The sequence below is a fragment of the Parasteatoda tepidariorum genome, chromosome 10 (genome assembly GCF_982258835.1).
Source record: "Parasteatoda tepidariorum strain Cologne lab strain chromosome 10, Ptep-v5.0, whole genome shotgun sequence".
NCBI classification, from domain to species: domain Eukaryota; kingdom Metazoa; phylum Arthropoda; class Arachnida; order Araneae; family Theridiidae; genus Parasteatoda; species Parasteatoda tepidariorum.
The window spans coordinates 53,530,460-53,774,252 of record NC_141764.1 but is presented as its reverse complement, the minus strand read 5'-3'; the positions used below and the strand labels follow the sequence as shown (position 1 = coordinate 53,774,252).

Genomic DNA, 243,793 nt, shown 5'->3' with positions numbered 1-243,793 from the left:
ACTATGCAGTCTAATTGTAATATATGTTCGAAACCCCACAGCACTAAATTATGTCCCCTTTTAGTTCACCCTGTACAGAACCAGGATCGGGTTGGACATGAACAACCTCGCCCAACTCCAAACCTTCACTGTGCTTTCTGTAATAGGTCTGGGCATATCATGAGTGTGTGTCGAACGTATCTCAGACATTTAAGACAAAATTCAATAGGGCCATTGGCGATGCATTCTTTTCCGCCACAGTTCCCCATGGTTTCTCCCAGGTTCACTGCACCGCAGTATCCACCGCCACCGATTCCTAGTCAAAATGAACAATTTAGACCGAGGGTTAATAGTACTAATTATAGAGGTAACAATCCTTTAAACTCTCGCAGGAGGCAGTAAGGGATGGCCCTGTCTTCTCATCCACCAAACCATCCAAAATTTTTGATATAAATGAGTTTATGTCAAAATCGATGCATAACTCAAATGTTACCATTAGGGAGTTTTTGACTAACTGTAACTATAAAGAGAATACTGAACACATAAATATTGTTTCACATGAAAGTAATCTTCCTACAATTGCATCTAGCTTTAAAAATGTTAATGTAAATTTTCTACTCGATAGTGGGTCGTCAGTCTCATTATTGACATTAGATACTTTCAATGCAATTAGGGCTCATAATAAAGTAAAATTCTTATCAAGAAAAGTCCAAATAAGAACAGTTAATTCTCAGCTACAGTTCTCGGCTTGTGCTGAAATTTCCTTTAAAATCCATAATAATTTTTTTCGTCATCAATTTTTTATTGCAGATATTAAGAGTGATACTTTTCAGGGAATTCTAGGTTTTGATTTTCTAAGAACACATAATGTTCTTATTAACTTCCAAGAGGAGTCTGCGCAATTTAGTAATTTTTGTATTCCTTTAAATAATTTTGATAAGTTAGCTTCTAATCATACCAATAATGAACAGATTGATGTAGTTTTAAAAAATAAACTCACAATTGAGCCAGGCGAGACTGCCATTGCCCATTTAAGAATTAATTCTTTTGCTAATCAAACAAATAAAGAAGTGTATTTCACACCTACTTATAATTCAAAGATTTTAATTCATCCTTCTATTAATGTTGTTGATAATAAGTCTTTTAATACAATAATCCAAAATAATTCTGATAACACTGTTCATTTAAATAAAGGCTTGAATATAGGTAATATTATTTGTAATTTTGTTGTCCAAAATAGTAATGATGGTAATAATGTAGATTTAAATGATTGTACTCATCTAGAACAGTGTAATTTAATTACTGCTTCTCAGGATATTTTAAATTTAAGAAAAGATGAACTAAAATCTACTGATTTTGATTTAGCACATTTAGACACTGATCAAAAATTAATTCTTCAAAACATTTTATTGGAGAATTTTGCTGCATTTTCTAAAACCATAAAAACTTTAGGATGTACTGATCGGGTGGTTCCCTCTTTGACATTGAAAAATGACAATGCAATAAAAACCTTACCATTTGAAATTCCATATGCTTTAAGGGATGACATTAAACAAGAATTAGATGAATTAGTGGAAGCCGGTATTATTCATAGGCATGTTAGCCATTGGGCTGCTCCACTAGTCTTAGTCAAAAAGAAAAACTCAGAAAATAGTCAGGGAAAACCTAAGTATCGTTTAGCTTTGGACTTAAGATTACTTAATGCAGTGGTAGAAAGCTCCACTTACCCTTTGCCTAAAATAAGCACTATAATTAATGAAATTTCTTCTTATAAATTTTTCACTAAGTGTGATATTCGAGAAGCCTATAGGCAGGTTATGCTTCCTGAACACCTACAGGACATACTAACTTTTACTACTCCTTTTGGATCCTTCGCTAATAGACGACTCGTGTTTGGCCTCAAAACGGCAGCGAGTACTTTCCAGGCTTTAGTAGACCTAATTGTTGAGGAATTAAATACTGAGGGTATTAAAGGTATCCATGCTTATCAAGATGATTTTCTAATCGGAGCAAATTCCTTTGAAGAAATGACTAATAGAATATCAGCGTTACTTAAAATTTTAACTAAATACAACTTAACTTTAGCTCCTAATAAATGTTCTTTCTTTAAAGATTCTGTTGAATATCTCGGTTTTGTAATTTCCCATAAGTGTATAACCCCTACTTCATCCAATATAGCCAAAATTACTTCATTTGCTACCCCTCGTAATGCCAAACAGGTTAAGAAGTTTATAGGTGTGTGTGGCTTTTATCGCCATTTAATTCCAAATTTCGCCCAATTAATTGCTGTTTTGACTAAAGTTGCTACTAAGCAATCTAAATTTAAATGGACTGACGAACAACAGCGGGCATTTGATACATTACAGAATGCATTTTTTTCGAAACCTTTTGTTCAGTTACCCGATTTCAGTAAACCGTTTTTTCTAAATACTGATGCGAGCAAATTAGGCATTTCAGCAGTTTTGATGCAGGAGCATGAAGGATCTCTTCGCCCTGTCTCTTTCTTTAGTAAGGCTTTGTCCAAGTCTGAGAAAAACTATCCCGCCATCAAATTGGAGCTATATGCAATTTTTAAGGGTGTTACAGCATTTAAATCTTACCTCTATAATAGAAATTTTACAATTCTGAGTGATAGTAAACCCCTAAAACACTATCGCAAGGTTACATCACCTGCTGATATTATCACACGTTGGTTGCTTACTTTAAGTGAATATACTTTTGAGTTTGTACATATACCTGGTCATGAGAATGTGTTAGCCGACTGGTTTAGTCGTTCTCCTGATCCAAATTTTTGTCAACCTGCTTTAAATAGTAATGATTCTGAACTAATTTTACCTTTCACTGATATAAATGAAGACCATGTAATTCATGCCTTAACTAATAATGACTCCCCTCTTGAAATTTCTTTAGACACATTTAAATCGGAACAATGTAAAGATCAAAATATTCAGGAAATTATTTCTCTTTTAAACAATCCCACGTTAATTAATCAATCTAAGACTGAACATTTCTTTTTAAATGATGGTATATTAATGTATGCCACTGAGGTTTTTCCTCATAAACACAGAATTGTAGTTCCAAATTCATTAAAATCTAAAGTGTTAAATATTTGTCATGTTTCCCATTCTGGTATTCAAAAGACGTATGAGCTTGTGTCTAAAAGATATTTTTGGAAAAGTTGTTACAGTGATACCTGTAATTATGTTAAGTCTTGTGAATTATGTATTAAACATAAACAGTCTGCGAGCAAGCCTGCTCCTTTAAAATCAATGTGGCTACCTCAGAGGCCTGGACAATTTGTCTCAATGGACATTGTAGGACCCATTAAGAATTGTGGATATATTTTAACTTTCATAGATCATTTCTCTAGACATTTAATTTTAAACCAACTAGTCAATTTAACCACTGAGACTGTTTCTAAACATTTAATGAATTATATTGCTCATTATGGTAGAATGTTATACCTATTAACAGATCTAGGCACTCAGTTTAAAGCTGAGGTTTTTGAATTAATCAATAAAAAGTTAGGCATAAAATTAGCCCATAGCAGTGCAGCTCATCCTCAAAGTAATGGAATGAGTAAACGCATTAATCAAGCTATTAAGTCTTCTGTTTTAACTTTACATGAGAAAGGTGTGTCATTTGCAACCAGCTTATTAATTCACCAAAATATATACAATGGTTCAATTCACTCTTCAACCAAATTCACCCCTAACTTACTTCATTTTGGTCGTAATTTGGCCTTAATTTTTGATTGTTTTGAAACTAGTGTTGAACCAATACATTTGGATAAATCTCACTATTTATTGGAGACATTAAATGAGCTCAATATTGCATATGAAAATACTTACCATAATTCTGAACGAGCACAAGTCAAACAAAATTCGAGACAAGGTGCGAAAGCAAAATTAAGATCACTAAATATTGGTGATATTGTCTACTTAAAACATACTAATGTGTTTAAACCTAAATTTGATGGTCCGTTTACTATTTTGTCAAAATTTAATGATGTGGATTATGTAATCCAACTTTTGGACAATACGAAGGCACCTAAACTAACTGTTTATATAGACCGTTTACGTCTATGTCCTCATAGGAGGCAAAATTTGCTTTTTCATCCCTCTTTGGATACCTCCCCTAGTGTAATTGATAGTGATATCACTCTCCCTAAGGCTTGTCCTTACAATTTAAGAAGTAAATAATTTTTTTCTAATTAAATTTGTTTGAATGTAACATGGATATGTGTGATGGGTGTTATTTGGGTATCGGTGTATATGATGCTGGCCGTCATATCCGCGGAACATCGGGATCCTGTAGTACTTGTCAGGCAATACCAGTGATTTTTTTTGGTTAAATTTTTGGTTAATTTTTTTGATATACAGTTCTTGTAACTAATTTTGTCAATAGTTCTAACTGTTTTTTTAATTGAATGAGGTATTCAAATAGTGATATGGTTTCTTGTGGTGGATGATGAGCAGTGCCCTCCTTTTTGCGACTCTACAAATTTATAACTATGGGTTCGTGTTTTTGGTTGTTCATGTCTAACTGTTTGCAATTTTTTTAACAAAATATTTCATGGTAATATTTGTATTTTTTAAATTACTTAAACACATAATTGTAATTAATTAATGATGTCTGAATTCGAATGCCAATTTTTTGTTTTTTCGACCCTGTAGTTCTGTACAGTATGATTTTTTTTCCTTTTCTAGTATGTCATAAGTCACTCTTATTACATACAAATTTTTTTTGGATTTTTGCAGAGTGTGAATTCTCTTTGCATAATTAAAGTATAAAAGTACACCTCATTGTACATCTCAAGGTGTCACAACGTTTGTTATGATTTTTTATTGTTTTGTGATATTTTTTGTACAAAATTGTTGTTGCTGAGTTTGTTAATTGTATATTGTTCAGCAATTTTTTTTAGGTAATGCGTTTTGTAAGCAATGTGTCAAGGCCTTGTTTTTTTGTTTTGTTTTAGCAGTTTTTTTTTTTGGTCAAAGTTCTGTGAGTCAATTTGTTGTTTTTTTTAAGTGTTAAAATTCCTTGCAGTTTTTGTTAAGTTTAATGTTTTGCCTAGGCTTTTCCTGTTACAACTAGTAAGTTTAATTGCAATTTTTTTTTAACTTCCTTCAAGTCTAAAATTAATAATTTTTGTGCACTTATTGCTCTCACTAATGACTATGATTCGTTTCAGGTATACATTTTGATGTGTACTAAAAAAAAAAAAAATTTTTTTTGTCGTTTTAACTCGGATTACTACTTATCAATCTTGTTCGATTGGTTTCAATTTTTTTTTCTCAAAATTCACTTAATGGATTGATGTACAAAATGTTGTACAAAGTTTTTTTTTTTTTCGTTTAAGCTCGGAGTATTGTCAGTCTACAATGGTAGCCTGATTTTTCGTTTGTTTGCAATTTTTCAATTTTTTTTCCTAATAATTTCCAGCAAACAAATCAATTTTTTTTCAATTCCTTCTTACAAGGAATATTTTGAGTTAATGTCCTTTACCTCAAAAATTGTTTTTCCACTATTACTAAGTGAGATTTTTTTTTTTGAATAATCAATTATCCATTTTACCTCCTTAATGTTATTTTATTTGGAGAAGATTTTCTCAGTCTACTTCATGTAGCCTGAATTTTTTTTATACGGGTGTTATTGCACTTATAGGCATTCACATGCATCAAGGCATATGTTGTGTAATTTATATTACATGTGTTGACGATTCATTGTCAAAATGTTTGTTTTCATGTAGCAAACAATTAAGATTGTTTTGTGTTTTTCGTCCATTTATCAAACAATTAACATTGTTTTACCATTTCACTAATCAAGATGCAGCCATGTAAAGCTGCTTATATGTATGTGTCGTTATGTGTTACTAGTTCTTTGTATGTCTTATGTTTGAGGCACAGCTTTTCTCATTTCAGACTCTTACTATCAAAAGTTTTGATATATAGATTGTTATGTAAACATCTGACTATTTGTAAGTGGAGAAGTGGCATACTAAAAAGTCTTATAATGCCTCAGTTTGCTTATCTCAATATTTTAAATGTGATACGGCAGGACGTTAACCAAGGATTTCATATAATTGCGTTTTAAGATAAATTAGAAAAAAAAATTACTCTCAGATTGCAAGCAATTTAAAAAAAATATATCGTGAATTTTCTATTAACGTGATAGTGACTACAAAAAAAAAAATTAATATTTATAAAACTTGTTGGATTGCGTTTCTAAAGGAAACTCATTTCTACTAGCTTCAGTAATCGGTAATATTAACCTTGAAAGGAAAAATATAATTTTATAAAATAATTTCCATAGTAAAATATTTTAAGTTTAATGGAGTATAGCAAAATATTTCCATAGCAAAATATTTTGAGTTAACAAAAAAAATGACTCTCAGATTGCAAGCAATTTTAAAAAAATATATCGTGAATTTTCTATTAACGTTATAGTGATTACAAAAAAAAGTAATAAATGTAATTGTGACATTAGGTCACAGCCTAATTTTCTAAATATCCTGTTTTTTTTAATCAAAATACTAATTCTTTTGACTTAATTTATAATTTTGTAATACATTTTTTATTTCATCATCTTTCTTTAGCCCCTTAAGCGGTAGCGCAATTTGGACAGTCTCCCCCTAAAATTCCTTACCAGCTCCTTGCAGAGCCCCTTTCTTTCTAGAACATTCCACCCTTTTTCGTTTCTGAGAATTCGCACTGGTTGTCGGCATCTTTCATCTCCGCGTGTATGTTGTGTTTCTCAACCGTGACTGTTAACGTATAATCAATTTTTCGTCTCAACTCGTAATTTTTAGATAATTTAACTTTAACTTGCACAACATGTACTACAACTTCAACCATTAAGTTTTTGTTTCTTATAAAATGAGCGCGCGAAAGATGACGATCGCATTCGAAATTCGAGAGTATCATACTCCACGTCGCGCTGTTGCTTTTATTTTTTTGATATCCTGTCCTCGTTAGGAGGTGAGGATGGCGTCTCCTTCGCCATTTTTTTTGTGTAGTTTCTCATTTATGAGATGAACCTTTTCTTCGGCCATATAAAAATTCCACTGACTGCCTTTTTGCTAATATAGTAGCTTCAATATGCCTTCCAATAAAATTTCCGAATTTTTGATAGCAGATCATAAAAATCTTATTCATAAAAACATAAACGTTATCTTCAATTTCGAGAAAACTGTTTGCGATGGATGCTTTCTTATCAAGAATCCCAAATCCGGGAGTGTGCTTCAACTGTCGGTATTGCTGCTAACACCTTGGCTTCCGGTTCTCACTTATTGATTAATGGATAAAATTGATCTCTAAGATGGAGGAGAATGATCGTCAACATGCAATCTGAATTTGATCTCGTCTAAGTCAGTTTCATCCAAAATTTCCGTGTTCCTGAATTTATTACCCTTCACCCACTTCTCCACCAGAGACTGTGTGTTGGACACTATTTTTGCCGTCCAATATGGATCCTCAAAATAAAGAGTTTTTAGTTTGAAATAACTGTTTTATTAGTGACTTATTCATCTGGATTTCCTAGAAGGTAACCACAGATTGTTGCAGATTTTCTTTGTAAACTCATCTCTGATCCAGGACTGGATATCTTCTATGGAGAGGAAGGTATGTTTTTGTAGAATATATTTGTTATCTTCTGGAACTTTTTTTTAAAAATTAATATTTCTTCTGGGTTGTGAAATTAGCCAAACTTCGTAAATGTACCACTATATATGTTTCACCCGGCCATTTATTTTTTTTAATTTTTTAAAAAAAATTGTTATCATTTTTTTGCAACTTTTCATTTTTTTATTCTATACCCAACCGTAACAGGGCAGTAATATTTATAAAACTTGTTGGATTGCGTTTCTAAAGGAAATTCATTTCTACTAGTTTCAATAATCGGTAATATTAACCTTGAAATGAAAAATATAGTTTTATAAAATAATTCCCATAGCAAAATATTTTGAGTTTAAAGGAGTTTTTTCTAAAAAAAAAATAACGTTTTGTTAACATTTTCTACAAACTTGGTGTTTTTTTAAAAAAATAATGTAAATTAAAATAATTTAAAATGCTATGAAATTTTTTTAACAAACCTTAAACTTTTAGTGTTAAATTTAATCAAAAGTTTTTTAATGTATTCTTTGAATTTTTATTTTGATAAGATATTTTAAATTTTATTTCCTTTCAGTCATTTGACAGTTTGGGACTCATAGTAATATTCAAAGCATTTTCTGGTATTTTTTAATTCCATTTTGAATTTTTAGGCAAATTTGTGAAATGAAATGTGCTAATTAAAATGTTTCTACGATATTATAAAACCTGATTACTCAAAAATAATTTAATCCATAAATGCTGATAAATATTATTTATTATTAATTATTTAATTTAATAATTTTTTTTGCGTTCTTTGATATAGGATTAAGTTGGAATCGTATTTTACGTAATTTTTACTATGACTCGCAACGAAAGTTGAAATCACGAAATCCAAAATTTAAACTAAATAGGTTAAATGGTTTCATCCCAATTAAAATTTAAAAATGCCTTCCCTTCTTTTTATTTCACTAGAGCTTTTCAATGCATTTATTTTAAATTTCAGATTTTTCCATTATTCAATTATATTGTTTTAGATACATAAACTCTTACTACTTGTATAAATCAAATTTTTTTTATCGTTTTATATTAAGAAAATTTATAATAAAAATAATTTTTTGCATTAAATTACTTTTTTAAGTAAGGATGTTTTGTAAATGGATGCATATATTGCTTGATTTGCACGATTATTTCCAGAAGGAGATGCGTATTTTCAAATTGAAGCCTATTTCCAGATTTTTGCGGTGTAAAGATTTCATATTTACGCAAATGTTTTTGTGCCAGGTTTTATCAGTGATTTAATTGTCATTTGCACTAACTTATTAATATATTTGAGGAATACCTTTCATGCCTTTGAGTTTGCATCTTACTACATGAGGTCGTAAAAACTTCCGACTATTCTCCGCTTAGACTATTGGGACAGTAATTTCCAGAGACCAGCTACACCACCTCCATTTTAAGTATCAAGAATCTGAATCCATCGAAAATCAGGTTTGTTTGTCAATAAATAAATAAATACTAACAATCTGAAACTCAGCCAAATGAGTACTTGCATACTTCTGTTCTCTTTTAGTAAACGCTATGCTTCGAACTTGCAGAAAATTCCACATTTTGAATTGAGAAGACTTATAATATCCATGTATGTTTACTCTTTTAAAATAAAGTTTGTTTTTATTACAACCATCGCTGAGCAGCAGACCGAATTTTCCATTTTCGACTACCAATGTTCAACTCCGTATCCTTGTAATTTTGAGCTCAATCCAGAAGACACGGGAATTCTTAGATCAAGTATTCAGAAAAATTTGCCTTCGTGGAGGACTTTTTGGTGGAGCTAACCCGCATTTGCGTTACATGAATAGAATAACCACGAAGCCTAACTCGGTTAGCTTGGCGACAAAGGGACTCTAACCCATGATCCGTCTAACACTGAGGATATTTTACGTCAGCACTGTGCTTGGTGCGAGCCGAGTAAAGAATTCGAATTGACCAGCTCTCGCCAGGATTCGAACCCAGTTCACCTTATTGGGAGGCTCGCGCTATCCCCTGAGTCACCACAGCTCTTCTAAATAAATTATCGTAAATCGAAGTTACAAAACGAATATTATGCTTACTTCTATCATCTTTATTTTTTGATCCGTGGTGATTCAGGGAATAGAGCATTCACCTCCCAATGAGTTTAACCGGGTTCGAATCCCAGCGATAGATGATCAACTTCTTACTCTTGTAATTTTTAACCTGATTAAAAAAGACAAGGGAACTCCTGGATCAAGCATTGGAACAAACTAGCTATCGTGGAGAGCTTTTTGGTGGAACAGAATCGCATTTGCGTTACAAGGAGAGGAATGGTTAGCCCGAAGAAAAGGGTCTTATAAACTAAAATCCGTCTTTCACAGAGGATATTTTTAAGTCAGCACTGTGGTCTGTGCGAACTGGAAGCAGAATTCGTATCAACCAGCCACCACTGGGATTCAAACTCGGATCACCTTGATGGAAAGCGACCGCTTTATCTCCTGAGCCACCACGCATATGTAATTTTTTGGTTTTAATGTATTTAAACTAAATCCCTGGATGCTTCTTGTCTGCGTGGATAAGGGTCAAGTAAACAAATTAAGCCCCTCCGAGTTTCAAAAGGACATTAAATTGGTTTTGATGTTTTTTGTACGGCTTTCCTCGCTATTGATTTACCCGATTTCGATGATGTTTTCTTTTTTCCTAGGTTATCTATAAATTCGTGATAGCCTTTTTTGTCTTCTTTTGTTTTTACAAGGATTCTAAAAATATGCATATTAAGGGTAAATAACAGTCTGCATGGTTTAAAACTGAAGCTTTTCTTCGTGCTTAATGCACATAAGCTATGGTATTTTTTCTTTCTCGGAATTAATACTAATGGAAGTGTTGTGATACGAAAACCTGCTACATAGAGAGACTCCGATCGCAAATGATAAAAAAATAGAATAAAATTAAAGATCGTTTGTATTATTTATAACATTTGAATGTTCATCAAGCAATTCGCATCTTTTCATGTTGCCAATTATTATTTCTGTCTCGTTGCAGTATGCAGACGCTCCTCAAACCCTCCGGGATTTGATATCCCATATGGCAAATAGGCATTTCAACTGACATTCATATTACTTTCTTATATTTTTTTGCTAGAAACCTTTATTAAAAGGTGATAAAGCTAATAATCAATGGTTAATTAGTTATGTTGTTTAAGTTTATGTATTACGACAATAAAAATAAGTTGACTAAAAAATCATGTTTAGGTTATTTATTAAATTAATTTTGTAAAATAATCGGTGAGTATTGAAAACAATTTTCATGTGGATTATTATTGTTATTGTATAGAACTAGTTGCAACACTTTTAAAAAATGAAGTTTGCAAAAATGAGTATACGAACATACTATTTTTAAATAAGTAAATTTGTTTAAAAAACGAAAACATACTTATCGCATTTCTGAAGCATCGCATGTTTTCGAACTAATACCTTAGTCTTCATTTGTAAATTAACCTATCAGCAACATTTGTATCAATTTCAATATTATTCAAACTATAAAGCTCATAATCTAAACAAAATGAAAAAATATATATATAATATTTAATTTAAGAAAATATTTTTAATGCAGCCAAATTTGAACTGTTTTTAATACTTAAAAATACGAATTTCACGAATTTCAAATAATTGAAATAATTCGGAAAATTGAGTCAAATAATTTTATTCCATAGACCAACTATAGCTTGCTTATTTTTATAAGAAATATATGCTTCTTCGTAGATATTCAATGCTGTCTAAATGCTTACTTTTTTTTCGTAAATTATTCAGTTTTCGAGCCATTTTGTAAAAACTAAAATCAGATATTTAATTTCATTTCCGCAAGATCCGCTCATTTGCCATCCATCAACATTATTAAATTGTTCATTTGTGAATTTTCTAAAACGTCATTAAAAACCTTTCAAAACTATTGCAATTATATCCAAAAACCGACTATTCAAACTGAACTAATAGATCCTACTGATTCACCATTTTAATATTTAATATGTAGTGTTTAAGCGGACTATAAGGGGACAAATTAACTCACAGAAAAATTTCCTAATTTTATTTAAGTAAGCATCACGAACCATTTTTCGGACAGAGGGAATTGATCACTGCAAAGTACCATAAAATAACAAATACTGTCAGTGACGAGTGTTTGGTCTTCAGTTTACAATTAAAAGGTTTTGATACACTTACAAACATTAACTAATCATAACTATATCCAGTTATAGAAAGACTTTGATACACTTCAGATTAAATAGCAATTACTATCTTTAGTTTAAAATAGCGTCTGTGAGCTTTTTATTCATTACACAGCTCAAAATGCGTGTTTAGGAAAATGTACCTAGCTTGAAATGCGTATTTAATTGAAAAGCGTATTGCTCAAAATATGTATTTCAAAAATACAAATTTTGAGCAAAGCCAATTTTATTAAACACGCAGTTTGAGCCTATACCTCAAACTCATATGAATGACTTAAACCGCATTTGTACCTCTCTCCACTAATTGTGGTTCGCCAGCAAAAAAATTAGCGATGTAAAATAACTTGGTAACACTAACACTTTTTCTAGCCTTCTCAATAATTAAATAATAATTTTGAAGGAAAGCGAATTAGAAGATGAATCTTATAAGAGTATCGGAAAATTCCGTAGAAATCATACCTTCTTTCGAAACGAAACACGTCAAAAAGCGAAACAATCATTTTTTTTCCAATTTAATTGATCTTAAATTGAAAATCAATTATGCTATTGCATCAAGCAAATAATTTTCCATCAAAATCAGTCCCTTAATTCAATTAAATAAAATATTTTATTATTAAAATTAGAAAAAAAAAACGTATCACTTTAGGTCCAACGTGAAATGCCAAGTTAAGGATTGGTTCAAAACAATAGTTGGAATTAAAATTGCAATAACTTTCGAATAAATTGGAATTTTGAAACGAAAAAAAACTCCGGTTAAGTTTGTAATTGAAAATAGCCCTTTCAACTGTATATGGACTTTTCAGCGGGTAGTAGATCGGCCAACATAGTTTATTTTATTACTTCTAGTTTAGCAGTTTTTAATTCTCGAACTGACAATCAAGTGATAAATTTTTTATTCCATCAAATTCTTTTTGTATTTTTCTATACTCCCACATAATTTCTAAGTCTTAGAGATTTTTGCGCAATTAAACAAAGTGTAATGTAAAGCAAACGAAAGGAGAGAAAAAATTCGCAAAATTAAGCACATAAATTGCAATAACCTCAGAACAATTCGAATTTTTTTTTTTTTTAAAAATGCTCAGTTTAAGCTCGTAAGTAAACATGGCTTTTTCAGCCTGTTAAATTTCAACTATGCCGCTGGTATATTGAGTGGACTGCATGTTCAACAAACCCTCGTATGTTTAAATTTCTAAGTTTTTTCACAGCAAGACAAATATAACGTCAAGTTGAACACCCAACTTAGCGGAGACGATTTGTTGGTTATTACGAGTATTTAAAATAGACTAAAAAACATTTAAAGAAAATTGTTAGGAGAACTCGGTCTTCAGTTCAAAGATTTCTATACCCTTATAAGGATTAAATTTAAAATATCTTTTAAAGTAACTTTATCATTCTTTAGTAATAAAAAAGACTTAGATAACTCTTAAAAACATTAAACAGAAATTGTTAGTACCTTCAGTGTAAAATAGAAAGATTTAGATGCTCTTCAGAAACTAAATAGCAAGTGTTGCACAAATATTTAATTCAGATTCTTATGTCTTGACACATTTTCAATAAATCATCAGTGATTCGAAGAATGGTTTCAAGATTACATAACTTTTTTTAATATGCAGAATGGGGAGGGGGGGCAAATATCGGGCCACAATCGATAATTAAACCCGTACCTTACTTCTAGCCTCGCCTTCGCATACTTCAAGGTTCGACACGTGACACTCATGCAAATTGTGTGATAAACCAGTAATTTTCTCTCTGAGAATTAAACTGACCACGTCATCCCCTTTTCGCGTGAGAAGTTCCATTAACTACCAAAACTGACCGGAGCGTTGAACTTGACCGTATCTTTCTCCTTTTTTTTTTCTTTTGTCAATCCCTTTTTTCCCGATATTTTCATGTTAGGAGTCTTAGATGAGTCAGCTTGTTTAAAATACCCTAGTGTAATACATTTTTTACTTTGTTTATGTTTTGAAATGAAAAAATAAAGAAAAAGAGTGCTTTGAATGAACGAATTTTGCTGAAGCGCGTGTTGTAGATTTGTTGCTGTAGAAGGCTTCAATATAAAACAAAAACAAAGCATAAGAAATTCAAGAAAGTGATAGTAATTTAAGTAGAAAATCGATTAGTTACCGTCCACCTGTCTTATAAAGTAAAGATAGTAAATTTCCAATTTAGTTGCTAATTTATTTTAAAAAAGTTATTTAAAGAAAATTTGAATTTTAATTTCTGTACATCTTACATTAACGCATCTTCAATTTTTCCAGAAATTGAATTCAAAAAAATAATTTTTTTCAAGAAAAACTAAATATGTCATCTTTTTTTCCCATAAAGCCCTTCATTTATTTTCCTTGTTTATCAATTTATTTATTTTTTTAAAGAATACCACTTTTACAGTATACTTTTTAAAATGTTTATACTGGTTGTATCATGCACGTTTACTTCAAATTCAGTAATTAATCAAGTTGTACCATATTTAAGGCCTTATTTGAATAGTGGTCTAACAGTACGTCTTAAAAAATTGAATTGGCCTCGGTTACATGTAAGCAAGTCATTCCTGATCTTATTTAAAACTAGTACATCTCCAGCTTATTTTTGCTCTCTCCAACAAAAGGCACCAACAATCAGATGTGATAGAAAAGTAATGCATTCTTAAACCTTAAGCTTCAGGACAAAAAGAACAAAAGTGGAGCTGTAACATTATTTTATAACAGTAAATCCAATTCTGGGATAACAACTATCAATGTTCAACTCCGTAGCCTTGTAATTTTAAATGCAATACAGAAGACATGGTAAGTCCTGGATCAAGCATTGGAACAAAGTAGCATTCGTGGAGGTCTTTTTTATGGAAGTAGCCCGCATTTGCGTTACATGGAGAGGGAAAAAACGAAAACCTCCCATGGTTAGCCCGATTCTAACCCATGATTCGTCTACGATTGAGTATATTTCATATCTACACTGTGGCCAGTGCGAGCTCGGATCAGAATTCTTACCAACCAGTCATGGCTGGTATTCGAGCCTGGGTCGCCTCATTGTGAGGCGAACGGTCTATCCCCTGAGCCACCGCGGCTCTTGTACTGCTATTCAAATAAAGACTTCAGTGAATATGCAAATTTCTCATTTTTGCACTTCATAATGTGAAAAATATAAATATTCGATTAACAACTAAGAACACGCCAATTTAAAAAATAAAAAAAATAAAAAAAAAATAAAAAAAACATTTTAAAGTTTGGGAATCTGTTGTCAGTTCCTTTGTTTCCCTAACGTAGTTTTACTAATAAAAATTAGCTTCATTGATCTCATCTGGTCGACCATAATGAGGTGCATCTTTTAAGTTAAAATTTCCATTATTAAACATGGCATACCGGGCACTATGGCACCCTCTCCATACACAGCACACATGTCATGAGCCGTTTTTGTGTTCTTAGAACGTTGATTAAAACCAAGAAGAAGGAGATATTGAAAATGCCTATTTACCTCAACTTCATATTCAGTTAATAAGTAATATGTATTGATTATATACTTATATATACATTAACCAAGGCGGAAAAAAAGACAGAGATTCCTGTAGAATTATATATCATCTTGCAAATAAGCTAAAACATTTAGCCCTAACCATTCAATATCCTATGAAATGCTTATATATATATATTTACGAAACTAATTTAGTTCACAATAAATAACTTTTTATCGTGAAGCAAGAAAACTTTCCCTTTCAAAGTCTCTTTGCTGGTTTTTAAAAAACGAACTTTGGCTCTCTGTCAATTTTATAGACGAAACAAAACAAGACAAGAGGGAATATTTTCTTCTCTTATAGTTTTATTCAGAAACAATAAATTGATTTAAAATAGCAAACTTTACCCGATTTTATGACATACAGTTTATCGAGCAGACTTCTAGACAAATAAAATAAAAATCAGTTTACATTGCATCTTAAAGTTCGAGCTTTGCATTGTGATATTTTTGAAGTTTGTGCAATGTAAATAAAAATGTTTGTTGAAACATATTTTAGTTTAATCAACAAATACACATAAAAAGTGATAAAGTTAAGGTAGCCCCAAATTTGTATAACAGCAATAAGAATGTACAATAAGAAGACTGCAATACAATTTTTCTCTGTTGAGTTAATGGAGAGAACCATAACTCTTTGAGCTCCAAATGACGTTTTTTTTTTTGTTTTTTTTTTCAAAAGTGACACCTTTAATAATTAATAACGTAATCAATTGTCATTAGATTTGATTTAACTGTATTGCTGCACACTGCATAGTTCCTCTTCATATAAGATTTTTATAACAGATTATTTTGTTTCATTATGTGTCTAAGCCCTGACATTATATTTAATATTATTTGATAAGTAATGATAAGTAAATTGTTAAGCATGTGATTTTGAATATATTATACATCATGAGAAAACATTCATAAATTGTTAAATTTGGAAATCGTGACCGCCTCTAAAATCATGTACATTTATAAGTATTTGGTGAATCTAAAAAGATCGGAAATCACTGATTTACAGTATGAAAAAAAATCCTTTAACTCTTCAAAACCATGTTTGATGTACCCGATTTTTTGTTTTGACATGTACACATTTTTTACTACTAAAAGATTTTGTACTATTTGAACTATCGTTTATTACACTATTTGAAAGGAAATTTATTTGGTTTAATTATAGGAGTAAGATTTTAAGGCTATAATAGCATTTTACTTTTTAAAAAAAAAGTTTACATTTTGCATCTTTTGAAGCGATTTTGCTATTTTATGAGAAATTATGTTTTGGATTATAATTATGAAGATTTAGCATGGATTTTCCAGTCTCGTTAATGATAAATGGGCATAAACACGCTATAGTTCCTAATTACCAATACACGTGATTGTTTTCAGTCTCGCTAATGCCATTACATGTGATACTTTCTGGACACATGCATACACTAAATACTCCATATACCCTACACCATTGGTTAAGATTAAAAATGCATAGTAAACATTAACATCGTATTAAAGAATAAAATGTAAAAAACTAAGTTTCTCCACAAGTGAGAGAACAAAAAAGATGTTTGATGCATTAATTCTAACAAAGATAATTTGTAGCAAATTTAGGTTTTACTTATAAATAATTTTTTTAAAATTATATACTCGATTAGAAAATATGGGTAACTAAAAAATTTTTCAACAATAAACAACACTTTCTAAAAAAAAAATTATTTACTTCTCTCATTTGATTTAGAATTTTATCTCCAGCATTCAACTTCGTTAAGTTTTATTTATCTTTTACAATGTTTATTTCAGTCCAACTTAAAGCGGAAAAAAGGTATCGTGGGTAAATTATCATCCGCTAAAACGGAAATCGCACGCAAACTCTTCGAAATTGCATGAAAAGAAACAGCTCAATGGGAGCTATAAGAAATGTTCTTTATGAATATTTTATAAGGCTCCGCTACCATTGCCAACTTATCAACGAATATTTCAAAACAATGGAGCTTCACTTCGCAACGTAAAACATTGAGAGGCTAGTGCCATCTAGTGGTTGATGCTTTCACTATAATCGTCAAAACAGATACCAGCACACGTTCATTCGTTTGTATGCATTTAATTTAATAACGTTACTAATTTCGAAAAGACGTTTGAGTAACTTAAGCCTCAAAATATTCTCCTTTTATTTTAGTTTAGTATTTAAGTTATAGCATTTTGTAAGAATATGAAAAAATTTATCTAATATTCAAATAAAATCTATAATTTCCATCCATTACTGTACGTTTAGTATAACTATTTTATTCCTCAATCTATTTTTTATCTTATTCTATCTTTATTCAATCTTATTCTTTTCTTTTTAATATCTTATTCTATGTTATTGAGGACTTTTTATAACCAGTAATGAGTTTAATCTCCGACTATATTTATATTCAACTAGTAATTCCTAATTTGTTGTATTTTTCGTTTTTCTTCCGAAATAAAAATAACATTTTTTAAAAGAAAATGTAATATTTTTGATAACAATATACCGAGAAAAGTATGAAAAGAACAAGCATTTATAAAATATTGCATAAATATTTTCTATCAAGCTTTTCAAATCAGAATAAAGTAGTTAAGTTATTTAATGAAGATATAGGTTTCCCTAATATTCATTTTCAATGTTTATAGCAGTTCTTTTAAGTTTTCCTTTCGAAGTAAAACATAATTCGTCATATTTTATTCATTTTCAAATTATGTGTATATACCAAAATCATATTTTCATATTCATAGGGACTTCAAATTTTACTGATGAATATAAAGCCTATTTTGAGATTAATTAATGAGAAAACAGTGAAAAATCCTTATTTCTCTAGTTAAATGTCTTAAAAATAGTCTTCTATACGCAATAACTAGAGCCCGGATTTTGATGACCTAAAAAATCTCAACTAATGCCCTTAAAAAGTGCAAAAAATGCCCTTAAAAAGGGCAAAAAATGCCCTTAAAAATCCAAATATTGCGCAAAAAATACCTTAAATAAAGTAAAAATATTGAATTTAAAAAATGTTTTGCTCTTTAAAATAATTATGAGTCATTTAAAAAATATAAAGCAATGCAATACTTGGTCTACGTTCATTAAAGTTTGAAAAATATGTTTTATATCCTAAAATAACAAAAAAAGGAAAATATATTGACACCAAAATATTTTTCTTTTGTATAGAAACTTTGATGGATATAATACCAAAATATTAGTAACATAATATTACTAAATATCAGAATTGCATTGGATTATTAAGTGTTTTTTGATAATTTGAAATGTAAACGAGCGTCTCTTGTCTGAAAGTAAATTTTCATTCCTGCAGAAGCTTCTTTCAACGTCTACTGATGTTATAGGTGTGTACTTGAAAAAGACGGTCTCACTTACTGACAATTCTTCTTCAATTTGAAAAGATTTTGCTTCACCTGTTAATATCATATAGATTTTCTTCATTGTTTGAAAGCCAATGTAATAATGAAAATTGATAAAAAATAATAAAAATTGGAAAAATTAACAGAAAACTTTAAAAAATGCATTAAAATGCAAAATACTCCCCAAAATTTAAAGAAAAATGCCCTATAAATCTAAAAAAATGCTCTAAAAGACAAAAAATGTCCAAAAATGCAAAAAATTCAAAAAAATGCAAATGTCATCAAAATCCGGGCCTTAGTAACGTTCACAATTACCGTAATAAACTTTATTTATGAAATCGGGTTTCCGTAGAACGAATTTTGATTATTTCGGGTCCCGTAAAACGAATTTTGATTATTTCGGGTCCCGTAGTCGAAAAAGAATGGGAACCGCTGATATACATGATCAGTTAAAATATTATTTAATAGCAACCATAGAAATTTTCTAAAAAAGTACATTTTGATTTTAATGTCATATCGTTTTTGTGAAAAAAATCAATATTACGTAGTATAAAAACCAATATATTAACGCTATTATAAACCATTGTTTGATATTTCTTGCATAATTTTAGTAAGTTTGGTTGCTACTTAAACATTTTTATTATTTTCTATTCTAAACAATTAAGTTTGTAATTATTAGAATCAAACAAACTTAATTTAATTTCGTTAGAAGAGAAAAGTGCTTTAATTGCAGATTTACTGTTTACAACAATTACTAAGAAGATTTATACTATATATTACCTATACTTTATATAACTAAGGCTAAAATTGTGCTCTCTTCATTTAGATAAAACAATAGCAAGGGTAAAATGTTAGAGTTAAAACTTCGTAATTGAATATTGTGCAGCTCTAAGCAACTCTTGTTATAAAGCAGGCAACCAGGATATAATGTTATAATCAATGCAAAATGGGGGGAAAGGGAATAGTGTTCTGTAGAAATATAACTAATTTTAAACTTCAAAACTTCCTATTTTTAATTTTATTTCATAACTGTCGTTGAACAGCCGACCCAATGTTGGGTTTACGACTACTAATGTTAAACTCAGTAGTCTTGTAATTTTGAACCCAATCCAGAAGACAAGATAACTTCGTGGAGGACTTATTGATGGATATAACCTCCTTATGTGTTACAAGGAGAGGAAAACCACGTATAACTCCCAAGGTTAGCCCGTCGACAAGGGGACTTTAACCCATGATCGGTCTAACATTGAGGATATTTCGCGGCAGCACTGTGGTTGGTGCGAACCAGGTGTGGGGCTCGTATCGACCAGCCATTCATGGAATTCGAACACGGTTCACCTCATCGGAAGGCGAAAGACCTATGCCCTGAGCCACCACTGCTCAAAACTTCCTATTTTAATAATTGACGTAAAGAATTGTTCTATCGACATTCAATTTTTTTACTGAAAATATGTAAAATGTCCCTTTACTTCAAGACGCAGACAATCAACAAGAAGTTTGTCATCAACTGTTTTTCCTGAATAAGTTGGTTAAGAAAATTCCATCATTTACTGTACACTATTTCTTTAAGGTATCTTATAATGAAAAAATTATTTTATAGTGAGATATATTACTCAACAATTCGTGAAGCAATTCTTTGATTTTGTAAGAAAAATACATCCAGCACCTAACGAACTTCAGGGATGATTTGTATTTCTTCAAAGACATACATAATTAAGAAATCAAAATCTTTAAACAGCTAACAATCTTTTCAAAAACTATTTTCAAAAATACTTTTGTTTTAATTATTTTTCATTTTTTTAAGTTCATTTTGCTTTTGAAATAATTTAAAAAAAGGAAAACTTCGATTTTTGCAGATAGATAAGAGAAACATAATATTAGATGGTTATGACATTAACCGGCATAGATAACGCATGTAATGAGAAGTAATATTGATATTTTTATGTTTTTCAAACTATTTCATTGCTAATAGTTAGTTGTCTAGGGGAAATAAATCATTCGCAAGTTCCACAAATTAATATGAAATAGGTAAAAATCTATGCTTAAAATAAAAAACTTATTGAAGGTTTTATATGCATTTTAATACAGTTGCAAAAAAAAAAATTTCTTTTAACAGAAATTTAAAAAACGATACAATCCTACATCACAATTTTATCATCCCGAAATACAAAAAGTTCGGCAACAAACAAACTTAAAAAAACGAAAGGTATCAATATGTCTCAAAAAAAGTCAGGACAATTATGTCTCAAAAGTCAGTAACAATTATTTAGAAATAAAATAATGATTGTTAACAATTTCAACCTTTTAAATTAAAAAAAAATCTGTATAACTTTTTTTTATATAAAAGAGTATATAACACAAAACGCACATACAACTAGAATAAGAATGGAGAAATCTAGTTTCATTTAATCCACCCAGCTTAATCATTCCTGATATTTGACCTACTTTTGGTCAGACCTGTTACAATTATCATAATTGGTTATTTAACTATGAAAAGCACCGGGGGTGTAGCTCAGTGGTAGAGCGTTCGCTTTGCATGTGAAAGGCCCGGGGTTCGATCCCCCGCACCTCCACACCTACTTTTTTCATTCTAATATTTTTGCTTCGAATTACAGATCTCCATCATCTTCCTTTCAGAATCAATTAAACTTATTTTAAAGTAACGATCGTCAAACTTTGTTTCGCGCATTCTTTCCGTGTTCTTTTTTACGAAAAAGACGCTTGTTTTCGATTCTTTTTCCGCAGAAAAAAAACAAGCACTGGGGGTGTAGCTCAGTGGTAGAGCGTTCGCTTTGCATGTGAAAGGCCCGGGGTTCGATCCCCCGCACCTCGACACCTACTTTTTTCATTCTAATATTTTTGCTTCGAATTACAGATCTCCATCATCTTCCTTTCAGAATCAATTAAACTTATTTTAAAGTAATGATCGTCAAACTTTGTTTCGTGCATTCTTTCCGTGTTCTTTTTTACGAAAAAGACGCTTGTTTTCGATTCTTTTTCCGCAGAAAAGAAACAAGCACTGGGGGTGTAGCTCAGTGGTAGAGCGTTCGCTTTGCATGTGAAAGGCCCGGGGTTCGATCCCCCGCACCTCCACACCTACTTTTTTCATTCTAATATTTTTGCTTCGAATACAGATCTCCATCTACTTCCTTTCAGAATCAATTAAACTTATTTTAAATTAATGATAGCCAAACTTTGTTTCGCGCATTCTTTCCGTGTTCTTTTTTACGAAAAAGACGCTTGTTTTCGATTCTTTTTCCGCAGAAAAGAAACAAGCACTGCGGGTGTAGCTCAGTGGTAGATGGTTCGCTTTGCATATGAAAGGCCCGGGGTTCGATCCCCCGCACCTCCACACCTACTTTTTTCATTCTAATATTTTTGCTTCGAATTACAGATCTCCATCATCTTCCTTTCAGAATCAATTAAACTTATTTTAAAGTAATGATAATCAAACTTTGTTTCGCGCATTCTTTCCGTGTTCTTTTTTACGAAAAAGACGCTTGTTTTCGATTCTTTTCCCGCAGAAAAGAAACAAGTACTGGGGGTGTAGCTCAGTGGTAGAGCGTTCGCTTTGCATGTGAAAGGCCCGGGGTTCGATCCCCCGCACCTCCACACCTACTTTTTTCATTCTAATATTTTTGCTTCGAATTACAGATCTCCATCATCTTCCTTTCAGAATCAATTAAACTTATTTTAATTTATGATAGTCAAACTTTGTTTCGCGCATTCTTTCAGTGTTCTTTTTTACGAAAAAGACGCTTGTTTTCGATTCTTTTTCCGCAGAAAAGAAACAAGCACTGGGGGTGTAGCTCAGTGGTAGAGCGTTCGCTTTGCATGTGAAAGGCCCGGGGTTCGATCCCCCGCACCTCCACACCTACTTTTTTCATTCTAATATTTTTGCTTCGAATACAGATCTCCATCTACTTCCTTTCAGAATCAATTAAACTTATTTTAAATTAATGATAGCCAAACTTTGTTTCGCGCATTCTTTCCGTGTTCTTTTTTACGAAAAAGACGCTTGTTTTCGATTCTTTTTCCGCAGAAAAGAAACAAGCACTGCGGGTGTAGCTCAGTGGTAGAGCGTTCGCTTTGCATGTGAAAGGCCCGGGGTTCGATCCCCCGCACCTCCACACCTGCTTTTTTCATTCTAATATTTTTGCTTCGAATTACAGATCTCCATCATCTTCCTTTCAGAATCAATTAAACTTATTTTAAATTAATGATAGTCAAACTTTGTTTCGCGCATTCTTTCCGTGTTCTTTTTTACGAAAAAGACGCTTGTTTTCGATTCTTTTTTTCCGCAGAAAAGAAACAAGCACTGGGGGTGTAGCTCAGTGGTAGATGGTTCGCTTTGCATGTGAAAGGCCCGGGGTTCGATCCCCCGCACCTCCACACCTACTTTTTTCATTCTAATATTTTTGCTTCGAATTACAGATCTCCATCATCTTCCTTTCAGAATCAATTAAACTTATTTTAAAGTAATGATAATCAAACTTTGTTTCGCGCATTCTTTCCGTGTTCTTTTTTACGAAAAAGACGCTTGTTTTCGATTCTTTTCCCGCAGAAAAGAAACAAGTACTGGGGGTGTAGCTCAGTGGTAGAGCGTTCGCTTTGCATGTGAAAGGCCCGGGGTTCGATCCCCTTGCCCTCCACACCTACTTTTTTCATTATAATATTTTTGCTTCGAATTACAGATCACCATCATCTTCCTTTCAGAATCAATTAAACTTATTTTAAAGTAATGATAGTCAAACTTTGTTTCGCGCATTCTTTCCTTGTTCTTTTTTACGAAAAAGACGCTTGTTTTCGATTCTTTTTCCGCAGAAAAGAAACAAGCACTGGGGGTGTAGCTCAGTGGTAGAGCGTTCGCTTTGCATGTGAAAGGCCCGGGGTTCGATCCCCCGCACCTCCACACCTACTTTTTTCATTCTAATATTTTTGCTTCGAATTACAGATCTCCATCATCTTCCTTTCAGAATCAATTAAACTTATTTTAAAGTAACGATCGTCAAACTTTGTTTCGCGCATTCTTTCCGTGTTCTTTTTTACGAAAAAGACGCTTGTTTTCGATTCTTTTCCCGCAGAAAAGAAACAAGTACTGGGGGTGTAGCTCAGTGGTAGAGCGTTCGCTTTGCATGTGAAAGGCCCGGGGTTCGATCCCCTTGCCCTCCACACCTACTTTTTTCATTATAATATTTTTGCTTCGAATTACAGATCACCATCATCTTCCTTTCAGAATCAATTAAACTTATTTTAAAGTAATGATAGTCAAACTTTGTTTCGCGCATTCTTTCCGTGTTCTTTTTTACGAAAAAGACGCTTGTTTTCGATTCTTTTTCCGCAGAAAAGAAACAAGCACTGGGGATGTAGCTCAGTGGTAGAGCGTTCGCTTTGCATGTGAAAGGCCCGGGGTTCGATCCCCCGCACCTCCACACCTACTTTTTTCATTCTAATATTTTTGCTTCGAATTACAGATCTCCATCATCTTCCTTTCAGAATCAATTAAACTTATTTTAAATTAATGATAGTCAAACTTTGTTTCGCGCATTCTTTCCGTGTTCTTTTTTACGAAAAAGACGCTTGTTTTCGATTCTTTTTCCGCAGAAAAGAAACAAGCACTGGGGGTGTAGCTCAGTGGTAGAGCGTTCGCTTTGCATGTGAAAGGCCCGGGGTTCGATCCCCCGCACCTCCACACCTACTTTTTTCATTCTAATATTTTTGCTTCGAATTACAGATCTCCATCATCTTCCTTTCAGAATCAATTAAACTTATTTTAAATTAATGATAGTCAAACTTTGTTTCGCGCATTCTTTCCGTGTTCTTTTTTACGAAAAAGACGCTTGTTTTCGATTCTTTTTCCGCAGAAAAGAAACAAGCACTGGGGGTGTAGCTCAGTGGTAGAGCGTTCGGTTTGCATGTGAAAGGCCCGGGGTTCAATCCCCCGCACCTCCACACCTACTTTTTTCATTCTAATATTTTTGCTTCGAATTACAGATCTCCATCATCTTCCTTTCAGAATCAATTAAACTTATTTTAAATTAATGATAGTCAAAATTTGTTTCGCGCATTCTTTCCGTGTTCTTTTTTACGAAAAAGACGCTTGTTTTCGATTCTTTTTCCGCAGAAAAGAAACAAGCACTGGGGGTGTAGCTCAGTGGTAGAGCGTTCGCTTTGCATGTGAAAGGCCCGGGGTTCGATCCCCCGCACCTACACACCTACTTTTTTCATTCTAATATTTTTGCTTCGAATTACAGATCTCCATCATCTTCCTTTCAGAATCAATTAAACTTATTTTAAAGTAATGATCGTCAAACTTTGTTTCGCGCATTCTTTCCGTGTTCTTTTTTACGAAAAAGACGCTTGTTTTCGATTCTTTTTCCGCAGAAAAGAAACAAGCACTGGGGGTGTAGCTCAGTGGTAGAGCGTTCGCTTTGCATGTGAAAGGCCCGGGGTTCGATCCCCCGCACCTCCACACCTACTTTTTTCATTCTAATATTTTTGCTTCGAATTACAGATCTCCATCATCTTCCTTTCAGAATCAATTAAACTTATTTTAAAGTAACGATCGTCAAACTTTGTTTCGCGCATTCTTTCCGTGTTCTTTTTTACGAAAAAGACGCTTGTTTTCGATTCTTTTTCCGCAGAAAAAAAACAAGCACTGGGGGTGTAGCTCAGTGGTAGAGCGTTCGCTTTGCATGTGAAAGGCCCGGGGTTCGATCCCCCGCACCTCGATACCTACTTTTTTCATTCTAATATTTTTGCTTCGAATTACAGATCTCCATCATCTTCCTTTCAGAATCAATTAAACTTATTTTAAAGTAATGATCGTCAAACTTTGTTTCGCGCATTCTTTCCGTGTTCTTTTTTACGAAAAAGACGCTTGTTTTCGATTCTTTTTCCGCAGAAAAGAAACAAGCACTGGGGGTGTAGCTCAGTGGTAGAGCGTTCGCTTTGCATGTGAAAGGCCCGGGGTTCGATCCCCCGCACCTCCACACCTGCTTTTTTCATTCTAATATTTTTGCTTCGAATTACAGATCTCCATCATCTTCCTTTCAGAATCAATTAAACTTATTTTAAAGTAATGATCGTCAAACTTTGTTTCGCGCATTCTTTCCGTGTTCTTTTTTACGAAAAAGACGCTTGTTTTCGATTCTTTTTTTCCGCAGAAAAGAAACAAGCACTTGGGGTGTAGCTCAGTGGTAGAGCGTTCGCTTTGCATGTGAAAGGCCCGGGGTTCGATCCCCCGCACCTCGATATCTACTTTTTTCATTCTAATATTTTTGCTTCGAATTACAGATCTCCATCATCTTCTTTTCAGAATCAATTAAACTTATTTTAAAGTAATGATCGTCAAACTTTGTTTCGCGCATTCTTTCCGTGTTCTTTTTTACGAAAAAGACGTTTGTTTTCGATTCTTTTTTTCCGCAGAAAAGAAACAAGCACTGGGGGTGTAGCTCAGTGGTAGAGCGTTCGCTTTGCATGTGAAAGGCCCGGGGTTCGATCCCCCGCACCTCTACACCTACTTTTTTCATTCTAATATTTTTGCTTCGAATTACAGATCTCCATCATCTTCCTTTCAGAATCAATTAAACTTATTTTAAATTAATGATAGTCAAACTTTGTTTCGCGCATTCTTTCCGTGTTCTTTTTTACGAAAAAGACGCTTGTTTTCGATTCTTTTCCCGCAGAAAACAAACAAGCACTGGGGGTGTAGCTCAGTGGTAGAGCGTTCGCTTTGCATGTGAAAGGCCCGGGGTTCGATCCCCTTGCCCTCCACACCTACTTTTTTCATTCTAATATTTTTGCTTCGAATTACAGATCTCCATCATCTTCCTTTCAGAATCAATTAAACTTATTTTAAGTAATGATAGTCAAACTTTGTTTCGCGCATTCTTTCCGTGTTCTTTTTTACGAAAAAGACGCTTGTTTTCGATTCTTTTTCCGCAGAAAAGAAACAAGCACTGGGGGTGTAGTTCAGTGGTAGAGCGTACGCTTTGCATGTGAAAGGCCCGGGGTTCGATCCCCCGCACCTCCACACCTACTTTTTTCATTCTAATATTTTTGCTTCGAATTACAGATCTCCATCATCTTCCTTTCAGAATCAATTAAACTTATTTTAAATTAATGATAGTCAAACTTTGTTTCGCGCATTCTTTCCGTGTTCTTTTTTACGAAATAGACGCTTGTTTTCGATTCTTTTTCCGCAGAAAAGGAACAAGCACTGGGGGTGTAGCTCAGTGGTAGAGCGTTCGCTTTGCATGTGAAAGGCCCGGGGTTCGATCCCCCGCACCTCGATACCTACTTTTTTCATTCTAATATTTTTGCTTCGAATTACAGATCTCCATCATCTTCCTTTCAGAATCAATTAAACTTATTTTAAAGTAATGATCGTCAAACTTTGTTTCGCGCATTCTTTCCGTGTTCTTTTTTACGAAAAAGACGCTTGTTTTCGATTCTTTTTCCGCAGAAAAGAAACAAGCACTGGGGGTGTAGCTCAGTGGTAGAGCGTTCGCTTTGCATGTGAAAGGCCCGGGGTTCGATCCCCCGCACCTCCACACCTACTTTTTTCATTCTAATATTTTTGCTTCGAATTACAGATCTCCATCATCTTCCTTTCAGAATCAATTAAACTTATTTTAATTTATGATAGTCAAACTTTGTTTCGCGCATTCTTTCAGTGTTCTTTTTTACGAAAAAGACGCTTGTTTTCGATTCTTTTTCCGCAGAAAAGAAACAAGCACTGGGGGTGTAGCTCAGTGGTAGAGCGTTCGCTTTGCATGTGAAAGGCCCGGGGTTCGATCCCCCGCACCTCCACACCTACTTTTTTCATTCTAATATTTTTGCTTCGAATACAGATCTCCATCTACTTCCTTTCAGAATCAATTAAACTTATTTTAAATTAATGATAGCCAAACTTTGTTTCGCGCATTCTTTCCGTGTTCTTTTTTACGAAAAAGACGCTTGTTTTCGATTCTTTTTTTCCGCAGAAAAGAAACAAGCACTGGGGGTGTAGCTCAGTGGTAGATGGTTCGCTTTGCATGTGAAAGGCCCGGGGTTCGATCCCCCGCACCTCCACACCTACTTTTTTCATTCTAATATTTTTGCTTCGAATTACAGATCTCCATCATCTTCCTTTCAGAATCAATTAAACTTATTTTAAAGTAATGATAATCAAACTTTGTTTCGCGCATTCTTTCCGTGTTCTTTTTTACGAAAAAGACGCTTGTTTTCGATTCTTTTCCCGCAGAAAAGAAACAAGTACTGGAGGTGTAGCTCAGTGGTAGAGCGTTCGCTTTGCATGTGAAAGGCCCGGGGTTCGATCCCCTTGCCCTCCACACCTACTTTTTTCATTATAATATTTTTGCTTCGAATTACAGATCACCATCATCTTCCTTTCAGAATCAATTAAACTTATTTTAAAGTAATGATAGTCAAACTTTGTTTCGCGCATTCTTTCCGTGTTCTTTTTTACGAAAAAGACGCTTGTTTTCGATTCTTTTTCCGCAGAAAAGAAACAAGCACTGGGGGTGTAGCTCAGTGGTAGAGCGTTCGCTTTGCATGTGAAAGGCCCGGGGTTCGATCCCCCGCACCTCCACACCTACTTTTTTCATTCTAATATTTTTGCTTCGAATTACAGATCTCCATCATCTTCCTTTCAGAATCAATTAAACTTATTTTAAATTAATGATAGTCAAACTTTGTTTCGCGCATTCTTTCCTTGTTCTTTTTTACGAAAAAGACGCTTGTTTTCGATTCTTTTTCCGCAGAAAAGAAACAAGCACTGGGGGTGTAGCTCAGTGGTAGAGCGTTCGCTTTGCATGTGAAAGGCCCGGGGTTCGATCACCCGCACCTCCACACCTACTTTTTTCATTCTAATATTTTTGCTTCGAATTACAGATCTCCATCATCTTCCTTTCAGAATCAATTAAACTTATTTTAAATTAATGATAGTCAAACTTTGTTTCGCGCATTCTTTCCGTGTTCTTTTTTACGAAAAAGACGCTTGTTTTCGATTCTTTTTCCGCAGAAAAGAAACAAGCACTGGGGGTGTAGCTCAGTGGTAGAGCGTTCGCTTTGCATGTGAAAGGCCCGGGGTTCGATCCCCCGCACCTACACACCTACTTTTTTCATTCTAATATTTTTGCTTCGAATTACAGATCTCCATCATCTTCCTTTCAGAATCAATTAAACTTATTTTAAAGTAATGATCGTCAAACTTTGTTTCGCGCATTCTTTCCGTGTTCTTTTTTACGAAAAAGACGCTTGTTTTCGATTCTTTTTCCGCAGAAAAGAAACAAGCACTGGGGGTGTAGCTCAGTGGTAGAGCGTTCGCATTGCATGTGAAAGGCCCGGGGTTCGATCCCCCGCACCTCCACACCTACTTTTTTCATTCTAATATTTTTGCTTCGAATTACAGATCTCCATCATCTTCCTTTCAGAATCAATTAAACTTATTTTAAAGTAACGATCGTCAAACTTTGTTTCGCGCATTCTTTCCGTGTTCTTTTTTACGAAAAAGACGCTTGTTTTCGATTCTTTTTCCGCAGAAAAAAAACAAGCACTGGGGGTGTAGCTCAGTGGTAGAGCGTTCGCTTTGCATGTGAAAGGCCCGGGGTTCGATCCCCCGCACCTCGATACCTACTTTTTTCATTCTAATATTTTTGCTTCGAATTACAGATCTCCATCATCTTCCTTTCAGAATCAATTAAACATATTTTAAAGTAATGATCGTCAAACTTTGTTTCGCGCATTCTTTCCGTGTTCTTTTTTACGAAAAAGACGCTTGTTTTCGATTCTTTTTCCGCAGAAAAGAAACAAGCACTGGGGGTGTAGCTCAGTGGTAGAGCGTTCGCTTTGCATGTGAAAGGCCCGGGGTTCGATCCCCCGCACCTCCACACCTGCTTTTTTCATTCTAATATTTTTGCTTCGAATTACAGATCTCCATCATCTTCCTTTCAGAATCAATTAAACTTATTTTAAAGTAATGATCGTCAAACTTTGTTTCGCGCATTCTTTCCGTGTTCTTTTTTACGAAAAAGACGCTTGTTTTCGATTCTTTTTTTCCGCAGAAAAGAAACAAGCACTTGGGGTGTAGCTCAGTGGTAGAGCGTTCGCTTTGCATGTGAAAGGCCCGGGGTTCGATCCCCCGCACCTCGATATCTACTTTTTTCATTCTAATATTTTTGCTTCGAATTACAGATCTCCATCATCTTCTTTTCAGAATCAATTAAACTTATTTTAAAGTAATGATCGTCAAACTTTGTTTCGCGCATTCTTTCCGTGTTCTTTTTTACGAAAAAGACGTTTGTTTTCGATTCTTTTTTTCCGCAGAAAAGAAACAAGCACTGGGGGTGTAGCTCAGTGGTAGAGCGTTCGCTTTGCATGTGAAAGGCCCGGGGTTCGATCCCCCGCACCTCCACACCTACTTTTTTCATTCTAATATTTTTGCTTCGAATTACAGATCTCCATCATCTTCCTTTCAGAATCAATTAAACTTATTTTAAATTAATGATAGTCAAACTTTGTTTCGCGCATTCTTTCCGTGTTCTTTTTTACGAAAAAGACGCTTGTTTTCGATTCTTTTCCCGCAGAAAACAAACAAGCACTGGGGGTGTAGCTCAGTGGTAGAGCGTTCGCTTTGCATGTGAAAGGCCCGGGGTTCGATCCCCTTGCCCTCCACACCTACTTTTTTCATTCTAATATTTTTGCTTCGAATTACAGATCTCCATCATCTTCCTTTCAGAATCAATTAAACTTATTTTAAGTAATGATAGTCAAACTTTGTTTCGCGCATTCTTTCCGTGTTCTTTTTTACGAAAAAGACGCTTGTTTTCGATTCTTTTTCCGCAGAAAAGAAACAAGCACTGGGGGTGTAGTTCAGTGGTAGAGCGTACGCTTTGCATGTGAAAGGCCCGGGGTTCGATCCCCCGCACCTCGATACCTACTTTTTTCATTCTAATATTTTTGCTTCGAATTACAGATCTCCATCATCTTCCTTTCAGAATCAATTAAACTTATTTTAAAGTAATGATCGTCAAACTTTGTTTCGCGCATTCTTTCCGTGTTCTTTTTTACGAAAAAGACGCTTGTTTTCGATTCTTTTTCCGCAGAAAAGAAACAAGCACTGGGGGTGTAGCTCAGTGGTAGAGCGTTCGCTTTGCATGTGAAAGGCCCGGGGTTCGATCCCCCGCACCTCCACACCTGCTTTTTTCATTCTAATATTTTTGCTTCGAATTACAGATCTCCATCATCTTCCTTTCAGAATCAATTAAACTTATTTTAAAGTAATGATCGTCAAACTTTGTTTCGCGCATTCTTTCCGTGTTCTTTTTTACGAAATAGACGCTTGTTTTCGATTCTTTTTCCGCAGAAAAGGAACAAGCACTGGGGGTGTAGCTCAGTGGTAGAGCGTTCGCTTTGCATGTGAAAGGCCCGGGGTTCGATCCCCCGCACCTCGATACCTACTTTTTTCATTCTAATATTTTTGCTTCGAATTACAGATCTCCATCATCTTCCTTTCAGAATCAATTAAACTTATTTTAAAGTAATGATCGTCAAACTTTGTTTCGCGCATTCTTTCCGTGTTCTTTTTTACGAAAAAGACGCTTGTTTTCGATTCTTTTTCCGCAGAAAAGAAACAAGCACTGGGGGTGTAGCTCAGTGGTAGAGCGTTCGCTTTGCATGTGAAAGGCCCGGGGTTCGATCCCCCGCACCTCCACACCTACTTTTTTCATTCTAATATTTTTGCTTCGAATTACAGATCTCCATCATCTTCCTTTCAGAATCAATTAAACTTATTTTAATTTATGATAGTCAAACTTTGTTTCGCGCATTCTTTCAGTGTTCTTTTTTACGAAAAAGACGCTTGTTTTCGATTCTTTTTCCGCAGAAAAGAAACAAGCACTGGGGGTGTAGCTCAGTGGTAGAGCGTTCGCTTTGCATGTGAAAGGCCCGGGGTTCGATCCCCCGCACCTCCACACCTACTTTTTTCATTCTAATATTTTTGCTTCGAATACAGATCTCCATCTACTTCCTTTCAGAATCAATTAAACTTATTTTAAATTAATGATAGCCAAACTTTGTTTCGCGCATTCTTTCCGTGTTCTTTTTTACGAAAAAGACGCTTGTTTTCGATTCTTTTTTTCCGCAGAAAAGAAACAAGCACTGGGGGTGTAGCTCAGTGGTAGATGGTTCGCTTTGCATGTGAAAGGCCCGGGGTTCGATCCCCCGCACCTCCACACCTACTTTTTTCATTCTAATATTTTTGCTTCGAATTACAGATCTCCATCATCTTCCTTTCAGAATCAATTAAACTTATTTTAAAGTAATGATAATCAAACTTTGTTTCGCGCATTCTTTCCGTGTTCTTTTTTACGAAAAAGACGCTTGTTTTCGATTCTTTTCCCGCAGAAAAGAAACAAGTACTGGAGGTGTAGCTCAGTGGTAGAGCGTTCGCTTTGCATGTGAAAGGCCCGGGGTTCGATCCCCTTGCCCTCCACACCTACTTTTTTCATTATAATATTTTTGCTTCGAATTACAGATCACCATCATCTTCCTTTCAGAATCAATTAAACTTATTTTAAAGTAATGATAGTCAAACTTTGTTTCGCGCATTCTTTCCGTGTTCTTTTTTACGAAAAAGACGCTTGTTTTCGATTCTTTTTCCGCAGAAAAGAAACAAGCACTGGGGGTGTAGCTCAGTGGTAGAGCGTTCGCTTTGCATGTGAAAGGCCCGGGGTTCGATCCCCCGCACCTCCACACCTACTTTTTTCATTCTAATATTTTTGCTTCGAATTACAGATCTCCATCATCTTCCTTTCAGAATCAATTAAACTTATTTTAAATTAATGATAGTCAAACTTTGTTTCGCGCATTCTTTCCTTGTTCTTTTTTACGAAAAAGACGCTTGTTTTCGATTCTTTTTCCGCAGAAAAGAAACAAGCACTGGGGGTGTAGCTCAGTGGTAGAGCGTTCGCTTTGCATGTGAAAGGCCCGGGGTTCGATCACCCGCACCTCCACACCTACTTTTTTCATTCTAATATTTTTGCTTCGAATTACAGATCTCCATCATCTTCCTTTCAGAATCAATTAAACTTATTTTAAATTAATGATAGTCAAACTTTGTTTCGCGCATTCTTTCCGTGTTCTTTTTTACGAAAAAGACGCTTGTTTTCGATTCTTTTTCCGCAGAAAAGAAACAAGCACTGGGGGTGTAGCTCAGTGGTAGAGCGTTCGCTTTGCATGTGAAAGGCCCGGGGTTCGATCCCCTGCACCTCCACACCTACTTTTTTCATTCTAATATTTTTGCTTCGAATTACAGATCTCCATCATCTTCCTTTCAGAATCAATTAAACTTATTTTAAATTAATGATAGTCAAACTTTGTTTCGCGCATTCTTTCCGTGTTCTTTTTTACGAAAAAGACGCTTGTTTTCGATTCTTTTTCCGCAGAAAAGAAACAAGCACTGGGGGTGTAGCTCAGTGGTAGAGCGTTCGCTTTGCATGTGAAAGGCCCGGGGTTCGATCCCCCGCACCTCCACACCTGCTTTTTTCATTCTAATATTTTTGCTTCGAATTACAGATCTCCATCATCTTCCTTTCAGAATCAATTAAACTTATTTTAAAGTAATGATCGTCAAACTTTGTTTCGCGCATTCTTTCCGTGTTCTTTTTTACGAAAAAGACGCTTGTTTTCGATTCTTTTTTTCCGCAGAAAAGAAACAAGCACTTGGGGTGTAGCTCAGTGGTAGAGCGTTCGCTTTGCATGTGAAAGGCCCGGGGTTCGATCCCCCGCACCTCGATACCTACTTTTTTCATTCTAATATTTTTGCTTCGAATTACAGATCTCCATCATCTTCTTTTCAGAATCAATTAAACTTATTTTAAAGTAATGATCGTCAAACTTTGTTTCGCGCATTCTTTCCGTGTTCTTTTTTACGAAAAAGACGTTTGTTTTCGATTCTTTTTTTCCGCAGAAAAGAAACAAGCACTGGGGGTGTAGCTCAGTGGTAGAGCGTTCGCTTTGCATGTGAAAGGCCCGGGGTTCGATCCCCCGCACCTCCACACCTACTTTTTTCATTCTAATATTTTTGCTTCGAATTACAGATCTCCATCATCTTCCTTTCAGAATCAATTAAACTTATTTTAAATTAATGATAGTCAAACTTTGTTTCGCGCATTCTTTCCGTGTTCTTTTTTACGAAAAAGACGCTTGTTTTCGATTCTTTTCCCGCAGAAAACAAACAAGCACTGGGGGTGTAGCTCAGTGGTAGAGCGTTCGCTTTGCATGTGAAAGGCCCGGGGTTCGATCCCCTTGCCCTCCACACCTACTTTTTTCATTCTAATATTTTTGCTTCGAATTACAGATCTCCATCATCTTCCTTTCAGAATCAATTAAACTTATTTTAAGTAATGATAGTCAAACTTTGTTTCGCGCATTCTTTCCGTGTTCTTTTTTACGAAAAAGACGCTTGTTTTCGATTCTTTTTCCGCAGAAAAGAAACAAGCACTGGGGGTGTAGCTCAGTGGTAGAGCGTTCGCTTTGCATGTGAAAGGCCCGGGGTTCGATCCCCCGCACCTCCACACCTACTTTTTTCATTCTAATATTTTTGCTTCGAATTACAGATCTCCATCATCTTCCTTTCAGAATCAATTAAACTTATTTTAAATTAATGATAGTCAAACTTTGTTTCGCGCATTCTTTCCGTGTTCTTTTTTACGAAAAAGACGCTTGTTTTCGATTCTTTTTCCGCAGAAAAGAAACAAGCACTGGGGGTGTAGCTCAGTGGTAGAGCGTTCGCTTTGCATGTGAAAGGCCCGGGGTTCGATCCCCCTCACCTCCACACCTACTTTTTTCATTCTAATATTTTTGCTTCGAATTACAGATCTCCATCATCTTCCTTTCAGAATCAATTAAACTTATTTTAAATTAATGATAGTCAAACTTTGTTTCGCGCATTCTTTCCGTGTTCTTTTTTACGAAAAAGACGCTTGTTTTCGATTCTTTTTCCGCAGAAAAGAAACAAGCACTGGGGGTGTAGCTCAGTGGTAGAGCGTTCGCTTTGCATGTGAAAGGCGCGGGGTTCGATCCCCCGCACCTCGATACCTACTTTTTTCATTCTAATATTTTTGCTTCGAATTACAGATCTCCATCATCTTCTTTTCAGAATCAATTAAACTTATTTTAAAGTAATGATCGTCAAACTTTGTTTCGCGCATTCTTTCCGTGTTCTTTTTTACGAAAAAGACGTTTGTTTTCGATTCTTTTTTTCCGCAGAAAAGAAACAAGCACTGGGGGTGTAGCTCAGTGGTAGAGCGTTCGCTTTGCATGTGAAAGGCCCGGGGTTCGATCCCCCGCACCTCCACACCTACTTTTTTCATTCTAATATTTTTGCTTCGAATTACAGATCTCCATCATCTTCCTTTCAGAATCAATTAAACTTATTTTAAATTAATGATAGTCAAACTTTGTTTCGCGCATTCTTTCCGTGTTCTTTTTTACGAAAAAGACGCTTGTTTTCGATTCTTTTCCCGCAGAAAACAAACAAGCACTGGGGGTGTAGCTCAGTGGTAGAGCGTTCGCTTTGCATGTGAAAGGCCCGGGGTTCGATCCCCTTGCCCTCCACACCTACTTTTTTCATTCTAATATTTTTGCTTCGAATTACAGATCTCCATCATCTTCCTTTCAGAATCAATTAAACTTATTTTAAGTAATGATAGTCAAACTTTGTTTCGCGCATTCTTTCCGTGTTCTTTTTTACGAAAAAGACGCTTGTTTTCGATTCTTTTTCCGCAGAAAAGAAACAAGCACTGGGGGTGTAGCTCAGTGGTAGAGCGTTCGCTTTGCATGTGAAAGGCCCGGGGTTCGATCCCCCGCACCTCCACACCTACTTTTTTCATTCTAATATTTTTGCTTCGAATTACAGATCTCCATCATCTTCCTTTCAGAATCAATTAAACTTATTTTAAATTAATGATAGTCAAACTTTGTTTCGCGCATTCTTTCCGTGTTCTTTTTTACGAAAAAGACGCTTGTTTTCGATTCTTTTTCCGCAGAAAAGAAACAAGCACTGGGGGTGTAGCTCAGTGGTAGAGCGTTCGCTTTGCATGTGAAAGGCCCGGGGTTCGATCCCCCTCACCTCCACACCTACTTTTTTCATTCTAATATTTTTGCTTCGAATTACAGATCTCCATCATCTTCCTTTCAGAATCAATTAAACTTATTTTAAATTAATGATAGTCAAACTTTGTTTCGCGCATTCTTTCCGTGTTCTTTTTTACGAAAAAGACGCTTGTTTTCGATTCTTTTTCCGCAGAAAAGAAACAAGCACTGGGGGTGTAGCTCAGTGGTAGAGCGTTCGCTTTGCATGTGAAAGGCCCGGGGTTCGATCCCCCGCACCTCCACACCTACTTTTTTCATTCTAATATTTTTGCTTCGAATTACAGATCTCCATCATCTTCCTTTCAGAATCAATTAAACTTATTTTAAATTAATGATAGTCAAACTTTGTTTCGCGCATTCTTTCCGTGTTCTTTTTTACGAAAAAGACGCTTGTTTTCGATTCGTTTTCCGCAGAAAAGAAACAAGCACTGGGGGTGTAGCTCAGTGGTAGAGCGTTCGCTTTGCATGTGAAAGGCCCGGGGTTCTATCCCCCGCACCTCCACACCTACTTTTTTCATTCTAATATTTTTGCTTCGAATTACAGATCTCCATCTACTTCCTTTCAGAATCAATTAAACTTATTTTAAATTAATGATAGTCAAACTTTGTTTCGCGCATTCTTTCCGTGTTCTTTTTTACGAAAAAGACGCTTGTTTTCGATTCTTTTTCCGCAGAAAAGAAACAAGCACTGGGGGTGTAGCTCAGTGGTAGAGCGTTCGCTTTGCATGTGAAAGGCCCGGGGTTCGATCCCCCGCACCTCCACACCTGCTTTTTTCATTCTAATATTTTTGCTTCGAATTACAGATCTCCATCATCTTCCTTTCAGAATCAATTAAACTTATTTTAAAGTAATGATCGTCAAACTTTGTTTCGAGCATTCTTTCCGTGTTCTTTTTTACGAAAAAGACGCTTGTTTTCGATTCTTTTTTTCCGCAGAAAAGAAACAAGCACTTGGGGTGTAGCTCAGTGGTAGAGCGTTCGCTTTGCATGTGAAAGGCCCGGGGTTCGATCCCCCGCACCTCGATACCTACTTTTTTCATTCTAATATTTTTGCTTCGAATTACAGATCTCCATCATCTTCCTTTCAGAATCAATTAAACTTATTTTAAAGTAATGATCGTCAAACTTTGTTTCGCGCATTCTTTCCGTGTTCTTTTTTACGAAAAAGACGTTTGTTTTCGATTCTTTTTTTCCGCAGAAAAGAAACAAGCACTGGGGGTGTAGCTCAGTGGTAGAGCGTTCGCTTTGCATGTGAAAGGCCCGGGGTTCGATCCCCCGCACCTCGACACCTACTTTTTTCATTCTAATATTTTTGCTTCGAATTACAGATCTCCATCATCTTCCTTTCAGAATCAATTAAACTTATTTTAAATTAATGATAGTCAAACTTTGTTTCGCGCATTCTTTCCGTGTTCTTTTTTACGAAAAAGACGCTTGTTTTCGATTCTTTTTCCGCAGAAAACAAACAAGCACTGGGGGTGTAGCTCAGTGGTAGAGCGTTCGCTTTGCATGTGAAAGGCCCGGGGTTCGATCCCCCGCTCCTCAACACCTACTTTTTTCATTATAAAATTTTTGCTTCAAATTACAGATCCCCATCATCTTCCTTTCAGAATCAATTAAACTTATTTTAAAGTAATGATAGTCAAACTTTGTTTCGCGCATTCTTTCCGTGTTCATTTTTACGAAAACGACGCTTGTTTTCGATTCTTTTTCCGCAGAAAAGAAACAAGCTCTGGGGGTGTAGCTCAGTGGTAGAGCGTTCGCTTTGCATGTGAAAGGCCCGGAGTTCGATCCACCGCACCTCCACACCTACTTTTTTCATTATAATATTTTTTCGAATTACAGATCTCCATCATCTTCCTTTCAGAATCAATTAAACTTATTTTAAAGTAATGATAGTCAAACTTTGTTTCGCGCATTCTTTCCGTGTTCTTTTTTACGAAAAAGACGCTTGTTTTCGATTCTTTTCCCGCAGAAAACAAACAAGCACTGTGGGTGTAGCTCAGTGGTAGAGCGCTCGCTTTGCATGTGAAAGGCCCGGGGTTCGATCCCCCGCACTTCCACACCTACTTTTTTCATTCTAATATTTTTGCTTCGAATTACAGATCTCCATCATCTTCCTTTCAGAATCAATTAAACTTATTTTAAAGTAATGATAGTCAAACTTTGTTTCACGCATTCTTTCCGTGTTCTTTTTTACGAAAAAGACGCTTGTTTTCGATTCTTTTTCCGCAGACAAGAAACAAGCACTGGGGGTGTAGCTCAGTGGTAGAGCGTTCGCTTTGCATGTGAAAGGCCCGGGGTTCGATCCCCCGTACCTCCACACCTTTTTTTTCATTATAAAATTTTTGCTTCGAATTACAGATCTCCATCATCTTCCTTTCAGAATCAATTAAACTTATTTTAAATTAATGATAGTCAAACTTTGTTTCGCGCATTCTTTCCGTGTTCTTTTTTACGAAAAAGACGCTTGTTTTCGATTCTTTTTCCGCAGAAAAGAAACAAGCACTGGGGGTGTAGCTCAGTGGTAGAGCGTTCGCTTTGCATGTGAAAGGCCCGGGGTTCGATCCCCCGCACCTCCACACCTGCTTTTTTCATTCTAATATTTTTGCTTCGAATTACAGATCTCCATCATCTTCCTTTCAGAATCAATTAAACTTATTTTAAAGTAATGATCGTCAAACTTTGTTTCGCGCATTCTTTCCGTGTTCTTTTTTACGAAAAAGACGCTTGTTTTCGATTCTTTTTTTCCGCAGAAAAGAAACAAGCACTTGGGGTGTAGCTCAGTGGTAGAGCGTTCGCTTTGCATGTGAAAGGCCCGGGGTTCGATCCCCCGCACCTCGATACCTACTTTTTTCATTCTAATATTTTTGCTTCGAATTACAGATCTCCATCATCTTCTTTTCAGAATCAATTAAACTTATTTTAAAGTAATGATAGTCAAACTTTGTTTCGCGCATTCTTTCCGTGTTCTTTTTTACGAAAAAGACGCTTGTTTTCGATTCTTTTCCCGCAGAAAACAAACAAGCACTGTGGGTGTAGCTCAGTGGTAGAGCGCTCGCTTTGCATGTGAAAGGCCCGGGGTTCGATCCCCCGCACTTCCACACCTACTTTTTTCATTCTAATATTTTTGCTTCGAATTACAGATCTCCATCATCTTCCTTTCAGAATCAATTAAACTTATTTTAAAGTAATGATAGTCAAACTTTGTTTCACGCATTCTTTCCGTGTTCTTTTTTACGAAAAAGACGCTTGTTTTCGATTCTTTTTCCGCAGACAAGAAACAAGCACTGGGGGTGTAGCTCAGTGGTAGAGCGTTCGCTTTGCATGTGAAAGGCCCGGGGTTCGATCCCCCGTACCTCCACACCTACTTTTTTCATTCTAATATTTTTGCTTCGAATTACAGATCTCCATCATCTTCCTTTCAGAATCAATTAAACTTATTTTAAATTAATGATAGTCAAACTTTGTTTCGCGCATTCTTTCCGTGTTCTTTTTTACGAAAAAGACGCTTGTTTTCGATTCTTTTTCCGCAGAAAAGAAACAAGCACTGGGGGTGTAGCTCAGTGGTAGAGCGTTCGCTTTGCATGTGAAAGGCCCGGGGTTCGATCCCCCGCACCTCCACACCTGCTTTTTTCATTCTAATATTTTTGCTTCGAATTACAGATCTCCATCATCTTCCTTTCAGAATCAATTAAACTTATTTTAAAGTAATGATCGTCAAACTTTGTTTCGCGCATTCTTTCCGTGTTCTTTTTTACGAAAAAGACGCTTGTTTTCGATTCTTTTTTTCCGCAGAAAAGAAACAAGCACTTGGGGTGTAGCTCAGTGGTAGAGCGTTCGCTTTGCATGTGAAAGGCCCGGGGTTCGATCCCCCGCACCTCGATACCTACTTTTTTCATTCTAATATTTTTGCTTCGAATTACAGATCTCCATCATCTTCTTTTCAGAATCAATTAAACTTATTTTAAAGTAATGATCGTCAAACTTTGTTTCGCGCATTCTTTCCGTGTTCTTTTTTACGAAAAAGACGTTTGTTTTCGATTCTTTTTTTCCGCAGAAAAGAAACAAGCACTGGGGGTGTAGCTCAGTGGTAGAGCGTTCGCTTTGCATGTGAAAGGCCCGGGGTTCGATCCCCCGCACCTCCACACCTACTTTTTTCATTCTAATATTTTTGCTTCGAATTACAGATCTCCATCATCTTCCTTTCAGAATCAATTAAACTTATTTTAAATTAATGATAGTCAAACTTTGTTTCGCGCATTCTTTCCGTGTTCTTTTTTACGAAAAAGACGCTTGTTTTCGATTCTTTTCCCGCAGAAAACAAACAAGCACTGGGGGTGTAGCTCAGTGGTAGAGCGTTCGCTTTGCATGTGAAAGGCCCGGGGTTCGATCCCCTTGCCCTCCACACCTACTTTTTTCATTCTAATATTTTTGCTTCGAATTACAGATCTCCATCATCTTCCTTTCAGAATCAATTAAACTTATTTTAAGTAATGATAGTCAAACTTTGTTTCGCGCATTCTTTCCGTGTTCTTTTTTACGAAAAAGACGCTTGTTTTCGATTCTTTTTCCGCAGAAAAGAAACAAGCACTGGGGGTGTAGCTCAGTGGTAGAGCGTTCGCTTTGCATGTGAAAGGCCCGGGGTTCGATCCCCCGCACCTCCACACCTACTTTTTTCATTCTAATATTTTTGCTTCGAATTACAGATCTCCATCATCTTCCTTTCAGAATCAATTAAACTTATTTTAAATTAATGATAGTCAAACTTTGTTTCGCGCATTCTTTCCGTGTTCTTTTTTACGAAAAAGACGCTTGTTTTCGATTCTTTTTCCGCAGAAAAGAAACAAGCACTGGGGGTGTAGCTCAGTGGTAGAGCGTTCGCTTTGCATGTGAAAGGCCCGGGGTTCGATCCCCCTCACCTCCACACCTACTTTTTTCATTCTAATATTTTTGCTTCGAATTACAGATCTCCATCATCTTCCTTTCAGAATCAATTAAACTTATTTTAAATTAATGATAGTCAAACTTTGTTTCGCGCATTCTTTCCGTGTTCTTTTTTACGAAAAAGACGCTTGTTTTCGATTCTTTTTCCGCAGAAAAGAAACAAGCACTGGGGGTGTAGCTCAGTGGTAGAGCGTTCGCTTTGCATGTGAAAGGCCCGGGGTTCGATCCCCCGCACCTCCACACCTACTTTTTTCATTCTAATATTTTTGCTTCGAATTACAGATCTCCATCATCTTCCTTTCAGAATCAATTAAACTTATTTTAAATTAATGATAGTCAAACTTTGTTTCGCGCATTCTTTCCGTGTTCTTTTTTACGAAAAAGACGCTTGTTTTCGATTCGTTTTCCGCAGAAAAGAAACAAGCACTGGGGGTGTAGCTCAGTGGTAGAGCGTTCGCTTTGCATGTGAAAGGCCCGGGGTTCTATCCCCCGCACCTCCACACCTACTTTTTTCATTCTAATATTTTTGCTTCGAATTACAGATCTCCATCTACTTCCTTTCAGAATCAATTAAACTTATTTTAAATTAATGATAGTCAAACTTTGTTTCGCGCATTCTTTCCGTGTTCTTTTTTACGAAAAAGACGCTTGTTTTCGATTCTTTTTCCGCAGAAAAGAAACAAGCACTGGGGGTGTAGCTCAGTGGTAGAGCGTTCGCTTTGCATGTGAAAGGCCCGGGGTTCGATCCCCCGCACCTCCACACCTGCTTTTTTCATTCTAATATTTTTGCTTCGAATTACAGATCTCCATCATCTTCCTTTCAGAATCAATTAAACTTATTTTAAAGTAATGATCGTCAAACTTTGTTTCGAGCATTCTTTCCGTGTTCTTTTTTACGAAAAAGACGCTTGTTTTCGATTCTTTTTTTCCGCAGAAAAGAAACAAGCACTTGGGGTGTAGCTCAGTGGTAGAGCGTTCGCTTTGCATGTGAAAGGCCCGGGGTTCGATCCCCCGCACCTCGATACCTACTTTTTTCATTCTAATATTTTTGCTTCGAATTACAGATCTCCATCATCTTCCTTTCAGAATCAATTAAACTTATTTTAAAGTAATGATCGTCAAACTTTGTTTCGCGCATTCTTTCCGTGTTCTTTTTTACGAAAAAGACGTTTGTTTTCGATTCTTTTTTTCCGCAGAAAAGAAACAAGCACTGGGGGTGTAGCTCAGTGGTAGAGCGTTCGCTTTGCATGTGAAAGGCCCGGGGTTCGATCCCCCGCACCTCGACACCTACTTTTTTCATTCTAATATTTTTGCTTCGAATTACAGATCTCCATCATCTTCCTTTCAGAATCAATTAAACTTATTTTAAATTAATGATAGTCAAACTTTGTTTCGCGCATTCTTTCCGTGTTCTTTTTTACGAAAAAGACGCTTGTTTTCGATTCTTTTTCCGCAGAAAACAAACAAGCACTGGGGGTGTAGCTCAGTGGTAGAGCGTTCGCTTTGCATGTGAAAGGCCCGGGGTTCGATCCCCCGCTCCTCAACACCTACTTTTTTCATTATAAAATTTTTGCTTCAAATTACAGATCCCCATCATCTTCCTTTCAGAATCAATTAAACTTATTTTAAAGTAATGATAGTCAAACTTTGTTTCGCGCATTCTTTCCGTGTTCATTTTTACGAAAACGACGCTTGTTTTCGATTCTTTTTCCGCAGAAAAGAAACAAGCTCTGGGGGTGTAGCTCAGTGGTAGAGCGTTCGCTTTGCATGTGAAAGGCCCGGGGTTCGATCCCCCGCACCTCGACGCCTACTTTTTTCATTCTAATATTTTTGCTTCGAATTACAGATCTCCATCATCTTCCTTTCAGAATCAATTAAACTTATTTTAAAGTAATGATAGTCAAACTTTGTTTCGCGCATTCTTTCCGTGTTCTTTTTTACGAAAAAGACGCTTGTTTTCGATTCTTTTTCCGCAGAAAAGAAACAAGCTCTGGGGGTGTAGCTCAGTGGTAGAGCGTTCGCTTTGCATGTGAAAGGCCCGGAGTTCGATCCACCGCACCTCCACACCTACTTTTTTCATTATAATATTTTTTCGAATTACAGATCTCCATCATCTTCCTTTCAGAATCAATTAAACTTATTTTAAAGTAATGATAGTCAAACTTTGTTTCGCGCATTCTTTCCGTGTTCTTTTTTACGAAAAAGACGCTTGTTTTCGATTCTTTTCCCGCAGAAAACAAACAAGCACTGTGGGTGTAGCTCAGTGGTAGAGCGCTCGCTTTGCATGTGAAAGGCCCGGGGTTCGATCCCCCGCACTTCCACACCTACTTTTTTCATTCTAATATTTTTGCTTCGAATTACAGATCTCCATCATCTTCCTTTCAGAATCAATTAAACTTATTTTAAAGTAATGATAGTCAAACTTTGTTTCACGCATTCTTTCCGTGTTCTTTTTTACGAAAAAGACGCTTGTTTTCGATTCTTTTTCCGCAGACAAGAAACAAGCACTGGGGGTGTAGCTCAGTGGTAGAGCGTTCGCTTTGCATGTGAAAGGCCCGGGGTTCGATCCCCCGTACCTCCACACCTTTTTTTTCATTATAAAATTTTTGCTTCGAATTACAGATCTCCATCATCTTCCTTTCAGAATCAATTAAACTTATTTTAAAGTAATGATAGTCAAACTTTGTTTCGCGCATTCTTTCCGTGTTCTTTTTTACGAAAAAGACGCTTGTTTTCGATTCTTTTCCCGCAGAAAGCAAACAAGCACTGTGGGTGTAGCTCAGTGGTAGAGCGTTCACTTCGAATTACAGATCTCCATCATCTTCCTTTCAGAATCAATTAAACTTATTTTAAAGTAATGATAATCAAACTTTGTTTCGCGCAATCTTTCCGTGTTCTTTTTTACGAATAAGACGCTTGTTTTCGATTCTTTTCCCGCAGAAAAGAAACAAGCACTGGGGGTGTAGCTCAGTGGTAGAGCGTTCGCTTTGCATGTGAAAGGCCCGGGGTTCGATCCCCCGTACCTCCACACCTCCTTTTTTCATTATAAAATTTTTGCTTCGAATTACAGATCTCCATCATCTTCCTTTCAGAATCAATTAAACTTATTTTAAATTAATGATAGTCAAACTTTGTTTCGCGCATTCTTTCCGTGTTCTTTTTTACGAAAAAGACGCTTGTTTTCGATTCTTTTTCCGCAGAAAAGAAACAAGCACTGGGGGTGTAGCTCAGTGGTAGAGCGTTCGCTTTGCATGTGAAAGGCACGGGGTTCAATCCCCCGCACCTCCACACCTACTTTTTTCATTCTAATATTTTTGCTTCGAATTACAGATCTCCATCATCTTCCTTTCAGAATCAATTAAACTTATTTTAAATTAATGATAGTCAAAATTTGTTTCGCGCATTCTTTCCGTGTTCTTTTTTACGAAAACGACGCTTGTTTTCGATTCTTTTTACGCAGAAAAGAAACAAGCACTGGGGGTGTAGCTCAGTGGTAGAGCGTTCGCTTTGCATGTGAAAGGCCCGGGGTTCGATCCCCCGCACCTCCACACCTACTTTTTTCATTCTAATATTTTTGCTTCGAATTACAGATCTCCATCATCTTCCTTTCAGAATCAATTAAACTTATTTTAAAGTAATGATCGTCAAACTTTGTTTCGCGCATTCTTTCCGTGTTCTTTTTTACGAAAAAGACGCTTGTTTTCGATTCTTTTTCCGCAGAAAAGAAACAAGCACTGGGGGTGTAGCTCAGTGGTAGAGCGTTCGCTTTGCATGTGAAAGGCCCGGGGTTCGATCCCCCGCACCTCCACACCTACTTTTTTTATTCTAATATTTTTGCTTCGAATTACAGATCTCCATCATCTTCCTTTCAGAATCAATTAAACTTATTTTAATTTATGATAGTCAAACTTTGTTTCGCGCATTCTTTCAGTGTTCTTTTTTACGAAAAAGACGCTTGTTTTCGATTCTTTTTCCGCAGAAAAGAAACAAGCACTGGGGGTGTAGCTCAGTGGTAGAGCGTTCGCTTTGCATGTGAAAGGCCCGGGGTTCGATCCCCCGCACCTCCACACCTACTTTTTTCATTCTAATATTTTTGCTTCGAATACAGATCTCCATCTACTTCCTTTCAGAATCAATTAAACTTATTTTAAATTAATGATAGCCAAACTTTGTTTCGCGCATTCTTTCCGTGTTCTTTTTTACGAAAAAGACGCTTGTTTTCGATTCTTTTTTTCCGCAGAAAAGAAACAAGCACTGGGGGTGTAGCTCAGTGGTAGATGGTTCGCTTTGCATGTGAAAGGCCCGGGGTTCGATCCCCCGCACCTCGATACCTACTTTTTTCATTCTAATATTTTTGCTTCGAATTACAGATCTCCATCATCTTCCTTTCAGAATCAATTAAACTTATTTTAAAGTAATGATCGTCAAACTTTGTTTCGCGCATTCTTTCCGTGTTCTTTTTTACGAAAAAGACGTTTGTTTTCGATTCTTTTTTTCCGCAGAAAAGAAACAAGCACTGGGGGTGTAGCTCAGTGGTAGAGCGTTCGCTTTGCATGTGAAAGGCCCGGGGTTCGATCCCCCGCACCTCCACACCTACTTTTTTCATTCTAATATTTTTGCTTCGAATTACAGATCTCCATCATCTTCCTTTCAGAATTAATTAAACTTATTTTAAATTAATGATAGTCAAACTTTGTTTCGCGCATTCTTTCCGTGTTCTTTTTTACGAAAAAGACGCTTGTTTTCGATTCGTTTTCCGCAGAAAAGAAACAAGCACTGGGGGTGTAGCTCAGTGGTAGAGCGTTCGCTTTGCATGTGAAAGGCCCGGGGTTCTATCCCCCGCACCTCCACACCTACTTTTTTCATTCTAATATTTTTGCTTCGAATTACAGATCTCCATCTACTTCCTTTCAGAATCAATTAAACTTATTTTAAATTAATGATAGTCAAACTTTGTTTCGCGCATTCTTTCCGTGTTCTTTTTTACGAAAAAGACGCTTGTTTTCGATTCTTTTTCCGCAGAAAAGAAACAAGCACTGGGGGTGTAGCTCAGTGGTAGAGCGCTCGCTTTGCATGTGAAAGGCCCGGGGTTCGATCCCCCGCACCTCCACTCCTGCTTTTTTCATTCTAATATTTTTGCTTCGAATTACAGATCTCCATCATCTTCCTTTCAGAATCAATTAAACTTATTTTAAATTAATGATAGTCAAAATTTGTTTCGCGCATTCTTTCCGTGTTCTTTTTTACGAAAACGACGCTTGTTTTCGATTCTTTTTACGCAGAAAAGAAACAAGCACTGGGGGTGTAGCTCAGTGGTAGAGCGTTCGCTTTGCATGTGAAAGGCCCGGGGTTCGATCCCCCGCACCTCCACACCTACTTTTTTCATTCTAATATTTTTGCTTCGAATTACAGATCTCCATCATCTTCCTTTCAGAATCAATTAAACTTATTTTAAAGTAATGATCGTCAAACTTTGTTTCGCGCATTCTTTCCGTGTTCTTTTTTACGAAAAAGACGCTTGTTTTCGATTCTTTTTCCGCAGAAAAGAAACAAGCACTGGGGGTGTAGCTCAGTGGTAGAGCGTTCGCTTTGCATGTGAAAGGCCCGGGGTTCGATCCCCCGCACCTCCACACCTACTTTTTTTATTCTAATATTTTTGCTTCGAATTACAGATCTCCATCATCTTCCTTTCAGAATCAATTAAACTTATTTTAATTTATGATAGTCAAACTTTGTTTCGCGCATTCTTTCAGTGTTCTTTTTTACGAAAAAGACGCTTGTTTTCGATTCTTTTTCCGCAGAAAAGAAACAAGCACTGGGGGTGTAGCTCAGTGGTAGAGCGTTCGCTTTGCATGTGAAAGGCCCGGGGTTCGATCCCCCGCACCTCCACACCTACTTTTTTCATTCTAATATTTTTGCTTCGAATACAGATCTCCATCTACTTCCTTTCAGAATCAATTAAACTTATTTTAAATTAATGATAGCCAAACTTTGTTTCGCGCATTCTTTCCGTGTTCTTTTTTACGAAAAAGACGCTTGTTTTCGATTCTTTTTTTCCGCAGAAAAGAAACAAGCACTGGGGGTGTAGCTCAGTGGTAGATGGTTCGCTTTGCATGTGAAAGGCCCGGGGTTCGATCCCCCGCACCTCGATACCTACTTTTTTCATTCTAATATTTTTGCTTCGAATTACAGATCTCCATCATCTTCCTTTCAGAATCAATTAAACTTATTTTAAAGTAATGATCGTCAAACTTTGTTTCGCGCATTCTTTCCGTGTTCTTTTTTACGAAAAAGACGTTTGTTTTCGATTCTTTTTTTCCGCAGAAAAGAAACAAGCACTGGGGGTGTAGCTCAGTGGTAGAGCGTTCGCTTTGCATGTGAAAGGCCCGGGGTTCGATCCCCCGCACCTCCACACCTACTTTTTTCATTCTAATATTTTTGCTTCGAATTACAGATCTCCATCATCTTCCTTTCAGAATTAATTAAACTTATTTTAAATTAATGATAGTCAAACTTTGTTTCGCGCATTCTTTCCGTGTTCTTTTTTACGAAAAAGACGCTTGTTTTCGATTCGTTTTCCGCAGAAAAGAAACAAGCACTGGGGGTGTAGCTCAGTGGTAGAGCGTTCGCTTTGCATGTGAAAGGCCCGGGGTTCTATCCCCCGCACCTCCACACCTACTTTTTTCATTCTAATATTTTTGCTTCGAATTACAGATCTCCATCTACTTCCTTTCAGAATCAATTAAACTTATTTTAAATTAATGATAGTCAAACTTTGTTTCGCGCATTCTTTCCGTGTTCTTTTTTACGAAAAAGACGCTTGTTTTCGATTCTTTTTCCGCAGAAAAGAAACAAGCACTGGGGGTGTAGCTCAGTGGTAGAGCGCTCGCTTTGCATGTGAAAGGCCCGGGGTTCGATCCCCCGCACCTCCACTCCTGCTTTTTTCATTCTAATATTTTTGCTTCGAATTACAGATCTCCATCATCTTCCTTTCAGAATCAATTAAACTTATTTTAAAGTAATGATCGTCAAACTTTGTTTCGCGCATTCTTTCCGTGTTCTTTTTTACGAAAAAGACGCTTGTTTTCGATTCTTTTTTTCCGCAGAAAAGAAACAAGCACTTGGGGTGTAGCTCAGTGGTAGAGCGTTCGCTTTGCATGTGAAAGGCCCGGGGTTCGATCCCCCGCACCTCGATACCTACTTTTTTCATTCTAATATTTTTGCTTCGAATTACAGATCTCCATCATCTTCCTTTCAGAATCAATTAAACTTATTTTAAAGTAATGATCGTCAAACTTTGTTTCGCGCATTCTTTCCGTGTTCTTTTTTACGAAAAAGACGTTTGTTTTCGATTCTTTTTTTCCGCAGAAAAGAAACAAGCACTGGGGGTGTAGCTCAGTGGTAGAGCGTTCGCTTTGCATGTGAAAGACCCGGGGTTCGATCCCCCGCACCTCGACACCTACTTTTTTCATTCTAATATTTTTGCTTCGAATTACAGATCTCCATCATCTTCCTTTCAGAATCAATTAAACTTATTTTAAATTAATGATAGTCAAACTTTGTTTCGCGCATTCTTTCCGTGTTCTTTTTTACGAAAAAGACGCTTGTTTTCGATTCTTTTCCCGCAGAAAAGAAACAAGCGCTGGGGGTGTAGCTCAGTGGTAGAGCGTTCGCTTTGCATGTGAAAGGCCCGGGGTTCGCTCCCCCGCTCCTCAACACCTACTTTTTTCATTATAAAATTTTTGCTTCAAATTACAGATCCCCATCATCTTCCTTTCAGAATCAATTAAACTTATTTTAAAGTAATGATAGTCAAACTTTGTTTCGCGCATTCTTTCCGTGTTCATTTTTACGAAAACGACGCTTGTTTTCGATTCTTTTTCCGCAGAAAAGAAACAAGCTCTGGGGGTGTAGCTCAGTGGTAGAGCGTTCGCTTTGCATGTGAAAGGCCCGGGGTTCGATCCCCCGCACCTCGACGCCTACTTTTTTCATTCTAATATTTTTGCTTCGAATTACAGATCTCCATCATCTTCCTTTCAGAATCAATTAAACTTATTTTAAGTAATGATAGTCAAACTTTGTTTCGCGCATTCTTTCCGTGTTCTTTTTTACGAAAAAGACGCTTGTTTTCGATTCTTTTTCCGCAGAAAAGAAACAAGCACTGGGGGTGTAGCTCAGTGGTAGAGCGTTCGCTTTGCATGTGAAAGGCCCGGGGTTCGATCCCCCGCACCTCCACACCTACTTTTTTCATTCTAATATTTTTGCTTCGAATTACAGATCTCCATCATCTTCCTTTCAGAATCAATTAAACTTATTTTAAATTAATGATAGTCAAACTTTGTTTCGCGCATTCTTTCCGTGTTCTTTTTTACGAAAAAGACGCTTGTTTTCGATTCTTTTTCCGCAGAAAAGGAACAAGCACTGGGGGTGTAGCTCAGTGGTAGAGCGTTCGCTTTGCATGTGAAAGGCCCGGGGTTCGATCCCCCGCACCTCCACACCTACTTTTTTCATTCTAATATTTTTGCTTCGAATTACAGATCTCCATCATCTTCCTTTCAGAATCAATTAAACTTATTTTAAATTAATGATAGTCAAACTTTGTTTCGCGCATTCTTTCCGTGTTCTTTTTTACGAAAAAGACGCTTGTTTTCGATTCTTTTTCCGCAGAAAAGAAACAAGCACTGGGGGTGTAGCTCAGTGGTAGAGCGTTCGCTTTGCATGTGAAAGGCCCGGGGTTCGATCCCCCGCACCTCCACACCTACTTTTTTCATTCTAATATTTTTGCTTCGAATTACAGATCTCCATCATCTTCCTTTCAGAATCAATTAAACTTATTTTAAATTAATGATAGTCAAACTTTGTTTCGCGCATTCTTTCCGTGTTCTTTTTTACGAAAAAGACGCTTGTTTTCGATTCGTTTTCCGCAGAAAAGAAAAAAGCACTGGGGGTGTAGCTCAGTGGTAGAGCGTTCGCTTTGCATGTGAAAGGCCCGGGGTTCTATCCCCCGCACCTCCACACCTACTTTTTTCATTCTAATATTTTTGCTTCGAATTACAGATCTCCATCTACTTCCTTTCAGAATCAATTAAACTTATTTTAAATTAATGATAGTCAAACTTTGTTTCGCGCATTCTTTCCGTGTTCTTTTTTACGAAAAAGACGCTTGTTTTCGATTCTTTTTCCGCAGAAAAGAAACAAGCACTGGGGGTGTAGCTCAGTGGTAGAGCGTTCGCTTTGCATGTGAAAGGCCCGGGGTTCGATCCTCCACACCTGCTTTTTTCATTCTAATATTTTTGCTTCGAATTACAGATCTCCATCATCTTCCTTTCAGAATCAATTAAACTTATTTTAAATTAATGATAGTCAAACTTTGTTTCGCGCATTCTTTCCGTGTTCTTTTTTACGAAAAAGACGCTTATTTTCGATTCTTTTCCCGCAGAAAACAAACAAGCACTGGGGGTGTAGCTCAGTGGTAGAGCGTTCGATTTGCATGTGAAAGGCCCGGGGTTCGATCCCCCGCTCCTCAACACCTACTTTTTTCATCATAAAATTTTTGCTTCAAATTACAGATCCCCATCATCTTCCTTTCAGAATCAATTAAACTTATTTTAAAGTAATGATAGTCAAACTTTGTTTCGCGCATTCTTTCCGTGTTCATTTTTACGAAAACGACGCTTGTTTTCGATTCTTTTTCCGCAGAAAAGAAACAAGCTCTGGGGGTGTAGCTCAGTGGTAGAGCGTTCGCTTTGCATGTGAAAGGCCCGGGGTTCGATCCCCCGCCCCTCGACACCTACTTTTTTCATTCTAATATTTTTGCTTCGAATTACAGATCTCCATCATCTTCCTTTCAGAATCAATTAAACTTATTTTAAATTAATGATAGTCAAACTTTGTTTCGCGCATTCTTTCCGTGTTCTTTTTTACGAAAAAGACGCTTGTTTTCGATTCGTTTTCCGCAGAAAAGAAACAAGCACTGGGGGTGTAGCTCAGTGGTAGAGCGTTCGCTTTGCATGTGAAAGGCCCGGGGTTCTATCCCCCGCACCTCCACACCTACTTTTTTCATTCTAATATTTTTGCTTCGAATTACAGATCTCCATCTACTTCCTTTCAGAATCAATTAAACTTATTTTAAATTAATGATAGTCAAACTTTGTTTCGCGCATTCTTTCCGTGTTCTTTTTTACGAAAAAGACGCTTGTTTTCGATTCTTTTTCCGCAGAAAAGAAACAAGCACTGGGGGTGTAGCTCAGTGGTAGAGCGTTCGCTTTGCATGTGAAAGGCCCGGGGTTCGATCCCCCGCACCTCCACACCTGCTTTTTTCATTCTAATATTTTTGCTTCGAATTACAGATCTCCATCATCTTCCTTTCAGAATCAATTAAACTTATTTTAAAGTAATGATCGTCAAACTTTGTTTCGCGCATTCTTTCCGTGTTCTTTTTTACGAAAAAGACGCTTGTTTTCGATTCTTTTTTTCCGCAGAAAAGAAACAAGCACTTGGGGTGTAGCTCAGTGGTAGAGCGTTCGCTTTGCATGTGAAAGGCCCGGGGTTCGATCCCCCGCACCTCGATACCTACTTTTTTCATTCTAATATTTTTGCTTCGAATTACAGATCTCCATCATCTTCCTTTCAGAATCAATTAAACTTATTTTAAAGTAATGATCGTCAAACTTTGTTTCGCGCATTCTTTCCGTGTTCTTTTTTACGAAAAAGACGTTTGTTTTCGATTCTTTTTTTCCGCAGAAAAGAAACTAGCACTGGGGGTGTAGCTCAGTGGTAGAGCGTTCGCTTTGCATGTGAAAGGCCCGGGGTTCGATCCCCCGCACCACGACACCTACTTTTTTCATTCTAATATTTTTGCTTCGAATTACAGATCTCCATCATCTTCCTTTCAGAATCAATTAAACTTATTTTAAATTAATGATAGTCAAACTTTGTTTCGCGCATTCTTTCCGTGTTCTTTTTTACGAAAAAGACGCTTGTTTTCGATTCTTTTCCCGCAGAAAACAAACAAGCACTGGGGGTGTAGCTCAGTGGTAGAGCGTTCGCTTTGCATGTGAAAGGCCCGGGGTTCGATCCCCCGCTCCTCAACACCTACTTTTTTCATTATAAAATTTTTGCTTCAAATTACAGATCCCCATCATCTTCCTTTCAGAATCAATTAAACTTATTTTAAAGTAATGATAGTCAAACTTTGTTTCGCGCATTCTTTCCGTGTTCATTTTTACGAAAACGACGCTTGTTTTCGATTCTTTTTCCGCAGAAAAGAAACAAGCTCTGGGGGTGTAGCTCAGTGGTAGAGCGTTCGCTTTGCATGTGAAAGGCCCGGGGATCGATCCCCCGCACCTCGACGCCTACTTTTTTCATTCTAATATTTTTGCTTCGAATTACAGATCTCCATCATCTTCCTTTCAGAATCAATTAAACTTATTTTAAAGTAATGATAGTCAAACTTTGTTTCGCGCATTCTTTCCGTGTTCTTTTTTACGAAAAAGACGCTTGTTTTCGATTCTTTTTCCGCAGAAAAGAAACAAGCTCTGGGGGTGTAGCTCAGTGGTAGAGCGTTCGCTTTGCATGTGAAAGGCCCGGAGTTCGATCCACCGCACCTCCACACCTACTTTTTTCATTATAATATTTTTTCGAATTACAGATCTCCATCATCTTCCTTTCAGAATCAATTAAACTTATTTTAAAGTAATGATAGTCAAACTTTGTTTCGCGCATTCTTTCCGTGTTCTTTTTTACGAAAAAGACGCTTGTTTTCGATTCTTTTCCCGCAGAAAACAAACAAGCACTGTGGGTGTAGCTCAGTGGTAGAGCGCTCGCTTTGCATGTGAAAGGCCCGGGGTTCGATCCCCCGCACTTCCACACCTACTTTTTTCATTCTAATATTTTTGCTTCGAATTACAGATCTCCATCATCTTCCTTTCAGAATCAATTAAACTTATTTTAAAGTAATGATAGTCAAACTTTGTTTCACGCATTCTTTCCGTGTTCTTTTTTACGAAAAAGACGCTTGTTTTCGATTCTTTTTCCGCAGACAAGAAACAAGCACTGGGGGTGTAGCTCAGTGGTAGAGCGTTCGCTTTGCATGTGAAAGGCCCGGGGTTCGATCCCCCGTACCTCCACACCTTTTTTTTTCATTATAAAATTTTTGCTTCGAATTACAGATCTCCATCATCTTCCTTTCAGAATCAATTAAACTTATTTTAAAGTAATGATAGTCAAACTTTGTTTCGCGCATTCTTTCCGTGTTCTTTTTTACGAAAAAGACGCTTGTTTTCGATTCTTTTCCCGCAGAAAGCAAACAAGCACTGTGGGTGTAGCTCAGTGGTAGAGCGTTCACTTCGAATTACAGATCTCCATCATCTTCCTTTCAGAATCAATTAAACTTATTTTAAAGTAATGATAATCAAACTTTGTTTCGCGCAATCTTTCCGTGTTCTTTTTTACGAATAAGACGCTTGTTTTCGATTCTTTTCCCGCAGAAAAGAAACAAGCACTGGGGGTGTAGCTCAGTGGTAGAGCGTTCGCTTTGCATGTGAAAGGCCCGGGGTTCGATCCCCCGTACCTCCACACCTCCTTTTTTCATTATAAAATTTTTGCTTCGAATTACAGATCTCCATCATCTTCCTTTCAGAATCAATTAAACTTATTTTAAAGTAATGATAGTCAAACTTTGTTTCACGCATTCTTTCCGTGTTCTTTTTTACGAAAAAGACGCTTGTTTTCGATTCTTTTTCCGCAGAAAAGAAACAAGCACTGGGGGTGTAGCTCAGTGGTAGAGCGTTCGCTTTGCATGTGAAAGGCCCGGGGTTCGATCCCCCGCACCTCCACACCTACTTTTTTCATTCTAATATTTTTGCTTCGAATTACAGATCTCCATCATCTTCCTTTCAGAATCAATTAAACTTATTTTAAATTAATGATAGTCAAACTTTGTTTCGCGCATTCTTTCCGTGTTCTTTTTTACGAAAAAGACGCTTGTTTTCGATTCTTTTTCCGCAGAAAAGAAACAAGCACTGGGGGTGTAGCTCAGTGGTAGAGCGTTCGCTTTGCATGTGAAAGGCCCGGGGTTCGATCCCCCGCACCTCCACACCTACTTTTTTCATTCTAATATTTTTGCTTCGAATTACAGATCTCCATCATCTTCCTTTCAGAATCAATTAAACTTATTTTAAATTAATGATAGTCAAACTTTGTTTCGCGCATTCTTTCCTTGTTCTTTTTTACGAAAAAGACGCTTGTTTTCGATTCTTTTTCCGCAGAAAAGAAACAAGCACTGTGGGTGTAGCTCAGTGGTAGAGCGTTCGCTTTGCATGTGAAAGGCCCGGGGTTCGATCCCCCGCACCTCCACACCTACTTTTTTCATTCTAATATTTTTGCTTCGAATTACAGATCTCCATCATCTTCCTTTCAGAATCAATTAAACTTATTTTAAATTAACGATAGTCAAACTTTGTTTCGCGCATTCTTTCCGTGTTCTTTTTTACGAAAAAGACGCTTGTTTTCGATTCTTTTTCCGCAGAAAAGAAACAAGCACTGGGGGTGTAGCTCAGTGGTAGAGCGTTCGCTTTGCATGTGAAAGGCCCGGGGTTCGATCCCCTGCACCTCCACACCTACTTTTTTCATTCTAATATTTTTGCTTCGAATTACAGATCTCCATCATCTTCCTTTCAGAATCAATTAAACTTATTTTAAATTAATGATAGTCAAACTTTGTTTCGCGCATTCTTTCCGTGTTCTTTTTTACGAAAAAGACGCTTGTTTTCGATTCTTTTTCCGCAGAAAAGAAACAAGCACTGGGGGTGTAGCTCAGTGGTAGAGCGTTCGCTTTGCATGTGAAAGGCCCGGGGTTCGATCCCCCGCACCTCCACACCTGCTTTTTTCATTCTAATATTTTTGCTTCGAATTACAGATCTCCATCATCTTCCTTTCAGAATCAATTAAACTTATTTTAAAGTAATGATCGTCAAACTTTGTTTCGCGCATTCTTTCCGTGTTCTTTTTTACGAAAAAGACGCTTGTTTTCGATTCTTTTTTTCCGCAGAAAAGAAACAAGCACTTGGGGTGTAGCTCAGTGGTAGAGCGTTCGCTTTGCATGTGAAAGGCCCGGGGTTCGATCCCCCGCACCTCGATACCTACTTTTTTCATTCTAATATTTTTGCTTCGAATTACAGATCTCCATCATCTTCCTTTCAGAATCAATTAAACTTATTTTAAAGTAATGATCGTCAAACTTTGTTTCGCGCATTCTTTCCGTGTTCTTTTTTACGAAAAAGACGTTTGTTTTCGATTCTTTTTTTCCGCAGAAAAGAAACAAGCACTGGGGGTGTAGCTCAGTGGTAGAGCGTTCGCTTTGCATGTGAAAGGCCCGGGGTTCGATCCCCCGCACCTCCACACCTACTTTTTTCATTCTAATATTTTTGCTTCGAATTACAGATCTCCATCATCTTCCTTTCAGAATTAATTAAACTTATTTTAAATTAATGATAGTCAAACTTTGTTTCGCGCATTCTTTCCGTGTTCTTTTTTACGAAAAAGACGCTTGTTTTCGATTCGTTTTCCGCAGAAAAGAAACAAGCACTGGGGGTGTAGCTCAGTGGTAGAGCGTTCGCTTTGCATGTGAAAGGCCCGGGGTTCTATCCCCCGCACCTCCGCACCTACTTTTTTCATTCTAATATTTTTGCTTCGAATTACAGATCTCCATCTACTTCCTTTCAGAATCAATTAAACTTATTTTAAATTAATGATAGTCAAACTTTGTTTCGCGCATTCTTTCCGTGTTCTTTTTTACGAAAAAGACGCTTGTTTTCGATTCTTTTTCCGCAGAAAAGAAACAAGCACTGGGGGTGTAGCTCAGTTGTAGAGCGCTCGCTTTGCATGTGACAGGCCCGGGGTTCGATCCCCCGCACCTCCACTCCTGCTTTTTTCATTCTAATATTTTTGCTTCGAATTACAGATCTCCATCATCTTCCTTTCAGAATCAATTAAACTTATTTTAAAGTAATGATCGTCAAACTTTGTTTCGCGCATTCTTTCCGTGTTCTTTTTTACGAAAAAGACGCTTGTTTTCGATTCTTTTTTTCCGCAGAAAAGAAACAAGCACTTGGGGTGTAGCTCAGTGGTAGAGCGTTCGCTTTGCATGTGAAAGGCCCGGGGTTCGATCCCCCGCACCTCGATACCTACTTTTTTCATTCTAATATTTTTGCTTCGAATTACAGATCTCCATCATCTTCCTTTCAGAATCAATTAAACTTATTTTAAAGTAATGATCGTCAAACTTTGTTTCGCGCATTCTTTCCGTGTTCTTTTTTACGAAAAAGACGTTTGTTTTCGATTCTTTTTTTCCGCAGAAAAGAAACAAGCACTGGGGGTGTAGCTCAGTGGTAGAGCGTTCGCTTTGCATGTGAAAGACCCGGGGTTCGATCCCCCGCACCTCGACACCTACTTTTTTCATTCTAATATTTTTGCTTCGAATTACAGATCTCCATCATCTTCCTTTCAGAATCAATTAAACTTATTTTAAATTAATGATAGTCAAACTTTGTTTCGCGCATTCTTTCCGTGTTCTTTTTTACGAAAAAGACGCTTGTTTTCGATTCTTTTCCCGCAGAAAAGAAACAAGCGCTGGGGGTGTAGCTCAGTGGTAGAGCGTTCGCTTTGCATGTGAAAGGCCCGGGGTTCGATCCCCCGCTCCTCAACACCTACTTTTTTCATTATAAAATTTTTGCTTCAAATTACAGATCCCCATCATCTTCCTTTCAGAATCAATTAAACTTATTTTAAAGTAATGATAGTCAAACTTTGTTTCGCGCATTCTTTCCGTGTTCATTTTTACGAAAACGACGCTTGTTTTCGATTCTTTTTCCGCAGAAAAGAAACAAGCTCTGGGGGTGTAGCTCAGTGGTAGAGCGTTCGCTTTGCATGTGAAAGGCCCGGGGTTCGATCCCCCGCACCTCGACGCCTACTTTTTTCATTCTAATATTTTTGCTTCGAATTACAGATCTCCATCATCTTCCTTTCAGAATCAATTAAACTTATTTTAAATTAATGATAGTCAAACTTTGTTTCGCGCATTCTTTCCGTGTTCTTTTTTACGAAAAAGACGCTTGTTTTCGATTCTTTTTCCGCAGAAAAGAAACAAGCTCTGGGGGTGTAGCTCAGTGGTAGAGCGTTCGCTTTGCATGTGAAAGGCCCGGAGTTCGATCCACCGCACCTCCACACCTACTTTTTTCATTATAATATTTTTTCGAATTACAGATCTCCATCATCTTCCTTTCAGAATCAATTAAACTTATTTTAAAGTAATGATAGTCAAACTTTGTTTCGCGCATTCTTTCCGTGTTCTTTTTTACGAAAAAGACGCTTGTTTTCGATTCTTTTCCCGCAGAAAACAAACAAGCACTGTGGGTGTAGCTCAGTGGTAGAGCGCTCGCTTTGCATGTGAAAGGCCCGGGGTTCGATCCCCCGCACTTCCACACCTACTTTTTTCATTCTAATATTTTTGCTTCGAATTACAGATCTCCATCATCTTCCTTTCAGAATCAATTAAACTTATTTTAAAGTAATGATAGTCAAACTTTGTTTCACGCATTCTTTCCGTGTTCTTTTTTACGAAAAAGACGCTTGTTTTCGATTCTTTTTCCGCAGACAAGAAACAAGCACTGGGGGTGTAGCTCAGTGGTAGAGCGTTCGCTTTGCATGTGAAAGGCCCGGGGTTCGATCCCCCGTACCTCCACACCTTTTTTTTTCATTATAAAATTTTTGCTTCGAATTACAGATCTCCATCATCTTCCTTTCAGAATCAATTAAACTTATTTTAAAGTAATGATAGTCAAACTTTGTTTCGCGCATTCTTTCCGTGTTCTTTTTTACGAAAAAGACGCTTGTTTTCGATTCTTTTCCCGCAGAAAGCAAAAAAGCACTGTGGGTGTAGCTCAGTGGTAGAGCGTTCGCTTCGAATTACAGATCTCCATCATCTTCCTTTCAGAATCAATTAAACTTATTTTAAATTAATGATAGTCAAACTTTGTTTCGCGCATTCTTTCCGTGTTCTTTTTTACGAAAAAGACGCTTGTTTTCGATTCTTTTTCCGCAGAAAAGAAACAAGCACTGGGGGTGTAGCTCAGTGGTAGAGCGCTCGCTTTGCATGTGAAAGGCCCGGGGTTCGATCCCCCGCACCTCCACTCCTGCTTTTTTCATTCTAATATTTTTGCTTCGAATTACAGATCTCCATCATCTTCCTTTCAGAATCAATTAAACTTATTTTAAAGTAATGATCGTCAAACTTTGTTTCGCGCATTCTTTCCGTGTTCTTTTTTACGAAAAAGACGCTTGTTTTCGATTCTTTTTTTCCGCAGAAAAGAAACAAGCACTTGGGGTGTAGCTCAGTGGTAGAGCGTTCGCTTTGCATGTGAAAGGCCCGGGGTTCGATCCCCCGCACCTCGATACCTACTTTTTTCATTCTAATATTTTTGCTTCGAATTACAGATCTCCATCATCTTCCTTTCAGAATCAATTAAACTTATTTTAAAGTAATGATCGTCAAACTTTGTTTCGCGCATTCTTTCCGTGTTCTTTTTTACGAAAAAGACGTTTGTTTTCGATTCTTTTTTTCCGCAGAAAAGAAACAAGCACTGGGGGTGTAGCTCAGTGGTAGAGCGTTCGCTTTGCATGTGAAAGACCCGGGGTTCGATCCCCCGCACCTCGACACCTACTTTTTTCATTCTAATATTTTTGCTTCGAATTACAGATCTCCATCATCTTCCTTTCAGAATCAATTAAACTTATTTTAAATTAATGATAGTCAAACTTTGTTTCGCGCATTCTTTCCGTGTTCTTTTTTACGAAAAAGACGCTTGTTTTCGATTCTTTTCCCGCAGAAAAGAAACAAGCGCTGGGGGTGTAGCTCAGTGGTAGAGCGTTCGCTTTGCATGTGAAAGGCCCGGGGTTCGATCCCCCGCTCCTCAACACCTACTTTTTTCATTATAAAATTTTTGCTTCAAATTACAGATCCCCATCATCTTCCTTTCAGAATCAATTAAACTTATTTTAAAGTAATGATAGTCAAACTTTGTTTCGCGCATTCTTTCCGTGTTCATTTTTACGAAAACGACGCTTGTTTTCGATTCTTTTTCCGCAGAAAAGAAACAAGCTCTGGGGGTGTAGCTCAGTGGTAGAGCGTTCGCTTTGCATGTGAAAGGCCCGGGGTTCGATCCCCCGCACCTCGACGCCTACTTTTTTCATTCTAATATTTTTGCTTCGAATTACAGATCTCCATCATCTTCCTTTCAGAATCAATTAAACTTATTTTAAATTAATGATAGTCAAACTTTGTTTCGCGCATTCTTTCCGTGTTCTTTTTTACGAAAAAGACGCTTGTTTTCGATTCTTTTTCCGCAGGAAAGAAACAAGCTCTGGGGGTGTAGCTCAGTGGTAGAGCGTTCGCTTTGCATGTGAAAGGCCCGGAGTTCGATCCACCGCACCTCCACACCTACTTTTTTCATTATAATATTTTTTCGAATTACAGATCTCCATCATCTTCCTTTCAGAATCAATTAAACTTATTTTAAAGTAATGATAGTCAAACTTTGTTTCGCGCATTCTTTCCGTGTTCTTTTTTACGAAAAAGACGCTTGTTTTCGATTCTTTTCCCGCAGAAAACAAACAAGCACTGTGGGTGTAGCTCAGTGGTAGAGCGCTCGCTTTGCATGTGAAAGGCCCGGGGTTCGATCCCCCGCACTTCCACACCTACTTTTTTCATTCTAATATTTTTGCTTCGAATTACAGATCTCCATCATCTTCCTTTCAGAATCAATTAAACTTATTTTAAAGTAATGATAGTCAAACTTTGTTTCACGCATTCTTTCCGTGTTCTTTTTTACGAAAAAGACGCTTGTTTTCGATTCTTTTTCCGCAGACAAGAAACAAGCACTGGGGGTGTAGCTCAGTGGTAGAGCGTTCGCTTTGCATGTGAAAGGCCCGGGGTTCGATCCCCCGTACCTCCACACCTTTTTTTTTCATTATAAAATTTTTGCTTCGAATTACAGATCTCCATCATCTTCCTTTCAGAATCAATTAAACTTATTTTAAAGTAATGATAGTCAAACTTTGTTTCGCGCATTCTTTCCGTGTTCTTTTTTACGAAAAAGACGCTTGTTTTCGATTCTTTTCCCGCAGAAAGCAAAAAAGCACTGTGGGTGTAGCTCAGTGGTAGAGCGTTCGCTTCGAATTACAGATCTCCATCATCTTCCTTTCAGAATCAATCAAACTTATTTTAAAGTAATGATAATCAAACTTTGTTTCGCGCAATCTTTCCGTGTTCTTTTTTACGAATAAGACGCTTGTTTTCGATTCTTTTCCCGCAGAAAAGAAACAAGCACTGGGGGGTGTAGCTCAGTGGTAGAGCGTTCGCTTTGCATGTGAAAGGCCCGGGGTTCGATCCCCCGTACCTCCACACCTCCTTTTTTCATTATAAAATTTTTGCTTCGAATTACAGATCTCCATCATCTTCCTTTCAGAATCAATTAAACTTATTTTAAAGTAATGATAGTCAAACTTTGTTTCACGCATTCTTTCCGTGTTCCTTTTTTACGAAAAAGGCGCTTGTTTTCGATTCTTTTTCCGCAGAAAAGAAACAAGCACTGGGGGTGTAGCTCAGTGGTAGAGCGTTCGCTTTGCATGTGAAAGGCCCGGGGTTCGATCCCCCGCACCTCCACACCTACTTTTTTCATTCTAATATTTTTGCTTCGAATTACAGATCTCCATCATCTTCCTTTCAGAATCAATTAAACTTATTTTAAATTAATGATAGTCAAACTTTGTTTCGCGCATTCTTTCCGTGTTCTTTTTTACGAAAAAGACGCTTGTTTTCGATTCTTTTTCCGCAGAAAAGAAACAAGCACTGGGGGTGTAGCTCAGTGGTAGAGCGTTCGCTTTGCATGTGAAAGGCCCGGGGTTCGATCCCCCGCACCTCCACACCTACTTTTTTCATTCTAATATTTTTGCTTCGAATTACAGATCTCCATCATCTTCCTTTCAGAATCAATTAAACTTATTTTAAATTAATGATAGTAAACTTTGTTTCGCGCATTCTTTCCGTGTTTTTTTTACGAAAAAGACGCTTGTTTTCGATTCTTTTTCCGCAGAAAAGAAACAAGCACTGGGGGTGTAGCTCAGTGGTAGAGCGTTCGCTTTGCATGTGAAAGGCCCGGGGTTCGATCCCCCGCACCTCCACATCTACTTTTTTCATTCTAATATTTTTGCTTCGAATTACAGATCTCCATCATCTTCCTTTCAGAATCAATCAAACTTATTTTAAATTAATGATAGTCAAACTTTGTTTCGCGCATTCTTTCCGTGTTCTTTTTTACGAAAAAGACGCTTGTTTTCGATTCTTTTTCCGCAGAAAAGAAACAAGCATTGGGGGTGTAGCTCAGTGGTAGAGCGTTCGCTTTGCATGTGAAAGGCCCGGGGTTCGATCCCCCGCACCTCCACACCTGCTTTTTTCATTCTAATATTTTTGCTTCGAATTACAGATCTCCATCATCTTCCTTTCAGAATCAATTAAACTTATTTTAAAGTAATGATACTCAAACTTTGTTTCGGGCTTTCTTTCCGTGTTCTTTTTTACGAAAAAGACGCTTGTTTTCGATTATTTTCCCGCAGAAAAGAAACAAGCACTGGGGGTGTAGCTCAGTGGTAGAGCGTTCGCTTTGCATGTGAAAGGCTCGGCGTTCGATCCCCCGCACCTCCACACGTACATTTTTCATTCTAATATTTGTGCTTCGAATTACAGATCTCCATCATCTTCCTTTCAGAATCAATTAAACTTATTTTAAAGTAATGATAGTCAAACTTTGTTTCGCGCATTCTTTCCGTGTTCTTTTTTACGAAAAAGACGCTTGTTTTCGATTCTTTTCCCGCAGAAAAGAAACAAGCGCTGGGGGTGTAGCTCAGTGGTAGAGCGTTCGCTTTGCATGTGAAAGGCCCGGGGTTCGATCCCCCACACCTCCACACCTACTTTTTTCATTCTAATATTTTTGCTTCGAATTACAGATCCCCATCATCTTCCTTTCAGAATCAATTAAACTTATTTTAAAGTAATGATAGTCAAACTTTGTTTCGCGCATTCTTTCCGTGTTCTTTTTTACGAAAAAGACGCTTGTTTTCGATTCTTTTTCCGCAGAAAAGAAACAAGCACTGGGGGTGTAGCTCAGTGGTAGAGCGTTCGCTTCGAATTACAGATCTCCATCATCTTCCTTTCAGAATCAATTAAACTTATTTTAAAGTAATGATAATCAAACTTTGTTTCGCGCAATCTTTCCGTGTTCTTTTTTACGAATAAGACGCTTGTTTTCGATTCTTTTCCCGCAGAAAAGAAACAAGCACTGGGGGTGTAGCTCAGTGGTAGAGCGTTCGCTTTGCATGTGAAAGGCCCGGGGTTCGATCCCCCGTACCTCCACACCTCCTTTTTTCATTATAAAATTTTTGCTTCGAATTACAGATCTCCATCATCTTCCTTTCAGAATCAATTAAACTTATTTTAAAGTAATGATAGTCAAACTTTGTTTCGCGCATTCTTTCCTTGTTCTTTTTTACGAAAAAGACGCTTGTTTTCGATTCTTTTCCCGCAGAATAGAAGCAAGCACTGGGGGTGTAGCTCAGTGGTAGAGCGTTCGCTTTGCATGTGAAAGGCCCGGGGTTCGATCCCCTGTACCTCCACACCTACTTTTTTCATTATAAAATTTTTGCTTCGAATTACAGATCTCCATCATCTTCCTTTCAGAATCAATTAAACTTATTTTAAAGTAATGATAGTCAAACTTTGTTTCGCGCATTCTTTCCGTGTTCTTTTTTACGAAAAAGACGTTTGTTTTCGATTCTTTTCCCGCAGAAAAGAAACAAGCACTGGGGGTATAGCTCAGTGGTAGAGCATTCGCTTTGCACGTGAAAGGCCCGGGGGTTCGATCCCCCGCAGCTCCACACCTACTTTTTTCATTATAATATTTTTGCTTCGAATTACAGATCTCCATCATCTTCCTTTCAGAATCAATTAAACTTATTTTAAAGTAATGATAGTCAAACTTTGTTTCGCGCATTCTTTTCGTGTTATTGTTTACGAAAAAGACGCTTGTTTTCGATTCTTTTCCCGCAGAAAAGAAACAAGCACTGGGGATGTAGCTCAGTGGTCGAGCGTTCACTTTGCATGTGAAAGGCCCTGGGTTCGATCCCCCGTACCTCCACACCTACTTTTTTCATTATAAAATTTTTGCTTCTAATTACAGATCTCCATCATCTTCCTTTCAGAATCAATTAAACTTATTTTAAAGTAATGATAGTCAAACTTTGTTTTGCGCATTCTTTCCTTGTTCTTTTTTACGAAAAAGACGCTTGTTTTCGATTCTTTTTCCGCAGAAAAGAAACAAGCACTGGGGATGTAGCTCAGTGGTAGAGCGTTCGCTTTGCATGTGAAAGTCCCGGGGATCGATCCACCGCAACTCCACAACTACTTTTTTCATTCTAATATTTTTGCTTCGAATTACAAATCTCCATCATCTTCCTCCTTTCAGAATCAATTAAACTTATTTTAAAGTAATGATAGTCAAACTTTGTTTCGCGCATTCTTTCCGTGTTCTTTTTTACGAAAAAGACGCTTGTTTTCGATTCTTTTTCCGCAGAAAAGAAACAAGCACTGGGGTGTAGCTCAGTGGTAGAGCGTTCGCTTTGCATGTGAAAGGCCCGGGGTTCGATCCCCCGCACCTCCACACCTACTTTTTTCATTCTAATATTTTTGCTTCGAATTACAGATCTCCATCATCTTCCTTTCAGAATCAATTAAACTTATTTTAAAGTAATGATAGTCAAACTTTGTTTCGCGCATTCTTTTCGTGTTATTGTTTACGAAAAAGACGCTTGTTTTCGATTCTTTTCCCGCAGAAAAGAAACAAGCACTGGGGATGTAGCTCAGTGGTCGAGCGTTCACTTTGCATGTGAAAGGCCCTGGGTTCGATCCCCCGTACCTCCACACCTACTTTTTTCATTATAAAATTTTTGCTTCTAATTACAGATCTCCATCATCTTCCTTTCAGAATCAATTAAACTTATTTTAATGTAATGATAGTCAAACTTTGTTTTGCGCATTCTTTCCGTGTTCTTTTTTACGAAAAAGACGCTTGTTTTCGATTCTTTTTCCGCAGAAAAGAAACAAGCACTGGGGATGTAGCTCAATGGTAGAGCGTTCGCTTTGCATGTGAAAGTCCCGGGGATCGATCCACCGCAACTCCACAACTACTTTTTTCATTCTAATATTTTTGCTTCGAATTACAGATCTCCATCATCTTCCTTTCAGAATCAATCAAACTTATTTTAAATTAATGATAGTCAAACTTTGTTTCGCGCATTCTTTCCGTGTTCTTTTTTACGAAAAAGACGCTTGTTTTCGATTCTTTTTCCGCAGAAAAGAAACAAGCATTGGGGGTGTAGCTCAGTGGTAGAGCGTTCGCTTTGCATGTGAAAGGCCCGGGGTTCGATCCCTCGCACCTCCAAACCTGCTTTTTTCATTCTAATATTTTTGCTTCGAATTACAGATCTCCATCATCTTCCTTTCAGAATAAATTAAACTTATTTTAAAGTAATAATCGTTAAACTTTGTTTCGCGCATTCTTTCCGTGTTCTTTTTTACGAAAAAGACGCTTGTTTTCTATTCTTTTTTTCCGCAGAAAAGAAACAAGCACTGGGGGTGTAGCTCAGCGGTAGAGCGTTCGCTTTGCATGTGAAAGGCCCCGGGTTCGATCCCCCGCACCTCGACACCTACTTTTTTCATTCTAATATTTTTGCTTCGAATTACAGATCTCCATCATCTTCCTTTCAGAATCAATTAAACTTATTTTAAAGTAATGATCGTCAAACTTTGTTTCGCGCATTCTTTCCGTGTTCTTTTTTACGAAAAAGACGCTTGTTTTCGATTCTTTTTTTCCGCAAAAAAGAAACAAGCACTGGGGGTGTAGCTCAGTGGTAGAGCCTTCGCTTTGCATGTGAAAGGCTCGGGGTTCGATCCCCCGCACCTCGACACCTACTTTTTTCAACCTAATATTTTTGCTTCGAATTACAGATCTCCATCATCTTCCTTTCAGAATCAATTAAACTTATTTTAAATTAATGATAGTCAAACTTTGTTTCGCGCATTCTTTCCGTGTTCTTTTTTAAGAAAAAGACGCTTGTTTTCGATTCTTTTCCCGCAGAAAACAAACAAGCACTGGGGGTGTAGCTCAGTGGTAGAGCGTTTGCTTTGCATGTGAAAGGCCCGGGGTTCGATCCCCCGCACCTCAACACCTACTTTTTTCATTATAAAATTTTTGCTTCGAATTACAGATCTCCATCATCTTCCTTTCAGAATCAATTAAACTTATTTTAAAGTAATGATACTCAAACTTTGTTTCGGGCTTTCTTTCCGTGTTCTTTTTTACGAAAAAGACGCTTGTTTTCGATTATTTTCCCGCAGAAAAGAAACAAGCACTGGGGGTGTAGCTCAGTGGTAGAGCGTTCGCTTTGCATGTGAAAGGCTCGGGGTTCGATCCCCCGCACCTCCACACGTACATTTTTCATTCTAATATTTGTGCTTCGAATTACAGATCTCCATCATCTTCCTTTCAGAATCAATTAAACTTATTTTAAAGTAATGATAGTCAAACTTTGTTTCGCGCATTCTTTCCGTGTTCTTTTTTACGAAAAAGACGCTTGTTTTCGATTCTTTTCCCGCAGAAAAGAAACAAGCGCTGGGGGTGTAGCTCAGTGGTAGAGCGTTCGCTTTGCATGTGAAAGGCCCGGGGTTCGATCCCCCACACCTCCACACCTACTTTTTTCATTCTAATATTTTTGCTTCGAATTACAGATCCCCATCATCTTCCTTTCAGAATCAATTAAACTTATTTTAAAGTAATGATAGTCAAACTTTGTTTCGCGCATTCTTTCCGTGTTCTTTTTTACGAAAAAGACGCTTGTTTTCGATTCTTTTTCCGCAGAAAAGAAACAAGCACTGGGGGTGTAGCTCAGTGGTAGAGCGTTCGCTTCGAATTACAGATCTCCATCATCTTCCTTTCAGAATCAATTAAACTTATTTTAAAGTAATGATAATCAAACTTTGTTTCGCGCAATCTTTCCGTGTTCTTTTTTACGAATAAGACGCTTGTTTTCGATTCTTTTCCCGCAGAAAAGAAACAAGCACTGGGGGTGTAGCTCAGTGGTAGAGCGTTCGCTTTGCATGTGAAAGGCCCGGGGTTCGATCCCCTGTACCTCCACACCTACTTTTTTCATTATAAAATTTTTGCTTCGAATTACAGATCTCCATCATCTTCCTTTCAGAATCAATTAAACTTATTTTAAAGTAATGATAGTCAAACTTTGTTTCGCGCATTCTTTTCGTGTTATTGTTTACGAAAAAGACGCTTGTTTTCGATTCTTTTCCCGCAGAAAAGAAACAAGCACTGGGGATGTAGCTCAGTGGTCGAGCGTTCACTTTGCATGTGAAAGGCCCTGGGTTCGATCCCCCGTACCTCCACACCTACTTTTTTCATTATAAAATTTTTGCTTCTAATTACGGATCTCCATCATCTTCCTTTCAGAATCAATTAAACTTATTTTAAAGTAATGATAGTCAAACTTTGTTTTGCGCATTCTTTCCGTGTTCTTTTTTACGAAAAAGACGCTTGTTTTCGATTCTTTTTCCGCAGAAAAGAAACAAGCACTGGGGATGTAGCTCAGTGGTAGAGCGTTCGCTTTGCATGTGAAAGTCCCGGGGAGCGATCCACCGCAACTCCACAACTACTTTTTTCATTCTAATATTTTTGCTTCGAATTACAAATCTCCATCATCTTCCTCCTTTCAGAATCAATTAAACTTATTTTAAAGAAATGATAGTCAAACTTTGTTTCGCGCATTCTTTCCGTGTTCTTTTTTACGAAAAAGACGCTTGTTTTCGATTCTTTTTCCGCAGAAAAGAAACAAGCACTGGGGTGTAGCTCAGTGGTAGAGCGTTCGCTTTGCATGTGAAAGGCCCGGGGTTCGATCCCCCGCACCTCCACACCTACTTCTTCATTCTAATATTTTTGCTTCGAATTACAGATCTCCATCATCTTCCTTTCAGAATCAATTAAACTTATTTTAAAGTAATGATAGTCAAACTTTGTTTCGCGCATTCTTTTCGTGTTATTGTTTACGAAAAAGACGCTTGTTTTCGATTCTTTTCCCGCAGAAAAGAAACAAGCACTGGGGATGTAGCTCAGTGGTCGAGCGTTCACTTTGCATGTGAAAGGCCCTGGGATCGATCCCCCGTACCTCCACACCTACTTTTTTCATTATAAAATTTTTGCTTCTAATTACAGATCTCCATCATCTTCCTTTCAGAATCAATTAAACTTATTTTAAAGTAATGATAGTCAAACTTTGTTTTGCGCATTCTTTCCGTGTTCTTTTTTACGAAAAAGACGCTTGTTTTCGATTCTTTTTCCGCAGAAAAGAAACAAGCACTGGGGATGTAGCTCAGTGGTAGAGCGTTCGCTTTGCATGTGAAAGTCCCGGGGATCGATCCACCGCACCTCCACACCTACTTTTTTCATTCTAATATTTTTGCTTCGAATTACAGATCTCCATCATCTTCCTTTCAGAATCAATTAAACTTATTTTAAAGTAATGATAGTCAAACTTTGTTTCGCGCATTCTTTCCTTGTTCTTTTTTACGAAAAAGACGCTTGTTTTCGATTCTTTTCCCGCAGAATAGAAGCAAGCACTGGGGGTGTAGCTCAGTGGTAGAGCGTTCGCTTTGCATGTGAAAGGCCCGGGGTTCGATCCCCTGTACCTCCACACCTACTTTTTTCATTATAAAATTTTTGCTTCGAATTACAGATCTCCATCATCTTCCTTTCAGAATCAATTAAACTTATTTTAAAGTAATGATAGTCAAACTTTGTTTCGCGCATTCTTTCCGTGTTCTTTTTTACGAAAAAGACGCTTGTTTTCGATTCTTTTCCCGCAGAAAAGAAACAAGCACTGGGGGTGTAGCTCAGTGGTAGAGCATTCGCTTTGCACGTGAAAGGCCCGGGGGTTCGATCCCCCGCAGCTCCACACCTACTTTTTTCATTATAATATTTTTGCTTCGAATTACAGATCTCCATCATCTTCCTTTCAGAATCAATTAAACTTATTTTAAAGTAATGATAGTCAAACTTTGTTTCGCGCATTCTTTTCGTGTTATTGTTTACGAAAAAGACGCTTGTTTTCGATTCTTTTCCCGCAGAAAAGAAACAAGCACTGGGGATGTAGCTCAGTGGTCGAGCGTTCACTTTGCATGTGAAAGGCCCTGGGTTCGATCCCCCGTACCTCCACACCTACTTTTTTCATTATAAAATTTTTGCTTCTAATTACAGATCTCCATCATCTTCCTTTCAGAATCAATTAAACTTATTTTAAAGTAATGATAGTCAAACTTTGTTTTGCGCATTCTTTCCGTGTTCTTTTTTACGAAAAAGACGCTTGTTTTCGATTCTTTTTCCGCAGAAAAGAAACAAGCACTGGGGATGTAATTCAGTGGTAGAGCGTTCGCTTTGCATGTGAAAGTCCCGGGGATCGATCCACCGCAACTCCACAACTACTTTTTTCATTCTAATATTTTTGCTTCGAATTACAAATCTCGATCATCTTCCTCCTTTCAGAATCAATTAAACTTATTTTAAAGAAATGATAGTCAAACTTTGTTTCGCGCATTCTTTCCGTGTTCTTTTTTACGAAAAAGACGCTTGTTTTCGATTCTTTTTCCGCAGAAAAGAAACAAGCACTGGGGTGTAGCTCAGTGGTAGAGCGTTCGCTTTGCATGTGAAAGGCCCGGGGTTCGATCCCCCGCACCTCCACACCTACTTTTTTCATTCTAATATTTTTGCTTCGAATTACAGATCTCCATCATCTTCCTTTCAGAATCAAACTTATTTTAAAGTAATGATAGTCAAACTTTGTTTCGCGCATTCTTTTCGTGTTATTGTTTACGAAAAAGACGCTTGTTTTCGATTCTTTTCCCGCAGAAAAGAAACAAGCACTGGGGATGTAGCTCAGTGGTCGAGCGTTCACTTTGCATGTGAAAGGCCCTGGGTTCGATCCCCCGTACCTCCACACCTACTTTTTTCATTATAAAATTTTTGCTTCTAATTACAGATCTCCATCATCTTCCTTTCAGAATCAATTAAACTTATTTTAAAGTAATGATAGTCAAACTTTGTTTTGCGCATTCTTTCCGTGTTCTTTTTTACGAAAAAGACGCTTGTTTTCGATTCTTTTTCCGCAGAAAAGAAACAAGCACTGGGGATGTAGCTCAGTGGTAGAGCGTTCGCTTTGCATGTGAAAGTCCCGGGGATCGATCCACCGCAACTCCACAACTACTTTTTTCATTCTAATATTTTTGCTTCGAATTACAAATCTCCATCATCTTCCTCCTTTCAGAATCAATTAAACTTATTTTAAAGTAATGATAGTCAAACTTTGTTTCGCGCATTCTTTCCGTGTTCTGTTTTACGAAAAAGACGCTTGTTTTCGATTCTTTTTCCGCAGAAAAGAAACAAGCACTGGGGGTGTAGCTCAGTGGTAGAGCGTTCGCTTTGCATGTAAAAGGCCCGGGGTTCGATCTCCCGCACCTCCACACCTACTTTTTTCATTATAATATTTTTGCTTCGAATTACAGATCTCCATCATCTTCCTTTCAGAATCAATTAAACTTCTTTTAAAGTAATGATAATCAAACTTTGTTTCGCGCAATCTTTCCGTGTTCTTTTTTACGAATAAGACGCTTGTTTTCGATTCTTTTCCCGCAGAAAAGAAACAAGCACTGGGGGTGTAGCTCAGTGGTAGAGCGTTCGCTTTGCATGTGAAAGGCCCGGGGTTCGATCCCCTGTACCTCCACACCTACTTTTTTCATTATAAAATTTTTGCTTCGAATTACAGATCTCCATCATCTTCCTTTCAGAATCAATTAAACTTATTTTAAAGTAATGATAGTCAAACTTTGTTTCGCGCATTCTTTCCGTGTTCTTTTTTATGAAAAAGACGCTTGTTTTCGATTCTTTTCCCGCAGAAAAGAAACAAGCACTGGGGGTGTAGCTCAGTGGTAGAGCATTCGCTTTGCACGTGAAAGGCCCGGGGGTTCGATCCCCCGCAGCTCCACACCTACTTTTTTCATTATAATATTTTTGCTTCGAATTACAGATCTCCATCATCTTCCTTTCAGAATCAATTAAACTTATTTTAAAGTAATGATCGTCAAACTTTGTTTCGCGCATTCTTTCCGTGTTCTTTTTTACGAAAAAGACGCTTGTTTTCGATTCTTTTTTTCCGCAAAAAAGAAACAAGCACTGGGGGTGTAGCTCAGTGGTAGAGCCTTCGCTTTGCATGTGAAAGGCTCGGGGTTCGATCCCCCGCACCTCGACACCTACTTTTTTCAACCTAATATTTTTGCTTCGAATTACAGATCTCCATCATCTTCCTTTCAGAATCAATTAAACTTATTTTAAATTAATGATAGTCAAACTTTGTTTCGCGCATTCTTTCCGTGTTCTTTTTTAAGAAAAAGACGCTTGTTTTCGATTCTTTTCCCGCAGAAAACAAACAAGCACTGGGGGTGTAGCTCAGTGGTAGAGCGTTTGCTTTGCATGTGAAAGGCCCGGGGTTCGATCCCCCGCACCTCAACACCTACTTTTTTCATTATAAAATTTTTGCTTCGAATTACAGATCTCCATCATCTTCCTTTCAGAATCAATTAAACTTATTTTAAAGTAATGATACTCAAACTTTGTTTCGGGCTTTCTTTCCGTGTTCTTTTTTACGAAAAAGACGCTTGTTTTCGATTATTTTCCCGCAGAAAAGAAACAAGCACTGGGGGTGTAGCTCAGTGGTAGAGCGTTCGCTTTGCATGTGAAAGGCTCGGGGTTCGATCCCTTGCACCTCCACACGTACATTTTTCATTCTAATATTTGTGCTTCGAATTACAGATCTCCATCATCTTCCTTTCAGAATCAATTAAACTTATTTTAAAGTAATGATAGTCAAACTTTGTTTCGCGCATTCTTTCCGTGTTCTTTTTTACGAAAAAGACGCTTGTTTTCGATTCTTTTCCCGCAGAAAAGAAACAAGCGCTGGGGGTGTAGCTCAGTGGTAGAGCGTTCGCTTTGCATGTGAAAGGCCCGGGGTTCGATCCCCCACACCTCCACACCTACTTTTTTCATTCTAATATTTTAGCTTCGAATTACAGATCCCCATCATCTTCCTTTCAGAATCAATTAAACTTATTTTAAAGTAATGATAGTCAAACTTTGTTTCGCGCATTCTTTCCGTGTTCTTTTTTACGAAAAAGACGCTTGTTTTCGATTCTTTTTCCGCAGAAAAGAAACAAGCACTGGGGGTGTAGCTCAGTGGTAGAGCGTTCGCTTCGAATTACAGATCTCCATCATCTTCCTTTCAGAATCAATTAAACTTATTTTAAAGTAATGATAATCAAACTTTGTTTCGCGCAATCTTTCCGTGTTCTTTTTTACGAATAAGACGCTTGTTTTCGATTCTTTTCCCGCAGAAAAGAAACAAGCACTGGGGGTGTAGCTCAGTGGTAGAGCGTTCGCTTTGCATGTGAAAGGCCCGGGGTTCGATCCCCTGTACCTCCACACCTACTTTTTTCATTATAAAATTTTTGCTTCGAATTACAGATCTCCATCATCTTCCTTTCAGAATCAATTAAACTTATTTTAAAGTAATGATAGTCAAACTTTGTTTCGCGCATTCTTTTCGTGTTATTGTTTACGAAAAAGACGCTTGTTTTCGATTCTTTTCCCGCAGAAAAGAAACAAGCACTGGGGATGTAGCTCAGTGGTCGAGCGTTCACTTTGCATGTGAAAGGCCCTGGGTTCGATCCCCCGTACCTCCACACCTACTTTTTTCATTATAAAATTTTTGCTTCTAATTACGGATCTCCATCATCTTCCTTTCAGAATCAATTAAACTTATTTTAAAGTAATGATAGTCAAACTTTGGTTTGCGCATTCTTTCCGTGTTCTTTTTTACGAAAAAGACGCTTGTTTTCGATTCTTTTTCCGCAGAAAAGAAACAAGCACTGGGGATGTAGCTCAGTGGTAGAGCGTTCGCTTTGCATGTGAAAGTCCCGGGGAGCGATCCACCGCAACTCCACAACTACTTTTTTCATTCTAATATTTTTGCTTCGAATTACAAATCTCCATCATCTTCCTCCTTTCAGAATCAATTAAACTTATTTTAAAGAAATGATAGTCAAACTTTGTTTCGCGCATTCTTTCCGTGTTCTTTTTTACGAAAAAGACGCTTGTTTTCGATTCTTTTTCCGCAGAAAAGAAACAAGCACTGGGGTGTAGCTCAGTGGTAGAGCGTTCGCTTTGCATGTGAAAGGCCCGGGGTTCGATCCCCCGCACCTCCACACCTACTTTTTCATTCTAATATTTTTGCTTCGAATTACAGATCTCCATCATCTTCCTTTCAGAATCAATTAAACTTATTTTAAAGTAATGATAGTCAAACTTTGTTTCGCGCATTCTTTTCGTGTTATTGTTTACGAAAAAGACGCTTGTTTTCGATTCTTTTCCCGCAGAAAAGAAACAAGCACTGGGGATGTAGCTCAGTGGTCGAGCGTTCACTTTGCATGTGAAAGGCCCTGGGTTCGATCCCCCGTACCTCCACACCTACTTTTTTCATTATAAAATTTTTGCTTCTAATTACAGATCTCCATCATCTTCCTTTCAGAATCAATTAAACTTATTTTAAAGTAATGATAGTCAAACTTTGTTTTGCGCATTCTTTCCGTGTTCTTTTTTACGAAAAAGACGCTTGTTTTCGATTCTTTTTCCGCAGAAAAGAAACAAGCACTGGGGATGTAGCTCAGTGGTAGAGCGTTCGCTTTGCATGTGAAAGTCCCGGGGATCGATCCACCGCACCTCCACACCTACTTTTTTCATTCTAATATTTTTGCTTCGAATTACAGATCTCCATCATCTTCCTTTCAGAATCAATTAAACTTATTTTAAAGTAATGATAGTCAAACTTTGTTTCGCGCATTCTTTCCTTGTTCTTTTTTACGAAAAAGACGCTTGTTTTCGATTCTTTTCCCGCAGAATAGAAGCAAGCACTGGGGGTGTAGCTCAGTGGTAGAGCGTTCGCTTTGCATGTGAAAGGCCCGGGGTTCGATCCCCTGTACCTCCACACCTACTTTTTTCATTATAAAATTTTTGCTTCGAATTACAGATCTCCATCATCTTCCTTTCAGAATCAATTAAACTTATTTTAAAGTAATGATAGTCAAACTTTGTTTCGCGCATTCTTTCCGTGTTCTTTTTTACGAAAAAGACGCTTGTTTTCGATTCTTTTCCCGCAGAAAAGAAACAAGCACTGGGGGTGTAGCTCAGTGGTAGAGCATTCGCTTTGCACGTGAAAGGCCCGGGGGTTCGATCCCCCGCAGCTCCACACCTACTTTTTTCATTATAATATTTTTGCTTCGAATTACAGATCTCCATCATCTTCCTTTCAGAATCAATTAAACTTATTTTAAAGTAATGATAGTCAAACTTTGTTTCGCGCATTCTTTTCGTGTTATTGTTTACGAAAAAGACGCTTGTTTTCGATTCTTTTCCCGCAGAAAAGAAACAAGCACTGGGGATGTAGCTCAGTGGTCGAGCGTTCACTTTGCATGTGAAAGGCCCTGGGTTCGATCCCCCGTACCTCCACACCTACTTTTTTCATTATAAAATTTTTGCTTCTAATTACAGATCTCCATCATCTTCCTTTCAGAATCAATTAAACTTATTTTAAAGTAATGATAGTCAAACTTTGTTTTGCGCATTCTTTCCGTGTTCTTTTTTACGAAAAAGACGCTTGTTTTCGATTCTTTTTCCGCAGAAAAGAAACAAGCACTGGGGATGTAATTCAGTGGTAGAGCGTTCGCTTTGCATGTGAAAGTCCCGGGGATCGATCCACCGCAACTCCACAACTACTTTTTTCATTCTAATATTTTTGCTTCGAATTACAAATCTCCATCATCTTCCTCCTTTCAGAATCAATTAAACTTATTTTAAAGAAATGATAGTCAAACTTTGTTTCGCGCATTCTTTCCGTGTTCTTTTTTACGAAAAAGACGCTTGTTTTCGATTCTTTTTCCGCAGAAAAGAAACAAGCACTGGGGTGTAGCTCAGTGGTAGAGCGTTCGCTTTGCATGTGAAAGGCCCGGGGTTCGATCCCCCGCACCTCCACACCTACTTTTTTCATTCTAATATTTTTGCTTCGAATTACAGATCTCCATCATCTTCCTTTCAGAATCAAACTTATTTTAAAGTAATGATAGTCAAACTTTGTTTCGCGCATTCTTTTCGTGTTATTGTTTACGAAAAAGACGCTTGTTTTCGATTCTTTTCCCGCAGAAAAGAAACAAGCACTGGGGATGTAGCTCAGTGGTCGAGCGTTCACTTTGCATGTGAAAGGCCCTGGGTTCGATCCCCCGTACCTCCACACCTACTTTTTTCATTATAAAATTTTTGCTTCTAATTACAGATCTCCATCATCTTCCTTTCAGAATCAATTAAACTTATTTTAAAGTAATGATAGTCAAACTTTGTTTTGCGCATTCTTTCCGTGTTCTTTTTTACGAAAAAGACGCTTGTTTTCGATTCTTTTTCCGCAGAAAAGAAACAAGCACTGGGGATGTAGCTCAGTGGTAGAGCGTTCGCTTTGCATGTGAAAGTCCCGGGGATCGATCCACCGCAACTCCACAACTACTTTTTTCATTCTAATATTTTTGCTTCGAATTACAAATCTCCATCATCTTCCTCCTTTCAGAATCAATTAAACTTATTTTAAAGTAATGATAGTCAAACTTTGTTTCGCGCATTCTTTCCGTGTTCTTTTTTACGAAAAAGACGCTTGTTTTCGATTCTTTTTCCGCAGAAAAGAAACAAGCACTGGGGGTGTAGCTCAGTGGTAGAGCGTTCGCTTTGCATGTAAAAGGCCCGGGGTTCGATCTCCCGCACCTCCACACCTACTTTTTTCATTATAATATTTTTGCTTCGAATTACAGATCTCCATCATCTTCCTTTCAGAATCAATTAAACTTCTTTTAAAGTAATGATAGTCAAACTTTGTTTCGCGCATTCTTTCCGTGTTCTTTTTTACGAAAAAGACGCTTGTTTCGATTCTTTTACCGCAGAAAAGAAACAAGCACTGGGGGTGTAGCTCAGTGGTAGAGCGTTCGCTTTGCATGTGAAAGGCCCGGGGTTCGATCCCCCGTACCTCCACACCTACTTTTTTCATTATAAAATTTTTGCTTCGAATTACAGATCTCCATCATCTTCATTTCAGAATCAATTAAACTTATTTTAAAGTAATGATAGTCAAACTTTGTTTCGCGCATTCTTTCCGTGTTCTTTTTTACGAAAAAGTCGCTTGTTTTCGATTCTTGTCCCGCAGAAAAGAAACAAGCAATGGGGGTGTAGCTCAGTGGTAGAGCGTTCGCTTTGCATGTGAAAGGCCCTGGGTTCGATCCCCCGTACCTCCACACCTACTTTTTTCATTATAAAATTTTTGCTTCGAATTACAGATCTCCATCATCTTCCTTTCAGAATCAATTAAACTTCTTTTAAAGTAATGATAGTCAAACTTTATTTCGCGCATTCTTTCCGTGTTCTTTTTTACGAAAAAGACGCTTGTTTTCGATTCTTTTTCCGCAGAAAAGAAACAAGCACTGGGGTGTAGCTCAGCGGTAGAGCGTTCGCTTTGCATGTGAACGTCCCGGGGTTCGATCCCCCGCAGCTCCACACCTACTTTTTTCATTATAATATTTTTGCTTCGAATTACAGATCTCCATCATCTTCCTTTCAGAATCAATTAAACTTATTTTAAAGTAATGATAGTCAAACTTTGTTTCGCGCATTCTTTCCGTGTTATTTTTTACGAAAAAGACGCTTGTTTTCGATTATTTTCCCGCAGAAAAGAAACAAGCACTGGGGGTGTAGCTCAGTGGTCGAGCGTTCACTTTGCATGTGAAAGGCCCTGGGTTCGATCCCCCGTACCTCCACACCTCCTTTTTTTATTATAAAATTTTTGCTTCGAATTACAGATCTCCATCATCTTCCTTTCAGAATCAATTAAACTTATTTTAAAGTAATGATAGTCAAACTTTGTTTCGCGCATTCTTTCCGTGTTCTTTTTTACGAAAAAGACGCTTGTTTTCGATTCTTTTCCCGCAGAAAAGAAACAAGCACTGGGGGTGTAGCTCAGTGGTAGAGCGTTCGCTTTGCATGTGAAAGGCCCGGGGTTCGATCCCCCGCACCTCCACACCTACTTTTTTCATTATAATATTTTTGCTTCGAATTACAGATCTCCATCATCTTCCTTTCAGAATCAATTAAACTTATTTTAAAGTAATGATAGTCAAACTTTGTTTCGCGCATTCTTTCCGTGTTCTTTTTTACGAAAAAGACGCTTGTTTTCGATTCTTTTCCCGCAGAATAGAAACAAGCACTGGGGGTGTAGCTCAGTGGTAGAGCGTTCGCTTTGCATGTGAAAGGCCCGGGGTTCGATCCCCCGTACCTCCACACCTACTTTTTTCATTATAAAATTTTTGCTTCGAATTACAGATCTCCATCATCTTCCTTTCAGAATCAATTAAACTTATTTTAAAGTAATGATAGTCAAACTTTGTTTCGCGCATTCTTTCCGTGTTCTTTTTTACGAAAAAGACGCTTGTTTTCGATTCTTTTTCCGCAGAAAAGAAACAAGCACTGGGGGTGTAGCTCAGTGGTAGAGCGTTCGCTTTGCATGTGAAAGGCCCGAGGATCGATCACCCGCACCTCCACACCTACTTTTTTCATTATAATATTTTTGCTTCGAATTACAGATCTCCATCATCTTCCTTTCAGAATCAATTAAACTTATTTTAAAGTAATGATAGTCAAACTTTGTTTCGCGCATTCTTTCCGTGTTCTTTTTTACGAAACAGACACTTGTTTTCGATTCTTTTCCCGCAGAAAACAAACAAGCACTGGGGGTGTAGCTCAGTGGTAGAGCGTTCGCTTTGCATGTGAAAGGCCCGGGGTTCGATCTCCCGCACCTCCACACCTACTTTTTTCATTCTAATATTTTTGCTTCGTATTACAGATCTCCATCATCTTCCTTTCAGAATCAACTAAACTTATTTTAAAGTAATGATAGTCAAACTTTGTTTCGCGCATTCTTTCCGTGTTCTTTTTTACGAAAAAGACGCTTGTTTTCGATTCTTTTTCCGCAGAAAAGAAACAAGCACTGGGGGTGTAGCTCAGTGGTAGAGCGTTCGCTTTGCATGTAAAAGGCCCGGGGTTCGATCTCCCGCACCTCCACACCTACTTTTTTCATTATAATATTTTTGCTTCGAATTACAGATCTCCATCATCTTCCTTTCAGAATCAATTAAACTTCTTTTAAAGTAATGATAGTCAAACTTTGTTTCGCGCATTCTTTCCGTGTTCTTTTTTACGAAAAAGACGCTTGTTTCGATTCTTTTACCGCAGAAAAGAAACAAGCACTGGGGGTGTAGCTCAGTGGTAGAGCGTTCGCTTTGCATGTGAAAGGCCCGGGGTTCGATCCCCCGTACCTCCACACCTACTTTTTTCATTATAAAATTTTTGCTTCGAATTACAGATCTCCATCATCTTCATTTCAGAATCAATTAAACTTATTTTAAAGTAATGATAGTCAAACTTTGTTTCGCGCATTCTTTCCGTGTTCTTTTTTACGAAAAAGTCGCTTGTTTTCGATTCTTGTCCCGCAGAAAAGAAACAAGCAATTGGGGTGTAGCTCAGTGGTAGAGCGTTCGCTTTGCATGTGAAAGGCCCTGGGTTCGATCCCCCGTACCTCCACACCTACTTTTTTCATTATAAAATTTTTGCTTCGAATTACAGATCTCCATCATCTTCCTTTCAGAATCAATTAAACTTCTTTTAAAGTAATGATAGTCAAACTTTATTTCGCGCATTCTTTCCGTGTTCTTTTTTACGAAAAAGACGCTTGTTTTCGATTCTTTTTCCGCAGAAAAGAAACAAGCACTGGGGTGTAGCTCAGCGGTAGAGCGTTCGCTTTGCATGTGAAAGTCCCGGGGATCGATCCCCCGCACCTCCACACCTACTTTTTTCATTCTAATATTTTTGCTTCGAATTACAGATCTCCATCATCTTCCTTTCAGAATCAATTAAACTTCTTTTAAAGTAATGATAGTCAAACTTTTTTTCGCGCATTCTTGCCGTGTTCTTTTTTACGAAAAAGACGCTTGTTTTCGATTCTTTTCCCGCAGAAAAGAAACAAGCACTGGGGGTGTAGCTCAGTGGTAGAGCATTCGCGTTGCATGTGAAAGGCCCGGGGTTCGATCCCCCGCAGCTCCACACCTACCTTTTTCATTATAATATTTTTGCTTCGAATTACAGATCTCCATCATCTTCCTTTCAGAATCAATTAAACTTATTTTAAAGTAATGATAGTCAAACTTTGTTTCGCGCATTCTTTCCGTGTTATTTTTTACGAAAAAGACGCTTGTTTTCGATTCTTTTCCCGCAGAAAAGAAACAAGCACTGGGGGTGTAGCTCAGTGGTCGAGCGTTCACTTTGCATGTGAAAGGCCCTGGGTTCGATCCCCCGTACCTCCACACCTCCTTTTTTTATTATAAAATTTTTGCTTCGAATTACAGATCTCCATCATCTTCCTTTCAGAATCAATTAAACTTGTTTTAAAGTAATGATAGTCAAACTTTGTTTCGCGCATTCTTTCCGTGTTCTTTTTTACGAAAAAGACGCTTGTTTTCGATTCTTTTCCCGCAGAAAAGAAACAAGCACTGGGGGTGTAGCTCAGTGGTAGAGCGTTCGCTTTGCATGTGAAAGGCCCGGGGTTCGATCCCCCGCACCTCCACACCTACTTTTTTCATTATAATATTTTTGCTTCGAATTACAGATCTCCATCATCTTCCTTTCAGAATCAATTAAACTTGTTTTAAAGTAATGATAGTCAAACTTTTTTCGCGCATTCTTTCCGTGTTCTTTTTTACGAAAAAGACGCTTGTTTTCGATTCTTTTCCCGCAGAAAAGAAACAAGCACTGGGGGTGTAGCTCAGTGGTAGAGCATTCGCGTTGCATGTGAAAGGCCCGGGGTTCGATCCCCCGCAGCTCCACACCTACTTTTTTCATTATAATATTTTTGCTTCGAATTACAGATCTCCATCATCTTCCTTTCAGAATCAATTAAACTTATTTTAAAGTAATGATAGTCAAACTTTGTTTCGCGCATTCTTTCCGTGTTATTTTTTACGAAAAAGACGCTTGTTTTCGATTCTTTTCCCGCAGAAAAGAAACAAGCACTGGGGGTGTAGCTCAGTGGTCGAGCGTTCACTTTGCATGTGAAAGGCCCTGGGTTCGATCCCCCGTACCTCCACATCTCCTTTTTTTATTATAAAATTTTTGCTTCGAATTACAGATCTCCATCATCTTCCTTTCAGAATCAATTAAACTTATTTTAAAGTAATGATAGTCAAACTTTGTTTCGCGCATTCTTTCCGTGTTCTTTTTTACGAAAAAGACGCTTGTTTTCGATTCTTTTCCCGCAGAAAAGAAACAAGCACTGGGGGTGTAGCTCAGTGGTAGAGCGTTCGCTTTGCATGTGAAAGGCCCGGGGTTCGATCCCCCGCACCTCCACACCTACTTTTTTCATTATAATATTTTTGCTTCGAATTACAGATCTCCATCATCTTCCTTTCAGAATCAATTAAACTTATTTTAAAGTAATGATAGTCAAACTTTGTTTCGCGCATTCTTTCCGTGTTCTTTTTTACGAAAAAGACGCTTGTTTTCGATTCTTTTCCCGCAGAAAAGAAACAAGCACTGGGGGTGTAGCTCAGTGGTAGAGCGTTCGCTTTGCATGTGAAAGGCCCGGGGTTCGATCCCCCGCACCTCCACACCTACTTTTTTCATTTTAATATTTTTGCTTCGAATTACAGATCTCCATCATCTTCCTTTCAGAATCAATTAAACTTCTTTTAAAGTAATGATAGTCAAACTTTTTTTCGCGCATTCTTTCCGTGTTCTTTTTTTACGAAAAAGACGCTTGTTTTCGATTCTTTTCCCGCAGAAAAGAAACAAGCACTGGGGGTGTAGCTCAGTGGTAGAGCATTCGCGTTGCATGTGAAAGGCCCGGGGTTCGATCCCCCGCAGCTCCACACCTACTTTTTTCATTATAATATTTTTACTTCGAATTACAGATCTCCATCATCTTCCTTTCAGAATCAATTAAACTTATTTTAAAGTAATGATAGTCAAACTTTGTTTCGCGCATTCTTTCCGTGTTATTTTTTACGAAAAAGACGCTTGTTTTCGATTCTTTTCCCGCAGAAAAGAAACAAGCACTGGGGGTGTAGCTCAGTGGTCGAGCGTTCACTTTGCATGTGAAAGGCCCTGGGTTCGATCCCCCGTACCTCCACACCTCCTTTTTTTATTATAAAATTTTTGCTTCGAATTACAGATCTCCATCATCTTCCTTTCAGAATCAATTAAACTTATTTTAAAGTAATGATAGTCAAACTTTGTTTCGCGCATTCTTTCCGTGTTCTTTTTTACGAAAAAGACGCTTGTTTTCGATTCTTTTCCCGCAGAAAAGAAACAAGCACTGGGGGTGTAGCTCAGTGGTAGAGCGTTCGCTTTGCATGTGAAAGGCCCGGGGTTCGATCCCCCGCACCTCCACACCTACTTTTTTCATTATAATATTTTTGCTTCGAATTACAGATCTCCATCATCTTCCTTTCAGAATCAATTAAACTTATTTCAAAGTAATGATAGTCAAACTTTGTTTCGCGCATTTTTTCCGTGTTCTTTTTTACGAAAAAGACGCTTGTTTTTGATTCTTTTCCCGCAGAAAAGAAACAAACACTGGGGGTGTAGCTCAGTGGTAGAGCGTTCGCTTTGCATGTGAAAGGCCCGGTGTTCGATCCCCCGCACCTCCACACCTATTTTTTTCATTATAATATTTTTGCTTCGAATTACAGATCTCCATCATCTTCCTTTCAGAATCAATTAAACTTATTTTCAAGTAATGATAGTCAAACTTTGTTTCGCGCATTCTTTCCGTGTTCTTTTTTACGAAAAAGACGCTTGTTTTCGATTCTTGTCCCGCAGAAAAGAAACAAGCAATGGGGGTGTAGCTCAGTGGTAGAGCGTTCGCTTTGCATGTGAAAGGCCCGGGGTTCGATCCCCCGTACCTCCACACCTACTTTTTTCATTATAAAATTTTTGCTTCGAATTACAGATCTCCATCATCTTCCTTTCAGAATCAATTAAACTTATTTTAAAGTAATGATAGTCAAACTTTATTTCGCGCATTCTTTCCGTGTTCTTTTTTACGAAAAAGACGCTTGTTTTCGATTCTTGTCCCGCAGAAAAGAAACAAGCAATGGGGGTGTAGCTCAGTGGTAGAGCGTTCGCTTTGCATGTGAAAGGCCCGGGGTTCGATCCCCCGTACCTCCACACCTACTTTTTTCATTATAAAATTTTTGCTTCGAATTACAGATCTCCATCATCTTCCTTTCAGAATCAATTAAACTTATTTTAAAGTAATGATAGTCAAACTTTATTTCGCGCATTCTTTCCGTGTTCTTTTTTACGAAAAAGACGCTTGTTTTCGATTCTTTTTCCGCAGAAAAGAAACAAGCACCGGGGTGTAGCTCAGCGGTACAGCGTTCGCTTTGCATGTGAAAGTCCCGGGGATCGATCCCCCGCACCTCCACACCTACTTTTTTCATTATAATATTTTTGCTTCGAATTACAGATCTCCATCATCTTCCTTTCAGAATCAATTAAACTTATTTTAAAGTAATGATAGTCAAACTTTGTTTCGCGCATTCTTTCCGTGTTCTTTTTTACGAAAAAGACGCTTGTTTTTGATTCTTTTCCCGCAGAAAAGAAACAAGCACTGGGGGTGTAGCTCAGTGGTAGAGCGTTCGCTTTGCATGTGAAAGGCCCGGGGTTCGATCCCCCGCACCTCCACACCTACTTTTTTCATTATAATATTTTTGCTTCGAATTACAGATCTCCATCATCTTCCTTTCAGAATCAATTAAACTTCTTTTAAAGTAATGATAGTCAAACTTTTTTTCGCGCATTCTTTCCGTGTTCTTTTTTACGAAAAAGACGCTTGTTTTCGATTCTTTTCCCGCAGAAAAGAAACAAGCACTGGGGGTGTAGCTCAGTGGTAGAGCATTCGCGTTGCATGTGAAAGGCCCGGGGTTCGATCCCCCGCAGCTCCACACCTACTTTTTTCATTATAATATTTTTGCTTCGAATTACAGATCTCCATCATCTTCCTTTCAGAATCAATTAAACTTATTTTAAAGTAATGATAGTCAAACTTTGTTTCGCGCATTCTTTCCGTGTTATTTTTTACGAAAAAGACGCTTGTTTTCGATTCTTTTCCCGCAGAAAAGAAACAAGCACTGGGGGTGTAGCTCAGTGGTCGAGCGTTCACTTTGCATGTGAAAGGCCCTGGGTTCGATCCCCCGTACCTCCACACCTCCTTTTTTTATTATAAAATTTTTGCTTCGAATTACAGATCTCCATCATCTTCCTTTCAGAATCAATTAAACTTATTTTAAAGTAATGATAGTCAAACTTTGTTTCGCGCATTCTTTCCGTGTTCTTTTTTACGAAAAAGACGCTTGTTTTCGATTCTTTTCCCGCAGAAAAGAAACAAGCACTGGGGGTGTAGCTCAGTGGTAGAGCGTTCGCTTTGCATGTGAAAGGCCCGGGGTTCGATCCCCCGCACCTCCACACCTACTTTTTTCATTATAATATTTTTGCTTCGAATTACAGATCTCCATCATCTTCCTTTCAGAATCAATTAAACTTATTTTAAAGTAATGATAGTCAAACTTTGTTTCGCGCATTTTTTCCGTGTTCTTTTTTACGAAAAAGACGCTTGTTTTTGATTCTTTTCCCGCAGAAAAGAAACAAGCAATGGGGGTGTAGCTCAGTGGTAGAGCGTTCGCTTTGCATGTGAAAGGCCCGGGGTTCGATCCCCCGTACCTCCACACCTACTTTTTTCATTATAAAATTTTTGCTTCGAATTACAGATCTCCATCATCTTCCTTTCAGAATCAATTAAACTTATTTTAAAGTAATGATAGTCAAACTTTATTTCGCGCATTCTTTCCGTGTTCTTTTTTACGAAAAAGACGCTTGTTTTCGATTCTTTTTCCGCAGAAAAGAAACAAGCACTGGGGTGTAGCTCAGTGGTAGAGCGTTCGCTTTGCATGTGAAAGTCCCGGGGATCGATCCCCCGCACCTCCACACCTACTTTTTTCATTATAATATTTTTGCTTCGAATTACAGATCTCTATCATCTTCCTTTCAGAATCAATTAAACTTATTTTAAAGTAATGATAGTCAAACTTTGTTTCGCGCATTCTTTCCGTGTTCTTTTTTACGAAAAAGACGCTTGTTTTCGATTCTTTTCCCGCAGAAAAGAAACAAGCACTGGGGGTGTAGCTCAGTGGTAGAGCGTTCGCTTTGCATGTGAAAGGCCCGGGTTTCGATCCCCCGCACCTCCACACCTACTTTTTTCATTATAATATTTTTGCTTCGAATTACAGATCTCTATCATCTTCCTTTCAGAATCAATTAAACTTATTTTAAAGTAATGATAGTCAAACTTTGTTTCGCGCATTCTTTCCGTGTTCTTTTTTACGAAAAAGACGCTTGTTTTCGATTCTTTTCCCGCAGAAAAGAAACAAGCACTGGGGGTGTAGCTCAGTGGTAGAGCGTTCGCTTTGCATGTGAAAGGCCCGGGGTTCGATCCCCCGCACCTCCACACCTACTTTTTTCATTATAATATTTTTGCTTCGAATTACAGATTTCTATCATCTTCCTTTCAGAAATTATTAAACTTATTTTAAAGTAATGATAGTCAAACTTTGTTTCGCGCATTCTTTCCGTGTTCTTTTTTACGAAAAAGACGCTTGTTTTCGATTCTTTTCCCGCAGAAAAGAAACAAGCACTGGGGGTGTAGCTCAGTGGTAGAGCGTTCGCTTTGCATGTGAAAGGCCCGGGGTTCGATCCCCCGCACCTCCACACCTACTTTTTTCATTATAATATTTTTGCTTCGAATTACAGATCTCCATCATCTTCCTTTCAGAATCAATTAAACTTATTTTAAAGTAATGATAGTCAAACTTTGTTTCGCGCATTCTTTCCGTGTTCTTTTTTACGAAAAAGACGCTTGTTTTCGATTCTTTTCCTGCAGAAAAGAAACGAGCACTGGGGGTGTAGCTCAGTGGTAGAGCGTTCGCTTTGCATGTGAAAGGCCCGGGGTTCGATCCCTCGCATCTCCACCTACTTTTTTCATTCTAATATTTTTGCTTCGAATTACTGATCTCCATCATCTTCCTTTCAGAATCAATTAAACTTATTTTAAAGTAATGGTAGTCAAACTTTGTATCGCGCATTCTTTCCGTGTTCTTTTTTACGAAAAAGACGCTTGTTTTCGATTCTTTTTCTGCAGAAAGGAAACAAGCACTGGGGGTGTAGCTCAGTGGTAGAGCGTTTGCTTTGCAAGTGAAAGGCCCGGGGTTCGATCCCCCGCACCTCCACACCTACTTTTTTCATTCTAATATTTTTGCTTCGAATTTCAGATCTCCATCATCTTCCTTTCAGAATCAGCAAAAAATAGGTAAAATTATTAATTTAAACGTTCAGAAGCGATTTTTTTTATTAAAAATCTAATTTCCAATTAAAGGATTGTCTGGTAGATGACGGCCAGATTATCTACGTAGTTCGGTGATTTTTTTTTATTTCTCAAATTACATAGAAAATTCTTTACACTTTTACTGACCACTCCAATTATTCTACAGATTATCAAGCTAATATGCTGACTACTTACTAATTTCTTGATTGATCGTATTTGTTTGATTCTTCAGAGAGCAAAAAATAGGTAAAATTATTAATTTAAACGTACAGAAGCGATTTTTTTTAATTAAAAATCTAATTTCCAATTAAAGGATTGTCTGGTAGATAACGTACAGGTTATCTATGTAGTTCGGTGATTTTTTTTTTATTTCTCAAATTACATAGAAAATTCTTTACACTTTTACGGACCACTCCAATTATTCTACAGACTATCAAGCTGATATGCTGACTACTTTCTACTTACTAATTTCTAGATTGATTGTATTTGTTTGATTCTTCAGAGAGCAAAAATATGTAAAATTATTAATTTAAACGTACAGAAGAGATTTTTGTTTATTAAAAATCTAATTTCCAATTTAAGGATTGTCTGGTAGATAACGTACAGGTTATCTATGCAGTTCGGTGAATTTTTTTTTGTTTCTCAAATTACATAGATAATTCTTCCCACTTTTACGGATCAATCTAATTACTCTACAGATTATCAAGCTAATATGCTGACTACTTTCTTCATTTTTGTGATCCAGCATATGTAAGAACATATTAAACAAGAATACTAGACTAACTTCAGTATCTGACTGATATAAAAAATTTTTGGTACTAGTCACAAACTGATTGTGAAATAACTAACAGTAACAAAAACCTGATACTTTAAGTATCAGATACATATCAACCGTAGATTAGTTAGCTGTAGTTAAAAACCGTTGATTTAGATCTTTAATATAGAGAGTTCAATTAATTAAAATTATATTCTAAATTTATACTTTTTATAATCATTTAATTCTGTTCGATGTTTAAATATATCAATGATAAAAACAATGAAACAAACTAAATATTTTAAAATTTATGCATGAATAACTAAAAAATAAACAAATCAATTGAATTTTAAGAAAAAACATAACAAAGTAATGCAGATCGTCACAACTTCTGATGAAGTCCAAGATTGATACAGAATGAATAGTTTAAACAATATACCAATTGATAAAAATGAATGGTAAAAAACAATTATACCAATTACCTAGTACTACAGAAATTAGCTCCATTTGGGACTAATCTAAAATGAATGGATCCAAATTGATCCGTCCAACTTACAGAATTGCACTACTGTCACCAAGTGATACCTGGTGGAGAAGACATTTGACTCATTTAAAGTTTCGCAGTAACAAACTTCCATATATAATTAAAGCTAGATGGCGGCACCCTTTAAGATTAAAAGAAAATCGAATGAGAACTGCTTAAAATACCAGAGAATTTACTAAATTTTAAGTTTTGAAAATTTAATTTATACAAATTGTACTCGTTCATTCCTTTATGTATTCTTTTAAAGTACTCTATATTTTTAACTATTAAGTATTACTACCAGATACTAGACTTAGATTTGTATCATCATAAGTAGTGAAAGGATGAAGCGAGGTCGAATCGCAAAGTGATCCGAAAGAAACTGAAAGCTGTTCTATAGGTTGGCGAACGATAACAAGTACAAACACCTCCTAGAGGAGAGGCATTTTTCTAGGATCCCTTTTGTAGTCTAAAGAAGCAAAGATTAACTACGCAGTGGGGAAATTATAACCCTCTGACTATTAAAAGGAGCGGAATTCGCGATTATGGTAACCAGTGCGAAGTCCTTTAGCTTAGAGATGTTCGTAGACTTAGTATTGAATTTCTGGATTTTAAAACTTACTACTGTAGAGTTCATTGAGTTATAGAATACAGAAAATTTTTACAAATCAAACGAGTTAAAAAACAAATATTTATTCAAGGAATTTACATGAATAGAAACAGTACAATTCCAAATACATAGTCAAATCTAAACGAACGAATCTGAAATTGAACATACTTCAAGAATACAGTTTCTTAAACATAACTTTAGATCTATTCGAAAATGTTACAAAAATAAAGCTTTTTATCATTAAAACATTCAAATAAAATACTTTGTAAGCTACTAATATTACTTTAAAAATCACAATTTAACCGAAAAATTAGATTAGAAGCCAGTTCTCAATTCTTATCATAAAAATAGATGCCTTTTAAAAAAAGCTTAAATTTGTTTTTATGTTTTTTGATTACCAATTTAGCTCAAGTACAATAAATGTTTTTATAAAATAAAAGCAATTTATACTCATTAACTAAATCAAATTTGTTACGCGTTACTTAAAAATGATCTTATTTAAAACCAATTAAATTGCCTTAAAATTTAAGACACTGACTGCACTTATGGTAAACTTTAAACACAATTTGAAGACACTGCTCCACTATAGAAGCCTGCATGAATGAATCGAAAAGTTCCGAAACGGCTGGACGAGTGTGAAAAACAAAGAGAAAGCAGAACGGCCGTCTACCACTTCCTACCTCATTCGGTCGATGCGAAAATTTCCGGTTCACACTTACAGGCATTTTCTACAATAGATCGATGTCTCCAAATTGTATAACTGCTTCAGGGGAATCAATTCCAACACTTCCATGAAAAAAGGCTTTTAAAATTAGACATCGTTTGAAACTAGAATCTGCTAAAAGAAAATAATCACAGAAAATTTTCGAAATTTATAAATCTTAAATACATGTGATAAAAAAATTTTGAATATAAAATGTATTACTTTATTTAAAAATTGCTTTGAATTTTTGCCTTTTGATTTCAAGCCATTTGTTTTTTTAATCCTCACAATTCAAAGCATAAAATATACTCCAGAGGCAAATCAAATTTTAAAATAATATTTCATAAATGATTCAAATAAAGATTCATTTCTGGGACAAATTAGAGTGTGATGAAAGCTAAACAGTTTGAAGTAGCTAAATATTTTGATAAGAGACGTTACTTCAAAGTTTTGGTTTTCTCAAATCTTAAATGCTAATTTAAATTTATATATATATATATATATATATATATATATATATATATATATATATATATATATATATATATATATATATATATATATATCGTTCACAGATTTAGTAATCTTTTTCTCTAATTAAGAATCTCGAATTTCGTCAAAGAGCAGGGTTGAGTGAAATTGCCAAGGACTTTATAAAACCTATAAATGAGCACAGCAAGCTTTGGGTGAAAATAAATATTTAACTTCGGTTGAAATAGTAACATTCCCTAGTAATTAAAACAGACACATTCATAAATGAACAGATTTTAATTTTACAATACCGTATTTATGAAATTTCAAACAGGTAGTTTTTATTCGAAATTCAATTACTGTACACTAGTTTTAGTTCCCATTACTCAAAAATCGCAGTTATTTGCTTCTGTCATGCAAATTCATTTGCAATAAGCTTTTCTTTGTAATGAATTTAAAATCTAAAAATTCTAAAGTAATGTTATAACTGCTGATTTAAATACACAACTCCTTAAGTAGTTCCAATTAGAGGTTATTTTTAACGAGATATTTGATCCAAACATTAACATTCCAATTAAATTTATAATAAAATTATCAAAATTTTATTACTTACCAACATTTCTGTATACAGTTGTCTGGTACATCATTTTCTATATCTAGATAGAGCTTAATCTATTTTGCTAATATCATTGATCCCGGAGATTATAATTTTCATAAATTCTAACTATCCATGGATTTTGAAAACATTGAAGTTTTTATTGGTTAATTTTTTTAATTTACACCAGTATTCTTAAACAAATCAAATAAAGATACCCATAAAACGCAATAAAACTGTTTTAGTATGCGAACAATAAAGGTCCGTAAAAAATCTATGTAATTAAGGCTAAAATATGAAAATTTCTCATAGAAGTAACGTTTAAGTCAGATTGAGAGATTCATTTAACTGAAAATTAATGTTAATTTAGAATATATTTTTCAGACATTGGGAAAAAACAGTTTTGAATTACGTATAAGCCCATTCATAAAATTCAAATTTAAAAGCATTAGTTTACCTCTTTTTTTGCTCATAATGAAAACTGTGTAAACAAAATAATCCTAAAATTACAGGAATGTATATTAGCCTCGGTTTTGCACACCTTTGTCAGAATTTGAATTCACCTTGTGCATCATTGCGCAAAATGTAATTAAATTTAAAAATTACTTCTATACAAAAAGCATTAAGATTTTTCAAAATCTCGTGGAATACAAAGTAATTTTGGCTTCAGAAAGCACGCAAACATTTTTCCTTATTTATATCAGCCCGTCGCCGTAATGGTTGCATGGTATCTTTTTTTTTAACAACCCTTAATCTTGCTATTATGAAAAACAATTAGAATTTTATATTTAAAACTACAGACGAAATTTTCTGAAGTAGAACTAATCCAAATTTGCGTTACTTGCAAAAGAAATACACGAAATTCTTCAAACTGCTATTAAACAGATTTGTATAACAGACATTAAAGAGCGCAAGAAATAACAATCCATAAAAAGTGATTATAACAACAACAAAAAAAGACGAAATATCGCAATTAATTCCTTCACAAATTCCTAACATTGCAATAAAAAATTCTATGCTCAGCCATAATAACTTAATTTCTCAATTTTGTTGAAAGCCGAACAATACAGCGAAAAAAACCTCCACACTAATTTAAAAATATTGCAGACACAGAGATTTACTGAAAGCCTTCACAATGGGGACACCATTCCACAGCAGATGCTTGCATGAACGAATCGAAAAGTTCCGAAACGACTGGTCGAGTGCGAAACTCAAAACAAAAGCAGAACGACAGTCTACAACTTTCGCTTCATTCTACAATTACCACATTCGTCGTTGTGAGACTTCTGATGCATACTTGCACGCTTCCCTTTCGTAGATCGATGCCACCATATTTCAGAAACTGATTTCATTGAAATCTCAGTTTCAGCAACATCCGATTACACGAAAATTAATACCATGCTATGCAAAAGTTGGCTGATTTAAATCTGTATTCGTCGTCACAGTTTATACTTTAACAACGTTTCCAAACATATTTTCACGGGAAACTAAATTTTAAAGAGTGCTCCTCAACCATTACGGAATATCTAAATGCATAGAAAAGTTTTAATCTGTTTAACTATTTTAAAACTGGAGGATCTTAAACTACATTCTCTAAAGATTCTACAGAAAGAGCTTTTAAATTTGTCCAATACGGCAATATTTCTTCATGTCACTAAAGGATATCAAAACTTGCATAAGCAAGTTAATTATAAGCTTGAGAAAGTTTATTATAACGTTGGCATAATATGGTAAGTAGCTTAGGGTTCTGAATTATTTTTTGAACAGTTGCGTGGATTTCTTTTTCGTTGAAGCGCCAATTCTGTTTTTTCCTCTTGGAACCTTCTATGAAGGTAAGAATATTGTCCAATAGTGTCAGAACTACATTTGTTGCAGAAGTATATATATAATTGGAGCATTCTATGAAGGTAAGAATACTGTCCAATAGTTTCAGAACTACATTTGTTACAGAAGTATATATATAATTGGAGCATTCTATGAAGGTAAGAATACTGTCCAAAAGTTTCAGAACTACATTTGTTACAGAAGTATATATATATAATTGAAACATTCTATGAAGGTAAAAATACTGTCCAATAGTTTCAGAACTGCATTTGTTACAAGTGTATATATATAATTGGAACATTCTATGAAGGTAAGAATACTGTCCAAAAGTTTCAGAACTACATTTGTTACAGAAGTAACATAGTTTTATGAGACTTATTTCGTCAGTAAGATTAAACAAATTTGGTCTTGCAAGAACTATTTGTACAAAACTTTATCAAACATATCTGATGTTTAATACAGCTCATAACTGCATCAAGCAAAAAAGGCTTGTTAAGAGGAATGAATTAGACTTAACCACATAGCTTAAACGATCTAAATACTTCTACACACTTTATTTTAAATTATTCACTTTAAAACCAATACGAAATAACTTACACTATTTAGTTAAATTTCAAAATAGTCTTAGGATAACGAAAGAGTCGCATATTTACTTACTGGTTTGCAAGATTGAGCTTTGAAAAATATCTAATGCTAATAAGAAATGTTTTAAATGTTTTTTTAGTTCAATGTTGTAATTATTAATTACGAGCTATTAGTCCAATTAAATCAGATTGACAGTCTTCAGATGCTAATTAATAAAACTATAAGACATTTAATTTTAATTACGGAGTTAGTCGACATATTCCGTTTGAAATAGACTAAATGAACCAAGAGGTGCTTATATTTTAAGAACTAGTTCTGCGGATTAAGCAGGGATTTCTGTTTTGCATTAGTAAAAACTATTTTATGGACGATATCTAACAGTAACTCATTCAAAAAAGGCCTTAAATTTAAATAATTAGCGAAAGATTGATTTTCCCATTTAGGACATTTTATTTCAAAACAGTGGCCGCGTATGCTAGTCAACTATATGCTTACTGCAAATTAAATTAAAATTTAATATTTTTTTAAAGTTTCACAAAAGTAACATTTTAAACTAATTAACTGAACACGTTTTAGTCATGTAATGCAGCCATTACTGAAAAACAACCAGTTGAACTAAACTTTTGAAAAACATTGATTATTTTATTCTGTGATATACAGTTTTACAGATGTATTTTATAAAAGTCTATGAAAAAGAAATTTAATTATAAATGGAATAGTTTAGTGAATGTAAAGAAATTCATGCGCAATATAGCATATAAACTCCTTGTTATATTCTGATTGCATTAACGATTCATATTAGAACATACCAGTTTCTTTTTAATATTGCTGCTGTTTTTTAATTTTAAAACATTAGAAAAGTATTGAATATTAAAAAACTAATATATTTGTGGGGAAAGGATTAACTGAAAAGACATATATTTCGAATCTTTAGAGAAGTTTAATTCGAAAGTGGCACGATTGTACGATAAAGTTAATTTACATAAATTTTAATTTAAATAAATAGGAAATAAAATCAAATTAAGTTGAAGCTACAAAACGTGCCTGTAATTTGGTGGGCGTTTAAAAATCATTTGAAAAAGCAACTCTGATCTCAGTCGAAATTAGCAATCTCTAAATGTAAAGGAATAAATTTGGTTACAAAAAGCAATTTTAGCTTCTGAAAACATTTGAATCGAACAACATTTTAAAACGTTTCTATTGAATCTCAAATCACAACTGGATTAGGAAAAAGACGCTATTACGAATAATTTTAATTTAAATTTGTATAGATTTTGTGGAATACTTGAAAGAAATTTAATGAATTATTTAAAAGCCTATTTATGTAAGCCTCAGGGCAATTCAAATCTTATTTTACTCTGAGTCAAGGTTAGAGTTAGATTATTATTAAGATATGTTACGTGGTTATGTATTAGTGATTGCTCAGAGTAAAATAAAATTTAAAAATGTTTCTATTTTTTAAAAAATTGATACTATTTTAAAAATAAATTCGGCAATTTAATCATTTTAAAAAAACTTATTTTTATTATCCAATACTATCGATATAAAAAGCTTCTGTGAAAGATGATTAGAGTTGTTTTAACTGACACGAATTTTGATCAAATTAGTTAAAGCATTTACAAATATTGAAATTTAATCATGCACCTTATTTTATCAATTATCAGAATTGTTTAGCTGATTGTTGATAAGCATACTTTCTTCCAATTTAGAATTTTACTTATAACTTAAAGTAGTTTTTTTTAAACCTTTCAATGGATTTCTGAACAATTATTACAAGACGCAAAACAAGTTAAACCAAACATTTTTCATATTTTATTTTTCTGTTCTTAAATTATCTATAATTTTGCTTTCTGATCATATTGCCCGCAAGTTTTTTATTTTATTTAAGTAAAAAGAAATTAAAATTTCATTCAAATTCACAATAGGAAATTTTACCCAACTTAAAATTAACTAGAGTAATATTTATAACTTTTTAGATTTCAAAAATTCAAAATAAACTCAAATTTCAGCAATTTGTAAATTGGAGACTTAAAACAATAAAGCTGTAGTAAGAAACCATCTCTAAAGATTTATTTTAGTGAACTTAAAATTAAGAGCCTTACGCTTAATTATTTATACCATTTGTATTGAATGTATAATATTAAAGGTCGAAATTGGAGCCAAAATTTAAAACTATAATGAATAGGCAATATTTGAAGTACTAATGAGCCACGTCCCGATAGGCATAATGTTTCAATTTATTCACTGAATTTTTTGAAATCAAAAAAAGTCTAAGGTTCATAGAAATACTTAATCATTGCTCAGAGCTACAACATAAAAAATCTCGCAACCCTCCGAAAATTAATATCATTTTATTAAAAAAAATAATACTATACTAGCATTTGACGAAAAATTTCAGTTATTTCAAACCAAAAATTAACTTTCTAAAAGTTAATGATAAGTTAATGAACCGGAATGTTTCAATGATCAATTTTACATCCCACATGTTTAATTTAGATTTTAAATTAACATAAAAGAATTAAACGTTTTAAATAGTAAAAAGGCAGAAATTCAAAACGCAACTTTAAAGTCGTCAAAAATTTTAACTAATCTCAGTTTCATGATTCAATGTAAATTAATATTACTTTATATATTTAATTATATGACACCCAAGTTGTGTGTAACAATCAATAATTTAAACTAACATGAGACTTTCGCTTTCTTTCGGAAGCTGGTATACAATATTATATACTAAAATAAGCATTGAACTATAAAATCAATAGATCATACTACACCAAACCATAGAAACAATAATCAGTACATTGCAATTACAAATATCATTGTCTTAAATCTAGTACTCGAATATATTATGCGAAGCAAAACAATAGTCAGCATTCTTAAATAGTACAAACACTTTAGCATTTTTAAAGAACAAAAAATAACCTATTATGAAGCGTTTGCCAACTGGATAGGTCTGCCAAAATTCCGCTAATGTGACACCCAGTATTACCTATATGAAAAAGAGACATTTATGGGTCTACATATTGAGCAAATTAAGTTATAAAAATTAGGGGTAAAAATAAAAGCTTTTTAGAACATAATATTTTAGCTAATGGGAGTCTATAGATTCAGTCTCACAATCTTTATTTCAGACAGCTGAATATCAACTGAGCAACTGAGTTTAATACAATATTTTATGCAATATTAGAAACTACTTTAAACTTAGGCTTCTTTCCAAGAAATTGTCGAAATCTAAAATATGCCATTTCAGACAACTGAATATCAACAGAGCAACTGAGTTTAATGCAATATTTTATGAAATATTAGAAACTGCTTTAAACTTAGGCTTCTTTCCAAGAAATTGTCGAAATCTAAAATATGCCATTTCAGACAACTGAATATCAACAGAGCAACTGAGTTTAATGCAATATTTTATGAAATATTAGAAACTACTTTAAACTTAGGCTTCTTTCCAAGAATCTAAAATATGCCGAAATTAAACCTAAAAATTTTAAAAACCTGAAGTACAAATCGCAAAAGGATCTTTAATCTAGCGAAAAAAGGTTTCGTAATTTTAGCAATTAACAACTGAGAGACTTTGTATTTTAATTTCATCATGCCAAAATATTTTTAAATGCGCTAAACAGTACATAATCTACATTCACTGAGGTACTTTTTCCAAATTTACGTCAAAAGAGAAAGTTTCCAAGATTGTATTTAAGGTACAAGTTTTTCGTATAAAAATTGAAGTTTTAATAATTTTCTAGCTGGTTTGTTTTAAGCCAAACTTTAAAAAACTCTACCATTTATTTGCAAGAGTTTTGTAAATGACTTTCGAGTTAATGCATTACCAATATGTATATTTTCCAAAATTAGGTTTAATGCACAAAGCATTAAACATGTGTTAGGACCTTCTATTTATAAAAGGAGAAATACAATTGATATTCTGAATTAAGTATTTTTTAGTAGTTTTGAAATAGTTAAAAATCACTGTTTTTATGCATAAAAATTTTTCTACTATAGGTAAACGCTTCAATTATATTTTCTAATTTATATACTTATTTTTCATGGTACAATTAGTATTGCGGTATTTTTAGTTTCAAATAGTTTTATTAAACAAACTGAGGTCTTGCTAGTTGTGAAATTTCCTCTCAATATATTGGCGGACATCATGAGATATTAGAAATTTAGCAATAAATGACATATTGGAAGGCAATTTAAATATTATTTCAGTCAGCAGTTTCATAATGCTTTAAAGAATCCCCCCCCCCAAAAAAAAATACATCGCATTTATTTTAATGTTCTTATGCGTCAAAGTCAAATTAGATAGATTTTTATAAAAGCAAAATCAGAAGTAAAACGGTTTTGATAAAATAACTGAAAACTAGAAGAAGCCCTATCCAAAAATTTTTATTCCGAATTTTATGAACATCAGACTTTAGTAACCCCCAAATGAAAACTTTCAGTAAACTGAATTTCTCACTGTTCGACTTAAGTTTATGCAATTTTAAGAAATTTTACTTTAGTTTAATTAATTGAAGGGTAAAATGGAGAAGCGAGATGGTCTGGAATCTAAATAACAAGCTTTAAAGTTCTTTTACTTTCACAAATATCTTTCGTTGTATAATTTCTGTTCATCAAGATATTTATACATCTGGTAGTGTCTTAAAATTACTCTTATTTATACTGGTCAAACTAATTAACCATTTTTAACCATTAACCGCTTTAACACTGAAGTTTAGATGCTATTTCTTTCAATACAAAAATAAAAGTTAAATTATCGGAACTGAACTAGATTTCAACAATTTTACCATAAAATTATTACCAGTCATAAATATTAAAAATTCATATTAAATTGATATTTAGCATAAAATTACGCACTACAAATAATAAACCTTTTTGCCAGAATCAAATTCAATTTTTAAGCAAATTGATTCTGCATAGGAAGTAAAGTACTATATACAAACTACGCACATTAATTCGGAATTTAATATATATATATATATATATATATACATATATATGTTATATATATATATATATATATATATATATATATATATATATATATATATATATATATATATATATATATATATATATATATATATATATATATATATATATATATATATGTTTAGGAAAAAGACTGAAAGATTGTTCTCGGGAAACGCTCAAATATTATGCTCGTAATTTTACTGACAAGGGTAGAGAAGGGTTTGAAAAATGCTAACGCAAGAAACACTAAAATAATCTCATCCTGTTCCAATTTTTTTTAAAAAGAAAAAGAAACATGTAGCATAAAAATTTACATAGAAAAATTTCAAATTTTGAATGAAAGTTAAATTTGGTGAGAGAGAAATTTTGAAAGATTATTCTTCGAAGATTTTCATAGGTCAAAAGTTTCTAGCACAGCAAGAAAACTCTATGTATTACTAAAGAATATTCTACTCAAAATTTAATAAAACGAATTAAAATATAAATTCTGTTTAATGCAAAAATCCACGTTTTATTAGTATATAAATTTCAAAATAGATTGCTGAAGTCGAAGTCAAAGGAAAAGTCTGGGGAGAGTTGTAGCAACCTTCAAGCATGGGGTTTGTTATTTGCTCATTTTTGCTCCGAAAGTTGCCAAAGACATGTTTACGTACTACTTGATCGACTCCTGGCGGGTTGTAGCTTAATGGCGAAAAGCAAAAAAGGCCTAGGTTTAAAAAATAAAAAATAAAAATAAACTTCATCTCGACGTTTTATTTCACTTCGTTTATTCATTTATTTTTTCTACGTTTGTTTAACGTTTAACATTTAATTAAGTTTAAACGATTGATTAATGATTAATTATAGAGAAATAAACTTTATTTTGTCTATTCTTTCCGTGATTCTAAAAAAAAAAAAAAAAAAAAAAAACTTTTCTACTTAATTTATTTTCATTCAGAAGGAATACGGCAAATGGGTGTGCATCTCGTTGGTGGAGCGTTAGCTTTACATGTAAATGGCCCGGGTTTCGATCCATTATTGTCCTTTCTTTCTTTCTTTTTTTTTTCAGAAAAAAAAAAAAACTACGTATCTTTGTACTTTCTATTACGAATCCTAATAATCTTGTTTCTCGGGGCATACTATTTTATTATGATAGAGAAAGATTTTTTCAAAATTTAATACATACTACTTCCTAGAATTTTCGAGAAACGTTCATTCGCTGTTCCTTTTATGAACCAGATACTCATCTAGTAGTAGTCAAGCTAGAACAATTTTAATCTGGATGGGAAAATTTCGCCAAATTGGAGACTTTTTATTGAAGTTAAATATATTTTTTTAAATATTTTTAAATATGCACCCATTTTGAAGTGCAGTAAATTTATTTTGCTACTAGAATACATACGGTTTAATTTTAAGAGTAATTATTTTACGTAATTAACTCTAGAAAGCACATAAAATTCATTGTAATTTGCAAAATATAACTTAAGCACTAAACAGAAAGGGAATATTATTATAAACAAAAACTTCACCCTGTAACAAATTTAAAAACAAACATTGCTACATTTTGCCACAATCTTATTAATGCCAGTAAATGACTCAGATCAAGGTCGTATATAATTGTTTGAAGGTTTATCTCCCCCCTTCCCCTCTTCTTCTAGTTCCCTAAACCGCAAAATGAAATATTGGCGTCGATATTTTTTGTTCACAGAGGTGCCAAGGTCTACCACAAAATTTCAAGTCGCCTATATTAAGACAGATGTTCATAACAAAACGTTTCTTTTTTTTTTCTCTCTCAAAATGAATTCCAAGCATTTCCTGTAACATTTCATCATTCCCGGAAGTAATTGTTCTGAATATTCGTGTATATATGTATCCAAACATTAAAACAAAAACTTTTACAAAGAAACAGAACTGCTCGGTAATTGCGAGTGTTTTAAATAAATTGTAACATACACAGAACACCGACTATTACCGAGAAACTGCTGTTAAGATTACACAATGTTTTCTTAGATAAATACGCATTAGTAATAAAAATTACAGTGTGTCGGCGTTAAAATGGGAAAATCCTCTTATGTTATCATTAAATTGTTCCAGTATTTCTAAACAATTCTTGTAAGAGTTGTGTGGGCATATTTCTTACTAAGAAAGTAATAGTTCTTGTAATTAAGTTATAGCTTCATTCTTTTAAATTTTGAATGCCCCTCCTATTTCATTGACTGCAATTATTTTTGTTCATAAGTAGTACATGCATGTAAGGTTCGCATAAGTTTAATTTTATTACAGCAGAGAAAAGTTTAACTTTTATAGAAAAAAGGTGGCAACCTTGAGATACGAAAATAGAATGCTCGCTTTAACATACATATCGCTGTTTATTATTTTTTATTAAATACTTTTATAAAATATCTTTTCGCTTCTTTATTATATTTCATACTAACTAAATTCCTTGTCTTTCAACTTTATCTTATACGCAGATATGTAAAAAGCCCCTTTTAAAGCTAAATCTCTAGACTTATATTCAAAAACGAACTCTAACATAAAATACCAATGCTGATAGAAAAAGAATTCATGTTTAGCTCTAATATGTAAACATCATGACGCAGAATGAGATTCGTAGAAATTACTTCTCGCTATCATAAAAAATTCATTGTTGTTTTGGGTGTTCAATTTTATGATGCACTTTGTTTTGCTGCGCAAAAACTATGAGACTAAAAAACTTGAAACTACGAAAAGGAGTAGAAAAATGTACGATGAAAGAAAGAAATTGACACACGATAATTAGTTCAAAAGTTATTAGCTTAAACTTGAAGTAAAAAATACCGTGCGAGCTGCCCTACACGCAGAAAAGCAACTTCTCAGTTGAAATTTAAAGAGCTGAAAGAACCAATCTTGTTTATGAACTTAACACGATTTTTTTTTTCGAACTTCAAATTTGGTCGAAATTTATTGCAATTATAAGTGCTTTTTTTAAAAATGTTTCCAATCTTTTTTCTTTAAATAATGACCATTTATACATTTTTGTTTTTGTTGATATTCGAGGTTGCTGACAATTTTGTTTAGTTGAGTTCTGTAGTTAACAACAGGAACAATACCACAATGGAAATACAAAGAAGAATTACTATAGCCAATAACTGTTTTAATGGAATTCGAAAATATATAAAATCTAATGTAATTCATAGAAAAGCAAAAATTTTATTATATAAATCTCTTATAAGATCAATTTTAACATATGCTTGTGAAACCTGGACCATATCTTATACGGATGAGGCTATGTTGGGTACCTTTGAGAGAAAGGTCTTGAGAAGTATTTTTGGAGGAACTTAAAAAAAATGGTGTGTGGCTTAGATGATCAAATTTAGAGCTTTATCACTCATGTAATGAACCTGACATTATTAACTTTATTAAACGACAAAGGATAAAATGGGCTGGCCACGTTACCAGAATGGACGAAGGCAGTACCACTAAAAGAGTTTTCAATGCCAGAACAGTTGGCACACGAAAAAGAGGCAGGCGGAATTTGAGATGGATAGATGGCTCAGAGAAAGACCCTTTGGTTTTAAAAACGAAAAAGAACACTGGCAAAAAAAGGTTAGCCTGGAAAAACTTCTTGAGAACACCAGGGTCCACCCTGGGCTGTCGAACCATTGATGATGATGAGTTGATGTTAAAAGTAACAAAAGAGAGAAAGAGAGATTAGATATAACCAAACAAAAATCTTAGGATTTGTATTAAAATTTTTTAAAATAAAATTCTTAACACAAAATATCGCTGGTTCAAATCTAAAACGACGCTTCTGCACGCACTTTTCATGTTATTTGAATGAGAAGTGAGTACAGAAGTGTCGTTTTAGTTTTGAACCAGCGATATGTCAAAACTATTCCCTATTTGAACTATTATAAATCTCGTTAACAAGCAAATTACTTCTCAATGATTTCTTCTAATTGTGTCCCAACATCTGTATTCCTTTTGGTGACCTCCGGACGTGATTTGAACACGCAGTAACACCCACTTCACAAAAATCTTGACAGTAGCGCCCACTTCAATCTGGTAACGCCTACTTCGTTGGATGGTTCACGTTGAACAGTTGACTTGCTACTTGTGACTGCGGCATTATCCACCTCCTCACACTGTTGCTACGCAGTCTCGTCTCGATTAAACACAACGTCTGCCTGCATACACTAAACTCCTAAAGGCTACACAGGAGCGACTACGACTGTGAAGTTAATACACCTTTCACATTCAGCGCTCAAAAACCCGGTGACCTTAAAACCAGCTCTCCCGGTCTTTCACAAGTACAGCAACTAGTGATATCCGTTCATCGAATTCTATCCCTGATAAAAAATCTAGTGGGAGAGTATTGTAGCGTAACTACCACTACGAAAATCAAACATCAATTCACTGGTATATAAGACATGTTAACTCGATTCTAAGATGGGTAACTTTTCATAGATGAAGGTTGACCTTGTCGATAAGTACTATCCCCACATCCTTAACTTTTAAAGAAGAAAAACATTGATGAATGAAAAGTAAATAGAGGGACTCTTGATAGCTATGCCCAGGGGTGAAAGCGAGACGGAAAGGTTGGTAGTGAAACCTTTCCAGTTATAGCTAGTTTTGGGGAGGAGTTTACTTATTCTTTTTTTAAATTTTTCAACAATAGTATCTACTTTATCTTGGAAAAGAAGCAGTTTTATATATATGCCAGAATTATAAAAGAAATCTTGATAGTTACAGATATTTCATTTTTTTCGAAAAAAATGCTGGAATGAAATGTTTTACGTACCAGGTTTTTCTCTTTTCCGTCTTGCTATATAAGGGCTTTCACCCATGGCTATGCCATTTCAATTGATTTTAGAGAGGAGAAATATAAGATCGTTCTATTTTTAATTATAAACTACGTTAATCACTATTTACTTTTTCTTGAGTAAATTAACAGTTCAACATGCATGTTATAACTGTTAAAACAATCTTGGTAATCAGGCCCGAGCTAAGGACTTCAAATTATTAACCACTAAATTAGTCAAATATCAAAAATATTAGCAAAATTCTTAGTCAAAGGCATATCTGAACACTTTTTATGATTGATAAGGAAATTTTTAATCAAAATATCAATATAATTTTAAATCAAAATATCGAAAATCGCGATATCGAGCTATCTGACAACAAACTTGGTAGTTTTTCTCATGCTTACATTGTCTGGACGTTATATAATTCTAATTGGTTATTCAACGTATCTAATGGAAATTACTATATACAAATAAAAATTAGATAAAAAATTCAATTTTGATTTTTTTTAAATTTTATTTTCAGGATCGAAGGAAAAATACGTATTTTTCTTCTCGTTGAAAAAAATCTTTCGCCCGAATGATTAGCGCAGGCAAGATATTGAAATTTTTTCACTAACAAGTTTTAAGAAGGTGAGTTTCTGACGAGTTTTTGCTCTTGTCAATCTTGCTTAATCTATAGGCTTCTCAATCTATAGGCTTTCAGCCCTGCCCAGAAGTTCTAGATTTCTACAATACTTAAAGTTGTTGTGATGTAATAGGTAGAAAATTACATTATTTTAGAAATTTCCCTGGACTTATTATAAATAAAACATAATAATCATAATATTAAATAAATATAATTTGGATTTTTAGTTGTTAACTTATGAAATATAACTCTCTGGTTTGATTTTGAAAAATTTTACTCTCTGTATCAGCTACATTAAAAAACATGAGTGAATACAAGTCGATCCGATTGTTTTCATAAACGTTAAAAAATTTAATATTTAATTAAAACTGTTAAGTGGAATGTTATTTTTTTTCTTTTCTTACACTTAAAAATTTTAACTATAAGCTGTTTTCATTAAATTTGTTATAAAAAAGCTTTTTCAATGTCTTAATTTTCAATAACTTAAAAGTCATAGTTATTAAAGTGTATCATGACAAATACATTAAAAAACTTAAAATGACTCGAAATGTCTGATTATTATCTTTATTCATAGCTCTTTCTTTGGTCAGGGTCATTGGAAATTTTTCGACTAGCAGAGGGGGTGATAATTTAAAGAAATGTATGGAACATATAGCCTACATCACGATGTGTATTTTCTTAGTAGGTCTACCTAGCATGTTCCGAAAGAAGCACACACGTAGCACTTGATCGATTTTTAGATAAAATTACTCTATTTCAAAATTTCTTTTTTGCAAAAAACTGCAGCAATTTTGGTTAATTGCCCCAGTTTTCAAAACATTAACAATCGATTTCGTAAAGATGACATTTTATTCATTTCTCTCGAGTTTCACATAGGATTTTTGAATCTTACACTATGCAACCATGCAGAGTATTGAGTAAATAAGGCTCTATATAACTTGGTTAAAAACTTCATTCGCTTTAAAAAATATATAAATTGGAGGAAACAGTCGACACAAGTAACAGTGTGTTTCAAGTGCTCAAAAACAGGCGCTCATTTTCAAGGCTTGCCAGACGTGAATCGTTTATTGGTTCAACATACATTTGCAGACATGGGTGCTAAATTAAGGCTTATAAATCTTTGTCAAGTAGAGGGACAGATAGCACACTACAGAGAAAGACTGCACAAAGATTCGAAATCGCTCCCTCCACGCTTCGCACAGCGTTTGGTGGGTGATAACCTTGGCCAGGATAGCCCCCAGACGCGAATGAAGAAACAAAAGTGATTTGAAGTAAAAATAAAAATTTACAAACGAAAACTGGAAAAATAAAGATGAGATACAATACTAGAAAAAACCACAATATCTGAGAAAAACCTGAAATTAATTTTTGCAATGTCTTCATTTCATAATATTTTTAAAAAATTAAATGCTGATCAAAGTATGTTTAAAGTTTGAAATTTCATTCTATATTTGATTTCACTATACAAACTGTTAAGCGCGCAAACTAAAAAACGGAATGTTTTTAATAACTTTTGATTCAATGATCAAATTTTCATGTATTATCATGCGCAATCTGAATAGATCGAGGAGTAGAGTTATACATGCTTACTAAGTAGCATAAGTGATATTTTAAAATTAAAAATCATACTTTCTCTGAATATATTTTCTACAGATTCCGGATTGCTTAACTTCAAAATGTGGTAAGTAGCCGCAATCTGAAAACATATGATAGAAATTGCTTAAAACTTTTGTTGCCACCCGTTTCGCTTCAAATGATTATACCGTATCTACCATTGAAAAGTGTTAATCTATAAAGATGAAAACGAAGTTAAATTTTCTTATATTGGCTACAGTTTTAGTTTTTAAATTTTACAATGAGTTTATTTTAATAAGCTATACGTTATTTTCGTGAGAAAACATATTTTCTGCAAAAACAGCAGCATGATATAATGCATCTTGCTACCGCTTGATCTATTGGCACAAATAGTAAAAAATAATTTTTTCCCCTGATATTGCGTGATAAACAACGGAAGAATGGCCCAAGGTTGGGCTCATTATATTAATTTTACCTCATAATGTTTCGCAATATCTCTGAAAATATTTACGTTAATTTTTATGCACATTTTATGAAAAGGTAAAAAAAACGAAGGCAAAGGTCAAAAATATGCCAGAATAACTGTAGGCAAATATAACCTTAAATTATAAAATTCAGCGATCAATTTTTCGACCAATTTATATAAAGGCCAAATTTATTTTCAAGTTTATCTTCCTTCTAAAGCTGATTATTTAATTATGCTTTCATAATGGTTTTATTTAGTAAATTAAACAATGCAACACATTTCTTTAGTTTTCTTAATTTTTTAAAGATGAATAAATTAAACTTCCAAAATGTGTCAGTAAAATAATAGCTAGGTGTTTCAGACGCTATCGTGAAGAATTTTTCGACATCTTGATAAAAAAAAAAAAAAAGACGCTAATCTTTTCTCATTTTCTTATGCAATTTCTAGAAATTTTTTAACATTTGAATTTTTTGCTTAAGATTGATGAATAAATACTAAATAAGAAAGAAACGGAAATATGACTAAGTTTTACAGGTAGTTAATTATGTTTTTTCTATTCCTTCCGTGATTTATCTGTTATTTGTTAAAATGCGATTTCAAAGTAAAATATCAAACGCTATTGTTCAAAATTATTATTTCGCATATGATCACATTTCAATGAGGGTTTTCTTTTTTTTTTCTTTTCTTTTGGAAGGTTTTAGGCAGTGGCACCACTGTTTTATTATTAAATTGAATAACAATACCTAACGTAAAAATGTATAAAAACACCATTTTTTTCTTTAGCCGCTAGCGTAGCAATATTTATGAAACACTGAATAAATACGGTCTTTAAAACTTAATCGTCCCACATTACAGCCCAGAACTATAGAGAACAAATTTGAACTGCTTTTGCCAAATACGATAATTTATTTTAAGCATTTTTCGCTTCTAAAGAAGTTTAATTTAATTGATTATTGTGATTTACAAAAGCCATCTTTAATACAGGGTCGAAAAAAAGTTATTTGATCATACGGAGAAGTTATATTTTTCTGTTTGATTGCGGGCACTAATAATTCCCATCATATTTAAGGTCAGCGCCTCGAATGATTAATTTGCACTTGGTGCATGAAAATTTGACTATTAAATTCTAAGTTATTTAACAGTTCCGTTTTTTTTATTTGACTCTTTGTACGACTATTTCCTGCTGCTAAGCTTGCCAAACTCGCAATTTTAAGCCTTGTATAAATAATTTCTGTCAAATATTGGCAACAAAAAAATTTTAAAGTCAAATAATGGCGGCATTTTTAATGCTGTAATTAAGTATTTTTGGAACTTTATATGTCCCTTAAAATATCTAAGAAGAAAATTAATACTTATGACCAGCTGGCCCGCCTTTTTAAATTAGTAGAATCTTTTCGAGGTTTAAAATCGTACAGCCAAAAATCAAAACAATATATAAGTATAATAAATTCGTATTTGGGTGACAGGGGATTTAATTTTTGTCTCTTACATGTTCGTCCGGTATCTTGGAGAGCGGGGGAGAATTTTTTATTAAAATGTTTAAAACAACATATGTTAGCATTAACAAGAAAACAAATAAACTATTCTCTATGGTAACTTTGATGGATAATGAATGAAATTAGCAACTTTTGTTAACAAAATTGTCTTAAAAAACATTACTAAATTTCGCTTTGTTTTAGCAACCGATACAACGCCAAATATTTATGTGTAAAAATTTTTATTTCACAATAAAATAAATATCAATGGACTTCAGGTTTTAATGTGCGCAATCGTTACCTGAATGCTCCTTTTAGCTGGATATTTGGAATCGTTGCACTTCTTTGTACGCTACGGTATCATATGAAGCAGAAACCAACTCTGCTTCTCACACAAGATCTACTAGTAAAATATCTTTACTTTTCAAACAAATTTAGCAGGTTTGCTTGAAAGGTCATATGTATTGATCTTATATATATATTGAATATTTTAAATGCATAGTTTATTTAAAATATTCAATATATAAATGAAATAAAAATTCACATACTATAGTTAACGGATTGAAATATTCTCTATCATACTAATAAATAAATTTAGCGAGTTATGGGTGATATTGTACATGAAACGTGTACCGACACAATTCATTAAGCTAAAACATTTTCAATTTATTTATTTTTATTTATTGCTATTCCTGGTGTCTTTATGTTATTAGATTAAGCAAAACACGTTTTTTGAAGGTAATCCCATCAAAATAAAGATTAAATGTTTTTTAATATCATTTGGCAAAATGGCATTATTCGAGATCAACCATAGTCAGTGGTCAGAAATTTACAAAATAAAAATTTTAAGTACTATGACTAAGACTGGGCTATAAATCGATATATCGCGACATATCGATTTAACGCCTGTATCGACAGGCCGATACAGCAACTTTCGTTCCAGGCGATGCATCAGAAATCTGATTTAAGCCGTCGAGTAAAGAAGACAAACGGATATAGCGATATAGCGATACAAGACACGCAAGGATCTCTTACGTTCCGATGCCAACTCGCGCTGGGGAAGACGATGTTCGTATCGTTATATTGAAACGGCCTAGATTGATGAGCGGTAGAATCAGAATCAGTTTTGAGAACATATATCGTGATCTCGCATGTTCGTTTCCGCTCCTCTTATTTTTTTTTCCTTCTTTGTCGCGACTTGATATCGTTTCTTGTAGATTATTTTCAGTGGGACTGACCTTGTGATCGCCGTCATTACCTTGTTCTGAACTTAATTAATTAGGTAAATTCTTTTTTGAAACAAAACTTTCTTTTTTATTTTTAAATGTGAAAATTAATTTGGATATTATATGTTTAAGTATTATTTTACATTATTGAATTTATTACAAACAGAAATCTAATTTAAGGTGCCCATAAAGAATTACATTAAAAAGTATTTAAATTTGTTAGGCTATTTTCTACTTTATTTTAATTTATTAAAAACTTTTTGGATAAAATAATAATTTAATGGATTTTTATTACTGATTTTAAATTTATAAATCTTTAGTTGTTTTCATTTTTATAAATAAAACTATAACAAAACTTATTTTTCCTCTTTTGGATTTGGACATAAGTCAATCAACTTTGTTTATTCAAAAAAATTAGTAATGTTTGTGATTGCGACTTCTTTTTTTAAAATCATTTAACACTTCGTTTTATTAAAGAGTATAATCCTGTTTTTTAATTTTCTTTCAATATTGTCAGTTGAATATATTATCGAATAACAAAATTCTTTTGTTTTTATTTTTAAGAAATTAAACCTTACTTTGTTTTTTCGTTCAGAATTCGGTAATTATTCAATTTAAATTTATTATTTATGTAAAATAATAATGATAAAAAATAGTGTTGTTTTAAAAGTGTTTTTTTTTTTTTGTTTAATTCATTTAGCACTTTGTTTTAAGCACGCAAATAATTTTAAGCGAACTTATTTTTTAAATTTTCTTTCTATATTGTTAGGTTAATATATTGATAAATTTCAACTTATTTATTTTTTTATTATTTATTTTTAAACTAAGAAATCTTTCGTTATTTGCACGATCATTTTTAGAAAATATATCTTTCTTAAGCAAAACATATACATCAAATTCATAAATTGCTTTAAATCAATCTGAGTATGAAGTTTTGATAGAAATCCGACTTTCTGCGCCTTACAAGTAAATAAACTTCAAAAATACTATATCGCGATACATCGCTATATCGCGATGTAAAACTGACGATGCATCACGATATAAAATTTCTTATATCGCCCAGTCCTAACTATGATATATTTATTTAATATAGGTTATAGAGCCGTGATGTCTCAGGGGATAGAGCGTTCGCCTTCCAATGAGATGAACAGGATTCGAATCCCAGCAAAAGACTGGTTGATACGAATTTCGCTTCCGGCTAGCATAGACCGCAGTCCATCAAAAAGTCCTTAAAAAAGTGTTAGTAGTCGTAAATTGGGTCGGCTGTTCAACGACGGTTTTAAATATAAAATATAGGTTATAAAATGACTTAATTTTAAAAACCTTATATATTAAATCACACTTAAGAGATAAATTCCGTTTTAAATTTGAATATTTCTTGTAGATACGTAATAAAGGAATAACAATAACGCTTTTACATATGATGCTGAAAGCAACATCCACAGAAGATCACGACTCAGATTACAAATTGCTTCTAAGACGCCAACAGAACACCTAACTGGAAAACCAATCTGCCATTGTAGTTTCCTCTTTGACGAAATAAAAATAACCTTTTTACAAGGGTTTGCCATCAAAAGTCAATAAAACCGCATTGTTTTCAATGAAAATGCCGTTTCAAGGATTTATGGAAAGTGCCAACAAATCAAGAGGACCTCTTCCTCACAAAAATATAAAAAGTTTCACGGAAAATAAAAGTTAGGTAAGAATTGGTAAAATAAGTGCGGAAGGCAGCGTTTTAGCCTTAAAACAATGAGGCTTCCGGCGTTCCTGAAAATTAATATTCTTTTGTTCATAATGTTATGTTACATTACCATAAATTCAATAAGAAAATTGATGGCAAGTTTGTGTTTGAAGGAATATTGCATTATTTGTAGTAAAATTCCAAGTTACGACTTTGCTAGACATAAATGAATGGATGATACCTTTGTGTATCATTTAACGAAGTTGCTGCTTGAAGTCAACTACGTACAGATTTTTTTTGGTAAGACAAATATTCAAACTAAATATTTTGTTTTATACTTATATTTATCAATATATCTAGACTGCATAAATATTTATAAGCGATATAGTTCAAATGTCACATTGCCCTTATTTTTGGCACACGTGTTGCACTCATTTTAGCGCAATCTATCGAGATCCGATTTTTTTTTTATTTACATGAGAAAGTTTGAAAGTGTATATAATAGCAATTCTTTTTCCGGATGTGAGAACTTTTTTACTTATTTGCAATAAAAAGTAGTATAAAGCGGATTTTATAGTTACTGATATTAAAAATTTATGATTTTTAATGTTTTTATTTTATCTTAATTTTCAGACATCAAATTACGATATCATTAAATCCTCTACCCATATTTCTGCAATAAGTATAAAATTTTAGACATATATATTCTGCTATTAATTATAAATGTCAGTAACCATGAACAATATCTAGATAGACAAATATTCAAAAAAAGCTTTCAAAATATACTGCTATTATCTATTCATCATTATTACAAGATATCTTATTGGCTTTTAATTTTTTTTCGGATATGGAATTCTAAAGAGTCTATCTTCCTTCAGTGGAACCCCGATGTTCATACGGAACAAATCAATTATAGAATAACAACTAACTATTTTGAAAATATTTAATATAATTCCAATTTTTTTCCAACGTTTTATCATTCTTAAATTAAATATTTTGTCATTCAAGTTTTTAAAGTTAAGCTTTCAAATAAGTTTTTAGAACGAAAAAGAATTGTTAAAAATGGTTATAGAATGATTATCAGGGAAGCATATTCCTTTACTGCTGACCTTAATTGTTTTATTTTGAACTGAAAAGTTCGATGAGCTTTACTAATGCAGATTTTTATAATATTCATTTTTATAATGTCATAATTATTCGATATAATCTACTTCTTTTTAAATTATTTCGATTTCGTGCTTTTCTGTCATTTTATTTTCATTTCATAAAAATAATCAAAATATTATATAAATAATGATTTTTTGATTGCCTATTAATGTAATTACGAATTTCAAAATTCATTACTGTTTTGAAAAAAGTCCTAATCCTAGGTGCCCCTTCCATGCGCTCTGCGATACCACTGATCTAGATTATTTGAATATTTAAAAACGAGGAACTATATTGCTGAAATGTCAAAAGGAAGGTATGATTATAAAAACAGTCTTTCTTTACTTTGATAAATTGCAATTATAGAAAATTGCTACATTTACAATTATTTTGGCAGTATTTTAACGATACCTATTTTTAAAACACTCATTATTGCAATTTAGAAAATATTACCTCTTATAATTTCCTTTTTAACTCGTAAAGTGTGAGAAAACATATCTAAAAGAGTTGCTAGTTATAGACAATAGTTTAATTATGAATATTCAACGCAGCTGAAAGAGATTAATTATTTGATTGTGTTAGATTAAGCAACCTTTGTTAATTAATCTCCAGTCTGTCGGTATTAATCTTCTGTTGTCCTACAATGTGACTGCTCTGTTGTTATTAATTAGCTAATTAACATAAGTCAATAAAGTAACAAATTTATAATGTCAGATGAAAAGAAATTATTAATCGGCAATGCATTTCTTGCAAAATTTAATTTTGAAACAATAAATACAATGTTTGAAGCTTGACATGTCTTTTAAATAATATATATATATATATATATATATATATATATATAACGTCGTTGCCGAGTGGAAGGATTAAAACAGGTCATAGGTCGGGAAGGAGGGTACAAAATTTATTTATTAATTATTAGACAAGAGCAGTCATGAGAATGAGTAAAAGTGCACACGAAAAGTTGCGCTCCTTGGTTATATGTTAGGGAAAATCTTGCAAAGTAAAATCCGTAAAATGTCTTAATTTAGGGAAAGAGGGAAATCTTAGTAGTTGCTATTGGTTTATGAGATAGATCGAACGTTTCCCACACAAGAGCAAAGGGAAAAATGTCCTGCTCTTAATTAAATGCATAGTTGAGCCAAAAATAGATTTAAGAACAGGATGTGGCTTTTAAAAGTGTGAGAAAGTATTTCAAATAGAATAATTAATTAGGAAGAAGTTTTATAACAAAGAAACTAACATAAAAAGATTAATTGAAGCTTTTTATGTTACATCCCCCCTCGCCAAAAATGTTTAGTTAGAATCCCAAAATTTTGAAATTATCCATTTGCAAAATCTTCCCTATGGTAGAAGTACAAATAAAATAACCAAATTTGTAATGGTAACAATATATAAAAGTAATATATATTATATAACATTTACATATGTTCTCACTGTAAACATTTTAGCACAATCAAAAATCTGTAGTAGCATTATCAGCAATTTTAAGATTTTAATTTTCAAAAAGTTTTTTTTTTGACTTAACAGTTTTTTCAGTTTCATAAGTATTTCGTTTAAAGATCACATTACAGTTTTTTCACTATAAGAAGTATTCTTCATAATAGCACTATTTAAGTTAACTCCTCAATCATGATGACAAAAATTTATAAACATTTGTTGAAAATGTGTAATTAAAATGTAAAACACAAAAAACATTTTTACAGGAAAATATTCAATCTGGAATTAGACTTGAGTATTGTTTACCTTGTTTGAAAACAAAATAAAAAAAATGACACAGTGGTTGTTATTCTGAAGACCAAGATTGTCTTTATTTCACTTTTTCTATTATTTACCTTACATATTTATCACTTTAATAGCTAACTATCCGAAAAAAATTTCTTTTTTTTTTCTTTATGTCCAAAATATGCCTTCTGTAAAATTTTTTCTTTTCCTTTTCTTTTCTTTCTACTTTCTTTATATTTATTTATTTGTACTTTTATTTTCTTTCTTGGTATTTTTATTGCAATTATTAACCCGGATTTCAGGAAATATGTGTACAGACAAATTGCTTTTATAATCAGAAAAGGTGATCAGTCTTCTCAGATTTTACATTACAACCCGTTTAACACAATTTATCACTAATTGAAATCCAAAACAAAGTTTTCAAATTTAATATGGTATTAAGGTAAATCAGTTTTTAATTTTTTACTGATCTAGCTATTTTCCTTATTTTTAATCTGAAGTGCAAGTTTGGTTTATTTGCAAATTACCTTCTTTTTTTCTTTTTGGACATAAATTTTTTTTCTTTTTTTTTTCAAAAAATTTTCGTTTGGATTTTTTCTTAAGTAATTTTTGTGCAGAGATCTTAATTGGTAATTTAATTTGTCACAATTGTTAGGGAATTCAAATATTTTCATTTCTATTTTAAATGTGTTTTTGAAGTGAATTTGGTTACTATTACTTTTCAAATTTTTTTGATCATTTTCCTATCTTTATGTTGTTTGTCTATGGAAATGTCTGAGCTACAACTTATTACCAACGTTGGACTAAAGCATTAATGTCTGGTTGCACTTCAATTTAAATTCTAACAACAAGTATTTTATTCATTTTTCCAAACTATTTGTAATAGTTTTAACATTTCTTGATCTAATTTTTGCCACACCGTAATAGCATTCATATATCTAAATTAAATTTCAATAATTACTGCAGTTGCATTATGAAGAGAAAAAAAAATTTAAATGGCATTTTCATTTAAATCCTAATCACTGTAAAACAAAAATATAATTTCTACTACTCAAAAAATCATAGAAGCTGTAACACATAAAACAATATGAAAATAATTTCTCGAAACACTTTTCAATCAAATAAATCAATTAACTGAAAATAAAAATTTAAAGAAATAAAAATTTCAACAGTAAATACTATCAATATATAAAAAGTAGTTTCACTTTGAAACATCAAATATGGGAAAAATTAAAATCATAATCATTTAAGAAATTGATTTATGAGAAATGTAAAAAACTTTAACTCAAAGGATACCTGAAAAAGTTCGAATTAGTCCGAGATATTTTGAAAACCACAACAGAGATGGGAATGCGTTGAAATTCTGTAAACACAATTCCAAAACCAAAGACGTGAGCTGCTAGGGAAAAAATTTGTTTCTTCGTTAAGATGAATTGTAAATTAACACCAATAGTGACGAAGAAATTGAAGCTTATTTTTCTTTTGAATGTCGAATATTTAAGTAGACCATCGTGGGTGTGAGAACAATTATTCATCGACGATAAGATCCAGCTCAGCACTTAAGAGTGGCAAAATCAACGCTTTCTCAAAGGGATAGTTTCAATAAAACATTTTAATTAACAGGAATTCGATGCAGTTTTTCTTTTTAGTCCAAGGAAGGAATTGAAGCTCAGCTTTCTAGTATTCTCAGGAACGTAGACAAAATATGCAGCATAGACATGGAAAACGGATGATCGTTTAGTTCCACTGTGCGTAGGTATAATTTATAATAAACTAAACGTTTGATGATTGAAGAGATTATTTTTTTTTTGATGAAGATACAGGATGAATTAATTATTGCCATAAGTTGAAGAAGAATTTGACTGCTTATTTACCAAATGTCCATTTGAATAAATGATTTAAAGTTATTCCATATATTTGAAGTACCCTCTTCCGAAGTTGATTTATTTAATTTCAAATGAGATATTAAATATCTTTAATGTACCGTACGAACTGTACCCCTTCCCGACCGTTCAATCCTGGCGACTTATAACGTCGTTGCCGAGTGGAAGGATTAAAACAGGTCATAGGTCGGGAAGGAGGGTACAAAATTTATTTATTAATTATTAGACAAGAGCAGTCATGAGAGTGAGTGAAAGTCCACACGAAAAGTTGCGCTCCTTGGTTATATGTTAGGGAAAATCTTGCAAAGTAAAATCCGTAAAATGTCTTAATTTAGGGAAAGAGGGAAATCTTAGTAGTTGCTATTGGTTTATGAGATAGATCGAACGTTTCCCACACAAGAGCAAAGGGAAAAATGTCCTGCTCTTAATTAAATGCATAGTTGAGCCAAAAATAGATTTAAGAACAGGATGTGGCTTTTAAAAGTGTGAGAAAGTATTTCAAATAGAATAATTAATTAGGAAGAAGTTTTATAACAAAGAAACTAACATAAAAAGATTAATTGAAGCTTTTTATGTTACATATATATATATATATATATATATATATATATATATATATATATATATATATATATATATATATATTTGTATTCTATAGTTGCCACCATTTTAGAAATTATGCAAATTAAATGCATTTTTAAATAAAGAACTGTAGTTAAATGCAAAAAATTATATGAAATTAGCAAAATAACAGCTTTTTGAAAGAATTAGTGAGAATATATTACTAAAAATGAGCTTATTTTTGCAATGAAGCTATCAAATTGTAAAGCGCATGAAAATATGTGTTGTCACTAAACAAAAATTGAATAAGTAATTAGGTAAAGCTATAGCAGTGAAAAGGAAAATAAAATTTGTGACTACATGCACTGTAACCAAATCCTCGATACCAAAAAATGATGGCAGCTATGCACCAAAATTTTTTGCAACTTTTTTAAATTTATGTCACTATATAACCTTCTGGTAAAAAATACAATTTATATTTAAGAAAAGAATAAATCTTAATATCAGTAAACAGTTTTAATTAGTTCCTTAAATGTTGCTTCTTATTGAAATTCTACATTCTAGTAAGTAGTTTTTAATTCTATTAATATTCATTGTTGAAATTAAAGCATGTTGAGGGATTAAACCTTCTTTCTGAAATTATTTGAAAATCATGTAAGTTCATATTTACCTTATGCAAGACAATTATTTTATAGCTAAATATTTTACTTTCTTAGAAACATGACATCAAAAATCATTTTGAACTATTTCCTTATGACAGTGCTGCTTGTGGCTTTTTACCATTTAATCGGTAAGTAAGAAAAATATAGTTTGTTTCATTATTACAATATACAAATGTGATAAAATTTCACGGTTTTTCTGCAGCATGTTCCGAAATAACCACTCTTAATATTTGTAGAATCCTTATGAAAAGTAAAGTAAAAAAAGTAAACACGATGAAAGTTTCAGACTTATATTTAAGCGAGAGAATCAACGCATGTAAACAAACGAATCATTTTTGATGAATGAGAAATTGAAAACATCAAAACCTGCTTTATTGCTGGGGAAGAAACAAAGAACTTACAAAGATGATTTTAGAAATATTCTAGGTTTTAACAGATATTCAAACTGTTTTTTATTAATTTTCTCCCACCTTTTTCGTTAGTGATTAACAAATTACGATGTATGAACCAGACTATATTTGAAAATTAGATTTTCTAGTATGAAACTAATTACATTTTTGTTTCTTTCTCGCTTAAGCATTAATATGAAACCCCTAATTTGTGTATAATTTTTAATTCATTCCTTGTAAGAATTAATTTTTTGCATCTAAAACTTTCTTTCTTTCCTCTGTTTTTATTAATTTCAAATCTTTTCAAAAAGGGATAAATTCATTTCAAGAATGATAATTTCAGAGCAAATTGTAAATATTGATAGAACATGTTCATTATTTATATACAAGCAGAATACAGCTGTAGAAATTTTTAGCGTATTTCCACATCAAAAATGGTGGTTAATACTTGACAATAGTGATGTACTGAAAGCTATGCATAACTATTGGATCTGGTGTACACCAATATTTTCTTTGTACTAATTGTATTAAAGTAGCCGATTTAGTTCCATCAAAAAGTCCTTCTCGAAGGCAAATTTCTCCCAATACTTGATCCAGAAGTTCCCTTGTCTTCTGGATTGGGTTCAAAATTTCAAGTCTACGGAGTTGAAACTTAGTAGTCGTAAAACCAAAAATTGGGTCGGCTGTTTAATGACGGTTCTAAAAAAAAAGTAACCGTGTGGCAATTGTTTTCGGTTCTTATAAACGAATAAATACTTTTTCTCCATTAATTTTGCTTTTTAACACAGAATTTTTCTTTCTCGAAAATAATTAGCAGAGATAAAATATTTTCATATAATTTTAGGGACACTAATGTCGGTTTTTATTTCGAAGGCCGTAAAAAATCTCATAACTATTATTAATGGCATGGATGCTTAACTAAATGTGGTATTGATTATTACTGGTATTTCAGCTGTAGGTGTTGTGGCATTGAGAACCTATTATACCAAATTAGGTGTACTGCAGTAATAAATTTCTTATCACCCCCGAAACGGACAAGTACCCTTATATTTCCATATTACTCACTCATAGCACCTAATGCATAAACTTTTTTGGTTATTTTTTGGATATTCCGGTGTGGCTTTATACTATATTAGATTTACAATATTCTAAATTAGAAATACTCACCAAAAGAAGGATAAACAATACATACATTATCCTTTAACCTATGATATTCAGAATATACCCATGGCTTATTAGATTATTTCAATTATTTTTTAGTAGCTCTTGTTGAATTTGCATTACTTTATTTAATAGAGCCACATTTTAAAAGAGTAAATGTCAACAGAAAAAAAACGCGTGGCTTCATGTGCCTTTTAAAATACAAATTCATAATCATACTTTACGAAATTATTAATGTTGATTTTACGTGTGATAACTTAGCATAGTTAACCTGTAAGGGAAGGTTTTCTATCTTCCTACTATGTGCGATTTTGGATAAATAAAAACGAAGCAAATCGGAGACATTACAACATTTAATATACACAGTTATTTACAAGTTAATATAAAATATATAAATCCATTAATACTTTTACATCCCAATGTCTGGAACGTCAATATAGTAATTAATATTCGCGATCGCAACGAACTATAGGGGGCGTTGTTGTATGAGACGCATACCTGCGATTTCTATATGAACCGTCATTCAGTTACTCTGGAGACGTCTTTAATGTAGGGTGTAGCATTGTAACGTTCCTTCTTTAATGTGGCTTATTAAATTTAAAAAAGAAAAATGTTTGATATCCTTTCTTATACAACCGAAAACAAGATGGTATCTCTTCTTTTTTATTTAAAGAAGGAACATCAAAAACACACCTGAAAAATATTTGTAAATAAACAGAAAAAAATATGTATCTTCTTATTAGAGTTAAAACCTAATGCCTGAGAAATAGTTTTACTAAATTTAATGATATAACCTGAAAGGCCTATTTAAACTTTACATTCCATAGTTTTAAGAATCATATTACTTCAAACATTAAAATAAGCAAAAAGTATGCATAAGCTTCATAATTTTATGTAATTTAATTTTGCAAATAAAGTTTTTTGACAAGTAATTTTATCAAAAAGTTTTAATAAAAATCATTATTTAGAAACTGAAAAACTTAAAGAATGCTTACGATACAAAAAAAAAAAAAAAAAAAAAAAAAAAAAAAAACAATTCTAAAAATTCCTTATATTAAAATAAACAATTTTCATGTTTTTTCTTTTTTGATTCATAATCGGACGTAGAAAACCATTCTATAGAAAACTATCATCAAGAAAAAAACTACTTAAAAACAAAAATTTTTATTTTATAAAAATTAACCTTTACCTGCTTATAAATCAGAAGAATTCCAAAATGATTTGTTCCTTGATTTTTGTTACCATTTTTTAATGCTACGAAAATGCGTCTTTGGGATTTGCCAAAAATAGAACAAGATGCAATTTTATTTTTTTTTACGAAATATTTTGCCCATTGTCCACCGAAATCCGATAAACTACTTTAATTTTAAATAAAGTGTTTCGTTTTATGATTTGTCACAAAAATTTTAGGTGTAGATTGGCGGCACTTAAAAACAGCCAAATCTGTAGCTGCTGTGGCGTTAATACATAAGTACCGAATTTTTATTCATACTTTTCTGAATCATATTACTTGAAACATTAGAATATGCAAGAAGTATACATAAACACATAATGTTATACCATTTATGTTTTCAAAAAAAGTATTCTGACAACAATTTTTATCAAAAAATTATAAACTATAAAACGGAAAATAAAGAATTCTTAGGATAAAAAACGATTTTAAGAATTCTTTACATTGAAATAAAAACTTTCATATAGTTTCTTATTATTCTTATAGTTCTTAATCAGACGTAAAGAAACCATTCTGTAGAGAACTATCATCAAATAAGAAAAAAAAGTTTTACAAGCTAATTTTTTATTATAAAAATCATAGCACTTACCTTCTTTATAAATCCGTAGAGTTCCAAATGAAATGTTTTTCATTTGAAAGTTTTATTTTCAAATAATATGTGCATAGATTATCCCTTTATTACTTTTAGATAACATACCACACATCAAAATTTCATAATTGTAGGATCTCGATATGAATTTGAATATGTACCTTAAAAACAGAACAGCTGAATTCTAGTTGAAATTATCTATTCTTTCAAAACTAAGAAATACTTACCAAGAAAACGATAAAAAATTTATTAATCATCAGCACAAATGACACTATTTCAAGTAATTTGGTTGATTCTTTATTGTTCTTTTCCGAATTATATAGATACAGAAATATATACTGTTCTATAACAAAGAAGAATTCTATAACTATTGCAGTTCTTGACGTTCTGAATTCACATTTCTTTATTGGAATGACGAAAGCAATGTTGACTTCATTTTAATTTGTAATGAATTGAAGACAGAAAAAATTATTTTACCGTAATATACACATCTGTAACAGCAAGTGATCATGAAATTGTAAGTTATGTTGTTGGTAATAGAAAGGTAAAAATTATTGAGAAATTGTTCTTCAAATGCTTGGCGTGTTCTGCTTCAATGTTTGGCATGTTCTGGTTAGTTTTTTCAAGTTCTTCAGCTGTTCCTTAGGGAAATTTTGATTTTTATTTGCTGCTAAGAAAATGGCGTCCGTCATGGCCGATGATTTTGATGGAACTAAATGAAAACGTGATAAATTAATGTCTGATATTTACAGGCTCCCGATAGAGGGCGTACTCGAGCGTTGCGATCGCGAATTGAGTTGTCTTAGCAACGTTGTTTTTTATTTTTCATAAAACTAAATATAAATGCTTGTTATGTTATTGCTCTTGCGCACCACAAACCTAAGATATAAAAGTTTCAAAGCCGTGCGATAAAACTAATTTTTGACACATTAGAGCTACAGTCTAGCAATTCGCTTATATTATAAAATCTTTATCAAATCCTATGGAAAGGCTTTTTCTTCGGGATGTAGTGTATGATTTGGAGGTCGGGAGGAGTTTTAAAGTAGACAGATTCACCGTCTTTGAACATGTGTACATTAAATTCAGTGCGGATCGGTTGTGAATTGCGGATTTATATACGGTACAGGCACCACATACGTATAGATATTCAGCTTTCCTAATGTAGATATTTTTTATTCATCATTAATTAACTCTCCAAGTTCCGAAACCTTTCATTTATTTATAAACCTATTACTGGTTTTCCAATTCATTAATATGGCGATTCATCATTAATATGGTAAGGTCATCAATTAACACCCCAAGTTCCGAAACCTTTCATTTATTTATAAACCTATTACTGGTTTTCCAATTCATTAATATGGCGATTCATCATTAATATGGTAAGGTCATCAATTAACACCCCAAGTTCCGAAACCTTTCATTTATTTATGAACCTATTACTGGTTTTCCAATTCATTCATATGGCGATTCATCATTAATATGGTAAGGTCATCAATTAACACCCCAAGTTCCGAAACCTTTCATTTATTTATAAACCTATTACTGGTTTTCCAAGTCATTTACATGACTAAATTCCTTGTCATCCAACTTTACCTTATATTTGATCCCTATTTTCACTAATATATTGATTAACTGGTACGGCCATTTCGCTGGTTCTCTCATTTGTTGATTCGTCTTTGCACTGAATAACCAATTCACTAAATTAGTAATGTGTAATGTCTTGATATTCGGATGCAGTGATTTGTTTAGTCATTAATGCACTTTTCATGAATTCATAAATTTCCCTTTAGTTGGAAAAAAAAATTTCCCTACTTTTCTGGGAAATTTTCACTCGCTATGTCATAATATGGGTTACTAAAGCCATGTAAAATTTAATAGCCTGCTTTTTAAAAAATAAATAAGGTAACTAAAAAATTTCCTCGTTAAAAATAATCTAGTTCGTTAAGGATTCTGACTAGTGCATAAACATGATTTTGGGCAGAATTTTCGAATTTTTTTCTCCAGTGCCCACCTGTGTTAACATCCATCAATTTAGTCATATACAGGGCGATTTTGTTAGCCTCTCTTTCAGGAGCACAATATTAGGTGGGCCAACGTCGCTCTCACAGTGAGGACAGATAGTACAGGGAAGGAAAGAACATCCATGTCTTGCCCGGGATTCGAACCCAGAAACTTTCCGATGCGAGGACAGTTCCCAGCCCCCTACTGGCATTTTCGAAATTTAGTTTATTATAAATTTATAATCCTTGTGCTCTCAGCTTTCTAAAAATAACTTTACTTTTGTTTGAACTCTAATTATTTGCAAAGCTATACCTGTTTCAAAGCAAAGTGATAACATTGTACAGACTATGATTTTTAAGTTTTTAAATGCTTTTATCTCAAAATCAGACTTTTTCGCATTTTTACACCACCTTAAACTCGATCTCTCATGTTGTTTTTAAAATGATTTATTTATTATTATAGCAGAAGTGTTTTGAACAACAGATTAAAAGAAAAAAGAAGAATTTCATTTTTTATGTGTGTTTTTTCGCAAAGACAAGTGCAGAACTTTTTAAAAATTATACTTGTTTAGCTAGCTACATTGATCCCTAACTCAGAAGTAATGCACCTGCTTTTAAGATAATAGTTCTAAACATAGTTGATAGCCTTTTAAATAAAATTCTCAAAGGATTTTTTTTGTTTTGGTGATAGAATTATTTTACAGTGTTTCGCGCAAATGCAAAAAAATGCCTAGTTTTTACCTTAAAGTGATCATTTTTAAAAAAATTAATAATAATATTTTTATTTAAGTTTTTATAAGTTTTTACACATAATAAAACAAATAAACTAGTTTCTTAAAAATATTTTTAAAAAAAAGTTGTCGAAACTAGTAGGATACCTTAAACTTGTGAAATTATGTTCGAGATCTTCCTTCTCTTGTTAAGAAGAATGCAACTGCTGGTAAGAATTCACCCGATTTAAATTGAGAAATTAGGACGTTTTGGAGAGCTCGGAGCGTACAAAAGAGTAGCTTGCTGACTTTCTAGAGCCACTTGTAGACTAATTACTTGAAAATACTACACGAGTACGGAATTTCAGAATATATATTATTGACATTATAAGTTAGGGATCTCTCGAAAAATTAGTGTGTTTTTTGCGCGGTGAGCTCGAAGAAATGATAAGTACAGCTCGAGAGAGTTATAAAAGAGATAAGGAAAGTGATATAATATCAAAAGATAACGACAAATTCGTCCAAAAATATGAACCTGCCGCTTCTCTAATCTCCAACACCTCTAGAATAAGAAATAGTTGAGTTTGGGAAGGTAGTGGAATTACACGGATAATAGTACAAAATGCGATGGGTTAGAAGTTGCTTTGAAATCTTTGGATAAAGATTTCATTCGAACAGAATGTTTTCTAATGAAAGTTAAATGTATATTTATCCTCCATATGTTGCAAAGTATGCTTGTTATTGGGTAAGAATGGTTCGTTGTGTCAAGGATATCCTTCGCAAGTGATTGAGCAGTGCCACGTATGACGAAATTTTAACTTTACTTCAAGAAATGTTAACTTATAAATGAGCAATCAATATTTGTCAGATGATCAAAAGGAATTGAAACCTTTTACATCTGGTCACTTTATTCAAGATTTAAAATAAAAATAACTTGTACATTTAGCTGTAATTGATTCTCAGCATTTACTTAAACGTGTGTAATACCTTCATATATAATTATTGTTACAAAAATCATATATCCAACTAAGCTTAAATTTTTAATGATATAATGTTCTATTTCAGCAATAAATAATTCGTTTCAATTCAACGCTTCTTTCTATCTTTTTTAACAAGAATTATATTGTAATATTGTTTATACTTTCAAAATTAAGTTTAATAAAAGACAAATTAGTTGTTAAAAATGGAAGACATAAAAAAATTAAATTACTAAATTGCAAATCCCTTGTTAGATGAAAAACATTAAAATCATAGAATAATTCACAATGATCACAAACGTTTTTCAGTTTCACAAAACTGTGACTTCTTTTCAAAATGACATTAAGTGCTATTTTCAGAATCAATATAGAGGACGATGGCTAAATTTGACTAAACCAAACAAAATATGTATGAATAACTGTGACTATCTCACAACAGCTATTTTTATAACAGTTGTGAGTTCGTAACAGTAATAGTACACTAATTATGTATTAATACGCTAAAAAGTGGTTATGGTATATAGACTTTGAAAAATAGTCTCATAAAGCTTAAAAAAGAACACCATAATAGTGGGTATACCATTGTAAGCAACTCTGACTTTCCCATAGTTTATATGAACCTGCACTGCCTTTTCTTTTGAAATAAATGTATGTATGTAATTTTTCTTTGTTATTTTTGCAGTAAATGATGTTGCAGCAAATAATATTCCAGAAACTGACCTGGAAAACGAAATTTTACCTCCATATGAAGAATCTTCTATAATAGAAAACAATCAAAGGTAAGAGATGGTTTTATTGCTACATTCAAAATAAGTTCATTCAAAAGAAGTGCCACTGTTATTGAATGTTTTAAAACTTTAAGTCGAATTCGCTTTCTTCTTCACGGGTGTGATAGCTCTAGCTGTGAGACCAAGCCATTTTCACGAAGTTCTTTCTGACAACTCTGCTGTAGTCCTTTTCCTGTTAATCTTAAGAGTGTTAATATCTTTTTTAACACCATAACTGCATCTCATCAGAGTTCTGCCTCAAAGTAGGCTTAGACAGAAAGATTTTCTTACAGAAACACAATTTTTTGTATTCTGATCAGAAGACTTGCCTATTTTAGTCTTATAATTCGATGTATTTTGCTACAAAAGGCTGTCTTCAGATTTTGTAGTGCTCTGAATTAGATCTAGGCAAAGAAATTCAATTCTGGAGAAAAAAAAATCATTAAAAATGCACAATCAATCTGTACATAATTTATATTTTTAAATAGGAACAAGCTATTTTATATTATTAAAATTTCATTTTATTGCTAGTAAACAGTTTATAAGATAATTGAAATAATAATTTAATATTTAAACTATCTCAATAGAGAGTTTAAGTACTAATTTAAAAATAATTTTCTTTCTTATGAAAACTTTTTAAAAATATGGAATTCGAACCGAACATATTTTTACAAAAATCCATTTGAGGAAAAGTGAATTCTTGTTTTTATTCTAAGCTTTTTATTGCACAGTATAAAAAGATAACTGTTTAAAACACGTTCGAATTATTGTCGGTGCATTTTTATTGCATACAAAACTCGTATGATGAAATCCTTAAATAACAAAGAAGATCCAAAAATCTTTTGCTGTCTTCAATATAAAAAAAATCAGTTAATCATTAAAATAATATTTACTTGCATTAAATTCTTTTGTTTACATTTGAAGACTTAAAACTAAAGCAGTGTTCCTATAGTAATAAACTTAGAAAGTGATTCTATGTGTGTGCAAAAATGCGTAAAAAAAAATTTATAAAAATTACACTTAACTAACTCATTTTATTTTTCAGACATCCTCAACACAATCAATTACACAGACCAGAAGAAACAAGGAGTAACAGTGGAGGAAGCAATATTGAAAGTTACCAAACACGAAACTTAAAAATGGTGCTTACTGCTTAACTTTCATTTCATAAATTTAATATTTTGAATTTTAGTTTTTTATACCACGTTGGCGACATTTTTATTCGATGCTATTTTCGCACTACGCTCTAGACGAGCTATACCCATTTTTATTTCGATTATGGAACTCTAAATGATCAAAAAAATTTTAGGTGGAGCCCTGTCATCCAGCAAAATGAAAGTTCCTTAAAAATATTTGAAACTACCTTAGAGGAAACTGCTATTTATGAATACGAGATAAAATTAAAATATATAAATTCTTTATTTTCTCTAGAATACTTGCTTTCTTTCTTTTTTTTAAAGCGTTATAATGAAAGCAAAATAAAAAATCAATTTTTAGTAATTTATGTATTACTTAAAACATAAATTTTCGCCTTCTATTATTTAAAACACCACTATTCAACAATGTTTTGATATTAAAAGTTACTAAGAGGAAATACTGAGCAGCGGAACTTAAAACAAGTTTATCTCAAAATATTTTTTTTTTCTTTTTCATTCAGATTTCATTTCAGATTTCAGATACGAACTGACTGATAATTATTTCTTTTTTTAACATTGCGTTAAAGTTTCTGAACTTTCCTTTTAGTTCGTATTCTAGTTTTTAGCTTTTAATGTATTGTAGATAAGTAGCAGAAAACTTAAAATGATATTCTTAAAGAATTGTTAATTTTGCAATTTTTTAACCTTTCGATGCAAATGGGACAACGCAGTACCTAAATATAATATTTTTTTCCTGACTCTCTACTAACAAGTAAAATATATTTTTGTATTTTTTTAATTATAAATGACAGTCTAAGAGTTACTAAAATGTTAGATAATCAGAATTATATTTGTACTAAAATACCAAATTCAAAAAGAGTAGTTCGAAATTTTTTCTTCATTCATATTAAACAATTTATCAATATTTGATATTATAAATTAATGAAATTTCAACGATGAAATTGTTTATCTTAGATCTAACTAACCGAACCGAACACTTACCGAAAGTAAGTGCAAATTTGAAACAACAATTGTTTGGAAGTAAGCCCAAAGAGCAAAAAGAGACATTGGTGTTTCATGCTTATTTCATAACCATAAATTATTAAAATGTTCGATGTAATATTTATTTTTGCCTTAACACTAAATTGCCTAAGGAAGTTATTTTGACTGCTTTTAATTTCAATTAGAAAAACAATGATTTATATAATGACACAATTTCTTAGAATTTTATGACTTTTTGCACAACATATAATTTTTTTATTGTTAATATTTACTAATAACTCGTTATATAACAGTAAATAATATAAAAAATATAAAAAATTAATTTTAAACAAATTTATTTACGCATTCACAATCCAGTCATTTTGACTGCTTTTGGGCAATATAGGTATATACTAATTTTCCGTCTTTCTAGTGTTAATGCATACAAAATAAGAAAAAATGTAAGAAAAATATGTTTAATAAAAATTCGGCGTCAAAGTTCTTTAAATACATTTTTCTACCTAGTTAATTTAATTGCTTTACAAGTTCATAGAGAATATAATTTTAAACAATGCAAAAAAATTACAACAATCATTAAGAGGCACTAGCTGCTAATTAAAATTAAAAATTAAAATTTTTGTTTCAAGTTTAAAAAAATACTTAAATATATCCAGTGAACTCATTTATCCGAATCATATTATCTCATTTATCCAGTGAACTCATTTATCCAGTGAACCGAGTGTCTTTTACAGGATTTGTATTTTTAGTGTTTTTCAAATCTTTTCCGCCAAGGAAAATAACTAAAGAGACAGTTAAAGAACCTCACATATGAGGCAAAGTTATAGTTTTAAACTTGCCTTCGATTTCAAATCTTAATTTTAGTGTCGCGAATTAGCTGGATTTTAGAATGTTGAAATCACTTAAATATTATAAAAGTTATTAATTTTTTTTTTTCAAATAATGTGTATGAAATTTCACTCGAATGTTTGAGCTAGTTGCTAATTTTTGGAGCTAATTTTGCAAAAATTGCAGAAACTTTTTTGAAAAGAAAATGTTAAAGTATCTAATGGTTGGCTGTAAAAATTTGAATTTTGACACAACTTCTTCAAAGTTGAACTGAATGGAAAAAGGGATATTCATTCATTTTTATATTTTTAGCACTCAATTTGTTGATAATACCTCATAGTAAGTTTTTAACACCAGCCATATTAGTATTGCCGACGAGGAACAATTCTTTGGGGGTTCTAAAGAATGATTAAATAAAAAAAAGACTATTAATCTTATGTATAAACAACATAATAAAAATCGTCCAAAATGATAAAAAACCATTTATTTTTACTTTTATTTATTTATTTATTCAAATAATATAATTTATGTTTGTATTTTGTTCCAGTTTCCAATGATGAATATGGCCGGAAACAGCACTAATCCAATGAGTAATTTCTGTAAAAGAATACAAGATTCAATGAGTCAATTTTTAAAAATGTTTGGACTCAGCCAATAAGCATTTGTAAATGCATGTTTTAAATAAAAACAATTATTTACTTGACTTTTCTGTTTCAATTGAAGTATGTGTTTTTAATAAATACTTATTTTTTTTCTTTTTTAATTTGAAAATAAGAGCATCAGATAAAGAATTGGAATTTTGGGATACATATTTGGTAAAACAAAAATTTGTTTTGAAATTATGGATTCTAAAATCTTATAAAGAAATAGTATTTTTAAATATTGTTCTGCTGTACTCTGCTGATCAAAGTTAAGAGAATTTTTATATTTCACTGATAATTCCCATATTGGATCTATTTAAGTGAAATTTGACGTTAAAATCTAGTGATATAGCAACTAGCAACAAACTAGTGTTTCAACAGTTATTATGCACATGCTTGCATTTCAAACGTAGGGGAAAGTGTGGAGCAGGAGTTACAGAAACGTTCAAAAATATGTTTTTAAGGGGTTTGTTTTCTTTTAGTTAATTTTAAATAATATACAGGCCAAACCAAATAATAAACAGGCCTTACCAAACATAAAATTAAAATTTTAATTAAGCCTTTTTTTAGAAAAATTGTGTAGAATAGATATTTTAACAAATGAGATTTAATAATGAATTAATCGCAATTTTTTATATAAATCTGATATCAAATTGATTAACTTCTAAAAGAAGAAAGATATGCATATTTCGTTAGTAATAAATCAAAATCTTCAACTTAATCTTCAGTAAGCAGCTTTTTTTAAGAAATTTCATTGTTTTCATGAATATTTATGATGATCTTAAAATACATTAAGTTACAAGACAACTAGTCCAGAATTTATCTAAATCATTAGAAAGCGTAAAAATCTTAAATATTTTTATAACTGTCTGCATGACATCTGTAAAAATGTCATAATAAAAGTAACACAAAATACTAATCTCACACAAATCATTTTTCTCTTTTCAGGAAAGAAAATCCTGAAAATTTGTTCAGGCATATTGAATTTATTTTTTCGACGACTTTTTTAAGTTTACACTTTAAATTATTTTACTGATTAATCACATAATTACATCGATTTCAACTAGAGCTTCAGAAACAATTGCCTGTTTATATTGAATGTAACAGTAATGAAATATTATATTTATGCGAGGGCTGTTTTTTAAGTAAGGGTCATTTGAAAATAAAAACCAAACGAAAGAAAATTTTCATGAAGCAAATTTATTTTTTAATTCAACATACGTTTCTCTTTTTTCTTTCAAAATAGTTGCCAAGTTTGCTTAAACACTAATTATACTTTACAATAAGATTTAGAATATCCTCTTCATAGTAACTTGCCGACTGTTCCGCTAACAAAGACGTCATGACCGTTTTTACGTCATTGTTGCACTGGTTGCCACCAAAACAACGGAAAAGGGAAAATCCCTTAGCGCAAGGTCTGGACTGTATTGAGGGGTGGTCCAAAACTTCCCAGCCATTAGAGTCCAATAAATCTCGGAACTGAGCTGTGGAGAGAGTCATTGGCATGAAGAAGCAAAATTTCCTGTCAGCATGCCAGTAAGAAGGTTCGTAAACTTCTTAAATCTGCCGGTGAAAGCATGCAGCAGACAGGTTTTTTGCCGACTAAAAACACATTACTGACCGTACCTCATACGCGGCAGGTGATTTGTTAAACTTGAGTATTTTAAAGACACAGAAATGACAGTACAGGTTGCCTAAACAACTGTGACTGAGCACAGTTGTCTCCTAGAAATAACAGGACACGACGCAAGTACTAGTTGCGACTAACGAGTCACCAATTAGTATACAAACAACAAAACGGCCCTTACTTAAGAAAATATAGTACTCGTAAAAAAGGTTAGACGGGTTAAATTGTCATAAAAATAGACTTTCTTAACTTAGAACATTTTTTTTGTTTACACAATTTATTTATTTCTATTTTTTTTTACAGTGTCTTTGAAAACCCATCATTTTACATTTAGAGAATTTAATTTAATTGCTAAATTAGTTTGCAACATTTCTATTTTTCAGAAAAAGTTTTTAAGAATTTTTTATTAATATAATTGAAGAAGTAAAAATTATAAACCTTTGTAATTATTATAAAAGCATTTTTATTGCAGAAATTAAAACAGGAAATTCTCCACCTTTCCACACATGCAGAGAAAATTAATCTGGTAAAGTTACCGTACTGTATGGTAATGACATTTCTGGCAAGAAAAACATAATTCTGGTTATAAAAACTAAACTATATGGTATTTAGATAATTCATTTGGTAATTTTTCCATCTGTTAAGGCATCTTTTTACCGGAAATACCTGTTTTTAATACCACACATTTAGTATAAAATACAAAATCGAAAAATAAATGTAACCGAATAAATGGTTTTTATGCCATGCTCTAAAGTATCATTAAAAATTACTAAATTTCATCTAATTTGCAAAATTTCCTCATATATTCTAAAACTATATTTTATTGTTAATTTTACCAAAATCATTAGCAAAGAGCTTCGGTAAAAATTACCTTGCCGCTTAATGTTCCCATAGAGCCGGAAACACGGTAAGTTTTACCATATTCTGGTAGTTTTGACCATAATTTTTTTCTCAGTGTATAGGACTAATTGCAGTTTCAAGATTTTTTTCAATTCTCCTTAATTTAAACAAAAATCGAACTTTTTTAGTTTAAAATAAAATTTTCTAGCATATTCTAATGTTTCGTCTTGCTTGTTTAACGAAGCGCAAATAATTAAAAAGCAACCATGTATCCTTAAGTTTTACGCTACACTATTCCACTCTAATTTAACGAAACTTATCATAAAATATTATTTATAATCAATAAAGACTAAATGTTGAATGAAAATAATCTTGACAAACGTATTAAATTATTTCTTTCATCCGTGTGATGGAATATTGAAGTAAAGTTCAATAAAAAAAGTTCAATAAAAAGTTCAATAAATGTAAGAATGAGAAAATAGGGAACAAACAAACAAAAAACATTCTTTTCCTTTAACACTAAAATGATGGTATCATTAATAATTTTATAATGTTGTAACTACCAGCTGTTACATCAAAATTAAGCGGAATGATTATTTAAAATTTACAAGTTTTGATATGATGTATGACTATTTTACCCTACGTTACCTTATCTTATCATCATTCCTTTCAACCAAGACTTTTTTTTATCAAATTTTATTGTCAACTGTTTTCAATTAAAAAATTCTCGTTTTCAAGGTGCTTCTGGTTTTTATTCTCGTAATTATCAAAAATGTCGGTTTTCTTATACTTTTAAAACGAAATAGTATATTTCATTCAACTTCAAATATTAACTAACTTTTTATTTCAATTTGAACTTAAATTGTAAGGATGATAAGATATTAATAGCTGCCAAATACCTTGAAAACTAATCTTTAATTTACAAGGTAAATACATTTTTCTCGATAAATGATTTTAGAATGTACAATATATTTTTTTACAATAAATGACTTCACAATAAATGATTTACAACTAGCCACTTTAAATTGCTGTTAGAGTTAATAAAAAAGTTTTCATTGGCAAATTTGAATATATTCTTATTAAATTGAAATATTTTGATTCAAATTAATAATACCCATTTTTTTTTTTTACTTTTTAAAAATATTTGGATAAAAACTTTATAAGGGCAAAATTTTGTTCAGATATAAAGCAATACTAAATTTTTTTTAATTTAATTAAAAAATTTGAAATTTATACTAAAATTAAGAACCTTACTTTCTTAAAAATATTAAATTTTTGAATTGTTTTAAAAAGAACATTGGTTGATAATTATTTTTAATTTTTTCATAAATTGAATATATACAAAAAAATTTTTAAAACCCTTACTCTACTGGAAGAAATGTTTCGAAAAAAATGCCTGAATTTTCTTAATTAAGTTAGGAAAAATAAATTAAAAACGATAATATATAACATACAATGATAAACTTCAAAAGTATGGTCAAAACTACCAGAATATGGTAAAATTTACTATATGTTTCTGACACCATGGGAAAACCGAAAATCTCAGCAATTTTAACTGAAAAGCTTTAGTAATGATTTTAGTAAAGTTAACAATAAAATATTGTTTTATAAATGTAGTAAAATTTAGCAATTATATCATGAAACCATGCAGTACGGTAATTTTACCAGAATTTATTTCTCTGTGCATATTAGTATTTAAAACCATTCTCATAAGACCTAAGATAAGACGTCAAATTTGCTACTAAAATATAACCTAGATATAATCTAAATATACATATACCTAAATATTACATATACCTGTATATTACCTAAAGTTATCAATGGCATACAAAAATATAGTTATCTATAAGCATTTCGTATTTATTCCAATAATAATGGAAAATTTAAAGGCATTAATTTCAAAAACAAATAACAATTCACAGGTTTATCTGCCATTAATTTCAATAATAGTTGAAAGATTACAAGTTTATCCAGTATTAATTCCAATAACATTTGAAAATTTACAGGTTTATCAAAAAGTAATTAAACTGATAATTGTTACGTTTAAAGTCTATTATTTGATGTACAACTACTTTAATACACATGATCGTACTTCTACATATCATTATTACATATTATTCTACATTATACTATATATATATACTACTATATTCAATATTAGTACTACATTATTCTCTTTAACCAATACTGTTTAAGCAAATTTCTAATGGGTTCCAATCAAATACTTGTTATTTTTAACTATACCGAATAAGTTAAATCAAATTTAATGGAACTTACTACTTTAAGTCATTATTCTCTTTAACCAATAGCATTTAATCAAATTACCAATGGGTTCTAATCAAACATTTTTTTCTTTTTTTAACTATACCGAATAAGTTAAATCAAATTTAATGGAACTTACTACTTTAAGTCATTATTCTCTTTAACCAATAGCATTTAATCAAATTACCAATGGGTTCTAATCAAACATTTTTTTCTTTTTAACTATACCGAATAAGTTAAATCAAATTTAATGGAACTTACTACTTTAAGTCATTATTCTCTTTAACCAATAGCATTTAATCAAATTACCAATGGGTTCTAATCAAACATTTTTTTCTTTTTAACTATACCGAATAAGTTAAATCAAATTTAATGGAACTTACTACTTTAAGTCATTATTCTCTTTAACCAATAGCATTTAATCAAATTACCAATGGGTTCTAATCAAACATTTTTTTCTTTTTAACTATACCGAATAAGTTAAATCAAATTTAATGGAACTTACTACTTTAAGTCATTATTCTCTTTAACCAATAGCATTTAATCAAATTACCAATGGGTTCTAATCAAACATTTTTTTCTTTTTAACTATACCGAATAAGTTAAATCAAATTTAATGGAACTTACTACTTTAATTCTTTATTCTCTTTAGCCAATATTATTTAATCAAATTACCAAATGGTTCCAATAAACATTTGCTACTTTTAATCTTTCCAAATAAATAAAAGTCAATTTGAAATTACATTAATTTCCACCTGATGATAAGATAGTTTATTTCATGATGTTGTTTAAAATCATTCTCAGAAGTGTAATTTTGTTATCAAACTTAACGTTGCCTACAAAGTTACAAAACGTCTGAAGGCGATCTATTATCTAACACCCGTATCTCGTATTATTGTTTTTTAGCACTCGAGTATTATTTTATCAATGGAATTATTCAATACACGTGAGGTTGTACAACTTATTCAGTATTGTGTGCTGATATTACTTTCCAAAAATGTAAATCAAATGAGAGAGAAAGTTCCGAATAACTGTAATCTCGTGACTAAATTATTCACGAGAATTTTTGTCAAGTGAGAGATTAGACGTCACCGATAAGGAATACTTATTTCATTTATTCTTGTCTTTGCAATATTTTAATGCTTATAAATATGAATTAACGTAAAGAGAATTATTTCACTCTACTTGCATCCCATTGTCTCTAATTTATTTCTCCTATTCGAAAAAAAAAGGACTACAGGTACGTTAATTTTGTAACTGTTTTTATTTCCAATTTTGCACCTCTGCTGTTTTAAGAATTATTTATTTTCATAAATAGATTTGAATTTTCTAAACTTGTAAAGAAACTGTATATAATAATGATACTGTACGTTAAATAATGGTTCATGGCGCAAAAGGTGCTCAACACGTTTAGCGTCAGTCTCGCTACTTTGGTAACCGAGAATTTATTTGTAGATATTCTGCGCAAGAATATTCATGCAATTTTACACAACTTTATGCAACTTTATGAATACTCATACTTCAGCAGTATTCTTGACATAGTATAAAATTTTAATTCTTAGAAAATTATCAGTTGATTACTACGTTTGTTTATATTTTATGTTTTATTTATTATTACATTCGTATTAACTGTTTTAGAGTTTGTAATGATGAAATCCTGCAATCCAAATTTCAACTACTTTCTAACTAGCAAGATCCCTCATATCTCTACTTGGAACTCCGCGATTGAGAACACGTTTGTGCAATTCTTACGTTTGGAACAATGCAAGTTTTAATCGTTTCTTGACCGATATAAACAGGATTTATTGAGATACTATCGTCAAATGCAGTTTATCGTCTGTCAAATTTCAAGCTTGTTTAAAAATAGTTAGAGCAGTCAAGTTTTAACTGGAGTTCTGTGCTATACAACAATACAAGTTTACATTTTTTCCTGCCCACAACAGGAAAAATTTGTTGCGACATTATCGCTAAAAAACATTTATCGTCAATAAAATTTTCGACCGATATAAGATTAACGAAGGCTCTAAAATGTTGGCAGAAGCTCTGTGTTAGGTGACAAAGCAAATTCTAATAAGAAAAACTACATAAGATCGCGGCAAGCAGAATATACCACCAGATTATCGCTTAAAAAATTATCGTTTATAAAAATCAAGATCTTAAATAGTTCAAGCAAAATTAACAGCTAAATGAAATTTCAACCACTTTCCGACGTAAACAACATGACTAAAATGTAGAAAATAATAAATTTAAAAAAATATTTTAAATGCTGCTCTTCAAGTAGACAAAAATGAGAAAAAATATTTATATTTTTGTCTGACCGAAAAACTTATAGCATCACTAACATCATGAACTTCTATTTATGCGAAATCCCCCCCCCCCATGCACGCAAACACACATCTTTTTAAGTGATGCGTATGTTTTTGACTTTTGGTCTGACGAAAAAAAATGTTTTCTCCTTTTTTGTCTGCTTGAAATACGTAAAGCACAAAATTTTTTTAAAAATTAATATCATACTTATTATTATTCAAAATATTAACGAAAGATTTAGACTTGGAATAATAAGCTTACCTACCACAGCAATCAGAGTTTCATCTAAGCATAATAACCTTTGACTTCTTATTTTTTCCCTGGATTCATACTTTTAAATCTCTTTATATGAAGCCAGTTTTTGAAACTAATAATCAATCAAAAATGTATATTATTGTCAGTTGATTTTCTGTTCTATTTTCATTCGATTTAGGTTAAAATGAAATTTTTTATTCTACTTACCTCATGCATAGCTACAGCTATGTGCTTATCATTTCCATTCAAAGCTGAACTGAATGAACACTGGAATCTATACAAGGTAATAATTATTTTTTCACACCTTACAAATTCCCTGTAGGTGTTATAATTATTAAAATAATTGTAGTAAAAAGCCAATATGAGTTTGTAATTTGCAAATAACTTTGTACCGCTTCTTGAACTGTCACAAATGAACTTATTTGGGCTATTGAACCGATGATTTGGAACACAATGATAGAAATTTACATATAACAAATCAAATTTGATTGTTTTGTTTAAGAAAAACTTAACAAAAAACAAGTTAAACATTTTAGATAAAAGAATTACGTGTGTAATTACTAAAAGGGTACTAGCTTGTTGTTGTAGTTGTAGTTAATTTACGTCGCACTAGAGCTGCACTATGGGCTATTGGCGACGGTCTGGGAAGCATCACTGAGGATGATCCGAAGACAAGCCATCACAATTTTGATCCTCTGCAGAGGGGATGGCACCCCCGCTTCGGTAGTCCAACGACCTGCACGCGAAGTCGAGCACTTTACGGTACAAAAGTTTAAGGAGGACCAATACCGCACACCCTCGGTCCCTACGCAGACTGATCCAAGTGGTCACCCACCCGCACACTGACCGCAGCCAGTGATGCTTGACTTCGGTGATCTGCTGGGAACCGTGTCTTAACGATCAGTCCACTGCGGGGCAAAGGAGTGCTAGCACTGTTGTTTAAAATAATACCTTTCTATTTTAATTGTTTCATTGTAAGATTAATAAAAGTATTATCCAAATGTAAAAAAAAGCCATGTGCTATAGTGTCTGGAAGTCTCAATAACAGTTCCGCAATTAAGGATTATAAAGAAAGATACGTAAGAGGTGTGCACTACAAATTGTGTATAACCTGGAGTACCCGGACAGAGTACTCTAAAAAATTAAGTTAGTATTTGAAGTAAATATTAGTATTTAAAATAGTGTCGTTAAACGTCTAATAAAAATGCAATGTACTTCTCTGTCAATGAATGCTTATGTAAATGTTTTTATTTAAATTAGTATTTAAAATAAATACTAAATCGTATTGAATCCAGTACATCCAGTACAGATGTACGCTTTTTAGTGGCGGAAGTTGACTGCATCGTTTCCTTACTTACGAGTATTCAGAGTATTGCGCACATGTTGTAAATGGATCTATCTAATTTTCGTTGGGAGTTCCCTTGTCTTCTGGATTGGGTTCGAAATTTCAAGGCTACGGAGTTGAACATTAGCAGTCGTAAACCCTAAATTAAGTGTCGAGTAAAAATTCAGTGTAATTCTCCATCAGTGAGAGAGAGAAAGAGAGAGTAAATAAATAGCTCTTGGGTTTACTTTTTACTAAAAAACTTGGCTACGTTTTTTACTAAAAAAAATTATCTATTGTATGTTTAAATATATTTTTATTACTTACTCTTACAGTAAAAATTCAAAAACACTATGGGTAAAGTTACCCTTATAATCAGGGTATTTTTGAAATTTTTTGAAAACGTTTTATTATAGGGGGTAAATTGAGCAAAAATATATTTAAGTACAGTTGAAAAAATATTTATTTATTCTTATTATTATAAATTGTATCTAATCGAAGCACTCGTTAATTTCTTATCAAAATATTTTCACTTATCAACACTGCAAAAAATTCGGATGAAATTACTGTAAAATCCCCTTTTACCGGAACATGCTACGGAACAAAAAATCGGATGTGCCGTAATTGTTACAGAAATAATTACAGTAATGTAACTGAATATTTTTAATTAAAAATATATCACTTTTAAAATTATAGTAAAATATAATATGGTAAAAGTGGATTTGACGGTAAAATGGATTTTGCGGATGATGCATCCAAAGTGCTGACACTTTATACCGGAATTTCGTCAGGAATTTTTTACAGTTTTGTAGCAGAAATAATTTTAAAAAAATAAAACATATTTGTTGGTACATAATGACTCATGCTGTTTTAAAAAATCTCGAAATATCTTTTTCAAAGAGAAATTTACCTCAATGTTTTCTGACAGACAAAAGTTTCGAAAACAGAGTTGATATGTTAAGTATTGGATTCAAATCATTCCACCCGAAGAAAGACTTCTTTTTGTCTTCAGTTCCCAGATAGAAAACAAATGTATAAGAAATTTTCAAAACTTTATTTCCTAAGATTTGTCCCTAGTTCATAGTAAGCTACAAAAGAGCCGCCAAATTTTCAGCTATGGTTTACTGTGCGATGGAGCCTGCTGATATTTTGCCTCATTTCTTGCACAAGAAGCTTTCTCAGAAATACATAAATTTAGGAGGTTCTACACAAATCTTTATCTCCAAGTAGACATAACGGGAAAATGTGGATGGATTCATGTCTGTTGGATGATGGATCCATTCCTGTGCCTTAAAAAACCTAGATAATGTTAGTTTTTTACTTTTGGTACCAGCGATGGAGCAGCAAAATGGAGAACACAATAAACTTTTCTTATCTTGTCTTGTTGGATGGTCGGGGTGCCTGAGGACGAGATGGCCCTTTACCCCTTCATCATGAGATGAGGATCGATGAGGTGGAACACTGAGGTCAGGAGCATAAAAACTAAATATGAGATGGGGGTTGGCTCATTGCCATGGTGAGGAAAAGCTGTGAGATTACTTGAAAACGAGTTGAGAGTAATCAACAAAAATGAAGTCCACTGTGCTTTGCTTGAAGAAAACGTCTCGCTGTTTTTAAGATTACTTATCTCGATTAGATAATTAGCATCTCCAGTCTCCGCTAGTAACTAAACTGGGCGAGGACCCGAAGGACAGTAGAGGTTAGTAAAGCCAGACTCCTACTTGTGAAACATGCTTCAACCAGTCGGTTTCAAACGCAAATGGCCGCCATTAACAGTCTGATGGGACAGGTCCTAGATGCTAGTAACGAAAGGTCAAAGCAATCATCATGTTCCCGTACGTCGAAGCTAAACAATTTACCACTGCCGCACGGTGTGTTCACGTTGGCTGGATTTGAAAACTATTTCATCTTGATGTTCTGTCTTTCAAACATTGATTAGTGATCGACGTCGCAGAAGTACTGCAGTCATCAGGCTTGCATCAAACGCTCACGAAGGGAGGAAGGAAACACCGCCGAGGCCATGAGGTGGTGACGACAGGCTGCAGGAACTCATCGTTGATTATCCCGCTGGGTAACGACCGAACCCCCGACTCGGAGAACTCGCAAGGCACGTCCGTCTCTGAAGGCGTCTTCTTCTGGAATGGGTGGGTGGGATCAATCAGTTAACTTTTCTGCGCTTGAATCAATACTTAACAAAAAAATGCAAATTTTGGTGGTAGATAAAAATTTAAGATGATTATTCAGAATGTATCTAGAATATTTCTCGGCCTCCTGTATTTAACCAAACAAAAAATAGTATTTTTTTTTTTAATGTTTATTCTAGGAACTGTTTGGAAAGACGTATGTTGGGCTAGAAGAAGTACAAAGACGATTGATATGGGAAGAGAGGATTGCTGATATTGTAAAACATAACCTTAGAGCAGACTTGGGAATACACTCGTTTACAAGAGGAGTCAACAAATATTCAGATTTGGTAAATTTTTTTAAACATTTATTTGAAACTAATTGATTTTAGTTTCATTAACATCGTTGTTTTGACATTTTTACGTAATTTATAAACTGAAATTCACACATGAAAATGTGAGCGCAAAGAAAAGTGCCAAAAGTGAAACAATGGGAGGATTCTTAGACACGGGACCTAACGGAACGGGCTCTGAATTGTTTCAACTTTCAAATTGTAAACAATCGCTCGGCTGGTGACTTTTTGAACGATACGGTTCATGATTTCCATTTGGCAACATAAATCTTAACTAATTCAATAGTTAATTTTTCAATTTTAAAAATAATTTCGGTTAAAAAAAATCGAATAGATTTTGAAATTCAGAAATAATATTATTCGACATTTCAATTGCAGTAACAGGTTCATGTTCATCGCGCTAATCGGGTTCTCAATTTGCATATTTCGCATTAAGCTTTGATTCAGTGAAAAAAGTTATTATGAAAATTGATGTTGATATGGAGATGTCAAAGCTGACGTTACTCACATACCTTTCCACTTATAATCCATTAATAATCAATCAGCTACAGATAGCAACCAACAGGACCACGTTCATATTGAGATGTGATTATGAATCCCATACCAAAAAGTATAGAGGTCGCCATACCATGGGAGAAACTTTTCGTAACAAATTTTCATTTACCTCCATTGCTAATTTAAAATTTAAAAATCAAAATCCATCATGGACCATCACGGATCATTATAGATTGTTGGTTCATGAGAATCAAACTTCGCTTGAGGGTTAACCATCATAGTATTAAAGTATCATTTTCCATCATGGAATGATGATAATTTGCATGCATATCAAAAACCATGAAAGCATAATGTAAAAGTTGGATGATGACAACCATCAAATAATGTTGGACCATCATGAATCACACTGAAACCTACATAAACCATCAAAATGTTTTGATTGGACCATCATGAATTGTACAGAAACCAACATAAACTATCAAGATGTTTTGATTGGGTCATCAGGAATTTTGACTTGGGAAGCGTTAACCTTAGTTGTTTTTAAATTAAGTGTTAGATTTTTAAAATCGAACAGTTCAATAATTGGGAAAAATCATTGTTTTGAACAGAGTCACGAAGAATATATGCAATCTCTGAATGGTTTCAAAGTGAGCGATGAAGGGCATCATAAAAACGTATCAGAATGGATTCCTCTGAAGGATGCTGATGTTCCTGCAGAAGTTGACTGGAGGAAAGAGGGTCTTGTAACAAAAGTCAAAGACCAGGTTGGTATTTTTTTTTTCTTCCATACTCAAATGTTTATGGACTAAATGGAAACACGTCATTAAAGTTTTACAGTTTATTTTTAAAACAAATCGATTGCTGTATAAGAACAAAAGGAACCCGCATAAATCTTATGGAAATTAATTCTGTGTCAAATCGGCTGAAAATTTAATATCTTATAATGTAATCCGGATTTTCTGGATCCGGAAACAAGTCATCCGGATTTTCGGGATGCAGAAAATCCTCAGCGGCCAAGTCGTATGATTATGCGGCATGTAAAAGATTCCTGGAGTGCCTTATTGGCTCTTGGCATTTTAGGCAAAATTAAATTTCTAGTGCACTTTAGCATCCAAATAGAGTCTCGGTGCTGCCATCTAGTGTGGCAGAAACTAGACGTCCAAATTAACATGACCAACGGTATCTCACCCATTGTGGTGGTCCTTAAAGAGTGGATACCACCTCTGGAGAACGCACTAGGTCTGCTTATCGGCAAGACCGATTGTGCAGCTCATTGGAAATGAAAAAAATAATATAAAACATTCTGAGAGCATAAGTTTTCATTGACACAAAGTCCAAAAAGAGATACTTTTCGAGATACGGAGTTTCAAACATACGGCAACGGTCGATGTTGTGAAAGGTGCTTGAAGCATGCTGCATTGCAGAGATGCCAACTGCTCCAGACACGCCGAAATAATTTAAAAAACGGTAAGTAACTACTCACTAAAATTTGCAAATATTTTACTAATTTTGCTTACTTTTTAAAAGGTTTAGCATGACGTAACTACAATATAGTGGCGAATTATATAAGCCTTCGAATTACTCAGATATAGTGGTGGATAAAAACCTAATAAATTGAATTTAATTAGACCAGGAATCCCAATTAATAAACTACCTCTCGAAAATGCTTATCATCTGTCCGGAGGAAGTTGGCATCTCTGGCATTGGCTTAGGTGAATGCTAAGAACTCACTTAGCGTTGGACATTCTGACGCGCTACTGGCTTTTTCATTACTTAATAAAATTATCACTGCTTATTTAAAAGTTTCTTTTTTCAATGTCCTTAGTTAATGCTAATATCGTGACGGCAATGAAGAATTGAGAATTACTATTTGTGGTTTGAGGCTTCGTATCTCAAAAACTATCAATTTTTGATATGAGCGCCAATGAGAACTTTTGATCAGAATGTTTCGAACTACAGTACTTTAAATTTTCAGCCAATTTGAGAGAGAATTAATATCCATAAAATCTCTGCGTAGTTCCTTGGATTTAAGAAAATTTGAAGTTATAATGCTACGTCTAAAACAGATTTTATGCTCCAGAGAGATTAAATTGATTACTTAAACAAACTGTTTTATTCAAAATTTCAACTATCGCCTTTTCCTGAGTCTTATTTCATGAAGTTCTGAATTTCATATTCAATGAATGAGCCTATTGTGTAACTAAAGTACGTCGAGCTAACGAATCAGTTTGAAACTTTACTTTAAAAGCAATGATAGAATAATCTACATTTTTAAGTTACGTTAAAGAACCATGGTGGCTCAGGTGATAGAGCGTTCACCTTCAAATGAAGTGACTCAGATTCGAATCCCAAAGGTGGCTGGTCAAGAGAATTCTGCTCCAGTCTCGCAGTAACCACAATGCTTGTGTAAAATATTCTCAGTGGTAGACGGATCATTGGTTAGAATCCCCCTGCCGTCGGGCTAACCGTGGGAGAATTTTGTAGGTTTGTTCCTCTATGTAACACAAATGCGGGTTAATTCCATCCAAAAGTATTCAACGAATGCTAGAACGTCCCAATACTTGATCCAGGAGCTCCCTTGTGTTCAAAATTACAAGGCTACGGAGTTGAACATTGATAGTCGTAAAGTCAGAATTGGATCGACTGTTCAATAAAATAAAAAGTTCATAAGATAAAATAAAAAGCTACGTTTTTTTAAAAGTTAAGTTAAATGCTTTCCCTCCTATTCTGTGATGCATAAGATTTCATAACGTTTTTGTTAAGGAACGTTTGAAAACGTTTTTTTTTCTTTTTTTGCTTTTTTTAAGGAATTTAAAAGCACGCATTAAGGGTGGTCTCTACAGAACACCCTGTTATTGATTGTCATTGTAATGTATTTTATAGGAAGATTGTGGAGCATGTTGGGCATTTTCTTCAACAGGTGCCTTAGAAGGTCAAAATATGAGAAAAACTGGAAAACTTGCATCTCTGAGCGAACAAAATCTAATAGATTGTGTAAAAGGTAAGTAAAATTATTGTTATAAAAACTAGTTTTTATAACAATTATTGTAATAAACATCTACCGTTAGACTAGTTCTGGATCTAGTGGTGCTATTTAGTGTCAGAATTGAATAATTCTACAATCATCATCAACTAAATAGTCATCCACTAGATAGTTAGAATTAAATAGTCATCCACTGAATCTGATGGCACGAGGCTTACGGATATATTGATGCTATCTAGTGTCAGAGTTGAATAGTACTACAATTATCATCCACTAAATAATCACCCACTAGATAGTCAGAGTTGAATACTCATCCACTACATCTGATGGCACGAGGCTTATGAATCTATTGGTGCTATCTAGTGTCAGAATTGAATAGTTCTACAATTACCAGCAGAGTTGAACAGTCATCTTTAAATCTAACGGAGCAGAGCTTGAGAGAGTCTCGTATTCTAGTACTACAATTTTATAAACTGAAGAGTGTATTAAGTAGAAACTCTACAAGCATGTAAGGAATGTGAAAAGCGCATAATTTCGAGTATATAAGCTGTGATTGGTGATTAACCCTCGATTAGCCGGTCTTATATTTTATTCGATCATAAAGATGCTCAAAAATAAACTAAAAAAGAAGCAAAGCTTAAATTCTTAATTAAAACTAGATGTTTTCAAGAGTGAAATCGAATACAGTATAATATTTTTCTTTGTAGAAAACGATGGTTGTGGTGGAGGATTTATGGATCCAGCATTTGAATACGTAAAAGGAAATCAGGGTATTGACACAGAAGAGTCATACGAATACAAAAATAAGGTAAGTACGATATTAAATACTTAATATCGTAGATAGTTAAAATTTCTTGCATCGGTAGATAATTGGAAATTCAATTTAAAGGGAAAAACCATTTTAAATTCTTCAAGGAATAATTTTTTTTTCTCTATTAAATTTTTTTATGTATTAGGGAGCTCCGCCTCCTGTGTGCTTCCCTTAAAAACCCCCATGATTGCTTCTCATTCATCATTGAAGATCAAGGGGAAAGAATGCTTTTTGTTATTTTTAAAAAAATTACAACTGGGGTTTCAGGAATAGGAGCAGGTAGTAAGGGTAGTCTGGGGTGTATAATCTAAATAGATATATCTTATATAGATTTCATAATACTATGAGATTTCTTTTGACTACTACGCTGTCATAAATTTCGCCATACCATACCGAGGTGCACATACGTGAACCTACATGTTCTTGACTTTATTGTTTTTATATATTAAGTAAATATAAATTTTAAAGCTTCATGTAAATCACAGAACTACTAAATGGGAAAAAAATTCGTTTCAGATTAACTAAATCATGCAATATAAAAAACTACTATTGTTTTAGAGCACGTGGATTTCGTGCCATGTTTTCGAAAATCGCTTCCATTTATGTGAGAATTCTACCCAAATAACTTAAATTTTCTGAGTCTCTTGGAATTCCCTGAAAGTTATAATTACTATGAGATTTCAGTTATAATTGCTATGAAGAACAGTTATAATTACCTACTATGAAGTTTAAACGTCCACGAATGTTTCAGCGAGGGTAAAATAATTTTTTTCTTATAGCATGTTCTTAGAAGTTAAGAATCGAGGATCCGCATATGTGGACCGAGGTAATGAAAAGGATAATGTACTTGAAAAAAATGGCGACCACAATAGGCGGTAATTATTAGAAAGTAATTTTACTTGTTTACACTATATAACGATAATCTTAAAAACGTATTAGTTTGCATTGGAAACAGTTTTTATATTTTTAAAACTTGCAGGTATTAGCAAATATGCCTAATATTATTTTGTTTACAAAATGTGGTAAACAGATGAACAACATTTCCAAGTTCATTTAAGGCGTAAATAAAATTCCATTAAACTGAAAAATAGATTTCAGGATCATACATCAAAACTGTTATTTAGAAGCATATAGGTTAAAAAATTTATATTATTTCAATTTTCCCAACTCTGTATTACATATCTTCTCTCATTTCAGGTTGGTTCCTGCATTTTTAAAAAAGAATACATTGGAGCTACATGTACCGGACATGTAGATATTCCTACCGGAGATGAAGAAGCTTTAAGACAAGCTGTTGCAACTGTCGGACCTATTTCAGTTGGCATCAATGCGCATCATGAAGAATTTCATACATACCGGTATGTCCCTTTATTCTTTTATTCTTCATGGAAGTAAGACTTACATTTAAAAAAATCTTATGCATTTCTTCGTATTTCAGAAGTGGTATTTATGACCAACCTGATTGTAAAAACAAACTCTACGATCTTACACATGCAGTATTAGTAGTAGGATACGGAAGCGAAAATGGAGTAGACTACTGGCTAGTCAAAAACAGGTAATTAAACTTTATAGTGAGTAGAGTTCGGTTATTTAGATAAGTTTATGAAAGAGGTATTGAAAAATTGATCGATTAAAACATATTTAAGCCATGTTAAAGTGAATAAGCAAGTACTGAATGTATTCATGAGTAATTAACATTAGCTTGTATGCAACCATATATGGCAGTACTTTTACTTTCGTTACTTGTACCGCCGGTACAAGTAAAAAGTACGTACTTTTACTTGTACTTCGTTACTTTTTAAATTTAGTACTTTTACTTGTACTTTCGTTACTTTTTTGGGGAAAAAGTACAAGTATTTGTAAAGGAAATGTCGAATGAAATCGTTACTTTTTTCTAAAACTCGGTAAGCTTTCTAAAAAAAAAATTTAAAAAAAATGCTGTCAAAATGCAATTATTTTGCAAAATGAATAAAAATATTAATTAGGAAGTTATTTTCATTCATTTTCGAGTTTTATACATTTGTTTAATACATTTCAAATAAAAATTGTTGGATTTTGTTACTACGTTTTTCAATTTTCTTTTTGAACTCACTAATAATACATTTTTGTCTTAATACATTTTTTACTAAATACATTTTTACCTAGTACATTTTTTATTAAAATTATGTTTATGCCCGACCTTGTCAAACAACGCCCAGTCAAATCTCTAAGAACTTCGGAACTATTTATGCTACTGAAAACTATTTTACTATTTTAACTCTTGAAAACTCGAAGGTATTAATTTAGCCGCTGATACTAAAATTCGTTTACAAATTTTAATCATTCCGTTTGGCAGAAATGTTCGGAAAATGATTTTCTCGCATGACTTCAGCATTAGCCATTGTTACAAATAAAACTGTAGACTGTTCTGTTTCAACTTATACTGCACATTTAATTATTTTTTACCAGCTCAAAGATCACAAAGCAATCTGAAACCCCGTGTTTGCTTTGTTCATGTTTGTGCTTTTAAAAAGCGTTTCTATAGAGTAAAACAATTTTAAATCAATGGTAGTTTAAATAAATAAAAATAATAAACTGAAAATTAAAATCAATAGATTAAATTTCTTTTTCGTGCAAATCCATAAAAAGTTTGATATAAAAATTATATTTGATTTTAAAATTATATTATACGATTATATCATAAAATTATATTATAATATTCCTCCGAATTTAAAAGTAAATTAATGTCCATAACTTTCAAAATTAAGAATAATTAAATAAATAACAACAATTTTGCAAAAACATTAAAGAACATAAGAATATTATTCAATAAAATTTTAAGTTACTTTGAATTTTCGATTTCCTAAAAATGTACTTTTAAATCGTTACTTTTTTTGTTTAGTACTTGTACTTTTACTTGTACTTTTTACTCGTTACTTTTTAAAATAAGAACTTTTTACTTTTTACTCGTTACTTTTTTTAAAAATACTTGTACTTTTACTCGTTACTTTTTAAAAGCAACGTTGCCATATATGCATGTAACTATTAAAAGAAAAAGGATGTTATATGCCCTAATCTTTTGTGCCATTTTATTTATTAATTATCTGTTCAAACATAGTGTATACAGTTTTACGGCTATAGGTATTAACTTTCTTAACAGTTTTAAAGTTACAAATATTTTTTAGTTGTTGAAAAAGCGTTTGCAAGGAAATGATGCTAAGTTTATTATAAGCTCCTTTAGGTCAATGAGACAATTGATAAAAGCTGTTTGACGCATTTATTTCGTCATTATACTGAAATTGATGAAATTATATCAGTCTGTTGCTTTTAAAAATAGCTTTGCATAAATTTTATGATATCACAGCAAAGCAACCAAATTAAAAGAAAAAAATGATTTTTTTCAGAGTTTTAATCTAGAAAGCTGAGCCTTTTTTTTCGTTCTTAAATTATGAACAAAAAAGCAAAACTTAACTATAAATCAGGATTTACTAACAAACATTACTTTCTCGTGGAAAAAAAGAACAATTTAGTTTAAACGGAAGCAACGTGATGGCAGTTCTGTCTCATTAAGATGGTAAACTAACCAGTGAAAGAACACTTAAGCTTCGCTTGCCTTTTAAAAAATCATATTAATTTCAAAATTCATAATTTTAGTTAAATGACAGTGTCAACATATTTGCTACTAATTGCAAATTATGTAAAAAAATTGTAGAGAACTTGCATAATATTGTTTTAAAGTTTTGGAGGTTCAAATAACAAGTAGTAAGAAGACCAAGTGAAGGAACAGCTCTTACCAGTGAAGGAGCACAAAATTTCCCAGTAAAAGAACACTTAATTTTGGTTATTTTTTAATATGCTCTTTATGAATTTATATGCCATACAAATATGCCATACAAATATTTGTGATCATGAATTGAAAAGTAAAGTGTCAACATATTAGCATATACTGTTCATTCACTGGGAAATCTATGCCCAGTAAAGGAACATGCCTGTTTCTTCTCTGGTTAGAAGTTGTTTTTTGTATTTTTAACATACTTTTGATGCAAAACATCACTAAAGGTACAAGAAAATTAAAGTTTTTCTTTCATTTTCATTAACTTAGAAAAAACCCAGTAAAGAAACACTTGTTCCTTTACTGGTTTTTCATCGTTTGATGATCCAGTGAATAAACAATCCCTTATCTCAGTACTTGATTATGCTATGATGCTTAAGAAAAATAAATTGTAACTTCAATAACTATATTTTGAATTCTTATTTTCACAGTGAGAAAAATAAAACTATTACAATTAATTCCACTTCAAACATATAAATACAAACACTCACCTTATAATTTTTTCAAAGAAACAAGGTGTTGCAGAATTAATAACAAATTTAAAAACTTTTCCAGACAAGTCTATGTGACCAGGTAATCCAAAATATTGCTAGATGACTTCCTATTGTTAGGCAGTAAGCTATTGCTACCAATCAATCTACAGAAAGACTTTCATATTCTTTTTTTTAACCAATATATATGAAATGTTCCTTCACTGGGTAGTGTTCCTTCACTAGTTGGTTTACCCTAAATAAAATTTAAAAAAAGTGTTTCGTAGTTACCACCTTCAATATATACTTTTAAAATCTTTGTCAAAAATTGAGACAAAAAAGTAAAAACATTGGAGTTTGCAAATTTATATTTAATCGAGAAAATAAAATTTTAAAAAAAAGTTTACGAAATCAGACAAATTACTGTTAAAGAGGACGGGTGGTATAAAATATCAAAACCATTTGTTTACTAGAGGAAACAAAGAGAGGTTGAAAGATGATTATTATAACGCCTTTAAATTGCAATAAGCAATCTAACGGGTTTTATTATTTTGCTAAACCGCCTTCTGCAATTGTAATTTGTTTGATTAAAGAAGTTTTTCTCTCTGCTTATTTTTCATATGGATATTAATTTGTGATCCCGATGTTGATTTATCGTTTAGGAGTGTATTGCTCTACTCATAATCCAGGAGTTCTTTTGTTTTCTGGGTTGGGTCCAAAATTTCAAGACCATGGAGTTGAATAGTTAGTTCCACGCGTTGATAAAGTAAAATAGTTTTAACTTCATTTTTGACAATGATTCTATAAATATTAAAGAAAGAGATTACTAAACACCCTGTACATAATAGAATCCTGCACATAAGAACCTGCACATATAAAAGTATTCGTAATATTTCTTTCTTTTCATTTACAGTTGGGGATTATCTTATGGTATGAATGGTTATATTAAAATGTCAAGGAACAAGGATAATCAGTGTGGCATAGCTACTTTTGCTAGCTATCCTTTAGTTTGAAGAACTTGAAAATGCATTTTCAATTACATATTTATTTATTTATATACATAAAATCATTTTCACTACATTTTATTGTTCAATACAATGCATTATATGTTGTATTATTTATTAGAAGCATTTCATGCAATTCATTGTAAATAAAATATGCCAAAATATAAATAAAAAGGATATATTTCTTTTTTTTTTTTTTTGCTTCCTGTGTCTTACTCATTTCTAATTACAAAATTAGAGTTAATTAGAATATATTATTTGTTTGTAGAAAAATCTCAGAAATAAATATCCTATTTTTAAAACTAAAGGAATAACAATAATTTTTAAAACCAAAGGAATAGTTAGTTGTTGTTTCGTTTTGTTTTTTTAAAAAAAAACTATAAGAAATTTTGGATACTAAAAAGAGTATGATTTAAAAAAATATTGATTCGATAGCAAGAAAAAAATTTTTATTTTTATAAACATACATGGATAGTTGACTGAATTTAAACAATAACAAACTTTCTAAAACCGGAAGAAATATAGTAGAAAACTTCCGATGTATCCCTCCGCTTATGTTATGTTTACTAGGCTTTGTGTTAACAGGCTTCATATTCTAGGAAGTTTTATTATAGTGATTTGTATTCAAATTTACCCATAATTTTACCATTCCTGAAAGTTTTTTGTAATCTTAAAATTCTGAATGGTCATGAGCCGTAAATAAATTTGAAAAAAATAATATCACAACATAAATAAAGCGTGAGGTTTGCTGTGTTTTGAGTTTTATCCCATATTTGGCCATATTTATTAAAATATCACCCTTTGATATTTTTTGAGTGGCATCATAGCCAGCTTGTGGAGTTTTCTGAATCCGTTTGTTGCTAGTGTCGTTGAAAGTTAAATTAGATGAACGCTTTATATTGCAAACACTACAAGTATAATAAAATTAGATAGCGCTCTTTTTTCAATTTAAGCGTAAAAGTAAATCTGAAGTTATAACCCGGAAGCTTTACGAAGAATTTTAATCCCTAACGCCAGCTGGGCTTAACTTTCACACATACTCCTCCACATATAGAATTATACGAATGTTTATAGTAAGACATAAATATTTGTATTTTACTTATATATCGGGTTGAGTAAAAAGTTTTCCGCCAAAAAAAAAAAATCCTGAAAAATGACAAACACATACAAAATCAGCAAAGCTAATGAGAATAGTTATCTCCATTCAAATCAACAATAGTCTGCCAACGTTTTGGCAACTTTTCATTCCCTTCTGCGAAGAACTGGGGGGTGCGCGAGTAGAGAAAGCAATCGACCTCATTTATGACCTCGTCATTTGAACGGAAGATTGTGCCATCAAGATGCAGCTGCAGATTTGAAAACAGATAGTAATCCGAAGGCGCCATGTCTATGCTGTATGGTGGATGTTGCATCAAATCCCACTCTAACGTGTGGAGCGTCATGCCGGTCATTGCACTAACATGTGGCCAAGCGTTATCTTGATGAAAGAGAATCACCTTCCTTCTGAGCTCGTTTTCTCGTTTTTCGCGAATCGCATCGCTAACTTTGATTAGCATATTGCTGTATATTGTACTGTTGATAGCCTACCCGCTTTTAAGGTACTCCTTGTAGATAATTCCACGACAATCCCACCAGATACGGAGAAGGACCTTCTTGTTAGTTAGCGTTCGTCTTGCAACCGAACTTGCGGATTCCCCGGATGCTGACCACCCTCCTCTACGGCTAGTATTGTTGTAGTATACCCATTTTTCATCACAGGTCACAATTCTGTCCAGAACGTCCTCTTTTCTTTGATCTCTGAGCAGAACCAAACAGGCCGCTTTTCTCTTGCTCTTGTCTTCAGCAGTCAATTCGCGAGTCACTCAACGGTTACACTTAAATGTTAGATTTATGCGTTTGAGAGTATTTGCTATTGTTTTTTGACAAATGTCAAGCTCTAACGCAATAGTTCGTGTTGAAAATTTCTGTCTCGAACAATAATTTGCTTTAACTGGTCACAATCAACCTCAATAGGGCGGCCAGAACGTGGTTCATCTTCAATGTTGAAATTCCCAGTATTAAACTTTCGAAACCAAACTTTTACTGTATCCTCATAAGAAACAGTATTGAAACCTAAACTTTCACACATTTTCTTGTGGCATTCAGTTACACTTAGTTTATTTCGGAACTCATAGTACATAATGGGTCTGATCTGTTAACGTGATAGCTCCATTTTAAGACATTTTTTGGTGCACAAGATGATAAAGTTTTGACAAACAAATTACACAGTTGTGTAGTTCCAACTTTCTGCTTTAAAATACAAAAGCCCGTTTCAAAAAAAGTTAACCACCACGGCAATGGCTGCTGCTAGCACGGAGGTATTTCCCTTTGGCGGAAAACTTTTTACTCAACCTGATATTTTAACACACTTAATTGAAATATATAAGCTAAAGAAATGTTTTATGTGAAATTTAGTTATTTCTAGCTTTTAGATCTTATGTAAAATGTAGTTATTTCTAGATTAATAAATTAAAAAATAACAAACTTGCATTTCATGCTATTTTTTTAAATTTTATAACTGTCACAGCTCACCTAATTTTTTTTTAGTTCGCGGCTACGAGTGTTCAATTCCTCAACCTTGTAATTTAGAATCTAATCCAGAAGACAAGAAAACTTCTGAATAAAAATTTGGGAGAAGTTTGCCTATGTGGAGAACTTTTTGATAAACTGACCCACATATGTGTTACATGGAGAGGAAAAGAAAAACGCAAATCTTCACGGTTATCCAGATAGTAAGGGGACTCTAGCCCATGATCCGTCTATCTCTAATAATATTTTACGTCACCACTGTGGTCGGTGCAAGCTAGGTGCGGAGTTCGTATCGACCAGCTTTCGCTAGGATTCGAACACGGGCCACCTCATTCGGAGGAAAACGCTTTATCCCTTGAGCCATCACATCTGTTTCTCAAGGAAAGTGAGGGGGATAAATTCTAGAACTTTTTAAAATAGGCATGAAAATTACATTGATTGCAGCTACTATGAATTTGGAGTACTGTCCAGCTATTCCCATAAACTCCACCAGACACCAAACTCACGTACTTGCGGTTACTGTGGTTACGAAAATAAGTTACATCTACTAGGGTTGTAAGGTTAAACTTTTTGGATTGGAATTAGAAAAGTTATTTGGTCATTTTTCCCCCCATTAGAAATAGCTATATTCTTGTTCTCATTTTCATGGCAACAAACATCCGACCTACAGTCGGAAGGAGTTCTCGTGATAGCTGATTAGTACTTTTGAAAAACGGTGGTTCGCCTGTGCAATGCTTTAGCAATAACCAATCTCAAAAGCCCAGAGTGCGTCCTGACGGGTTAAAGCCTAAATAATGACGACTGAAGGAGATCCGACTCAGACGAAAAAATGTATCTAATTTCGTAGCTTTAAATACCGACTACTTTCGTTATTAGTATGCATATCTATAGTGACCTATTTAAACCATTACGATTGTATTTTAGGGCGTAAAATTCCATTCAATAGATCAAAGGATACTCAAGATGTTTCAGTTTTTTTATTATTGCTTTATTTCCTCGATTACATGAGTATACATCCCAGTGAAAAAGTAGGTTTATAAAACCTGTGTTAGGTACAAATTCAGAAACTTGAAATTTAAATTTATCTTTCCCATATTCGAGAGTTAAAATAATAATTAAATATGGGAAAATTTTAAAGACTCTTTATATAGTTATAACTTAAACTGATATAGTCTATAGCAGTGGTCGAGAAACTGCTTTAAAGCCTCACTCTCCCAAATACAAGCCGCTCTCGATTCGCAAAAATATCGCTCATATTTCGTAAGGTACAGTATACCGACAACTCCATAGACAATAAAAAAAAATTCTTTTAAATTAATTTTATGCTATACATCAAATCATATTACATCATTAATTGCATTATATCCCATTTCTCTTATGTTTCATTTTGAATTTTACGTGTTTTTTCTTTCTTTAAAATATTTCATTACATTGTTTTTCACATTTTTTAGAAGATTGATGTTGAATTGTTGGGAACAATGCTAGCAAAATTATTTTTACAAATAAGGCAATTACACATCATATCATTTATATTTCACCAAAACTCCAATATATGATGATACAATCGTTTACGGTTTGATTGCGATTTAAAGTTTAATTCAATTAAAGATTTCCTTAACATTAATTATAAATTTTGATTGACGTAAAAGGATAAAAAAATTGACAGATAATATTAAACATAATACAAATAGTTAATTTTGTGACAATGGCATTTCTTTACACATTTATCATCTAAACTTCCGCTCGTTTTTAAAATTTTCACTTTATTATAAAAGACATCTTTAGATTTTACTCAGAGCATCTCAGTATTCTCATCAGCAAGATTGTTGAATTCCTCTCATTCTCAATTAATAACATTTCATAAAATGAATACGTTTAATTTGAGTATTTCATCTTTCCTTAACTTTTTTCTCGTGCTAGCAGTATTCCAGGAAAACTGTAAGTAAAAAAAAAATTTGTTTTGATATGTTATGTTTTAAGGGGTATTGTAATATTCAGGTAGGTAGCAGTCACAAAGATTGCTTCTCCACGTTATGTAGTACATATTCCACTACACTCCAAATTGGAGCATAGGGCTTATATCATGGCTTTCCATTTCAATTTATTTGTGGCCAGATATTTTGCTTCCTTCAATGTCTTTCCTATTGTTTTCAATTCATTTACAATCGTCCGGTGCCAAGTGTGTTTGGGTCTTCCTCTTTTTCTTTTGCCTTGAGGGTTCCAAACAAAAACTTATTTTGCAATAAATTTTTCAGGTTTACGTAGAACATGACCAATACATTTCCATTTACGTCTTTTAATTTCAAGATGGATTGCTTTTGCTGTCCTAAGGATTTCTGTTTTACAAATGTCATGGAACCATTTGATGCGCAAGATTCGCAACAGTTGTTAATAAATGCTTCAAGTTTTTTCACGTTATTTTTATTGCTGTCTCAGGTGCAAATGGTAGGAAAGATTTAACATTAGTATTGAAAATCCTAATTTTTGTTCAATTTTTTCTCCTGAATCTATTGAGAATAGCGTAACTGCTTCTGGCTTTGTTTAATCTATTTAGAATATCTTCATCTGTTCCTCCTTCGTTATTTATGTATCCAAGATACGAAAAACTGCTTACCTCCTCTAGTTTATTATTTTCTAAGAATATGTCATTTAATTATTAAGAATTAATTTTCAAAATGTTGGGGTTTTTTTCTGCTAATTAACGCTTTTTTTCTTCTTTTTTTACCTCTACGTTAAAAACCGTTTTAAAAACAAAAAGGATAAATGAAATTAATGTGATTTTTTTTCATTAGATATTAGCGTATGGTTTTTAATTTTAAAATGATTCCACGGTAATAGCCATACTTAGATTTTTTTTTAAATCTTAATTTTGAACTTCAAACTTTTGACCACTATTCTACAAAAATCTGCTCTTGTTTCACCGATTACATAATATTAGTTCTTAAATTTAATTTTGATTTTATCGCTTTGACCCAGATGGGTCACCAGTGGCTCTTTCATAAAAAATTTTCTAATAAAATTGCAATTTCAAATTACAAGCCAAAATATATTATGATATTTTTTAATTATTAAAAACAATCGAATAGTTACTGAAAAAAATTTGTTAGATTTTAGAATTATTTTATTAGACAATTATACTACTTTACTAAGAAATGAAATCCAAAAAATTTTCATTTCATTTATATTCAAAAATTTATCAATGATTGATGTTAAAAATTAAAGAAATTTCAATTATGAATAACTGTTTCTGAAATCTAAATAACTGCAAACAAGTTCAAATTCGAAAAATTATTGTTTGAAAGTGAGTCACCTTTGCGAGATATTACCATTAACATAGAAAAAGATACCAGTATTTCATGCTGTATTTCATAACCATGAATTATTAAAATGCTAAATATAATATTTTTCACTTTTTTTACTTAAATAATGCAAAATAATGAAAAAGTATAAAGAATATGTTTAATAAAAATTGTGGGTCAATGGTTAAGGTTAATTTATTGCCTTAAAGCAAATATTTTTGGTTGTAAGGTTTAAAAGTTTTTGTGGCTTACTCAAATAAACCAATCATTTATCACAAGAAAAGCGAAAAACATTTCCAATGTAGTTACTAGTCAATATAGCCTACTTTAGATGACCATTTTCTATCAGTATTTCTAGAATTTAACCCTTTGTCGCAGATGAGACACAGATGTCTCTTTAATATAATTTCTTCAGACACTAAGATTGCAAGTAAAAATGCGCATTCTGGTATTTTTTAATTATAAGAAACAGTTCAAGAAATTCTAAAAAATCTAATACAGGGAAATATAATTCAATAGATTAACAGAAATTGTAATAAACTTTTACTTTATGTAATTTTGTACTGAAATATAAAGACCGAAAAAGTTGCTGAATTTTTTTTTCTGTCTTATTCAAAAATTTATCAATAATTGATTTAGCAAATTAAAAAATTTCAGCGATGAATTACTATTTCTCTTAGTTTTAAATGACTGCAAAGAAGTTCTCAGTTGTAATTATTATCTGGAAGCAGACCGTCTGTCTAGATTTTCCAAGCGCGTATTGTTGAAATTTCTAAGAGTCTCACTAATTCTTATATTTATTTTAGTTAGTTGCCATGCAGTAAGTTCCGATATAGTTTCAAATAGCGATGGCGATACAGTGGACGGAAGTAGTTTGACGTAAGTGACAACTTTTAAAATAATTTTTTATTTCCATTAAGCAAATTTCTCTTATCTATGTCATAATCAAATGTACACTGTATAGGGACTCATATAATATTTAATAAAAAAAAAATTTAAAAAAATGAAATTATTTTTTTAAAAATTTGTTAAGCGTAAGAAAAAAATTTTAGTCAACTGTAGCAAAAAAAAAAAATGCTTTAATTAATTCTTTCACAAGTTTTTGACATTTTATATAGTAGTTCAAGAAATTATAATTATTATAGATTCACGAATGTCACAATTTAAAAATTTCGTGGTAAAAAAAAAATTAGAAAAAGTGGGTTTCTCCAATAAAAATAGAGAAAATTATCCTGAGAAAAAAATAAGATAGTTTATTCTAAACGAAAAACTCTCAAATTTGCGATAGAATATAACCTCAAATTCTAAGACATTTTGTTTGAACGCGATGCGCTTTTAAGTGCAAACAAAAAAAAAATCACAAAGAAATTGCACCTGAAATACGCCTGAAAAATTCAGAATTAAAAATCTTACTCAGAAATTGAAAATTAGAAAGGTATACAAATGTACTCATTTAGTTTCATGTAAAATGCCGTATTTTTAGTACCTACCTGAGATGAGACAGGCCCGAGGCCAACGCGGGAAAAAATGTTTCGAGTTCGGATAAGCTCGGTAGTAGCAGTAGTAGTTCAGTTACGTCGCACTAGAGCTGCACAATGGGCTATTAGCGACCGCCTGGGAAACATCCTTGAGGATGTTCCGAAGACATGCCATCTCAATTTTTAACCTCTGCAGAGGGGATGGCACCTCCGCTTTAGTAGCCCGACGACCTGCACGCAAAGTCGAGCACTTTATGGTAGAACAGTTTAACGAGGATCAGTACCGCACACCCTCGGTCTCTACGCAGACTAATCCAAGTGGTCACCTACCCGCACACTGACCGCAGCCAGTGATGCCAGATTTCGGTGACCTGCTGGGAACCGTGTTTTAACGATCAGTCCACTGCGGGACTGGATAAGCTCGGATTCATTATAAAATGTTCATAAACTTTTTCACAACTTCTAAACAAACGTTTGATTTCTTTATAAAGTATTAAAAATTTAAAATTTATAAGGTATAAAAGTTTCAGCGATCTGGCTTTTTTTGTTCAGTACTTTTTCTTTGTGAGGCTAGCTCTGATTGTCAAATGACTTTTACTTAGATTAATAGTTTGACTTTTCATTTTAATCTTCTTTTGTGGGCGAACACGTGGGCCCTAAATAATTCCATGTATCTCTTGTTAGGGTGGGCATGGACCTCCAAACGCGAGCCCAAGTATATCTCTAGTGCTCACGGTACACTGTTAAAATGTCCGCACTAAAATTGTGGTAAAATAACTGGCAACAGTCTGCCCATCCAATAAACCGTAAAGTTTACGGTAAAGGGCAAATTTTAACCTTTACGGTCTTAAAACAGTTTACAACTAGTATGGTTATAAATCCATAAATATGCTTTTAAATCTTTAAGCATGCTTTTTAACCATTTAAGGCCAGCATGGTTTCAAAACCTTTACGTTTTTAAAACAGTTTACAACTAGTATGGTTATAAATCCTTAAATATGCTTTTAAATCCTTAAATATGCTTTTTAACCATTTACAGCCAGCATGGTTTCAAAACCCCAAAATTCAACTGAACATAAGAGCCAAGCTTTTTGTTTTGTAACAGGCGTTGGAGAGAGAAGGAGGCTGGAAACACTTCATGTGTTATTAGTAATGGGGAAAATATTGCGGTGTCAATGCCGGGACTCAAACCCCAGTTCTGTCAGTCATGAGACTGACGGATTAACCCTCTCAGCTATAATATGTAGGCAGCGGCAACGAACTAAATGGCTTCATTAGGTGGGCTTAGTTAGTACGATTAAATTCTGATTGTTCAACAGTATTAGGTGAAAGCAGTCAATAAACTGTTTTTCCAACAGTTTGATTACTGTTTTAGTTACGGTTATTTGACTGTTAGTTTAATATCAAAAAATGGCAATTAAATAAATTGTTATTTAGTCATTTTTCCGAAAAATTTCTAACAGCGTATACCTGCAATCTGGTAGACAAAACACGCATACATAAATCCTTTATAATATTGTATAGATCCATATTTTACTGAACGAAAGTAAACAAGAGACGTGTTATGAAATACTTTTTTATTTTCCACAGTGGATTACAAACAGGAAGCAAAGTGACGCTTAATCCAAATATTCTGCACAAGAAAACGTTAAAGGTAAATATATTTACCTCTTTTTACCATATACAAGGATTGAACAAAATTAATACTGTTTTTATTTCAGCAGCAAATATTTCGGAATATTTTATGTAGGAATACTATTTTCATAATAATTTTAAAGATCATGCTTGAACCTTTAATAAATGAAGTCCTTTTTACCCATATATATATATATATATATATATATATATATATATATATATATATATATATATATATATATATATATATATATATATATATATATATATATATATATATATATATATATATATATATATATATATATATATATATATATATATATATAAATTTTTATATAAATTTTATATATATATATATATATATATATATATATATATATATATATATATATATATATATATATATAAATTTTTATATAAATTTTATATATATATATATATATATAAATTTTTGGCAATGCATTTACCTGAAATGGATTTGCACATGGGAAAATTATAAAAATTAACAAAAAAAATGTTTAGTAAATATATCCACAATAATATACGATTAATTCAATGATTTTATATAAAATTTTAATACTTCAGTTAGGTATCCATTGTTTTTTATCAAATTTTGAAAGAGTTTATCGATTTGTTTTTTGGATAAATAAATATTACTACATATTCTTTTAATTCTGTTCCTTTCATTAAAAGTTGTATTTAAATAGATGCTCCTAGAAACATTAGAATTCCAAGTAACTAGTTTATTAATATTAAAATTAAAATCATTTCCTTTATCGTATAAATCAACATAGCAGATATTTTCAACTTTCATAATACCTAAATCCAAAAAATTGAAATTAATATTATCATCATGATTACGAAGTAAGATTAATTCCTCAGAGTATATATCACTCAATAAAATAGTAAAATCTTGGAGATTAAAGATAATTAAGTCATCAATATATCTAAAAACAAATTTAATACTAAGAGTATAATTTTTTCTTAATAATGCAAAAATAAGTTAGCTAAGAGAGATGAATAATTAGATCCTTGTGGTATTCCATTAATTTGAAGAAAAATATCCTTTCCATTGTAAAGATAATTACTAAAAAGACAAAAATTAATCAGAATTTCCCAATAATCAAAATCTTAACTTTCTTCGTGTTTTATTGTATACATATATATATATATATATATATATATATATATATATATATATATATATATATATATATATATATATATATATATATATATATAATTAGTAAAGCATTTAGTAATCGATTGCTTAACTGTCTTTTTATTTCAGATGGCAGAAGATATGATGGGATTTCTCGCAAAATTAAGAAATTCATTGAATTTGAACAATTTCGAGCAAATGCGTCCAGAACTACGAGATGAATTAAGAGAAGAAGTCGAACCAAAAGCGATAATTACAGATTTAGTTAACGTCATGCGAACACGGCTTAATAAAGTGAGCGATGAAAACTCGCCAATTCAAGTGAGTGAATAAAATTCTTACCCAAAAAAATTTTACCCCATTTTTTAGATAGTTTTGTTTTTAAGTTAAATATGATGTAGGAAAAATAAGGATTGAACCGAAAGGATAAATTTAATACCAAACTGTTTGTTTGGTATTTAGAACCTGTTTAATACCAAACCTGTTTCCATAAGGGAATATAAAAATTCCCCAAAACAACAAGAAGAAATTGGCAATCAGATTCAAGAATAATTTAAAGGTAACATAATTATAGAAGTTTCATCGTTTTTTTTTTGTTGCCAATATCGTATTATTTAAGTATAGTCTGTCTATGTGAAGAGCTCCCCTTGTCATTCATCTGGAGCAGCGGCGGTGATTCTGGTTACGAGTTTTAAAGATTTCAAGTCAGGATTTTTACGTCACTATAAGACAGGTTTTGGCTCTGGTTTGCGAAAGAAAAAGAATCAGAGTAGAGAGAAGATCCTTGCCTTTAAATGCCCTATTTCCTGCTTCCAAAGTAGCAGACAGCCTTAAACTTTGTGGCGAGGGGAGTTCTGTTTGTAGACAAACTATGGTTAAAACGCTCTTTGGGAATGAAAAATTATCCAATATTTTTTTAAAGAATTATATGTAGAATGCTCAAGAAATATTAAATTAAATCAGCAGATAATAATTTACATGGTATTACTGTATATTCTTGCAGTTTCATAGAAGATCAGAATCATCTAAAACGAAATTCGAAATTCGAAGTTCGAAATGAAGAATAAAACAAAGAAAAATTGTAGACATATAGAAAAAAAAAGGGGGGGGAATAATAAGTAAAGAAAAAAAAACAGTTTATATATTTAAAAAAAAAATGGAAAAAAAAGAATGAAATTTTATTTAAAAAACCGGAAAAAAAGATATAATCTTTTATTCAGCCCACACGATTATATCCGCAAAACAGAGTGCTTTCTGATATTGTATCAATAAAGCCAAAGCAAAATATATTAATACAATAGTGTGAGGAGCACTCAAAAAAAATTTTATGAAAATATCAATAAATAAAATAGATCACACAAAGTAAAAATAAGTAAAAATAACATGTAAAAACAGAAAATAAAATGAAATAAAAAGAGAAAACATTAAAAAGGGGCTATAAAGCGAGTAGCAAAATCAGATCAACTTACATGGACGAAAAATTTTTCAAGAATGATTTAAAAATGTTTTCGCAGAACGATTGCCAGATTACAAAATTTGAAAACAAAAGATGAAAACAAAAGCGCAAATTGAGTGGAACAAGAGGGTTTTAAAGTGCCGTTCTTACTGCACTGCTGAAGTGATTTGTTATTCTGAGATTTGATTTGTTAGTTACCAAGGATGGGCCCGAAATGGATGTGCGCAAGGAAATATTATACTGGATAATTTTAAAAAATTGATCATAAATAGTTTTAGAAGATAGATGTTTATTTAGGGAAAAATATAAAATAGAAAAGAGAAACATAAATTGCCTGTTTTGCAAATAATTTTAGCCACGGATTTGCACGATATGGATTAGCACATAGAAAAATTATTTAAATTATCAAAGAAAAAAATTTTAATAGATAATTTTAACACGGATTTGCCCGAAATGGATTTGCACATGGAAAAATTAACAAAGAAAAAAATTTTAGTAGATAATATTAGCCACGGATTTGCCTGAAATGGATTTGCACATGGAAAAATTGTATAAATTAATAAAGAAATTTTTAGCAAACAATTTTACCCACGGATTTGCCCGAAATGGATTTGCACATGGAAAAACTGTATAGATTAGCAAAGGAAATTATTTAGTAAAAGAATTTTTTGTAAATAATTCTAACCACGGATTTGCACATGGAAAAATTATACATATTAACAAAGAAATTATTTAGTAAATAATTTTGGCAATGCATTTACCTGAAATGGATTTGCACATGGGAAAATTATAAAAATTAACAAAAAAAATGTTTAGTAAATATATCCACAATAATATACGATTAATTCAATGATTTTATATAAAATTTTAATACTTCAGTTAGGTATCCATTGTTTTTTATCAAATTTTGAAAGAGTTTATCGATTTGTTTTTTGGATAAATAAATATTACTACATATTCTTTTAATTCTGTTCCTTTCATTAAAAGTTGTATTTAAATAGATGCTCCTAGAAACATTAGAATTCCAAGTAACTAGTTTATTAATATTAAAATTAAAATCATTTCCTTTATCGTATAAATCAACATAGCAGATATTTTCAACTTTCATAATACCTAAATCCAAAAAATTGAAATTAATATTATCATCATGATTACGAAGTAAGATTAATTCCTCAGAGTATATATCACTCAATAAAATAGTAAAATCTTGGAGATTAAAGATTATTAAGTCATCAATATATCTAAAAACAAATTTAATACTAAGAGTATAATTTTTTCTTAATAATGCAAAAATAAGTTAGCTAAGAGAGATGAATAATTAGATCCTTGTGGTATTCCATTAATTTGAAGAAAAATATCCTTTCCATTGTAAAGATAATTACTAAAAAGACAAAAATTAATCAGAATTTCCCAATAATCAAAATCTTAACTTTCTTCGTGTTTTATTGTATACATATATATATATATATATATATATATATATATATATATATATATATATATATATATATATATATATATATATATATATATATATATATATATATATATATATATATATATATACAAGGTGCGTTCTGAAAGTAATGCGCATTTTCTGGGAAAAATAGATTTATTGATCATATGGGTACAAATGGTTAAAATTCTTCAATATAGTTCCATTGTGCATCAATACACTTGCGGAGACGATTCTGCCACGTCTGGAAGGCACCCTGGAACTCCTCGACAGGAATGCCTCTCAGGAACCTTGTAACATGAGCATGGATGTTCCCCACCGAATCCCAGTGCTTTCCTTTTAGCTCTCTTTTCAGTCGGGGGAACAAACAAAAAAAGTCACACGGCTCTAAGTCAGGGCTATAGGGAGGCTGGAGCACCAACTCATCAATTCCAGCAACTTTTCACTGCGCAAAACTCGAACTTCTTTTTGCTCCTCCGTCAACACCATCGGCACAAGCTTCGCACAGACCTTTCGCATTTGCAAATCCTCCGTCACAATCCCATGTACCACACATTTTGACAAGTTTAGGGTGTCAGCGATTACCTGAATGCTTAACCGACTGTCTGACTTCAAAACTTCACGCACATGCTGGACGTTTTCATCGGGTCGGGCTGTTGTTGGGCGCCCAGAACAAGGCTCGGTGGTGACCTTCTGCCGACCCTCCTTGGAGGCCCAGTGCCACCTTCCACATTGAGATCTCGAAATGCATTCCTCCTTAAAGTCGTCTTGAAGCATGTGATGAGTTTCCGTCGAATTCTTCCCAAGTCGCACACAAAACTTTATCGCGTGCCGCTGTTCCAGCGAACGAACACTCCATCACGCCGTAACTCGATCGGAAAAAAAGCGAAGACAAGTCCTACCGCCTCCTTCTGCTCGGAGCGACCTGAGACCAGGATTGTTTGGAAGGCCAAATCCCCCACCACATTTTCTGACCAATCTGAGTGCACTGCGATCAACAGACGCGTCACAATAAAATCATGCGCATTACTTTCAGAACGCACCCTGTATATATATATATATATATATATATATATATATATATAAATTAAACTAATTAACTGTCTAATTCTTCTAGCTTGCAGATAATGTAATGGGCTTTCTCGGAGTTTTGAGAAATAATATTTTGGGAAATAGTCAAGAGCAAAAACGTCAAGAATCACGAAGGGAACCGAGAACTGAAAGAGATGGAAATTCGCAAATGCAAGTGAGTAAACTCTCTACTTTCAGCAATGTTACAACATCTTTTCTGAAAACAAATATTAACTAGAGTAAATAAGAATTTTTGATCTCTGACATAATTTGGAGCGTAACTACAACTATTCAATTCCCCTTCACTAGTATACGAGTATAAGACATGTTAACTCGATTCTATCTTGAAGTACCATTTGATAGATGACGGTCGACATTGTCGGTAGCCGCCACTTCACAAATTAAAGGAATATCATGTTCATAATCGGCAGGACTAACTTTAATTTTTTATAAAGATGAGAACAAAAAAATATAAATTATGTATTAACATACGGAAAAAAGCAAAAAAAAAAAAATAAACCAAATTGCTAAATCGGTTGCAGAGCCATTACGTCTTATTGAATTTCTGATAGATGAGCTAGACAATATGATTTATTTTTCAAAACTGGTTATTGTACCAGGTTATTGGCACATCCCAGTTTACCTTAATGATTCAGGAAAAATTGCATTTGCAACAAATAGCAGATAATTTGATGAAGTAACATTACCGATTTACGGGACGGGAAGATGCTCGTTTTCTTTTTTCAAATAAAATTAAATTTGCAGCTAAGTGTTGTGATTTTTTTCTAAAGAAAGTTTTTAATCGATTTTTTTGTACTGTTTAAACCTACAAATTAAGAACATTATAAATAGCAAGGAGTCACATAAATGTTGCGAAACTATGTAGGGGACATCAGGTTGCAGCGAATACTCAGGATAAAAATTACGTAGAAACTCATGCCTGACGCCACTAGGGACGCTTTCCAATTAGTAACTGTTTCTTCGTGCGCATCTAAACACGTCATAATAGAGAAACTCCCCTAGACGAGTGCGATGTTATTTCCAGGCATGGGTCCCGATGCAATTTTAATTGAGATAATATGTCTTGAAGTTTGTCGAAACATTTACGCAACCCTCCGTTATATATACATTGTTTTCAAAGTTGTACATTTCGACAAAAAATAGACTTCAAAAAATCAGTTGCTTTAGGTGCTTAACGTAAATGTTACGACAAACTTCTAGGGAAGTTAAGGCATATCATCAGGATTTAAACTGCATAGAAACCCATGCCTAAAAATGCTGTCATACGTGTCTAGGGGAGCTGTTCAGAAACAGTTTATAATAGGAAAGCCACCTAAAAGGCGTATGACGATATTTTCAGGCATGTGTTTATATGCAACATAAATGGTGCTCGAACTCCCCGAGAAGTGTACTATGTGACCACCTTTAATAAATAACATTTTTTAAACTTGTACATTTCCACACAAAAAATATCCCCAGCGTAATCTATTACTTAGCCTTCTTATTCTTTTTTTTTCCAGCTTATTGATGATATGATGCGAATGCTCTTAGATTTCAAAAATACATTGATTGCAAATGATCGCGACCAAAGACGACAAGTAGATGGAAAAGAAGAAGCACCACCAGCAAATTTAATTGGTCAGGATATGCGTGCTCTAAAATTATTAGTGAACAACTTTAATGCACGACTTAATAGAATTGGAGAAATCAACAGAAACCGTAGTAACAATGGAAGATATTATTTATCATTGCCATAACTACGAATTCCAGAACATGACTTAACTAATCTGTTTAATTAAGAACATTTTTGTCAATACTATTCTGTTAAATTCATTTGAAACAATAAAGTATTTTCCAAATCTAAGTTTGTCTTATTCTATGGAACGACAAAATCTACTTTTTTTTTCTTTTAAATTTCATAAACTGAACACTTAAAAAACTCTTTAAGGTATCCAACTGGGTTCGGTACAATTTTTTTCCTTTTTAGAAAATAGCCTTATTTTTATTTTTGGTAAGCAGGGATTCTAACATTATATCTTTAAAGTGGACCAACTAAGGGCAAATTTGAGAATAGAAACTACAAATTTATGTCACGCCAACAGCTCTACGGCAAATTTCAAAGCGTAAACATCAAAATACTTTTCATCTCGAAATTAATAATCGGATTAACTATATTTTGAACGAAAACCTTTAAAAAAGTTGAAATATGCAATAAAATAGAACTAAATATATTGTTCAGAATTAATTTTTTTAATAGAAATGCAAATCATTCTTACTTAATGCATAATAAAAACAATAAATTCACACTTACACTTCAGCGTTTAGTTCAAACATAGCTAATGTTACACAAAATATATATAGGTTTCAGAAAATTCTATATTTACGCTTTTATAATGTGTGTTAGCGTAAAGAGAGTTTCTAAAAACCAATGTTTTTCTGAAAATACATTTAAAATAGGTAATTGTTTTTCTGTTTCATTTGTGAGCAATCGAAAAAACCACAAAAACTAATTGATTTTTATCCCAGAGAAAACCTTAATATTAACCAGAATTTTTTTTTTTTTTTTTTTTGATTTTTTTTTTAGATAATTTGCATGATCTCAAAAACATAATCCGGATTAAAAATGTAATAGAGCTAAATATATTGTTCAGTATTGGTTTTTTAAGAGAAATTCTTAACATTCTTACTAAATGCATGATAAAAATAATAAATTCACATTTAGACTTCAGCTTTTAGTTAAAACATAGCTAACGTTATACAAAACCTAAATATGAAGTTCCAGAAAATTCTATATTAACGCTTTTATAAGGTGTGTTAGTGTAAATAGATTTTCTAAAAACCAATGTTTTTAAGTACATTTAAAATAGGTTGTTGTTGTTGTTGTTGTTGTTGTTAATTTACGTCGCACTAGAGCTGCACAATGGGCTATTGGCGACGGTCTGGGAAACATCCCGGAGGATGATCCGAAGACTTGCCATCACAATTTTGATCCTTTGCGGAGGGGATGGCATCCCCGCTTCGGTAGCTCGACGACTTGCGCGCGAAGTCGAGCACTTTACGGTAGCACAGTTTAACGAGGACCAATACCGCACACCCTCGGTCCCTACGCAGACTGATCCAAGTGGTCACCCACCCGCACACTGACCGCAGCCAGTGATGCTTGACTTCGGTGATTTGCTGGGAACCGTGTCTTAACGATCAGACCACTGCGGGACATTTAAAATAGGTAATTGCTATTCTGTTTCATTTGTGAGCAGGAGAAAAAACTACTACAACTTCGATTTCACAGATAGGAGAACAAAAATTTAAAAAGATTTAAAAAAAGCGAAATTGCTGTCAAAATGTTTGATTTTTACCCAGTCGGATACCTTAACCTCTTAACTTGCGAGCTCGATTTAATTCGAGCATGCTAAACAGGCCAAACTGTGCATAAGTTCCTTGTGTTTAAACTTTTCACATCAGTTTCTAGAAGAAAATTACCAACATACCATTTCATTTTATTTTTATTAAGATAACTTGCGTAAAATTGACGATTGTCCAAGAATAACAAATATTGTGTATGTGTACATGAAAGTTTGAAACAAAAAGCAAAAGGGAAAAAGTTTCTATTTAAGTACATACTCGTTTTCCTCTGGAACTTATTTTTGATAATCTTCTTTCATGCTTAATCTCAGGTCTATCTCGATCTATCATCCAATAGATGTCGGCGAGCATGTTCTTGGCCTATCTTACCTTGATATTTACGCTCCATATCTCTGATATCTCGATGGAACCTTTCTCTTTTTTCATCGCTGACTGCTCCCACATTTTCTTGGGAAAAGTCCATATGTGAATGAAGGAAATGCATTTTCACACTCGTTAGGCAACCAAAAGTTTTAAATTTTTCCAGCAGTTTCATTACAATTTCTTTATAATAATGATCCTTGTAGCTAACTAGAAATTTACTGACGTCATCTTCGAAAGCAACTCGAGCTTCCTTTTCCGTTGATGTCATATTAGTCCCAAAACCTTTATCCTTCATGAGTTTGTGAATATCTGGACCAACAAATATTCCCTCCTTTAACTTGGCTTGGAATAAACTGAAAACTTTTTGCACAGGCATTTGAAACAATCGCCTTATTTTGGAACAGCCTTGACAAACTGCTTCATTACACCTAATTTTATCTGTAGCGAATGTAATAATTCTTTTTTTTTATCAATTAAGCTGCTTCGAGTAACGTTCTTGGTGCCTGGGTCAAGATTTTGTCTCTTCGGCCATTCATTGTTCCTCCATGGGTCAACAATATTGAGTCTTGTCTCGGCTGTCCCACTCACAAATGAAACTCCAACTGGTACAGGTGCACACTTGCTCCCATGAGGAAGAAGGACGGCTTTGAGGCTTCTTTTAGATGAATCTATAAGCAGCCTCTACTCATCTTTATCGTAGATGACATTAAATTTGTTCATGAGTCCAGGAACACCAGAACAATAGACCGAATTTTCCTCTCCATCAAAGTACTTAATAAATTCCTTTTCTCGATTCCTGTACCAATAAAAAGATGTTACTTAAGCCAATAATTTCTTTTCTTTCTGTCTGGAGCCTAACAATTCAGTTGCCTCTTTCGAAAGGCCCAGATCTCTAATCAGATCATTAAGTTCAACCTGAGAGAAGGGCTGAGGTGAACCGACTACAGATGGCTTATATTCTATATCGGAGCCTTGAACTTCTGGATGTTCCGAGTCTGAAGACTCTGAAGAGATGACTGCTAATTCAGATGGAGGCAGAGGCACAGGCACATCAGCTCCATGAGCAACGGAGCGTATGGCCGATGAAATTTTGTCAGGACAAGATAATAGCCTTTGATTTTTCCGGTTATACCCACGAAGATGGCAGGAACAAAAATAACAATTATCAACGTGGTTTTGAGCTCCCTTCACGTCATAGGAATTCCAAATCGTAAAGAAGTCTTATTTCCATAGTGCCATAAGCGTAGATCCATAAGCGTAGTGCCATAAGTGTAGTGCCATAAGATTGCATCCCGCAGGGGACTGATCGTTAAGACACGGTTCCTAGCAGATCACCGAAGTCAAGCATCACTGGCTACGGTCAGTGTGCGGGTGGGTGACTACTTGGATCAGTCTGCGTAGGGACCGAGGGTGTGAGATATTGGTCCTCGTTAAACTGTGCTACCGTAAAATGCTCGACTTCACGCGCAGGTCGTTGGGCTACCGAAGTGGGGGTGCCTTCCCCTCCGCGGAGGATCAAAATTGTGATGGCATGTCTTCGGATCATCCTCCGGATGTTTCCCAGACCGTCGCCAATAGCCCATTGTGCAGCTCTAGTGCGACGTAAATTAACAACAACAACAATGTAAGATTGCGTAGCAATTTTTGGGGGTTGGCGAGCGTTAGCGAGCAGGGGGAGTAGCCTACTAGTTTATTATTATTTATCAAATTTAAATATTAGTTATTAGTATTCAAATATTATTTATTAGTATTATAATTTTGTTACATTTGTTGTATTTATTTAGATAGGAGTACAAAGATCCTTGCAAAATGGATGATAGACATCTAAGCTCTGGGGTCGCGAGGGGCTCAAATGAGTAGAAAGAGTTCTGAGTTACTACTTCCTATTTAGTTTTGCGCCTGAGTGTAACAAACAGTCAAGACAGTTTGGAGTGAACTCCAAAAGCTCCATTTCAATGAACTGACCCATCGTTACATAATTTTGGCTTGGAAGGAAGATTCTTATTTCACATCAAACACAATGAGGACGAAAAATATCTAAAATGAAACAGAACCCGGCTGAAAATAAACTGCAGAAAATCTAGAGAAAAAATGCAGTTTGAAGTCTGTGGTGATTTTGCTAATTCCGCTACAGAATTTTTGAAGTCGAAACACTGCAAAATTACTGCAGTTTGTAAACAGCAGTGATCTTGTAGTAGTATCAACTTCAAAATTTTTACTGTTATATACAAAATGTCTGTATTTAGTGGTGTCATCTATCGTGAGCTATAGGAAATATTATAGTTTTTGTTGAAAAAAAAATTCCTTTAGAAAATAAAATTTATAGTAATTTTCTTTTATCATAATCTATTCTCAATTTAATTATCTGATTATGAAGTATAGTATTTGTGAATGCTTTTGTTATGAATATGTCGACACATGGTATCCTGGGATTCGAACTCGCTTCCTGTCTGGCGTGAGAATGAGTGATTAGCCCTCTCGACTATAAGCCTGTGGCAGGACGGCTGCAAAGAGCTATATAGTTTCATGCGCTGGGTCTTGTTGGCAAGGATTAATTTTTGTTTGTTAAATCAAATAAGGTGAAAACACAGTTAATAAATTTTCTCAGAGTTAACAGTTTGAATAGCATAATTTCACGGTTATGCAATTGTTTTGATTGTATACGGTAAAATAACAATTATATGAATTATTACTTAAATGTGTTAGGTTGGAGTCCCCTTGATATTAGGCCTACCATTGAAGGGTTAGTGGAACTTAGTTTTACTCTCTATGCTACGAGTTGCTTACACGATTTAGACTTAGCTGGTCAACTCACACTGCTCTAGCCTAACATTTAATGCAGTACTTGCAAAAAATATCCCTCTTAGTAAATAAAATAACGGGAAGATTTTCCTTTCGGTTGAGATAACCATAAGAAATTTTAGTTGTTTCACTCACTCTGTAACGCACTATTTATATGCTTTTGACTTAGCTAATCAATTCGTACTGCCTTTGGCTCACCTTGAAAGTAATGTCCACGAAAAATTTTTCATTGGTAGACGAATCATAGGTAATAGACTCCTTGTCATTGAGCTTACAAAGAAAGGATTTCGTTGTTTTCCACGCTATGTATCACAAATGCAGGAGTGCAATCCTCTGCTCATAATCCATGAGCTCTTTTGTTTTCTGGATTGGGTCCAAAATTGCAAAGCTATGGATTTGAATCGTTAGTTCAACGCGTTGATAAAATAAAAGAATTTTGAATTTCTTTTTGCAATGATTCTATAAATATTTAAGGTAGAGATTACGAAACACCCTGTACACAAAACCATAATTAAAAATATTCGTAATATTTCTTTTTTTTTCATATACAGTTAGGGATTATCCTATACTTTGGATGGTTATATTAAAGCGTCAAGGAACAAGGAAAATAAGTGTGGCATAGCACACATTTCCAAGCTATCCTTTAGTTTGAAGAACTTGAAAATGCATTTTCAATTATTTATTTATGCACATAATATCATTCTCATTACATTTCATTGTTCAATATAATGATACATATATTGTAATATTTATTAGAAGCATTTTATGCATTCTATTGTAAATAAAATACTCCAAAATATAAATATAAAGGATGTATTTATTTTTTTGCTTCTTGCCTCTTACTTATCTCTTATTACAAAATTGGAGTTAATTAGAATATAGAAATTGTTTTTAGAACAATCTCAAAAGTAGGATCCTCTCTTTAAAACTAACGGAGTAATTAGCTGTTTTTTTTAAAAATAAATAAATAAAACTAAAAGATGTTTTGGATACTTAAGATAGTGTGATGGAAAAAAAAATATTGATTCGATAGCAAGAAAAAAATTTTTATTTCTATAAACATACATGGATAGTTGACTGAATTTAAACAATAACAAGCTTCTTAAAACTCCAAGAAATAGAATAGAAAACTTCCAATGTATCCCTCCGCTTATTTTATGTTTACTAGGCTTTGTGTTGACAGGCTTCATATTCTAGGAAGTTTTATTATAGTGATTTGTATTTAAATTTACCCATAATTTTACCATTCCTGAAAATTTTATGTAATTTAAAAATTCTGAATGGTCATGAGCCGTAAATAAATTTGAAAAAAAATTAATATCACAACATAAATAAAGCGTGAGATTTGCCATGTTTTGAGTGTTATCCCATATTTGTAAAAATATCACACTTTGATATTTCTTGCGCAGCATCATAGCCAGCTTGTGGAGTTTTCTGAATTCGTCTGTTGCTAGTGTCGTTGAAAGTTAAATTAAAAGAACGCTTTATATTGCAAACACTACAAGTATAATAAAATTAGATGGAGCGCTTTTTTTTTTCAATTTAAGCATAAAAATAAATCAGAAGTAGTAACTTGGAAGCTTTACGATGAATTTTAATCCCTAACGCCAGCTGTGCTTAACTTTTACAGATACTCATTCATATATAGATTTATACAAATGCTTATAGTAAGATATAAATATTTGTATTTTACTTATATATTTTAACACACTTAATTGAAATGTACAGGGCTAAAGTAATTTAGATGTATAATTTAGTTACTTCTAGCTTGTAGATCATCTATAAAATTTAGTTAATTCTAGAATAATAAATTCAAAAGCAACAAACTTGCAGTTTATTTTATTTTTTTACTTTATAATTTTCTTTCAACATCCGACCCAATTTTTTTGAGTTTATGGCTACCAGTGCTCAAATCCGCAGCCTTGTAATTTTGAACCCTGTTCAGAAGATAAGGGAAATCCTGAATCGAGATTTTCGAGAAATTTGCCTTCGTGGAGGACTTTTTGATTAAACTAACCCACATAAGCGTTACATGAAGAGGAAAACCACGAAAATATCCTACGGTTAACCTGATTGCAAGGGGACTCTAACTCATTATCCGTCTATCACTCAGGATACTTTACGCCAGCACTGTGGTCGGTGAGAGCTAGGTGCGAAATTCGTATCGACCAGCTTTTGCTGGGATTCGAACCCGGGTCACCTCATCTGGAGGTGAATGCTCTATCCTTGAGAAATCATAGCTCAACTTGCATTTCATTGATATTTATAACAAGGACAACGCCAAGATGTAGCGGCGAGTCGCGATGGCTGAGGGGATACAGCGTTCGCCTTCCAATAAGGCGAACCGGGTTCGAATCCCAGTCGATACGAATTCCGCATCCGGCTTGCACCGACCACAGTGCTGACGTGAAATGTCCTCAGTGGTAGACGGACCATGGATTAGAGTCCCCTTGCAGTCAGGCTAACCGTGGGAGATTCTCGTGGTCTTCCTCTCCATGTAACGCAAATGCGGGTTAGCTCTATCAAAAAGTCCTCCACGAAGGCAAAATTTCACCCCATACTCGATCCAGGAGTTCCCTCTTCTTCTGAATTGGGTTCAAAATTACAAGGCTACGGAGTTGATCATTAGTAGTCGTAAACTCATAAAATTGCGTTGGCTGTTCAACGACGGTTATAGAAAAAAAAATGTACCGACGAAAATTGAAATGCTAGCGCGAGTTCCGGACTGAAAAGCCTAATAACGGCATGATTCTCTAGGAAAGTGAGGATGATAAATTCTAGAATTTTTTTATAATGGGCATGAAAGTTACATTGATGGCATCTATTATGAATATGGAGTACTGTCCAGCAATCGCGGAAATTCCACCCAACACCAAACTCGCGTACTTGCGGTTACTGTGTTTACGGAAATAAGTTAGATCTACTAGGGTTGAAAGATTAAACGCTTTGCATTCTCTTTGGAAAATTCATTTCATGATTTCCTCCCAATTAGAAATCGTTATATTCTTGTTTCCAATGCAGCAAACATCAGACTTCCAGTCTCGTGAGGGCCTAAGTAAATGGCGACTAAATGAGATCCGACTCAGATCAAAAAATGTATCTAATTTCGTAGCTTTAAATACCGACTACTTTCGCTATTAGTCTGCATATTTAAGGTGACCTTATTAAACCACTACGATTGTTTTTTAATGCGTGAAATTCCATCCAATATATCAAGGGATACTCAATATGTTTGAGTTTCTTTTATAATTATTTTATTTTCTCGATTACATGAGTATACATCTCAGTGAAAAAAGCATGTAAGGAAAAGTATGTATTATACAACCTATGTTAGGTACTAATTCAGAAACTTTAAGTTATTGTAGTGTTGCTACAACTCTCTTTCCTTTTTATGACTATCAGTGAGCCTATTTCTGCCCAAACTGTCTGACTGTTTTAGATAGCCTCTCTGTAAATAAATTAAGCAGTTTTGGTCTGCCAATTTTTGTGTAAGGGTTGAAAACCTGTGAAGAGGGGCAGGAGAGAGGTGAGGAAGAGAGGGGAGAGGACTGGACTAGCTGCTAGAAGAAGTGGAGAAAAGGATTTTTGGTAGAAAATTCTGAAGAATAAAGATACATCTACCCTGAAAGAATGGCTGCAACAGGACTGAACAATTAAGATAAATCCAGCGAATAATATCCTGCCACTTACAAATAGATCATCAGCTCCTCAACATTTTTAAGCACATGTGCAAGATAAGTGACTTTAGATTTTATTAACTCCAGCAGTGATTCCCTTTTCTTAAAGATTCTTCAAATCTGTTTGTCACATGTTGATATAATATAATTTGTATAGTATAATTTAATATAGTATATAGTAATATAGTATAATTTGTAATGATCTTATTTTATTATGCCACATGGTCAAATTTATTCTCATGAGTAAATCTTGATAATTGAGTTGATCATCAAGGTTTGAAATCCCCATTTTTGTTGTCTTTGATCCCCACCTTAAATGATCAAAATTATAATGATTTTTTTGAATCCTTGGAAACCACAGCAAAATTAGCTGAATGGACAAAGGAACAACTATTGGTTATAACAAAATTAAAAATGGAAGGAGCTGTTAGGAAGCTTTATAACAATTCATTAGAAGGGAAAGTTACGGATTACGAATCTCTGAAAAAGGGAATTAAAGGCTATTTTACGCCTACTACATCTTTCGCTCAAAACTTTGCTGCATTTTCTACAGCTGAGCAGAACACAAGTGAAACAGCTAGGGATTTTGCCATGCGGATTGAGGGATTAGCAAAATTGGCAAATTTGCCTATAGATTTTAAGGAGAAAGTAAAAATGTCGCAATATATTAACGGCTTAAAACCAGCTTTAAAAGCCCAAGTTATTCTTTTAAATCCTCTATCGTTTGATGAAGCTATTGAAATTTCAAATAGGGTAGAAAACTCATTACAAACTTTAAGTTCAAACGTAAATGCTCTTAACACCCCTCCAGTACATAAAACTAATGATATGCCAAATGACTACGTTAATGTTTTAACACTCCTAACTAAGCAGATAAGTGAGATGCAAATTCAAATCAATGAGTTAGCTGCTGCCAATATTAATAAAGTTCAGAAAATAACTTGTAATTACTGTCAAATTGTTGGACATAAAGAAAATGAGTGCAGAAAGAAGAAAAAAGCTAATTTTAAAAATCGCCCAAATCATAATAGATATCAGCAACCCACTCAATTTGCTATTAATCAGCAGCATCCATTTGTAGTACCCCGGCAGAACTCACGGAGTTCATTCAATCACCAACAGCAATTTGAGGTACCATTTCAAACCACTCAGGTACAATATAATAAGGATTTTGCAAATGACCAACAAAGTTATCACCAAACTCAACAATCTCCTTTGTACACCACCACACATAGAACCGAAGCAAATAATCAGGGTGGCACTCGACCCAAAGAATTTCACCCAAACTACTAGAGGGGAGAAAAGGTAATGGATCAATTTTTTCAGTAAATCCCCAACCTGATCCAGACGATAACCTCATCTGTAATCTAAATCAAAACTTTCTACCTATAATACAAATTAATGTTAATAATATAACCTGCAGAGCCCTTGTTGATTCAGGTGCAACTGTAAATGTTATTTCCCCTAATATATTTCAGCAATTGAAGGAATTTAAGGTAAAAGATTACAATTCTAGCTTGACTGCTGTAACAGGTGTAGGTATAAGTACTAGTTCAGTTATTGATACTGAAATATCTATTAGTGAGGAGACATTCCTAACAGAACTTATTGTTTCTAACCAACCACTATCGTCAACATTTGATTTGATATTAGGATTAAAGTTTTTAAAAGAATTTAATTTCATTATTGATTGTTCAAAATGTGTAATATATAATCATTCGATTAAAATAAAATGGTTGGATAGCGTTAATAGTGAGGTTATAGAGAGGGATAAAATGGTATCAGTTAAGGCTAGTAATAGTTTAAACAGTATAAATAATTCAAATATATGTAAAACACAAAATTTCGGTATCCTAAATAGAAAACTAAAGTTGCCTCCGCACTCAGTGAGTAATGTACACATAAAAATTTATAATTCAAGTAAACTTGCTACGGGAGATATCGTATATGTGCAACCAAATGAAAATAATATGCAAAATGATTATTTTGTTGCCCATGCTGTGACTGAAGTGTTGGATGATTCAGCATGTCTGATTCAAATTTTTAACCCTACGGAGGATATTATTACTTTAAATAAAAGTTCGAAAACTTGCAGGATCAAGGGTGTGACGGTTGATGAAGTAGAGCGCTCACAGAATTCAGCAATAAATACCATTACTGACAATAATGAGGATTTTCTTAAAAATTTTAATTTAGTACATTTAGATGAAAATCAACAAAAACGAGTATCTGATCTTTTACTGGAATATAAAACTGTCTTTGCTAATGAGATAAGTGAGTTAGGGTCTTGCTCTTTGGTTGAACACCACATTATATTAACTGATGATATCCCTGTTCGGCAAAAACCTTATCGTGTCCCCTATCACTTGAAGGCTGAAATGAGGAATCAGCTTAACAAATTGTTGGATGCTGGAATTATTCAGCCTTCAACATCCAGTTATGCCGCTCCTGTACTCCTTGTGAAAAAGGCAAATGGTTCATATCGATTAGTTGCTGATTTGAGAAAACTAAATGCAAAAACTTTACCTGATAATTTTCCAATTCCAAATTTAATGGAAATGATAGACCTGCTATCTGGATCAAAATTCTTTTCCTCTTTAGATTTAACTTCGGGTTTTCATCAAATGAAAATGTATCCTGGTCACGGCACCAAAATACATGTGGTGACAATTTGGGTAAAGTATAGTGGGACAATTGTTACAATTTAGTACTAATGCATTTTTACAACTAAGGCCTATCCCAAATCATCACCAACACATACAAATAAAGTATAAAAAAAATATCTGTCCAGAAATAATGATCACAAGGGATAGAATTAACTTAAGCAATTTTAATGATGATCAACTCAATTATCAAGATTTACTCATGAGAATAAATTTGACCATGTGGCATAATAAAATAAGATCATTACAAATTATACTATATTACTATATACTATATTAAATTATACTATACAAATTATATTATATCAACATGTGACAAACAGATTTGAAGAATCTTTAAGAAAAGGGAATCACTGCTGGAGTTAATAAAATCTAAAGTCACTTATCTTGCACATGTGCTTAAAAATGTTGAGGAGCTGATGATCTATTTGTAAGTGGCAGGATATTATTCGCTGGATTTATCTTAATTGTTCAGTCCTGTTGCAGCCATTCTTTCAGGGTAGATGTATCTTTATTCTTCAGAATTTTCTACCAAAAATCCTTTTCTCCACTTCTTCTAGCAGCTAGTCCAGTCCTCTCCCCTCTCTTCCTCACCTCTCTCCTGCCCCTCTTCACAGGTTTTCAACCCTTACACAAAAATTGGCAGACCAAAACTGCTTAATTTATTTACAGAGAGGCTATCTAAAACAGTCAGACAGTTTGGGCAGAAATAGGCTCACTGATAGTCATAAAAAGGAAAGAGAGCTGTAGCAACACTACATTATATTTTTCATATTCGAAAAATATCGCTCATGGCTCGCAAGGCACTGGCCACTGCTTTATAGACAATAAAAATTGTTTTTTTCACCTTTTAAATTATTTTTATGTAATACATAAAATCATATTACATGATTAATTACATTACATCCCATTTCCATTATGCTTCATTCTGAATTTTCCGTGTTTTTTTTTTTTCCTTTTTTATGTATATTTAAAATGTTTCATTACATTGTTTTTCACATTTTAGAAGATTGATGGTGAATTGTTTCGAACAATGCTATGAAAGCTGTTTTTACAAATAAGGCAATTTATTGTGTTTGCACATAACATCATTCATAATTTGCGAGAAATTTAATTTTTGATGATACAATCGTTTACGGTTTGATTGCGATTTAAAGTTTAATTCAATTAAAGATTTCCTTAACATTAATTATAAATTTTGATTGACGTAAAAGGATAAAAAAATTGACAGATAATATTAAACATAATACAAATAGTTAATTTTGTGACAATGGCATTTCTTTACACATTTATCATCTAAACTTCCGCTCGTTTTTAAAATTTTCACTTTATTATAAAAGACATCTTTAGATTTTACTCAGAGCATCTCAGTACTCTCATCAACAAGATTGTTGAATTCCTCTCATTCTCAATTAATAACATTTCATAAAATGAATACGTTTAACTTGAGAATTTCAGCTTTCCTAAATTTTTTTCTCGTGCTAGCAGTATTCCAGATAAACTGTAAGTAAAACAAAAATTGCTTTGTTTCGATATGTTATGTTTTTGTGGGGTGCTTTAATATTCTGGTAGGTAGCAATCACAAAGATTGCTTCTCTACGTTTCGTACATATTCCATTTCACTCCGAATTTGAGCATAGGGCTTCTATCATAGCTTTCCATCTCAATTTATTTGTGGCCAGATATTTTGTTTCTCTCCAAGTCTTTCCTATTGTTTTCAATTCATTTACAATCGTCCTGTACCAAGTATGCTTAGGTCTTCCTCTTTTTATTATGCCCGGAGGGTTTAGATCAAAAAAACTTGTTTTATTTTAAATTTTTCTGTCTTACGTAGAACATGACCATTTTCGTTTTTCAATTTCCAGATTAATCGGTTTCTGTTTTACTTTTCTAAGGATTTCTGCACTACAGAACCACTTGATAAGCAAAATTCTTCTTAGACAGTTGTTAATAATTACTTGTAGTTTTATTCATGTTATTTCTATTGCAGTGCTATGTCTCAGATGCACATAGTAGGACAGATTTAACATTCGTATAGAAAATTCAAATTTTTGTTGAATTTGTTACGGTTTTGTTTTTCTAGAATTTATTGAGAATAGCATAACTGCTTCGGGCTTTGTTTTATCGATTTAGAATATCGTAATCAGTTCCTCCTTTGTGGTTAAATATGCTTTCAAGATACGTAAAACTGCTTACCTCCACTAGTTTATTATTTTTTATGAATATATCATTTAATTAAAGATTAATTTTCAAAATTTTAGTTTTATTTTGGTTGATAATAAGCTCTATTCTCTTTGCCTGTAAGTAAAAAACTGTTTAAAAACAAAAAAGGATAAATGAACTTAATGTGACTTTTTTTATATCAGATATTAGCATATGGTATTTTATTTTAAAATGATTCCACGCTAATAACCGTATAAATCTGCTCTTATTTCATAAATTGCATAATTTTGGCTTTTATATTTAATTTTGATTTTAACTCTTTGGCGCAAATTGCAGACCGGTGGCTCCTTCATATCTTTTTTTCTGACAAAATTATGATTTCAAATTACAAGCCAAAATATATTTTGCTATTTCTTAATTATAAAAAACAATAAAATTTTTATTTAAAAAATATGCTTGATTTTGGAATTATTATCTGTTAGATTAAAGAATTATACTACTTTACTAAGATTTAAAATGCAAAAAAGTACTAATAGAAATTTTTTTATTTAATTTATATTCAAAATGTATTATTGATAGAAATTGAAAATTAAAGAAGTTTCAATGTAGAATAACTGTTTCTGAGATCTAAATAACCGCAAACAAGTGCTAATTTAAAAATTAATTTTTGAAAGTGAGCCACGATTAGAAGATTTCACCATTAACTTAGAAAAAGACACCAGTGTTTCATACTGTATTTCATAACCATAAATTAATAAAGTGCTAAATATAATATTTTTCATTTATTTTGACCTAAATAATACAAAATAAGGAAAAAGTATAAAAAATATGCTTAATAAAAATAGAGCGTCAATGGTTAAGGTAAATTTATTGCCTTAAAGCAAATATTTTTGGTTGTAAGGTTAGAAAGTTATTTTGGCTTACTTAAATAAATATATCATTTATCACAATTTAAGATAAAGAATTCTCCAATGTAGTTATATAGGCCATTTTAGATAACCAGTTCACATTTGTATTTCTAGAATTTAACCCTTTGTAGCAGATGGGACACCGAAGTCTCTTTCATATATTTTTTTTCTAACGCAATTACAAATAAATGCTGTAATTACAAATAAAAATTCATTCTGGCATTTTTTTTAATCCTAAAAAAACAGTTTAAAAATTTTTAAAAATCTCTTAGATAATTATCATTTGAATTAAACTTTTACCTTATGTGCTTTTGTACTGAAATATAAAAACCAGTAAAAAAAAGTTGCGAATTTTTTTTTGGTCTTATTTAAAGATCTATATATATATTTCTCTTACACGGCGACAAAAAAAAGCCTCATTACAACTCCCCGAATGGCAACGCTGAAAAATCGACCAATGATTGCCGCTAAAAATGTCACATGCCAAATATAGCTGAGTTGGCTCAACATATAGCGCTCTTAAAAACGGAAACTGAAATAACCAGAGAGAACATTCCGAAATTCACCCTATCAGCTACGGCAATCTCATACTCTTAAGCTAGGCAGAAGTGAGTAGTCTTTGTCGATAGATCTCTATTTTAGTATTTTGTCGAAAGCGCTTTTTTTCACTCCAAAATTTCAACCTTTTTAAAGAGTTTTAGAAATTTCATCTTAAGATTTTATACTATAGCACATTTCTAATAGGTTTAACGATTTACATGTCATTCATTTGAATTCAAATTTATTTTAATGACTTAGTATTTACTAAAAAGATGTAATTTAAAAAAAAAAAAATTGTTATATGGATTTGAATGATTGTTTTGAATTCTTAGAATATTGTGCATTTGCAATGTACTCAAGTTAGTAGCGAGCGAAGCGAGCTTGGTTTGCGAAGCAAACCTTATAAGATGGCGTAGCAATTTTCGGGGGTTGGCGAGCTTTAGCGAGCAGGGGGCGTAGCCCACTAGTTTATCAATAATTGATTTAGTAAATTAAAAAATTTCAACTATGAATTACTGTTTCTCTTAGTTTTAAATTACGGCAAATGAGTGTTAAGTTGTAATTATTATCTGGATGCAGACCGTCTGTCTAGATTTTCCAAGCGCGTATTGCTTAAATTTTTTAGTGTCTCACTAATTCTTATATTTATTTTAGTTAGTTGCCATGCTGTGAGTTCCGATACAGATTCAATTGTCGATGGCGATGCAATGGACGGAAGTAGTTTGACGTAAGTGACAACTTTTAAAAATAAATTTTTATTTCCATTAAACAGGTTTCTCTTATCTATGACATAATCAAATGTACACTGTCCGGGGACTCGTGTAACATTATAGGTAATTTTTAAAAAAAAAAAACTGAAACTATTTTTTCAAAAAATATATAAAGCGTAAGAATAAATTTTAATCAACTGTAACAAAAAGTGCTTTAAAGTAAATCTTTCACAAATTTTCGATATTTTTTACAGTGGTTCATGAAATTATAATTATTATAAATTCACGGCTGTCACAATTTAAAAATTTCGTGGTAAAAAAAGGGGGACGAAAAAGTATGTTTCACCAATTTGTTTGTTTAAAAATAAAAAAGTTCATCCTAAGAGAAAATAAGATGGTTCATTTTGAAGCAAAAACTGTCAACTTTATGACGTCAAAGATGTTTTAAGACGCTTCCTTTGAACGGGATATGCTTCAAAGTGCAAAAATTAAAAAAAAACTGAATAAATGTCATATTTTTGGTACCTACTAGAGATGCGACGGGCTCGGTCTCGCTTGCTAAAAAAAATGTTTCAGGTTCTGGTGAGTTCGGATTCATTATAAAATTCTTTTAAACTTTTTCACAACTTCTAAACAAACGTTTGATTTCGTTATAAAGTATAAGAAATGTAAAATTTAAAAGTTATAAAAGTTTCTGCTACCTGGCATTTTTTGTTCGGTACTTTTGCTTTGTGAGGCTTGCACTAATTTTCAAATGACTTTTATTTAGATAAATATTTTGATTTTCTTTTGTAATTTTTTTTCGGGCTAACACGTGAGCCCTAAATAATTCTGTGTATCTCGCGTTAGAGTGGGTCCCGACCTCCAAAAGCGAGCCCAAGCCTATCTCCAGTGATCACGGTGCACTGTTGGAATTTCCGCCCTAAAATTATGGTAAAATAACGAACAGCAATCTGCATTTCCAATAAACCGTAAAGTTTGCGGTAAAGAGCATTTATAACCTTTACGGTTTTAAAACCGCTTGCAACTAGTATGGTTATAAACACATGAATATGTTTTTAACCATTTACAGCTACCATGGTTTCAAAACCGTTTAATTCAACTAGACTTAAGAGCTAAGCTTTTTATTACGTAATGGGAGTTGAATAGAGAGCAGGAGACAGGAAATACTTCATGTGTTGAAAGTAACGGGGAAAATATTGTGGTGTCAAAACTGGGACTCGAACCCCAGTTCTATCAGTCATGAGTCTGACAGATTAACGCACTCAGCTACAATATGCAGCTGCAACGAACTAAGTAGCTTCATTAGGTGGGCTTAGTTGGTACGATTAAATTCTGGTTGTTCAACCGTATTAGGTGAAAACAGTTAATAAACGGTCTTACAACAGTTTGATTGCTGTTTTAGTTACGGTTATTTGACTGTTTGTTTATTATGGTAACATAACAATTAAATAAATTGTTATTTAGTCATTTTTTCTGAAAAATTTCTAACAGTTCATATCTGCAATCTGGTAGACAGACAAAAACACGCATACATAAATGCTTTATTTTATTGTTTGTTTAGATCTTTATTTTACTATACTAAAATAAACTAGAGACATTTTTTTGAAATACTTTTTATTTTCACAGAGGATTACAAATGGGTGGCCCAGTCAATATTAATCCACATAGTCTGCACAAGAAAACGTTGAAGGTAAATATATTTACCTCTTTTTACCATATACAAAGGTTGGACGAAAATATGGAAACACTTCTGTACTATATAAATTATTTTTATTTCAGCCGCAAATATTTTGAAATGTTTTATGTGGTAATACTGTTGATATAATAATTTCAAAGATCATGCTTGAACCTAGATTGCTGAATTAGTAAAGCATTTAGTAATCGATTACTTAAAATGTCTTTTTATTTCAGATGGCAGAAGATATTATGGGATTTCTCGCAAAATTAAGAAATAGAAAGAATTTGAAAAATTACGAGCAAAGGCGTCCAGAACTAGGAGAGGAATTAAGAGAAGAAGTAGAACCAAAATCGATAATTACAGATTTAGTTAACGTCATGCGAACACGGCTCAATAAAGTTAGCGATGAAAACTCGCCAATTCAAGTGAGTGAATAAAATTCTCACCCAAAACAAATTGTGCCCTATTTTTGAATAAATTTTTCAAGATAAATATGATGCAGGAAAAATAAGGATTGAACCGAAAGGATAAAATTAATACCAAACTGTTAACTGTTTGGTATTTAGAAACTGTTTAATACCAAACCTATAATATTAATATACTATATCCTAATTTGATGATATCGATGTATATTCTAACGGTTTCATAGAAGATCTGAATCATCCGAAACGACATTCGAAATATGTAATGCATAAAATTTTAAAGCATTATACCAAAATTCAATTTTTAGGCTCGAAATTGTGCAATAATTTTGAGACTCCCAATAACAATAATTATATAGGTAGATAGATATCGGACTGGTATTCTTTTTTCTAACTTTTTTCTGATTTTGTCTATTTGAGAGAGTGAAAAATAAGGGAGTGAAAGTTTTATTTATTTATTATTATAATCAAATTCAAATTACATCATGTTATTACTAATTTATAACTAATAGTTTAAAGATTTGATAACATGAAAACTGAAATAAAATACAACATTTTTGTGTTAAAAAGTCTACGGCTTATTTTTAATAAATATTATTTTTAATAAATATTATTTTAGAAAATTATATATCTATTATAAGCACACAATTTGCATTAATAAAACTTTCGTTATGAGTAGATACGCATGTTTTAAGTTAAGTTGTATATAAGTTGTATATTATATAGTTTTGAAAGGCAGTAGCCATACTAAAATAGGTAAAATCTTCCAAATTGATTTATTTGGCACCTATCAAAACTACTTCAGTTCAGTACAGATCAAAATTGCTCAGTTGTGGTAAATTTTGACTATTATGTGTACTGCCATGCAATTGAAATATGAAATATATATATATATATATATATATATATATATATATATATATATATATATATATATATATATATATATATATATATATATATATATATATATATATATATATATATATATATATATATATATATATATATATATATATATATATATATATAATAAATTAATAAATAAATAGTGATTGTAATTATTTTAGCTTTATTAATTGTATTGGTATATGTACTGATTTATTGATAATTTACTTTTTTTTCACTGCTTACAGAGAATAAAAATTCAGCTAATTGGTATTAAAACAAGTGAAGTCCAGATTATTGAATCAAACTAATTAACTGCCTTATTCTTCCAGCTTGCAGATTATGTAATGGGTTTTCTCGGAGTTTTGAGAAATAATATTTCGGGGAATAGTCAAGAGCAAAAACGTCAAGAGTCACGAAGGGAACCGAGAAATGAAAGAGATGGAAATTCGCAAATGCAAGTGAGTAAACTCTCTACTTTCAGCAATTTTACAACATCTTTTCTGAAAACAAATATTAACCAGAGAAACTAAGAATTAAACCTCAAATAATAAGATGAACGGCACATTTACGTCACATTAATTTGTAGCGTAACTATAACTGTTCAATTCCTATTCAATACAACTATAACTAACGTAACTACAACTATTCAATTCCTATTGTCGGTAGCCGACAATTTTTAATAAAGATGAGAACAAAAAAAAAAAATATGATGTATTGACAGACGAAAAAAAGCAAAAAACCAAACCAAACTGCTAAATCGGTTGCAGAGCCATTACTTCAAATTGAAATTCTGATAGATGAATTAAACAATACGATTTATTTTTGAAAACTGGTTATCGTAACAGGTTATTGGCGCATCCCAGTTTACCCTAATGATTCAGGAAGAATTGCATTTGTGACAAATAGATAATTAATTTAAGAGACCAAGATTACCGATTTAAGGGACGGGAAAATGCCCCTTGTTTTTTTTTTAAATAAAGCTCTCATTAGAAAGCTAAAACAATATAAAACTAAATTTGCAGCTAAGTGTTGTAATTTTTTTTCTTCTAACGAACATTTTCAATCGATATTTTTTTTTTGAAACCAACAAATTAAAAACATTATAAATAACAAAGAGTCGCACAAATGTTGAAAAACTATGTAGAGGACATCAGGTTACAGCACATCATCAGGATAAAAATTATACAGAAACTGGTGCCCGGATATGTCATCATGCGCCTCTAGGGATACTTTCCTATTAGTAACTGTTTCTTCGTGTGCTTCTAAACAGGTCATAATAGAGCAGTGATTCCCAAACATATGTCTTTCATGTACCCTTTCTAAATTTTTCGTAACGCTCTGTGCACTAATACAAAATGAGTGTATTTTTTACTGTAAAAAATTGCCCAAAAGTAAAAAATCGCAATTGGCTGTTGATACCCCTAACTATTAACTGTTAACTCTGAAAAAAATAGCCAATAGAAAAATACGTAATCGTAAACTTTCATGGCTAACTTTGTTTTTAAATGAAATTTTGTGAAATTTTCGTTTGTTGCAAGATATTTCGCATAAATACACGTACCCCCGCTAAACTGTTCCCGTACCCCTGGGGGTACGCGTACCACACTTTGGGAAACACTGTAATAGAGAAACTCCCCTAGTCGAGTATCATGTCATTTCCAGGCTTGGGTTCCGATTCAATTTTAATTGTGATAATGGATCTTGAAATTTGTCGAAACATTTACGCAACCACCCTTTATGTATATTGTTTTTTAAGTTGTGTATTTCGACAAAAATAGACTAAAAAAATCAGTTGCTTTAGGTATTTAACTTAAATGTTGCAACATACTTCTATGGAAGTTACGGCGCATCATCAAGGTTTGAATTGTATGGCATTCCATGCCTAGAAATGTCGTCATACGCGTCTAGGGGAGCTGTTCAGAAACAGTTTATTATAGGAAAGCGCCTTTAGCAGCGTATGCCGATATTTCCAGTCATGTGTTTAAATGTATTTTAAATCCTGATGATGTGCTTTAACTCCCCTAGAAGTTTGTCGCAACATTTATGCTATCTCCTTTAAGAAGTAAAATTTTTTTAAAACTTGTACATTTCGACAAAAAATGGACTTAAGAGTGTAGTTTTAAAAAAATGCTCCTACTTGTAGAAAGAAACCAATTGAAGATTTAAAATCAGCGATTCGAAGGAATCTGAGATTTGCTTAAATGAATCTCATGCAATAGAAAGGAAGAAAAAAAAACATTTCCCCCAGCTTTATCTCTTGCTTAGCTTTCTTATTCTTTTTTTCAGCTTATAGATGATATGATGCGAATGCTCCTAGATTTCAAAAATACATTGATTGCAAATGATCAACGACAAGTAGATGGAAAAGAAGAAGCACCACCAGCAAATTTAATTGGTCAGGATATGCGTGCTCTGAAAATATTAGTGAACAACTTTAACGCAAGACTTAATAGAATTGGAGAAACCAACAGAAACCGTAGTAACAATGGAAGATATTATTTATCATTGCCATAGCTACGAATTCCAGAACATGACTTAACTAATCTGTTTAATTAAGAACATTTTTGTTAATACTATTCTGTTAAATTTATTTGGAACAATAAAGTATTTTCCAAATCTAAGTTTGTATGATTCTACCGAACGATAAAAACTACTTTTATTTTTTTAAATTTCATAAATGAACACTTAAAAAACTCTAACGTAACCAACTGGGTTCTGTACATTTTTTTTTTTCATTTTTAGAAAATAGCCTTAATTAATATTTTAATTTTATTTTTGGTAAACAGGGATCCCAACAAGATAGATTTAAAATAAACCAGATAAGGGCCAATTTGGGCCTAGAAACTACAAATTTATGTAACGCTAACAGCTCTACAATAAATTGCAATGCATAAATATCAAATTACCTTCTTTCCGGTCCCGCAGTGGACTGATCGTTAAGACACGGTTCCCAGCAGATCACCGAAGTCAAGCATCACTGGCTGCGATCAGTGTGCGGGTGGGTGACCACTTGGATCAGTCTGCGTAGGGACCGAGAATGTGCGGTATTGGTCCTCGTTAAACTGTGCTACCGTAAAGTGCTCGACTTCGCGCGCAGGTCGTCGAGCTACCGAAGCGGGGGTGTCATCCCCTCCGCAGAGGATCAAAATTGTGATGGCATGTCTTCGGATCATCCTCCGGGATGTTTCCCAGACCGTCGCCAATAGCCCATTGCACAGCTCTAGTGCGCCGTAAATGAACAAAAAAACAACAACAAAATCCATACATGAAGTTTCAAAGGAATAAATAAATAAATAAAAATTCTAGTCCCGCAGTGGACTGATCGTTAAGAAACGGTTCCCAGTAGATCACCGTAGTGAAGCACTGCTGAATGCGCTCAGTGTGCTGGTGGGTGACCACTTGGATCAGTCTGCGTAGGGACCGAGGGTGTGCGGTATTGGTCCTCGTTAAACTGTTCTACCGTAAAATGCTCGACTTCGCGTGAGGGTCATCGGACTACCGAAGTGGAGGTGCCATCCCCTCTGCAGAGGATCAAAATTGTGATGGCATCTCTTCGGATCATCCTCAGGGATGTTTCCTAGACCATCGCCAATACAACATTGTGAAGCTCTAGTGCAGTGTTTCCCAAACTTATGATTTCTGTGTACCCTTTCTAAATTTTTCGTAACGCTGTGTACCACTAAAGAAAAAATGAGTGTATTTTTTACTATAAAAAATTGCACAAAAGTTGAAAATCACAACTGGCTGTTGACACCACTAATTATTAACTGTTAACTGTATAAAAAAATAGCCAATAGAAAAATACGTAATCGTAAATTTTCATGGTAAGCTTTATTTTTAAATAAAATTTTTTGAAATTTTCGTTTGTTGCAAGATATTTCGCATAAGAACGCGTACCCCCGCTAAACTGTTCCCGTACCCCTGGGGGTACGCGTACCACACTTTGGGAAACACTGCTCTAGTGTGACGTAAATGAACGGCAACGACTAAAAAGTCTATATTTAACATTTTTATATTGGTGTTAGCGTAAAGAGATTTTTTAAAAACTCATGTTTTTCTGAAAATACATTTAAAGTAGGTAATTGCTAATATCAGCAAGCGAAAAAACTACTACAACTTCGATTCTAAAGATCGGAAAACAAAAATTTAAAATGATTTATAAAGCTAATGGACAAAAGTTCAAATATAGACAACAGAAAGAAAAAAAGAAAAATTGTCATCAAAATGTTTGATTTTTTCATCTAGTCGGATACCTTAACGTAAACCTGAATTTATATTTTGAGATTATTTGCATAATCTTGAAAAACATAAATGCAACGGCGTTTTATCAGGAAAAAGAAGAAGCAAACACTCAGAAATATCGATACGATGATGAAGCTTAAAATCAGTACCTTAAACCAAAATAATCTTATTGGAGTAACATTTACAACCTTATTAAGGTGTTAATCAAACAAATTTATAAATTTGTTAACTAAACTAACCAAAGATTAAACTAAACCAAAGAGTCATATTATTGTGTAATCGAGTTAAACAAAAACTTAATTTGCACGTTTTAAGCTACCGTCATACTTTGTGCAGCGGGGGCTACTTTGTGCAAATTCGAATTTGGCATTTTTCAAGTGCTGCTATTCAGTATTATGTTTATTTCACGTTAAAAATGTGATGAATTTGAAGATAGAAGTCTCTTCTATTACTACAAACATTTTTTCGAATTTTAAAACAATATCAGAGTGTGTTTCGTTCATCCAATGTCAACAATTCTCCAATCCATGTTCATCCAATGTCAACAACAAAAAGTGTGCGTGGAAACTTTAGCTGTGAAATGCAAAGACGTTGATAAAACAATTGTCGTAAATGCAAAAATTTTTTATTTATACATTAATAAACAATTATATCACGTTAGCGTTAAAAAAAATTTAAAATTAATAACAAATAAACGGAAAATGAAAAAAAATGCACTGTGGGGCTACTTTGTGCAAAGTTTCAATTGTTTTTTTTTTTTTTTTCGACAGAAAAATTGTCAGACGTTATAAAAAAAATACCTCGAACAGGAAATTACCTTGATTACACTTTAGAAAAGTTGCAACAATGTTTGCAAGCAGTTGCTGGTGGAATGTCGATTGCAGAAGCTTCTCGGAAGTACAAAATCTACAGAAATCCTATCTCTAATAAAATTCACAAGAAATACGTGAAACGTGCTGGTAAACTATTCTTTTTCTTCTAATGAATTAATCAAACGATTTAACACATAAAAATATATTTTATAGGACATCGGGTGATTTTGACAGAAACTGAAGAGCAAGTTCTGTCGTGTTCATTCAAGCATGTTATGTTCAAATTTATCAATATTATAAATGTTAATGAATATGTAATAATTATTATTTTTGAAACATCATTCATTTCAATGTTAAAAAAAGTATATGGTTTCCTTTTGTTTAAACTCAAATGTTTTGAAATAAACATTCTTTTTAAGAAAAAATTCTTCAAAAAAAATGGTATTTTAATGCTGAAAATTATTTTCAAACTAATATCTTTACATATCTTGATGTTTTTGTCTTTAAAAATGTCAACAATTAACCTTTTTAACAATTTTATATCAATATTTTATTAAAAACATGATTATTAAACTGAATTCCTATCGCTGCACAAAGTAGCCCCAATTGGGGGCTACTTTGTGCAAAGTATGTTTTGACTTATTATTCGTAAATATTACATACAAATAATGCCAATATTGATCAAATTCACTCGTCTGAGTACAGTTATGAATATAATATCGATAAATTTTACTAAAGTTTGAATTAACATAGTTTTTTTTACATGTCAAAGTTCAAAAACTGAGAAATCCTACACAAAGTAGCCCCGAATGACGGTAGTTCAACTTAGTATCATAATAAGAATTCAGCCAAATAGAATTATGTACCTTCTAGAATATCAAGCTTACTCAAACATCGCCTCGTAGACTTAATACATAGTCTAGTCACGATAATGTGACCTTCTGTTAAAACTCAGAACAAAGACCTTTCGCAGAGCAGACTGTAGCGAGACGAGTCGGAAAAGATTCAGTTCTTGAATGTGTTATCTGGGATGTTGTGTCATGCCAATTCTAGTGTCGTCCCTTGCTACGCTAAGTTTCGCAGTTGAGAATCCATAGCTAAACAATTCGATCGAGGTGGTCCAATAGATTCTCGATTGGTTTTAAGCCCAAGAAGTTTGGAAGACAGGGAATAAGAGTAATCTCATTCGGATGTTCTTCGCATTACGCAGATACACTGCGAGCAGTATGATACGTTGTCCTTCTGATAGATGCAATCACTTTGAGGCAAAAAAATTTGCATATAGGAAAGGACGGGTTCCGCAAAGTCTGATGCGTACTTTTGTTGATATATCGCCCCTTCCCCAATAATGAGTACACCCAGATAATACCACGAAAACATTCCCCTGACAATAATGTTCTCTCCTCCAGCTTAGACCCTTCCGGCGATTGTTGTAGGGCGTTTACTTTTATACGTTCCATGCCTATACGCTAATGTCCATCCGTATGATGAAACAGAAAACGTGATGCATCGGAAATAACTACTTGAAGCCACTCAGTGAACGTTCCGTCGCAGTATTGGCGTTCAAATTCCAGTCTACGTCACCGATGAACAACAGTCAGCATAGGTGTGTAGGGTAGACGCAAGCATGATTTATTTTATTTTATTTTAATTTTTAAAGTTTTCGACTTAGTACATTGAAATATTAAATCATTAAATCAAATTGGAAAAGGCAGCTGAAGGCAGCTGAAACCAAATTTGTTTTATATAAAATAGAAATAAGACATATATAAAATCTTTACAATTAAAATATAAATGAAAATATAAATATGAAGATATAAATGTGTGTTTGCAAAACAGTACTTCATCAGGAGACATTTATGGTTAAGAACATTTTATTATTAAACCTACCGTTAGAGTTACACCATAAGGTAAGGGTCACGAAATCAGATAGTTTAGCGCAATTGTTGTACGTATTTTAAAGGAACCGCAACGCAAAGGATTCCTAAAGTAAAATTTATGAGAAAATTCATCAAAAAAATATTGAAGATTCAATTTAAATTTTTATTAATCTTGATATTTTTTTTTGTTCATTTACGTCGCACTAGAGCTGCACAATGGGCTATTGGCGACGGTCTAGGAAACATTCCTGAGGATGATCCGAAGACATGCCATCACAATTTTGATCCTCCGCAGAGGGGATGGCACCCCCGCTTCGGTAGCCCGACGACCTGCACGCGAAGTCGAGCACTTTACGGTAGAACAGTTTAACGAGGACCAATACCGCACACCCTCGGTCCCTACGCAGACTGATCCAAGTGGTCATCCACTCAGTGGACTGATCCACTGACCACAGCCAGTGATGCTTGACTTCGGTGATCTGTTGGGAACCGTGTCTTAACAATCAGTCCACTGCGGGACATTAATCTTAATAATATTTTCTATAAAATTGCACAAATGAAAAGTTGCTGAAAAAGAGCAAATACTCGTACTTGTTCTATTCACTTCTAGTGTAAAAGTCCCGCAGTGGACTGATCGTAACGACACGGTTCCCAGTAGAGCACAGAAGTCAAGCATCACTGGCTGCGTCAGTAAGTGGGTGGGTTAAAACTTTGATCAGTTTGAGTAGGGACCGAGGGTGCGCGGTATCGTTCCTCGTTAAACTGTTCTACCGTGAAGCGCTCAACTTCACTCGCAGGTTGTCGAACTACCAAAGCAGGAGAGCCATCCCCTCTGCAGAGGATCAAAATTGCAATGGCATATCTTCGGATCATCCTCAAGGATGCTTCCCAGACCGTCGCCAATAGCCCATTGTGCAGGTCTAGTGCGACGTAAATGAACTACAACTACAACATAAGCACCTTTTGTTTTTTTAAAATCTCATTATTTAAAGAAAAGAAAAAACAGAGCAAAATAGCAAAAATTTGTTACACAATGTAAGTCATTAAGCAGGGTAATTCATCCAACATATTCTCATTTTTTGTGTTTAAATTAGCTTCTATTCTCTACAGCATATTTATCCACAAAAGGGCCATTCTCACTATATGCAATTCCTACACAGCTGATCATTTAAGAATGAGAGTAATGGTAGGTAGGAACTTTATTTACGTCGCACTAGAGCTGCACAATGGGCTATTGGCGATGGTCTGGGAAACATCCCTGAGGATGATCTGAAGACATGCCATCGCAATTTTGATCCTCTGCTGAGGCGATGGCTCCCCTGCTTTGGTGGCCCGACGACCTGCGTGCGAAGTCGAGCACTTTACGGTAGAAAAGTTTAACAAGGACCGATACTGCTACGCAGACTGATCAACGTGGTCACCGACCCGCTTACTGACCACAGTCAGCGATGCTCGACTTCTGTGTTCTACTGGCAACAGTGTCTTTGCGATCATTCAGTCCACTGCGGGACGAGCGTAATTGGAAGTGTTTAGCTGACGACCAATCCATTCGGCTATTGTGGTTCCTTATTTGATTTTACTATAGTAACATAACTTAGGGGCCTCCCTGACAGATCGGTATCACCCGCCAAACGCTCTGTTAAGCGTGGAGGTGGCGGGTTCGAATCCCGCCGTAACCCTGGATGTATTCTTTGTGATGTCCTTCTCTGACAAAGGCTTATAAGTCTTAATTGAGCACATAACCCAATAAACCAAACCAGTAAACAGAACTTTAAACGTACAGAAATAAGCCTATTATTTACCGAACTGCGCGATTGCAATATCGAAAGCCGCGAGTCACAAAAATGACTTAAATTCGTTGTTTATTATTTTCTTTTTTCATTATTTTCGCTTTCAAATTTGTTAATTTTCTTTGTCTAAAAAGTTCGTAATGGAAATTATTGACGAAACATGCGCAGTTACGGAGCAATCTCCTGTAATTATCAAAAAGGAGAAAGATGGTAAGATAAACTTGTATGTTTTATTCGAGTCTAATATTTATTTCAGGAGGTTTTACATTAAAATATGTAATTGATTACATTACTTTCCCTTTTTATATAACATGAAATGGGATTTTATGGTACTAGGAATACAATACATAATGATTCTGATTCTAAACTGGGGATAGAGGGAAAATAATAATTCTTTTTGCGAAACTGGGGATTGAGGGAAAATAATAATTATTTTTTCAAAAAAATAATTTTTTTTGTCTTGAATTTTAGCCTTAGTTCTTATATGTTTAGAAACTAAAATGTGTTATTCTTAAATATGAATTATTTTGGCGGTAAATTTTAAAACTAAAAAAAGGCAAGCGAGCAGTTTTTTAACTTTCTAACAATAAAAAAAAATTAAAAGAAATTGTGTAGTGTGTCTACCACTACAAATGTACAATTCCAAGTCAATAGCATAAAAGACGTGTTAACTCGATTCTATCTTGAAGTACCTTTAAATAGATGAAGGTTAGCATAACATCTTCTCCACATTGGTGACCTGGATCACCATTGTGGGGAAGATGTTATCAGCTGTGCTCCAAATAACAATATGACCCAAATAACATAGAGTCATGGAATCTTGCCCTCGGGAAAACAAATGCAGGAGGAACAGTATTTCCTAAAGCATTGGTAATCATGCTTTACAGAAACTATCTGCCCCACCCAGTGTTTTCACTACAGCGCGAGAACGCGAGAATCTCACATAGTTTTTTATATTCTCGCATTAAAAAATGATTACCGCGAGAAATTCGCGCATTCTATAAACCAATTTCAAAATTCACGAATTTCTCGCATCTATTTTTAACAACAATGCAGCTTTAACAACAATGCTTAAGCTTTTAAAAAAAATTTATTATTATTGAAAAAAATTTTACAAACATGCTTCCTTGAACACATTCACATGTTTTTCAAAACTTTTAGAATAATGCTTTACTGAAAAGGTTGAGTATAACAACCATAATTAATGGGCTTTTTGCAGACTAATGACTTCTGCAAGATTTCTTTTTAAGAAATAATAAGCCCGGGGCACTTTTCAACACTGTTGAAAGGTGCCTCCTAAGCTCTGTTCAAATCTGCCCCTGGTACAGACATTTTCGTTAAAGTATAATCAACCACCTTAGAAAAAGATTTATTACTAATAAATAATACAGTTAGAAGCAGAATTAAATAAACTAGTAGATGAATAAATGTCACTTACCTTATTAAAAGATTAATGGTAGATAAACAGTTTTAAAATCAAAACTGTGTTTTTACTTTTGAAATGTTATAACTTGCTCCATAGAGTAACACGACAGCGATAAAAAGAAAGTGCTTAAAACTAAATGTTAACATTTATGCATAATTAAAGCTTATTCGCTGGCATATTGGCCAATCATTAAGCAATATTAGAAGGCAGAAATTCTAGTTGTTGAAATGTACCCCCCTCTCCACCCACACCAATCAAACATCTGCATATTATTTTTTCGAACTTTTCGTGATTAAAATCAATTTGGTCCTTGGCGATTGTAGTTGGTGTTACAGATCATGAAATGGAAATATGCCCATTTCTACATCCGGAATTTTAATCGTAAATGATTTTCCTGATTTATGAAAATTTATTTGTAAAACAGAAACAGATATGAATTTTCTTATGCTTATTATGTTGTTTTTCAAATGAATTTTTGGTTAACAGATATGGGATCGCTCATTATCACAGGTACAGTTTGTTCCTCCCAACATACAAAATTTGCAACTCTACCATATAATAAAGCATATAATTCTCTATTAAAGGAAATTCATCTTCAAGAAATTTAGATGTTAAAGCAAATGAAGACGTTTCAGATTCTGATCAATCAATTACTTGGGAGGTTGTTGAGAAAAAGATTGAATGCATAGACTTGGTATGTTATATTTTATTTATTATCTTTCAATTGAAGTGCTATTTTTGTGTTTCTTCATAATAAAAAATATAGAGTGCCTCAAAAGTGTTACAAAGAGGCAGAGCACATCATAAAGATTGAGAATTGCTTTAGTAATACCCGTATCATTGCATTTTGTTAGTGATTTGCATCTCGTAAATACAGCGGTGATTAGCATTTGCAACTGTCACATGGGTAGGCAATCAAGTCATTTGCATTTGGTCCCATCTTCTTAGATTGTTCTGCTGAAATTTTGTTTTTTCAAATTTCATAACCTTGTTTTCTATTCTATAATACTTATTAAAAGAGAAAATAGACAGTCTCAACTTTTCTGTTAGTGTAACTAGCAGGGGCAGATCCAGAAATTTTTCCTTGGGGTGTTAGACTCAGACCCCCCCCACAATTAATTTTCTTATAAAAAAATTTATTTATTTATTTATTTTAAGAAAAAAAAGAACTGGGGTTTTTAATGCTAGTCTTTTCATTTATTTTTTTTTTCATAATGAACAATAGAACAATGCATAAATAATTCAAGTATTCAAAATCTTTAAATAATAAATGTAATACGTTTTTTAGAAACTTTGGCAAATCTGTCAATGATTTTTTCAACATCCAAATCAATCAGTGAAGAACATAATTAGATGGAGAAAAAAAGTCGATTTTTCCAACCTACCTAGGTGTATATGCCCCCTTAAATAATTTTAAATATTTTTTTTCTTTTGTAAACCATTAAAAAAATTATTATCCCCCCCCCCCCCCCGCTGGATCTGCCACTGGTAACTAGAAGGAAAAAACAAAAACTCATTTTATTCTGTAATTTTGATTAAAAAATCTAATTTATAGAATTAGAAAATAAGATTTTTTTTAAACTTTTTTGCTGAACTCACTTCTAAACGCCACAATTTAAAAGTTAAAAACCTGTAGTTTTTTTTTCTTTTTACAGAAAGGAAATTTAAAAAGAAAAAAAAAAATTCGAAAAAAATTTGTTTTTCATTTATTTTAACAATTTACACTTTGGTGAAAATGTCTCAAACATCAGGTTTGATGTTATACATCAAATTGATGAAAATGTTGATGAATATATTGATGAAAATGTTGATTCTTGCGGTTTGTGTTTATCTGCCTAGTGATACAAATGAAGATTGCAAACTTTACCACAAATATTTACTGAAGAACTCAAAATCTTCAAAATAATGAAGAAGTTCCAATATTCATGTGAACTTACAAAGAATGATTAGCAATTTGTTGTAAATGTCGATAATTTGTTATTTGTGCTAAGAAAAATATACGTTCAAACCAAATTTTCCTAACATTTTAATAAATTTTTTTTTTTTTGTAAATTTGTTCCTTTTTAAATTCATTATTTTATTTTATTTAATTTTAGCAAAAAGCAATTTAGCCTCCTGCTGATATGTTGTGAATAGTTACAACTATTCAAAATATTTTTAATGACTATTTTGATTGAACTTTGACATCCTCTCTATAATTGCTATGACTTTTGTTCAGTAGTTAGTTATGTTCATGTGCTAATACATAAGTATTTTTAACAATTGTAATATTGCATTTTAAAAGTATTGTTTTTGTATATTCTTTTTTTATGCTGATTTATAAATTGAAATCGGAAATTTGATTATTTTTTAACTGTGATTTAATTATAAATAAATAATTTTTTCAATTATTATATTTTTTATTTTAGATATCTGATGAAGAAAAAGGAGAAGGTGAGATTGGTAGAACTGTATTTTATTTTCATTAATATCATTATTTTGATGAATTATCTTTTTTATATTCAATCAGTTATATTTGGCTTGATAGACATATCACTTATCTGATAATTGTATATTAAGAAGTTTGCTTGAAATTGAAATGAATGAGGATTGCTCTTCTATTACTATTCATTTTATTATATTTTTCTGTTGAGAAACACTAATTTACAAAATTTATTTTCTCATTATATTGTTCATCATTATTCTATTATCAAGATAAATGTTTCTCAATCTTTTCACTCTTAGAGAACCTTTATAACTCTCTAAGCTATATATCTCTCAAAAGTCTCTTTATAAACTTTCTAAGCAATATCAATTCTTATGGGAACTGAATCTCCAAGTTTTAATGAAATCCTGTTGCAATATTTTTATTAGTGATCTTTAATGGGAACAAAAAAAAAATTCTTTTAGATGTTTGTTTCAAAGTAAAGAAAAAGAGCTATTTAAATTAAATTATTTGATTTTTCATAGATTGTTTTTTTTATTTATTTTGCTTCCAATTATTTTGATTAGAAATCCACAAAGTAACAGGAAAAAACCAGGAACAGTTAGGAAATTTGTTCCCTTTTCAATAGAATTTTATAAAAACGCCCTCTAGTTCTTTTATTGGAACACAAAAATACTTTCCCTTTTACCTGCTGTTGTTCCACTCCAGTGACCTTGATAGGGACATAAAAAATTTGCATTTGTCAATTTTCTACTCGTGTACACAATCAGGGGACTGTCCAGACATTTTGTGAAAGGTCAGTTTTTGTAAAATTGTGAAAAAATTACTAGTAATTTGTGAATACAAAATAAACGTTAAGTCACATTCTTTCAACCAGTGTCCTGCTTTTGTGCAAATAGGGTCCTGTTTTTACAAAAAACTTTTTCAATTAGTTTTTAAATTGTAATGACGTACAAAATTATGCTCAACACTGTAAAATTATAGTTAGAAAAAATTACAATTTAAAAAATAAACATCAATTGCTGCTACTAAATTAGAGATGCGACAGGCAAATATTTGGTATTTAGCCTATACTGCTGAACGCATAATATTAATTTCGGATGAATAAAGGAAGAAGTGTCTGCCGATAACAAAACTTAGTTTGTTTACATCCATCTTTCTTCCCCCCCCCCTCTCTAGCAAGAGTTTATTCTATTAACAAAACAATAATGAAGATAAACAAACTTGTGAAGGGTCCGATTAAAGGATAAATTATTTCGTGAAGGGTCCGATTTTATGCAAAGATATTTTGTGAAGGGTCCGATTTTATGCAAAGATATTTTGTGAAGGGTCCATTTTTATGAAAAGATATTTTGTGAAGGGTCCGTTTTTATGAAAAGATATTTTTCTGAAGGGTCCATTCAATTTTTCTAAACAGACCCCTGACGATATTTTTTTCTTATTCAAAAACCGAAAATATAACAATTTCTGCACTAATGGATCTTTTTTTTTATCTGCGATTCATATTCACACAATTGAAAAATTATTGACTTAGTTACATATTCACGTGACCTAAGAGTATGCACTATCATACAAGATAGATTTAAAAACCTAGTATTTTTAATTGAATAACTTAAAAATCACACATTCACAATCACACATTAAAAATCACAGTTTTAAATTCCAGTATCCAATTTTTATCCACCAATTACATCATTTTTTTAAAACTACACTTCATATTTCCATGATTTGAAAATTATACATTGTGATTTGTATTAATGTTATATAAAATTTCGCATCACCATTTATCCTCACTTGATTTAGAAGCCAATCATTGTGATTCGAATTATTCAAAAAAACACCCATTGCAATTTAAGAATTTGTATTCACGCAATTTTCAAATCTAATATTGCTATTCTTCCAAAATTAAAACACCCCGATTTGTATTACCTCAAATAAAAAGTCATATATTGCGATTAACTTTTGCATAGTTTAAAAATTACAAAGTGCGGTTAATATTTACATAATTTAAATATCAAACTTATCATTTCGTATTCATGTGATTTATTTCAAGGTTAACAATTGCTAGTTCTATGGATAAAAAGCTATGAAGAGCCAGTTTTGTATTCATCTGTACTTTTTTTTTTCTGTTTAAAAAATATCATTCTTGGCCAATCTCATCCCTGAAAAGGCTAAATTAGTTCTATTTGTAGCATTGTCCAAATGAATAAAGCTATGGTTTTTAAATTGAATACCCCAGTTTTCATTATTGGTTTTTAATTTATTTTTTATGAGCTAAGTAAAAGTAAGTTAAACTTCTCGTTATTGCCCATCGGAATGTTTATTTGAAAAAGCTTATATTTATTATTTTGCTAGGATTAAATAAATGCTATGATATATTACAATCAGGGTTTAAGCTGAGTCTAAAAATTCATTAGCAAAAAAGCTAAAATCTGAAAAAAAGTTTTAGCAAAATGCTAAAATGCCATTAGGCTTATAAAATTACTTTATATCAAACAAGTACTGTAAGTTATGTGACAAAGAATAGCTTAATGTACAAGAATATCAAAAAGAATACCTATAACAAAAAAAAACACATTTATTATTTATCAAAACATTTTGATTTATAATTAACAATCTTCCTTTCTTTCATGTTTGCCCATTTTACAAATGCTTCTTGAAAGTTAAATGCACTTTCAGGGCCCTCAATATTAATCATTAATAATCTAGCCATTTTTGTTGATCGCTATGCTTCATCTCGTTTGATCACGTTTTTTTCGTGAACGTGGTTCTTCTTGCGAAAGATATTTAGATTTTTTCTCCTTCTTGTTTGATCAAGTTTTTTTCATGGATGTTAGCGTCATGGTTTTTCGCGGAAGCTTTTTTTTAAAATGGAATTTAGTAAAATCCTTTAGCAAAAATGCGAAAATGCTTTGTTGAATTTTAGCATTTTTGAGGGGTCTTTTCGCATTTTGCGAAAAAAGCTACCGTAGCGGAAACCCTGATTACAATACATATAAATTATTATAAATGTACAGGTGAGATGCTGTATTTACATGTTATTACATAGTGTTAGTTCAAAATGCTTATCTTGCTGTTCCTATATTTGCTTCTAACAAGTTGACATCTATGCAATCATAATCATGTGATTAAAAAATTTGAATAAAAAGAAATAATACACTGCATTAAATAAATTTATCTCTCATGATCAATCATCTTTTACTGTTTATTGTATCAGAGTTCTGTCTGGGGTAGAGATGCATAACCTTTTTGAGTACAGTAGGTTGTCCAATGAAGGGTCATATGTTTAAGTATTTTGTCATTTTGATGAGAATTATGGCAATTTTTATATAAACATTAAATGTTTTAAACATTAAAAATATTTTCCAGTTATCTTAGTCAATAATTTGCATAAAATTGAATGCTTTTAAATATTAAAATTCATTTGATAATAAAATTATAAAGTAACTGAATTTAGTAATTTTATAACAATACTCCTTTTAAGTAAGGTATCTGCCGTTATAGGCATTACATATTTCCTAATTTAAAATTTCTTTAATCTCATAAATTATTTTTTTTAATAATTCTTAATTCAATTATTTAACTTTTATTACATTTTAAACAAAGCAAATATGAATATTTTATTCTCTTCTGAACAATCACTAACTTTTAATTCAATGCAAAATCAAATTATTAGCTAACTTTTTAATTCAATACAAATTTATAACTTATTAATTTACTGCTGCAACAAAATTGAGCATCAAAATCTATTTTTAACTCTTTAAGCTATTTTATTTCTTTTACCACAAAAATGTTTCAGTTGCAGGGTTATATTAATTTGCGCGGTCTTTTTGGTAACTAAGCTGAAGCCAAAATATTATCCATAGTGCATAGCTTTTTTAAAAAGTACTTAAAGATGCTTTTTTTCAACTTTTGTTATTTAAAGGCCCTTATTAATGTAGTAGTTATTTAAAAGCCTTAATAGTTTATTTTCAATTTAAAAGCCCTTAAAGGTGCTTTTTCATTGGGTGTTTTTAAAAAATGCTTAATTTCCTTCATCAAAAATGAAATTTTTTTTCATTACCATGTCGATTTTCGCCACATATTATGCAAAAGCGTGCTTTTCTCATTCTTCTATTCAGCGTTTTCAAAATTCATTTCTGTGTACGGTAGATCCATAGCGTATGAAAGCGCCGATAATTTTACATGTTTGATGGAAATACTTGTGGGTCCATATGTGCGTCTACTGAGCTGGATTCAGTGAGATTATTGCCTTCTCATGTGCTTCTGTCTGCTGTATTTTGCAAGATATTCTCAATTTCAGACTTCATTTTCCACCCTCTGATATCGAACCGGAAAATCTCTCGATCATTTTATAACGGCTAATATAATCAAGAAAAGAGTTCTTTGTCAGAAACTAGTTATTTTCTCATGATCCTGTATAGTCTTTGAAAATTATTTTGTTAATGTATATAGTACTTAAAAATATTTTTTGAGTGCTTAAAAGGTGCTTATTTTTTGTTGAACGATTTGACTACGCACCCTGTTATTGTGAAGTTGGCTGAATTGGCTTTTCTTTCGGCAGTGTCCTTTTTCCATAATGTGCCTATAATGGATTTCTCCTGTGCTACAAAGCATTGATTGCATACCACTTTTAATATGGCTTTTGACTAAACAAGTCATGGGGGGGTTATCTCTCATGGCCTGTAATTATCCATATTATTATGCATAATTTATTATTTCACTCAGAAAGTCGTTTGGATAAAATATTCTTTTAATTTTGTATCTCGAGCTCTGCAACTGCTAATGAATCAGATATTTATTGTGATAATGATCCAATTTTTATCATAAGCTGTCATTTTTATGATCCTGTTTTCATCATCATCTGCAATTAGCCCTCTATACTAACCACACCATTATAAGGTGTAATAAAGTAATTAGTATACTGACCTGCAGAAATTTAAAAAGCTAGAAATTTATTTAAAATGGCAAATGCGCTATCGTTAATTTGCAACCCACACTAGCCAGAAAATAATTTTAAAAAGCTATAACTTTTATAAGAAAAAATGGCATAAGGATTTCGTTAGGAAAAATGACAATTTTGTTTGTTTTAATTAAAAAGTATTTGAATTCATTTGCTTCTGGCTAAATGATAGTATTGAAAAATATTTTGAAGATAGTTAAAAGTCAAAAAAATATTATTAATAGACTTTGAAAGCCAAATGTTAGTCAGCATCCAAAATAAATTGTACTTTATTAAACTAGATATGATTCTATATCTTCTTTTTATTATAACAGAATAGAACTTAAAAATCAATCCTTTTAGATGAAGGGAAATCTCTAAAAAAAGATATCTTGCATGAGAATGTACAAATTAAGGAATCTTCATTTCCACTACCGACTACAGCACCTGCCACAACTGTCTCCTCGAAATCTTCCTCATGCAGTTCTCTTAGTGAAAAACAGACATTAGACAATTTTATGACAAGTAAGTATGGATTTAATTAATCATTTGCTTCATACCATAATATTATAAATAAAAAATTTAAAAGTAATATAATACAGTCCCATGTCCGGACTTGTCGGAACATTGGCAAGTACGTTAAATGGATTTTTACGAAAAATTCTTAAAGGTAAATAACATCAAAACATGCACTATTCAATGTAAAAATAGCAAATGGACTATGATTAATGTCTAGTTTATGCATAAAGGTTTTCTTGTATTTTTAATGAAATTTAAATTAAGCTTGTTTAGTATGATGGAAAATATGTAAAACTAAGTGTGAAAGGAAGGTAATTTGAACTTCTTTTTTCGTAAATAAAGTCCCTTTTTTTGCCTTATATTGAGAAGAATTAGCAGCATGGGTTTTCAGAAAAAAATCAAATTATGAAAGTAAATTAATTCGATTTAATTATAAAAAGTAATCATCGGAAAATTGTAGATTTGTTAATGATAACTTCTGTAATTTAAAGATCGATGAACCTTGACTGCTGTTGTTCTTTCAAACTCTTTTAGTATCCAGCATTATTAATATCCATATTTTAGTCTTCTCCCCTATTTTTTTTTTAACTGCTCTTGTTCTTATAACAGCAATTTTATTGTACTTATTATTACAAAATTAATTATTAGTTATCAGAGAAGCAGCAAAAAGAAATAAATAAATAAAAAATTTACTATATGTATATTTTTTGCGCTTTTTGTAAACAAGTGTCAGGATAAAAACTTTGTACTACAGCTTTCTAAGCTCTTTAACTTATTTCTTAAATTTGTTCAAAAATTACTCTGTTCATAAGTCTTTTTCTGTAAAATAGCAGAAACAATAAAAATCCTGTATGTAGGAATGCATCCGTTACTTAACAGAACAGTTTGAGGTAAGCATTTAAAAAGATAACTTTTTAAAGTTTTATTACACATTGTTTGTAAACTTTCACATCATAATGAAATTAAAGAATAATGTATTATCTTTTTAGCTACCTAGCTAATTTAGCAAATGTATACAAAAATTTCCTTGCTAGTGTTTTTCTCCTTTAAATAACAACTACAAAATTTATTTCATTACTAACTTTCTTAAGTTACTTTCCTAACTTTATAAAATTTATTTATAACTTGGTATTTCCTTGAAAATCGGAGGTATTTCCTTGAAAATCGGAAATCTAGAGAATTTTTTGTGCTTGGGAAAAGCAAAAAAGAATCAATTTCAAATTCGAAGTAAGATGCAGAAATTTGCCTGTTGTATTATTATTGTGCTTAAAAAACATTTATTTTAAAAATTGTGCTAAATCAGCTAAAGATGATTGAATTAATGTGATTTACAATGAAATCATCTTTGATCAACCATGTCACGAAGTAATTAATCTAATGGCCCGGCTGTTGTACTGTTAAAAAAATCTATTGCAATTATTACTGAATACTAATTAATTGCCGAGTTCGAAATTATGATAAAATTGGTGTAAATAAAGGGTAGCTGTAAAAACAAATAATGCAAATATGCAATTAAAAATAAAATCATGTACCAAACATGTAAAATTATAAAACAAAAATGTAATCAGTTTGAATATCTGTGACTAATCAAATCTGTATCAATTTGAAAGTATCCCTGTATCAGTGTAAACAAGAAACTAATTACCCAGATTACTAAATACTCCCAAGTTCTGCTAGATCTGATTTCGAGCAATCATTTTGCCCATATAAATACTTTCAAGAAAGATCCAAGTAGCTACATTTGTATTGATGTATTTGTTCCTCTTTTATAGTCCAAAGTTAATATGAATCCAAATGAATACAAGATTCTTTTAAAAATATTAAAATTTAATGAAATGTTAAAATTTAAAAAAAATAATTTGAATGTTTTTATGTATAAAAAATTATATAACTATTTTCACTAATTATGGCAACATTTCTTTAAAACAGATATTAGGATTAGCTATGACGTTGAATTTTTGAAGGAGTTGCAAAATTCTCCACTTGCTCAAACTGATCCAAAGAATTTGCCAATTATTCCTAGCTTTACTAGTCGTAAGAAGCGAAAGAAAAGATCCAATATCAAACATATTGTGGAGAATACTGGTACATATATAGTTTATTTTTGTATCCTTACTTTTTTCCCTGAAAATTATTGAAAATTTATGTTTTTAATTTTACAGCAAAAGGGTACCTATTAAACATTCATATCTGCTTCTTTGTACAATTTATATATGTTCAGTTTATTGCTAAAAGTTTCTTTGGAAAATATTTGCTGGAGAAATATTTGGCTAGCTGGAGAAATGATTAAGGGATAATCAATGGAAAATACTGATGTTGCCAGTGCTATCAAATCTTATGGCTTCATGCGGCATGGACATATTATTTGTGTCAAAAACTCATACCCCTTCAAAAGGTTAGCCTTTGCAAGTGTACAAGGTACGAGAAAAAGAGGGGAACCCCGCACAAGGTGTGTTGATTGAAACAAGGCAGACCTTAATATGAAGGTCAATTGTTGGCTGTTCATATTGTGTGATCAGATCTACTGATGGAAGTGCATTGGGGCTACCATGGCTGGCAAATGGCTGTAGTGCACCTGAAAAAGAATATTGCTAATCAAAGTCTTAAAGCTGTTCCTCAAATTCAAGATATGCACAAAAAAAACCAGGCTTTTTTTGAAAAAGCCAAACCCACTTTCATTTTTTATCAAGCTTAGTACTCCTGGCAATTGACCTCAAAAAAGGACCTTACAAGAAAAAATTTGTGGAAGTTTTTTTTTTTTGTACATATTATGTGTTTTTTGTGGACACATATTATGTGTTTTTTGTGGACACATATTATGTGTTTTTTGTGGAGTGATGGACACAAATCTAGATTTTGCAACCGAAAAATAATTAGATACCAAAGGCAGCATTTATTTTTATGTAGCCTTATTTCTTAATTCTACAACTCCATGCAGAATTTAAACACCTGAAGTACTTCTGAATAAGGCTTTTTATTAGAAGAACCTAATTATAAATTTTTCAGATATACAATATTTTAGTTATGCATTCTAAGACTTGTCTCAGGTGGGCTCGTTAATACAATTCTTTTAAATTTCTATTATGCTTGAATTCTACAATCATCCTACTATAGTGAAAATTAAAGTTAAATAACAGAAATTATAAAAAAATAAATACAATACTGGGGGTAAAGAAGATATGTCTTCATCAGATTACACGATTATGTCCGCAAAAAATTTTAAAAGGCTTTCTTAATGTTCTCAATAGTTTTTGTTTAAAGATATGAAATAGATTCTCTTCATCTTTAGGTATGTTAACAGAATGAAAATGGGCTGTTTATTATTACTTTAAAATTTAATAAGGAAATTGTTTTCAATAATAAAGAAAAAAGTTTCCCGTTCATGTAAGTTCATTTGAATTCGCTACTTGCTTTATAGATTTCGTTTTGTGTCTTGTTCTGTTTTTATGTGATATTTATTACTTAATGTGATCTTTATTCACTTTTTATTTCTTTTTTTTTTTTAGTGCTTATCACACTATTATATTGATATATTTTGCTTTGGCTACATTGATACGATATCAGAAAGTTCTCCTTTTTGCAGATATAATTGCATGAGCTGATGTAGAGATTACATCTTTTTCTTCCTGGATTTTTATTCATGTATTTTTAAAAAATTTTTTACATTTTATTTTAACAATTTTTCTTTGTTCGGGGCTGGAGCGTTCAGTAGTAATACGCAAATAAGAATAAAAGTAATTCATTTCCTTTGCCCGGAAAACATTTTATTTCTCATTTTACATACCAAATAGCAGTTTAGAATATTTATAAGGTAATTGTAAATAGTTAGTTTATTTTAAACTAGATACAATTGGCAAAATAGGCACTTTTATGACCGTTTTATTGAAAAATAACCAATCGTTAAGTGGTTAATCTTTATTTTCCATGTTTTCTCTATATTTTTAACTTATTATATAAGCTCTATATACTTGCAGCCTATTCACAGTAAATAAAATTTATTAATTTTCTTTGTTTTTTTTCTATTTACTCTTACGTTTTAATTGGCAAAATAGGCACTTTTATGACCGTTTTATTGAAAAATAACCAATCGTTAAGGGGTTAATCTTTATTTTCCATGTTTTCTCTATATTTTTAACTTATTATATAAGCTCTATATACTTGCAGCCTATTCACAGTAAATAAAATTTATTAATTTTCTTTGTTTTTTTTCTATTACTCTTATAGTCTTTATTGTACTATATATATAAAAATCATAACTTTTATAGTTTAATTTGTTTTATAGGAAGTTCAGCTTATTCAGCAATTTTTGGTATAGCAATCTAAAATTTCATATTTTTCCAATCATTAAATACTATTTTTTTAAACTTATTATTAAATTCTTTTTTTTAACTGTTTATTATTCAATATGTTTCTATTTTTCAGAAAAGAAGCTGCCACCAAAAAGTAATGTGGTCTGTGAATTATGTGGAGCACTATTAGGTTCAAAGAAAGCTCGACGTTCACATAACAGAATGCACAATAAAGAAAAACAAAAGCTTAAACAGTTAAAAGAATGTACTGCCAATGAAAAATCCAGTTTACTAAACATATCAAGTAATTTGCATAATTCATCTGTGGATAGTAACTCCCATTCTCGCATCCAAACTAGTTTAAATGTAAATTTAAAAAGTGATGAAAAATCCAGTTTACTAAACATATCAAGTAATTTGCATAATTCATCTGTGGATAGTAACTCCCATTCTCGCATCCAAACTAGTTTAAATGTAAATTTAAAAAGTGACCCTTCTAAAAAAGAAACTCCAGCTACTAGACTTCGTTTTTGTGAAGTATGTCAAGCCAGTTTTAAAAATAGAAAACAATTAAATAGTCATCTCTACATTACTGGTCACTGTAAACAATCTTATAAATTGTTTGATAAAGAACGTGAAGTGGAAAAATTTCATAGTCGGGTGAGACAGTATCCTAGTGATCCACCATTAATTCAACCTTTTGTATCTGTTCCCCTTTACAATATGTTGGATAGTAATTTTGTAGGCGATCCTCGCGACTATAGGCTTCTTGGAGATCATTTCAGAAGTAGTCAATTGGATAATCGGGTAACTGATCGTTTTGGTTTATTACATAATCCACATCATATTGGTCCATTAGGTAGTTCACGTAATAAACACTATGCTGATTCATTTAATTATCATTCAAGAAATCTTGTTTCACATTCAAATAAACCACCGACAGGCACCAACCAACGAGAGTCTCATGTAACAAATAAAGGTAGAATTCATAAATGTTTAGTTTGTTCAGAGATGTTTAGTGATAAAAAACAATTTCTTAATCATAAAAAAGTTCATAAAAAAGAAAAGAAAGAAAATCAACAAAAAAAGAAGGAAATGGAACAATTTTTTAGTGGAAAATGTAGGGAGGAGATCATGGAAAGGCATATTGCTAAATTTATTTCGAATATCAGACGCCAAGTTGAACATCATAAGTTAGATGTTTCCCTGGATAATTTCATGGCATCTAAGAAATTGAAATTGTCTTGTGATGATAAAGAGAGGGGAATTTCTAATTCAACCACTGATAAGATCAGTGGTAGTGAGAAAGTAAAGCATGTTGAATCCTGTTCTCTAAACACTATACAAGAATCCAGAAAAGATTCATTCATATCTGAAACTTATAAAAGCAGTGAATCATATAATACTGTAAAAAATAACATTAGCGATCAGCAAATGGATGCTAAATTAATTTGTTTTATAGATACTTCAAAAGAATCTACTAAAATAGAAAGAAATGCATTTGTAACTGATAAAGATAAGAGTAATGACACGTGTATTTTAGGGGGAAATGATAATAATAAACAGCCATTAGATGCTAAGTTAAACCGATGTATAGACTTATCAAACGAATCCAATAGAAGAGAAAAAAATTCATTTATAAAAGAAACAGATCGGAACAGTAAAACACGTGGAGTTGTAAAAAAATTCTACGGCAAAAAATCGATAGATTCTGGATCAAAATGTTCTGTGAACACTTCAAACAACTTCAGAGAAGTAGGAAAAGAATCTTTTATAGTGGAAACAGATAAAATTGGTGAAACCACCTGTTCCATGGGAAAAAATAATAATGAACAACCAGTAGAATGTACAATTAACTCTTTAGAACCAAATATGGATGAAAACAGCTACAATATACATACATTAGATGATACAAACTTGAAACAAAATATGGATAAAAACAGCAATAATATACAGACACTAAATGATACATTAAACTCTTTGGAACAAAATATGGATGAAAACAGCTACAATATACATACATTAGATGATACAAACTTGAAACAAAATATGGATAAAAACAGCAATAATATACAGACACTAAATGATACATTAAACTCTTTGGAACAAAATATAGATGAAAACAGCTACAATATACATACATTAGATGATACAAACTTGAAACAAAATATGGATAAAAACAGCAATAATATACAGACACTAAATGATACATTAAACTCTTTGGAACAAAATATGGGTGAAAACAGCTACAATATACATACATTAGATGATACAAACTTGAAACAAAATATGGATAAAAACAGCAATAATATACAGACACTAAATGATACATTAAACTCTTTGGAACAAAATATGGATGAAAATATCAATAATATACATATTCTAGAAGATATGTTAAACTCTTTGGAACAGAAGAAAAGTATATTGGCTACAAAACAAACCTCACCAAGATCCAAAAAAAGAAAAGCATCTTCTGAAAACAGTGTAACTTTTGATGTTCTAAATAATAGTAAAAAACCGAAAACAGAGCTATTAAATGTAAATCTTGCAGATTCTGTCCAAAAGGAAAGCAAACAAAATATCATTGGTAGCCTGAATTCTACCGTCAAAAATAAATTTAATAGTTTAAAAGAAGAAACCATACTTATTAGTTCTAAAATTAATAAAGCAATAAAAGAAACTCAGCCCAATGAAGCGTTTGGAAAATCTATGTTAGTGTCAGATCCTTTTCATGATTTACCTTGGAAATAAGTTTCTACTTCAAGAGGTTATTGTGCAAGCAAATGAAAAAAAAAAAATTTAAAGTTCCTTGATTATTTTCTAAAACATGCAATGTTCTTTGTAGTGATATTTTTTTTTGTTGAGAATTTGCCATTACATTGTTACATTGATTATATTTATTTGTAAATTTAGCTGTTGATAATTTCATTAGAAATGCAATAAATCTTTGTTATGTAGGATGTTTTTTCTTTACAGATTTTAATTAAAATTTGATAGCATTCTAAACTAAAGATTTTTGCAGTTTTTCTTAAAAGCCTAAATATTTTTATTATTAATCATCAAATAATTTTGAGATAATATTAATTATCTAAAATATTCAAAGTGTCCCAAAATTCACACAAGAAATTATTTTGATAAAAAATTTAGATTTTTATTCAAAATGAAGAATTGTTTAGTGATTTAAAAAGCATATATTGCATAATGTCACCATATAGGGAGCCAGCATATCAGTATGCTCTTTTGAGCATATTTTCAATTACTCTTTTTATAAATGTGGCTGGATTTTGTCGATATGGTACTCCATTTCACCCTACAAAGCAGAAGTGGTTGTAGGCTTGTTGGAATATATCTTGGACACCGAAAAAACTGAACAGCGTCGAATGACATGATTAGAGCCTCTAACACTAGTCCTCAAACAGGAAATTACATGATCAGAAGATGGCACAACATTGCTCAGCAACGAAAGTGCTTTGATCTTTCATGTAGTACTCCATTTTCAATAACCCTGAATTTTCCGATGTCTTTTTTTCCCATTGGCAACTTTTTATAGCACAATTCAAATCTGACTGGAATTTTGGGACATTTTTTTAATTCACTAGCTATAAGTACTTGTAGAATACTAATAAATTTTTCACAAACTTTTAAAAAGATTAATTAAGTGTAGGAATATTATTAATTTCTCTAAATTTCTAATTTAATATTTGGATTTTTTACAAATTACTCCAAATATTATTATTATTGTTGTTAAATAAATAATCGGACAAACAAATAAATTTCATTTCATTTCAAACCGTAAAAACAAATGAATTTCATTTTATTTGTTTTTACAGTTTCTTTAACTTTTTTCTAATTTCTGTATTTAAAGGATATAATCTCATCTTATCGTTTAATCTAGTTTAAAAGGAGCATTTTAAGCAAATTTTTTTGTGCTTTAATTTTTTTTAGCTCAAAGTTTTTTATTGTGCATATAATCACTGCATCATTCTGCAATTAATATCTTAACTCTAATTTGCTCATTCTCTATATAATTATCTCTAATTTTCTACAATATTCACAGTATAATCCTAAAATATGTTACAATTTTAGTTTATTTTTTAATAGGTAAACTGCTGAATTTGACAAAAAATTTCAGTTTAAAGCAGTTTTTTTATTGCTTATGAAACTCGGAATTCTGAAATAAATAACATTGCATTTTAAAATAGTAAGAAAAGGGATGAAAGAAAATTCACATCAATGTAGAGTGATAGAAAGAATTCAAATATCAACCAAAAAATTAAAAATATCCACAAAAGTAAGCGATAAAATCTTTAAAAGAATGGTAATGAAAAAAATTAAATATTAGCAAAAAATACAGGAATTCTGTTCTGATTTCTGTATATGAGGTTTTGATTATTGTATCAAACTACTTGTAATAAGATAAGATGATTTTTCCAAATTCATTGTTTGTTTTGATTTTTTTCAAACATGTTTTTAGGCTTAAATATATGTTTATACAGTCATATATCTGCCACTGCTTTGCTTTAAAAGAATGAAGTTGATTTTTTTTTTTGCATAGTTAAAATGATTGGGAAATTCAAACATTCCTCCTTGTGTTTCCAGATAAGAAGATATGTATTGTTTCAAACAACTTGTATTGTTATAAGATGATTTTTAGAAATTTATTGTTTATATTTCCCATTTGTTTATGCTTATTTATATGTATCTCTCAAGTCACCTTGCTGTAAAAGAATGCTATTGCATTTTAAAGTGAATGAGCAAGTCATTTTACTCATTTATAATGGCTGGAAAATTGTATACATTTTGTTCATGTTTCCAGATAAGAGGTTTTGTACTCTATCAAATTACTTGCATTGTTGTAAGATGAATTTTGGAAATTCATTGTCTATGTTTTATATTTTTTAATACTGTTACCTTTCTGTAAAAGAATTTTAAAGAAGAAATGGTATTACATTTTAATGTAAATGAAAAAAGTTTACTTATTTATAATGGGAGGAAAATGCATCCTATTTTATTTTGTTCTGGATAAGAAATTCTATTCTGTGTCAAATTACTATAGTGTGATTTTTTTTTTTTCAAAATTAATGATTTATGTTTGACATTCTTTTCAAACATTTTATTATTCTTATATATACAGGGTGTCCTGAAACGACCGCATAAACTCTGCACCGCTAGATTCCTCGTTGGGAGTACATGAAAACTGCCCAAGGAAGCGTTCCTGTACGATCAATAGTTTACGAGAAACAAAGTGTGACGCCACTTCCGGTGCAAGAAAAAACACTTTATTGAACATATCAACAGCAGTATACAATGCACAACTTAAATCAGATGTTCAAAGTGTCCGTTTTAAACATTATCGTCTGGAAAGATATGCAAATACTGTTGCTGGTATGTCCAACAAAGAATTTTTTTTTCTTGCAACGGCTGTGACGTCATACTTTGTTTTTCGTATTTTTCTCGTAAACTATGGATCGTACAGTTTTTATGTACTCCCAACGAGGAATCTAGCTGAGCAGAGCTTATGCGATCGTTTCGGGATTCGGCTTATATTTGTTACCTGGGCATGACTTCATGTCTTAAAATCAGTCTCAAAGTTTTTTAGTGCTGAAAATTATTAGTCACAAAGCCAGAGTTTATGCTAGCATTTTTAAAAGCTGTTAAGCACTACATTTTGTGATACAAGAAAGACAAGTGAGTTATTCAATATCAAATTTTTTCTGAGTAATTTATGTTAAATATTTAAATTCATATAAAAGTTCAAATGACACTATTTACTGCTATATTTTCATGCTGCAAGATATCTATATATGCTTCATTATTATCAAAATAATGCAAATTTAACCCATTTGATAAAATAAAAGATTTTTTTAAGTTTATATTATTATTAATGCTGTTTTGGTTAAATTAACTAAACTATTATATTACAAGAGTAACAAAATGCCATAATTTTTAGTGTAATGTGACGCAGATCAGATAGCTTATATAGTTTCTCTCTCAAAATTTGAAGTTTCAGCAAGAAGTTTTTCCTAGGACTTTTTCAATCCAAGTAAACTCAATTTTCAACCTCATCTAAATTACATTTGTCACTTACTTTCCCACCTTAATACTGTGATTTATGAATTAAAGATTTTTTTTTCTTCCAACTCATTCAAAGTCACTTGCTTTAAGATAATAAGAGGTTTCAAGCAATTTTTTTCTCTTCTGTTTTTCTGAAACTGAAAACTTGCTAGCTTGCAAATTTGTGCCTCAGCCGCTTTTCTGTGAAGAAAAAGAGTTTTTAAAAAAAATATATGCTATTATATTTATCAGTTCTTGTTATATCCTCATACAGTAAAGCCCCGTTTATAGTTTTTTTCTATTTTTATGTCGTTTCATTGTAGCGCCAGTTAATTCTCAATCTATGCAATATAAGAAAATTACTTGTTTATACCACAGAAAACATAAGTCCTTAGTTATACATTTTTTTAAGGTATAACTAAGCACAATAGCAGGGCTGATTGTGCTCCGGAAAAATCCTGATTTCCAGATTTTTCACTAACAATGATCTGGAAGTTTCCGGAGATGGAAGGTCCAGGCGTTTCAAAAAATCAATGATCACAGAAGTTTCCGGAAATCAAATTTTCAAAAATGGAACTTAAAAACACAGTTTATTTTATTTGTTTGTAAGGGACAACCAGAGAGATACTTTATAAGCTTATATTCATGATTAATATTCATTTTTTATCAGTAAATAGTTATTATGATCATAAACTCAAGAAAGAAAGACATATTTGTAAATTTTAATTACTTCTCCTGGTCCTCATAGGTATGTGTAATTTTAAATATATTTTAAGTAAACTAAGAAATATTGAGAAAAAGGAAAAAAAAACTTGTCTAATTTTTTTTAAATTTAAACTTTTTTTTTTTAAATCAAGAAATTTTCCGCAATTTTGACTTCGGCTCACAATTACCCCTCCAATTGTTAACCTGGTTTCGATGAACAATAACTGAAGTTCTAAAAAGAAATCCCTCTCAATTTTTACTGAGTGAAGACCATAAAAAAGGCAGGAGTTCACAGTTGCTCTGCTTACACACTATATCCTTTCAAATGTGCCAAAAATTGTAACGAAGATGCCAAAAAATTGTGTTGTCTTTTAAATTAAAAACTTCTCTGTTTAGAAAAAATATATATATGGTGCACCAACAGATTTATCGCGACTGAATTGAACCTAACTTAAAGAAAATATTCTTTTGTTCTTCATTAATTACAGAAAGAGGAAATTAACACAATTCTAATTATTGAATTAAATTGCTCTACTTTTCTTTGATGCAAGTTGTTTAGCAGAATAAAAGTTAACTGTTCAAAAAAGTTCTGTTTTTATTTTGAGTGTTTTATTTAGATCAGTTGTTGATTTAAATGAAACTATTTCCTTGCCTTTTAAATTCTTTGTGCTGTGTATAAATTTTTGTTTTACCTTATCTATATTATTTTTTTAAACACCTGCGTTTATTAAGAAAAAAATTCCTAAGTCTGTTGAAATCTGAAAGTCTTCCTGTAGTTTTCAAAGTCTAGAGACTTGTAAATGGTGCTTTAGTGTACTTTCATTCTCTCTTATAACTTTGAAGAGAATTTGTACTGTGATATGTATTGTGATATATTCTGTAGCTATATACTCTTTCTATCTGCTGAAAGGCTTGCAAATGGTGCTTTGTATTCCATTGGGACTTCAGTACTGTAGCTATGTATTCTGATTTTTTTTTTTTTTTTTTTGAATGTACAGAATCAAACAAGTGCTGTTTTTTATGAGGACATTGCATTGAGTATTTAAATTTATCAAAATATTCTATGTTTCCTTGTGTACTTATATTTACTTATTTAGGTGGAGTTCCTGTACTCTGATATGTAGTTGCACAAAAAACTTTTTTGAAGTGTTTTTCTTAGAGAATATACATACATTATGGACATAGTCAGTTCGAATAATGAGTCTGAGGCTAGTCAATACAAGTTATTTTTTGAAATTCAAATACAGTAGAGCGCCGATTATCCGAACTGCTCGGGACCGAACGTGTTTCGAATAGTTGGAAAGTTGTTTAAATGATTATTATTGATGCACTAACTTCCCTTCACACTTTTTTCTAGTCTTAGGATTGGCAGTACTATCTAAAATAAAGCTCTGGCGAGTTTAAGACCTTTTTTTTTTTCATTTTTAAATATATTTCTTTTTTACATCTTTTTTCAATTTGAATAATTTTTATCGTATTTCAGCTTTTTTATAACTTTTTTGTCTGATTTTACCACATTTTTCTTTATTTTCCATTGCAAAAGATATCCAGCAAAGACTTTTGTTTCAAAGAACATGCTCTTTTTTGAGTAGCCATATCCCTTATTCTTTTTAAATAAATCAACTGAACTGGATCAACATCATTTTGACGTTCTAGGCCAGGGGTGGCGAACCTTTATACATCAACGTGCCATTTTCTCTAAAAAAAATTGCTTAATGAGGTCATAGACGTGCCGTCAAATAATTTTGTCTTCGTGATTATTGAGAAAATAATAATACTAAATACTATCAACTCAAAACTCTTTATTTACATTGAAAAAAAATACATTTTGCAATATCTCAGATATACGCTTAATTCAACTTTTAAGTAACAGCAGTGTGACTTCTGTTGTTGCAGATTAGATGACAAATAACTTATATTAGGTTGTAAGATGTTAGTTTAAGCAGGACTGTTAATTTTTTTTTTACTATTTATTTATTGTTAACTTGTTTATATGGTTATTAATTGTTTTTTTAGCATTAATTTTTAATTTTTTTATTAATAATTGTTTATTATTTTTTTTAATTTAATTGTTGCATATGCTTCATAGTGTAACAACAATTGTGATCGGTGGAGTGCCCAAAATATTGTGTCGAGTGCCATTGGTTCGCCATCCCTGTTCTAGGCAATTCATTGCAATATCTAATGAATTGCATGCTTCTATATGAGAAGATCCACTATCTTGAACTTGATCACGTACTTCTTCATCTGAGGAGTTCCGATTTTCATTCAAAATTTCATAAACAATTTCATCATCATTTAAAATTTGAAATCCTGACTCATTTTCAGTGCCTCGACGCCAGTCTTCTATTTCTTCTGCTTTATAACCTGGCATCTTTTCACCCGAAAGATCTACCGATTCACAAACTTCAATTTCGTTTGTTTTTCTGATAAGAATTTTATTCCAAGATTTAAGATTCCAAGCACTGTAATTACTAATCATTAACCATAAGTGACAACTACCCGTTTCCAATTGTAGAATTTCAGCACTTATCTATTCATAAACACATTCCAACCATTGTAGATTGTCAAAATGAAGCTCGCATTCTTTGATGATAATTTTCAGTTGAAGAGGGCTAAAAGGGTATGTAGGTTTAACTGTAAAACAATACATGTATGTATGGCTACTATAAGAAAACTGCTGAAAAAGGTTGTAAATTAAATATGGTCTTCAGATGTAGTGGATATTATCTATTCTTCTAAATTTAGAAAAATTGTTGATAAGTTAAAAAAAATTCTAAACTTAAAAAAAAAAAAAAAAAAAAAGCGAATTTGGACATAGTTCGGATAATCGGCGCTCTACTGTATATAGCTCACAATTGTTTTGAAATTTATTACACTGTGACATGGGCTTCAATTTATATTCCATTCCATTGTGAAACTAGTCACATAAAGTTTGAAGAAACTTGGGCTTCTTTTTTAACAGAATTATGAACATATACGTCTTCATGGAATTTAGCATGTTCCTAATGATTGTGTTAGCAGTACCATGACTAAACTCTCTGGCTCCAGAAATATTATCTACTGTTGCAAGATGGTCTTTAATAAGTTCAACCACTTTTGTAACATTTTAGCCTTGTTCCACTCTGGTTTTCATCCTCCACTGAAATGCGTTTTTGGTGAAAGCACTTCCTCCAATCCTAAACACTAGGCAGAAGTAAGCTTCTCATTTATATTCCATTCAATTGTGAAAATAGTCACATAAAAGTATGAAGAATCTTAAGCTACTTTTTGAACAGAGTTGTAGACATGTTCCTTGACTTCATAGTCCATTTTAAGCTTTTGTCTCTGAATTGCTTTTTGAACTTCCCAGAAATGCTGAAGTCATATGGAGACAGATCTGGACTTTGTCTTAGTTCTTGTTTTAGTGTTAAGTTGTTGTTTTTCCATTGTTGTACTTTCATTAATGTGCTTTAATAAACAACTAACTTGAATTTAATGTGCCCCAGTGATTCTGTAAACAGTGCCATGATTAAGTTCTTTTGATCCATAAAGGTTGTCTACTGCTGTATCAAGATGGTCTTCTTGCTCCACTTCTAAACCCTTGACACAAATTTGCTTGACATTTATCAAGAATTTTATAGCCTATTACATAATTGGCTGACAAAAAGTTCTGAATGCCCTGTTGGTCCATTTCGGATGTCGTTACTTGTCATCCCAGTATAAGAACCTCTGAATTAATCTTCAATACTACCATGGAAAAATTTTATCTGCAGAGAGTATGTTGCATTTGGCAGGTTCTCAAGTTTTAAAAAACAAGATTGCCCGATACTACAGATTAATAATAACTTAAATACACTATTAAAAGAAAGTACTTAAGATAATTAGAGCTGATGAAACTTGACTTTTGCAGATAAAAGATAAGCTGTCAATACAGAGGAGATAAATTTTTTTAAGTTTGACTTAAATTTTTCTGCATTTTTTTTTTATTTTAAAAAATATTTGGTTGCAGGGCAAAATAATTCTGCAGTGCCTGTCTCTGTGCCAAGCTATTTCTGCTGCCAGGTTTGTCACTTTCGTAAGAGGCATGAATAAACTTAAAAAGCTCGGCTATTATTGCTTGTAGAAAAATTACTACCTTGGAAAAAGTGAGAAAATCCTTTTCATCCCACTAACAATTACATTTCAAGTTCCTTTCATTTTCCTAAATACCATAGTTGTGGTTCAGTAGTCTCTGATTCATTATTTATTGACTCTTATTAAATTATGAGGATAATTCACTTACTTTATCACTGTTAAAAAAATATGTACTCATACTTGTTATTTTTGTTTTTGTTATTATTTTTGCTATCATCTTTTCAAAAGTTCTTATAATGTGATATGTATTAAGAATTCTTTTTTACCTTTAAGAAGATTTTTGTTGAAAATGTCAATATCTTTTCAATTCGTACATGGAGAAGAAATATTATTTATGTTCACAATTATTCAGAGAATGTAACTTCATTGTATTGAAGTCTTAATTTCAAGTTTGTACCAATAAAGCTTTCTGATTATTGTTTATTCCGATTTTTTTTTTATCGAAAACTATTTTTATTTCCATTGTTGTAGTTCATTTACGTCGCTCTAGAGCTGCACAATGGGCTATTGGCGACGGCTGTGAAACATCCCGGACTATGATCCGAAGACATGCCATCGCAATTTTGATCTTCTGCAGAGGGGGTCGTGGCACCCCCGCTTCGGTAACCCGACGACGTGCACTTTACGGTAGAACAGTTTAACGAGGACCAATACCTGGCACTCTTGTTAAATAAATAAGAACGACTGCTGTTTCAGACCTGCAAATGCCTATTATTCCATAGTTTACGAGTTATTTTACTAATACACGAAAGAAAATTAAATTTCTGAAACTGTCCTTCATTTCGTTAAAAAATTTTAGTTTTAAATTGTTCAGTTGTTACCACACAATAAACTTAAAACAATTGCCCATGAATGAAAAAATAGTGACACCTCCTTTCTTATTCTAGATTAGGAATCTTCAGTTTATAGCCAGTGGACCACTAGTGACCCTCCATTGATATTTTATTGTCCCACTCACTGAACTATCACACTATAAGGGTTCGATTAAAGAATTAAAAAGACCATTGCAGGTGATAAAGAATACAAAATTTTTTGCTGAAACTTCTAACAACAAATTTTCGAATTTATCTATTTTCTTTTTTGTGATCTATGCTTCAGTTGAGCAAAATCGATGCTTAACTTCACATAATACGTTTATGCCTTTTGTTAAATATATATATATTTTTTACAATTAAGTTTAGTATTAACGATGTCCTTGTCCTTAAGACTGCTGTGAGATGAAATAACGTTTTTTGGTATACAGTATGCTTCTTATATAACTATTGTGAGTTTGTAACACCTATTAAAAAACTATGGTCAATTTTTGCCTATCTTTAGCCAGCGCCATCTTCTCTAAATTTGAAAATGGCGCAAAACTTCAATAAGAAGAAAATAAAGAAAAAACATTTGTGATATAATTTGCTAATATTTAAAAGGTACTACAAAGTTGCATTAGTTATCCTTATAAAAATTGGGAATTATTCAATGATTTTCATCTAGGTGGCTAGATCTTGCCAAATTGGCGATTTTTGAAAAACCTTTAATAACTTCTGAAATATTCAAGTTATTTGACTGTTCTAATTCTCAGATAATTCTATACGGCAAAATAATATTTATGGTTTAAAATTATAGTTATGTTTGCCGCATGTAAGGCTCTTGAACTGAATTTTTTTTCCTTGGTGAAACAAATAGCTGCTAATATAAATTTTTAAAATCTTTCTCAAAAATGAAGTAAATTAGGGATTTCCAATAAATATGTAAGCAAGGAGGAAACGCTATCGAAATCTGTCTACGCATAGATGAGGACGATGGAATGAATAACATCAAAAAGTGTTCGTCTACTCGGAGGTATTTCTAATCATCTATTTTTACTTTTTTTTCCCTTCCAGAAACAATGTTCTAACAGGTGTATGGCCATTAAGGGCAGTGTACTGCAAGTGAGCAATTTATAAGTGGACGAATTGCAGTGTAATGCTTTTGTGATCATCTTAAAGAGGGTTTATTATAAGCTATTCACTGTAAATGTTATATCATCATGTTTTTTTTTTTAAAAAGACAATCTTTTTTATATGTTATGCAAAAATATTTAAATTAAGTTACTGTGTCATAGATAATTTCCCTTCAACACTTCATTTATATATTTTTTTTCTTTTATCAAATGCATATTTCCATCCACTTAGCTTACATATTGAACTTTGAAAGTCCTGATAAAAATAGTAAAATTCATGGTAACTATGACTGACAAAATGGTATAAAAAATATATTTACGAGTTAATAATCTTAATTTTTAACTCTCCACCTCCAGTAAAGTAAGTTCAATGAAAATTGATACTAATTAGAAAAATGACCTTATCGATCTACAGATCAGCATTTCTCCAAGATTTCATAGAAATAATTTCTTGCATCCAATGTAGATGGCAGCACTACACAAAATTTATTCAAACTGAATTCTGTGATTAAATATAAGTAATTTTAATCCCTACCTGATTAATAACTGTAAGATTAATAGAAATAATAAATATAAACGAGATAAATTATGATTAGGTAATCAATTATGAGAATGGAACAATCGAATAAGAATTTTTGTCAATAATGCGTATCCGTTGTCCTCAAGAAAAATTAACAAATTTTAAAAATTATTTTAAGAAATCATTATGTTGTTCTTGTGTTAAATTTTTTTCTTCACATGATGTATTGAGATATTCCTTACAGTAATTTTAAAATACATTCTATACCAAAGATCTATACCTTTATTTATAAGTTTGCAATCTTTATCACAAGAGCAAGAAATTATGGCCTCACTATAATTTATTTATACTCTTCACTTATTTAAGTCCCGCAGTGGACTGATCGTTAAGACACGGTTCTCATCAGATCACCGAAGTCAAGCATCACTGGCTGCGGTCAGTGTGCGGGTGGGTGACCCACTTGGATCAGTCTGCGTAGGGACCGAGGGTGTGCGGTATTGGTCCTCGTTAAACTGTGCTACCGTAAAGTGCTCGACTTCGCGCGCAGGTCGTTGGGCTACCGAAGCGGGGGTGCCATCCCCTGTGCAGAGGATCAAAATTGTGATGGCATGTCTTCGGATCATCCTCAGGGATGTTTCCCAGACCGTCGCCAATAGCCCATTGTGCAGCTCTAGTGCGACGTAAATCAACAACATCACTTATTTATTTTCAAATAAACGCATGGTTATGAATTGAAATTTTGTTTATAAGTTCTCAAGGACGTAGCTAAGGGGTTTTACCCCTTTTCAAGACCTTTTTACCTTTTTCAAGATATAAAATTATATTATCAAGTCAAATCGAAAATATTTCTAAGAAGCAGTAAAAATGCCTACCTCGGATTTTGTGGAATAACGAGAACGAAGTTAATAATGGCGCCATCTATGAATGTATTGACATGATTCGAACACTCAAAAATAGGTGCTCAAGCCCTGCTGTGCACAGATCATCAAGTATTACGTCTAGTGATTTAGTTCCTTCTTCATATCTTGGTCATCTTCATATTTTTAAATCAAATGCAGTTTTTTATTCGAGAATATCTTTCCGCTGCAGTTTTTTGACATTATTATTCAACCCTTGGCCAAAGAATCTTTGTTCGCCAAGATTCAACCTATAAGTTACTCTTTCTAATGTAGATACGTCAACGTTAGCCCCACTAGTACCACAAAATCATTGTTTATGCCTCATGCTGATGGGTATGTTAAAAAGAGAACAAAGTAAAAATGCGAAACTTTAAAACTATTTTCACCTTATGTTTCAAATTAACTTAATTCAAATTATTCTTAACTTTTTTACCTTAAAAACCTTATGTTTCAAATTTCTTCTAAATTCAAAGAGCTGATTATACCACTGAACATGGTAGTGTGCAGTGCGGAAAAATAAACGGATTACCGGAATTTCTCTTGACCTACTGATCGGAGTTTAGCGTTCTAGGACTGAGATCTTAATGATTCGAAGGAATGACATCAAATATGCTAATTAAGTAGCGCAAACGATATTTTAAGTTACGAAAGCAGAGGCGCAAAAACGTAATTTACTATGAATGAACATGCGCTTTCAATGGATTCGGGCTCCTGACCACCAAAATATAGTGAATAGCCGCAATCTGGGAAATGTGAGTCTTGTTGGCTCAGGGGATAGAGCGTTCGCCTTCCAATGAGATGCACCGAGATCCAATCCCAGCAATTGCTGGTCGATACGAATTCCGCATCAGGCTTGCATCGACAGCAGTGCTGATGTAAAATATTCTCAGTGGTGGACGGATGATGGGTTAGAGTTTCCTTGGGCTTACCGTGGGAGGTTCTCGTGGTCTTCCTCTCCATGTAACGCAAATGCGGGTTAGTTCCATTACACTGCCCTCCACGAAGGTAAATTTCTCTCAATACTTGATCATTGAGTTCCCTAGTCTTCTTGCTTGGATTCAAAATTACAAGGCTACGGAGTTGGACAGCCGACCCAATTTTTTGGGTAAATCTTCATCGCAAACCCAAAAAATTGGGTCGGCTATTCAACGATGGTTATAAAATAAAATTTTAAAAAATCTGGGAAATATTATCTGCATAATACTTTTTGCGTATTTCACCATATCTCGAGAACTTTTTAAGCGCGAACTGAAAAATTTTGCACGCTATTATTTATCCAAAGATAATTCAATGCAAAAAATAACTCTAGTGAATATTTATCATTTTTTATTCTTTTATTATTAGGAAAAAATTTGAACTCTAAGGTATACAATTTCTCATATTATTTTAAAGAATGTGATTTTACATGGAAAAATACTCAATTTTAGTGAAATCGGGCGAATAGTTCCTGAGAAATCGAGTTTTAAAAAAGTCGTATATTTAAAATTCGATTTCTCAAGAAATAGTCGGCCGATTTCGAAGTGTAAATGCTATGTAAAATTGTGATGTAATGCCATATAAAATTACATTCTCTAAAATGATGTAAAAATCGTATACCTTACAATTTAATTTTTTCGATTGTAACAAAATAAAATAATAAATATTTAATGAAAGTTATTTTTTGCATTTATTTATCTAAGGATAAACGAATTTTATAATTATGTGCTAAAATAGTAGTATTTCAATCCGCTTAAAAAGTTCTGAAGATAGGGCGAAATACGCAAAAATTAAAAATAGCAAGAGATTCAAGCTTTCGACCGCTCTCCTGATTAAACTATGGGGACCATATTTCCCAGATTACGGCTACTCACTATATTTTGGGTGTCAGAAATACAAATTAGTCAGGGGAAAAAAAGGGTATGCTTATTTATAGAAAATGCGTTTTTGTGTCTGACTTCGTAATTCAAAATATCTGCACTAATTAATTAGCATATTTTAGGCCACCCCTTCGAACCATTAAGATTATGTTCAAGAACGTGAAGATAAAATCATGAGATCAAAAGTTATTCATAGTGGCCCCTATAAACATTAAATTTTTTTCTACAGATTTGGATTATTGGTTATCAAACCGTAATTTGGAAAATATGGTTTCGTTATGTTAAATACTAGAGCAGTCAAAAGTTTAGGCATCTTTATGTTAATTTCACTTTTTGCGTCTTTCGCCATCTTTTTTCGTATCAAAAATTTTTAGCATACAATTCTAAAACTCGTTTATCCAAAGATATACAAGATTAAGATCCACACAAAAAATACTTTTGTTATTTTATATATTTACGATTGGAAACGTTTTGAATTGTAAGATTTTCACATCTTTAAAAGTACGTAATTTCAGATGGCAAAATTTGAGTCAAATCATTTAAATGGTTTTTATGTTAAAAAATTTCAAAAACTCGTTTTTTATTTTATTTTTATTTCTCAAAAGCCATTCATCTGAATGTGTTGATCTGTAAAATTGGCACTTAATTATAGTGTGAAAATCCAATAAAAAGAACAAAAGTTTTTAGGGTGATAATTTTTATTTCAGTGACAAAATCGTTATTTCCTTACGTTATATCTTACATAGTTATTATTTTTTTTAATTTTATTTTTGCCCTCTCGTTTCTCGACAGTGCACCCAGGTTCAAATTCTAGTGATGACTGATGGTCAATTCGTCTGGCCTTTTCATTTCGCGACCACACTGGGCTATCGTAAGGAATCCCCAGTGATAAACGGATCATCCTTCCAGGAATGTCCTTGCTTTTTGGGTTGGGTTTAAAACTACAAAGCTACGGAATTGAACATCAACAATTCGATGAATTGAACAAATTCGATGTGATGGATGATAAAATAATTTACAGTAGACATAGTACGTGGGATTGAATAATTATGATAATAACTTGTAAAAACAGAAAAAAAGATCTGAGTAAATTAAATGAGATTTTCAAAATGTGCGAAATTACTGAAAATTCTCGTAAAATATTTCTTAGAAAAAGTAAAAGAATCATGAACAAAATTTTAACTTTTCAAAACAGCAAGAGACAGAACGTTTTTTTCTATTGTTATTATTTTTTTTCTTACTTTTTAAGTACGGTGAAAAAAATTGTGAATGAAAAATTAATCTCTCGAAATAAGAAAAAGACCAAAAATTCTGTTTTCTTAAACTTTCCAGAATGAGTAAAAGATCGAAAATTCTCTTTTAAATGTTTCTTAAAAACAGTAAAAAAAATAATAAAAAAAATAGTGACTACAAATAAGTTTTTTAAAATCAGAAAAAGGCTGTAAAGTCTCGTAAAATATTTGTTAAAAACAGTAAAAAAAAAAAAAAAAGATTTTAAAATTAGTTTTTCTAAATGAGCTCAACACCCAAAATGCTCTTAAAATATTTCTAATTTATTAGGTGCCTAAATTGAAATGGAAAAAAAATTATTGCAATTTTGAATTCTCTTATAAATGTCTATTACTATTCAAAAATTAACTTATGACTCGGGTGTTGGCTTAATATTTAAGGAAGATGCCCTAAAATCCCATCTTTAATGCAAACGAAGGCCAAATTCCACACGAATCTTCATTATCAATGCCAAGGCCAGGCAAATATTCTTATAACCACTGTCCGCCTCTATACCCCACCAAGATTGGGCGACTTGCAGAGGAGTGCAAAAACGACGCGGTAATTTCAAGGTCAAAAAAGTAAAGCATAGAACAAAAGGCAGCACTATTTTGCAAATTATCTTTTGAAAGAAAACGCCTTTTATTCGAAATGCGCTGGAGCGTTTTTAATTGAACCCAGCCACCATTAATCTTCCATCACCAATCTTTTCATATTAAATTGCATTGAACAAGGGATCAAAGAAAGGAATGAGAACAAAGCTAACATTCCCTGTCAGTCTTGAGCTGTTGAAAGAAAACAGGCAATTTGAAAAGAATAAAAGTGAAAACTTTCTTTTTTGTCTCAGCTACAGAAAGGTACTTCCGACCTAAAGTTAGGATGTTTTTAATTAGTTAGCGTTAATTATTATCCACTTTGATGAGATCTTTGTGTCGTTCACGTTGGAGTCAACGTGAAACTTAGAGATGATTAGTGTTCGCTTACTTTGAATGCAGTGTTCCACAACGATCCACAGTTACGCTTCTTTTTTGCGTAATCATCAATCTTATCTTCCATTATTGTCTAATAGCATGAAATTTTATTTTAATAGGACTAAGTTTTGAATAACTCGCTTTCGTGTCTATCGAAAATTCGATCACAAGAAAACTACTTGGGAAACTCAGGCCCGTACTGGAATTTCATGCCTTATCACAATACCTGTTTCATTCATTTTCGGATGGCTCCAGGCAAAATATATGGTTAATTTATTGCCAGATAAAATTTTGACCACTTTCAAATTGGATAAGATAAGGTGCTCAAATTTTATTTTAACAGCAGCTCTCTATCAATGCTGGATGACAATGCAAGTTACAATAGTTTTCTGGCAGTCACAGGTAGTATCGTCAATTTAACGCCAAATGGTATTTGTTGTCGAAATACTGACCATTTTCTGGTTAAGAGGGCTCAAATTTCACCTACCCTTTTGTGCCTTACGATGATAACAGTTTCAGTTTTATCCTGACCACTGCAAACAGAATTTATCGCCGTACTGTCAAATACAATTAACCATCAATGAAAAATTCAATGAATATCAGAACTTACAGACATAAAACTTAAAAGAAGAAGATAATAAAATAAAATAAGCAGGTTTTTCAAATGGATTAAAAGGAATAAAACATATTTTTGTCTGACGTAACAAAGCAAAGTAGCTCATAATCCCTTTCAAAATAAAGTTACATTATCATCGAGCAACCTCCCCCGCCACTTTTGAAAGTAATGAGCCTTACGTTTTAGGTATCATAAAAATATTTTTTCTCTCTTCTTTGAAGTCGTCTTGAAAAATTTACTTTTAAATTTTTGTTATTTTATTTCTATGCATAGGACAGTGATGTTTCACAAAAAGATTTTTGTGAAAACCAAATAATAGCTGTTTTTTTTTTTTTGTTTTTTTTTACTTACAGTTAAAGTTGTAAATATTAGAGGCATAATGTTTTGCTCATACTCTAATTTTGACGACTATATTTTTAGAATATGTAGCCTATTCTCCTCTAATTTTGTTCACTAGCCTAGAGATATACTAATAGAAATTTAGTTAAAATTTAATAGTTTTGCATTTGCATATACTTAATTATTTTGACATCTGCTGTTTCGTTTAAGACAGTCTGTCTCAAAACAATGTTAGAGAGGTTCTTAAACAAAAAAACTAAATTTTGGCGAGTTATTTTTCTCTTTTACAGAATTTATTGTTCCTTTTTGTTTTGAATAATGAACTGACTGTTTCTACAACGCGCCGCTTTGGCTCCCAAAGGCAACAACAACATAAGCGTGATCTCGAAGAGCTACTATTCAACTCTCGCGAGAACTCCTCTATACACCAGACTCTCAAGCTGGTGGTTAGACAGAAAATCCCTTCCTAAAAATAATGCTACCTAATCTAAGTTTCACGTTTAATTCGAAGCTTTTTACTAAATATTTTATTAATTTGTAAAAATTGATAAGTATGATTTAAAGAAGTTTGAACTTACTGTTATTGATTACAATTTATGTAGCCAGATTTCGTGATGGACGCCGTTAAAGGCTTTGGATATATCTAAAAAGATAGCTACGTTTCTTTTATTTTAATTTATGCTGCCGTAAATTAATTTAATAAATTAGAGTAACGTTTTCTCAGCGTTTGAATAGGGTAGAAATAGGGTAAAAAACTGATTTTTATTTTATTTTATAAACGGTGTTGTATTTTATAACCGGTGGGTTATCAATGCTTACAACTATCAAGGTTCAACTCCGTAGCTTGTAAATTTGTGTCCAATCGAAAAGACAAGTGAACTCCTGGATCAAGTATTGGGACAAATCAGGAGGCGTTTTTGATTGAACTAACCTGCATTTGCTTTACATAGAGGTGGAAACCACGAAAATATCTCATGATCAGCCCGATCCCAAGAAGAGGATTCTAACACATGATCCGTCTAGTACTGATTTTTAAAAGAAAAAAAAGTTATAATAAATCATGTAAGAAAAAAGTATCTAGTATCCTGTCCTTAATAACATTTTCAAAACTTTTGGATATTAAGTGCAGCATGGATATCTGTCTATAATTGTTGTAATTTGAAAAATCTTGATTTCTTCAAAAAATTTGTTTAAAAGTACGTCTTAGCTCAGAACCTTTCAGATAGATGGCAGCACCACTCTTTTCTGAGGCCACTTTCACAATTTTGTCATCGATATGAAGGGGAAGGAAATTTTATCCAGATCCCTGAACCCAAGATACTGCTCGCGGACGAGCACATATATCACATGCACTCAGTGGGTCTCAGCGGAGTCATGGCCCCTCTACACAGTAGATCGATTCTCTTTTTACTGAGCTACCATGACCCACATTACCAAGGTAAATTGAGAAAAACTCTTGATTCTGCACTTAAACGGATTACCCTAGTTAATTTGCAGGTTAGTAATGTAATATGCGTGTTAACGGCTTTCGAGCCTTTAAAAGTAACATATACAAATTCAGGCAAGTTGGTTGGAGGGGTTGATGGGCAAATTAAAAAGATTATTACTCATTTTTCTATGTAGTCAGAATATAGAGCTAGTTTATACCACCGTTTGAGAAAGTTACGTGAAAACGAGTCAATTTAATGTTTCAAGAAAAACGAATGTAATTTTATGAAAAATTCGCAGTGCAATAGAGCCGTATCGACAAAAACGATGTCACAACTTTCGTATCCAAGGTATCAAATCATAACAATCCACAGATTATCATTTATGACTTTCTTCACACGGACTAGGAAGTCGTCGTTATAACAACGGGGTAATTTCAATAATTGAGAATTTCACGTTATAAGAATTCTCATGGAAAAGCTTTAATGTTGTCCATTAAGAGAATGTAACTTTCCCGAACGACGCCCTTCTCTGTGAACAAGCTGCAATTTCAGTTTTTGTTTCGAATGTGGATTAGTCATTCTCTGATTGTAATGAGGCAGCTTCTGTCGTTGAAATTGTTACTATTATTTTAGAATTGTTGTGTGCTGCTAACGGTTAGGTTCTCTATGTGCTTTGAATATGATTTGGAATTATAATGTGAAAAAATAAAAAATATTTGCAGATAAAATTAATTTAATTTTTTTGAAGGAATTGCTATCCTTATTACAGCATGTTGAGGATACATATTTTTTTTGTTTTAGGGACTTTCATTTTTAATAACTAAGCAGTCCGTAAAATTTTAAAAATTTGTTATTTAGGAAATTTATTAAAAATTTAGCTGCAATAAAAACTTTTTAATTAACTGTAAGTAAAATAATCAGGAGTTTTCGTAAAGAGGGCTAGTTATATATATATATATATATATATATATATATATATATATATATATATATATATATATATATATATATATATATATATATATATATATATATATATATATATATATATATATATATATATATATATATATATATATATATATATATATATATATGTAATACAAAAATTAAATACTTTTGTATTAATAAAAGCATTAAAACTTCATTCCTTTTCATTAAATATCTTTAGTAAAAGATAAGGGTAGAAATTCTATTTTGGGACTTCAAGGCTAAAAACATGCCAATGAATAATAATTAGATTAATACTTCAAAAGAGAAGTTATTTTAAGATCTTTCACTTCCATATAAGGAAAGATTAAACGATTTGCTTTGAGTAATAAATAAATTTGATGAGGCGTAAGAATACAGAAAAAACCATATGGCTGGACTTTTTACTCTTTTTAATCATCCTATAAAATGCAGACCGCAAGATTTTGCGTGGCTTTTTGTTATTTGTTTTGCTAACTTAAAATCCGTCAGCTTAGACGGGATATGTGTCCCCCCTCTCCCGCTTTGGAGAGGGGTTAAACTGCTATTTCACCATCGCAACTTAATAAAAGAAGATTATGCACCACTGGACTCTTCAATCATGTTGCTCTCAATACTGATTTACTAAAAAATCATTAGAAGCCGGCAGGATGGTTGCTTTGTGCAGGAAACCCCTTGAAAGAAAATTTTTGTGCAATACTACTGCGAACTATACCTAAACTTGAATGCTACTTCGTCGCCTTGGAAATCCCTGTTTCACCCCTTGTCAAAGCTTCATTGGACCGGAAGAAATCGCCTAACGCCGTCTGAAGGATTCATCATCATCCCTTCGTCAAAAATTTGTTCCTTATCGCTTCTGGAATGCTTCGCTACTGGAGACAGACCGTTCGCTTTTGCCTGAATGTTGAAAGAAAGTGTGACTGTTTTAAGTGCGATTTATACAGATTAGTGTTTTAGAAAGTCCTAATCATGATGTTGTGAAAAAAATGAAAGAAAAATAGTATAGTGAGTCGGCACCGAGTGATAAAAAAAAAAAAAAAGTTGTGAAATCAAAACAGAAGAAAAATGTGCGCGATTTATATTTATTAGACGAGCTTCTGCTCCTTTAGAGAAAATTCTTTCAAAGGAAAAGATTTATTTTCTCCTTCGAAGTGCTTTTTTTTAAGTAACAAAAATGAATCCAGTGAACATCTGTATATTTTTTTTTTTCTTTCTCGATAATGAATCAGTTTTACTTCATATTTTAGTAATCTAATTTTTTATTTTATTACGAATCTTTGGAAGAGTGAAATATGAAGTGCATTCTTGTGTTTATATTGTTTTTTTTATTTTTATGATATATAGCTTTTTATGATATAGTGCATTTATACTGCTTTTAAAATGTTTTTAAAAGAAATAGATGTGGTTCAAACGTCAATTAAAGTAACGAAGGCAAACAAAATTAAGTTATTATTTAAACTTTTGTTTCCAAATGATTTGTCTAGATTAAACCGTAACAAAATTCTTAATTTTTCAGAATTTTCTTTTGAAGCTAACACTAATGAATTTGCAAACAAACTAAAAGAAATTTGTGATACTTTTACTTTTTCGGATTTAATCAAAATTTCAGACATTCTAAATATTTCCAGTGAAGGAAATAAGGAGGAAATTGCCAAGCATATTTTAAATTGTTTATGTGATTTTAATCACTTAAAAAATTCGATCGTAAATGAAAATCCCTCCGAAGATGAGGAGGAAGCTATTCAGTTTAAAAGTAAACAAACTCAAACTGATTTTGAACCACATTTACCAACTAAAACTTGTGTAAATCAATTTACACAAGTTAATTTAAATTCTATATGTACAAAAATTAGTGTTGATGAAGATATGGTATCCTATAGTCAAAATTCTAGTAATAATATAAATAGGGAAAATGAAACAAAATTAATAGTTAGTTTTTCAGATATTGAAGCAGTTACCCCTATGTTTAATGGAAATCGCTATGATAACATAAATTCTTGGTTTGAAAATTTTGAAACTCATGCTAATTTATTTAAATTGTCTGATATGCAAAAGTTTTTATTTGCAAAAAGATGCATGAAAGGTAACGCATTAACTTTAATTAGAAGTGAAACTCAGTTAAATTCATATGAAAAATTAAAAAATCTTTTGCTTGAAGAATTTGAACTTAGTTGCAATAGTGCAGAAGTACATGCAATGTTGCAAAAAAGAAAACAAAAGTATAATGAAACTCTTCAAGAATATTTCCTAAAAATGAGAGAAATCGCTACTCAAAGTGATATTGATGACTTAGCTCTAATCACTTATATAATTCAAGGAATACCAGACCAAACAAATAATAAAACAGTTCTTTATGGAGCCAGTAATCTTTTTGAATTTAAACAAAAACTTAAACTTTATGAAAAAATTAAAAGTGACTTAGATAAAAATAAATTTCAAGCTAATAAGGGACCATATGTTAGGAAGTTAGAAAACACGAAATATGACATTAAGTGCTTTAAGTGTAATGCACCAGGACATAAAGCCCCGGCTTGTCCTAAAAATAAAAATGTAACCCCGAATGTGACAAAACCCAAAATACATCATACTACACAGGAGAACCCATTGAATCAATGTAAATATTGCTCAAAGAAAGGACTTTTGAATCAATTTCACATGGGCTCTTCGTGTGTAAACAACCCTAGTAATGTGGTTGATGTGAACGTTCAAAATATGACAAGTAATCAATAGCAATTACTCATATCCGGATATATAGTTGAAAACGAGTACGTAAATGGATATATAGTTGAAAATGAGTACGAAAACGGATATATCGTAGAAAATAGGTACCTAAATGGATATAAAGTGAAAAATAAATACTTAAAGGGACGTCCAAAACAAAATAAAAATGAAAAAGTAAAAGAGATATTATTGAATGTTGATACCGGGTCAACATTAAATGTAATACCAAAAGATTTGGTGTTAAAATTGAATATTCCTATTAAAAAATGTAAGGAATTAAAGGTTACCCAAACAAAAGGACAACTAACACTTAACAAAATTTGTGAGTTTCCCCTTAAATTAGGCAAAATTGTTAAGTCAGTTAAGTTTTTTGTAATTGATACTGATTTACCATATGCTTTACTTGGGTTGCAGGCTTGCAAAGAGTTTTGTTTGTTTATTGATTGTGTCGGGCCAGTTGTTACTCAATTTGGTAAGAGATTGATCACCTCTGCTAATTTTAACAGTGACAACTTATCTTTGCACATTAGACAGCACAATTCTCAAAATGTTAAGGGTAAAAATGTTGAAAAAATAAAAGTTGAAGATGTTTCAGTAAAAGTAAACATTGAAAAAAATAATGTAAAGGGTAACAAAAATAAAAGGAAAAGGACAAATAGGAAAAAGAAAAAATGTCCAAAAATTTCAAATGATTCGAAGATAGATCTAGGTAATGTGTGCACACATTATCAGGTTAATATCGACGAAAAAATAAAAAATGAAAGCAAAATAGAAAATGTGGACTTAAAAGAAATTTTAGAAAGTTATGATGATATTTTTGCAAAACACAAACACGACGTAGGAGAAATTAGAATGGAACCGCAAAGAGTCAGGTTAACATCAGATTTACCTATATCTCTAAGGCCGTACAAAACATCCCCAAAACAACAACAAGAAATTGATTTACAAATAGAGGAATTGTTAAAAAATAACATTATAAAAGAAAGTTCATCCCCTTATGCTGCCCCAGTAACTTTAGTTTTTAAAAAAGATGAAAATAAAAAGAGTCGTTTATGTATTGACTATCGAAAACTAAATCAAATTACAAAAACAGATTCTGAACCTCTACCTTTAATACAAACTTTAATAGAAAAATTGTCTAATAGTAGTTATTATTCTAAAATAGATTTATCACAGGGATATCATCATGTTCATATTCATCCTGATGACACTGAGAAATTAGCATTCGCTACTCACAATGGTCTATTTGAATACTTAAGATTACCTTTTGGCTGGAAGAATGCCCCAAGCATTTTTCAACGTACAGTTCGTAGAATTTTAAATAAACATAAAATTAAATTTGCTACAAACTACTTTGATGATATCATTATATTTTCTAATTCTTATGATGAACATTTAACTCATCTTAAAAAGATTTTTGATATTTGTAAACAGGAAAACTTAAAATTAAAACTTTCAAAATGTTCATTTTTGCAAAAACAAATAGAATTTTTAGGATATGAAATTAAAAATGGAATTGTGTCACCCGATAACCATAATATTGAGGTTATTAAAAAATTATTGCCCCCTAAAAATGTAAAATCATTACAAAGATTTCTCGGATCAATAAATGTTTACAATAAATTTATTGATAGTTATGCAAGTATTCGACATCCTTTGAATAACTTGTTAAAGAAAGATGTAAAATGGGTGTGGTCAGAAAAATGTCAACAATCTTTTGAACTTTTAAAAAATGCTATTATTTGTAAACCAATTTTGAAAATTTTTAACCCTAATCATGAATGTCATCTTTTTGTTGATGCATCATTAGTTGGAATTGGATGTGTGCTAAAACAGACAGATGAATGTGGTGTATTGCATCCTGTAGCTTTTCATTCTCGTTCATTAAGGGACTATGAAAAAAACTATGCAATTACAGAACTTGAATGTCTTGCTATTGTCGATTCTCTAAATAAATTCCATCATTACCTCTTTGGACAAAAATTCACCATACATACTGACCATGCTGCTTTAGTTTGGCTAAAAAATGTTAAAAATTTAAAAGGAAGATTATTTAGATGGTCATTATTGTTAAGTATGTATGAATATGATATTAAATACACAAAAGGCTCTGCTAATTTTGAAGCAGATTGGCTGTCGAGAGATGCAACACATTCAATTGTCCAAAGTAATAGTAAAAATAATAATGTTCATGTTTCACATTTATTGAATTTGAGTGAGATAGTGGAAGCTCAAAGGAAAGATAACTTACAAGGTAAATTTGTTGATATCAATAATGTTTTGTGTGTACGTAAGAAAAATTTTACTAAAATAGTTGTTCCATTTTCGTTAAGATTAAAACTTCTGCAAAGTGCTCATGATAAATTTAATCATCCAGGAGTACAGAAAATGATTAACTTAATAACCCCTGTTTTTTATTGGAACAACATAACTTCAGATATAACAAAGTTTTGTAAACATTGTCATACGTGCCAATTAAATAAAAAACCGCGACAGAAAAGATTTGGATTATTACAATCCTTACCCCCTGTTAATCAGTCTTTTGACTTACTAGCAATAGATAGTGTTGGTGGATTGAATTACTATAATTCAACAAAAAAATATTTAACTTTAATTATTGACCACCTTACACGCTACATGTGGGCTTTTGCATCAAAATCCATTAGCTCAGAAACTTATACAAATTTTTTGCATCAAATTTTTCAAAATCAAACCCCTAAATCCTTGTTGAGTGATCGAAACGCTGCTTTTACTTCTTCTCATTTTAAAAAGTTTTTGAAACATAATAAAATTCAACAATTATTGACAACTGCACATCATCCGCAGTCTAATGGCAAGGTTGAACGCCTTGGTCAAACAATAATTACGCGTTTAAAATGTAAAATTAATGAAAAACCTACTAAAACTCCCTGGCCTGTTTTGTTAAAAGATATAGTTAATACTTATAACTTAACTCCCCATTCTGTAACAAAATTTCCACCTGCATACCTGATGCATGGTAGACTCCCCTACGAAAATCCCTTAAATGAAAAAGTCTATCCACCTGTTGAAGAAGCTAAGAAAATAGCAATTCAAAGAACTAGAGAATATCATGAAAAAAATAAAATTTATTATGATTCTAGATTTTTAGATATAGACTTTAAAAATGATGAATTAGTTCTGTTTGAAGAATTTACTTATCATAATACGAGGAAGTTGTCACCTCCTTTTAGTGGACCGTATAAAATTCTTCAAAAAATTTCAGAAGTTAATTACAAAATAAATAAAAAGAATAATTTAAGTAAACAAAATTTTGAAATAGTACATGTTTCAAAGCTTAGGAAATATCACAACCCACAAATGTTGAAATTAAATCATGAATAGTCACCAACAGAAAATTTTTACTTTCTTCAAGGGAAGAAGTAATCCCTATTTTTTTGAGAGATCCGAATCGCGTTTTGTGGAGATGTTTACCTCAGCATCAGTTAGGAGTGAGGGCGAAGTTACATGAACTTTTTTTTTCTCAACACAGTGAGAAAAAACTTACTAAACTATTTTTGTTTTATCCAGTCTGGATCTCTCAATTACACAATGCTTCATGAAATTCTGTTTTCTTCCATTTTAAAGGGGAATACAGAATTTCATCAAGTAAAAAACCCCATTAACCATACAGAATCTTAAATTCTGATTAAATGACACTTGTTGTCCAGGTCGTTTTACATAAAAATTTTTTATATTTTTGTGTGAAAATTTTTGAAAAGTTATTTTAGAATAGTTATATAAAATGTTTAAATTTTTCTTTCTGTTTAATTCACTAAATAGATAAATTGTATTATTATGTTTTTATTGTTGCTGTAAATAATTTTTTTCACATAGTGGAAAAAGGTTATTTATAGTAGGAAAGAGGACAGTCATATCAACATTAAGTTTATGTATTCATAGTATTCTAAAGTTTTTTTTGGCTTACCAAAATTTTTTTTGGGGGGGATGTAATACAAAAATTAAATACTTTTGTATTAATAAAAGCATTAAAACTTCATTCCTTTTCATTAAATATCTTTAGTAAAAGATAAGGGTAGAAATTCTATTTTGGGACTTCAAGGCTAAAAACATGCCAATGAATAATAATTAGATTAATACTTCAAAAGAGAAGTTATTTTAAGATCTTTCACTTCCATATAAGGAAAGATTAAACGATTTGCTTTGAGTAATAAATAAATTTGATGAGGCGTAAGAATACAGAAAAAACCATATGGCTGGACTTTTTACTCTTTTTAATCATCCTATAAAATGCAGACCGCAAGATTTTGCGTGGCTTTTTGTTATTTGTTTTGCTAACTTAAAATCCGTCAGCTTAGACGGGATATGTGTCCCCCCTCTCCCGCTTTGGAGAGGGGTTAAACTGCTATTTCACCATCGCAACTTAATAAAAGAAGATTATGCACCACTGGACTCTTCAATCATGTTGCTCTCAATACTGATTTACTAAAAAATCATTAGATATATATATATATATATATATATATATATATATATATATAAAATAAAAAGTCACAGATGAAAGTTTTTTTACAAGTACAATCTAAGCCATGGGTCGCCAAACTTTTTCGATCATCGACCCCTATATAAATTTTCGTAATCTCCATCGACCCCCATAAGAGTAATTTTCTATTAATTAAAATAAAACTCTATTAGATACTGTGTTTGTACATTTACTTTATAATTTTGAACATTTATTAAAGTAATAGTACATTGTGAACAATAGTTTTACGAAAAATATATTAATATTGAAATTTAAATACCTTAATATTTATTAAATAATAAGTAATTATAAGTAAGTAGAAATATTAAGTAAAGTAACTACAGATATATTGCTTCTTAATCAATGAGATGGGTGTGCCTGGTGTTTTTTCGCAAGGTTCGCTATATTGGGTTCAAAATTTATCAATTTTAATCTTAAATGCCCTCGAAACTCCACACTTAATTTATTTCTGTACTTAGTTAAGATTGAATTTACGTGACTGAAACCGGCTTCAACCATATAGGAACTTGGAAATGCTAGCATAAATGGCTGAGCTATTTCGTAAAGTTTTACATATTTTTGCATTATATTTATATTTGTCCAAAATTTGCTTATTGTTAAATTTTTAAAAAGCGTCTTTGCTTCAAGATCCGATAATAATTCAGCAAGCTCATCTGGCAGGTTGATGTTCACAATACTTGTTTCACCCGAATAAATATACGTTTATTAATTTATGTTCTATAAAGAAACTGATATTAAGTCAATTATTAAAAAAAATCGCAAATTTTACATACTCAATTAGGTATGTGTTATTTGCGTATTAAGAACTGTTTTTTCTTCGACCCCCAATCGACCCTTCTGATTCGGATCGACCCCCATTCGACCCCCTGGCTCAGATCGACCCCCGCTTTTGCCAGATAGACCCCTGGGGGTCTATATAGACCACTTTGGCGACCTCTGATCTAAGCGAATCTTTCGTATTAGATGTGAGAAAATTGTCCTAGAAGTTGATGTTTCTTCTGATACAGCAAGTCTGCTTGGTGAACCAAGCAAATTTAAATCAGGAGATGCGTTTCTTGTTTTTCAGTGGCGCCATCTGTGACTTGTGTGTGTGACTGAAAATACGATTTCAGTCACACACACAAGTCATTGCCCACAGTTTTATAACTGTTCTCTTTATCCCTCAACTCGGCAACGACGTTATATATCTAAAGTATTTATAAATACTTAGCGTTTTCTTTGTTAAACTAGTGTTAAACTAAATTTGATTTATCTTTTTACTATTCTTGTAATCTTAGAATTTATTCCATTTACATAAAAATATTTTACCAAGATGATATGCCCTAAAAGCAATTATTGTTGTATAAAGTAATAAAAGATAAATGTTTGCTCAACTGTTAAAAATAATGACATCTAGTGGTAGAAGACTCTACTATCAATGAGGAACAGTAAAATAATAATTTTAAAATAAATATATAATCTATAGATTAAGAAATAAAAAGTAATTTAATTTTTTAAATCATTTTTAATCTAGCTTTAAACTATTACTTTTTATAGCATGAAACGGGATGCAACATAATAAGCTATTACTTTTTACATCAATTAAATTAACCTTGCAGTTGAGGACTTAATGATTACGCTTATCTGTCTATTAAAAAATCGCTAAGGACGCCACGTTCCTGTCGCTATTTTAGTTTTTTTCTTTTTTTCATTTTTTTTTTTTACTTTGTGCAAAGCCTATAAGACTTAGAAACTTAAAATTGCGAAGGGGTATAAAACAATTCACAAGGAATACGGTGCAATAAAAAAATTTGAAATTCAATTTGATCGAGAATTATTAACAATTAAACTTGTAGTAAAAAATATCGCGCAGGCCGCTTTGCTTCTAAAAAGCCTTATTCGTCATATTTCCGTGAAAACATAATGTCAATAGTCAAATATACGTTATTGATTATCAAATTAGTTTTTGAGGTTATTTATTGTGTGATATCGAGATTCAATTTTCAGGACTTATTTGTTATCTGTATGTTTTTAGAGGAAATGGAATTATTAACAGTTTCATTTGTTGTAAAAAGTATATAAAACGAAATTTGTTATAAAATATATCAAGCGGGCCGCTTTGTTTCCAGAAAACCTAAGGAAATGCTTTTATTATATATAGCTCATTATTTATATATATATTATTATTATTTTCAAAAAAAACTTTACAATAACAAATTTTATGAAAATCCTAATCACTTACTCAACAACAAATTGACAAAAAAGGGAAAAAAATAGATTTATTGAAAAAATGATTTATCTTATTTCATTGAAAACATGTCTATGCCCAAATATGCGTTATTCATTATCAAATTAGGTTTTGAGGTTATTTACTTTGTAATATTAAGATTTTATTTTCATGTCTAATTTGTTATCTATGTTTGTAAAAGAAATGATATCAGTTATTTTACCTGTCAATTCAGACTAAGAATGATAATTGAAAGAGAAAGAGGGGAGAAAAACATGCTATGAACTCTGATTTAATCGGTCTTAATGAAAATACGATAACACATTTTTAAGTAATTCTGAAATCGATTTTATAACTCTGATTAAGTTTTTATTTCTATTTTATGATAGCTAAGAATAGAAAAGGAACAAAAACGATACCATACTTAATATTTAAATTAAAACGACCATATAAGATATTTAAACTACCGTCATTCGGGGCTACTTTGCAGGATTTCGCAATTTCTGAAATTTGACATGTAAAAAAACTATGTTAATTCAAACTTTAGTAAAATTTATTGATATTATATTCATAACTGGACTCAGACGAGTGAATTTGATCAATATTCGCATTATTTGTATGTAATATTTGCGAATAATAAGTCAAAACATACCTTGCACAAAGTAGCCCCCAAATGGGGCTACTTTGTGCAGCGATAGGAATTCAGTTTAATAATCATGTTTTTAGTAAAATATTGATATAAAATTGTTAGAAAAGTTAATTGTTGACATTTTTAAAGACAAAAACATCAGGATATGTAAAGATATTAGTTTGAAAATAATTTTGAGCGTTAAAAAACCATTTTTATTGAAGAATTTTTTCTTAAAAAGAATGTTTATTTCAAAACATTTGAGTTTAAACAAAAGGAAACCATATACTTTTTTTAACATTGAAATGGATGATATTTCAAAAATAATAATTATTACGTATTCATTAACATTTATAATATTGATAAATTTGAACATGGCAAAACTCGCTCTTCATTTTCTGTCAAAATCACCTGATGTCCTATAAAATATATTTTTATGAGTTAAATCGCTTGATTAATTCATTAGAAAAATCTTTGTCGAAGAAAAATAATAGTTTACCAGGAAGTTTCACGTGTTTCTTGTGAATTTTATTAGAGATAGTATTTCTGTGGATTTTGTACTTCCGAGAAGCTTCTGCAATCGACATACCACCAGCAACTGCTTACAAGCATTGTTGCAGCTTTTCTAAAGTGTAATCACGGTAGTTTCTCGTTCCAGGTATTTTTTTATAACGTCTGACCATTTTTCTGTTGGAAAAAAAAACGAATGAAACTTTGCACAAAGTAGCCCCAAAGTGCATTTTTTTTTCATTTTCCGTTTATTTGTTATTAATTTTCAAATTTTTTTAACGCTAGCTTGATATAATTGTTTATTAATATATAAATAAAAAATTTTGCTCTTACGACAATTGTTTTATCAACGTCTTTGCATTTCACAGCTAAAGTTTCCACGCACACTTTTCGACATCCGACGTCCTCGGAAAGTTGTTGACGTTGGATGAACGAAACACACTCTGAGATTGTTTTAAAATTCGAAAAAATGTTTGTAGTAATAGAAGAGACTCATATCTTCAAATTCCACACATTTTTAACGTGAAATAAACATAATACTGAATAGCAGCACTTGAAAAATGCCAAATTCGAATTTGCACAAAGTAAAATTCGAGCGAGCACAAAGAAAAGTCTTTGTGCAGCGGGGCCCTTTGTGCAGGGCCCCGCTGCACAAAGTAGCCCCAAATGACGGTACATTGAACAACGGAATATGGGATCGGAGAAATCTCTTGAGCGATTCTGTAGCAAGTGTTGGAAATCCGAATAGGCAATAAAAAAGAAATTCATCAACTCTCTAATTTTATTTGGTTATTCTGAAACATGATAACATCAAAGTTCTTAGATCATTGATAATATTAAAGTTTGATAAGTTTTAAGTTTTTAGATAATTGATAGTATTAGGAATTATTTTTAGAAAAAATAAATTTAGGAATTTGTTGCTGTTTTTATTATTTCTCATTTCCTGCTTACAATAATAAAAAGTCACAGATGAAGTTTTTTTTTACTAGTATTATCTAGGCGATTATTTCATATTAGATGTGAGAAAATTGTCCTAAAAGGTGTTGTTGTTTCTAATGCAACTGGTTGATTGCAAGTCTGCTTGGTGAACCAAGCAAATTTTAATCAGGGGATGCGTTTTTTGTTTTTCAGTGGTGCCATCTATGACCAAAAATACAATTTCAGCCACACACATGTCATTACCCGCTTGACAGGGCCGACTTATTCATACATCCATTCATTCATCTTCTACAGATAGTAATTTTGACCTGAACCAGAGAACAACCAATCTCCAATTCAGTACCCTCAGAGGTATTGATTTGTCATGGGAGCTTGGAGGACTTTGTGGACCTGACAGATTTAACGCGCACCAGTCACCATTTACTACAGGGGGAGTCTTCAGTCGGTGGAGAGCGAACTCTCGACTTCTTGGACATGTGCCCAACCCTCTACCAACCAGGCAATCCCAGCCCTTCCTATCAGGAGATGGTTCTTGTGTTTGCTATTTATTAAACATTTATTTCTTCTGAGTATTTCCTTTGAACACAAAAATAATATTCTGGGATTTTTATTTAAAGTTAACATATATGTTAGATCACGGCATGAAATTTCTGTTCTGAAGCTACTAGCCAGACTAAAGTTTTTTTTTTCGCTACTATTTTCACGAAATATGGAAACAATTTTTATAATGTTAAAACATGTAGTATAAAAAAAAAAAACATTTTGGCGTTTAAAACCATAAAAGAATGCAGAAACTGAAAAATCGAAACGCATTTATTGCAAAGAAACAATAATATTAACTTATTAAGGTTCTCGTAAAGTCTCAAAGGTTTCAATATCATCAAAAGTCATTAGAATAAAAGAAATATCAAAAAATTAGAATATCAAAACAACCATCAGTCAATTTCAATTGCATTCTTGATATCAAATTCTAGCTCTCAAAATGTACACTAGAATAAAACACCATTACACTAGAGTCAGACTCTAGTCATACTGTAATACAAGAGTCACAAGTAATACAAAGTTTGTTATGCTAAAGTCAAATTCTATTACACTAGAGCCAAACCCATACCTACTTACTAGCTCTAAATATTCGGTCGCCAATGGCGAGCTGGAGAGGGGTAATTTAGCACCTTGTGTTAGACGATACTAATTTTTTAAAAAAATAGAACTGTTTCGATCAATAATGTAACAATTATAGGAGATAGAGCTAATAATAGAAAATGATAGATAACTTAGGAGATAGAGCGTTCGCCTTCCAAAGAGGTAAACCAGGTTCGAATCCCAGCGTTTACTGATCGATACGAATTCCGCATGCAGCTTGCACCGACCACAGTGCTGACGTAAAATATTCTCACTGGTAGACGGATCGTGGTTTAGACTCCCCTTGCCGCCAGGCTAACCGAGGGAGGTTTTTGTGGTTTTCCTCGCCACGTAACTCAAAACATCATTAGTTTCATCAAAAATATCAAAAAGTCCCCCACAAAGGCAAATTTCGCTCAATACTTGCTCCAGGAGTTCCCTTGTCTTCTGGATTGTGTTCAAAATTACAAGGCTACGGAGTTGAACATTTAGTAGTCTTAAACCCAAATTTGGGTCAGCTGTTCAACGACAGTTATAAAATAAAATTAGTGTAATTACATAATAGACCGCATCAAGATGTTATCGTGGCCAAGACCTAAAATTACATCATCATTGTCAAGACATCGATCATTATGCCTCAAGGCATTGATGATGGTGTAATAATACCGAAACGGCTGTTTACCTATTTTAACTGTTTAACTTATGCTTCATTCGTTTTTTTTTTCAGCTTATTTATACGCCAGAAAAAATTACCCTTTTTTCTTTGTAAATTTAAATATGATTAAAATGATAATTAAACAAACGATTATTGCAGACACAGTTTGATATTGTTTTTCCACAAACCTGTATGGATAACAAATTATATAATGATTTAAGTAAAATATATAGAAATCTGTCTGCATTAAAGATGTTATTTATTTATTTCCTTGTAAATCGATGCCATTTTATTAACATGCCAGTTGAGCGCACGATTATTCTAGACAAATTCCGATATCTATATCTTTTTCCATGGTGGCACTGTTAAAGATCATCAGTGCCAAGACTAAAAACCACATGATCAAGATAACAATCAGTCTGTGCCTTGGCATTAAAAGTTATAGTTGTTTATTTGTAAACTTATATTGTATGATTAATATGATAACTAAGCACGTGATTACTGTAGATTTATCCCGATATCGATATCTTTCCTTGAACTGTGCCTAATCAACATTTGCTCTCGAATTTTAAACGATAACAAGAAATCAACGAAACGTAGAATAATTTTACAATTTCAATTAAGCTTTAATTTATGAAATCTAAACAAAAATTTCAAGATCATTATCAAAATATTATGTTTTCCTCTGTTTTAAAATAAGATGATCATAACCTTGATTGAACATTTAAGCAGGTAAACAGTTAAAATAGTCAAGCGATTCCACCTAACATTTTTCGTCGTAAGATTGGGAAATCCGAATCCTCTTTTCAAGGATGTAGAAACTAAGGCCATTTAATAATTTGAATACCAACACTAAGTAAGTAATAACAGTTTTTACAATTACGCTATAGCAAACTTTCCAAAGCAACTCCTCGGAATGAAAAAAAGCGTGTAGTTGCATGTTTCAATAGCTTTTTGAATTAAAAAATATTAATTTACGGCAATAAAATGAATGGTGATGATATAGAGAAGTGTTTGTAAAGTAGTAGAAAAATGGGTAAAACGTGACAAATAAAATATTATTTACATTATTTATAAACTAATAAAGCCTATTTATGACTATTTCATGACTTAAAATAAGAAGTTATGCTATTATATAATGTACAAATCGAACGTGTAACAATTATGGTTAAATTTAGCGTGATGAATAATAAACTTCAAGTTTGTTTTAATCAAATATTGCGAAAATATCGCTTCTATTGCCAAGTATCGCTTATAAACAAAAAAATGTCTTGTGATTAATTTTTATTTTTTAGGTATTTTTTTCTCAGTGTAGTAATGATTAAACGTATATTTTATTTTGGGTTTTCATCGAAACTCAGTGCTGCGCAGAATCTCAGAGCGTTCGCATCTCCCGAGCCACCACGGTTTCTATTAAACCATTTTAATTTATCTTATTCTATGGTCAGCTTTGAACATTCGACCCATATTTGAGTTTACCACTGTAAATTGTTTAACACCGTAACCTTGTAATTTTGTTCCCAACCCTGAAGACGAGGGAACTTTTGAATCAAGTATTGGGACAAAGTATAACCTTCGTGGAGGACTCTTGAAGAAAATAACTTAAATTTGCGGTGTTACATGGAGAGAAAAACCACGAAAGAGATTTCTCATAATATACATATTTTAAAATTCTTTTAAGAAAATGTGAAAAAAACATACTGGAGGGGGTCTAAAATTTTATTTAAATAGGAAAAAGATAAACACAATCGAAATCAAATCACATTTAAGGAAGAAGATAGTATATTTGATTTCAGGGTGAAACAGCATATTCGATTTCAGTGTGAAACAGCATATTTGATTTCAAGGTGAAACTTGAGAGTATTTTTTATAATCGTTTTTCAATCCCTTTCTATTTCTTCCCGCAATCAAACGGTTTTTTTTCTTGTTTCTTACTCCCGCCTTCCTCAACAGTGGTTCATCGGATTTAAATAACGTTTTGTATTTTCATTGTTTAAATATTATTATGTGATCCTAAATGTGTATACTTTTTATCTTCATTCCTTATAAGGATTCTAAAAATATACAATAAGAGCCGTTTTTACGAAACACCCTGTTTAAGTACTACTTGAAAGAAATAATTCGATCCGATACCTTATCGATGTTTTTGGAGAATTTGAAAAATATTACAGTTCAACTTATGCATAATGTAGTTTTCATTTATTTATTTTTATTGAATTAAGTAATTGTTTGTAAGTTTTAGCACTGTGTTAGACCAATATTACCTATAATTTTAAAAGCATTTAAAAAAAGTACTAAATTTAATTAATAATAGTAATTCGCTGCTAATTTGCATAAATTCGACTCATTTCGTGCTAAGTTGTTTGAGGTTGAAACTAAATAAGAAGAATTAAATTTTTTAAAATCCAGACGATTTGTTCAACTCAAGGTCTAGTAGAAAAAGAATTTGTATTTTTAAAAAAATGTATCGCCACACCCTAGTAAATACTCGCTTAGAAGAACCCTTTCTTAAAAGTTGAGGAAAAATGCGTATAATTTAAACACAAGGTTAGACAGTAGAAAGTGAACAAGTCATTTTAAGGATTGTCCTAGCCGTATATACGGTGATTATAGTGGGTGAAGAAGACAAAGCCTTCACGAAGGATGTCATATATTGTATAGAAGCACTCACGCCCAAATGCCTCAGGCTACATTTGCGTATATCGCCGTTTATTATGTCAATAATATTGAACGAAATTAAAAAGGGAAAGGAAAATCCACCATCAGTTTCAAGTACGTAATTCGAAGGTCATTATCTAAGAATACTCTGATTATCTACAGCAAATGGATGATAGAACATTAAATATGACTAATAAAAAAAATTAGTTTTAGCTTTTTGAAATCTATTCAAAAATTCTAATCTTAAAATTTTTCATGCTACATTTGCGCCTATCGCCAATTATTAAGTTAATAATATTGAACAGAAATAAAAGGAAAATCAGACAACTACTATAAGTACTTCCTTAGAAGGTCATTATGTAGGAATTCTATGATGACCTACAACAAAGTGATTTTGAACAAAACGATGCAAATGTCTAAGGAAATATGTTTTGAGGGTTTCAATTTTTCAAAAATCTATTACAAAAATTTTAACTATTTTTTCTGGCTACATTTGCGAATATCACTGTACATTGGATCAAATATATTGAACGAAATGAAAATCCGGTAGTACAACATAAATGATATGTGTTTAAATCGAGCATTCTATCAGCGAGCCTCACGCCATTTTTGTTTATCTTGTAGAGTTGCACTTTTGTAATCTGGCAACTTCTATCTTGTATATCTGAGTTTATTTTTTTAATCGTTCTTTTCTTTTTCTTTCTAAACTCACATTAAATACTTATTTAAAATAGCTGACACCTTTATTTTGCTAATAATTACAACAATATGAAGCAAAATTAAAAAGGAGAAAGAAAACCAATATCAGCTTGAAATACGTATTTTTCAAGGTGTTAGGCAAGAATACTCTAATTGGGTATAATATAAAAAAAACACAACTACTTCCACTTAGTAGGAATAACATTTACCATGACGCAATGCTAAATTCTATGCCAATATCCACATAAATGCCACTATCCACATAAATCAATTATTAATCAAAAATCGAATATCAATTACTTTTCTTTATAATGCAATAAAATCTGGCGAGCAACTATTTAAACGATCAAACACTTCGTTTGTTTATTTGTGGCTTGAAGTTAGGCTCGCAGAAAATGCCGTTCATGGTTTAAATTTAGTAGGAATAACACAACCTGTGACGTAGGCTATAGTATACCCAATTAAGTATTACAAATTATTGATAGAACACAGTGTAAGAGTCTTCAAAACAAAGGCTAACTTAAGCAATAAAATAAATGCAGTCCAATGAGAGCAAAATTAAAAAAAGCAGACGACATTTTTAGAACTCTTTTTTTTTCTTCTTCCTTTTCTCAGTTGCTTCAAAAAGCAGAATGAATGAATATCTTGTAGATTCCCCGTTTCGGGAAAGTATTTCAAAATTGAAGATATGAGAGAACGAGGGAAGAACTTTGTTTAGTTAATTTTTTACCATACTGTGACAAATTGGAGCTTTTGAAGAAAAAGAAGTTTGAACATAGGTAGCCAAGAAAATAATTGCCTACTTTCAAATAGTTGTATGAGATGAAATCGTCTGATATGCAGAAGTCTATGGAGCTCTTGTTTTTTAAATAACATTTATTCAATAAATGTTTATTTACGATTTCCAAAGTTCACTCGACGTGCCTAGATATATTTATCGGTGGTCAAGCGTCGGGTTCCGTTTCTTGAAATTGAATGATTGATATCAAAATGATACCAAGCCCGGTATAGAAGTAAGTATTTAACGCTTGAAATGCTTAAAGTATCATGTCGCAATTTGTGCAATTATTGTATTTTACCTACATGTTAATACGTAATCATATGCGCATTAAGCTCGTTAAAATTTATTATAGTTGAAGCTTACGAAAGAGATTTTTAATTAAAAGTTTTGACGAAAGGAGTAAAATGTTTTTCATATAGTATTAAATGTTTGATGGAATGCTATGCTAAAAATGTTACAGTTGAGAAGATTTTTTTAGTAGTGTTTAGAATTTAAATTATGTAAATTTAATTAGTTTGTTTCATTACGAATTAAATTAATTTTTCCGGAGTGTTACGCTCTAAGACATTTTGTGAACTGTTAGAAATGATATCAATCTGTAAGATAACTAAACTTAATATAGATAAGTTATCTGTAAGATTAAATAAATTAAAACCTTAGATAGGAATCTAACGATAAACTTTAAAATAATCAGAAATGTTTATTAAAGTTAAAGATATTTATTCAATAAATGTTCCATCGCCCACTAGGTACAAAACGCTGATGAAGAGAAAAACTTTCTAGTTATCACTTTTAAGAAATCAATCAAACTTTTTTAATTTTCATTATTTGCGGTCTAAATTTGCATGTATCAGTCACAGTTCAGAATTTAAATAAAAGACAAAAAAATAGGAAGGGCAAATTCAATATCAGATTCAAGTATTTTTTTATTTTTTTTTTTTGAAGGTATCTACACCGAAGAGCCATTACATTATAACCACCGTGCTAGTAACATGTAGGACCACCTTTAGCCCTCAAAACTGCTAGCACCCGCAGTGGCATTGATTCCACAAGGTGCTGATAGGTAGTCTGAGGTATCTGGTACCAAGCGCTCACCAAATGGTCCTGCAATTCCCTCAGATTGCGAGAGGGTAGCGTGGCAATACGAATTTGGTTTTCCAAGTAGGACCACAAATGCTCTATTGGATTAAGGTCAGGTGAATTTGAGGTCCAAGACATGACTTGAAAGTCACTGGATTGTTCCTCGAGCCAATCCATGACGATTCGACCCTTATGATATGGTGCATTATCCTGTTGGTGAACATCATCCCTCGCAGGAAAAACTGTTGCCATGAATGGGGGAACCTGGTCTGCAACTATGTTCAAATAGCTAACAGACGTCAGGGATTGTTCGATGAGGATTATGGGTCCTAATGTGCCCCGTGAAAACATTGTTCCTTGGCGAGAAACCATGAAAAACTGGGCGAGCCCATTGTTATAGATGGACTGTGGTCATAATGTAATGGCTCTTCGGTGTATATAAGAATACTCTGTTTAGTTACATATAGTTACGATGGCATAGAAAATATAGGGAAATATTGACTGAAGAGAGAAATTTGGTGGCAGAATTTTCTAAAAAAAAGCCGCGATGGCACAGTAATTAAAGCACTGAAATGTCACTGTTACAGACTGGGGTTCGAACCTCAGTGTCTGCTTGAAGCCCACCCGCTTCATAACATTGTGTTCCTGCTGGTTTGAGAAGTAAAGGTGATCTGTGCGCAATGCTGACCACATTGTCACAAATAGGCCTTTGGTCATGAAATTATGAAGCCTTAATCTCCTTGATTATCTTGATACACAACGGATTGTTGTGGGAAATGCTTTACTTTTTCAATATCTAGTAAACATTTTTAATCTATTGCTCTAGAAAAAAATTTCTTGGTAACCTTAAGTACTTGATAAGCTTTATTTTATTCTACAACTAATGTTTAAAATTCAAAATTCCAAAACAATTCCAAATGGTCACCGTTAATAGTATAAATTTCTTGAAAAATGCTTTTTTTTTTTTAATTTAAACTTTATTTTTGGATGAAATCTGTTTCTTTTGGATGAAATTCTTCTTTTCTTGGTAGAAATCTTCTTTCTTTTGCAATGTTGTATAATGGTGGGTTTAAAATGCTAACATTCATCTTTTTAATTTAGAATTGTTTCTTCCCTTTTGACTGAATAAGGGAAACTTTTTGTAAAAAAAAATAAATAAACAGTTCCAACATCGATAAATTTTAAGTGATCATAAATTGTCCGTAAAAAGCGGCTTTTTATATGCGTAACGAATGGTGATTGTTAGACACGAATCTCTTCCCTCGAGACTTGCGATTTTATTCGTAATTTCCCCCTTTTTTTAATATTTCCCTTTTTAATTCCTAATTTCATTCCCATAGTAGTAAAAATGATGGTACGCATGATGAATAAAAACATATGCTTCCAGTTCTTAGAAGGATAAAAAAAAAAAAATTACATGCGTTCACAATATCCTTGTCAATAATAAGAAGAGCTGCTTATTACATCTCTTAATCCTATTCCTGCTGTAATTTAAGACG

General features: G+C 32.7%; 5 protein-coding genes and 162 non-coding genes across 168 annotated transcripts; all 167 read left to right on the top strand.

Annotated features, from left to right (window-relative positions):
- Positions 1–21,149: 21,149 nt before the first annotated feature.
- TRNAA-UGC (transfer RNA alanine (anticodon UGC)) lies at positions 21,150–21,221 on the top strand. The gene has a single exon. It is a non-coding gene; the product is annotated as a tRNA-Ala (tRNA).
- Positions 21,222–21,409: 188 nt separating this feature from the next.
- TRNAA-UGC (transfer RNA alanine (anticodon UGC)) lies at positions 21,410–21,483 on the top strand. The gene has a single exon. It is a non-coding gene; the product is annotated as a tRNA-Ala (tRNA).
- A 186-nt stretch (positions 21,484–21,669) lies between these two features.
- Positions 21,670–21,741, top strand: TRNAA-UGC (transfer RNA alanine (anticodon UGC)). Its single transcript has one exon. It is a non-coding gene; the product is annotated as a tRNA-Ala (tRNA).
- A 447-nt stretch (positions 21,742–22,188) lies between these two features.
- Positions 22,189–22,260, top strand: TRNAA-UGC (transfer RNA alanine (anticodon UGC)). The gene has a single exon. It is a non-coding gene; the product is annotated as a tRNA-Ala (tRNA).
- Positions 22,261–22,447: 187 nt separating this feature from the next.
- TRNAA-UGC (transfer RNA alanine (anticodon UGC)) lies at positions 22,448–22,519 on the top strand. Its single transcript has one exon. It is a non-coding gene; the product is annotated as a tRNA-Ala (tRNA).
- A 187-nt stretch (positions 22,520–22,706) lies between these two features.
- On the top strand, positions 22,707–22,778 carry TRNAA-UGC (transfer RNA alanine (anticodon UGC)). Its single transcript has one exon. It is a non-coding gene; the product is annotated as a tRNA-Ala (tRNA).
- Positions 22,779–23,488: 710 nt separating this feature from the next.
- TRNAA-UGC (transfer RNA alanine (anticodon UGC)) lies at positions 23,489–23,560 on the top strand. Its single transcript has one exon. It is a non-coding gene; the product is annotated as a tRNA-Ala (tRNA).
- Positions 23,561–24,008: 448 nt separating this feature from the next.
- On the top strand, positions 24,009–24,080 carry TRNAA-UGC (transfer RNA alanine (anticodon UGC)). Its single transcript has one exon. It is a non-coding gene; the product is annotated as a tRNA-Ala (tRNA).
- Positions 24,081–24,268: 188 nt separating this feature from the next.
- TRNAA-UGC (transfer RNA alanine (anticodon UGC)) lies at positions 24,269–24,340 on the top strand. The gene has a single exon. It is a non-coding gene; the product is annotated as a tRNA-Ala (tRNA).
- A 188-nt stretch (positions 24,341–24,528) lies between these two features.
- TRNAA-UGC (transfer RNA alanine (anticodon UGC)) lies at positions 24,529–24,600 on the top strand. The gene has a single exon. It is a non-coding gene; the product is annotated as a tRNA-Ala (tRNA).
- Positions 24,601–24,788: 188 nt separating this feature from the next.
- On the top strand, positions 24,789–24,860 carry TRNAA-UGC (transfer RNA alanine (anticodon UGC)). The gene has a single exon. It is a non-coding gene; the product is annotated as a tRNA-Ala (tRNA).
- Positions 24,861–25,048: 188 nt separating this feature from the next.
- On the top strand, positions 25,049–25,120 carry TRNAA-UGC (transfer RNA alanine (anticodon UGC)). The gene has a single exon. It is a non-coding gene; the product is annotated as a tRNA-Ala (tRNA).
- Positions 25,121–25,308: 188 nt separating this feature from the next.
- On the top strand, positions 25,309–25,380 carry TRNAA-UGC (transfer RNA alanine (anticodon UGC)). Its single transcript has one exon. It is a non-coding gene; the product is annotated as a tRNA-Ala (tRNA).
- Positions 25,381–25,568: 188 nt separating this feature from the next.
- Positions 25,569–25,640, top strand: TRNAA-UGC (transfer RNA alanine (anticodon UGC)). The gene has a single exon. It is a non-coding gene; the product is annotated as a tRNA-Ala (tRNA).
- A 190-nt stretch (positions 25,641–25,830) lies between these two features.
- Positions 25,831–25,902, top strand: TRNAA-UGC (transfer RNA alanine (anticodon UGC)). Its single transcript has one exon. It is a non-coding gene; the product is annotated as a tRNA-Ala (tRNA).
- A 190-nt stretch (positions 25,903–26,092) lies between these two features.
- TRNAA-UGC (transfer RNA alanine (anticodon UGC)) lies at positions 26,093–26,164 on the top strand. Its single transcript has one exon. It is a non-coding gene; the product is annotated as a tRNA-Ala (tRNA).
- Positions 26,165–26,871: 707 nt separating this feature from the next.
- On the top strand, positions 26,872–26,943 carry TRNAA-UGC (transfer RNA alanine (anticodon UGC)). Its single transcript has one exon. It is a non-coding gene; the product is annotated as a tRNA-Ala (tRNA).
- A 188-nt stretch (positions 26,944–27,131) lies between these two features.
- Positions 27,132–27,203, top strand: TRNAA-UGC (transfer RNA alanine (anticodon UGC)). Its single transcript has one exon. It is a non-coding gene; the product is annotated as a tRNA-Ala (tRNA).
- A 187-nt stretch (positions 27,204–27,390) lies between these two features.
- On the top strand, positions 27,391–27,462 carry TRNAA-UGC (transfer RNA alanine (anticodon UGC)). Its single transcript has one exon. It is a non-coding gene; the product is annotated as a tRNA-Ala (tRNA).
- A 709-nt stretch (positions 27,463–28,171) lies between these two features.
- TRNAA-UGC (transfer RNA alanine (anticodon UGC)) lies at positions 28,172–28,243 on the top strand. The gene has a single exon. It is a non-coding gene; the product is annotated as a tRNA-Ala (tRNA).
- Positions 28,244–28,431: 188 nt separating this feature from the next.
- Positions 28,432–28,503, top strand: TRNAA-UGC (transfer RNA alanine (anticodon UGC)). Its single transcript has one exon. It is a non-coding gene; the product is annotated as a tRNA-Ala (tRNA).
- A 188-nt stretch (positions 28,504–28,691) lies between these two features.
- TRNAA-UGC (transfer RNA alanine (anticodon UGC)) lies at positions 28,692–28,763 on the top strand. Its single transcript has one exon. It is a non-coding gene; the product is annotated as a tRNA-Ala (tRNA).
- A 188-nt stretch (positions 28,764–28,951) lies between these two features.
- TRNAA-UGC (transfer RNA alanine (anticodon UGC)) lies at positions 28,952–29,023 on the top strand. The gene has a single exon. It is a non-coding gene; the product is annotated as a tRNA-Ala (tRNA).
- A 188-nt stretch (positions 29,024–29,211) lies between these two features.
- TRNAA-UGC (transfer RNA alanine (anticodon UGC)) lies at positions 29,212–29,283 on the top strand. The gene has a single exon. It is a non-coding gene; the product is annotated as a tRNA-Ala (tRNA).
- A 188-nt stretch (positions 29,284–29,471) lies between these two features.
- TRNAA-UGC (transfer RNA alanine (anticodon UGC)) lies at positions 29,472–29,543 on the top strand. Its single transcript has one exon. It is a non-coding gene; the product is annotated as a tRNA-Ala (tRNA).
- Positions 29,544–29,733: 190 nt separating this feature from the next.
- Positions 29,734–29,805, top strand: TRNAA-UGC (transfer RNA alanine (anticodon UGC)). Its single transcript has one exon. It is a non-coding gene; the product is annotated as a tRNA-Ala (tRNA).
- Positions 29,806–29,995: 190 nt separating this feature from the next.
- TRNAA-UGC (transfer RNA alanine (anticodon UGC)) lies at positions 29,996–30,067 on the top strand. The gene has a single exon. It is a non-coding gene; the product is annotated as a tRNA-Ala (tRNA).
- Positions 30,068–30,774: 707 nt separating this feature from the next.
- Positions 30,775–30,846, top strand: TRNAA-UGC (transfer RNA alanine (anticodon UGC)). The gene has a single exon. It is a non-coding gene; the product is annotated as a tRNA-Ala (tRNA).
- A 188-nt stretch (positions 30,847–31,034) lies between these two features.
- On the top strand, positions 31,035–31,106 carry TRNAA-UGC (transfer RNA alanine (anticodon UGC)). Its single transcript has one exon. It is a non-coding gene; the product is annotated as a tRNA-Ala (tRNA).
- A 188-nt stretch (positions 31,107–31,294) lies between these two features.
- TRNAA-UGC (transfer RNA alanine (anticodon UGC)) lies at positions 31,295–31,366 on the top strand. Its single transcript has one exon. It is a non-coding gene; the product is annotated as a tRNA-Ala (tRNA).
- Positions 31,367–31,553: 187 nt separating this feature from the next.
- Positions 31,554–31,625, top strand: TRNAA-UGC (transfer RNA alanine (anticodon UGC)). The gene has a single exon. It is a non-coding gene; the product is annotated as a tRNA-Ala (tRNA).
- Positions 31,626–32,334: 709 nt separating this feature from the next.
- TRNAA-UGC (transfer RNA alanine (anticodon UGC)) lies at positions 32,335–32,406 on the top strand. Its single transcript has one exon. It is a non-coding gene; the product is annotated as a tRNA-Ala (tRNA).
- A 188-nt stretch (positions 32,407–32,594) lies between these two features.
- TRNAA-UGC (transfer RNA alanine (anticodon UGC)) lies at positions 32,595–32,666 on the top strand. Its single transcript has one exon. It is a non-coding gene; the product is annotated as a tRNA-Ala (tRNA).
- A 188-nt stretch (positions 32,667–32,854) lies between these two features.
- TRNAA-UGC (transfer RNA alanine (anticodon UGC)) lies at positions 32,855–32,926 on the top strand. Its single transcript has one exon. It is a non-coding gene; the product is annotated as a tRNA-Ala (tRNA).
- A 188-nt stretch (positions 32,927–33,114) lies between these two features.
- Positions 33,115–33,186, top strand: TRNAA-UGC (transfer RNA alanine (anticodon UGC)). Its single transcript has one exon. It is a non-coding gene; the product is annotated as a tRNA-Ala (tRNA).
- A 190-nt stretch (positions 33,187–33,376) lies between these two features.
- TRNAA-UGC (transfer RNA alanine (anticodon UGC)) lies at positions 33,377–33,448 on the top strand. The gene has a single exon. It is a non-coding gene; the product is annotated as a tRNA-Ala (tRNA).
- Positions 33,449–33,638: 190 nt separating this feature from the next.
- Positions 33,639–33,710, top strand: TRNAA-UGC (transfer RNA alanine (anticodon UGC)). Its single transcript has one exon. It is a non-coding gene; the product is annotated as a tRNA-Ala (tRNA).
- Positions 33,711–34,157: 447 nt separating this feature from the next.
- Positions 34,158–34,229, top strand: TRNAA-UGC (transfer RNA alanine (anticodon UGC)). The gene has a single exon. It is a non-coding gene; the product is annotated as a tRNA-Ala (tRNA).
- Positions 34,230–34,417: 188 nt separating this feature from the next.
- TRNAA-UGC (transfer RNA alanine (anticodon UGC)) lies at positions 34,418–34,489 on the top strand. Its single transcript has one exon. It is a non-coding gene; the product is annotated as a tRNA-Ala (tRNA).
- Positions 34,490–34,939: 450 nt separating this feature from the next.
- On the top strand, positions 34,940–35,011 carry TRNAA-UGC (transfer RNA alanine (anticodon UGC)). Its single transcript has one exon. It is a non-coding gene; the product is annotated as a tRNA-Ala (tRNA).
- A 447-nt stretch (positions 35,012–35,458) lies between these two features.
- On the top strand, positions 35,459–35,530 carry TRNAA-UGC (transfer RNA alanine (anticodon UGC)). Its single transcript has one exon. It is a non-coding gene; the product is annotated as a tRNA-Ala (tRNA).
- A 188-nt stretch (positions 35,531–35,718) lies between these two features.
- On the top strand, positions 35,719–35,790 carry TRNAA-UGC (transfer RNA alanine (anticodon UGC)). The gene has a single exon. It is a non-coding gene; the product is annotated as a tRNA-Ala (tRNA).
- Positions 35,791–35,978: 188 nt separating this feature from the next.
- Positions 35,979–36,050, top strand: TRNAA-UGC (transfer RNA alanine (anticodon UGC)). The gene has a single exon. It is a non-coding gene; the product is annotated as a tRNA-Ala (tRNA).
- A 188-nt stretch (positions 36,051–36,238) lies between these two features.
- Positions 36,239–36,310, top strand: TRNAA-UGC (transfer RNA alanine (anticodon UGC)). Its single transcript has one exon. It is a non-coding gene; the product is annotated as a tRNA-Ala (tRNA).
- Positions 36,311–36,498: 188 nt separating this feature from the next.
- Positions 36,499–36,570, top strand: TRNAA-UGC (transfer RNA alanine (anticodon UGC)). The gene has a single exon. It is a non-coding gene; the product is annotated as a tRNA-Ala (tRNA).
- Positions 36,571–36,760: 190 nt separating this feature from the next.
- TRNAA-UGC (transfer RNA alanine (anticodon UGC)) lies at positions 36,761–36,832 on the top strand. Its single transcript has one exon. It is a non-coding gene; the product is annotated as a tRNA-Ala (tRNA).
- Positions 36,833–37,022: 190 nt separating this feature from the next.
- TRNAA-UGC (transfer RNA alanine (anticodon UGC)) lies at positions 37,023–37,096 on the top strand. Its single transcript has one exon. It is a non-coding gene; the product is annotated as a tRNA-Ala (tRNA).
- A 185-nt stretch (positions 37,097–37,281) lies between these two features.
- Positions 37,282–37,354, top strand: TRNAA-UGC (transfer RNA alanine (anticodon UGC)). Its single transcript has one exon. It is a non-coding gene; the product is annotated as a tRNA-Ala (tRNA).
- Positions 37,355–38,059: 705 nt separating this feature from the next.
- Positions 38,060–38,131, top strand: TRNAA-UGC (transfer RNA alanine (anticodon UGC)). Its single transcript has one exon. It is a non-coding gene; the product is annotated as a tRNA-Ala (tRNA).
- A 187-nt stretch (positions 38,132–38,318) lies between these two features.
- TRNAA-UGC (transfer RNA alanine (anticodon UGC)) lies at positions 38,319–38,390 on the top strand. The gene has a single exon. It is a non-coding gene; the product is annotated as a tRNA-Ala (tRNA).
- A 190-nt stretch (positions 38,391–38,580) lies between these two features.
- Positions 38,581–38,652, top strand: TRNAA-UGC (transfer RNA alanine (anticodon UGC)). The gene has a single exon. It is a non-coding gene; the product is annotated as a tRNA-Ala (tRNA).
- Positions 38,653–39,100: 448 nt separating this feature from the next.
- TRNAA-UGC (transfer RNA alanine (anticodon UGC)) lies at positions 39,101–39,172 on the top strand. The gene has a single exon. It is a non-coding gene; the product is annotated as a tRNA-Ala (tRNA).
- Positions 39,173–39,360: 188 nt separating this feature from the next.
- TRNAA-UGC (transfer RNA alanine (anticodon UGC)) lies at positions 39,361–39,432 on the top strand. Its single transcript has one exon. It is a non-coding gene; the product is annotated as a tRNA-Ala (tRNA).
- Positions 39,433–39,622: 190 nt separating this feature from the next.
- On the top strand, positions 39,623–39,694 carry TRNAA-UGC (transfer RNA alanine (anticodon UGC)). The gene has a single exon. It is a non-coding gene; the product is annotated as a tRNA-Ala (tRNA).
- Positions 39,695–39,884: 190 nt separating this feature from the next.
- Positions 39,885–39,956, top strand: TRNAA-UGC (transfer RNA alanine (anticodon UGC)). The gene has a single exon. It is a non-coding gene; the product is annotated as a tRNA-Ala (tRNA).
- A 447-nt stretch (positions 39,957–40,403) lies between these two features.
- TRNAA-UGC (transfer RNA alanine (anticodon UGC)) lies at positions 40,404–40,475 on the top strand. Its single transcript has one exon. It is a non-coding gene; the product is annotated as a tRNA-Ala (tRNA).
- Positions 40,476–40,663: 188 nt separating this feature from the next.
- On the top strand, positions 40,664–40,735 carry TRNAA-UGC (transfer RNA alanine (anticodon UGC)). Its single transcript has one exon. It is a non-coding gene; the product is annotated as a tRNA-Ala (tRNA).
- A 188-nt stretch (positions 40,736–40,923) lies between these two features.
- Positions 40,924–40,995, top strand: TRNAA-UGC (transfer RNA alanine (anticodon UGC)). The gene has a single exon. It is a non-coding gene; the product is annotated as a tRNA-Ala (tRNA).
- A 188-nt stretch (positions 40,996–41,183) lies between these two features.
- TRNAA-UGC (transfer RNA alanine (anticodon UGC)) lies at positions 41,184–41,255 on the top strand. Its single transcript has one exon. It is a non-coding gene; the product is annotated as a tRNA-Ala (tRNA).
- Positions 41,256–41,443: 188 nt separating this feature from the next.
- On the top strand, positions 41,444–41,515 carry TRNAA-UGC (transfer RNA alanine (anticodon UGC)). The gene has a single exon. It is a non-coding gene; the product is annotated as a tRNA-Ala (tRNA).
- Positions 41,516–41,705: 190 nt separating this feature from the next.
- TRNAA-UGC (transfer RNA alanine (anticodon UGC)) lies at positions 41,706–41,777 on the top strand. The gene has a single exon. It is a non-coding gene; the product is annotated as a tRNA-Ala (tRNA).
- Positions 41,778–41,967: 190 nt separating this feature from the next.
- On the top strand, positions 41,968–42,041 carry TRNAA-UGC (transfer RNA alanine (anticodon UGC)). The gene has a single exon. It is a non-coding gene; the product is annotated as a tRNA-Ala (tRNA).
- Positions 42,042–42,226: 185 nt separating this feature from the next.
- TRNAA-UGC (transfer RNA alanine (anticodon UGC)) lies at positions 42,227–42,299 on the top strand. Its single transcript has one exon. It is a non-coding gene; the product is annotated as a tRNA-Ala (tRNA).
- A 188-nt stretch (positions 42,300–42,487) lies between these two features.
- TRNAA-UGC (transfer RNA alanine (anticodon UGC)) lies at positions 42,488–42,561 on the top strand. Its single transcript has one exon. It is a non-coding gene; the product is annotated as a tRNA-Ala (tRNA).
- Positions 42,562–43,264: 703 nt separating this feature from the next.
- On the top strand, positions 43,265–43,336 carry TRNAA-UGC (transfer RNA alanine (anticodon UGC)). The gene has a single exon. It is a non-coding gene; the product is annotated as a tRNA-Ala (tRNA).
- A 375-nt stretch (positions 43,337–43,711) lies between these two features.
- Positions 43,712–43,783, top strand: TRNAA-UGC (transfer RNA alanine (anticodon UGC)). Its single transcript has one exon. It is a non-coding gene; the product is annotated as a tRNA-Ala (tRNA).
- A 188-nt stretch (positions 43,784–43,971) lies between these two features.
- On the top strand, positions 43,972–44,043 carry TRNAA-UGC (transfer RNA alanine (anticodon UGC)). The gene has a single exon. It is a non-coding gene; the product is annotated as a tRNA-Ala (tRNA).
- Positions 44,044–44,231: 188 nt separating this feature from the next.
- Positions 44,232–44,303, top strand: TRNAA-UGC (transfer RNA alanine (anticodon UGC)). The gene has a single exon. It is a non-coding gene; the product is annotated as a tRNA-Ala (tRNA).
- A 188-nt stretch (positions 44,304–44,491) lies between these two features.
- On the top strand, positions 44,492–44,563 carry TRNAA-UGC (transfer RNA alanine (anticodon UGC)). The gene has a single exon. It is a non-coding gene; the product is annotated as a tRNA-Ala (tRNA).
- A 187-nt stretch (positions 44,564–44,750) lies between these two features.
- Positions 44,751–44,822, top strand: TRNAA-UGC (transfer RNA alanine (anticodon UGC)). Its single transcript has one exon. It is a non-coding gene; the product is annotated as a tRNA-Ala (tRNA).
- A 451-nt stretch (positions 44,823–45,273) lies between these two features.
- On the top strand, positions 45,274–45,345 carry TRNAA-UGC (transfer RNA alanine (anticodon UGC)). The gene has a single exon. It is a non-coding gene; the product is annotated as a tRNA-Ala (tRNA).
- Positions 45,346–45,533: 188 nt separating this feature from the next.
- Positions 45,534–45,605, top strand: TRNAA-UGC (transfer RNA alanine (anticodon UGC)). The gene has a single exon. It is a non-coding gene; the product is annotated as a tRNA-Ala (tRNA).
- Positions 45,606–45,793: 188 nt separating this feature from the next.
- Positions 45,794–45,865, top strand: TRNAA-UGC (transfer RNA alanine (anticodon UGC)). The gene has a single exon. It is a non-coding gene; the product is annotated as a tRNA-Ala (tRNA).
- A 188-nt stretch (positions 45,866–46,053) lies between these two features.
- On the top strand, positions 46,054–46,125 carry TRNAA-UGC (transfer RNA alanine (anticodon UGC)). Its single transcript has one exon. It is a non-coding gene; the product is annotated as a tRNA-Ala (tRNA).
- Positions 46,126–46,313: 188 nt separating this feature from the next.
- Positions 46,314–46,385, top strand: TRNAA-UGC (transfer RNA alanine (anticodon UGC)). Its single transcript has one exon. It is a non-coding gene; the product is annotated as a tRNA-Ala (tRNA).
- A 187-nt stretch (positions 46,386–46,572) lies between these two features.
- On the top strand, positions 46,573–46,644 carry TRNAA-UGC (transfer RNA alanine (anticodon UGC)). Its single transcript has one exon. It is a non-coding gene; the product is annotated as a tRNA-Ala (tRNA).
- Positions 46,645–47,095: 451 nt separating this feature from the next.
- On the top strand, positions 47,096–47,167 carry TRNAA-UGC (transfer RNA alanine (anticodon UGC)). The gene has a single exon. It is a non-coding gene; the product is annotated as a tRNA-Ala (tRNA).
- A 188-nt stretch (positions 47,168–47,355) lies between these two features.
- TRNAA-UGC (transfer RNA alanine (anticodon UGC)) lies at positions 47,356–47,427 on the top strand. Its single transcript has one exon. It is a non-coding gene; the product is annotated as a tRNA-Ala (tRNA).
- A 188-nt stretch (positions 47,428–47,615) lies between these two features.
- On the top strand, positions 47,616–47,687 carry TRNAA-UGC (transfer RNA alanine (anticodon UGC)). Its single transcript has one exon. It is a non-coding gene; the product is annotated as a tRNA-Ala (tRNA).
- Positions 47,688–47,877: 190 nt separating this feature from the next.
- TRNAA-UGC (transfer RNA alanine (anticodon UGC)) lies at positions 47,878–47,949 on the top strand. Its single transcript has one exon. It is a non-coding gene; the product is annotated as a tRNA-Ala (tRNA).
- Positions 47,950–48,139: 190 nt separating this feature from the next.
- Positions 48,140–48,213, top strand: TRNAA-UGC (transfer RNA alanine (anticodon UGC)). Its single transcript has one exon. It is a non-coding gene; the product is annotated as a tRNA-Ala (tRNA).
- A 446-nt stretch (positions 48,214–48,659) lies between these two features.
- Positions 48,660–48,733, top strand: TRNAA-UGC (transfer RNA alanine (anticodon UGC)). The gene has a single exon. It is a non-coding gene; the product is annotated as a tRNA-Ala (tRNA).
- Positions 48,734–48,918: 185 nt separating this feature from the next.
- On the top strand, positions 48,919–48,990 carry TRNAA-UGC (transfer RNA alanine (anticodon UGC)). The gene has a single exon. It is a non-coding gene; the product is annotated as a tRNA-Ala (tRNA).
- A 188-nt stretch (positions 48,991–49,178) lies between these two features.
- On the top strand, positions 49,179–49,250 carry TRNAA-UGC (transfer RNA alanine (anticodon UGC)). The gene has a single exon. It is a non-coding gene; the product is annotated as a tRNA-Ala (tRNA).
- A 188-nt stretch (positions 49,251–49,438) lies between these two features.
- Positions 49,439–49,510, top strand: TRNAA-UGC (transfer RNA alanine (anticodon UGC)). Its single transcript has one exon. It is a non-coding gene; the product is annotated as a tRNA-Ala (tRNA).
- Positions 49,511–49,698: 188 nt separating this feature from the next.
- Positions 49,699–49,770, top strand: TRNAA-UGC (transfer RNA alanine (anticodon UGC)). Its single transcript has one exon. It is a non-coding gene; the product is annotated as a tRNA-Ala (tRNA).
- Positions 49,771–50,730: 960 nt separating this feature from the next.
- Positions 50,731–50,802, top strand: TRNAA-UGC (transfer RNA alanine (anticodon UGC)). The gene has a single exon. It is a non-coding gene; the product is annotated as a tRNA-Ala (tRNA).
- A 188-nt stretch (positions 50,803–50,990) lies between these two features.
- TRNAA-UGC (transfer RNA alanine (anticodon UGC)) lies at positions 50,991–51,062 on the top strand. The gene has a single exon. It is a non-coding gene; the product is annotated as a tRNA-Ala (tRNA).
- Positions 51,063–51,252: 190 nt separating this feature from the next.
- Positions 51,253–51,324, top strand: TRNAA-UGC (transfer RNA alanine (anticodon UGC)). Its single transcript has one exon. It is a non-coding gene; the product is annotated as a tRNA-Ala (tRNA).
- Positions 51,325–51,514: 190 nt separating this feature from the next.
- On the top strand, positions 51,515–51,588 carry TRNAA-UGC (transfer RNA alanine (anticodon UGC)). The gene has a single exon. It is a non-coding gene; the product is annotated as a tRNA-Ala (tRNA).
- A 185-nt stretch (positions 51,589–51,773) lies between these two features.
- On the top strand, positions 51,774–51,846 carry TRNAA-UGC (transfer RNA alanine (anticodon UGC)). Its single transcript has one exon. It is a non-coding gene; the product is annotated as a tRNA-Ala (tRNA).
- A 965-nt stretch (positions 51,847–52,811) lies between these two features.
- On the top strand, positions 52,812–52,883 carry TRNAA-UGC (transfer RNA alanine (anticodon UGC)). Its single transcript has one exon. It is a non-coding gene; the product is annotated as a tRNA-Ala (tRNA).
- Positions 52,884–53,259: 376 nt separating this feature from the next.
- Positions 53,260–53,331, top strand: TRNAA-UGC (transfer RNA alanine (anticodon UGC)). Its single transcript has one exon. It is a non-coding gene; the product is annotated as a tRNA-Ala (tRNA).
- Positions 53,332–53,519: 188 nt separating this feature from the next.
- On the top strand, positions 53,520–53,591 carry TRNAA-UGC (transfer RNA alanine (anticodon UGC)). The gene has a single exon. It is a non-coding gene; the product is annotated as a tRNA-Ala (tRNA).
- Positions 53,592–53,779: 188 nt separating this feature from the next.
- TRNAA-UGC (transfer RNA alanine (anticodon UGC)) lies at positions 53,780–53,851 on the top strand. The gene has a single exon. It is a non-coding gene; the product is annotated as a tRNA-Ala (tRNA).
- Positions 53,852–54,039: 188 nt separating this feature from the next.
- TRNAA-UGC (transfer RNA alanine (anticodon UGC)) lies at positions 54,040–54,111 on the top strand. The gene has a single exon. It is a non-coding gene; the product is annotated as a tRNA-Ala (tRNA).
- Positions 54,112–54,299: 188 nt separating this feature from the next.
- On the top strand, positions 54,300–54,371 carry TRNAA-UGC (transfer RNA alanine (anticodon UGC)). The gene has a single exon. It is a non-coding gene; the product is annotated as a tRNA-Ala (tRNA).
- Positions 54,372–54,559: 188 nt separating this feature from the next.
- Positions 54,560–54,631, top strand: TRNAA-UGC (transfer RNA alanine (anticodon UGC)). The gene has a single exon. It is a non-coding gene; the product is annotated as a tRNA-Ala (tRNA).
- A 190-nt stretch (positions 54,632–54,821) lies between these two features.
- Positions 54,822–54,893, top strand: TRNAA-UGC (transfer RNA alanine (anticodon UGC)). Its single transcript has one exon. It is a non-coding gene; the product is annotated as a tRNA-Ala (tRNA).
- A 190-nt stretch (positions 54,894–55,083) lies between these two features.
- Positions 55,084–55,155, top strand: TRNAA-UGC (transfer RNA alanine (anticodon UGC)). The gene has a single exon. It is a non-coding gene; the product is annotated as a tRNA-Ala (tRNA).
- A 188-nt stretch (positions 55,156–55,343) lies between these two features.
- Positions 55,344–55,415, top strand: TRNAA-UGC (transfer RNA alanine (anticodon UGC)). Its single transcript has one exon. It is a non-coding gene; the product is annotated as a tRNA-Ala (tRNA).
- Positions 55,416–55,865: 450 nt separating this feature from the next.
- Positions 55,866–55,937, top strand: TRNAA-UGC (transfer RNA alanine (anticodon UGC)). The gene has a single exon. It is a non-coding gene; the product is annotated as a tRNA-Ala (tRNA).
- A 190-nt stretch (positions 55,938–56,127) lies between these two features.
- TRNAA-UGC (transfer RNA alanine (anticodon UGC)) lies at positions 56,128–56,201 on the top strand. The gene has a single exon. It is a non-coding gene; the product is annotated as a tRNA-Ala (tRNA).
- Positions 56,202–56,386: 185 nt separating this feature from the next.
- On the top strand, positions 56,387–56,459 carry TRNAA-UGC (transfer RNA alanine (anticodon UGC)). The gene has a single exon. It is a non-coding gene; the product is annotated as a tRNA-Ala (tRNA).
- Positions 56,460–56,647: 188 nt separating this feature from the next.
- Positions 56,648–56,721, top strand: TRNAA-UGC (transfer RNA alanine (anticodon UGC)). Its single transcript has one exon. It is a non-coding gene; the product is annotated as a tRNA-Ala (tRNA).
- Positions 56,722–57,424: 703 nt separating this feature from the next.
- On the top strand, positions 57,425–57,496 carry TRNAA-UGC (transfer RNA alanine (anticodon UGC)). The gene has a single exon. It is a non-coding gene; the product is annotated as a tRNA-Ala (tRNA).
- Positions 57,497–57,872: 376 nt separating this feature from the next.
- On the top strand, positions 57,873–57,944 carry TRNAA-UGC (transfer RNA alanine (anticodon UGC)). The gene has a single exon. It is a non-coding gene; the product is annotated as a tRNA-Ala (tRNA).
- A 190-nt stretch (positions 57,945–58,134) lies between these two features.
- Positions 58,135–58,206, top strand: TRNAA-UGC (transfer RNA alanine (anticodon UGC)). Its single transcript has one exon. It is a non-coding gene; the product is annotated as a tRNA-Ala (tRNA).
- A 190-nt stretch (positions 58,207–58,396) lies between these two features.
- On the top strand, positions 58,397–58,470 carry TRNAA-UGC (transfer RNA alanine (anticodon UGC)). Its single transcript has one exon. It is a non-coding gene; the product is annotated as a tRNA-Ala (tRNA).
- Positions 58,471–58,655: 185 nt separating this feature from the next.
- On the top strand, positions 58,656–58,728 carry TRNAA-UGC (transfer RNA alanine (anticodon UGC)). The gene has a single exon. It is a non-coding gene; the product is annotated as a tRNA-Ala (tRNA).
- A 188-nt stretch (positions 58,729–58,916) lies between these two features.
- On the top strand, positions 58,917–58,990 carry TRNAA-UGC (transfer RNA alanine (anticodon UGC)). The gene has a single exon. It is a non-coding gene; the product is annotated as a tRNA-Ala (tRNA).
- A 186-nt stretch (positions 58,991–59,176) lies between these two features.
- On the top strand, positions 59,177–59,248 carry TRNAA-UGC (transfer RNA alanine (anticodon UGC)). Its single transcript has one exon. It is a non-coding gene; the product is annotated as a tRNA-Ala (tRNA).
- A 445-nt stretch (positions 59,249–59,693) lies between these two features.
- TRNAA-UGC (transfer RNA alanine (anticodon UGC)) lies at positions 59,694–59,765 on the top strand. Its single transcript has one exon. It is a non-coding gene; the product is annotated as a tRNA-Ala (tRNA).
- A 377-nt stretch (positions 59,766–60,142) lies between these two features.
- On the top strand, positions 60,143–60,214 carry TRNAA-UGC (transfer RNA alanine (anticodon UGC)). The gene has a single exon. It is a non-coding gene; the product is annotated as a tRNA-Ala (tRNA).
- A 189-nt stretch (positions 60,215–60,403) lies between these two features.
- TRNAA-UGC (transfer RNA alanine (anticodon UGC)) lies at positions 60,404–60,475 on the top strand. Its single transcript has one exon. It is a non-coding gene; the product is annotated as a tRNA-Ala (tRNA).
- A 188-nt stretch (positions 60,476–60,663) lies between these two features.
- TRNAA-UGC (transfer RNA alanine (anticodon UGC)) lies at positions 60,664–60,735 on the top strand. Its single transcript has one exon. It is a non-coding gene; the product is annotated as a tRNA-Ala (tRNA).
- A 186-nt stretch (positions 60,736–60,921) lies between these two features.
- Positions 60,922–60,993, top strand: TRNAA-UGC (transfer RNA alanine (anticodon UGC)). The gene has a single exon. It is a non-coding gene; the product is annotated as a tRNA-Ala (tRNA).
- Positions 60,994–61,181: 188 nt separating this feature from the next.
- Positions 61,182–61,253, top strand: TRNAA-UGC (transfer RNA alanine (anticodon UGC)). Its single transcript has one exon. It is a non-coding gene; the product is annotated as a tRNA-Ala (tRNA).
- A 188-nt stretch (positions 61,254–61,441) lies between these two features.
- TRNAA-UGC (transfer RNA alanine (anticodon UGC)) lies at positions 61,442–61,513 on the top strand. Its single transcript has one exon. It is a non-coding gene; the product is annotated as a tRNA-Ala (tRNA).
- A 188-nt stretch (positions 61,514–61,701) lies between these two features.
- Positions 61,702–61,773, top strand: TRNAA-UGC (transfer RNA alanine (anticodon UGC)). Its single transcript has one exon. It is a non-coding gene; the product is annotated as a tRNA-Ala (tRNA).
- Positions 61,774–62,149: 376 nt separating this feature from the next.
- On the top strand, positions 62,150–62,221 carry TRNAA-UGC (transfer RNA alanine (anticodon UGC)). Its single transcript has one exon. It is a non-coding gene; the product is annotated as a tRNA-Ala (tRNA).
- Positions 62,222–62,409: 188 nt separating this feature from the next.
- TRNAA-UGC (transfer RNA alanine (anticodon UGC)) lies at positions 62,410–62,481 on the top strand. Its single transcript has one exon. It is a non-coding gene; the product is annotated as a tRNA-Ala (tRNA).
- A 1,751-nt stretch (positions 62,482–64,232) lies between these two features.
- On the top strand, positions 64,233–64,304 carry TRNAA-UGC (transfer RNA alanine (anticodon UGC)). The gene has a single exon. It is a non-coding gene; the product is annotated as a tRNA-Ala (tRNA).
- Positions 64,305–65,015: 711 nt separating this feature from the next.
- Positions 65,016–65,088, top strand: TRNAA-UGC (transfer RNA alanine (anticodon UGC)). The gene has a single exon. It is a non-coding gene; the product is annotated as a tRNA-Ala (tRNA).
- A 188-nt stretch (positions 65,089–65,276) lies between these two features.
- TRNAA-UGC (transfer RNA alanine (anticodon UGC)) lies at positions 65,277–65,348 on the top strand. The gene has a single exon. It is a non-coding gene; the product is annotated as a tRNA-Ala (tRNA).
- A 188-nt stretch (positions 65,349–65,536) lies between these two features.
- On the top strand, positions 65,537–65,608 carry TRNAA-UGC (transfer RNA alanine (anticodon UGC)). The gene has a single exon. It is a non-coding gene; the product is annotated as a tRNA-Ala (tRNA).
- Positions 65,609–65,984: 376 nt separating this feature from the next.
- TRNAA-UGC (transfer RNA alanine (anticodon UGC)) lies at positions 65,985–66,056 on the top strand. The gene has a single exon. It is a non-coding gene; the product is annotated as a tRNA-Ala (tRNA).
- A 1,489-nt stretch (positions 66,057–67,545) lies between these two features.
- On the top strand, positions 67,546–67,617 carry TRNAA-UGC (transfer RNA alanine (anticodon UGC)). Its single transcript has one exon. It is a non-coding gene; the product is annotated as a tRNA-Ala (tRNA).
- Positions 67,618–67,805: 188 nt separating this feature from the next.
- Positions 67,806–67,878, top strand: TRNAA-UGC (transfer RNA alanine (anticodon UGC)). Its single transcript has one exon. It is a non-coding gene; the product is annotated as a tRNA-Ala (tRNA).
- Positions 67,879–69,627: 1,749 nt separating this feature from the next.
- On the top strand, positions 69,628–69,699 carry TRNAA-UGC (transfer RNA alanine (anticodon UGC)). The gene has a single exon. It is a non-coding gene; the product is annotated as a tRNA-Ala (tRNA).
- Positions 69,700–69,887: 188 nt separating this feature from the next.
- On the top strand, positions 69,888–69,960 carry TRNAA-UGC (transfer RNA alanine (anticodon UGC)). Its single transcript has one exon. It is a non-coding gene; the product is annotated as a tRNA-Ala (tRNA).
- A 449-nt stretch (positions 69,961–70,409) lies between these two features.
- TRNAA-UGC (transfer RNA alanine (anticodon UGC)) lies at positions 70,410–70,482 on the top strand. The gene has a single exon. It is a non-coding gene; the product is annotated as a tRNA-Ala (tRNA).
- A 188-nt stretch (positions 70,483–70,670) lies between these two features.
- TRNAA-UGC (transfer RNA alanine (anticodon UGC)) lies at positions 70,671–70,742 on the top strand. The gene has a single exon. It is a non-coding gene; the product is annotated as a tRNA-Ala (tRNA).
- A 188-nt stretch (positions 70,743–70,930) lies between these two features.
- TRNAA-UGC (transfer RNA alanine (anticodon UGC)) lies at positions 70,931–71,002 on the top strand. Its single transcript has one exon. It is a non-coding gene; the product is annotated as a tRNA-Ala (tRNA).
- A 376-nt stretch (positions 71,003–71,378) lies between these two features.
- On the top strand, positions 71,379–71,450 carry TRNAA-UGC (transfer RNA alanine (anticodon UGC)). The gene has a single exon. It is a non-coding gene; the product is annotated as a tRNA-Ala (tRNA).
- Positions 71,451–72,939: 1,489 nt separating this feature from the next.
- Positions 72,940–73,011, top strand: TRNAA-UGC (transfer RNA alanine (anticodon UGC)). The gene has a single exon. It is a non-coding gene; the product is annotated as a tRNA-Ala (tRNA).
- Positions 73,012–73,199: 188 nt separating this feature from the next.
- On the top strand, positions 73,200–73,272 carry TRNAA-UGC (transfer RNA alanine (anticodon UGC)). Its single transcript has one exon. It is a non-coding gene; the product is annotated as a tRNA-Ala (tRNA).
- A 1,748-nt stretch (positions 73,273–75,020) lies between these two features.
- TRNAA-UGC (transfer RNA alanine (anticodon UGC)) lies at positions 75,021–75,092 on the top strand. The gene has a single exon. It is a non-coding gene; the product is annotated as a tRNA-Ala (tRNA).
- Positions 75,093–75,280: 188 nt separating this feature from the next.
- Positions 75,281–75,352, top strand: TRNAA-UGC (transfer RNA alanine (anticodon UGC)). Its single transcript has one exon. It is a non-coding gene; the product is annotated as a tRNA-Ala (tRNA).
- Positions 75,353–76,059: 707 nt separating this feature from the next.
- On the top strand, positions 76,060–76,131 carry TRNAA-UGC (transfer RNA alanine (anticodon UGC)). The gene has a single exon. It is a non-coding gene; the product is annotated as a tRNA-Ala (tRNA).
- Positions 76,132–76,319: 188 nt separating this feature from the next.
- TRNAA-UGC (transfer RNA alanine (anticodon UGC)) lies at positions 76,320–76,391 on the top strand. Its single transcript has one exon. It is a non-coding gene; the product is annotated as a tRNA-Ala (tRNA).
- A 448-nt stretch (positions 76,392–76,839) lies between these two features.
- Positions 76,840–76,911, top strand: TRNAA-UGC (transfer RNA alanine (anticodon UGC)). The gene has a single exon. It is a non-coding gene; the product is annotated as a tRNA-Ala (tRNA).
- Positions 76,912–77,358: 447 nt separating this feature from the next.
- On the top strand, positions 77,359–77,430 carry TRNAA-UGC (transfer RNA alanine (anticodon UGC)). Its single transcript has one exon. It is a non-coding gene; the product is annotated as a tRNA-Ala (tRNA).
- A 707-nt stretch (positions 77,431–78,137) lies between these two features.
- Positions 78,138–78,209, top strand: TRNAA-UGC (transfer RNA alanine (anticodon UGC)). Its single transcript has one exon. It is a non-coding gene; the product is annotated as a tRNA-Ala (tRNA).
- A 448-nt stretch (positions 78,210–78,657) lies between these two features.
- On the top strand, positions 78,658–78,729 carry TRNAA-UGC (transfer RNA alanine (anticodon UGC)). The gene has a single exon. It is a non-coding gene; the product is annotated as a tRNA-Ala (tRNA).
- Positions 78,730–78,916: 187 nt separating this feature from the next.
- On the top strand, positions 78,917–78,988 carry TRNAA-UGC (transfer RNA alanine (anticodon UGC)). Its single transcript has one exon. It is a non-coding gene; the product is annotated as a tRNA-Ala (tRNA).
- A 448-nt stretch (positions 78,989–79,436) lies between these two features.
- TRNAA-UGC (transfer RNA alanine (anticodon UGC)) lies at positions 79,437–79,508 on the top strand. Its single transcript has one exon. It is a non-coding gene; the product is annotated as a tRNA-Ala (tRNA).
- Positions 79,509–79,696: 188 nt separating this feature from the next.
- On the top strand, positions 79,697–79,768 carry TRNAA-UGC (transfer RNA alanine (anticodon UGC)). Its single transcript has one exon. It is a non-coding gene; the product is annotated as a tRNA-Ala (tRNA).
- Positions 79,769–79,957: 189 nt separating this feature from the next.
- TRNAA-UGC (transfer RNA alanine (anticodon UGC)) lies at positions 79,958–80,029 on the top strand. Its single transcript has one exon. It is a non-coding gene; the product is annotated as a tRNA-Ala (tRNA).
- A 448-nt stretch (positions 80,030–80,477) lies between these two features.
- Positions 80,478–80,549, top strand: TRNAA-UGC (transfer RNA alanine (anticodon UGC)). The gene has a single exon. It is a non-coding gene; the product is annotated as a tRNA-Ala (tRNA).
- A 188-nt stretch (positions 80,550–80,737) lies between these two features.
- TRNAA-UGC (transfer RNA alanine (anticodon UGC)) lies at positions 80,738–80,809 on the top strand. The gene has a single exon. It is a non-coding gene; the product is annotated as a tRNA-Ala (tRNA).
- Positions 80,810–80,997: 188 nt separating this feature from the next.
- On the top strand, positions 80,998–81,069 carry TRNAA-UGC (transfer RNA alanine (anticodon UGC)). The gene has a single exon. It is a non-coding gene; the product is annotated as a tRNA-Ala (tRNA).
- A 188-nt stretch (positions 81,070–81,257) lies between these two features.
- TRNAA-UGC (transfer RNA alanine (anticodon UGC)) lies at positions 81,258–81,329 on the top strand. The gene has a single exon. It is a non-coding gene; the product is annotated as a tRNA-Ala (tRNA).
- Positions 81,330–81,776: 447 nt separating this feature from the next.
- On the top strand, positions 81,777–81,848 carry TRNAA-UGC (transfer RNA alanine (anticodon UGC)). The gene has a single exon. It is a non-coding gene; the product is annotated as a tRNA-Ala (tRNA).
- A 188-nt stretch (positions 81,849–82,036) lies between these two features.
- TRNAA-UGC (transfer RNA alanine (anticodon UGC)) lies at positions 82,037–82,108 on the top strand. The gene has a single exon. It is a non-coding gene; the product is annotated as a tRNA-Ala (tRNA).
- Positions 82,109–82,556: 448 nt separating this feature from the next.
- TRNAA-UGC (transfer RNA alanine (anticodon UGC)) lies at positions 82,557–82,628 on the top strand. Its single transcript has one exon. It is a non-coding gene; the product is annotated as a tRNA-Ala (tRNA).
- Positions 82,629–82,816: 188 nt separating this feature from the next.
- TRNAA-UGC (transfer RNA alanine (anticodon UGC)) lies at positions 82,817–82,888 on the top strand. Its single transcript has one exon. It is a non-coding gene; the product is annotated as a tRNA-Ala (tRNA).
- Positions 82,889–83,335: 447 nt separating this feature from the next.
- TRNAA-UGC (transfer RNA alanine (anticodon UGC)) lies at positions 83,336–83,407 on the top strand. Its single transcript has one exon. It is a non-coding gene; the product is annotated as a tRNA-Ala (tRNA).
- A 188-nt stretch (positions 83,408–83,595) lies between these two features.
- On the top strand, positions 83,596–83,667 carry TRNAA-UGC (transfer RNA alanine (anticodon UGC)). Its single transcript has one exon. It is a non-coding gene; the product is annotated as a tRNA-Ala (tRNA).
- Positions 83,668–83,855: 188 nt separating this feature from the next.
- On the top strand, positions 83,856–83,927 carry TRNAA-UGC (transfer RNA alanine (anticodon UGC)). The gene has a single exon. It is a non-coding gene; the product is annotated as a tRNA-Ala (tRNA).
- A 188-nt stretch (positions 83,928–84,115) lies between these two features.
- TRNAA-UGC (transfer RNA alanine (anticodon UGC)) lies at positions 84,116–84,187 on the top strand. Its single transcript has one exon. It is a non-coding gene; the product is annotated as a tRNA-Ala (tRNA).
- A 186-nt stretch (positions 84,188–84,373) lies between these two features.
- Positions 84,374–84,445, top strand: TRNAA-UGC (transfer RNA alanine (anticodon UGC)). Its single transcript has one exon. It is a non-coding gene; the product is annotated as a tRNA-Ala (tRNA).
- A 23,007-nt stretch (positions 84,446–107,452) lies between these two features.
- LOC107451934 (uncharacterized) lies at positions 107,453–124,860 on the top strand. 2 transcript variants are annotated; one of them, XM_016068179.5, is made up of 5 exons: positions 107,453–107,693; positions 113,425–113,498; positions 121,110–121,206; positions 122,240–122,336; positions 124,705–124,860. In XM_016068179.5, the coding sequence occupies exons 2-5, from the start codon at positions 113,429–113,431 to the stop codon at positions 124,813–124,815; spliced, it is 375 nt and encodes a 124-aa protein (XP_015923665.1). In that variant the 5' UTR covers positions 107,453–107,693; positions 113,425–113,428; the 3' UTR covers positions 124,816–124,860. The 2 variants fall into 2 exon arrangements, with proteins under 2 accessions (XP_015923665.1, XP_087009587.1); XM_087153461.1 differs by lacking the exon at positions 107,453–107,693 and adding an exon at positions 108,763–108,855.
- A 5,807-nt stretch (positions 124,861–130,667) lies between these two features.
- Positions 130,668–145,657, top strand: LOC107451932 (cathepsin L-like peptidase). Its single transcript, XM_021148422.4, has 9 exons — positions 130,668–130,767; positions 132,268–132,372; positions 135,737–135,886; positions 136,993–137,148; positions 139,268–139,385; positions 140,075–140,175; positions 141,376–141,536; positions 141,617–141,733; positions 145,373–145,657. Exons 2-9 carry the CDS (start codon positions 132,274–132,276, stop codon positions 145,470–145,472), a joined length of 1,002 nt encoding a protein of 333 aa, XP_021004081.1. The 5' UTR covers positions 130,668–130,767; positions 132,268–132,273; the 3' UTR covers positions 145,473–145,657.
- Positions 145,658–149,833: 4,176 nt separating this feature from the next.
- Positions 149,834–161,447, top strand: LOC107451941 (uncharacterized). The gene is made up of 6 exons (XM_016068186.5): positions 149,834–149,969; positions 152,137–152,209; positions 154,399–154,462; positions 155,741–155,932; positions 159,641–159,769; positions 161,115–161,447. The coding sequence occupies exons 1-6, from the start codon at positions 149,897–149,899 to the stop codon at positions 161,349–161,351; spliced, it is 768 nt and encodes a 255-aa protein (XP_015923672.1). The 5' UTR covers positions 149,834–149,896; the 3' UTR covers positions 161,352–161,447.
- Positions 161,448–173,805: 12,358 nt separating this feature from the next.
- LOC107451940 (uncharacterized) lies at positions 173,806–182,394 on the top strand. The gene is made up of 6 exons (XM_016068185.4): positions 173,806–173,965; positions 176,728–176,800; positions 178,413–178,476; positions 178,698–178,889; positions 180,107–180,235; positions 182,064–182,394. Exons 1-6 carry the CDS (start codon positions 173,893–173,895, stop codon positions 182,289–182,291), a joined length of 759 nt encoding a protein of 252 aa, XP_015923671.1. The 5' UTR covers positions 173,806–173,892; the 3' UTR covers positions 182,292–182,394.
- A 6,053-nt stretch (positions 182,395–188,447) lies between these two features.
- On the top strand, positions 188,448–206,382 carry LOC107451931 (uncharacterized). The gene is made up of 6 exons (XM_016068173.5): positions 188,448–188,711; positions 190,512–190,621; positions 192,336–192,360; positions 197,658–197,819; positions 199,743–199,898; positions 202,236–206,382. Exons 1-6 carry the CDS (start codon positions 188,642–188,644, stop codon positions 204,851–204,853), a joined length of 3,141 nt encoding a protein of 1,046 aa, XP_015923659.3. The 5' UTR covers positions 188,448–188,641; the 3' UTR covers positions 204,854–206,382.
- The last annotated feature ends 37,411 nt before the right edge of the window (positions 206,383–243,793 follow it).

Coding starts and splice junctions, on each gene's coding strand:
- LOC107451934 (XM_087153461.1), top strand. Junction 121,207..122,239: donor ATAATAGAAAACAATCAAAG/GTAAGAGATGGT, acceptor TTTATTTTTCAG/ACATCCTCAACACAATCAAT. Junction 122,337..124,704: donor AAACACGAAACTTAAAAATG/GTGCTTACTGCT, acceptor ATTTTGTTCCAG/TTTCCAATGATGAATATGGC.
- LOC107451932 (XM_021148422.4), top strand. CDS start 132,274: ATGAAATTTTTTATTCTACTTACCTCATGCATAGCTACAGCTATGTGC. Junction 132,373..135,736: donor AACACTGGAATCTATACAAG/GTAATAATTATT, acceptor TGTTTATTCTAG/GAACTGTTTGGAAAGACGTA. Junction 141,537..141,616: donor GAAGAATTTCATACATACCG/GTATGTCCCTTT, acceptor TTCGTATTTCAG/AAGTGGTATTTATGACCAAC.
- LOC107451941 (XM_016068186.5), top strand. CDS start 149,897: ATGAATACGTTTAATTTGAGTATTTCATCTTTCCTTAACTTTTTTCTC. Junction 149,970..152,136: donor AGCAGTATTCCAGGAAAACT/GTAAGTAAAAAA, acceptor TATTTATTTTAG/TTAGTTGCCATGCAGTAAGT. Junction 155,933..159,640: donor ATGAAAACTCGCCAATTCAA/GTGAGTGAATAA, acceptor TAATTCTTCTAG/CTTGCAGATAATGTAATGGG.
- LOC107451940 (XM_016068185.4), top strand. CDS start 173,893: ATGAATACGTTTAACTTGAGAATTTCAGCTTTCCTAAATTTTTTTCTC. Junction 176,801..178,412: donor ATGGACGGAAGTAGTTTGAC/GTAAGTGACAAC, acceptor TTATTTTCACAG/AGGATTACAAATGGGTGGCC. Junction 180,236..182,063: donor ATGGAAATTCGCAAATGCAA/GTGAGTAAACTC, acceptor TCTTTTTTTCAG/CTTATAGATGATATGATGCG.
- LOC107451931 (XM_016068173.5), top strand. CDS start 188,642: ATGGAAATTATTGACGAAACATGCGCAGTTACGGAGCAATCTCCTGTA. Junction 188,712..190,511: donor TATCAAAAAGGAGAAAGATG/GTAAGATAAACT, acceptor TCTCTATTAAAG/GAAATTCATCTTCAAGAAAT. Junction 192,361..197,657: donor TGATGAAGAAAAAGGAGAAG/GTGAGATTGGTA, acceptor CAATCCTTTTAG/ATGAAGGGAAATCTCTAAAA.